This window comes from Centropristis striata, chromosome 14 (assembly GCF_030273125.1).
Source record: "Centropristis striata isolate RG_2023a ecotype Rhode Island chromosome 14, C.striata_1.0, whole genome shotgun sequence".
In the NCBI taxonomy this organism is placed as follows: Eukaryota; Metazoa; Chordata; class Actinopteri; order Perciformes; family Serranidae; genus Centropristis; species Centropristis striata.
This window is the reverse complement of record NC_081530.1, coordinates 8,496,571-8,784,928: the sequence shown is the minus strand read 5'-3', so window position 1 is coordinate 8,784,928 and position 288,358 is coordinate 8,496,571. Positions and strand designations below refer to the sequence as shown.

Genomic DNA, 288,358 nt, shown 5'->3' with positions numbered 1-288,358 from the left:
ACTGTAAACGATAAGTCTTGTAATCCCCGACTCAAAAAAACAGACCGCCTGCTCTCAACAATTTGTCTTGGCCCTCGCTATCAGATACCAACACTTCAGTGTATGTATGAGACGTGCTTAGCTTTCACTTGGTGCCAATGTAAACCCATCATCATTCTTATTCTGAGCAACTACACAATGCAAAAGGCATTAATATCCATTTGTAACGAGTGGGAGTAGAGATGGATTGGTCAAAAAGACCCCCAGAAGACTGGTGTTGTGTCCTGTGTTGGTATTAGGAGTCAACATGTGTAACTGTGTCCAGTAGTTAGACAAAAGTAGTTGTTTTTAAGCACAAGCCTGGTGTTTTTTCCTAACTTTAATGAAGGGATTATAATGCCTCAAAGGTTTTTGAAAAAGTGCATTTCACAAGCAGAACTGATGAATCCCTGACATGTCCAAAACTGATGCTAAAGTGTTGTTCATCCATGAATGACAAGTTGCTTCAGACACTGATTGAAGTAAGTCTACTTGAGAAGGATTAATCGATTTAATCACCAAAAAAATTGCAGTTAGCTGCACGGCAGTTTTGGTGGCAGACTAGAAGGGGTTAACATCATATTTGTTATTGATATGGTATTTATTGCACATAAAATTTCTGAATTTATGGGGAAAAAAGAGATGTTGACATTTAAGGCAAAGTATATTAGATTAATTAATTACAAAGCATGTAATTATTATTATTTTCTTTTTAATCCCATGGCAACCCTTGTCGAAACATATTCAGGGTTTTATCTGATCTTTAAAAAGTTGCATGTACTTAATGTACTTGGCATTTCCAGGTAAATTGCACCATTCTAAGTATGTCTTCCTATGACAATATAAAATGATAACTTTTACATAATTCTGCTACAGAAAGGTGACGATTTGCATAAAAGATGGATGCATTTATCTGGCTGTTGGTTGCAGTACATGTAAGGAGGCTTGTTTTTTGTTTATGGTTCAAATCCATTGAACAGTGAATTACAGTGTCAGTGAATGAGAAGTAGACTAGTAACTTTGATGATGGAGCAGAGTAGCATGTTTAGACCACAGGAGTTCATAGATGGTATTGGTTCATTTGTGTATCTTGATCTGGATTTTAAGGGAAATTGTTTCAGCAACCTCAGCCCATTTAATCTAAAAAAAAAAAAAATGGCAGAGGACACTCATTGTGTCCTCCAAACAGCCAGGAATGAATGCCATTTCCTAGACTACTTAGGATTTTCACACCTCTGTGTGAAACCTTTCTCACTGGTCAGTATAACCTCTGGCACTTTAGAGTGTTAATACTTCGCCACACTGCTCGGGTGAATGTTAGTTAACCCATTTAGGCCTAAAACATAGACATAACCGCTTTCCCGGCTTTAATGGCAGAATAACGCAAGAGCGCCCCTGGTTTTAATGGTAGAAATGCGATAATGCTTTCCCGGCTTAAACGGGTTAAAGCCTCACACAGATACAGGGTTTTTCATAACCTGGCGCCATTATCTTATACAGATCACGTATCACATACTTTGAATTGGCTTTCAAACATTAATATATAAAACCAAATCTCAAATCTTCTGGATACCGCACATGAAAGGGTAATCAAAGTTCCAGCTCAATATGGCTCTTTGTTTTGATTTCAGGCAGAACAAAGACTCAACCCAACCCACAACCCAATATAATAAACATAGGTCTTGTTGGGTTTTGTTTTTTTACATTTTAACCACTGACCACTTCTTTCTGGAAAAACGCATTGTTCTGTTTAATTTGAAAGACTTGTTGGTTTTATGCCTGAAATATGTAAGTTTTTCAATTTTATACATTACTCATGAGTCTCCAGCAGCACCACTGGTTCTTCAGTGGCATTTATTCATGCTTTCTGAAGCATTTGAAGTGATAATGTTCTCTGCTTCAAAATTGGTGAGCTTGAGTGTCTCTTTTCTTATACAGTTGCACTTAGAATACATACAACATAGAATATAAAGAATATAGAATATAAAAATAAAAACATATACATATTTGTAAAAAAACAACAACAAAAAAACATTTTTGTTTGCTTGTAGCTTAGTTACTATATAATTTAATGTAATTTATCTAATATTTGGTTATGTTTGTGAGCAAGAAGAAAGAGGAAATCTTTTAAAAGGACACAGGGGAACAGAAAAATAAGAAAAGCAGAAATACAGTATTTATTCCATAATCTCAGAGCACTGACTCCACATTATTTGACAGCTGAAAGTTTGTGGGCAGGCAGACAGATTGTCAGTCTGAGACGATTTGTCACGCAGGGCCTGGCGGGTCTCCATTCAGTTTCAGACACTCTGGCCCAATGTTTGCACCGCTGACAGGATTGTCAGAGCTATTTGTCACAGCTCTGTTTAGCGATCAGATTGGTTGTACCCTCGATGGCCTTTTCTTCTTCTCTCCACAATAACTGGCAACAGTTAAACCTTTGACTCCTAATCAAATTATCCGCTCTCTGTACGGTTGTTTGTTTTCCTCCCTTTCTAACTTCAATGACATATGAAGACTGAGGTTCACATTCACAGAGCCAACCAAACTGACCAAATCAGAATGTTATGGTTGCCAAGTACAGTTAGACAAATTAGTGCCCTGAAAAAAAGTATAGTTTGAAAGCTTGCATAAACACTAAAAAAGTGGGTTTGGACTTCACAATGACAGCTGTCTGAAAGCAATCAACTGTGTGCAAGCAAATTATCGAGAGATGACTGTATGAGAAGCCATATGGCTTGGTTAAGACACAATACGTTGACATTATTCTTCCTCTCAGGCTGTACTATGTTTAATGATTCCCTAAGTTTTCGTCTACCACCACCATCAGAGCAGGACTCACTGTGTTAGCATGCCAAAAGCCCTGACACACCAAGGCGACAGCCGGCCGTTAGTCATTGTTGAACCATCAGTGAGCGTCTGTGGCCCAAATTTGGACCTTTGTCTGCTGCTTTTCAACTGATTGAGCATGTTTAATTGCTGGTGGGGTCCATCAGTGAGATAAATCACTCTGATTGGCTGTTTAGCTTAAGCAAATCAGCACACAAGAACAGCAACAGAAGTGAGGAAAGCAGGCAAACATCGTTTTTTATTATTCCAATACATGAATACTTAAACACTTTCCACACTGTTGTGGTGTGTTTCTGCAAATTTGGGACCCTGACACAGTTGACATGGGGTAAAACCATTGTCGCTGCTAGTTCTTTGATGCAGCTGTAGTTTGTCTTGCCCTGAATTCTCTACACTTATATGGCGAGAGTGGTAAACATAACCTGTTACTCATGAGCATTTTAGGCATGTTTGTTCTGCTTGATAACTGAAATCATACCTATTATACATTTACAGATTTTCAGCACTGCTGGTTAAAGTTAGTGTACTTTGACAGTACAGCCTCGGAAACCATTGTCCTTCTGTGTGGGGTCAGCGAAAGAAGCTGTAAACAGCACACTGACATATTATTACACGCGGATATGGATAAATTCTCCACTATGACTAATATTCTCTTTAACCTTTTGTTTAATGTGGTTTTCTCTGAAGAAAAATGCCTGGAAACACATCTTCTCTTTCTAGAGTACACAACGAGTGTGAGCCACCTCGTGATCTGAATACTGCAGTGGTAGTTTCTTGTCTGGTCTCTTGAATTTCTTATGTTTGAGGAAACATTAGGAAAATTCTGAATTTTATTATCGATTCGTTTTCGAAGTTGATTTAAGTGCTGTGGGGATGATGTATTTTCATGGGCCCACCCAGAACTGTGCATCGCTCTGTGGCAAAAGAAAAGTTTATGAACACCAATATTTACAAGTTGTGAAGCGTAAATGAAACTGCCAGAAACAAAAAGCTAAGTCCACTTCTGTAAGCTCATTAAGCCACTTATTAGCAACCACCTATTCAACAAATTCTCCTACATAAACGTTACAGGAGATCATTGTCAGTACCACAAATTACGGCATGTAGGTATGTATCGTGGCAATCGCAGCCAGTAACAAGTACTAGGACAACGAAATTAGCCATCAACCTGTCCAAACATATACATAAAACATAACCATACTGGTCTCCAGAACGATCGAATTGCCTTTGCAAGGCCGTCAGTTCCGAGTACCGACAGCTCTGCCTAACCCTTCAATCATGTCGGGCAGCCTCATGGGGCTTTGGACAGCTGTCACCGTTTTCTATATTACTCGATAAGCCAGGGCAATGCCTAATCCAACCAGTAAAAGACCTGTAATCATGGTTCCGAATAGGTAGATGTCTTCAATATCCTCCACGGAAAGAGCCACCAAGCACACAACTCGTCACCTCTCCCACACGTCCATCGTGTAGCCAGCTGCGAATATCCCGGCAGGACAGGTGGGCTCCCCCAAACCCAGGCTTCTCGTCGAGAAGATGGAGTCAATTGCGCTGAGAGACCAGTTGATCAAATCAATGATTATTAGTTTTGGAGAGCAGTGCAGAGAAAGTCTCTCAAAGTAGGGAAGCAGGGAAGATAAGGGAGGGATAGGAGAGAAAAGTGTGACCACTTCCGTTGAGAGCCAGAGAGAGAAGCAGCTTGCGGCTCGCGGTTCAACGACGCGTTCTAAAAATAGCACACACATACGGCCCGCGGTTGTAAAAAAAGACTGTGCTTTCTGTGGATTTAAGTTGTTAAAGAACTGACCTTAGGTTTAGGGCAAAAAACTTCTGCCAAGGCGTTATAAAAGACAGTTTAAACAGAAAATTAATATACGGAAATGCTGTAAATGAAGAAGTTACAAGGGTCACATGACTGTCGCAATTTACGTTAAAAAAAAAAAGTCCACCGTTTGTTTAACCCATCCACCAACCCTGCCCCCAACCAAACGCGGGAATCTGCCCATTTAAGCTTTGCTTGGCAGCTAGATGGCGGCGGACGGTGCCTGTACACACGACCTAAATAAACATTTCTGACAGAAGAACAGGCTGGCCTATTTTAGGACACACAAATTTACTAACATATTTAATGTCATAGGAAAAAATTTGAAAATCTTGTCAGCTTGTGTTAACCACAGACCTTATTTCAGGCCTCTATCTAACAACCCATTCAAAAATATCATTGATGAGGGAACCGCAAGTGCATAAATGCTCACTCATCCTGCAACTTGATCGGTGTTTGTTTGAATTTGTGGAAGTGCAGAGGCATTTTAATGTTTTCATGGATAGTAACCTATATCTGATCTGCATTGAATTTTTGATCACATTCAAATATTGGGCGTTCTTTTAATTTTACACAAGTAATTAGGGTGGGAATATAACACATCATGCATAAGAAGCGCTAGCAAGGATTTCCAGGAAGCGAGTGAAGAAAGCAATGTAATATTGATTTAATTTTCCTCATCACACATGTAAAACTCAATAGGGATTTGTTGCCTTCTAGTTCTTCCCACTCCAACTGTGAGCCAGACAGTCAGGTAACTGGATCGAGCTTCTCGTTTGCTTGGGATCATCTTTGATTTAATGCTCCAATAGTTTTTTCATTTTTTTTTTTTCATCCCACGTAGATCGGCAAGACAACCTCTGACTGTATTTCTGTACAAATTATGCATTCCTGTTTGAAGTATTCCCACCTCAACACCTCAAAGGCTCAATCAAACTGAATGATACATGCATGGTTCCTTGTTTCAATTTCCATTGTGTTAAATAGCAACATGTTTGAGGGGAAGTCTGTATTATATCAGACTAGCAACGGTTGCCATCAAATGCACAGTATGGTACTAGATAACCAATGGCAACCAACTTTGGCACTATGTAGATTGTTTCCTCCACTCCTGCTCCCCCCCTCTCCATTTCTTTGACTCTCGCTTCAGAAAATGAACTGTATTAAATTAACTGTGTTGGCATCCACAGGGAAATCAATAGACAAAGAGGCCAGGATTGTATAACTTCACTGTTCCAAAGATTTTTTTGTTATTGTTGATTGAACGGTGAAAGTGACATTACTCGTATGGATTTTTCTACCTCTCAATATTTCTTCTTTCTTTATAGATCAAATTAAACGAACTTAGAGTAAAACCTGTGTGTGGTTATGCGATTTAACAAAAGGATGAGAGATAAAAAAGAAAACTTTTTTTTTGGCACAATTATCATGAAATACTCCCTTACAGACGGGGTTGTTCAAGGTGTCCGGGTTTTGTGATTTGGTAGGTGCAAGCAAAGTCAGCAGAAACACAGCGTTGTTGTAGCTCCATCACAAATGGATGACCTGCTGCATTTTACATGACAGAGGAATCTGCTGTTGTACAACACACAGTGAGAGAATCTCTGTAATGACAATGTGTTCCTGCTCACTTTAAGATTTGATTTGTGCCGACACTCTTATCATCTAAATGACCATAATGCTTATGTTTTGCCCCATTTACTATGCTGCTTTTCATGTTACAAGTTTAATGGCTTTGAAAAAATAGTTTATAACAGTGTATGATACAGTATGTGAGCACTGGAGTGAGGAGGCTTAAAGCTTTAAAAAAGAAAAATGTATGGTCCTGTTAGCTTTTGAGGCATATATCTTCTTTTAATCTGCATTTTATTGCTTTAGGGTGGAGAAATGTAATTAGAATGTAAAATAAGTTTATAATTAACTTTAGCATTGGATAGCCTGGGAGATCTGACACCTTAAATGTGTTTGCAGCAAGAATCTATTTTGCTCCAGGCTCTCTCACGCTCTTAAATATAACAAAAAAAGTTAAGCTTACAAAAATGCTGGATGTACATTGGTTGTAGACTGTAGGATAAACCTGCCATTACCTGGCTCTTTCAAATGGAATTCTCCTCCCGCTTTAGCAACATCACTGCATCCGGGGCTTAGCACCGCCCAAGACGATTGTGTTGGTATATATAAATACAAAAAGCGAAAGTGTTTTTCTCCCCTCAAGGTTAAAATGTTGTTTTGATAGGTCTGACTCTGTTACTGGGGATTTCCACCGGACGCGTTACAGCAGCAGCACGTCTCCACAGCGTTTTTGCTGCGTCTGTCAATTCACACCGGGCGCGTTACAGCAGCAGCACGTCAGCTTAGCGAGCCGGCCGTATACACGCGAGATAACGAGATCACGCGATAATCCTGACCATACGGGAGACCGCAAGATCCCGTGATAAACTTTAAACTCTATTTATACAGTCTATGGATAAACTGTGTGTATAAAGTAAACAACAACAACAAAAACCAACTTACTTTGCTTCTCTGAGGTGAAAGATATGTTGATCTGACCATCTATCCTTATAAAAACAATATGTTATGTCATAAATGATTGTATGATGTTCCACTTCAACAATCAGTCTCTTGTCTTCCGTGTCGCCGATCCTCTGAGACCCTTTGATTGATTGATTGCCGATCTGGTGCCCCGGTCATAACATAATGTTGATGTGAAGTAGTTTTAGGCTGCATGAACTGCGTATTGTGTTTTATTTTGAAAGGGGCGGAAGTGTTTTACGCTGATTCTGAGTCGGACTTCCTGTCTGGTGCGATCTGCTCTGTTGAGATTCACGCGAGTTGGCAGCGTCTCGCGGAGAAATAGAAGTCCTACCTAATGCTCGCGTAGAGACGCTGACGCGACGCTGCAGTAACGTTACGCTACGCGCCCGGTGGAAATGCTCTCATTGATTAGAGTGTTACCTATTTGCAACGTCATACGCGACGCTGACATTACACTGCAGTAACGCGCCCGGTGGAAATCAGGCTTTAGACTAAACTGTAAACCACAAGTGGCACTGAAGCTAAAGGCTAGGTCCAGGTAGGCTTTCTGTTCTCTGGATATTTGTGGCTACACTGGAAGGCAGAAATATTGGCCCATGACACTGGAGGCTAATATGATGACCCACTGATAGCCACTGAGTTCTGAGATTGCTTGGTGAGAGGAAAGTGAAGAGATCACCAGGTTGTTATAATTCATCCTAAGGGAACCATGTCTGTACAAAATGTTGTGCTAATCCTTCTGATTTGAGATGTTTAGGCGTTTATGATTTAAATAGCTGTTGAAATAATGCCAGTTCAGAAAAACCCAACAGTGTCAGTTGACTGGTGGAAAGGTCAGGGTTCGCTTGGCTGTGAGTGTGTCGAGAAAATGTATTCTCAATCCAGCAGGTGGTTTCAGAAATACCTTGATGTGGTGGACCAAAGTGGTGGACTGACAGAACACAAACACACTCTTACTCTTAACTTGACACTTGGTCAGGAACCCTTGGCTTCACTTTTAACCCTTAAGGGTACCCCTTCAGCATCACTTTTGGAAGTGCAGGGTCACACTAAATTCAACCCATGGTCAACGTGTGAATGAACCCAAAACTACAGAATTACTTCGTTTAGGTTGGGAAAAAACATGGTTTGGGTTTGTGATTGTTTCACATGCGACTCAAACAGTGGTTTCCGGGGTTAAAGTCTTGTGTTTGTTCTACTCATCCATCCACCCCAACCGACCGCCTCCCTCCATGCACTTGCTCTCTTTATAATACATCAGCTGAATTCCTCAGGAAGACCTTCAAGTCCAAAAATGACAGTAGTGAAGTACCCATTGTGCTAAAAAGTTCAAATATGAGTTAGGAGTGAGAACTGGTTGTTTGTATATAAATATATATATTGTATATAAATTGTATATAAATGATGCATGTAGTCACAGTGACGTCACCCATTCGTCTGTGGACTGCCTCTTTTCAGTTCAGTGTTACGGCTGTCGCCATCTTTGTTTTTTGAAACCAGGGGAAACCATATTTGCACTGTGGAGGCACGAGGACGGGTGTATCTTAAAATAAACTCTTAACTCAAAAACAAAATGTATGTTACTTACTGGAAAAAAAGGAACAACCGACTCCGGAGTGTATTTTAGTACAACTGAACACTGAACAAGACATTTTTAAATGACCAAAATGCTCAAATTAATTTACTGAAAACACATGGTTAAAGGGTCAAAGTTCTTTACACTTTAAATGTACACAGTGCCGTGGATATGCATTGTTTTGCTTCTTCACAGCTCGATCGACAGCTCGCCGTGTTGACCTGTCAATCAAAGGTAACCACTGCCCAAATTGTACCCTGCTTTATCTATTTTCTTCTAAATGGGACCATTATTTACACAGTAAGAATCATATTGTCTTGAAGAAGATTTTAAAGTAGTGATTGAGCCCATAGTGTTGCCACAAGAATTTTTTTCTTAGGTATTAAATCATTGAGAGTTCATCTTATTGTGTATGGAGATAGATAGGACCGGAGTTCTTTTGCTATTGGACTTTTGAAAGAATGCAGTGTTAAGGCACTTCTTGGTTTGCTTCTTTGCTCTGACTGGGAGCTTGCTGCCTGATTAAAACATAATCCAGGCAGCATTGTGTTTACTTAACAGAATGTTTGCTGTGTCACATTAGTGTACAGTATAAACATCATTGCAGTCGACTGTATAGAAAATGCATGTTTACGAGCTCAGTTTTCCATGATAGAAATGGAATTATTTAGTCATTGGGGCTAAAAAATTCATTAAAAAATAAATATTTTATTGGCTGAAGATGAATCTAATCTCACCAATATGAATGAATAAAATATACACAACTGGTTATTGTAGCCCTTTTCATGTAAATTCTAATGTAAGCAATGCCTTGAAAAAGCTCTGTACTGTACTTCTCGCCAATGATTTCTCCTCATTAGTAAATCCGCACTTTCAGATGCAGACTAAATGTAAGAGTGGACAAACCATTCATTAATAACTTACTAGCATATAAACTGATTGCAGCCCGATTCAAGTGCTGTCTTGCAGGTTTATTATGCAGGAGGAACACTGCAGGAAGACAAATGGGGGAGTTATGATGTCACTCCTTCCAAGAAATTAATGTATGGTGTCATTTTGTGAAAGATTTCCTTTGGTGTGCCTGTTTTAGGTTATTTGTGATTGTTGTTAGTGCAAGTTGGGAGACAGACATGCAGTTTTCAATGGATTTTTTGGTGGTTTTCAACATTGATCCATTTCAGTTTCTACTGTACTGTACTGTGAGAACTCTGAAGAATTGCTATCATTAATTTAGTACAGCACTGTAAAGTAAAAGAACCATATGGCAGCCAAGAATTACAATCCTCAAAAGGTGACAAGACATTTTCTTAATTAAGTCCTGTACGTCTCCCTGCTCCGGGTGCAGAAATGTCAGGGTGGCCATCAGTTTTAGGAGCTCCTCAGCTTTACCAAACTGACTGTTGACCCACAACGTGCGGGTTCAAAGCTCCACTACGTGTGACCAGGATGTCTGCTGAATGCGTGCCTGCCTACTTAGTGTCAGATGAAAATTAATAGACACAGATGTACTCCACAGCTTAGGATAATCACGTAGCCCTCAGGGCAGCAAGGAAAGAAAACCACAGTCTAAATATCTCATTAATTCAAATTCAGGGAGGTCACGGCGAGGTTCTGCCTTCGTGGCACTGACATTTTAATCACAAGTCCGCCCAAGTCTCCATTAATAGAATAATGGAGATTATGATAGCAGGCATTGTGTGATAATACCTCAGCACATTTGGAGTGAGGCTTTGTATTCTCTCTGGGATCCACCTGTGAGATATTCCAACATTGATCGCTGCTGTGCTGCTGATAGTAAGAAGATATTTTTCTCTGTATTCTGCCTGTCCCAGCATGAGCTACACCTCCTTTAGAGATGAGTATGATTTACACTGAATTTATAGCCCGAGGTCCTGTTAAATGACACACTTATACATTTGAGCTGTAAAGGAGGTGTGTTGCGGAGACAGGTTCAGTGATCCAATAATCCAGCTTTCCAGATACAAAAAGCAACATTTTTATTTTGATCCCTCGCTCTGTGTGAGTGCCACTCACTGTTCACGGCATAAGGGCTGTTGATTCAATGTGTTGCAACACAGGACATGACAGGAATGTGAAAGACTTCAGTGAAATGGAGGTATTAATTTGTGGCATCTTTTAATTTGTGATTAATTTCACAGTTTCAAAAGTAATTAGCAATGACTGCATAATGACGATGGCATCCTTTTCTAATGGGATCACATTCAAAAGGTGTGTAAACTGAAATAGGACCGGTAATAAATTAAGCTTCTCTGTGTTACATCTATGATATGCATAATCAGGACTACACAAATACGTTTCCTCAAAAGGTAAAAAAAAAAGAAAAAAAAAAGGAAGAATGGGAATCTGCTTTTAATAGTGTACACTCCAATGATTTTCTAAGTATGTGCATTTTCTAGTGCTTGTGTGTGTGCTAATGCGTGTGCAAAGCATGTGTGTTTTTAATTAGCTACTTTAAACACACTCATGCTGACATTGTGAATTGAACCTAAGGTGCATAAAGGAGAAAATGTGTCTCGCATACTTCCAAATCGAGTCAGTGCAGATAAGGAGGAGATTAGAATAAAATTCATTCCTGTTATCGAGGATGGATTATCCCAGCAGGAGCCCCTCGGGCAGACGTTTTCTGTTGGACCCCCACCCCCACATGCTGTGCTCAATCACCATCCAACCCTCTCAGCGAACCCAAAATGTTTACCTCATCCAGCTGAATACTTTCATGTTATCCACTGAGGCTTGTTTTCTAATCTCTGATGGAAGATCATTTCATTTGATTCCAATGTAAATCACCTGCGTGACTTAGTATTGTTTCTAGTGCAGTTATCTACATTATAATATATTGTTTAGCATACTCCTTGTATTTATCAGTATATAAATAATACTAATTATTAAAAGTCCCATTTTGTAAAAAGTGAGATTATCACATCTTTGTCCATAGTAAAACTCCTTTATTATCTACAAAGAAAGGAAATACTAGTATCAAAAGGTTCAATCCACAGAAAAATGCACACAGTCTGTTTTTAGAGATGTTGAGAGCGCAGATTTGAAAGACTCGAAGACACTGACCAGTCAGAGCAGACTGGGATTTTAAAGAGGGGACTTAAAGAGACAGGCACTAAAAGAAAAGACACAAAAAGATTAAGCAGATGCAGAAGTGGCTGGATTGTATAGAAGTCTATGAGAAAATTACCATACTTCTCGGTTGATTTATTACTTCAGCAAACATTTTATGGTCAAGTTTATGTTCTAGTCTTTCTCACTACAGCATGATGAAAATTTTCTTCTCATTCATGGTAAAATAGATGACAAAGTGGGATATGCTACAGGGTGGGGCTACCTTTAATGACAGTCTGCTACCTGAGGGCACTTGCATGTTTTCATCCTAAAATTTGAACCTTCCAGTGTGTTCACTCCATAAGTTAAAAATGTCCAAAAATCTGATGACAAAGGCTGTATCCTAATGTCAAGGATCCTTCCTTGGTGGGATCCTTCCTTCTGAGTCGGGTCCTCCAGAGGCGAGGCCAGAGTCCTTCCTCCCACTGGTGTAACGCACAAGTGGAACAGCCTTCAGAGTGTGCAAGTGTGCGTCATTGCGTAATTGGACGTCCTGCTTAAATTCAGCGCCGCAATTTCAAAACCAGTTCGTGACATGATGTGTCTTTGGCATCAGCACTCTGACACATATTAGTGAAAATGGAAGAAGATGCTTTAAGGCTGAATCTCCACGATTTAGCAAGTAAAAGCCACAAAGTGGATTAAACCTGAATATTTCATTGATCCTGGCTAAATTTGACCGCTACTTAGTTTCATAAAAGCAGCGGCTCACAATTCACCATGGAGATGTTCTGTGATTTTTTATTTTACAGTACAGTACAATAACAGTTATTTATTAATAAAAATAAAGGATAACTGCGGACTGCCGGTCTGTTAACGCAATAAACAAATGTATAACTTTCTGAATGGCATAGCTACATATACTTTGCACATAGTACATCATCCGACGCATATATATGAATTAACAATTAATAACTTTGAGACGGCATCAATTAACTTAATGTATAAGATTGTATTTATTAACTTTTAGCTAAATATTCTGGCATTTGTTTATGGATATATTTTGCTTGACTTTGAACACACGTTTTGTAAGTTGTGTGATAACAAATATTCAGTGTAAACTGAAAGTACTTATATATTTAAATTCATATTGCGCCACAGTCGTCACTGTTTCTTCGCTCGCCATTTTTAAATCTCCCGGTTGGCCGGTGTGCACAAGGCATTATGGGTAGTCGGAGTGCATGGAGGATACACACATGCATCCTTGGAATTTGGGCAGAAGAAGAACTCTGTCCTCTGGAGGATCCTCAACATTGGGACAATCCTTCGATGGATGTCGATGACGTACTATCCTTCAAATTCAGTCGTTTGAGGATCCTTCCTTGACATTGGGATACAACTAGTGTGTCCTTCTGGTTGCAAAAAACAACATGGCAGCAGCTGATGGCTGACAGTGACAGCCAAACTGCTGAACTAAAGGACTCAAAACCAGAGTCTAAAAACCAATGGTTGACATCACAGTGACTACAACCATTATTTTAATATAGTCTATGTTTATTGGTAAAAGGTGCCACTACAGTGCAGTCACAGTCATTACACAGATACAATGATGGTCTAGAGATGCAGAGAGCATATCTATGATTGTATTCATACTCCTTTAGACACTTTATTTTTTATTGTATTTTTATATTTTATTGCTTGAAGTATACCTAGGTTGTTCTTATGTAATTGTGTTGTTATTGTCTCTGTGTGTAATGCTGCTGCTACACTGTAATTTCCCAGCTTGGGATAAATAAAGTACATACAGGCATATTAAGAAGGAAACATCACGACTTAAGGATTTAGATGTAAGTCGTAAGACAGGCCCTTTTTTTCTTTCTCTTTTTAGATCTTCCTGTCTTGTTTTAGTCATTTAGACAGCCAACAGTCAGGGCAGGTGAGGTTGAGACATGATCGGAGAAGCTGTCTAGTCTTATCAGGTTGTGTTGAGTGAATGATGCTTTCTACAGTATAGGTAGAATCAGCAACCATGGGGAAATAAACAGGAAAGTGCCTGGAAGATCATGGGTATTCTGTTTTTAAGCATTTTTTTAATATCAAAAACAAAGACAAAATAAAATAAAATTGCATGGCAAAATACTGAATGATCAACGAAAGCTTTCATATTTTTCTTGAGATAGTTAATGTGGTCGGTCAGTTGACAAAATAATCTCACTCAAGCTCAATTTAGTTTTCCATCATATATCATGATCTTCAGAGACTGTAGCAAAAAAAACCTGATCATAAGTCGATCGTACAAGTAAAACAACATGAGCAAAGGAGGAAGTCATGTGATGTAGTATAAGGGACGCCAAAGTCTGCAGAGATATGAGGTCTGGGTTAATAGATTGTTTCAACAAATTGACCGTGGAGACTTATGTTTGTGTCCACCAGGCGGCAACCTCCGGGTCTGAGCAGGGAGGCAAACCAGAAGTGCCTTAAGCTGCATTCTACCAATAATTCCAGCAGGGGGCGCTAAGTGTGGCTGCAAAAACAATTTCTGTCCATTAATTTCAATGCAAATTCAAAAAACTACTCACTTAATTTATTGCCTCAGGAATGTTTTTAGGACATTTTAGTCTCAGTCGCTAGTAAAAAATCTTCTTCATGACAATTTAATGTTAGTAGTTCAAATAATGGCCCCGTTGAGAAGAAAACAGAAGATAAAGAATCGTATGATTTGGGGCGTGACTACCTTTGATTGACAGTAAAATTAACAAGGCGAGCCGTCATCTGGAGAGAAGCAGAGCAATGCTCTTTCAAATGTCAAGAATTGAGACCAAACTTTGAAGCCAACATGGGCAAGAAGTTCTCAGAAATAATGTTAATTTGAACATCTACAATTCCATGACAACGTGTCTAATATGACAAAACAGCTTCTATATTGGCCTTGTGTTGAGAGTATTCTGTCAACAAATAATACATTGGTTTATGAAATATCTAGAATCTATTTATTTTTGCAGAAGGTCGGGCAGACACACTGAGGCCATATTTTCATTTGAACAAAACCACATTAGGAACTTACACTGCACAATTGTTACTGATGGGATATCTTGTATAAAGACCTAAGCTATCATTCAGTCAGACAGGGAGAGAATATTCTGTTCATTTGTTTATTCATGGCAATAGAGACACAGAGAGACTCAATAAAAGGGTATCAAAAGTTCACATAAACAGCTTAACCTGAGTAAGACCTTAACTGGAATGAAGCCAGTAGCTAAGTTACTGTGAACAAGATTCCCCTCTGGAAGTAAACGACATCTTGCACGAATATATTTATATTTCCTTCCTATTGACTGCCTCCTCCACACAACATCCAGACTTATTGTTTTCAGCCTTGGCGGTGACTGTGTCTGCAACAACAGGTCACACTCAAGGTTTTTATAAGGTTCGTCTACTTGAGGCAGTATTTACACTTTTAAAGCAGATTATAATGTGGCATGGGGCAACAAAACGAATCTAGAACAACTCATCAAATGCTCGGCTGTAGACAGAAGCTGAGAACATTCATAAATCAATGCATAGCCGAGGTTATTGATTACAAATGTTTAAAAACTGACAGAAGACAGAGCCACTCGTACATTGGTATCAAACGAATCTGATGCTAAATTTAAGAGGCGAGCAGAAATAGAGATGAGAGATGATATGGCTTCTATTCATAGAGGGGCTCTACAGTAGCTTGTCATGTTGAGGAATAAGGAATTTAATAGCTGCTAAACTGAGAAGCCTATAAAATTTCACTCATAAAAGTGGTAAATTATTGATATCATCATGATATGAAATGTAATTTAACAAGTCTAAGAAACTAAAGCCCATCAAGGCTGCAATGTTGGCGACGTTACACTGTTTTGGACCAGTGGTTCTCAAATGGGGGTTCGCGTACGTGAGATTTTAAAATACACATTTAAAAAGTAGCATCCATGCAAAAATCCTTTCACAAAAATTATTTAATAAAAATTTTAGGAAAATATAAGTATAAGTTCATAAAATTAATTTTATATTCAGTAGGCTATTCAGTTTGATGATCCTAAAAACCCAGAGTGTCCCCTATACCAGGATGGTTCGACCCAACCTGTCATGCCACCTGGCATCACCTGTCAATCACCTGAAAACTCAAAGATGGAGTTGTGGTTGAAGCGTAGCGGTTGAAGAAAAAGAAAGCCAGAAAGACCAAAGAACACCTGGAGAAGATCTGTAGAGGTGGAAGTCAATGAAAAAAGAACATCTTCATGGATTAAAGTTAAAAAAAATCTTTTGACTGAAATGTTATTCACGCTACAGCCAAGTCACGTGCAGTGTGTGAAACATGTTCCAGGTTTGGTTACTTGACACCTGCTTAAAAATACTAATGCATAAGAATTCAGCAGCAAATACAGCCATCACATTTAAATGCTCAACCAATAATCAACATCTACATAACTTTCCATAACTGTTTTTATTTTCCTTATTATTTCAAGTTAACCTTTTATACATAAGAAAATAGAAATAAAAAAAGATCAACAAACAGCCCCAGGATTGAATAACAATGGGTGCAAATCTCTATAGTGCTTTGTCTTCTTAAAAAAAATTAACAACAAACAGAACAAGCATCAAACAAACAACACCAACTTAGCGATCTCTGGTTGTTTACAACAAGCACCGGACACTCTGTGCACAGTTTTCGATGCCGGTTAATTCACGATCACGTTGTTTATGATCAGCGAAGACGCTGTGCATAATTAGCCATGCTGCTTTTGTTTTGCAACAGTTGCGTCTCCCGTGCTTAAACCGTCGCATGTGTGATCACGGTCGAAACTGTCGCTGAACGATTAGCAACGATTGAAAACCATACGTCACCTCCGGAGTCTCGTAAATCCCTTTGGAGCCTTTTAGTAATGGAGACACGCAGAGTGAGCCGACTTTTGAGAAGGCGTGGCCTGAGACTTTCCCAGCGGCCACTTTTACCCTAGGAAACACGGCTATGATCTCATGAGTGGCCTCTGTAAACTCGAAATGACGGAAATCCGTCGTAGCGACGGATAACTTTAATCGATGCATCTTGAAAAGAAGCAGGTAACTAACATATTTCATGTAATTGAGTGATATTTGTTGGGACACTCAGCTTGAAACCAAGAAGAAATTGGACAAATTGTCAGGATTTGTGCCTGGCATCTTTTCCTTCCCCTATTGTTAGTTATTGTCTTTCCCTGTTTGTCTGATCCTGCTGTGTCTCCTCCCGTCTGTTTTCTGTGTGTGTGTGTGTGTGTGTGTGGCTTTGTTCACAGGCAGGACCAGGTGATCCTGATCCAGCAATCAAACCTCACAGTATAAACCCCCGGTCTTCTCTTCACTCGATGCCAGATTGTTCAGTCACCAATTGAGGTAATTCCTCGTAACTTGGCTTCTTTAGTGTTTTTGTTACTTGCTGGTGTTTATTAGTTTGTGTGCTGATATTCTCTATGCTTTCTGCATTGCTTAAGATCATCATGTCTCATGTTCCATTGCCTGCCTGCCTGTGTTCCTGTCGCTTGCTACCATGTGCTCAGCCGTGTGAGTTAAACTACAAGACCCGTTCTCTCCACATGCTAAAGTGCATCACCATTACCACATGGTGGACACCAAACAAAAAAGCTTTCTTCATCATCTCACCTGCCACCGTTGGATCCTGGGAAGACACTCCACAACTCCCCCCTGCACACTACTTCCGCTTAAATCGATAAAGGGCCGATTTGCTCTGACACGCTTAAAATAAGAAATTAACTCTTAAAACAAGATAAATTAAAGCTGCAAGCAGCGATGAACCGGCCCAAGCAGAGTGCACTGCAAATTATGTGTTTCTTACCAAAATAAAAATAAAAACCTTTTGATTTAGAAGTGTTAGATAATTGATCTTGTTTTAAGAGTTAATTTCTTATTTTAAGTGTACAACATGCTTATTTCTAGATTTAATAATCTTAATTTAAGAAATCTTGTCAAGTGAAATTTTCTTTCCATGCAGCAAGATAATTTCCCTCAGATTTAGTGTTTTTATCTTGTTTTTAGACACCTTTTTTGCAGTGTGGCATCCAGGTTTTACCTTAGGGTGACGCGAAATTAAAGACTACTAATTCACCAGAATAAATAGGGTTTATCACCTTGGGAGCCAATTTACTGGAAATCTGCCTATCAGATGCCTATAAGATATCTTGTGCACGGGTGGAAGTGATGGTCTGAAAGTGCTAGAGAAAGGTTTACAGTTGGACACATGAATAGCTGGGTAATAAATATTCTCTCCAAATCTGAAGACGATCTGGTTCATAGTTAATTTAGATCCACCAGTATCATGATGCTCAAACTCAAGTATGGGAGCTTCTTTTCTCAATCACCTGGCATTTGGCAACTGAATATAAAGCTGATTCATATTACTTAGTTCTAGACCCAAGGCAAAGCAACAACAAAGCAACTGTAATAAAATTATATTCTACCTTTTTCACTGCCTTTTGTGGTTTGCATTGATCTCTGAAGTGGCACCCTGGTGTGTCAGAATGGAAGGAAATTGCTTGCTCCTAAGCAGGGCACATATTTTGATATTGATTGCAGCCTATCGTCGCGTTTCGAGGAGATTAGCTAAATTACCCTCCCCATAATTGGGACTTGCACTTAAGTAGAACTCCACTGTGAGGGAAGATTTAAAATTCCATTAGTGTCAATGACAGCCCGGCAGTGGGTTTAAGACGGGTCTCGTCTGATCAGCGTCCAAAATGTTCAAGGTAATTGATGATGAAAAAATTAGCCTGCCACTGCAGGGTGATTGATACCAGTGACTCTCTAATTAGAGAGCAGCGCCTGTTCGAGAGGCACTCTCACTTGCATTGTAGGAAAATCTCTACCCTTTTTCTTTTGATTCAAAGAACAAATCACAGAGGATCGTAATTTTAATTTACGGTAAATGTATGTGGTCTAATCACATAATGGCTCCTGAGTCATCATAAGACTTAGTTTCCTTGCATTTCCACCCCTCTGTCCACTATTATGACATCTAATGCCAGCTAAATGTAAAATAAATATAGAAAATTGTATATTTTGCTGTGCTCTTGACCTTATGTCTATACATGTTTTTCTCCTATAGAAATGTGACTGAATTCTATACAACAATATGTAATGCCGTGAATTACTTTTTTGGAATGTTATATTAAGTTGTTACGACCCGGCTCGATTTTGAGAGCTGTGACATGTAATAGGAATAGAAATGAGGTGGAATGCAACACTGGGCAGTTCTGGTTAAAATCAAGTGTTTATTTTAACCAGGGAGAGAGTGCTCTTGTACAATGAAATATAACAAAAGGAGGCTTTATAGGGGTTGACAATTAAACAATACACTATCCAAAGTCTAATAACTGAATTACCAAGCTCTTGGCTCAAAAGAAAAGCTGAAGAAACAAAAAGAGGTCAGCACCCATAAGCTTTCAAAACACAGACAAAACAAACTAATACTTAACAAAAGGTGTCCAAACTCTTGGGTTCAGAATCTAACAATTTTTTGCAAGCAAACATAGCAAAACTCACAAATGTACCCAAAACTCTGCTTGGAATACTCAAACAGGCAATCGATACTAAAACTCAATAAAGTTCAACACAATGCTTTCTAGTAACAAAACTGATGTGCAACCAACAGTAAAGGCGGACTGCTCACTGTTTCACAGCCGCCATGAACTGTGAAAACTCAAGCCTTTTATAAGGTGCAGTCGGTTGATTGGAGACTCCCGATTGGCTGACTCGCGGGAATCTCCACTACACCAATCACAGACGAGTGAGCAGCAACCAGGAAGTAGGCAGTCTCACAGCTCCATGTCCAATTAACATTGGGGAATCTCACAGTTGGATTTACATAACAGCCAGTCGTAACAAAGGTAATATCAGGCAGTGATTTCCAACCGCTGGTCCCAAAGCACTCACAAGCGGCCCAGTCCTCCCGCAGCAGTCTCTCCCAGCTGCAGTCAGAGCAGAGATGTTAACCCCTCAGCGTCCAGTCTGCAAATGAATTGTGCATGTGCAAAGTCGCTGGCTGGCGTACAGTCTATTTTGGATCACTTTTGCCATATTTAGGGTGTTTTTTACTGTCTTTTTAAAAATTTTTGTTTGGTGGTATGCCGTGTGAATTTTCGAATGTAAAATATGTGCTGTGGCACAAAAGAGGTTGGGAAACACTGACATAAGGTAGCATGCCTTTACATCAAGCGTTTACATGAAGTCCAACATATAATTTAAAACATAAAAAGTGCACATTGTAGAGTGCAGATTTACACCTGGTGCGTCTCCCTCTCTCCTCCCAAACAAAGAAGGGTTGAATCTTTCAATTGTTGCTGCTTCCATCACAGTCAAGATGTGGGGAAAGATAGCGAAAATGGGGATTTTTTTCATCTTGCATGGTGCCTAGCCAAAGTTGAGCCTGATGGTCCAGTAGTATATGAGAGTGTGAATGTCTGTATGTATCTTTTTACACTCTTTACACTTTAATTTTTTAAATTATGGGCCTAAATTAAAAATAAAAAACACTCATTCGCCTGCAGCTGCACTTTCCCAGACGCCATGGCCACTGTTGGGATGCTGCTGGAACGTTTTGCAATCCCTGAATCCCGTGAGTAATGTAGGGGAGACCGGGGTCAGCTGGCACACTTTGCACTCTGTCTGTATTTATTTTGAAATCATAGACTGTAAATAAAGATGGATAGTCTGACAACTTCCAAAAATTGAAGCCAAAACATCTCCATCACCCCCTGGAGACTGATTGCAGTGTTGGTCATTAACCCCGCCCCCTCCGTGTTAGTAGGTGGGACATGAGCCAAACTAAAAACTCAAATATCACATCAAGTACATTTTTCCCAAAGATGGTTTCTGTCGTTTTAGGTAGTTCCTATCATGCTGATGTATGTTCAAGTGTTCATTTTTGTGATAAGTTGGTCTAAATTTGTTATTTGATTCTATAAAACGGGGCTGTAACTTTATGATTGACAGCTCGCATTGTGCACTGGTTGACTGGCTTTTTGGGCAGGAACTCTATATCGTAGCTCATTACTGTGCAGACCCTTTGAGCATCACACTTGCACAGTGGAGAAAGTGAAGATGTGACGTCCATTCTTCATCTAGTCTATGGTTAAAGCAGGTCCCAAATGGTAAAGAATGAAATTTTAATGTATTTTTGATCATAAAGCAGGTCTACGTGCTGTGTAAGTACTGTGAAAGTATCAAAACGCTCAATCCACAGAGAAATACGCAATGCCTGTGTTCAGAAACTGTGCCTTTAAACAAGCTGTCAGGACTTCTGTGAGGTTGTGATGCCACAACTGTACGATATATAAGTAGAAAGTGTTTCTATAATGCCGTTACAGTCATCCCCTGGCTGCAATGAAGGTGCAGAGACACTGAAAGCACAGATGTGGAAGACTGACCAATCAGAGCAGACTGGCCTTTTTTCAGGAGAGAGGTCTTAAAGAGACAGGTGCTAAAACAGACCGTTTCAGACAGCGGGTGATTACAGATATATTCAGACAGACAGTATGTGAGACATAATGTGTTTTTTGAATATTAAGGCATGTAAACATATTCTAGTAGAAACCCATAATACAAAAATGAACTTGAAAATGAACATAATATGTCTCCTTTAACTAGAAGCAAGAGAAAGGCTAAGGTCTCAGCTATATATAACTGGCTAATGCGTGTAGTGAAACAGGAACACTTACAGAGTGGCAGCGTTGGTTTAAACAGGTGTATATGTAAAAAACGCTTCACTAAACGAGACAAAAATAGATTTGTCATGTAAAAAAAAATGCAGCGGTCTCAGTGAGACATGCGCCTCATGCTTCCAGTTGGGACTGACACATTGATTAGAATGTAATCCTATTTGATCCCTAAAAAAACGCTTCTAAAATCACGTCCAGCGGGGATCGCCGGTTTGTGAAAAAAAAAAAATATACATATGAATGGAACTACAGACCTGTCTCTCTCCTGCCGTTCCTCTCCAAAACTCTGGAATGGGCTATCTTCAATCAACTATTCTCCTCTCTGCATGGGAACAATCTCCTTGACCCCCACCAGTCTGGTTTTAAGAAGGGCCACTCAACAGAGACTGCCCTTCTCGCTGTGACTGAACAGCTTCACAAGGCGAATGCAGCTTCTCTCTCATCTGTGGTGGTTCTACTGGACCTTTCCGCGGCTTTCAACACTGTGGATCACCAGATCCTCATCTCCACCCTTCACCACCTTGGACTTTCTGGCTCCGCCCTCTCTCTACTCAAGTCCTATCTCAAGGACCGCACCTTTCGTGTAACTTGGAGGGGTTCTGTATCAGAACCCTGTCCACTCACCACCGGGGTCCCTCAAGGCTCTGTCCTTGGTCCGCTCCTTTTCTCGGTATACACCAACTCCCTTGGCTCCCTCATCCACTCACATGGCTTCTCCTATCATAGATATGCTGGCAACACCCAGCTAATCCTCTCATTTCCCAAGTCTGAAACACAAGCAGCAGCACATATCTCTGCATGTCTGGCCGACATCTCCCAGTGGATGTCCTCGCACCACCTCAAACTCAACCTGGGAAAGACTGAGCTACTCTACCTCCCAGGGAAGGGCTCTCCCACCACTGACCTCCACATCACTGTCCAGAACACAGTGGTTGTCTCCACAGAAACCGCTAAAAACCTTGGCGTGACTCTTGACAACAAACTGTCCCTCAATGCAAACATTACTGCTACCACCAGATCCTCTAGATTCTTGTTGCATAACATCAGGAGAATCTGCCCGTTTCTCACTCAGAAGGCAGCTCAGGTCCTGGTCCAGGCGCTGGTCATCTCACGCCTGGACTACTGCAACTCCCTCATGGCAGGTCTGCCTGCCAAAGCCATCCGACCTCTGCAACTCATCCAGAATGCATCTGCTCGATTCGTCTTTAATCTTCCCAAATTTTCAAACAGAACACCCCTCCTCCGCTCCCTTCACTGGCTACCAGTGGCTGTGCGGATAGGCTTCAAGACTCTAGCTCTGGTGTACTCAACTGCTAATGGTTCAGGTCCTACTTAAATCCAGGACCTTGTCAAACTCTACACACCTGCACGTCCTCTCTGCTCTGCATCAGCCAAACAGCTGGAGACCCCCACCCAGCGTGGGGCGACTCGCCTCAAAACCACTTCCAGACTTTTCTCTGTCCTTTTCCCCACTGACATCAGGACCTCAGACAGCCTTTACATTTTCTGCTGCAGGCTGAAGGCGGTTAAGTAATGGTCACCCTATATTTAAAAATAAAAAAAATGCTTTTCTTCTTTAACATATAGCACTCCTGTAGCGATAACAGTTGGCTCTTAAAGTTATGTACTTACTTGATTCCTTAGGTCAGGTTGAATGTACTTATTGTAAGTGTAAAGCATCAATTAAATGACATGTAATGTAATGAATCTATCTTTAGATAGAAGAAATTTAAAAAGTAAATTTATTTGTCTTTTTTTTTTAAATGCAGCACTTATGGTGCTCGGTAGGTGTGCTGAAATAATTGTTTTCCATCCTGATGAAAAGGCCTATTGTGTGTGTGCACATACACACTAAGTGTGAGTCACACTGAACAGAGAACACCGTGCAACAGTGCTCAGATTACATTTCCCTCACGACTCAAATAAAAATATTCTTGCAACTTTCTGTGTAGCTTCATCTTTGCTAATGTTTATATGATTGAAAAATTTATTATTTAGCCTATTTCAAGGCTCCATACAGTAAATGTGATCACCTATTAAATTTAATTTCCCAAGTTTATTGTTTGTACTTACAAGGCACAACACATTACTGATGATATTTCTATTCTCTGAGGGATGTGTGATTAAATAAATTGTTTCAACAAAATAATTTCATGCTAGATATTCACTCAATTTGAATTCCAGATACCTGTTATGACACAAGATCTCCTTCGCCATCTCCGTCTGCCTTCACCACCACCACCTCCAGAGAACAACGTCTCATCTGCTGCTTTATTTCACACTTCACTTGCCATATTCTTCACTGCGCAGGACCCGCGACTCATCAGAGCCCCACTCCAGCTATACAGAAATGTTATGCAAATGTTCCAGTGGTCTGTGAAAGGTAAAGAGGAGGGGAAGCGTTTTTTAACAGAACCCTCATCCGCTCCCTGCATTAGTTCTCTTTTAAAGGGCAAACTATTTCCTAGATGGCTGCAATGAAACATCTTTAGTTAAGTGAATATGAATTTCTGTAGAGGGAAAATACCAGTAGGGCAGCAAGGTGAAGCGAAAAACAAAGAAGTTGAGTCAACCCCAGCTATGGGAATTTAAAAAGAAACCTAAATGGAATAAGGTAAGGTTCCTTTATTTTGAGATGTAAAGGAAATGCATTTGATAAATAATCAATGTATTTTTCTGGAAAGAAATGACCATTAGTCCCTGCTGTCCTGGTGAACTCAGTTTCACCCCAGTGTCACTCAGGGCCCTGTAGTAGTACACACCTTACCTTAACTTGAACCACTTTTGCATCAATAAAATATTGACAGAAAGAGGAAACGACATGGTTAAATATTAACAGGTGAAGTGTTGGACATGGTGTGATGTTAATATTATGTGAGGGAGTACTAATGAGGCCAGTGAATGCCAAGACGTCCTGATATTCCAGCCTGAAAAGGTGTTTGAGAGAAAGATCTTTATCAGCCGTCACATGATATTGGACACACATAAATGTCACTACATGACATGTACCTTTATCTGATGTCGTTTACCGCCTGTCCTTTGTTTACACTTCATAGTGCTGGTTAGCTTCTTTTATGTGCTGGGACACTTGACTGATCTGATTCTTTTTATGCCCTTGGCATCTAAATATCAGGCAATGAGAATAAATTAAATCAGAATGCTGAGTGACAGAAGAATTATAGGGGTTGGCCATCTTTGGACAAACTCCAACAGGAAAGGAGAATAAAGGATGAATTACAGGGACTTTGTAGCTGTTTCATTCATTTCATTCATTAATGTCCCTGTGAAATTAAAAATACATTTCTCAGTTTAATCTTGTCAGACCAGATGTTTGAATGGGCATGGTTATAAGTATGGGCCTGCTCCACCTGTTGGTAGGCCAGTAGGTCGTTATCAGTCCATAGAATCGACTGCTTTATTAATAGCTGTGTTTCCTTTAGGGGGAAGAGTGGCCACTGGGAAAGTCTCAGGCCACACCCTCTCAAAAGTCCGCTCAGTCTGCGTGTCTCCACTACAAAAAGGCCCCCAGAGGGATTTAGAGACTCTGGAGGTGACATATGGTTTTTGATTGTCACAATGGATTAAACACGGGAGATGCAACTGTGGCCGCCGTCGCTAACTGTGCAGCTGATCAGCAGCTGATCATGACGAAAGCAGTATGGCTAATTATGCACATCGTCTCCATTGATTATAAACACCGTGATCGTGAATTAACCGGCATCGCTAACTGTGCACAGTGTGTCTGGTGCTTGTTGTAAACAAACAGAGATCGCTAAGTGAACACCTCCTGCAGCAGCAGCACATACACACTGTACTGCTACAGAGCTAACTGTTAGCCTATTAGCAATTTGCAGACTGGAGGCTAAGGGGTTAACATCCCCTCCGGCTCCTGCTGCAGGTGGGAGAGACTGCTGCAGGAGGACTGTGACGATTCGACTCGTTCTTACTCTTCTTAACGTTAAGCAGAGTAAGAACGAGTTTCCAAAAGTCTCCAATAACACCAGAAAATGTAGCTTTTTCGAAAAATAGTCGCTAAGGGAGTCTGTAAAGTCGCTAAATATAGCAACAAAGTAGCTAAATTGGCAACACTGCTTCGCTGGCTTTTACAAATGGCGCGTGTTGTTGTGGTGTAGAGTACTACGTCACATCCTGCTTAGCGTTCTATCCAGTCAGTAATCAGGCTGTTTTCAGGGGGAAAAAACGACCCTGCTCTTCTACAGGGACAAAAAAAGTCCAGTCAAAAGCCCGCTCCGGACGGCTCATATTCAAATTAGGGGTGCTTCGGGAGTGAGACCCGTCTCATTCCGGGTATTGGGCTGTAGTGGAAACACCCTTAATGAAAGTAGCAGTGCCTTCCTCAGCCGGAGGAGCATGAAAGTGAAATGGGAGGTAAAGGAAATGGATAAAGCATGAAAATGTGCTTTTAGGGTGGGTGGATGAGTCAGACAAACCAGAACGTTCATCTCCCATGTCACAACTAAAGTTGCCAGGTTATATGTCTGTGCATCATGGTTTTACATGACCAACATCACTATGTCACTTATGCCCTGCTCGCATCATCCTTGTAACACCTAAACTTACAACATTTATTTTACTTAATCATTCTTTTTAACGCCAAACCAGGTTTGTTTATCGCCCTTAGCTTAGAGCATTGTCTTTTTGTTGTAGTCGTAAGGAAACAGCAGCCTTTTAACTACAAATAACTGAATGTTTTTTAACCGGGGACTATTGAATGAGCTGGTAACAACCATCTCATGCAACTAGCAGCAGGCCTCTACTTGCCTATTCATATGGGCTGATTACTGCTGATAACCCCCATTCAATGGTCTGATAAGATTCCAAACGGGTAGCCAGGGGGTCTGCAACCTTTACTATCAAAAGATCCTTTTGAACATATATATCTATATATCGATACATATAAACACCAGGATTATTTTGGATTACACTTTTGTGTCTTGGATCCTCATTTTTACTGTCACTGCAAATGACTACTCCACTGCACTATTGCAACACGTACTGTCGAATAAAGACAAAAAAACCCTCATAAAATAGGGGGGAAAAACATATTTGAATATTTGATTCATTAAGTTACATTGTCAATAGTTGTTTTCCTCCACAACAAAACATACAACTTGCAAAAGTATTCATACCCCTTGGATGTTTCACCCTTTTGTTGCTTTTACACATGAAATCAGGGTCAATAGAGATTGTCAGGTCACTCAGGAGAGCCAGCTCTAGGCAGATTTAAACAAGTGCTATACTGCATCCATCTCTTAATGATGGTTTAACTGAAGTCTGTGGGATGTCCAGTGAGTTTAAATTTTTTTTGTCGCCATCTCCTGACTTATACGTTTTAATGATCTTTTCTCTTGTGTTTTTTTGTCTTCATGTTGCAATTGTAGCAGGAATAATGATGAACCAGAGACTGGACCTGCCAGACCCATGTTTACCTTATAGATTATAGATTTTTAATTAATTGATACTAGAAGACCCAGAACACGGTGGAGGAGATTATATCTCTCCCCTGGCCTGGGAACGCCTCGGGGTCCCCCAGGAGGACCTGGATGTTGTGGCTGGGGAGAGGGACGCCTGGAATGCCCTGCTTAGCCTGCTGCCCCCGCGAACCGGCCCCGGATAAGCGGACGAGAATGGATGGATGGATGGATGGATGATACTATTTTGTAAAAATCTTTTTTGACTTTGATATTAAAGAGGGTTTTTTTGCAAATTCTTTTTAAAAAGGCCAAATTATATCAACCTTGATTTCATGTGTAAAAGCAACAAAAGGGTGAAAATTCCAAGGGGTATGAATACTTTTGCAAGGCACTGTAAAAGGAGTGTAAATTTAAATTCCCCCCATCAGTTTTTCAGATCACATAGAGATTACAGCTTTGCATTGTACCTCTAATTGTTCACCAATGAGGCCTGTCTTATGTGTAAGTGTGTAAACTTCTCAAACATTTCCCTTTGGAATAGACTGCTGTATATAAAGTAAACACTTGCCTGTAAAAGCGAACAGAAAGAAGTAGGGGATATAATCTAAAGGTTAGCTATTAATTCACTTCTGCCTGAGGACACAACTGCCAAGGTCATCCAGCACCATGGCCCTGAGTATTTCTCACCTCTGAAGCAAATGAGCACCGTGTCATCTTACATCTGGAAGTGTTGGGTTTTTATTTTCTCAGCAGCTCCATCCTGCTGTCAGAATGCACACTCTGAGTAAAGCAGTTCATCTCTGCACCGTCACAGGATCTGCTCAATACAAGAGTAAATGCCAAAGAGAATAACAAGGATTCACACATTTGATGGTGATTCATGCTCTCCAAGGATGCTGTTGTTTGGTGTTGTTTGGGCTTTGTTTACTTTAGGTTTTAATAAGAAGAAAAAATGTCTCTCTTCACATGCTGCTAATACTCCAGATACTACATGTATTAAACATTAAAAACATTTTAGTAGCTGGAAAGGAATATGCAGCTTGTATATTTACCCTAAGTCTTTTCATTCTAGGTGTGGATTTGTGAAGGATATGCCAATAACCTTGTTATTTCATGGGGAAAACAAAATGATTATTTTTAGTCCCATTTCACCTGAAGGGAAGATTAAAAACTATTTCTCACTATTGATGACTCATGCATGCATGCATAACCATTCAGCAGAAAACTACTATCATGTTACCAAACATACAAACAAACACATATATAATATTTTACCTGTAAGAATGTATTAATATTCAATGGTGCAATGCTTTTTATACCCACAAAGTGACCATTAGTAGAATATATTTGTGGTAGTTAAAGCTAAAGTTGTTTTTGTGTCTAAATGTATCCAATGGGTCTGTTGTTGCAACTCCTGCATGCTAATATGCTCAATGTGTTGAGTAGATGTGTTTACCATATACAGTCATGGAAAAAATGATTAGACCACCCTTGTTTACTTAAATTTCTTGTTCATTTTAATGCCTGCTACAACTAAAGGTACATTTGGTTGGATACATATAATTATAACAACATAAATAACTCATTAGAGTTTAATTTAAGAGCTGATATCCAGACATTTTCCATGGTTTTCTTGATAATGAATTTGGTTATTATCAAGAATACCATTGAAAATGGCTAGATATCTCTGACGCGTTAAAAAATGTACGCATTTCAACAAGGTAGCTTGTTTCTTAACGGATTATCCCTTCACTTGACTTTAAGAGTTTTGCATAGTTTTTATGTGTTTATATATCAAAATGGCATCTGCTAAATAACATTGTAGAATTGTAGGTACAACATTTTGAGGATATTCATCCCAAAGTTGAAAAGCAAATTTACAAATTACAAAAAAATGTATTTATTAATTATAGACTGTATAGTGAATGGGCAATGCGTCTCCACCTCCTTCCACTGTACAAAAATGAAGCCAAGGTATGGGAGCTGCTATCCTGCACATTAGGAAACAGTCTGCACTGTAGTGATCTGCTGGTGGTATCGATTTACTGCCCATTAACCCGCCCAACAAATCGCAAGTCATTAACAGCTGTTAATAATGAACAGACATCAGCATGATAAGAACTACCTAGAATGGCAGAAAAATGTATTTGACGTGTACTTTTTTTTAGTGGGCTCACAGCAAGAGGGTCGCCGGTTCGACTCCCTCTAGTTGGTGCTCCAGTATTATCGGTCCGCCTGAAACTCATCCAGTGAGAAACGTTCCGCGGTGCAAAAATAAGTGTGATTAAACTATTGAATTATCTAGATAGTGATGAAGTAAAAATGTGAGATAAAATTATATTAAGACTAAAATATAACATTTCTTTATAGTATTAAGTCTAAAATACACACATCTTTGAATAGAGTTTTGAAACAATTTTAAATACATTTATGGGTCAGTGACAAATAAGGGTTGGCAAGATGTCAAATGGTGTAACCACAAAAGAACGATGAATATTAAATACTTTATACACCTACAGTGTATTTAAGTGGACTTATACATATAATTACTTCATTTTAGAAAACAGCAAATATTGAGCAGAACAAAAAACAACCTTTTTTTTCAAAAGTTTTGACAAATCATGTAAAATTTGTTATATACCATAGAGTTGCAATGTAAACGTGGATTTTTTTTTTTTTTTTTTTCTCATTTTAGTTTACATTTATTTTCCTGTATATAATCAGATTTTTATAGGGAAAAAATTACCGGTTACACCAACTGACATTGGGTTAGATCACGTCACCCTTCACCCATTCCCCTTATAACAAAATCAATTTGAAAATGTTTATTCACTGAAAACAAAATATAAAAGCTGAAAGAAGACAACAACATTGTAGTTACTGCACTCTGTTTTTGCATTACTATTAGAACATTTTACAGCAATGCAGTAACTACGTTTTGGGGTCAAAGGCGAAATAAATGTGATTTTTGAGCATAAAAATGAAATGAAATCATCAATACATGTAGAACTTAGTCATATCACGTACCTACATATAACCAATTTGGCCGGCCAGTTAACACACGTTAAAAAACTTTAAAGCAGTTTTTCTCAGTTTTACCTTTTGCATAGTTACTGCAGTTAAACTTTGTAGGGCAGAATAGGTTCCTCTATCAGCAGTAAAAGCTAATATACTGTGCATTGTTTAAATTGCCTGATCAAATGACAAGTGCCCTTGTTTTTCTGGTGAGGATAGTCTCACAATTAAATTAGTCCTCCATTCTTAATTATACCGTTTGTAATCACAGCTGTAATTATTTCCCAACAACACCAAAGCTACCTGAGTAACTCAAGGAGCAAATGCAGCTTATAAATGGAACTTGAGAGAGGGGGATTTCTCAAGTAGTGACAAACTGTCTGCGGCACTATTTACAGGGCAGCAGTATTCCAGATTCAGACTTATCTCATTTGTGTTGGTGTACCTGTAAATAAGCAGAATAAGTGTCTGTCTGTGCCCTCTGCCAATGACTAAGCCTGCACAGTAATCTTGTTACAGCTGCAGTGAAAAAGCTGGAATGGAACTACTTGTACAATATTGAGTCTTGGCTGCATAACATGATCTCTCCAGAACTTTCCACTGCAGCCCGCCTTGATCAGGAGCTTAGTTGGAAAGGAAAAGAATCTCACAACAAACTTAAATAAATTGCTTCCTCAAGCAGGAATATTTATGTCTTTCTCCTTTGACATTGATTTGCAGCTAAACGCCAAGACAACCTGGACCTAGCCAACCCATGACTGAGCTTGGAGAGAATACCATTAAAAGTAAACTTTGGGTTACTTGTTTGAGTAAAAATAAAAAATAAAAAAAACTACTTTCTCATTCCTTACAACACATTATAAATGCTTTTGGACAGTCATCAAGTGCTTTCATACAACTCTCTGCTGTTTTATAACTTCATCATTAGCTTATGTCTTGTCAGTCAAGTTAACTATACTTGTGAATGCTGAATAGTCATTCCATATAAAACTGATAGTCCTCATTTCACTGCTTGAGTCATTACATACAAAAATGTTGAACTAGTTGTCAAATCTTTCAAACAAATTATATACTTTTTTTTTTTTTTTTTTTACTGAAAATGTCTCAGAAATTGAACAATTTCTCTCAGGTGAAGGTCAGCTTAGGACATAGTGTTTCTACAACACTGTGACTCTGTGTCACAGCTCTACCCAAAGGGACTTTATGTTTGTTGTAAATAAGGTGTTTTTGTCTTTTGCACAATACTGTGTACAAATTAGAATTGCAAAGAGCATATGCAGTAAACATGTGAAACCTACATATTCAGTGTGTTGTACTCAGTTACCTCACTAAATACAGTAATGTGTAAAATAGTATATAGTGTATAGTATTTCCAGAGTAAACTGTCATAATGACAGAGACATTTGACTATCTTGTTCATAAACATGGTGTCAGAACTTTTCATCTTGATGACACTTTCATTGACATGAATACTTGCTTTTGAGGGTTATCAACTAGGTTTTGCAGTTTGTACTAATTGTTTTGAGAAATGCATTAACTGTTGTGCAAATGTAAATACCGATGTGAGAAATGCACCAAAGCGACTGAGAAAAACTGAAATTAGTGGCATCTCATATGTATACATGACACCTCAATAAAAACCTTTTGAATGTCACTACCCGAAAAGCTGATTCAGTTTCTTTACCGCTGGAACATTTTCTGCCTCCTACACCATGTAGCCAAGAGCCCTTCCTGGAACCGCTATTTTTCAGTGTGTTTGACATCATTGTTGTGTGTGACATTATCTTGTTGCATGCCATTAAGCTCTCATAAGTTGATTTGTCAACACATTGTAATGTGCCAAGTATAAAAGCATGAAGCCTGGGATGACATGTATGAGAATAATAGAGGGCCGAGGGGGACATTAAGTCGCCCATCCATTAATTGCAATGACTGTTGTCTGCAGCCTGACATCATGAAAGAGAGAGCCGGTACACAGCCTGTCAACAACAAACACTCTGCATAAAATGCAGGAAAAGAGGCATTAGATAATATTCAGTATCATACTTAAGACTTCTGACAGTTGTACACCCTAAGAAAAGATTCAGGAGGTTAGTTAGCATGACTTAAAAACATGAGCTTTTTCAGCATAAAAAATACAATTTGTTACATTTCCATTGTTTTGTTAAGTTGATAACTTATTTCAAGAAGTTGATCAAAATTAAAAGTGAAGAAAGATGTCTTAACTCAGAAATATATTGATTTTGGATAAGCATTTCTGCCTTCACTTCACAAGGAAAAGTATTAAGGTAATGAAATGTAATATTGTATTACAATATGTCTGACTTAAGTGAAATAAGTTACTTATACTCAATAACATTGAGGTAACAATTTGCATGAATTTGCTGAGTAGAAAGAAAGTAAAATAAAGGAGTTATAGCAACTTAAATAAAGTAATTTGACCACTTATTAGCACTAAAACATTGATATAAAAATAGAATTTCAAGATAATTAAGCTTGTAGAGGACAAAACAAATCATGTTGGTTGTACGAGACTATTTGAGTTAGTCCAGCTATAAAAGTCTCATGGGAAATACTCCTTTTTAGAGTGTACTGCATCACACAGGAGTAATCAAAGGTGGTCTCTAAATGCTTTTATTACAAACCAGACTACAGTAGTATCACAGGAGCCTCTCTGTCAATGTGACGCACTTATGAGAAATTCATGCTGAATTGAATCCATTATTCACGATTTACATAATTGATCAGATTGTCTGCAGGCTGTACTAATAGAAAGTGACAGTTGTTAAGATGAGAGGTTTCGTAGGGCGACGCGGCGAGTTCAGGGAGTCGAGCAGCTGATTTAATGCGCCTTTTTTTCCTCCCCCGTGGCCCCGGAGTTGGATGGCGTCTCGACCATCGAAGGGTCTTAATGAGCAAATCGAGTTAGGTGAATCACCACCTGTACCCCATCAAACAAGATGATTTCAGCCTCAGAGTGAGTGAGCTCTGGCATCGTTTGTCATCCCTGTTGGTTTCTCCGGGATGACTGGGATTAAATGGGCCATATTTATCATCAGTGACAAATGTAAGAGATATCTTCTTCCTGTCATAGCGGGAGGCCCTTTGAAAGAGTCAACCCAAACAAATAATACGCTTTAGCCTTGCTTGGACTGACATTTGCACGTTAATAATCCATGACATATAAAGTGGTTACACATGTCATTGTTACCTTAAAAGCCCAATACACCTGACATAATTCCATCTGTTACCATAGACCTATCTTTTTAGACAGGCATTTGATTGACCACCATGCATTGTATTATTTTATACTTTTTTTTTTATGTATCGTGTTTGAATTGTGTTTTAACTTATCTAGTGTCTTATGTTCCCCTATCTTATTTCTTTCTTTTTATCTTCTGTAAAGCACTTTGTGATTTTATCTGTGAAAAGTGCTATATAAATAAAAATAAAGTCTGCATGCCTTGCACTGCAAAGAATTTACTGTGATCTTTACAGTAACTTATTGGCAGCAATTAACAAGTAACTTACTGTAATTATTATTTACAGTAGAACTACTGTATTTTTATTTACAGTAGTGTCTTTTTAAAAAAAACAATTAAACACTGATTTCAGTTGTACTTACAATACTGGTTTCTTTACTGTTAAATAAATTAAACAAAAACAATTTTTTTTAGTTGTGTTTACAGTACTGATTTGTTTACTGTAAGGATAAAAAAAACAAACGGTTAAACATTGTGAGTTTTAATGGTACTGTATATGGCAATATGGCACAGTAAAGAACCAAAATACACAAAACAAAACAGAAACAAAACAACTACAAACAGACATACATACAGTGACAACAAAGAACATCACAAAGAAATAAAAAGACAACCAAAAAATGTAAAAATGACACAAAACAACTACAAAGACACAAAAAGAAGCATAACTATCTAAAAATAGTCACAAAATGACAACAACAAAAAAGGACAAACAACCATAAAGTCTGCATGTCTTGCTCATGTTGGAGGGACTGAGGCTTCTTTAGCATGTCTTTGCCCAGGGGATCATATTCCTGACTGACTCCTGGCTGTGGCCCCATATTTGATTTTAAATGTACAGTGAAATCAAACAGAGAGTGTTGTTTTTTGCTTCTACCCACATTTTCCCCATGTAAAGAGACACAAACGCAGACATGCAAACATGCTCAGACAGCAGCAGTAATACTGAACTGGTGTTAGCTGTTGGTGGAAGAGGGAGACCTTTGATGGCTAATTAGTGCAGGCAGCTGTCAGAACAGTAGCGGCAGAGATTTGAAAGTTTTGATACTACGGTTATATTTATGCTTTCACAGCTCGCTTTGTTCTCTCAGGGATTATTGGGTTGCCGAGGACGCCGCTAGAGAGAGGGAGAAGAGGAGAGGGGAACATCAGATTTCCTCTTCCCGCGCTGGATGTGACCACATTAATTATAGATCTTGGAAAGCAGCAGTTATGTTCATTCGGCATATTTTTAGAATATGAGAGGCTGATTTCTTTCTTTAATCAAGACGACAGGTGTCAGCTCGGTTCAGAAAAAAGATACTGAAAGCTGCTTAAAGTTGTCAGATAGTGACATTTTGAGCAGGCTGAGGTGTGAAGCGTCTATTTGTGAATTCTTGCCTGAGGCTAAAGGTGCAGGTGAGGGACTTGCATAGTGTATTAAGAGTTTCAAGTCGCAATAATATTTAACTATTTACAGTATAGGAGACAATCTCAGAACCTCTTCATCTGCATGACCAGCAGTAGGCAGAAGTCTTAAGAACTACTTAACATTTATTAAAGTAGAAGTGGTATAAAAATGAGCACAACTTCTTTAAATGCAAATATGCCCTGCAGTGAAAGTGAGGGAGGTACAGCACTATTCCCAGCACAGAATTTCTTTCCATCAAAGCAAGATGGAAATCGCTCCACAGAGAGAAAGCTCAAGAACATGCTCTCCTTCCTCATATTTTTTCTCATAAACTGGGTATTCTTTTGGTGATTAGTCCAAAAAAATGGGGTTTTTTTCTTACCACTTTAATTTTACATCAGTTGCAAACAGCATAAGGTCAAGGCAAGAAGTGAAGAAGAATTTATAATAACTAAGGAAAAGAAAACTTAAAAGAACTACACTTTAGGGTTGTCAAGATACTAAAATTTTCAACTCGATACCAATACTCAGGAAAATATTCGATACTCGATACCACAAGGATAAAAACAAAGACCTCAAAATTTAAGATGCAACATGTAAAAATGAACAGAACCACAGGTTAAATATTTATAATAAAAAACAGTTGTGCAAAAAGAAACTGCAACTATGATAACAAGCTTCAGGTCTGAGGTAGTGCAAAAAATAAATAAATACAATAAACAATAACAATTAGAACAATATTTTGAGGTTGTATGCTGTGCACAATATTAGGCAAGATTGATAAAAAAAATAGCAATAACTTAAGTGTTCATTGGCTAGGTATCGATACTTTTGAAAATTATTATTGTATCTGGATACAAGTATCGATAGTTTTAGTATCGATACTTTTTTGAGTATCGATACTTTTGACAACCCTACTACACTTACACTAGGCCAGTGGTTCCCAAACTGGGGGGAGGCACTGGGGAGCTGGAGCTCAGAGGGGTTGAGACTGGTCTTCCCTTAAAATGCCAATATTAAGCGTTTGTTAACCCTTTGATGCACAACATGGGTCTAAAGTGACCTGACTAAGTTTTAATATTCTATATCTTTGCAATAAATTAATTCCATCATCCAGTATTCCAAGTTTTCCTCAATTAACTTGTTTTTGATCATCATACATCCTAATTTTTGAATTTTATTTCTTACTTTTTGAATAAAAACTAGGGCCGGGACTTTAATGCGTTAAATAAGATTAATTAATTACACAAAAATCAACGCGTTAAAAAAAATTGACGCATTTAAATCACACTTATTTTTGCACCACGGAACATTTCTCACTGGATGAGTTTAGGTCTACCTACCTATAGGCTACCTGAATTTCTGAAATGTACTGTATTTCTAAATATGCTATTGCTACACTTAATGGCAAAAATTGCACTGGCCTGTTGGACTTGAACAAAAATAAACAATATTTTTGTTGCTTAAGCTTATGTATTCAGTCATTATTCAATGGTATACTAAAAACCCATGTTAAAAAAAATTACTTCTCACTGTTCTCAGGTCAAATATTTAAATGCAATTAAAATGCGATTAATTTCGATGAATTAATTACAAAGCCTCTAATTAATTGGATACATTTTTTTATTCGAGGCCTGGCCCTAATAAAAATCCTTTTTGTATCACTACGCTTCTAATGCACAAGGTCATTTTTGACCCAAACTTGATGTAATAATACAAAAACTATTTTTATCCCTAAAGTACGAAAGGGAAAATGGATATAATGATTTGTTGTAATAAAAAAAGAAAGATATTCAAACATACAGCCAGCATGAACTAACATGGAAAATGAATGCGGGTCATTTTTGAACCATGTTGTGTATTAGAAGGTGTTTACATATTGTGCATCAAAGGGTTAAGGCAGCAAAATATGATTTACCTTTACGTTTTCAACTGTCCTCTGCCAACATCTTGCGGACGTAGTAGTAATGATCGACATCAATGTGGAGTTTAACTTGTGGATATCACAGTCAGGGTGGGAGGGACGTTTTTGACCCAACGTCTGTGGGTCACATCACCTTCGTAACTACTTCACTTCCGGCATTTACGTGAATTTATTTACTGTTAAACTGTCTACACGCAATACCAGGAAGATTTTTTGCCCTAAGCCTTTAGGGCAGGGATGGGCAACTGGAGGCCCGGGGGCCGCATACAGCTCGCACCCTCACTTAAAGTGGCCCTCAGTACAACTACATGCATTTGAGCATGAAATCTTAAAAGTGCAATGTAGAAATGCACAAAGTTACTTCTTGCAATTGATTTCTGCTTTTCTTGCACTAAAAAAAAAGACGAAAACACAGTAAGTGGTTATTTTTATTTGCTTCAATCCTTTTGTATTCCTATTTATACTGTTATACATGCATTTGAGCATGAAATATGTTAAGTTACTGCACTGTAAACATATTTAAAATTGCAGTTTAATCATATCTGGTTAAATGCACGGTCCAATATGTGGCCCTGTGGTAGTGTCGATGAAAGATTGTGCACCCCTACAGCATTTAGGTTGCCCATCTCTGCTTTAGGACAAAAAAAACTTCCTTGTAAGCTCATTGTTTTTGTAGCTTTGTACCTTTTCTACAACCATGAACCGTACGTGTCTGTATAATGACGTGTTTTAGAATGATCTGATTTACCAAAAGCCCTTGGAACACTCATATGTGTCGTTATGGATGTTATTAAGGGCCTATTCTGTCATTTAAGTTGGAGATCTTGTTGAAACTTAAACAATGCATTTTTCTGCACTGCTAATAACACCTGGACATGAATGTGAAAGGCCTGTAAGGTAAAACTAGTGGAATGCTAAATCTTCACCAAACATCACATCTAGAGAAACAAAGACAAGAAAATACGATCTAGCGTTTCTTGCCTCATGGTTTCACTAAAGAGAGACCCCAGTGTGTTGTTGTGTGTCCTCCTGGGGCTAGTATTGGGGTTCCTGCAGATAAAGTTTGGGAACCACTGCACTAGGCAAATGTTATAATAAGACGGCAGATGTTACTGGATTAGGTCGAAGACAGCATCAGAGATATTTTGCCTTGTGCTTTCTTACTGTGGTGTTTCATAGGCTATAAGAATTAACAACCCATTAAAAATATTACATTCTAATTGGTTGGAATTGAAATAACAAAGGTATAGGCTATAAGACTCAAAACTGAAATAGATATTTGTGGACATGAATTCGCAGTTAGTGAAACCGTGTAAATATAATTACCACATTTATACAAGATAGGCACAATAGCTATCATTTCTTATAAAATAAAGGTTTTTCTCTCTGAAATATTATAATGTGATGCACTTTCCTAAACCTCTGTCACCTCTCACCAAATTCCACACAGAAACTCTAAATGCACTTCAGAAGCACTGATTGAGATTGAGCAAAGACCCTGACAAACGTTCCCACAATTCATTTAAAAGTCATAACCCTGATGTGTGAGCTGTCTTACCTTAAAAATGTCTCTGACAGGATCACTAGGGCAGCCATCAGTCAAGTTCTCCACAATTTGCTTTTGTAAACCTTGCATTTTAAGGCACAAAAACAACTTTTCAAGTTGAAATACACATTAGCTCAGACTGTTGGCTTGTTTTCTAACCCATCTATGAGCCCAGTAGCATCACACTTCACACCTTCTCACCTGATTAATAAGAAAGCGTTTACAAATCCACTTCATCATATTTTCTGTAACACAGAAAAAGTGTGGCACACTCACACAGCTGCAGACAGAAACAATATTATGCTGACGTTCTTTTTTTCTCAGAGTTTCAGCACCTTAAAGCAGTTATCAGTCATTTTAGAGCACTCGTGGTTGTCTGAGTGCTCCCAAGTGCTTCTGAGTGCTTCCCAGCACTGCCCTCTTTTTATTTGGGAGTACTGAGCCTTTTCCTACCACACACAGGGTCCCAATATGGAATAAAAGAAAATGATTATGTATAAAAATAATAATAATAATATTTGCATTTTATTTATAGGCACCTTTCAGGACTCTCAAGGTCGCCTTACAATAAACAATTAAAAATAAACCAATAATAATAAAAACAGCAATGGCAGTAATAATAAACAACAATAAAACAATTACAAATAAGAACAATAATAAAAACAAAAAATTGGCAACATTAATACAATTATGAATATATTAGGGGTAGGCCAGTCTAAACAGGTGCGTTTTGAGATGTGACTTGAAAGTTGACAGTGTTCCCAGTGTCCCCATTATGGGACAAATAAGGGAATCTTTAATTTCAAGTGAACTCTTCCTCTTACCCCGAAGTTACTGTTAGACGTTCATTCATTCATTACCATTAACCGCTTATCCGCAATTGGGTCGCGGGGGGCTGGAGCCTATCCCAGCTGTCATTGGGCGAGAGGCGGGGTACACCCTGGACAGGACGCCAGACTATCGCAGGGCTGACACATAGAGACAGACAATCACACTCTCATTCACACCTATGGGCAATTTAGAGTCAATTTAGTGGCAACCCACGCTGACACGGGGAGAACATGCAAACTCCACACAGAAGAGCCGCAGGCGGGAGGCGAACCGGCGACCCTCTAGCTGTGAGGCGAGAGCGCTAACCACTACACCACCGTGTAGCCCACTGTTAGACGTTAGTTTTGCTAATTAGCCAACTGATCAACAACCTTTACCATTTTCCTCCCAATCCACACTAAATTGAACATACTGTAACATATATTTCTCATCCGAGCAGCAGCTTGTTGAACCCCGGCCTCTGGGATTGTTGGCCTCATGACTTCTAACCTGAGCTAATCACCAGGTTGAAAAAACAACCCTCCTAACACTTTTTTTTACGTTAACGTTAAAGGACATTAATCTACAAGGGAATTAGACATAAGGGTGGATCATGTCAACTGGTGGATCACTGTGACTTTAAGAAGCTACAAGACTCACCTGATGTGGACTGCCAGTGGCCACATATTTCTGATGGAATCCTCCTCCCCTCCTGCTATCTATTTTTCAGGAGCACTGCTGCTACATTATGGGCTTGGGGCACCGTCCAAGATGATTGTGATTCATTTAAAGAAAAAGAAACAAGCCGGAGCAATTTTTTTTTTTTTTTGACCACTTGTTCAGAATGATAATCACTGCAGCCAGACCTTTGACCAGCACTTTCACAGAGCTGTGGAGATAGGTCTAGCTACATTTACATACACACACTTACGCGTGAAGAAGCAGTATGCTTAAGGGAGATGTGAGTTTAAGTATTAAAGGAGTAAAAAAATAATGTAATGGTGAACATTTACTGCAAAACAGTTCATTCAGTCCAATTTGTCCAATTTGGTAATTACACATCAATGTACTATTTCAGCAGACGATTCACTTAATCTGCACTTTCAACTGCATTTCCATGTGGATTTCTGAAAGGATGAAATAATAAAAACAAAATTATTCAAGCACAGTTCTTGGTGAGACAGCCAAATAAAATCTCCAGACGGAAAACACAGTTAGTAATGGGATAATAGCATGTAATAACCAACAGCAATTTTAGAGAGAGATGTCAGTCTCTAATGTAAAATCATATTTATGTTGGAATTAATTAGATGAACAAGTATCAAGTGTGTTTACTCTTAGACACCAGTTGCCAACAGTTCCTGTCTATTCATAGCGTATCCATTAGAAAGAGCTGTGTGACTAATGGATGAGAAAGCAACTTACCTTCTTCTGTGGATGCATTTTATGAGGCAGTGCTGAGGGACTCTCCCATTCTCACATGGCGCTTCAGAAGCGATGAGGCCATTAGGACTTGGCAGAGAACATGATACATCCTAACTCTAATTTGTTTAGTCCAGGGATTAAATTAACTCATCTAAGAGCTCATTTGCAAAGGAGAAGATTAAGTCCGACCCTCTCTGTGGTGTTTTCGGGTGTCACCTTGGGTGGAATTTCCTCTAAATGTGGTGCAAAATGATCAATACCCCGAGTAGTGTAAAATGGCAGGTGACATCCTCTGAAGGGGAGATGTGATAATGGATCCCGCGCCACGTCTGATACCAGCGGCATGTCAGTAGCCTCTTCCTCCGATCTCTCCTGCGGTCTGCTCGAGGTGTATCATATCGGCTGATTGTTTTCAATGTGACTTTGATTGATATCAGAGCCACGCTGTTGTCTAGTTCACAGACCAGAAGCTGGCGCTCATGGGGTATCAGTTACTTGCAAGTCACCACATTACCTTTGCTACAACTATCCTTTGATACATGTGATGGCACCACGATACCCTACATCTGCTCCATCTACTGTACCCATCCGGGATGTGTCATGTTCTGTAGATCAAAGGGAGTGAATAGAATCACTCAACTTTGACAGATCAATACAGCCCTCAGGAATGTGTCCTACAGTGTGACAGCTCAAGTGTGAGCTATTTTTCTCGATCTCCATCATTTTTCTTTCTTTTTTTTACTCCGTTTTCTTTCACCGCGTATGGCAGAAACTGACTCTGCTGAGGCTCGATTTGCTTCAGTGACATAATGTTGAAGGTAAAGGTTATGAGTGTAGACTATCAGGGGAAGGAATGACGTACAGTTAATGGCTGCAGGAAATTCAGAGGCCATCACCATTCACAGTGGAATGGAGCATGGGTACAAAAAAGTGTGAGTATGTATGATTTCAAGTAAAAGTTGTTGCAGCGTTGTCTGCACATAGATGTAGGTGCTATGTTTTGTGAATGGATGGCAGCATGGTGCCATTTACCAGCTGGATACCATTGCGTACTGCTTTCTTAGCCCTATTCCCCAGAAACTGTGTTCAGTGCCAAGAAGCCAAGATTTTCGTATCATAAGCATTCTGGTTTTATTTTTTAGTCAGTTTTCATTGCCAGTAGTATTAACCTATTGCTTTTGTGCTTTGGGCTTTGGTTGCAACATCTTTTAATGCTTAATATACCAACTTCTGGTTAGTGTAGTGGAATAACTACCGCTCTTGAGTGAGAAAATAATCAAAGATCACATTGAAGTTCCTTTTAGTTTTCTTTATTATCAGACCTCAAATTACACTGCCTCGGTACAGCGGAGAGAATCACTTTGTTAATCTTAAAGGCTGCTGAAAAAAGGTGTCCCTCTAAGATAAAAGCCCTGAGTTCTCTCTGCTTTTCTGTCTGTGTCCTGGCATTTAAATAATTCTGTAAACCACAATTGTAACATCCCACACCTTCAACGTATGGGGCACGTTTTCCGTGAACACGCACACTGCTAGGTTCACGGAAAATGTGCTCTAATATCTGACAAATCCCAGATCCTACAGTACGTTATTTCTGGTTTAAACCGGCGGTTACAGAGGTCATACTGGGGCCTTTTAGCAAAGTAGAGGACTTATGATTAAAAGTAACAGAAAATATACCACATTAGCCCACACCCATTTTTGGTTCGACTCACTTTTGGTTTAAACTCTGCCCATTACGAGAAGGATTCCGGTAATTTAGTTAGCTGCACAGAAACCATTAATGTTGCTGTGGCTAATCTATTTCAAACGGTCCGTGAGGTGAGCAAAGCCAAAATGCAAACTTTGAACCTATCGGCTATCATCTCATGATTGTTTTGCTTATTACTGGCTTTAAATAATGATTTGCCTTCATATTCAGAGAAAGCGTGGGTTCTCTCCGTGTCTTTCAGCTTCATCCCACAGTTCAAAACATGCATCTTTGGGTTAGTGACTCTAAATTGTCCATAGGTGTGAATGTGATTGTTTGTCTCTATGTGTCAGCCCTGTGATAGTCTGTTGTAGATGTCATAGACATCGTTCCTCTACTCTAATTCTATTCTTGCTTCCAAGTTGCTAATCAGACTACAAAAGAGGAAATATTAGCTCTAAAATTCATACTAGAACCACAGAAATATCAGCCCTTGCCCCCAGACACTAAATCATGGTCCAATTAGCCAATGGGTTCAAAGACTGTCATTCTGGGGATTTGCAAGATACACAACATTTCCTCATAGAAAACATAATTTTGTCAGCAATATGTTCTTCAAAATGTATATGATTTTGCAAAGTGGGTCTCTTGAAACATAATTATAGGAGACAAAGTTGTGCTGAATCACCCAACAGCCATATTTGCCTTGCCACCTCTTCTCATCCCAGCATGTCTACCATTGTCAGCCCTGTAGACTACCTGTCTACCTGTGTAACCTGCCTCTTAAGACATACTAATATTATGTTGTGAAAATGTTCTTACAGGCCCATTTTTAATATTCCAATTTTGTAAGTAGTTTCCTCTCAACCCATGTTTTATTGATATATTTGTACATTTGTAGAATATAGGAAATGCATTTTTCTTTTTGCCATTTACCATCTAAATACAATACTCTGTCCAAAACCTGTTGTTTTAGACTTTGTCCTACCAAACTACCAGCACTAAAACTCTACCTGACGGCAAGCAAACACAATACTTGGCTAACTCAGAAGAATGCTTAAGACTCAAATAAGCACATGGTTGCTATGGTCCCATAATGTGCAGTGTGCACTAGCAAGCTGAAAAGGTGTGACAATTTCAGTCAAAGTAGCAGCAGCAATTGGACATTTACATACATAGCGGCGTTCACCCTCTCTCTTCTTGGTACATGTGACTCAGTGGTAGGGCTGAAAACAATGGAACTGATGGAAAATGGATCTCAAAGACGCAGCTGGTCATAAGACGGAAGAAAATTTCAAGCAAAATGTAAATCAGAGAAGAAAAAGTGTAATGGATTCCTTCCCATTGCTTTGGCCCTAATAACAAATAGTTTCTTCATTTTTCATGGCGAAAAATGAAATCTGTTGGCTTAATTTTTAAAAAATAGTCCATGTGCATTCATGGTGCCCTGCTGCTTTCTCTTTAAACATATGCTGTAGCTTCAGTAATCCATTTTGACCAAAGTTGAGCCGATGGTGAGTGCAGGTGTAGTAAGGTCTCTCCCTGTTACACTGAATCAGTGTCAGTGGGTCGCCACATTACCATGGCGACCTGGATATTTTGTGCTGCTCAGCAAATTTTACATATCGGCACACTTCTAAAGTTTTCAAATTTCATATAACCCCAGAGGTGGGTTATCACACTCACAGGTGTTTGGTGTAGTTAAGTTTGGCCTATATTTGGACCATGTCCTGCAGTAATTGTAATCACCTGTATTTTAATTATAAGCCCTGCTAGTCTTAACTCTAAATGGACTGTACTTAATGTGCAATTTGCCTCTCATTCACCCTTTTACACACACGTGCGGCAGCCATGGAAGGTGTTGGCCTGCCCACCAGTTCAGGGTCCTGCTGAAGGGCTCTCCTCGTGTGGACAACAGGAGTCTGTATCTGTACAATACACTGTCATTAGACAAAAGACTCAAATCCCATTGATGTTGGACTGTGATGGGCAAGTTACTTAAAAATTTTAATTATAAAAGGTAATTACACATTTACATTACATTACATTACATGTCATTTAGCAGAAGCTTTTGTCCAAAGCGACTTACAATAAGTGCATTCAACCTGATGGTACTAGACATAGACCATAGGAATCGAGTAAGTACATAACTTTAAGAGCTAACTGACATTGCTAAGGAGTGCTATATGTTAAAGAAGAAAAGAAGAGAAAAGAATAAGAACTTTTTTTTTTTTTTTTTTTTTTTTTTTTAAATATATATATCTGTTAGGTGACCATGACTTAACCGAGGTATTGTTGGAAGAGATAGGTCTTCAGCCTGCGGCGGAAGATGTACAGGCTGTCTGAGGTCCTGATGTCGGTGGGGAGCTCGTTCCACCATTTGGGAGCCAAGACAGAGAAAAGTCTGGAAGTGGTTTTGAGGCGAGTTCACCCACGCAGGGTGGGAGTCGCCAGCTGTTTGGCTGATGCAGAGCGGAGAGGACGGGCAGGAGTGAAGAGTTTGACAAGGTCCTGGATGTAAGTAGGACCTGAACCGTTAGCAGCAGAGTACGCCAGAGCTAGAGTCTTGAAGCGTATCCGCGCAGCCACTGGTAGCCAGTGGAGGGAGCGGAGGAGGGGTGTTGTGTGTGAAAATTTGGGAAGATTGAAGACCAATCGAGCAGCTGCATTCTGGATGAGTTGTAGAGGTTGGATGGCTTTGGCAGGCAGACCTGCCATGAGGGAGTTGCAGTAGTCCAGGCATGAGATGACCAGTGCCTGGACCAGGACCTGAGCTGCCTTCTGGGTGAGAAACGGGCGGATTCTCCTGATGTTATGCAGCAAGAATCTGCAAGATCTGGTGGTGGCGGTGATGTTTGTTGAGAGGGACAGTTGGTTGTCAAGAGTTACGCCAAGGTTTTTGGCGGTTTCTGTGGAGGCAACCACTGTGTCCTGGACAGTGATGTGGAAGTCAGTGGTGGGAGAGCCCTTCCCTGGGAGGTAAAGTAGCTCAGTCTTTCCCAGGTTGAGTTTGAGGTGGTGCGAGGACATCCACTGGGAGATGTCGGCCAGACATGCAGAGATACGTGCTGCTGCACGTGTTTCAGACTGGGGAAATGAGAAGATTAGCTGGGTGTCGTCGGCATAGCTATGATAGGAGAAGCCATGCGAGTGGATGAGGGAGCCAAGGGAGTTGGTGTATATCGAGAAGAGAAGCGGACCACATTACACCACTTTACTAATTACTCAGCAGCAAAAGTCATGCATTAGGTAATGCATCCTTAAACTCTGAACAGTGGACAAGTGTCTCCACTGAACACAATCAAACTGACCAGACAGCGGACAAGTCAACCCTAAAATGTCAAAGTAACAGAGTTTTGTTAAAACGAGTACCCGTAAAACATTTATTGACTTTAAAATTATATTAATCGTTAGTGATAAAAAAGTATTCACATTACTGTAACACGTTACTAATTGTGTTTAGTTGATCTAGTATTGATGATTTCATTTTTCAACTCAAAGCAACATTATGGTAGCCTGGCTAACACCAGACTATATCACAAATGAGATATAGTCTGGAGACAACTATTCATATTTCCGTAGAGGAGGCGTGGTTTACGATCATCCAGAGCCATTTATTGGGCGCTACGAATGTCTATCATAAGCATCTGTACGGAGCTCTTAGCCAATCATATAAATCCAATCCACTAACGGGGCTAGTTGGTAGATTAGGTTTTGCCAAATCCTGTTGGAAGCAAGGCTGGTGATAAAGGAGTGTAAAGCCAAACGTTGTTCTTCTTTTAAAATAAACTTTCACTCTAAACTATTTAGAACACTGTCTACAGCTAGATTGAAAGAGAGCTTTGCGTCTGCTGAAACCATGTTGGATCCGTAAACAAACTACAAGCTTCCATCTGTGGAATAGTATCTGTCGTCGTATTGCCGTCCCTCCCCGTTCTGTGGTTGGATACCAAAAGCAGGGCTAAGAATCGACCATGGACACCATGCCGCCTTGCAGTTTGAAACTAAATCGAGCGTGAAAGACAGCATGGGTATACCCAGGCTACCATTATGGAGGAAATGGGTTGGGTTTTTTTGCAAATTGTTACCCCTACATTTCTAAAGGGCAATTCACTTCTACAGCAATGTTATCAATAATAATATTTACAGTTTATGATTAAAATCTTTTTAACTAACTAACTAACTAACGAGTGCTAGGAGTCAATAATCAAGCATGTGCAACAACACAAAAAATAGCATGCCAGCTAATGTTACTTACTAAGCCAACCTAAACCTAGCCAGCGGTCTAAAGCTCTTTAGCTATGGGTGTAAGCCCCAACACAATTCAAACTTCCAGTCCTGGCAGCATAGCTAACTGAGCTAACTAGCTGACAGCAGCTACAACTAAGAGATGTTAGCTTAACTGTAGCAACAAGCAAAGTTTCTCTGAATCAGGAAACTCTGTAAGTCATAAAGAAGCCAGATGAGCTGAAGGACATGATGGAAATGGAAAATCAGAACCAGATTTCCTCCATAATATATAATCTGGTTTCACAAAAATCAGGGACATAGTGGTTGTGTGTGACTTTAAGCCATAAAGCCTTATGCATACAACGTTCATTGTATCCACTAACCAAAGTTAAATACACGGTCTATTCCATACAGTTGGAATGAAATATTTTTCCATGAAATGACTGTGACAATGTGATTAATACTTAACAGATAAAGTGTATATCTTCTCAAAAATACTGTATCACAATGAAAATGAAACCACAATTGTGTATGAAAAAGCAAAATTATTCCTAATTTATGAGCGACCATGTTCAAGAACTGACATGGTGCATGGGCGCATGGTACGAAAGACAAAGGAACAAATCTGACGAATACAGACAAAGTCAGTGTATCAAAATCATTTTGAGGCTGATATTTTAAGGGAAAATAGTTGCGCAATGCTCCATAAATCTATAAAACACTTATCTATCCCTTCAGCTGTTTCCGTGGAAACATTGGAAAGCATTTTTTATTGTTAAAAAGCAAGTAAAGATTGCTTAAGTATGATATCTGCATGGTGTTTTTATAGACACAATAATGTATTCTGCAAAGAGATAATGTTTAGGTAGTGTAAAGACAATGCGTTTGCATCAGTGCATTGGAGTCAGAAGCAGCAAACGGATTTTATATATCTATAGGTTATAGTCACATAATATTGTTATTATAAAGAATGCACCTCCTTATGTTTTCATGCTGCTTCAACCAATTAAGTAACCACAACGCTGCTGCTCATTAGCACTTGAGAAAAACTGTACTTAAGTTGCACTGTATGCAAAAGTACCATTGCTATACAATCATATGATTCAATGGCTATATAAATAACTGTCACTTGCTGCCTGCTGATGTATTCTTGTCTTGTCAACTGAACCACATGTCCCCACATTGCGTCAGCCTTACGGTAGACAAGCATGCACAAGTAGCAAATCAACCTAATACTATTCAGCTATCTAGAGGCAATCACAAAATGAGCATGCTGACCAAGCCAATATATTATTACCAACCCCATTTGGGCTCTTTTCATAAATATATAAATAGATGGGGTTTTTTTTATTCTGTGGGAGAATGTAAGGGAGGAATGAAGTAACTCAGGTATTAGGGTGCACAGATATCTCTGCATGTATAAATGAACAACCACGGTCAACAAAAACATGCTGTGATTCCTATCAACGGGAAATGCAGGCAATTTGTGTAGAGGCAGGCTTTTTTTGTCAGCTCTATTTGCTAGATTTCCATACCCCCACCCCTGCTGTTCCCACAGCCCCCTCTCGCACCGGCCTGCAGGAAATAGGCATTCAATGCTTTCTAGATGACTTCCTGAAAAGAAATGAATCTCTCACAGAAAATGAGAACAATGAATAATGAAACGCTGGATGGGATGTGCCTGACCCATGCTATTCATACAACCTGTGCCGTTGCAGAGAGCCATGTATGAAATTGAAGGTTGTGATCACAGGGCTGGAAAGAGCCATGGGTAGGACCATTAGAGTGAGGGGAAACAAATAGGTTTTCCTGGCGCACATATAATCATTCGATATAAGCTAGATGCAGACCGGAGCGCTTCAGTCGAGATAAATCTTGCATTTTGCAACCGTGAGATAGATTATATATTTTTCCTTCATTCATAACATCCTGCAATTCTTCTGGGAACAGTGGAATTTTCAATCACAGCCGTTTGACAACTATTTCGGGCTGGATTGAAAAATTGATATAAAACTTTACCCACAGCCTGTTCAATATACGCCTTGAGTGTAACTGAACGCAAAGTTCCGCAGGGAGGAATAACACAGTCAGAAGTGAACAGACTATTTCCACTGTGCGCAGCCACTTTACGGCAGGAAAAGTGTCTTAACAACATCATAACCCCACTGAGAGAATAATCCACCAATGACAGCGAATACTCTGTATAGCGCCGGAAGAATGCCACGGCCTGGAGGTATTCTGGCTTTTGACAGCCTGCTTCTTTGCCTCACATTAGCCTCAGCAGGACGAAGAAAAAAAAGAGTTGCTTGCGCCGATTTTCTTTTCTTTTTTTATTTTTTTTATAAAAAGAGTCCGACCGCAGCCCTCCAGCTACCGCTGCAATCCTGACATGAAGGAGTCAGCTTGAGCACTTACAAATCTTTCTAATCCCTTTCAACATAGAGCAGCATTTGCCAGACCCCTGCTCCTCCAGGGTCTTAGAGGGAGAGAGAGAGAGAGAGAGTGTGTGTGTGTGTGTGTGTGTGTCAGTTGGGGTAAGTTCGGAAGGACTTTTGAGAGTCACTAGGAGGATAGACGTAGCACAGCGGCTGCTCAGTATGAACCTCCACACTGTGCTGTAGAGCTATCATTTACCCTATGGATGCCTGGGTGGCTTACCGCCTGTGTGTTACCAAAGGCTGTGAACTGCAAGATCAAGTAATTACTGAACCCTGTCAAGGCTCCTGAGTGTGTGTGACATATCGCACGTTTTCATCGAAGTGAATGACTTCAGTGTTCATTTGGCTGTGTATAATCATATTGAGCGTAGTGGCAAGGGGTGCCGATCTGACACCCGGCACCGACTGCTGCGTTCCGGGTCACAGAGCGCTGTTTACGAATCATTGATTTTGTTGTACGACAGCGAAAGACACAAGGCAAGGCTTCGCCTCATCACGGACATTCCCTGTGAAGCGCCAACAAACAGAGGGGGGGCCACCGTGAAGTGTCACAGCAGCCCAATTATGTTTTTGTAATAAGACAGTGTTGCCAGGGCCAGTGGTGGCGGCAGCCCCCCCGCGGGACCTTCAACGATCGCTAATTCTACCGGAGTCACCAATTCCAATCTAATTCACCGCGTCATTTTCATCTTCAAAATGTTGGAATGGGTAATGAGATGATTGATTGAAGAGAAGTGCTGTTCTGACAGAATACTGACATGGACACAGCTGGCTGCCTGTCAGAGGAGATGGCTGAATGATATACGAGTATCCTCGCTCAAAACAAAGCAAAAACCGCCCACATTTGCAAGGTGATACTGTAGCCCTCGCTAGTATCTATCTTCACTCATTACCCAAGCATGTGAAGCATATCCAAAGACCTTTTTGCCTCACGACTGTTGATCTCATCCACACAATTTTTTTTTTCTCCGCTTAAAACTCTCTACAGCGAGCAGGGATCCTACACAGAATGAAATTAGATATCCCAGGTCTAGTTGAGTATTACATTTATTTTTCTAAAATATAAAATTCAGACAAAATAAATCTAAAAAAGTAACCTGATCAGAAAAAAAATGTTTTTCATGAACTTTGGAGCAGGCAGCCAAAATCCCTACCACTGTTTGACAGAGTGCAGACCAGAGCAAGCTTGTCATGATGTCATCAAAGAAAGACAAGAAGTATGGTATATGGCTGAAAGCACACTCCAACGCTGCCTATACACCTATATAAAATATCTGGTAAATCCAGCGTAACTATCAGATAATTACAGATGATGATGATTGGCAGTACATAGGTAAGAAGTGTCAACCTATTCTGTCCCCACTGCGCTGTAATCAGCTAGTATTACTGTGGTCCAATCGGCTAGTAATCATTATCATCATAATGCTATGACTCAATTTAGATCCCTGTGTAAGTACACTTTCATGCAGGTTCACTGTGTACTGACTTACATAATGTGGTACACATGTAACAATAGCAGGCGAGGAACCTGCAGCAGTCATGATTGGAGTTATACAAGTTTGAAAAAGTTTGGTGGTCGCGGCCCTTCCACTGTTTAGCAAAGATGGCGACTATTAAAGGTGAAAAGGTTCCACAGTTCCACACTGATCTTTTTGACATTTTGGATCCAGGTAGGAGTGCACTGGATTTTTCCTCACACTTCATGTGCTCAAAAAAGTAGTAACTAAGTATTGAAGGATGTCTTTAGGAACAATGGGCAACAATGAAGAGTTCTTGAAACACAGTGCGGGATTTTAATTAAAGGTTACCAAAATACAATCAGGTTTACAGAATACAGTCAGGGAAATAATCTCTAAACTCTCCTTCAGATGGGGAAACATTACATAACTTTCACTATCTGTCAGATTTTGACAGACTTAAAGTACACACTACAAGACTGGCTTCAGCAGATTTTTGTATGACTACTAATATGGAATCACAGACTACCTGATTTGTCAAACCGATGAAAGCCAACTGATCGCGTCAAACTGTCACGCCAAGTTTCGAGAGGGCAACAGTTTAAAGGGTAAACAATGCACCAATTTGTTTGTTGTTTGCGCACTGCCAATAAAATTTGAAGAAGTAAACAAACATGGACGACAATTGGCTCGCGCAGCTATCTGTTCAGAAAAAAAACATCAAGAGGAATAAACAGGTTTAAATCAATATATTCCTGCTACTTCCCGTCGTTTTCTGATGCTATTTCCTGTGTCCCGCCCTCTCTTTTCATTGGCTGTTTGCAACACATGTTTCCAGTTGGGTCAGTCATCAGTTCACAGTACCTGATGGGGTCCAGATTCAGCTCAAAAGATTCAAACATGTTTGACTAAGTGCGACTAAGGTCGGGTCAGGTCTTTGCCCCTCACACACTGAGACAGCCGACTGTCTCCAACTAGAGCAGACTGGTGCCATCTTAGTTGGCGTCATTTAACTTCCTATCTTTGTTTTCACCAGACCACTTTCGCGAATCAGGGGAATAACTTGATTAATTTTTTTGTCCATCGTCAACCACAATCAACCAATTATTGAAGAAGTACATCCTGTATTCGTGAAAATGTTACTTCCTGCTACAGCAAGTGCTACGTGCCAATGTTCGGTGATCCACCACAGCACAGTACGCAAATTGAGACAGCATATTAGCCACTCCCTTGCTAGCTAGCTAAATAGCTGATTAGCCATCTAGCTGCTAAATTATTAATATATCCAGACTCTTCTTCTTCTTCTTCTTCTTTTTCTTATCACTGTAAATGCACATTTCAACATATAGCCATTTATCTGGCAGGCTGTGTGCATCTGGTATCTACATTAAACATCCACAAACAAATTTGAAAAAAAAATGCTGCAATAAATTTTAATTGCATAAATACATACATAGCCCCCCAAATATTAAGCTTGTCTGGACAATGAGTTAACCAGTGATGTAGTTATCAGCAAGTAAAACTATCTTTCTGTCTTGTGTACAAAAACCTTTTAAACCTTAATAGGTGCGTTCATTGCTGTTTCCGTGGATAAGGCTGCTCAGATGCCATTAAAAATGTAATTATTATAATTATATTATTACTATGTGGCCATATAAAAGAGACTACAAGTGTGAGTGGAACAACAAAAGTATAATGTATTTAATGTATTAAGGTAAACTACAACATTTTTTTATTACTATTATAAAAAACTCTTGCTTTTTCTACTCTATGTCAAATATGGAATGAGAAATCTACAGACCTCACAAACCTCATTCAGAAGGAGTATTTTGAAATGCAAAATGTGCAAGAACCCCAAGTGAGTTTAAAGCAAAAATAAACCCTTCCTCTGCTACACAGCAAGCATTCAAAAATCCCAAATTATTAATCATTTCATGCACTATCAAAGTCCTATTCACCAGATACCTTCAGTGATAAAACACTGAAGATCTTCATTTCAGTTTGCCAGAAAATGAACCACCTCAACATCAAATCACCATCTATTTCCTCCCTTATTTTAATGAATGCTGTGACTACAGTGCAGCAGAGTGATATTGAAATGCAAGAATACTCCCACACATACAATACTCATAGCTCATTCTAAGTACAGACACAGTCATTAGAGGGAGAAAACACAATAGAGCTACACTCCATTAAAGGTTAGCAGATAGCTGCGGTTGGATGATAATAAAAGATAGTGTGTTCTAATTAAAGTTTGAACTGCTAAAAATATTATCCCCCATTGCAATTTAGTGTAATACAACAAAAGCACAAAAATAAAGAAATAACAGCACGCTTTAAGCTTCATAAATGTGCTTAGTGTAAAGCTTTTGCATTGGATTGCCTTACTTTGTGTCCACCCACTCTGCAAAATGTTTAAGAATGAGAAAATCAGTATCTGATTGATGCCGAGGAAAAGTGGTATTGATTGATTAGAGTCTCTTTATCATGTCTATTGATCTGGTTTTGGTGTGCTGTGGATTACAGCCACATGTCCATACTCTTGCTTTCAGAGAGGGGAAAAGAAAAAGCACCGCTTCAGGTAATGAAATATGAGGATCTATTGAATTGGAAAAATAAATGCTTTTGAAAATATTGCTCTGCAAAGCTAAATTGACGGGCTTCTGAAATGATCATTATTTATGGGGGGACAAGCCGGAGAAGGTGACATGTCTCATCCCATTCAGCATTTTTCATGCAATAAGATACTACACAATGGCTAGACTGTCTCCACAGAAAAGACTGGGCCAAGAGGAAAAAGTGCATGCGGCAATATGCGTAAAGAAAGCAGAATCAATAACCAATCTAGGGAGCAAAGAGGGTCAGGTTGAGCATGGGGAGGTTATCATATACTGCGCCTCAACACGTATAATGGAAGACTCCTCTATGTGTTAGGGCAGCTTTAAGACACAGTGTGGCTTTCAAGGATGGTAAACATGGTGCAAAGGGTTTTTGTATGGCTTTCACAAGAGAAACCACAGAGGTTCATTACAGCTGCAGCAGATTACATTTCATATGCCACAACAAACACACAACCTTGACACACTGCTCTGAGGAATCGTTGCTTTTGGAAGCTCAAATGCTTCTATAAGGGCTTTAAAAGGAACAATGTGTAAAATATGGACATAATTTATCAATACAATGTGAAGAAGGCACTGTTGACGTATGTCAAAGACGTCTATGGCTACGTCCACATTGCAGTCTTCATACTCAATTTTTATCGTTTTGCTCAGAGGTTGTTTTTTTTTTGGCTGTTTACATTATGTTTTAAATGGTCATTATTAGACTCCAGTGTGAACTGCCGATGGTCGTGGACTGACCTGCATGCACACGCAGCACGCTGTGTACAGAAGTAATGGAGGCTGCTGAGGTCAGCGTTTATGAGGGAAGCTGCTGAAGTTATGAGCAGATGACAACGACAAGAAGGATGAGGAGAAAAGTGCAATATTTTTAACAATGGTGGTGTGTGTGGGTGAAGAGTCGGAGCCAGGAGTGGTGGGATTGTAATAATCCATCGTGTTATCACCGCATCCGAGTGTCTTCCGCCTCACAAGAGCAGAACTGTGATGATTGTCAATCTAAGGTGACGTAAAAGTCACATGAAATGGGGGAAAAAATATTGGGTTTGGGCCACTTTTGCCTGCAGTTTGAACTCTCTCTGTGTTGTTTCAAGAGATTTCTATTGAAATGAGCATGCTAACAAGCTAGCCTGTCTTGTACCGATTGCCTCAAGTGATCGTGAGTCCAAATAGCATCCAGTATAACCATCCAACCATAGTCTATATTACACACGTAATGTATTGCCAAAAACAAGTAAACTGATTATTTGACAGTTACCTCTCTGTAAGGTATAAGAGCCAAGAAGACTTTAAAATGACACATGCTGTACCTTAATTAGCCTGGTCCTGAAAAAATGTAAAAAGCATCAACGTTAAAGATCCAAACTCACAATTCTACAAGTCTGTGTGGGTTCAGGGTTTATTAGAGGGGATATAAGGATTGGGCCTTAGACAACTAAAAGGAACTTTGACTTGATCTTTGATTCATCTTCTAACTCAAGAGAGATAGTAATTCCACTACACTACAGTATATATAGTGACTTTATCCAATTTTATGTTTTTTATCATAGAGAAAAGCTCAGTTCAAATGGTTTGGTGTAATGAGGGCCTGGGCCCTTGCCATTTGGCTGCCCCAGGTGATAATACCCTAATGCACTAGTTAAATTTGAACATGAACATACACCAGGTTTTATTAGAGCTTCACTGAAAACATGATGCAGCTGCAGTTTTATGGTGCAGCTCAGGGTGACAGTTTCCCATCGTTGAACTATGAGCCCCTAAAGGCTCACTTTACCACTACCTGCCTGCTAATTAACTATTAACGTGTTTATTTAGGCTAACTGCCGTGTAGAGACTCAGGCTATAGACAAGACCTAAATCTAAAAATACATTTAGGAATGTTCACTTTTGTTTCGCATTTCCTGATTAATCCATCACCAACAGACATAGTCTCTGTCTAGATGTCTTCAGGTTGTCTAGTTTTATATATGTCTATACAGTGGATGCCCACAATCAGAAGCAATGATTACTGGAAGATATGAAATGCATCTGCATTCAGTAAGTCAGTATGGAACAATGAACATTGACATTTCTTTATTGAGCCACAGTATAGTGAACCCAATATGCAACTTTACACTGCCATTCAAAAACAAACAAACAACCTATGTAGTAGTAAGTTCCTTTTATCCCATAAAATAAGAAAATATGATCAAGAAATGAGTCAAATAAGAAATGACCTAGATATGACTGGTCTGTTTCCTGTTGAAGCAGGCTGGTTGAAAACATTCACACATTTGCAAATAAATGCAAAGCTTGAATTAGTCATGCAGAGCTGAATGCTGTGATGTTAGCTGATGACCCACATTAATGGAGTCTCTTACAGTGCGGTCTGGTTATTAGGAACTGGGTTTGTAAATCAGATACCACAGGACCCATTATGATCAACGAGTAAGCCCAGCCAATGTGTGTGCCCTTTATTTACCTGATTGTTGTTTATCTTACTGTGTCTTAAAAGCATTTATGGTACGCAGCTTCTCAGCATGTCTAATTGGCTTGGAAAATTTAAGGAGGGGTGTTTGTCAAGCATTGTTTATTTCCAACAAAACATAACTGCAGTAATTGTACTCCACAAACAATCACCTCCACTGAGTGAGTGATTTGTTGTAGAGTTGGGAGAATGGATGCATGCATAAATAACATGGTGTTAGTAACCAATGGATGGTTGAATGTTGTTTAGTTTATGATCCCTATGACTTTTCACTTTTCTACATTTCTCAAACCCACCAACAGACAAGATGATAACACTACATTCAATGCAATCATTTTTTTGCGTGCGATAGGAACATTTAAAAAAAAAGCTTTCTGCCATATCTGCACATTAGGCTTGGGTGGTAAGTGCTTTTTCATAGCTTCCTGTGATTTCACGGGGTATAGGGTATATAATGGTATTTGTGTTTGTATGAATCCAAATTTCTCTCCATCACCGAACTGAGACTAGCTTAATTGCGCTGTTACTCATGTAAAACCCACTTACTTTAAACAAAATACAAAAACAAAATACAACTAGAAAAAAATGTGTTTTTACACCGTTCCAACAACCACACTGCAAAAAAGGGGAGTCTAAAAACAAGATAAGAACACTAAATCTGATGGAAATGATATTGCTGCATGGACAGATAATTTAACTTGACAAGATTTCTTAAATTAAGATTATTAAATCTAGAAATAAGCATGTTGAACTTTTAAAATAAGAAATTAACTCTTAAAACAAGATAAATTATACATACATAAAACACATTTTTTTTATGTTGATCTCTTGCCAGTGGGATGGGCACTAACTGTGCAGTAGGCTTACATGGTGTGTGGTCAGGCTTGAAAGGTGCAAGAGGCAATTGCTTCTGTCCCTGTTTGGGAAACATTTGGAGTGAATCCTGATGAGACAATCACCACGGAGCAAGTTGGGCTAATTTGGTTATTTTATTTTGCAAATTGAATGGACTGACTGACGAACTACAGACAGCTGCTGTTCACTGATCAGCTAACAGCCAATTCATTTTGACCTAACTAGAGCTGGTGCACTGCAAAAAAGGGGAACATCTTGTTTTAAGAGTTACTTTGTTATTTTAAGCGTTCAACATGCTTATTTCTAGATTCAACAATCTTAATTTAAGAAATCTTGTCAAGTGAAATTATCTGTCCATGGAGCAAGATAATTTCCCTCAGATTTAGTGTTTTTATCTTGTTTTTAGACACACCTTTTTTGCAGTGCAGACATTGCATGCTTGCTTTCATTGATTAAGTAGTTGTTGAAGAAAAAGTTAAGGAAAGCGTCTATTAAAAAGTGCCTCTCTCACATCACTCTTCGTAGAGTAGATCTTCTTGCAAAGGATGTCTGAAAAAATCTTTTGGAAAAACTTCAAAAATCTGTGGATGAATCAGCTGATTGTACCAACTTGGCCCAACTTTGCATTGAAGTCAAAGTTTTCATGAAAGTGCACTTTCAGGAAGTATTTCAGGGCATTATTCCTCTGGAGGGACACACTACAAGTGAAGGGATTTACAGAAGATTGTCAAACTTTTTAACAAGCATGAACTGGATTTGAAGAAAGTGTAAAGATCGTATCTCACCACCAGGTCATAATTTCGTTTGTGCATGGGAAATTTCTAAATCTAAACATCAATTTGCCCTTCATGCTCACAGAGGATAAACCATTTTCTCTTTTTCGACCCTCTGTGACCTAAATATCCACTTGAACAAAAAATACAGATGAAATGAAAACACAGGCCATTAAAAGTTCCTGCTTTCAAGAGATGAACCCTTTTGAATTTAATTACCACTGGACAGAAACTGCTTTTGTGAAATTTCATTAAAACATTTTGATTGAATGCTTAATGATATTCACCGCAGATGCACCTAAATTATAGTTTTCCCCCTTGTTTTTATTTACCCAATCGCCCAAAATAATAGAAAACATGAACAACTCAGGCATGGTTTGGCTCCAGCTTGGCAGTAACCCCTCACAGAGTCCAGCTGTATTTATGGTTCTGGTTTAACAAAAATCTCAGCAGGCCGGCTCCTGAAACAGAGGGGGATCTCTGCAGGAGCCACATGATGAACATGACCACAAATGCAATTTCAGTCTCAAATTTATCAGTTTCAGACAGCTCTCTCCACCAGAATTATAGTGAGTTTCAGAATTGTTCCTTATCACCTTATTGCCATCTGTCTGTGTGTGTGTTATAAATACATTTATACTTACAGACTTGATCAACACTTTTTAATAAATATCTCAAATTACCACCTGTCACAGTCACCTCAGATCTATTTGAAGAATTTGATGGAATCTGATACAACATTCTGATAAAGCCTGTGATATTGTATTAATTTTGTGAAAATTTACACTTTAAATTTCTAGACACTAAATCATCCAACCCATAGGAACACATAAGTTGTTTGATCCTACCCTTTTTTACAACCAAATTTTCGAAATTTGGCCCCTTATTTTTGAGTTGTTTAATCCTTTTTACAAAAAACACTGCAGTCTCACGTTCACCTATTATTAAAAAACATTGTTATCATTAGGAATAACAACAACAGAACCCAATTGGCAATTTAAATACTTTTGACACTCATCAGACATGAGATTGACCTCAAAAAGGAGTCTCGTCTCAGGTGCTACGCTAAATGAATAAGCTGCTTTAAGGAATGTAACACAGCAGCAAAAATAAGTCACTTAGTTAATTAAAACTGTTAAAAGATCAATAAAGCTCCTGGTCCCTCTCTCCTAATTCTCCAGTATTAATTAAAGATACTCACTTTGAAGAGTGCTTCTTTCTCTTCTGTATCTAGTTAATTAGAAACTTTAAAGCAGTAAATGGCTCCAAACTAGATGAACGAAACAACAGTAGATCAAATTAAGCCACAGGATCCTAATCAGAATTTCAACAGTGAGGCATTTTGTGGTGAACTGACTACAAATGGGTATCATTGTATCATCATCAGCTGAACCTGTCAGTTTACTCCTGCGAGGTTGTGGCTTTAGCAGCTTTCGACTGGTTTCACAGTCAGAATTTAAATGACATGTTAGGGGTTTGGGACAAAGCAGCACTGCTCTGAAATTGTTCCACAGTGGCCTAAAGCGCGAGAATATGAGGCAAATGGCTTTCATTGCATCATAACCTTGACCGCAGCGGCTGGTCTGCTTTGAGCTTTGGCCATAGATGCGCTCGAGGGCCACTTTGTGCCAGTATTACCCCACCATGTCGTCCTGCCATCACAGTGCAGCAAGCCCAGTGGCAAAAAATAATAAAATGAAATGTCAAATCAAAGAGAGGACAGAGAATGGTCTTTACCACAGGGCTTAAATTTTTGAGTGAAATGGAAAAGTGTATTTACTGCCGCTATTCTCTGTATTGGGTGGATATACTGCAAATTGAGTCAATGAAATATAGAATGAGCTAAATCCCAATCAGCTTCTGGGTAACATGTTTATCCTGTGACAAGAATCATGATCATTGGTACTATAAGAAGTTTCTTAGACTTTTTTTTTTTTTTTCACATAGGATTCATACGTAATTTTACAACCAACATTTATCAATGATACTTAAAAATATATATACTTGTCCATTATTTCAATTCCTATGTTTGTAAGGTTTTTTCAGACATTAAAGGGAGCTTTGTTGTTTTCATGCCAATGAACAGATTGTATTACACCAAGAATCCCAGAAGTCCACACCACAGGCTTCCCCCTTTGGTCTATTTTTGAAACATTGCAATATGTGGCATAATAAGGAATAATATGAAAAATATTCCAACCATCTATCCATTCATCTATCTGTCCGTCTGTCCATTCATCCATCCATCCATCCATCCATCCATCCATCCATCCATCCATCCATCCATCCATCCATCCATCCCCAAAAGACATCCATCCCGAAAATGCATCTGTCCATCCATCCATCCATCCATTCAGCCAACCATCCTCAAAACTCCTGTGGAGGGTCACATGGAGTCTATCCCAGCATGCATTGGGTAAGGTGTTAGTCTATCACTCACACACACATATAGACAGACATATTCACACCAATGAACCACTGTGCTGGCACAGTATCAGAAAGTGAGAAAAATATTTAATTCACTACATTAAAGCCCCTCTATGAAGATTTTTTTGTATGATTACTGTCTCTTTGTGATGCTTCAGATGTTTGTGTAATTACCTTGGCCAAGGAGTGTATTAAGTTTGCAAGTCTGTTTTATTTGTGGGATTACAGAAAAACTACATAAAAGATATTCATGAAACTTGGTGAAAGGCAGAAGCATGGGCCAAGGAAGAACTCATTTGATTTTGGAGCAAATCAGAATCCTGTTGTGTATACACAAATTATTTTTCATTTTTGTCAACATTGAGAGAGCCTTGGCAGAGGTCTGTGCTTTTATTGCTCTTCTAGTAATTAGGATGTTTTTGTTTAAAAATAAGAATCCTGGTGAATATGGGCACAGTCTGTGTTTCTTTCAGTCTATTTAACTAGCCAGGTTGGTTTGTTGGGGAGGTCCAACCCACATTTCTATGATGCCATTGCTCCAACAGCACAACTTTCTCTAATCCTTACCAAGCGCTTTTTATGCCTAAACCATTCCATAACCACAGCGTTGAAACATAATTATTTTTTAAGAACCACAGCAGCACAATGTTTGGATGTTGAAACAATGAGCAGGGCCCGTTTCCATTGCATAAGAACCTTATAGGATGGTAGTCATTGTTCCAGATGTTAGTCCAACCACCAGGTGTTAATAGGGGTGTGTCGATACAGTCAGCTCACCAGACAAGACGATACACGATATTGAGTTACGAGAATGAGACGAGAGAATACTTTAACAAAAAATGACTGGAAAAATAGTCTTTCATGTGCGTGACCTTCTAACTGTAAACTCTTTTCCACAAATTGAAAATAAAAACAAAAAATAACAAAAGGAGACTAGTATTTTAGTCTTCATTTTAAAGTGAAAACCATAATTAGAGTAGTACTCTTTCATCAATCAAAGTACAAACAGAGACTGACCAAATATCGCTTCATGCATATTGCTCAGTGGCACGATGAGATATATTGTTGGACTCTTCTCATCACATAAGACGGTGGCTGTTTTCAAAGGATTAAGCAGTTCTCCAGGTCTTCAGCATCCCTGATGCCGCAGCTGTGCAGTGTATCAATGTCTGTGGCATTTGGTCTTATCTCTGGGTTGGTGAGCGCTGCTGCTACGGCAGCTTGCTGCTCCTGGTTACGATCCAGCATATCCAATGTGCTGTTCCATCGCGTTATAACGTCCATTATAAGCTTGTGTGACGGCAGTTGTAACAGCTTCTGCTTGGACATCAACACCCCGGTTGCTGTTGAATTCCGATGATAAAAAGCAGCCGCACGTGTCACCCACTCGAGCACACAAGAAACAACAAGGCTTGCCTTGGTAGAAAGGTTGAGAGTGTGCGCACAGCAATTGATGTGCGGCTCCAATCCTTCTTTGCGCACAGCCGCTTCCATATTACACGCATCCACTGTGTACGGCAGTATGTTCTTACAGTGTTTATATACTGTCCATCCATCCGTCCATCCACCCACCCGTCCGTCCATCCATCCATCCATCCATCCATCCATCCATCCATCCAACCAACCATCCAGCAACCATCCATCCATCCATCCATCCATCCATCCATCCATCCATCCATCCATCCATCCATCCATCCAAGCCAACCAACCAACCAACCAACCAACCAACCAACCATCCATCCATCCACCATCCATCCATCCAACCAACCATCTATCCATCCATCCAACCATCCAACCATCCATGTTTGTGTCTTGTCCGTCACTCTGATGCGGTTTAAAAAAGTTTCCACCGGGACCCACAAATGCTGCCATACAGACAATTTAAAAGTAGCGGGGGCATCTTCTATGCTAACCAACTCAAACCCAGTCGTCGTCATGTTAGTGGCTGACGCTCTGCACTTAAGCGCTGATATCGCAATACAACTTTTCAACACAACGAGAATTATTGTGATGTTTTAATATCTCATCCCTCAAGATCTCGTCACACCCCTATGTGTTAACAGGGAGAGAGAACTTCAGATTTTAATAATGGTGTTTTCAATGCAAACACTTTTGGAAGAGGGAGAAAAGTAAACTTAAGCTTGAAAACGACATATACTGCTTTATAGTTAGTGTCCTTGCTGCCCGCTTCATTTTCTCACTGCAGCCACTAGAGGACACCTTCACCAACACATGCTAATATAGCAGCCTACAAGGTGGAGCAGGCCCCTACTTGCCCATACTTATAGGATGATAACTACTGATTAACATCCATTCAATCGTGTGATAACATCCAAATTGCTCGACCAAATTACTCGACTTAATTCCAGTCCTATAAATACGTAAGTAGCCCTCCAACTTCTGTGTTGTTCATTTATTTCCAATAACAAATCTACTTACATTTGCATAAAGCACTCCCATGTTGATAAGAATATGAAATACTAGAAAAATCTCTCTTAATTTGAAATTACCTATATGCAATCATGCGATTAATTGAAATTAAATATTTAAACTGATTGACAGCCCTATCAATTAAACAAACAGGTGAACATCTGTAGATGAATTATACTTCATGCACTGATATTGGGACAGTTCAAAATCAATTGTTTTTTGGGACAGTTTGAGCAAATGAGAAAAAACACTCAATACAAATAATCAGAAAAGACGAGTTAAATGCACCTTGTAAATATTGACTAGAACATGATGCAGAGACCTTGTATTGTGCCCACAGAGACATGATGCATGTTGGTACACACACCTCACACTCTTTACTCATGCAGCGATATTATCAACACTCCATGGATCATGCAGTTATGGCAGCCTCCTGAGAGTCCAGATGCTGCAGGGAGGACCTCCGTTGACCTCACAGCAGACCTGGGATCAGTGTACTGTGGGCCCGCAATGATCATCCTAGGGCCCTTTTAGATGAGGTGTGCATAATGGGGAGGTTTCTTTCACTGAAGGATGAATCAATGTGGCATGAAGAAGAGAATTTCCACCCCATTTCCCCCCCTGATTACCCCACCACATACAGCTCCTTAATAGCTTGTTGTGTGTCATAAATCTCTTTTTACCACCATAGCATCACAGATGTATTACAGTGTATGCCTTACATATTAAACCTAAGATGTCATTGGGAATTTGGCGCCTGTAGCATGTTGAGACAGTACTGTAAGAATTCAGGCAACATGTTTCATTTGTCGGCTTGTCAGGAATGTCTGAGCCAGCACACAGAGCCATGATGTGCAACCGGCCTGCTTATCTTCAAACAGCTCTCTGGTTTATAATAAAGCTGTCCCTGCATGGGATGATGAGAGGGATGCTGCTTCTTTCACCTGCCAGGTGGGACTGCAGTGGACTTTCAGGCCCACCGGCAATACAGAGAGCAAAGGCTGTGGGTGTGCAGGGGCTCAGTGGCAATCAGGTACCAGGTAGTGTCTGAACTGGAAATATTCAGTTCATACAGTTAATCATCAGAAATAGTGCAATCATATAAACCAACACACTGTGTATCTGCATAATTTATTAGCATTTTATAATGTCATTATGTTATCATGTTGGCTAAATATTCAGTGGGGTGGTCCATTAACGGTATTCCTGCTTCTCCAATGGTGAAATACATTTTTAATGATTCATTGTTGTGTTGTGTTGCGTTGTGTGTGTGTGTGTGTGTGTGTGTGTGTACTATTCTGTTAGTTTAATATAATTCATACATATTTGCAGAAACATATGATGATTAATGAAAAAGCTCTTTGTTTGTATGCCAAACGTTGCACTTTTCTTGGCCCAATGTGGTGTGAATATTCAGATTTTCATTGTGATTTTCCAGATGTTTTTGATTGGTTGACACAGAAAGCTGAAATTAACTGAATTTTAATTTAACACTCAAGAAAAGTTGCCAGATTTGGCAATCTTCCAATTGAGATTAGATTTATTGTCCCCAGGGGGGAATTCATTTTCACAGCACTGTGCATATGAACATTAGTCAAAAGTTTATTTATTTTATTTATAGAGCACATTTTTTAAATGTGCTCTATAACATTATCAAATAACACAGACGACCAGCAGTGACATCACACAACACATTATAGATAAGCATTACATGGCACATAAACATTTAGGCTGGATTTTGTTGGTACAAATAACCTTAAGTGTTTTTACCAATTTTTTTCTTGGTTTGCCATTGTACCAAAAAATGTTCTTATTTTTCTCAATATTCATGCTTTTTTCTGGCTAATCATGACTTTTTTGAACATTGTGTACATTGAGAATGAACAATTCAATGTAACCAATGCAATGTGAAAATACCGTTACTATCATGATTTTTAAGAAGTGCCTTTATTTTGAAATTCCCAGTTAATTATTATTATTTTTATTAAAATAGATGGTTTTTCATTTAAATTCCTTGAAGATTAAATTAATAAAGTTCTCAAATCATATTTGAGTTGTTTTTTTAAAAACTAATGAAAATGTAGCTGATTGTGTTAAAATGGCATATGATCATATTATAATATGCATGTGATAATATGATCATAGGCATATGATATTGTCTACCACCATGTTACTGAAACTGCTGCTTCGCCCAGAAGAGTCTGACTGCAGCGTAGTGCACAGAGCTTCAGAGAGAACTACATCTACTACATCTACACTGTAAAAAAAAAATCAACTGTTGTTTTTACAGTAAAAAAACGGCAGCTGTGGTCGCCAGAACTTTACCGTAATAAATATGGTAGAACATTTTTAATATTGCGGTAAAAAAATATTGGCACTGTTGATTTCACGTTTAAGATTGCCATTTAATTACATTTTTTACCGTAAAAATAAAAAGTTTTTTCCTCATAGATAGATAGATAGATTACAGAATTTTATGAATGCCACATAAATTAAAGATTTTACCATTAAATATATGGTGTTCAGTACATTTAATAGTAAGGAAAAATATTTTTTACAAAAGATACATGCAAAAATTACAGTGATGCTTGTAAATATATTACAGTATATTTTTGTTACACACATGGTGCCAGTGTATTTTCCGGGGAGTAATGTATTTAAAAAAAATAAAAAAATACTGTTTTGGCTGATATATACATTTACAGTGTTTCATTGTTACTGAAACTGAATTAACTCATTTATCATTTAACGGTCTTTTACTGTCATAGTTTAGCAGTTTTTCACCATAAAATCTACAGACATTTTTTTACAGTGTATAAAGCTGTATCCCAAGTCCACTATTGGAAAAGTGATGCCATATCATTGTAACTGCCTATTTACACATCCAGCAGATTTGGAATAAATTACCTTTCATTTAAAGTCACATGTAAATACAACAAACTCTCTTCCTTTTAAAGAGTTAAAAGGAAGAGTGTTTGTCTTATGCCACTAAATGCTCGACAGTGAAAAGGGTTGTGGAGGTCTGTAGGTGTTTTACTAAAAGTGACACCTTTTACATCACACAATATTGATTGGAACTGTTTTAACAAAACATCTGGAAAATCACACATTACAGTACAATGATACTGAAATAGAAGAAAACATTATTTAACTTTTCCTTTCCCTCCCTCATCTCTGACTTCCTTCTTTTCCTCCAGAAAACGACACACAACTTGCAGCCATTTCTCCATCTCCCCCCATTAATATTTTAGGAGCACACAGCTGGCACCGTGTTAAGTACCCCTACTTGGGAAAATCTATGCAAGACTCACAAATGTGAGAATCTCTGCTCATTTTTGCGTCAAGATTCATTGTCATTAGGAGTTGCAAATTAATATTGTTTTTCTTATTTGGGAATTTCAACATGTTTTCTGTCAAAAAACGTGAAGAACAGTTAATCAGAAATGCAGTTGTTGTGCATATTTCTACAAATAGATACATAAATGAATAACCTTCTGGAGTGTGCTTTGAGCTTCTACATAGTTGGGCAATTAATTTATTCTCACCTCAATCGACTGAGACCAACATCTAGCAACATGTTCTAATATCACTTATCTGTGTCACCTCATGGTGTTGTCAACACTTTTTTTGCATTCTGCTGCTGAGCTTCACAGGAAGGGTAAGAAATGGGGAGGGGAGCGCCCTGAGGCTTAGTTACTGTGCATGCTACATAAACACAATATCCACTCATTACTTTGAAAATCAAACGTAACATTTTCAAAGTCCATTTATAGAAAAACAACACTGGACACATTTTTTAACTCTTTGGAGTCTTGGGCTATTTTGTTGGTTTTTGACTCTTTTTCATTCTGTCTGTATATGCAAATTAAATAATGATTACCATGCCATGCTGGTATCATCTTTTTCAGCACAACCTCACCTGATTATTATTTTGTCATTTTGACTGGATCAACATCTTGAAACACACAAAAAAACACATTAACACACACACACACACACACACAAAATACAAAAAACACACGTAAAAAACAAAAGCATACACAAAATTACAAAAAACACAAATAAACACAAACACACACAAAATACAAAAAACATAAAAAACCCACAAAAACACAAAAAAATACAAAAAACTAAAATAAACACACAAAAAGACAAACGTGTTTTTTTTTTTGTTTTTTTTAACAAAAAACATACGAGAAATACAAAAAAACACACACAAAAAAATAAATACAAAAAACACATAAAAGCAGAGAACACACACATAAAACTGACAAATGATTACAAAAAACACAGGAAAAACACAAAAATACCCCAAAATCACACAAAAAAACAGACTGCAGACTGCATTAAAAATGTTGAAACGCACACTGCAAAATTTGAAAAATCTAAGTAAAAGTAAAATCATGTTACACTTGGTCGTGGTGATTTTTACTTTTGCTGAAAAAGAGGTGACACACTAAATGAGACATGGAAACTTCTGTAAAAGCCAAAACTTAGTAAAGCTGACAGCATTGCTCCATGCTGCTTCGTTTTTACGTCATGAAGAAGTCGTGCTCCGGCGCTTTCATGGAGAGAGTGTTAAACCAATTTAAAAATAGGTTAACTAGCAATCAGCACTGCAGTATCCATGCCAGAGAAAATAATATGGATACATCAGCTGCTGATCAAAAGGTCAAAACAAAGAAGAAACACATTTCCTCAGTTCCTGCAGGGCTGAACATGACTCCAGGCAGAATGATGGATTAAGATTCATTAGGTGAGTTTTAAGAAGTTAATGTTCAAATTGATATCTTTTGTTTTGTAAATATAAATTCTTTATGACGAATTTGACACATTCTTTTTTCATTTACATTTTACATGGAATTGGTAGAAATATTTGGCCCTATCGCCCAGCCTTACCTACACCTAACTGAGACTGGTCTCCCCTCAAAAACATCAATATAAGGTGTACAGGCAGCAAAATATGACTCACATTCCCATTTTAGACTGTCCTCCGCAGCCATCTTGCTGACTAGTGTAAATTGGGTTTAACCTTTAATAGGGCAGTCATTGAAATACTTGCAAATTCCAAATTTCAAACCTAGAGAATATTGGAGGATATTACATACTGCCAGAATGTATAAAAAAAAAACATACGAAAATAATATTTTGAGAAAAAAGTTTACGAGATAAAAGTGGCAAATCTACGAGAAAAAATGTGCAGATTTATGAGATTTAAAGTGGTGAATCTGGGAGAAAAAAGTTGCTTTTCCCCCACTTTTTTCTCGTAAATCTGCTACTTTTTTCGTGCAGATTTGTCACTTTAAATCTCTTAAATCTGTGACTTGTGTTCTTCTAGTTTGCCACTTTAATCTAGTAAATTTCCAACTTTTTTCTCAGAATATTACCTGACTCTAACTACCAAAAATAGTTCTCTATAGTTCCACGGTCTGTTACTTTTTCCACCATTACTGCCAAATTCCATAGCAAATAGGCCTATTTAGGCTTTTCCAGAAAAAGGGTCCTATGCTCCCCGGTATGTATTGCTACAGAGGAACATAGGACCCTTTTTGGGAAAAACGGGGAACATAGGACCCAGGGAACATAGGGATGACCCCGAAGTGGGATGGGTCGAAACAACTTTTTATGTAACTTAAGTTTTTTATTTATCTTCTGTGGCTCACGTCACACAGCAACTACTTCACTTCAGTCATTTACGTACATTTATTTACTTTGTATGTCAGTGGTTTTGTAGCATAAATTCACACAAATTGCAGCCTTTTTGACCACCGCGAACCGTACGTGTAAAATGACGTGTGTGCTATTTTTAGAACACTCTGCTCTGTACCGTGAGACCAAATGGTCCTATGTGTTATAGGTGGTATTGACAAAAGGTCTATTCTGTTTAGGTTGGAGATGTTGTTGACCTAGGGCTATACGGTTAGCACTCTTGCCTCACAGCAAGTCACAGTTCGACTCCCGCCTGTGGCTCTTCTGTGTGGAGTTTGCATGTTCTCCCCCTGTCAGCGTGGGTTCTCTCCAGGTACTCCGGCTTCCTCCCACAGTCCAAAAATATGCACTTAGGTTTAACTGGTTACTCTAAATTGCCCGTAGGAGTGAATGACAGCGTGAATGGTTGTCTGTCTCTATGTGTCACTGCAAAGATGATATTTAGGCATTCAAAACCTTTATTTTAGCTTTTTTTTTTTTTCCAATCTCATTTAAGTATATTTGGAAAATACAAATACATTGATTGAAACAATGAGACTCACCAACAATAACAATTGTTTTTGTACGACAATGACATTTCTCATTTTGTGCACAATTTTTGAAAGTGCAGCATAGTGAGAATGATCTTTTTTGTTATTTATATACAAGCTTTTATGCACAATTAAACTATTTTACAATGTTCACATTCTAAATTGATCATTTTATTATTAATTTGACACATGGGTCACAGCAGGAGCCAAGGGCTTCTTCACAGGGGCAGTGGCCCCTGTCGGCCCCTGTGTAGAACTGCCACTGAGTGCACAATAATGTGATAGTCAAACCTCCCAGGAAATAAAAATATTTTTGTGTTCAGAGCTGCTTTAAGGCAAAGTCAGAGCTAAGGATAAAAGGAATATGTATCAATTAAAACACTTTGCAGATATAAAATCACAGCAGGAGTCTATTGATCTTGCAGTGAAAGAGGTGTGCAGTAAACTTAATGTTTTCACTGGAGCTCGGCCTGGAAGCTCTCGGACTCATAATCTGATGAGATCCAGAAGGAAATGTTTATCCGTCAGAAAGGATAAGAAACAGACAGTGTTTCATCCTGAAATTGAATCTAAATAGTTGGATATAGCATTTGACATGTCTCAGTGTAGCAGTGGAGGTTCACAGTGGACCACACAACTTGCTGTTAGTCATTTTACAGTCAACCAATTACTGATGTAAGGCGGCTATCCTGTTACTTGTATGTCATCTTGTTTCAGAGGGAGAAGAGCAAAGTCGCTACTAGAATACACCGACTGCACACACAAGTCCTGCTACATTATTAGGTGATGGGATTTTTCTTTGCTGTCAGAGCTACATATGCAAATGTGACAGCAATGTACCAACTGGTCATGAAGAGCAGTGGGAGAGCTCTACGCATTAGTCATCCCCGCAGAATGAACCGCACTGACAGAACCACTAATTAATGGTTAAAAAAAGATTCAAGAGTGATTTCCATCCAGCTCTCCTCCACCTAATCAGTTTATAATAGCGTTTTCGTCCTCCGGGATGATAATGTCTCCTCTCAGATGTCTGCTTGCTCTGTCATTAAGCCCCTTGCAGGAGCTGAAGTGGATTTGTCTGTAGGTGTTTTGTATAAATTGTGCTTTTACCGTCAGGACTGTAGTAAATAAGACAAAAAAAGAAAAAGTTGAGGGTAAACACTTAAGTCAGCCTTGTGTACTGACTGTGTTTGACACCTCTTTGAATACAGACTTAATACCAAACATAGATTCACATTGGGATTAGTCATGGATTTAATGTCTACAGCTTTTTGAGGCTGCTTAAGGTAATTCAGGCCCAGTATTCAAAAGATTCCAACCTTATTAGATAATTCTCCAACCAAACACTTGCTCGGGGGAATGTGAGAGTTGGAATCAGGGAGGTGGACTGAAGTGTAGCACATCTGACTTTCATACAGAGGATCAGAGTTTGAGACCCGCCCATAGACTGTATATAAAGACTCCCCAGAAGTGAGGCCAAAATATCTCTGTCGCCCCCTGGTGGCTGGCTGCAGTATATGCCATAAACCCCGCCCCCTCCCATTGGTTTGTGGACCGTGGGAAGTATTGAGTTCAGTGTTCATCTTGCGTCGCCATCTTGTTTCCGATACGGGGAGCAGACCATATCTGGACTGTGGAGGAGGAGAGGGATCTGATCACTGACTACAATCTGCTGCTAATTCATGTTAGCATTAACTGGAGCATTAACTGGGATGTTAGTTTTGGCAAAAAACAAAAACAAAATGTTCGTTACTTACCTCAGAAAACTGAGCAACGACTCCTTGGAGTGTCTGTTAGTCCAACCAAACGCTGAACAAGACATTTTAACTGAACAAAACGTTCAAATAAACTGTCATTAAGTGAAAATACAGTGAAAGGGTCAAAGTTATGAGACCAAATTGGTAAACGTCCTTTTTATATCTATATAACATTATATATAACTTTATTGACAAGTTTCCGTGGAAACGCATTGCTCTGCTTCTCTCCTGATGACGGCTCACTTTGTTAGTGACCTGTCAATCAAAGGTAGCCACGCCCCAAATCATACGATTCTTTATCTTCTATTTTCTTCTAAATGTGGCCATTATTAGAACTATTAACATCAAATTGTCTTGTAGAATATTTTTTACTAGTGATTGAGACCATAGTGTTGTCCTAAAAAAAATTCTGAGGTTATAAAACAAGTGAGAAGTTTTCTCATTTTGCATTGAAATTAATGGACAGAATTTTTTTGCAGCCAAACTTAGCGCCCCCTGCTGGAATTTTCGGTAGAATTCAGCTTAAGGCACTTCCTGGTTTGCCTCCCTGCTCAGACATGGAGGTTGCTGCCTGGAGCCAACCTATAAACTCAAAGTATGCATCAAATATGTAATTTTAGTTAGTTCTCATTACACAGATGTTTGGTCATGTGTTAATTTTTCTGATAAGTTTGGTTTTAATTAGTTAGTTAATGTTAATGAACTCAATATCACGGCTCAGTACTGTGCAGACCTTGGCTCCAAATGATGTCACCAATGTCAGCGACCGTAGCCAGGATTATTTGGCTACAATTTTATACATTAGGAGGAAGTGAGTACATATTATCCATTTTTGTAGTCTATGATCCTGTCCTATGAACATGAGTTTGCTTTTGTAGTGGAAATACTACCGCTCTTGAGTGAGAAAATGGATCAAAGATAACATCGAAGTTCCTTTTAGTTTTCTTTATTATCAGACATCAGAATACACTGCCTAGGTACAGCGGAGGAGAACTTTGTCCAATCTCAAAGGCTGCTGGAAAAAGATGTCCTTCTCCAATAAAAGCCTTAGTTCTCTCTGCACTTTCTGTTTGTGTCAGGGTGTTTAACAATTCAATTCTAACATCCAACACCCAACATATAGAGCACGTTTTTCGTGAATGCTTACGCTTCTAAGTCTTATTTTAACCTTAAAAGGATACAACTTATACTGTTTATATTCTGCACCCAAATGCCTAATCTCTGACAAATCCCAGATCCTACAGCACGTTATTTCTGGTTTAAACCGGCTGTTACATGATCACGAGGTCAAACTGCAGCCTTTTAGTAAAGCAGAGAATTTATGATTTAAAGTAACAGAAAATATACCACACTTTTTTATTAACTATTCCCATTATACTATACCATGAAGCTTAATAGTTGGCTAAGGTTTTGGTCAACAAAATCTTTAGATTCCAATCTTCATTGTGGCCCTACTGTTCTGAATCAGTCACAAGACCACCTCCAAATAACGCTCATTTAAAACAAGGGGTATCATTGATACAGGGATTTAGAACTATTATAACACAATACCAGATATTATTGTATGCTTTAGGGCAGAGTTAGGATTTGTGAATTTTAAAATAGTCATTAAATTATAAGAACTCGAATAGTTATTGTGAATATCGTCTCTTTTCGACACAAGGGCAGTACAGAATTTTCTACTAAGCTGTGGCAAGGGTGAGGGAAAAATGGTCCAATATTTACTTTGGTGACTCTGGGACAGTCATAATGTGCTCGCTTTCATTTATTCAATTGAAATCAGCAGACTCAGATCTGCTGCTAGTCTCCTAAGCAACAAGATCTCCAACCTTAGCAACAGAATAGACCTTTTGCCAATACCACTCATAACAACTGATTTGAGCGTTCGTCAAAATTACCCCTATGAGCGTTTCGTGGCTCACGGTACCGCAAAGTATTAAAAAAATGACACACACGTCTTTATACATACACTTACGGTTGTAAAAAAGGCAGCACTGTGAATTTATGCTACAAAACCACTCACCTAGCTTTAACCATCTGGAGTCCACGAAAGCGACGGAGCACGACTTCTTCATGACGTCACGACGTAAAAACGAAGCAGCATGGAGCCCTGCTGTCAGCTTTCCTCTAAAGTTTTGGCATTTCCAGTTTCCATGTCCAATTTAATGCATGAACTCTTTTTCAGCAAAGGTAAAAAACACCTTGACCAAGTGTAGTAACATGATTTTACCTTTTTTTTTGCAGAGATTTTTCTAATTTTGCTGGGTGCATTCAGCATTTTTTATGCACTCTTTTGTGTGTTTTTTTTGTGTAAATTCTGTGTTATGTGTTTTTTGTAAAAAAAAAAAATTTAAAAAAAGTTTGTTTTTAGTGTGATTTTTTTGTGTGTGTTTTTCTGTAATTTTGTGTGTTTTTGTGTTTTATGTGTTTTTTGTAAAAAAAAAAAAAAAAAAAAATGTTTTTTTGTGTTCAAAATGTTGATCCAGTAAGTCTAAATGAAAAAAATAATCAGGTCATATACGTGAGGTTGTGCTGAAAACAATGATACCAACACGTCATGATAAATATTTTTAAGTGGTTTATACAGGCAGAATGAAAAGGAGTCAAAAACCATTGTTCATTTGTATCTTTTTTTGGCATTTTGTGTCTTTTTTAGTCATTTTGTGTCTTCTGTGTTTTTTTTGTAATTCTGTCTTCTCATTGTGTGTCTTTTTTGTTCATTTTGTATCTTTTTTTGGTAATTTTGTGTCCTTTTTTTAGTCCTTTTGTGTCTTTTTTTGGTCATTCTTTGTCTTTTTTTAGTCTTTTTGTGTCTTTTTTTTTATCATTTTGTGTCTTTTTTAGTCCTTTAGTCCAACATAAAATGTAATTTTGAATCTATTTTTTACTTTCAAAACACTATCATGCTCGATAAAGAATTATAAATGTTGCAAATGTGAACAAAGGTTGCAAATCTAACATATAAGAGGGTTACATCCAGTTCTATCATTTAATACTAAATATATTTGAGCTTGTCTCCAGTTTTACTTGGTATATCATCATCAAACTGAAACTGACCTCATGGAGTTTACAGCCAGAACTTTAGAGGTAAATTTACAGTAGGGCTCCACGCTGCTTTGTTTTCTAGTCTGGATGTCATGAAGAAGTCATGCTTTGGCGCTTTTGGAGACTCCAGAGGGTTAATAACAGTGTGGTCCAGAGGTAGAGTTAAAGACAGCTGCCTCCACCCACACTTCCTTCAGCCTTATAGTTGGGAAACAATTAACAATAAGAATAATTTGTTTTATCTCACTGTGCCCTAACCGCAGTCTTTTTTCTCATCTTACCCTTACAATCCTTGCAAGGATTGTAAGGGTAACAACTTTTAAAACATTGGAACTTTTAAACATCAAATGTCAAGAAAAACAAAAAAAACAGATTTGATTTGATTATTCCACTGTCACAAGTTCAGTCAGAAAATTAGAAACAAGGTTACGAAATACAATATAATAAGAGTTTGTCAATTTATGCAACACAGTTCTCAGAAATTGCATAAATAAGTGATGCAACACATCAACACCATCACCCAGCAGTTGCTTTCTTACCTTGTGGAAATTATTTTATTACAGAATAATTAGAATTATAAAAATGTCTCCATAAATTGACAACATATGTGTCTGTCTGATTTATTGAGCGTCGAAAAAAACATAGAGTTGATAATATCCCACAGCTAAATTCTTGTTCCCTTTTTTTAGTAGAATCCTTGAATTATACTGGCTGAATGTTAATTTACCAAAAATAATAATAATAATACATAAATAAAAAGTAAAGATGAAAGGATCATTGTAATATTTCCCCCCTTTTTGCCCATAGATCAGAGCAGTGTAACCCATAATTGGTAAGGAAAAGGACATAGTTTATTTTCTTTTTTTTTGGTACACTGTAAAGAATTTACTGTAGTAGAATTACTGTATTTTATTTACAGTACGGTTTACAATTAGACACTTATTCTTTTAGTTGTGTTACAGTACTGATTTGTTTACTGTAAGAATAAAAAACAGGTAAACATTGTGATTTTTAATGGTACTGTATATGGCAATACGGCACAGTAAACAATGCTGTTAATTTGATAATAATTTCATCATTACTTTTTATAGAAATAACTAGTAATGGCAAGTAATTACTCTATACACTAAACAAAATAATATGAATACATTTACTGTTTTACAATTGATTTCCATACTGTGTTTAGTATGAAAAACTTTACTTTAAGTACATTTATTTAAACAGCATTTGTATAGGACTGATTCTGATCAAAATTATGATAAAAATGAAAAAAAAAAAAGCAGCAGTCTACTTTACTTTTCAGAATGTCTACTGTAATTTTGTCACAAGGACTGATTTTTATTGTAAATTATACAGCACTATACTATAAAAAATCAAACACAGAGATGAACTGTGAACAATACAGTATATAACTGTTGATTTCACAGCGATTATTTACAGTGTATACCAAGACGGATATAAACGTCAAATTGAGATATTTGCTCTCGACGCAGTGTATGAGAACTGCATATACACTAGATGTAATTACAGTATGTGGATAGAGACCACTGGCTTGATAATTCCAGTGTTTACGCTAATATATTTCCCCCCACATGAAAAGAATGGATTGAGAAAGCAGCTGTCATGGGGGTGACGCTGAGTTCATCCGTACCTTTGCTATGAAAATGAAGTCACTGTAACACTTGATATTTGTTTTCCCAGCCTCATTTAAAAAAGGTGTCTGAGCAGTAACTTGTTTATCACAATAGCAATTCAATCGAGTGTTTGTCATAGACCGCTGCACTGACACTGTTTATTTGAATAAACAAAAATACATCAGCCACCCCTCTTTCACATGAAGTGAATGCAATAATCATGCACTGTAAGTGAATGGCTTAAGCATGGCAATGAATTCAATTTATTCAGGTTTAAACATCTTTCTCAGCTTGAGTTTTCATTGATTGATGGTTTTGGTGGATCCATGTTCTTTACAAAGACAGATGTTTCCCAGTAACTGTGATTGTCCTGAACAACAACATATTTTTCTTTTTGAAGGGTGAGCAGGATTATGATGTATGTGCTCACTGCTCTGTATTGATCCAGCACATGCATTATCTGTGAACCTAATAATCAATGCAAGCAAGAACTTGGAAGAAATTGTCACCCAATCATGTTTGTACCTGGTATGACTGCAGCAAAAAGTTATTTTCTTCTGTTTTGTAACCAACAGTACATGTACAGACAATGAATGAATAGATCATAAAACAGCATAATGCACTTATAAGAAGATATTATGGCATTTTAAAGTATATATTCTCCTGTGAAAGATCCCTAACTGGTGTTAATAAATGATGGATAACAGCATAACATAGCTCTAATTATATTTATTGATATACTGTAGGATAACACACACACGAACAGATCCATAAAGTGTGTTTTAAAGCTGTTTGTACACTTGTAGGTCATTAGTAGATACTTGTTTCAAATTGTATATAAATATGTTTAAAACTGTTGAAGATATGTTGATGTCAAAGGTTTTATTTCTGACCTTAGAAATAGAAAAAGGCAAAATATATATATATAAAAAAAATATTCAAGGTCTACCTACTAATTTTCTCACAGAGCTTTCAGTCGCATGTTATGGACCTCATCAGCTAATGTCAGTTTGTTAGTTGTCATGGTGAAAATAATAATAACTTTATTTATATAGCACCTTTCAAAGTAAGTTACAAGGTGCTGTACAACTGAAATAAAACATATCAAATACAATTTACTGACAACAACAAAATAAAGCAACAAGAAGAAATTACATTAAAATGGTGGTAAACAATAGTTAATAGTTGTGGCAGTTATCAGAAAAAAGAAAATACTCAAGGTCCACTTACTAATTTTCTCAGGGAGCTTTCAGCTGTATTTTATGGACTTCATCAACTACTCAAAGATAACAGAGTAACAAAGCTGTTATGTAATTATGTTTGCACACATGTAGATTTCAAAATGTTTATACACATGGTCAAAACAATTGAAAAAAATATCAAGAAAAAAAAACTCAATGCCCACTTACTCATTCACATAGGGAGCTTTCAGCTGTATCCTATAGACTACAGCCAATGGTTTATTGTTGTAGCAGTTATCAGAAAAATAAAAATAAAAATCCTCAAGGTCCACTTACTAATTTTCTCAGGGAGTATTCAGTCGCATCCTATGAACTTTGAGCTAATGGAGTTGTTAGTTGTCATGGAGACTGGCATGAACATGGAGGCAGCCAATAGTGTGTTGTGGCAGCTATCAAAAACATTTTAAAAAATGACTCAAGGGCCTCTGCTAGAGTTGAACCCTCAGGTCTAATCCAATTTACAGATAGATAAACAGCACAAACCAGTCAGTCTGATATTATAAACTGACATGGCTCACCTTGTCAAGAAATCCAGGAGTTTGTGAAAAGAAATATGAAGTGCCAAATTCCATCAAATCTACCAATGCACCTTCAGTATCCAGTTATTTCTGAACCAACAGTTCAACAAGGACGTAACCTCAGCTGTCTCAGTCTCTCTTCCAAGGTGACGGGAGGTGCTTGGTTTTTTTGGCGAGCATGCAAGAAGAATCTATTTTTAGCAGATCAGGTAGAATCATTGTGTGAGAAGAATATGTCCATATTTCATACTTACATCAGCACCATTTATCTCTGTGTGTTCCTTTTATAGACGGAGTCAGAGTGAGCAGCTGAGAGCGTCAGTCAGAGTTCATGCAGACTGCAGGACAGCGCTGCCTGATCCGCCTGCCGTCACAGTGGAGTCCTCCTCTGGCCCTGCATGCTGAGCAGCCACCAGGCGACCTCTGACCCCTGGGCTAGTCACGGGGTTTTGATCCTACCGTCAGCCAGCGGCAGCACAGCTGTAGCAGCAGAGGGAGGCGTCCTCGGGCCCCAATTAGACTCCTGAGTCCCAGCCGGCCCGCCGCGGCAGCCCTCCTCCAGGGAGCCGGGGCCTGACACTGATGCGGCTGTACAGCAGCTGAAGGGGAGGGCAGCGGGAGGTGCTACCTTTGAGGCAATGCCAATAAGTGGTTTAAAAATGTATGGCACCCTTGTCAAACTTTCTTCATTTCACGGTGCCATGGTAACCGGCGTGGGCTTGTGGCATGGCTGGCGGTCAGAAAGAGGAGGGTCACATTTGTTCTCTTTGTCTTGCTCTGACTTACACACACACACAATTCACATGTCAGTGACCAGGCTGTTCCAGTGAGATGATGTTGCCTAGAACTAGCAAAAAATGACAATGATTGAAAGAATAGAATATAGAACTGGACTAAGATGGGGTTTATTGTTTACAGCCATAAACAAAACAATGATGATGCAGAAGAATAATGCAACATTTTCCTGTGCAATAAGCTATGTCTTTTCTTTAAAAAATAATTTCAAAAAATTAGAAAACCTCAATGGGGGCTCATGTCTTTATGTATTAGAAAATAGTTTGTCCATAAATGACAGAAAAACACCATAGAACCTGTCACAACCCCCGGTTGTGACCTGTCTGTGGCATGCATTACTGCTGGGGGGCGTGGTCTCGGCAGCTCCAGCCTTCACACCTGCAACGCATCTCATCAGTCCTGCACTCCGGTTCCTCATTCCACAATCAACACTCCTATAAAGGACCAGACCAGCCTTCCAGTCCCCGCCGGATCGTCGAATCAGTTTGTATGAGACTCACCAGCAACCTAGAAGTAACTCTGTTTTTGTGCCTGTTTTCTAAACCTTGTTTTCTCTGCCTCGCCTCAGACCATCTTGCCTCAGCCTGCACCCAGTCCAGCCCACCAGCCAGCCGAGAGCTCTGGATCCGAACCCGCTCCTGAATTCCCAGCACCTCCACCTCAACCTGTTTTTCTCTGTGAACCATTTAAATAAACCACCCATATCTCTCTGATCTCTGGTCTGCGTTTGAGTTCTGGTCACCGGTCCTGACAGAACCTGATAATGTAATAAATTCCCGATGATGTAATAAGCCCGATAATGTAATAAAAATCTGCACTTGAGTCCATTGAAAATGTAATAAAACCTGATAATGTACTAACTTCCCGGTAATGTAATAGTCAAATGTTAATAAACATTCAACTTTGACCTGTTGGTGGCGCTAGAGCTCTTGAGCAAGAGTTGCCTACACAATATCACCACTTGAACCCAAGTAATGGGTGGTCTGCTGTTAAATTATTACAATATTTGGGAATTATTACATTATCAGGACTTGCTAAATGAAAACATGTAATGAAAAGTTATGTAGATGGTTTTAAGAGAGTAAAGACAAGCTTTGCAAAAAAAAAATTGAAAAGACAAAAAAAATGCAAGATGCAATAGAACAACTGTTTAAAATTCTCCTCCTGTAAAACAATATTGGTTGAGCATTAAAATGGACCTGCAATTATGTAGCGCTTTTCTAGTCGCTTTGCAACCACTCAAAGCGCTTTACACTACAGAATGCGCTCATTCACCCGTTCACACACACATTCATACTGGTGGCAGAGGCTACCATAAACTGTCCCACCTGCCACCATTGGGAATTCATTCGCACACCGATGAACGCATCATCGGGAGCAATTTTGGGGTTCAGTATCTTGCTCAAGGATACTTCAACATGTAGGCTGCCATGGTCAGGGATCGAACCACCAACCCTCCGATCGGTGGGCAGCCCGCCCTACCAATTTAAATGTGATGGCTGCATTTGGTGCTGAATTCTTATGCATTAGTATTTTCAAGCAGGTTTCAAGCAAGTAACCAAACCTGGAACATGTTTCACACACTGCATGTGACTTGGCTGAAGTGCGAATGAAATTCCAGGCAGAAGATTTTTTTTTAACTTTAATCCATGGATAATGACTATATGTGTTCATTGAGACAAACTGCAGCTTAGAGTCTTTGTATTTTAACTAAATTGACTTTTAGAAGCAGCAGCACAGTTTAAGCTTTACACATATACTCAAACTCAGTCAAGCTCACTATATTTTAAAGTTGACACAGTTAAGTGGAGATCCGTGGCCAGGCAGTGGATGGTTCCTGTGTGACTCCAGCTTGTGTTATACAGGGCAGCCACAATGGACTGACTGAGGCACGCTTGACAGAACATGACAGTGTTGCTGTCATAGATGCATTCAGGTGATGCTGTTACAAATGGTTTAGCTTGTTTGTGTTCCCACAGACATACAGGATTTTGTTCAATCCGTCACTCATTGTCCAGTGTTGCTTTAATGTGTAACAAAAGACCTACATGACCAGGAAGACTCCAACAATCGCCACACTGACAGCGCTGGAGCTACGGGCACATCCACATGGTAACGAGACGGCTAACAGCACTGCCAAAGCTGTCTCGGTGGAACTTTCACACTAGTCTGTATTATAGTGTGCTCACACCCGACAGGAAGTTAAGTTTTTTTCCTGTGAAGTTGTTTGCTTGCCTGTCTTACAGACAGAAGTGAAAAGACATGAATTCAACACTTTCACATGCTGTAGTTATTTCAGCATGATTTTGACAAGCAAACAAGAAAACATGATAAGTAAAGATGGTAAGACTTTATATTAGGGAACACATATTCAACATTAATTAGTTGCTCATTAGCATGCAAATGAGTAACATATTGGCTCTTAATTAGTCATTATTAAGTAGTTATTAATGCCTTATTCTGCATGGCCTTATTATACAACCAGTAAGACATTTCCCTCAATAACCTCAGAATTATTGCTAATTAGTAGTAAGTAAGGAAGTTGTTGTATATGAGTTATGATCTTAATATGCTTTACTTTGTATGGACTTTATAAGTCTCTACATAGCGGTGAACGAAACCATGGAAACGGCAAATAGCCACCTTCTCCAGACCTTTGACGTGACTGGTGGCTCCTTTTGGATGATTGGATGAGGATTGGTAGATTGTAATGTCAACCATTACTCTACAAAGTGGCTCACTGGTAGACTAACATTAGCGCAAAATGATCCATTTTTCCATTACATTTCCAAATTCCTTCAACCGTAACTCAAAAGTTTGGGACTTTTCTGGTTTCCAGAATCGTACCAGGAGTTTTCTGGCCAAAAGTGTATAAAGATATGGCCTGTGTTTCACATCCATCCCTCACTATATTTTGCTCGACCACCCCAAACAATGCTGTAAGAGGGGCGGACGGAAAATCCTTGGCAACAACATCAAACAAAACCCCCCAAAATGTCTGCAAATGATCACATGTTTAAAGGACAGAATAGACCATTTGTCACTACCACCCAAAATAAAAAACCCATAGTAAAAAAAAAACCCCTGTTGTTTTTACGGTAAAAAAAAAATGGCAGCTGTGGTTGCCAGAACTCTACCGTAACAAATGTGGTGCAACTTTTTGTAATATAAAATAAAATAAAATATAAATATTATGGTAAAATTATATTAGCACTTTTGATTTCCCATTTAAGATTGTCATATTATTCCATTGTTTACAGTAAAAAATAAAAAGTTTTTCCATCAAGAGAAACGCTGTTTTGCCATATATTTGACAAGAAAATACTTTATAAATGCTGCATAAATTAAAGATTTTACAATGAAATATTACCTTATATTTCTGTTAGAGATATGGTGTTTAGTACATTTAACAGCTAGAAAAAGTATTTCTACAAAAAATAAATGCAAAAATGATGGCTTTTATATATATTACAGTATATTTTTGCTACACACACAGTGCCAGTGAATTTTACAGTAGAGTAATCTATTTAAAATAAAATAAAAATCACTGTTTTGGCTGATATATACATTTACGGTGTTTCATTACTGAAACGGAATTGCCCATTTATTATTTTTACGGTCTTTTACTGTCATGGTTTAGCAGTTTTTCACCGTAAAATCTACAGACATTTTTTACAGTGTACTTATTGCTAAAACACCATTTTTAACGACACACCAGAGCGTTTCAGAGGGAAGTATTGTATCAATGTATCTATCTGTTTGTCCGTCTTGTTGCTGTGAGTGTATTGATATGTTCACATTACATAATATAAAAAGCAGGACACTTGGCTGACAGCACCTTCTCAACTTATGTTAATGAGCATCTCCCATGTTGAATGGTGGCCAGCAGCCTGGCAGTGCGAGGGAGTGAGAATCTGTGCTGTCAATTATCCAATGTGAAAGTAGCCTGGTAGGGACAGCTTGTAGCCTCGCCGCTCATCCACCAAATATAGTCCTCCTAATGCATGCTGTCTCTCCATCAGCGCTTTGAACGCACATCGGCTCTTGTAAACCGAGTCTGAGCTGTACATTATGAGAAACAGTTGGTTCAAAGCAAAATGTGTTTAGATTTAAAGAGGCAACATATGAAGGGTTGCCTGCCCCTTCATAATGTGTCCACCAGAGGTTTTTGATCAATACAAAATGACTCTGTAATTGTTTGGCCTGGAGCTAAGGTTTCTGGCTCCATTCCCAACCCCCAAACCCCCCGCTGCTCACACACAAACACACACCTCACCCCCGCCTGCTGGCATTTTCTGCGACGCAGGACATCGCTGAAAGCAGCCATCACAAAACATTTCAGCTCCGAAGGTTAAAAAGTGAGGCTGACACGGCGGAGCTGCGTTGTTATTTCAGCATTTATCACGGCAACATGTTTCCTCTTCTCCAGACGTTCCTGTTGTATGCCCGCTCTAATTAACCAGCAGGCTGCTCCACATTGTGGAAATGGGACTTGTAGAAGGGTGGGGAGGTCTCTGCCAAACACCTGGTTATGTTGTTGGAATTCCTCCTGCTGACAGAGCTCGGAATAGATGACTTAATGTCGCTTTAATTTCTGCTTCATTTTCTGGGTCTGACAGAAGTGGGGATTAAATGTGATCTGCTCTAAAGCTTTCTTCCACACATTATGTGCATGTGAAGGAGACAAAGCTTTCATTAAGGATTGTGAGCATGGTCATGGTAGCCATATCAAATTCAAGCAGACCAGCCGAAGCTATTCAGCCTGGATGCAAACCTCTCCGGAGGGGCTCTCCGAGGGTTCAGCCCTTGCCAATCATTCCAGCGCTTTGTTCATTCGCAATTTTGCTCTTTTTGTCATATTTAATTACATTTGAGAGAAGTCGATTGTTTCTCTGGCATTAAAATAATTGCATTTGCAGAAAATCCAAGTTTTGTGTTTGGAGCGGGTCACAAGACGCTTTAGATCCTCCTCAGCTGGGCCAAACACGGAGGAAAGATTGATGAATTGAAGCCACAAGCTAACAGAGGCTGTGTGTTTTACTGCTGAAGGTCATGTGCTCACTGTTTCTCACCCATTCAAATGGAAACAAAAGACATTTAATACACATCGGATGTGACTAAAGGCAGGCCTCATTCTATGCTTTGCACCCTAAATCGAAATTTGAATAGTAAATAATGAATTAATTGATCTTGTGAGTGATAATAATATAATACATAAAGCAACTGTGATGACACGTACAGGATGCTTTGTACAAAACAGTAATTAGATACCATTATAGTATTAGTCACACAGCGGAGTTTAAAGGTGTGGTTATGACTCACACACAAAGCAGCTGTGACACAAACTGTTTCACTTACTACTGTTTCCAGCATAGTGCTCAAGTGTAGTGATATGGCGCCACAAGAATAAGTTCTTAAACCCAGAAATAAGTTTCATTTTAGCACCATAGTGTCTAAACTCTTAAACTCAGTGAGGATTTTTAATGGTTTTTTTTGTAAGATGTCTGAAATAAGGACTGTTGTTAACACTAGCTTAAGAGATAAAACATAAAATACACCGACTTGCAAATTTTTGAGTTTTTACAAGCCATTAGCTAACAAGTGGCTAAATGAGACTACAGTGGTTGCCAGGGATATATATATATAAACGTCATCACGCTGGACACGGACAGGAACTCTCTACAGAGGTAGTCAACCTGAGGCTCCGGAGCCACATGTGGCTCTTCAGGCCGTCTGCAGTGGCTCCTGTGGCTGTGGCAAAATAATTACACGGAATTTCTGATTTCTTTACATTTTTATATTCATTTATCATTGGCGTCGGCCCATTGGAATTTGTATTCTTCAATTGTAAAAATGTGCAGCTAATATATGGCATTAAAAAAATCAATAGCATCATAGCTTGCAAAACTTACAAAAAACGTCTACGGCCTGGCACCTTAAACTCTAAATTTTGTCAATTTCAAGTCTAGTTTTGAGTTTTTCTAGCCAAGCGAGATTTCCATTCCTGAGAGTGTCCTGAGATATTTATTACAAAATCGTATTTCTAAATGCTCGTTATGACCTATTAGTAATGTTGGTAGGCTAATTTAGACTGAGTAGGTTGTTCTGTCTTCATTGTAAGGCTCAAAATAAGGTTTGCGGCTCTATTCCAACAATTTTTCTCTCTTTTGTCAAACAATAGCACTTTTGTTGGTAAAGGTTGCTAGCTTCTGGTTTGGCCTACAAAAATATGTTATTTTGTTTGCTCTCTATGTTCCCTAAGAGAAGAGTGTTTTGCTGCAGTTTTGTTTCTAAATGATACTGGAGCAAGAGCTAGCGACTATCATGAGAAAAGAGTTGGCAACATTATTCCCTCTTACTATTTAACTAGTTCAAACAAGTGACTGGGGGACACGCTGATCCTTCTTCACAGACACACTACATTGTACAATTTAGTCACATCATGATATGATGTATACAGTTAACAGACAGCTGTTGTTAACAGTTCCTTTATGGTTACTATTGTATTTATTACCTGTAAATTAATGTTTATTACTGTATTAACCCAGGGTGTTTTTTGGACCTTTTTTTGCTATCTTTTATTTCACTGCAATATATAAATTATATTATAGAAAGTCCTGAACCTGTATGAAATCAGCACAATCATGGCTAGAAGTGGGAAGAAGTCAAAATTGTCTTTTGAGCAGTATATTAAAAAAACAGTATACAAAAACATTTTTTTTCTGATAGACACTTTTTGGAATAAAATGGAATTTATATGCACAACACTTTGCCAAGTGTGCACGTGTCATGAATATTGGAAAAAAATGGGTCTCCACATGTTATACATATTGAACTATTTATTACATCTATTTTACAACCTCTACATACAACCTCTCCTGTCCTATCCTCTCTGACCTGTGTAAACATATTCTCAGAGAATATTTGCCAAGTGATTGTTCATCTCAGCAGAATCAATCCGACAGTAGAATAAAGTGATTTTGAAAATGAATGTGTGGCTTATTCAGACGCGAGTTGAACCTCAATTATCATCATCGCCATTTATGTTATTAAGTGCAAGTAACAAGAGGCTTTTTGTCTTTTTGTCCATTCATTGGAATGAATGATTGACAGGAGGTAGGTACTAAAGCATGGCTCCTGCAGAGCTTTAAAAAGCCTTGAAAAGCATTGCATTTATACATCCAAAATAAGTCCATAATTGGTATTTTTAATTGTATTAAATCAATCTTTCAAAAGGCTTGGGAAGTATCAATTTTCACTGTGTGAAACTGGTACAATGCAATACATGTGAGACTGTATTGTATTGTATTTTATGCAAGTTTCAAATCAGCACACTGTGAATCAAGGAATTGGAATCCCGCATGCATGAGTGAGAACCAGAAAAACAAAGGCCAGGTGTTTCTCAGTTCTGTTCTATGCTCGTCTTCATCATGAGAAAAAAGTTACATTTGATTTTACAATAAATGTTTGAGCAAAACTGTCTCTCAATCAAAAATAGTTTTTTTTTTTTTGTCTCGAACAGTCTTAAAGCTAACTCACCCTAAGCTGAAGGAAGCCTGTGAAATAACCAGAGAGAATGTGGGGTATTGTATGAAAGGTTTTTTTTTTGTGGAAATATAAAAACAGAAATCAGAGAAGCAGGAAGGAAAAGTAAGACGATCCCCTCCGTCTCATCTCCCGCGGTGTTCTTGAATCACAACATGAGCTTTGAGCGTGTAAAACTGCAGACCTTCGTACTCGTGTTGTGCAGCCAGTTCTCACAATGTTGTTGTTGTGCTTCTCATTCACAGTGATGGATTACCTGCACTGATTGCATTTGAAGTCTCCAGTTGTTTTGTATGCTGTTAGGAAGTGGATAGGAGTGAATAAGACTTTTAGAAAAGTTGTCTTTACTCTAAAGCTTGCCGCAGTGTCCAACAAATGGCTGGGGGTAGAAAAAAAAAACAGCAAAAAGTGAAATTAGGATGGAGCTGTCCTTTAACAAAGACAGTAAAGGCACAGCGTACCCCTGAGTATCGTTAGGGGAAGTCATTTGAAGAAGCCCAGTTTTGTTCCCTGTAAAGAATTGCTGGGATAAAGACAAAAAAATGCTAATTTCACCAGCTCTTGTTCGAACGTGACCCTGCTGGAACTCCTGGGGAGGATTTCTTGTCTAAGGTACCCCAGAGATGTGATATTTTTCCCCAAGTGATTTATTAAATGGGGCTGGCTGCAGAACAGTGTCGAGCTGTGATTGGGGGGGAGGCCCGCTATCATTCTCCCCCGGGATGTGTGAACGCACAGCTATGTGACAAATTAACATCAAAAAGTGCCTCTTGTTTCTAGAAGCGAGGAGGGAAACTTCCTTATAGCTGATTTATGTCCGCTCACCACTCCCACACACGGCAGCCACCCTGACCATTTAGACAGCTCTCACATTAAAATGGAGCCATTTCATTAAATCTCAAACCAAATTACCTCATTGTATTTGCCCTAAATATGACCCACCATAACATGCAATGATCTCTCAGGATGAGCAGCCACATGAGATTTCTCTGTCTGCAGGGATTTTATGACTGTGGAGGTAAAGGAAACATAAAGCAGTGCTGCTGTCATCATTTTAAGTCCAAATGATTTTCTTTTAATTGAGAGATTTTTTTTTTTTTTTTGCAGTTTTGATGGTTCATATTTAATTAAAACATGAACTATATATATATGTGCTCAATAAAATGCCTCACGAGAGGTAAAGTAACTGAATATATTTGTCTTGTGAAATTGACTGCTTTAACACCACTATTTGACTGTCTATGTCAGGGATGGGCAACTGGAGGCCCGGGGGCCGCATACATACCACTTGAAGTGGCCCTCAGTACAGCTACATGGATTTGAGCATGAAATCTGAAAAGTGCAGTGTAAAAATGCAAAAAATTAGCTTTTAAAAACAATTAATGTTTGTCTGCTGTTCTTGCACAGAAAAAAAAAAGAAATCACAGTAAGTGGTTATTTTTTATTTGCTTCAAACCTTTTGTGTTCCTATTTATACTGTTAGACATTCATTTGAGCATGACATATGTTAAGTTACTGCACTGTAAACATATTTAAAATTGCAGTTTCATCATATCTGGTTAAGTACACGGTCCTATATGTGGCCCTGTGGTAGTGTCCATGAAAAATTGTGACCCCCTCCAGCATTTAAGTTGCCCATCCCCGGTCTATGTGATGTCAAGGCTTGGTTAGCCCAGATTTTTTTTAAACTCAAAAGGGAAAAATCGGGGGTTATGGTGTTTGGCAGTGCCCTCATGGACCTGGGACCCTTCATAGAGTATGAGCATCCTAAAGTCACCAGCCTTGGCATCACCATAGACAGCAATTTTAAATTTGATAAACAGATTAACAGCATTTTAAAATCATGTTTTTAGCAACTTCGTCTTTTATCAAAAGTGAAACCGTTTTTATCTTTTACCCTCTTTGAACAGATTGTGCACGCTTTTATTTCAAGTCGACTGGACTACTGCAACTCTCTGTACTCAGTGTGTTTCAGCCACAAAGCCTCTCTGGTCTGCAGTTAGTCCAGAATGCCGCGGCACGACTTTTAACAGGGGCCAAAAAGAGGGAACACATTACCCCAAATCCTCACGTCTTCGCACTGGCTCCCTGTTCATTTTTGTATTGATTTTAAGATTTTATTGTTTGTTTTTAAAGCTTTGAATTAAATTTGAACTGGCCCCACAGTACATCAAGGTGTAACGGTGGTGTATGGACCCAATGGCAGCACACAGGATACCAGGAACACTTGGTTATTGCTTTTAATGTCAACCTTGGCAGGTACAGACCAATGCAAGCAATATGCACTTTGAACAGCTTGAATGTCACAACAAAGTCTCTTAACAAAGTCTCTGGCAGTGAAGCTGGTTCGACTGGCAGGGAAACTTCAGGCAACCTGGTCTCAGAGAAATCCGTGAAATAGCCACGGATTTCGCTTAACTCAAAATCTGTGGAATAGCCACGGAATCGCTCAAATTTCCGTGAAACTGACACGGATTTCGCTACAATGCAAGTTAATGACAGTCATATCCCGTGGCTATTGGTTTGTTCCAAGTCACGTGACTTTCAAGGTCCCAGTGGTCAGAACAAAAAACATGGCGGACAGTTCTCTCATTTTTAGTGAAAAATCAATATTTTGACTTAGTTTCTGCATAAAAATGGATTTTGATCACATTTGTAGCGAGAAATATATGTTTTATTTTCTAAATATTCACTCAGTGAATGTACATAATCACTTTGTATGTTGGAATAGCTATGACTAATAGCTAATATGACTATGTCATTACCTTGCATTGTAGCGAAATCCGTGTCAGTTTCACGGAAATTTGAGCGAATCCGTGGCTATTCCACTGATTTTGAGTTAAGCGAAATCCGTGGCTATTTCACGGATTTCTGTGAGATCATGTTGCTCCAGGTCAGGGACAGAAGGCTGGTGAGTTTACCCTGGGTCAGGCAAGACGGGTAGATCAGAGGCAGGCAGGGTCGGCAACAGGAAATCAGTCCGAGGAAAATCGCTGGAAAGTCTGTCATGAAGAGCAGAGAACTATCTGACAGTGAGTGTGTGTGAGGCAGGAGTCTTTATAGTGGCTTAATTAGTGATCATAGGCAGCTGGGTGGTGCCTAGGCCGAGACTTAAAACCAGGGGGAACAGAATTAAAACCAGGGGGACAGGGCTTTCTCTGTGGTCGGCCCCAGACTTTGGAGTGCCCCCCCTCCACGTCCCAACAGCCCCCACGGTGGAGTGTTTTAGGTCTCGTCTTAACACCCATTTTTATTCCCTGTCTTTTTAACTTTGCATGACTTCTGTGGTCCTCTGTGTCTTTTATTTGTTTTACCACGTTTAACTACGTCTTTTATTCATTTTACTATGTTTATCTGTTTGTTTTTATTGTTTTACTTATAGCATCATTTTAGATTTATGCACTTATTGTATTATCTATTGCTGATTGTTATATGGACATGTTTGTTGTATTGTTTTTATGATTTCTATGTAAAGCACTTTGGAGACATTTTTGTTGTTTAAATGTGCTATACAAATAAAGTTGATTGGATTGGATTAACGCTGCTGCACTGTAAAACAATTGAATGTGTAAGTGAGATGGAAGCCATTGGGGGATTATATTTTGAATTTAGAATAATTAATCCTGATGCTGTAATGCAGGGGTTCCAAACATGTGTGTTACAAGATAAATCTTGTGGTTGTGAGATAATGACTTAATAATCCTATGCAAAAAGAAAGAGGTTATCCAAATATATGACAGTTTAAGGGAGAGTATTTATGTTCTCAGTGTCTCTGTTCCCCAAAGTCAGTCTTCTGTTAACACACATTAACACTGCTAGTGTGGTGAAATTTATCAGTCAAATAATTCATAAAAATATTTTAAGATAATATTTTATTTTGTATAGCATCTTTCATCTAAAATATTTACAACATTTACATTAAATCAAATACACAAATGCAGAGAAAATAACCCATTAAAACACAATAAGAATAGAACAAGAGATACAGAAAAGTAATTAAACCAAAAAATTTTTGGGAAAAAAGCGGACATTTTTTCCCCTTTTAAAATAATAAACATGCAACCGGGTTGTGTTTATAAGAAAACTGCATAGGGTACCTTTAAGGGACCATAACCAAATATGGAGGTAACTTTTTACAATGCATCATATTTGGATTTTAATTACTATAGCTGATGAATGGCTGACGTAACAAGTCCAATAAAACCCTTTAAAATGAACCACTTTAATAAAATAGCAAAAATGTGAATACTTAAGTAAAGAACACGTATCTCAATATTACTTAAATTCAACAACAATAGAAGTCTAGCCCCACATTCCACCTATGGCTGAGGGAGCTAGGAAACATGAGTCATACGGAGGTCTCCGGTGTAAAGAAAATGTTTTCCGCCTTTGAAAAAGTGGTCATCAACCCAATAGAACTGAGCTGACTCTTATAGGTACGTCATGTGCATGAAAAAAGTTGAAAATGTCCTATTCATGGAGTATAACATTCACTTTGGATCACTGTTGTTGCCATAGTTTTTGCTTTGATTATCAGTTTTATCTGTTTTTGTGTGTGTTTGTTTGGCTTTTTTCTTTGTTTTTTGTTACTTAGTTTTTTTTTCAAATTTAATGTAACTACTCGAACTACTCAGTTGTTTATTTTGTTCGCCATTTGTTTTATTTCACTTGTATCCTTTTTTCAATCTTGGTGTTCTGTCATAGATGGACATTACACTATCTTGTCACTGTGTATATTATAGAGTCAATTACAAAGTTTATTTTTTATTTTTTTATTTAGTGTTGATTTGATATGGACAAAGCAATTACATTGGACAGACCACATGCATTGTTTAATTGTTTTAGAACAAGTGCTAATTCGCAACACTGGTCCATAGGCAGTTTTTGAAAAGATAGGGCAATTAAAACATAGGGCAATTAAAATAACAAGAATGGAAAAAGGAAAGACCAGACAAAGATAGGGGGGAAAAACAGCAACAGAACAATGGGAAAAAGAAGTCAAAGAAGTACAAGCAATTTTCAATAAGGAACATAAAAAGGCAACAGAGCAAAGGTAATATGATCAGGCAGTAAACCAGTTAAGAACTATTCATGTGTGCACTGTTGATTAGATTTTAGCCACTGTTTGAGTCCTTTGTTAAAAGCTTTACTATTGGTCTCTAATTTTAACTCAGTGGGTAGAGAGTTCCAAAGTTTGGCCCTTTACAGAGAGAGCAGCTGGCAGGAAGAAGTGTTGCATTGTGGGATGAGACAATCACCACAAGTGGATGCTGGTGTGGTTGCTCTGACGCCTGATGGCCACTTCAGAAAACAGTGTTGACACATGATTATTTAAACATTTTTTAAAAAATCTTAGAATACTGAGGTTAATACAATTTTTAAAAGTGAGAAGGTTATGTTTCCTTTAGATGTGGCAGTGAAGTATACATTGCAAGTTATAATAGTTTCGGATTTTTCATAATTTTTAATTTAATTTCGTTGTGAATTTTTGTTTTCAAATTCAGTTAACTTTAATTAGTTTTTGTGTGTGAGTGAGTTTGCTAGTTTTTATTAATTTTTGAAAATGCTTAAGTTTAGTTTATTTTTGATTAGTTTGAGTGTTAGTTTTAGTTTTTTTTGTAATGGGCTATTTGTTGGGTGCGAGATTCAAAAAGGTCACTATATATTTAGCCTTAATTTCCTTTGTGTTATCCATCTTAGCCCCAACAATGTTATTAACTATTGCAGCTCCGGGTGTTTTGAATTTTTGAACTTTCTGAAGGCAATCAACTCATATAGTCATGTAGACATCCCAGTCTCAATAAACATATTTACCAATGCTTTCTGTACGCAAAGTTGACACAGACGAAAAACGAAGGACATTTTCACTATAATTTTAGTTTGTTTTAGTTTTGATGTTTTAGTTTTGTAACAACAATCCAGTTTCAGTTAGTTATGGTTTTTTTTTTTTTTTTTTTTGTACATTTTATTTATGCAAAATTTTGGCACATGTATACAGACACATTCAATACAAGAAAGATAGAAAAAAAACAACAGAAAAAATAAATAAACAAACAGCCAGCCAGCCAGCCAGCCACCACTTAATCATTAATGTAAAAAGAAAATGTACACAAAACATGTCGGTCCAACAGAATGCCCCCGAATGTCCGCTCATATAAAAAGAGGGGAACAGCAAGTCTACATATCAAGAAAAACAGCAAAAAAAGAATAAATACAACAAAAAAAAACAACCCAGAAAATAGCAGTGCATCCAGGTACCCGTTTGAGGTCTATCTTTTCTAATGTATACAATAAAAGGGTCCCAGATCTTTTTAAACCTATCTTGGGAATTAGTCATAGAAAAGACATAAATCGAGGCATAAACAGAAAACAATATCATTGTTGTTTTTCTTTTTCTTTTAGTTTTTTCAACTCTAGTTTTCATTATTTCGTTAGTTTTCGTTAACAATAATAACCACGGTACATTGTCAGTCCTTGAAAAACCCAATAAAAATATTAAAGAAAAAAAACATTAGAGAGGAGTGAGCAGCTTTCTGCCTAATCTCCCCTCTGCTCAAACAGCCAGGGTTACATTTGTGCTGCTATGAGACTATCTTAGCAACATTATCAGGCTGACCTCAAGTCACAAAGAGAATGACACTGAAAATAAAACAAGATGAAAGAAAGTTAGAAGAATGGAGAGCCCAGCCTGAAACAGCAGATGAAAGTGCATGAAATCCTCCAGTGCACCGTGAGACAAAAAGGCACACAGATGGACAATCCCAGAGGTCAGGAGGTCCCTCTCTGTATCTTTATTCTGAGGGCACGGAGAGACATGAGCGCTGACAGTTTCATCATCTCTTCCCACACTGATGTAACGCTAAAGCTAAGTCGTGTTCACCCGGCTGCCCAGGGGATTGCCCCCAAAACCTGAGACAAAATCAAACCATCACAGACCACAGGCAGAGATGAAACCACCAGGGAGCCTTTATAATGGCTTTATCAGCTGTAACTTATACTTTTAATAATGGCTGATAAAAAATTTACTGACACTTTATATTCATTCATAAGCCATTAATGAGGAGAACTTTTAATTAAGTCATTAATGTAGCTATTTGCAGTTGTTAATAATATTTTATCAGAGCATGGTCTGGCTGAATACTTCATTCTGATTGGCTGCAGGGTGTCCATTAATTCCTCACAATGGACACATACTAGGTATCAGTTGAAGTGTCTTTTCTATGGTTTCTGTTTATTTGTTCATTTTTATTATTTTCATTTTCCTCTCTATTTTATTATTTGCTATTTTTAAAATTTCTTTTTATTTGGGCTCTTTTTCAAAAGGTTAGCTGTTAAACTGTCTTCTGGTGAGTTATAACCCTCTTTTGCACAACAATGATCTCAATTTTTCTAATAGGCAGTTTTATAAAATTAATGTTTTACTGTTCAGTCATGAATAGCAAAAACTTGATTAAAATGAATGAATGAATTAATTCATTAATGAGGCTTCTACTTTTATATGACAAATAATTGATTGCTTACATGATGGGGAACTCCTGATTGTACTTCCTTAATACATGGACATGTGACACTGACATGTCATGCCACATTTAGGCAAAATTCCTTCAAGAAAAAAAATGTATGTGTCCTTTTTAATGGTGAAGTTAACTTTTAATTTTCATAATTAAAACCAGTTTAATTGCAATATAATTGTTATGTAAAATGGACAAATATATTATATTTTAATCACTGTGACCTTGTACTTCAATGCAATGAATAACTCATACACCTCTATGGAATCAGTACAAGCGAGAAGTGGAACCAAAACCAAAATGTCTTTTCTGAAGAATAACACAGTTATGTTAAAATAAAAATTATCTGATGGATCATAAAAAAAAAATAAAAAAAATTAGTCCATCCATCCATTTTCCTCCGCTTATCTGGGGCCGGGTCGCGGGGACAGCAGGGTAAGCAGGGCTTTTTCATTAGTTTGAGTTTTAGTTTTGTTGTGAATTTTTGTTTCAAATTCAGTTAGTTTTAATTCATTTTTAGAGTGAGTTTGCTGTTTTTTATGTTTTTGAAAATGCTTAGTACTATGAAAAGTAAAGTCAACTACTGTATTTTTCCTTTTTTATCATAATTTTGATCAGAATCAGTCCTATACAAATGCTGCTTAAATAATTAACTTAAATTAAAGTTCTTCAAACAAAACACAGTATGGAAATCAACTGTAAAGCAGTGAATGTATTAATATTATTTTCTTTAGTGTATAGAGAAATTACTAGTTATTTCTCTAAAAAGTAATGATGAGATTATCAAATTAACAGCATTGTTTACTGTGCCGTATTCCCATGTACAGTACCATTAAAAATCACAATGTTTAACTGTTTTTTAAAAATTCTTACAGTAAACAAATCAGTACTGTAAACACAAATAAAAAAATCAGTGTCTAAGTTTTTTTTAATTTTACAGTAAAGAAACCAGTATTGTAATAAAACTAAAATCAGTGTTTAAGTTTTTTTTATTTTACAGTATAAATAAACCAGTCAGTAAACAGTTAAATAAACTGTAAATAATAATTACAGTAAGTTACTTGTTAATTGCTGCCAATAAATTACTGTAAAAATCACAGTAAATTATTTACAGTGTGTGTGGTTCAGTATTTTGCTCAAGGACTCTTCAACAGGTGGACAGGAGGAGCTGGGGGTGGAACCACCAACCTGTTAATGGATGACCTGATCTCCATCCTGGAGCCACAACCTCCCTGTAATCTACTCCTTGCCTGGCATTAAACTCATTATAAATCACCTTCAGAGTGACAGAGGCACATCACAGTATTACTTTGCCAATAACAGGGGGAGCTGCAGTCATATACCTCTGCTGGAGTGGGAGCCATTCAGAACATTATATTTGTATTTAGTCATTACTGATGCTGCATGGAATAAGCGTATAATTTCTAGTTTCAATATTTCACCTTGGCTAATATACAGTACAAGGTAATACACTACAATTAAAGCAAGTGGTCAGATTTTTCCTCAGCTCCTTCATTTACAATGTTCCTAGGCAGAGTTAAGATGTAGTAGGTGAATAAGGACACTTTAAATGCCAAACACGCTCAGCTAAACAGGAGGCAAATGTCATTTGGAAGGTCAATGTTCCATGAGTGAAAATAGGTGTTAAGGTAAACAGAAGTGATGGGCTTTCAACTTCCCTTATGATGCTGCCTTTGCAATATCCTCTTACCCTACGACTCTATTCATATTGAGTCTGCAATATGATAGCATAATTTCTGTGTTATTTCATTCTGAGCACTCTGTCTGCTTATATTGCTTATATCTCCCGTATGCACTGAAAGCATAAACAATTGTTTTAATCTCCCGGCCCTCCTAGCGCTGTTGGTTTACAGAGAATATTTACGCTGAGGGCTCTCCCTGGCTGCTGCTGCTGCTGCTGGAATGAAAAGCCAACAATACAGTAGAGGTGGGACTGGATATCATCACAACGCATCAGTTTATTAACCGGGCTGACCAGAGGAAAAGCCAACAAAACTGCTGCAGCCTCGGCCTTACACTGGCTTTATTGGGGAAATATAGTATGTTGCTTTTCTCACCTGAAAGCATATAAATAAAAAAGGAGGGACATTATTTTTTCACACACACACACACACACACACACACACACACACACACACACACACACACACACACACACACATTTACTACAGTCACCTTTGGGGACATTACATACACTTACATTAATTTCCTGACCCTAACCCAAAGTACTCCATGACCCTAACCTAACCACATATACAAAATTCAGCTTTTTCCCCAATTGACCGTTCGCAAATCTCCTCCCCCGAACAATCCTCGTCCAATCATACCTTAGCAACCGTAAGTAAAAGAAGAAAGTCCATCAAGCTTAGAGTTTTGAGCAACAAGGTGAAACGGTCTGACACCAGGTATACCCTCAGAATTTAGCAGGAGAAGTTGTTTTTTCCCTTTTTCCAAAACTCCAAAAACAAGAGGAGTGCTGCTGGCCGTGCATTAAACAGTGTGGGAGAGCCCACACCCAACTTAATATCTCGAAGATCAACAGACACACATATGTCTGCTCCAAGTTAAGCTGCTAGCTAGCAAACATGAGCTAGCTAACTATTGTCTAGCTGTGTTAGATGAGATAACCCAATCCAAATTTAACAGTTAACAGGAACATTGCTATTGAAATAATTTGCTATTGAAAGCATTTGGATTTTCATTTGTAGTCCAAGTAGTATTAACGAGTTACTGAACTGGAGGATCCATGTGGAGAGCAAAACAGGAAGAACGCACTGGCCAAAATGAATCTCGACGACGATTACATTTTTTCTTTGCTTAGCTCACTCACTAGCTGTAAAACAACATGGCTGTAGACTCCAACACCATTGTCGTGTCTCAAGTTGCTACCTGGACTGTAGAAAACTGACTGGCTTGGATATCCGTTATGCACTAGCTAAAATAGAACTGCCAGAAATATTGGCCCTTTCCCCCAATTGCAATTGTAATCAGGCAATGGCCGATAGGTTCATGTTGAGAATGTGTTTCCAAAGGTAGCCTAAGTCAATAAATACACACCTACAAGTTTGTCTCCATCTCTTGTGAGGATATTTCATTGACCTAAATACTGACTCCAATCCCTGGAGACGCATACTAACCCAAAACCTCTTGCCTTATTCCAACTGTTACCCAAGCCAAACACTTATCCCAACCTCAAACCAAGTCTTCAACCTAAAATGTAATTATTTACCTAATAGGGACTTGCATTTGTCCACACCAGCTTTATGAGCACCCAGGACTGCACAGTCTTTTAAATGATTCTGGCCTCAGCCCTTTTTTTTCCTGTGCTGATGAATAAATAAAAAATAGATAAGAAATTCATTGTCTGCAATGGTCTGTGTCAGGTGTAATTGATCCAGTGAGGCTGAAAGCTCTCGCTCAACTGGTCCGTTACGATGTGTGGCTCAATCCTGTTAAAGCTGCCTTTGACCTGTTAAAAACAACAACTGTTTTTTGTCTGGTTTTGTTTTTGTTTATATCTGTGTATGTATTGATAGAGGGAGAGGGGGGGTGCATGAACAGATGGACTTTAATCTCAAATTTCACACAGCTGAGAAACAACTTCAAAGTGGAACGGCCTGAAGGATGGAAGCGGAGGGGAAAAAAAGCTGAAAGAATAAAGAACAGCAGCATTTACATGAGGAGAGAGATGTATCCAAGGCAGCAGCGGAGGGAAACATACAATATTTAAAAGGTTGGAGACTGAGACAGCCTTTGCAACACAAACTTATTTGATCTGCAACTATTATTTCAAGGGCGTATCAAGGTAAACAATATCCCCGCAGTGGTGGGGTTTTGAAGTAAGAAAAACATGCCAACTGCCAAAACTCACCATGAGCTTTCCCCCTCGGAGTTATTAAAACTATATTTAGTTCAGACTTCATTACAGAGTGTCAATCCTCAACAGTCGGGACACTGAAATTGCCTTTATGATTTGTTTCTCAACATGACACACTACGCTGATGATATACTGACTTTGAAGTGGGCTATCAAAGAGAAAGGATCACATTGTAGTCAGTCCTGAACAATCACAACACATCGGGCAAAATATATTTTTTTATCAAACTTTATTAGCAGTAACAGTATCTACAATGTTAAAATGTTTTATTGTTGACTCTGTGATAAGAGCGTATCAGCACATGAAAATCATACAGAAACATGATGCACATTTTATATACAGCACATGGCTGACAAGTACATATACTGACTTTGCAAACATGTAAAAAAAATGTATTTTTCCATTTTGTTCCAGTTTAATACTTGCTTCTCCCTGCAAAGTGTTTGTACGTTAAATAGATTATCTGTCATTGTATTTGTATGCACCTGCTCTCACCTTGTGTTTCCATTTTCCTTTGTGTTTTTCTTTTTCTGTGACTTAGTTTTCTTTTTCTCAAAGATTCTCTGATTGTTGCAATGTGTGTTGTTTGTCCTGATTTTCTATTCTGGCACCCTTGCTTCATTTTATTTTCTTGTTTTTTTCACCTCTTGTTCTACGCTTTGACTAAATTGCTCATCACAAAAATAAAAGCATGAAAATAATTCCATTTCCAAGATATAGAAGTTCATTCGGTATATATTTATATATAAATAACTGATTTCCCTTAACATAATGGTGGTACATTCTCTGTATTAAAGCTATTATGTAGTGATCGATCCTTCACAATCTGAGTTTCCACTTAGCAGATGACACACGGTGACCCGTAGTCACATTAGTGCTCAGTACCAAAGGAGACAGAGGGGCACTTCAACATTGATCAGGGTGTTTTAATCTCAGTAAGATTAAGAACCCTCCAGTTAATTACAGAACAAAAGGCAGGAGGCGGCCACTTTAGATCCTGAACATGATTAAAAGGAATACAAGTGGATAAGCATGCTTCACAGAATCAAAAAGCCATTGATTTTTTAAAAGAATTTCTAAGCCAATAAAGGACATTTATAAATGACAATTACTCAGTTATAGGGAGGGCATAAAATATTGAACAAAACTAGTAGCAGATTACTATCTCATCCTGTATTTTCTGTTAAGGGAATTAAATTAAAAGGGCTGTTTCCACTACCGCCCAATACTCGGAATGAGTCGAGTCTCACTCGCCAAAACGGCCCTAATTTGAATACGAGCCGTCCGGAGCAGACTTTTGTTGGGACTTTTTTCATCCTTGTCGAAGAGCAGGGTCTTTTTTCTCCCCTGACAAAAAGCCTGGTTACTGATTGGATAGATCGCTAAGCAACGACTGAAGACAAATCCAGCGACTTTTTCTGGTGTTATTGAAGACTTTTGGAGACTCGTTCTTATTCTTCTTAGCGAGCTGCGGGGGCCAGCGGCTCGTTAAGAAGAGTAAGAACGAGTCGAATCGGCACATTCCTCCAGCAGCAGTCTTTCCCAGCTGCAGAGCCGGAGGGGATGTTAACCCCTTAGCGTCCAGTCTGCAAATTGCTAATAGGCTAACAGTTAGCTCTGTAGCAGTACAGTGTGTATGTGCTGCTGCTACAGGAGGTGTTCACTTAGCGATATCTGTTTGTTTACAACAAGCACCAGACACTCTGACACAGTTAGCGATGCCGGTTAATTCATGATCACTGTGTTTATGATCAGCGGAGACGCTGTGCATAAATAGCCATGCTGCTTTCTTTATGATCAGCTGCTGACGCTGTGCACAGTTCGCGACGGTGGCCACAGTTGAGTCTCCTGTGTCTCTGGTCAAAAACCATACGTCACCTCCGGAGTCTCTAAATCCCTCTGGGGGCCTTTTTGTAATGGAGACACACAGAGTGAGCGGACTTTTGAGAGGGCGTGGCCTGAGACTTTCCCGATGGCCACTTTTCCCCCTAATGGAAACATGGCTAAAGACATTATGTATGGAAATTTTAAAATTTCTCACTTTGGCATTCCCAAATGGCCGTTAAAAAATGACTAGTAGACAGTGATGCACGCCCCCTACCTCCCACACATGACACCCAGGGATAGTGGGAAAAAGAGCAACACATAAACTGCACAAATTTTCGGCTGCATTGTCTGATTTTCAAACAAAAACGTACGCCATTATAATATTTAGAAGGGTACTATGATCACATACAAGTCATACACTCAACTTAAACAATTTCATTTTAAATCTTAAGTTTTTCTGTTTTGCTAAATAAGATGAGTAATAAGCTATATAACAGAATCTGCCAACCAACTGCCCACCATCATGTTTTTCGGTTTAGTTTGTTAGCAGGATTACAGAATGAAACTTGGTGGAAGGGTGTAACACAGGCCAAAGAAGAACCCATTGAATTTTGGAGAGTATCCAATACATAGGGTGAATACATTGATTATTTTTCAGTTGTATTACCATTGTGAGTCAGTGCATGTGTGTTGTCGGACTAATCGGAAAAATAGTTTCCGACTGGAAGAACTCACACGAACACCCCCACAAGTTGAAAAAAACCTTGGAAAGTTGGTTAAAATTTTGTTACACAACTTACCTAACTGATGTCATATTTGACGGACCAAGCCTTTAAAGCTCATGAACACACTGAAGTCAAACTTTGCAACATCCGAGAAGCATGTGAATTCTCCTTGCCACTGCTCTGTGCTCTGACGGCTGTTTTAGTTTGTTTAATAAGTACAATAACACAAAGTGCAAAAACAACAAATCAGCCAGTACCCAGGCAACCACTGGATGTCCATGAAGTTGCTGGTCCTAGCCAGGAAACAGTCTGGCACATAATAACCTGGAAATTGGCAAAGTCTTGTTTGTATTTAAAAAAAAAAAATTCTAATTAGTTGGATTAGAGGTGCTGGTAGCAGAATTTTGTTATCACTGCCCACACTCTTTATGTTAAGCTATCTGCCTGCCGGCTTCAGCTACTTATTTACTATACAGACATGAGTTTGGTAACAATCATCTCACTGAATTTAGATTTGATTGGCAACACGAGCAAACAACTCAACAACTATCATCACATTTAGATTCAAATGCCACATTGATTGGTTCACAAAAACACATGAAATCACATTTTTCCAAAGGCTCCCTACCCACATAAAATCAGTGAGAAAGGAAAGGACGAAAACAGAAATTACTTGAAAGAAAGAAAACTGTTTAAACTTTGTGTGTTCATCACGCCTCATCACTCATGGTAAGAATTTGATTGAGTAAATAGGTTTTTGCTGCTTTTAAGCTTTTTCTTAAGCCTCTAAAAACACCTCATGGCCAACATTCGGGACCCATCGATCCGTCATCTAGTGCTGAAATGGACTTGTCTCCCAGCGACGGATCATGACATCCTCCTTTGTATGCATTCTTAATCAAATAAGCTGCTCTTATTTTATTAACTTGGACAAGCTTACTTCAGATAAGCCTGTCGTGTTAAGCCACCTCAGAGGGGGAATCAGCCCCCGGAGGTGATGAGAGTTGACTCCTGGAGCCCGAGATGCAAGCTTTAGGTCGCCGTGTTATTGTCTGAGGCTTGGCCCGAGGCTCTGGAGAGAATCACTTCCTCTAATGGAAAACTATTGTCTGCCACTGAGGACATACAACTGTGTGGAATACGGATCAGCCTATCTGGACTTATGCACAAGACAGAATGAAGCTCTCTATCCGATAGAAAGCTATTTTGGAATTGTAATATCCACTGAAGTCGATTCTGATTAAGCAATACATCTGGAATAGACTGTACTCTTGTGTGTGGCTGGGTGGTGTTTTCCAGCTTGGTGGTAATGCATACAGAAAACCCCCAAAAAAACAAAAAAAAAAAGCAGAAAAGAAGAAAAAAAGATGCATTTTCTGGTGTACTGCTCCATATTTTAACTCGGCACTAAACATCTAAAGCTGTCATAACAATGCAACAATAAGGCACTTGGTGAATTATTTATTCATTGGAGTAGATGGGATATAGGTTAATGAGCACAACAATATGAGATTAGAAGTGTCTTTGCTAGATGATGCATGTTGCATCCTTAGCATATTGCATTATTTATTTACTCACCCTCCCTATTAGGCGTTGTCTAAGTGGTAGACACTTCCCTTCAACAACAGTCTAAATCAAAAAAGACATAGGGCAGGTTCAGAGTCAGTTCAGAGCACTCCTGTGTGTATGTAAAATGTATACAGAGCCGGTGAAGCTCTGAAGGATATATTCCCCGACAGATCATCCCAGAGGAGGAGGAACTCCATTTGCCTCACGGGTTTCCTCTGTCCCCCCCTTTCTTCGAGGAATGCCGACGTGTGATACATGCATTATCTTTCCTCCTTTTTTCTGCATCACGGCAGGTCACTCCATCTCTACCCCCTGCAGGATTCACCTCAGTCCACACTGTGAAGATTTGAAAGTCCACACATTTGGCCAAGGGGAGATCCTTTGTGAAGTTGGACAGCCTTTTCAGGATTTGGTTTGACATTGGGTGGGCTTGAATGTTTGGACGGAAGCTCTTGTGCAGTTTGTCAGATCTATTAGGAGAGGAAAGAAGAGATAGATGAACAATACTAGTTCAGAAAAAAAGGAAAAAGCAAAGCAAAGAAGGACATTTTAAGGACTGTCCTTTTTGTCACATCCTGGTATACGCACTTCAAGTTTTTTTTTTTTGCTAACGCAATCAGTCAGGCATTACATTTCTCTACTTAATACAAGCGCTGGGTGTCATTTTCAAAGTGCAGCAACAGGGACCCCGTTGTGGTTCAGATGGCAAAGAGTGCTCTTATACACTAATTGCATATGTACAAAGTGAGGCAGGGAGTCCAGAGGGACGGGAATCCCCTTGAGGGGATTGTGGAAGGGTATAACTGGAGAGCTGAGGGTCGAGCCTCCAAACTAGGTGTGATTCTGAAGGATTTCAAAAGCGCCGGGGAAATATTTTTAACATTAAACATCCATCAAGAGAACATCTAGTATCCTCAAAGTCACATTAATATTTGATATGTCATGATAACGTGGTGTCCTCTGTAGAATATTTCATTTTGTACTTCCTAATGGTTTTTAAAAGCGACACCCAAACAGGTCAGGCCATCGTTCAAGGTTTCCTCTCAGGGTCAACCCTTCATCTGGACTGTTTCTTACCCTAACTAACCCTTATATAACAGTTCATACTGTGTGGTTTAGGTCAATGCGTATGATTAAACATGTTTAGATAACTGAAAGAATGTAGATATTAAGCCATTCACCAGACCAAGAAAACTGATCATCTTGTAATTTTTTCAAGAATTCGGAAGAATTCATCTGATCTAGTCTTGAAGCTCAGATATCATATTTGAAGCCATGGTTTAAGTGTTTAATTAAGTTATCTACATGTACATAATTGTCATCAGAGACACTACATGCCATGAAATTAAGCTCTGCTCAATTTTTCTACAGACTTCTTGGATGATTTTCAAGAAGTATTGGCAGATCCTGCCTTGTTTCAATATGTTTGACCCTTACTTGACCCAATACTTCATTATATTTGAATATTTACATGCAAAAAATCATCATCATCATAGACCCCTGAAACATAATGCAGAAAACAACATACCTTTGGCACCAATGAGATAATTGGACGGATGGCTTGGTCTAGCCGGGACATGGACCTAGAAAGGAATATAAAAACACTATGATCATGCAAGTTCACAACATAAACATATTTTATGAAAACAAATGCCAAGACACATAATATTTTATGTTTCAATTATTGTAACAGATGATATATTTTATCAAAGACTTAGGATAAAGTTATTTCACTACACAGTTCGGTGAAATATTACTGCTATTTATCATACTTTTTTACAGTTTGTTTGTTACAGATATCTAATTATTCCTAGCTTTGAGGCTAGATTACGGACTTAACAGAGACAGGAAAACATATTACATTTAAGTTTAGAGAGGGTTTATGTTCAACTACGTTAGGGGAGAGGTTAAACTTTGTCAGGTTGTTTACCTTGTGGGACGGAGGTCTTTTTAAACAGCTACTGCCATCCTCTCTCTGCGGAGGTCAGCTGGGGGTCATTTAGAGTCTCTTTAATGGACGGGGCAAAGGCAGGCTCTTTAAACGACTGGGAGAAGGTCACATGACCGAAGGAGAACAGAAAAAGCAAAACAAGAAGAGAGAGCAATCCCCCCCCTGTGCTGAACTGAACATGGCCTAGAGGTCAAGGAGGCTTTCATGCAGCGCTAGCAGCCGTTTCTGTCAGGGTAAACACTCAGAGAGTTAATGTGTGTTTACTGATGATGCCTGACGCGATCAGCGCTCGCTTCACATCAAATTATATGAACAAACAGAGCGGATAGGGTTTCAAGAGTGCCGATGTCGTTATCGCTAAATCCTCTAAATCTCAATCTGAGAGATTTCCAACAAAATGCATCACATGGTGTTCAAATACAAATAGGGAAGCGTTCTTATCAGATTACCAAGCTCATATACAAGGTCACAAAGTGCCATTTGCTGTTTGAAAGTATTTTCGGTAATGCCATCTTGCTTCCACTTTGGATTTAACGTAAGAACATATGTTGTTTTATGTTGTTATGGCGATGTACAATGTGTTTAATTACAGGCTTCTCTCCCTGGTGGATGGATATTCCAAATTTATCTAGCTTTTTCATTTGGTTTGTTAGTTTAAATTATAAGTCTTATTTATGAGTCCATAATTATTCTCTCGAACACAAGTGGTTTCTTTCAAAATGTTTATTCAGCATCAACAAAGAAGAAAATATTAAAGGGCTTACATAAGCTCAAAATCATTATAGTTGAACAAATCTCGAGATGGAAATGATTACCAATTCATCAGCATGTGATTTAGTATCTTAAAATTGATTATTATGCCTACAAAGTCAGAAAAGTATTAAATCAAAAAATGACATCAAAATTACTTATTTAGAGCATCTAAAAAAAAGAGAATCACAAAAATTAAACAGCTCCTGGATCGTTTTGCAGCTCTGGTTGTTCGTTGTACACAAAGTATGAGCGGTTATTTATAGATGTATTAAAGTGGATGTTTTGGGGGCATAATCATGAACACAACTACATAGGCTTTTCAGAATAAAACAGCTGACAATATCCACAGTTGCACACCATGCTTTTATAAGCCCTTTAACACTAAAGAACTATTATTTTACAAAAAGGAGGAAACAGCAAAAACAATATGTATACAGTATGACTTTCTCTTTTTTTCAGTTTGTAAAGGTTTCATTTACAAGGGACACAATTTCACCAATTACCCCTCAGAAAAAATATCTACAGTACTGCACTTTCCTAGAACTAAGCTACTACATTTTAAAGTGATCAACCACGCAGTTCAGGGTTTGAAGAATAGAGGGTGATAAATTAAGTTGCACTGGCAGCTGTGGAGAAACATTGTATCGACAGCTTATAGTGATTCACTAATCATTACCAAGTAAAATAGCTCGGTACAATGTCATTCTTCACAATCACATAGCTGAGAGAGAAACTTAATGTACTATGGAGTCTTTCTTTATCTTAACGTCCAGTCGATTTCTCCTGGAGGAAAAGGATAGATTACCTAAATTGCTTTACACATTTTACCCAGTGGGAGTATGTTTTTATAATCACGGGGGATGCCATTTTTTTTAAACCAGCTTTTTACTCATTCAGTGTCTCGCTATCACCATTTCATTTGTCTTATTTCGCGGTTTAGATTTCAATTCTAAAAAGGTGGGAGCGTCCATAAAAAATCCATTACTTGGGTTGAAACTGCCATGAGGACTCGGGTGCAGGTTGTATAAACAGTTCAATATCTGGTGTATGGCTGATCTCTGTACACTCCCTTGGTTGTTCGTGCTGGTGGTGCCTTGCCGCGATTGTTTGCCCACTCTTCCAGACCTGATTAACAAGAAGAGAACAGAAACAGATGGGGAGGGATTACACAGGCGTTCAACTTAAATCATTCATTCATAACAACCCGTGTAAGTCTTTCAAGCTCTACACAAATATTGTAAATATGCTCCCTTTTCATGAAATTAATGCAGCAGAAAGTTGTTAGCACTTTGACTGTCTGGTATCGATGGCGCCCGTTTTATAACAAAAGCAAGCCGGGGGAACACAAACAGCGACTCACACCAAGAAGCCTGACTTTCACCTGGAAGGATGCATCTCAGATAATTGAATGAGAGGATCAAATAGCTACTTGAAAAGGACCCGTTTAGTGGCTCCCAGCAAAAAGGTCACAATTACCATTAGCCCTAATCAGCCCCTGTTCACCCCCTGGTACTGTCAATGTGAAAGTGCCACTATCGATGGCCCCCTTTGTCTGATCTTCAGCCAGCGCTGAGACTTCCCTAGAGCTGCGGCTCACAAAGGCTTGTTTTTTCTGTGTACAGGCTCTCTGTTGGCAGCACATAGCCAATACCCCTTAATTAAACCTGTCACCCTTTCACTGACAGCCACTTTGAAGAAACAGACCAAGGTAACCTTGTGTTTCGAGAACAAGGATGCACATCAACGCTGTTTATCTGTTTCCTTTGAACTGTCGCCCTTTCCCTGTGTGACCCATGCGACAGCGGCTTTTTATTTTATGTGGAGGTACGCCGCGCTCTAATGAGTTGAAGGTTCTTAGTTCTTCCACTTGTGTGGCCAGAAAAGTTTCTATTAGCTTTAACTTTCGAAAACACATTAAAATCTCTAAAGCCTGAGATGAACACACGTAGGTTTTCTATAAGTTTAATGATGCGAAGGATATAATCATTACAATTATGTTATCAGTCAGACTTAAATATATATTTTATACATTTAAGATATCTTAGTTTCTATTTGGAGCTTGTACCTCAGCAGACACTAATGCAGAAACCACACTGTGTTCTTATATATGCACCTGCATTATGAGAACATATTTTGTTTTAGATAATTAAATAGTACACACCAGAACCAGATATACCAGTTAAAATTTTTTTTCTAGTCCATCTTGTATTTTCCAGTTCATACAAAGGCTACAGCCACACCATTAGATCAACCTTCAGCTGCACAGCAGCACGGTCTGCTGTACCTTACTCTATATTAGCTCCGCTATCATTCAAGTGCACTCTGCAGCAAATATGACCTTGGCCCACTTTACACTGTATCTTGTCAAAGGTTGACACAGCATTGCTGAACATTATCTCAGCGGTGCCAACTTTGTCTGAATGTTGTGGCATCTGGAGCCTTTCACAGCCTCTAAACCTGAGACCAAGGTTGGGTGATTTTTGTCGCCTTATTTTGCTAATTTAATTCTCAGCCTCTGAAGAAGAAGTTCTCACACAGTTTTCACATCTAACTGTGAATTAAAGTTTATTTTGACCAAATCAGACTAAGAATAACCAAGGCTGTTGGCAACTGTGTGTTTTATGATGAGCTTACAGGGCAATAAAGTTAGTCTTAGGCTACGTTCATACTGTAGGCCTTAATACTCGAGTCAGATTTTTTTCTCACATCCGATTTTTGTTGTTTGTGTGTTCCCATTATTTTTTAAATGTGGCCATTATCAGACTCCAGTGTGAACTGCTTACAGTCCTGGACTGACCCGCATGTGCAGAAGAACAATAACAAAGACGCCACACGTGGCACGCTGTGTACAGAAGTAATGGAGGCTGCTGAGCTCAGCGTTTACGGTGGAAGCCGGAGCAGATGATAACGACAAGAAGGATGAGGAGAAAGAGAGCAACAATGGCTTTTTATGAAGCAATGGCTGCTACGACTGTACGGAGGTGTGTGTGGATGATGAGTTGCAGCCAGGAGTGGTGGGATCCTAACAATCAATCATGTTATCACTGCGTCTGAGTGACCTCCGCCCCCATCAGAGCAGAATTATCACTCCAGACTGACGTAGAAAGTCACATGAAATGTGACATGACTGTTCAGACTGAGGTTGCATTGGAAAACATCAGACCTGTATCAGATTTAGGACACATACTGGGGTTCGTACAAAGCTTAAAATCCTAAATTTTAATGTTGTATTTTCAAGGTTTAAAAAGTGCTTGGATTTTGGAAAAAGTGCTTGAAAATGCTTGATACTGATGCTGTATTTCTCGTGCAATCTGATTATTAATCACATGTTCAATGAAAAAAATAATACATTGAATATTGAGATTAGCAAACTGTACTGTTGGTTGTTAACCCTTTATCGGGCGAAGAACTATATTTAGTAACTTCAGTGGATATCACAACTGGGTCCCCATGTCTTGGATGGATTTCTTCCAGCTAATCAGCAAAGATCAGGCTACGTCACAGACGGTGACGCCAGGACATCTGACCAATCAGTATGATAATAATATAATAATATTAACTTTATTGACCTTAACCTCCAATGTAAAAATGAAAAATTTGGACAATAAATGAAAGTCAAGTCATTCTTCAGTGACTTGTACAAGGAGAACTTTACTATGACGGCACATTATGGCCAAGTATAAAAATAAAAATACAAACCCGGGGTAAAAAGTTGCAAATTGACTAGATTTAAAGTGGCAAATCTACGCAAAAAAAGTCGCAGATTTACAAGAAAAAAGCATTTTTTTCTCGCAGATTCACCACTTTCAATCTCGTACATCTGCGCATTTTTTTCTCCTAGATTTGCCACTTTAATCTCGTAAACTTTTTTCTCAAAATATTACCCCGCTCCCCCGGGTCCGTATGTTTTTTTTTTAACACATTCTGACAGTATGCATTATCCTCCAATATTCTCTAGGTTTGAAATTTGGAATTTGCAAGTATTTCAATGAGTGCCCTATTAAGGGTTAAAAGTGTAAAACCACCGATGTTGGTATGGCTGAGTGAAAATACCCCTTTTAGCATGTAAGTACTCATCTAAAACATGCAATTTACAACTGTTGTAAGGTCCTGGAAAAGCTTGAAAATTGACCTTGAAAGTCCTTGAAAAGTTCTTGAATTTGACCAACTAAAATTAAACAAAAATTTAACCAAGGATCAGATTTGAGCAACTTTTACCAGCAGCTTGAATGTAGCCTCAATTTAAGTTTCAATAAAGTGTATTTTATGATGAGCTTGCAGGGCAATAAACCTCATGTTAGTATGGTACAGAGGGAAACTTGAATTCAGAAAGTGTAGGCTGTGTTTTTATCTTTAATAAGGAAAATAAATGCAAGAACATTCCCTTGACTTCTTGTGAGCGTGCTGTATGTGTGTGTGTGTGTGTGTGTGTGTGTTGGGGGGGCAGTCAAAAAAAAAAACCCAATAGAAGCTTCGAATGTAAAGGAAAAATAGACATTCTGTACAGTCTTAATTGAAAGTGGCCTTAAACATATGCAGTCACACACATATATATATATATATATATATATATATATATATATATATATACCTGTGTGACTGTGGCACAAACACACTGAATGGTTTAAGGCCGTTCCTGTATAGAGAAGTCACATGGTAAGTTATGAACTGGTTACAGCATTAGTATGTATGTAGTATCATTCTGCAGGTTTGACATTTTGTCGATCTCTGTTTATCTGAATGTACTTCTGCTGTAAATAAGATATGAGCAACCTAAGCAGCTTCTTATGGTAGAGTGAATTCCTGGTTCTTTTTAATGTTTAGTTTCTGATGTTAAGTAAAGTCAAAGTAAAGCAGAGTGGATGTTGAAGTGATTTTGCTGCTCCAGCATCTGCTTGTTAAGGCCTCGCTGCTTTTGACACTTCCTTTTCTCCTCAGAAGTAAGAGAATCATGAGTGCCTGAGGGCAGCATTTGGTATTAAGAGTTTTTTTGCAGTCAAAAACTAAATTCGAAATTAAAGTCAGTGCATAAGGCTTCTGTTAGTAACATGTTTTTTGGGTTGAATAAAGGATTAAAATGACATTAAAACTAAGATTTTATGTAAGTCTTATGAAACGTTATATATATGACAACTGAGATGAAGCCAGCGGTGCAAAGTCAGGTTCTAGAAATAGATGTTCTGACAATTGACACAAGATATGTCGGAGGAAGAGAAGTCTTTAACTCACCATACGAATCATATGAGTCTCCACTGTGTCCGTATTCATAGTAGTCATCTGAGCTGTAAACACACAGAGCAGCAAGGTTAATATCAGAAAATATGGACAAATATGACATAAGAGAAAAAATATACATTCTCCATCAATGCAACTTATTTTCAGAATTATAGCAGAACATCAAAGCAATCATATATAATTGCAGTGGCAATAAAGAAAAACACACAGGAAGTGTTTTTCTCTCTTTTTTTTTTTAGAAATACTCTGCTGAATATAGAAGTAAAAAAAACAAACAAGAGGCAGCTTTCAATCACTCAAAAGTTGGGGAACATTTGTGGTTTTACATGGCAATTTCCTCCACCGTATTTCTGCACTTCCAGTTCCATATCACTGCATATGGAGATCTATGAGAGGTGGCAACTTTAATGAAAAATAAAAAGATGGGGAGGCGAGTTGCATAGCGCTTCATTTCTCGCTTATTTATTTATTTCTTTATTTGCGGTCGCCGTCGAGATGCTGACAGAACAATCCTGCGTCAGTATCATTCAGTAACAGCGCTATCATTCAAGAGAGGCAATTCATCATAAGGCTGCCACTGAGCCGACACCAGCCATCACAGCTGGGTCCTCTCCGCCTGCCTGTCAGTCAGTCTGTCAGCGACAGCAGCACCTCTCTGCTCTCCGGATTAGAGAGCTGAAGGCACCATCCAAAACCCGACACACCGCATCAACAGCGGCCGACTGCTGAGGGCAAAGAGGTGACAGTAATGACACACCGCGGTGGAAGTAACGGAGTACATTTTGCTCCAGTTACTGTAATGGAGTAGCTTTTTGCGGTGTGATCTTAAAAAGCCAAACTGAGGTCTGAGAGGCTGAGACACTCCGCTCCTCGATCAAATTACACCACAGTTTGCAGCACTCCAGGAAATCAATCTCTACTAATTCTGTCTGCTATTAAGTCTGCGCTCACCGAGCACTATCTGCTTCATAAAAAAGAAGTTGCACAGTGATACATTTCTAGGTAATCATTAATCCTCACATTCATTTGGGTGATCTGTCTTCTTTGTATATGGCAATAAATTCAGTGAAAACTCTGTTTTCAGTGTTTTTCTATCACACGACAGGTGCTATTATTAAATGTGCTACTGTATAATGTCAATAGGGCTGGGCGATATATCGTTATAAAGGATATATTGATATATTTTTAAATGTGATATGGAATTACACCATATCACAGATATCAATATAGTTCAAATGTTCTATTTTATATATACTGGTAAATGCTGCCCTTACTAGGGTTTGTCAAATTTAGTTCTGTTTGTAATGTTCGTTATTCTTTTCTTATATAAATATATTTATTTTGGATAAAGATCGGCCTATTTTATTTCATAGGCTTTTTTATTTAAGATTTTTATTTAAATGTGCACTTTATGGGGCTTTGATTTAAAAAAAAAAGGTATTCCTGTTGTTATACAGTATTTATTTTCACTTAAACGTTTTCAATTAAAACTACTTGTAACATGTCATATTTGGCTTTGACTTTGACTGAACATTTGCTCTCACTTTGCGATAAAATATCAGGATATATATCCTATATGGATATTCAGCCTAACTATATCAGGATATGACTTTTGGTCCATATCGCCCAGCCCTAAATGTCACCATTACATTGAGGTTTTAAGACAAGGCTAGAAGATTTTGTGAATAATCCCACTCAAACATGCTGTATTCTTTGTTTGTCATGCTTATGAAATTTGTCAGTTGTAAAAAGCTATCCAATCCTGCTAAAAGACCCGTTAACATTATGCTAAAGTCTACTTTTTAGCTGAATGACCAAGCTAATCAGCTGCTTTACATTAGCGTAGTTGTTGTTTAGCTAGTTTGCTGTTAGCTTACAGACTGGAAACCAAAATCAATGAAATAAATAAAATGAATCCAATTTTGTTTATGAAAAAAAAAAACATTTTCAAGTGTTTAGGTGTCGGATGTAGAGAGGTCTTTTGACAGAAATGCAATAGGCATTTTTATGTATTTACATTACCTGAAGGCCACCATAGTTCTCTGACATGCTTGGAAACGGTGGGGTGAGCAAAGGGGGTTTCAGTTGCCGCCTGACTATAATGACTAATACTAAAATACCTACACGCACAGCCTTTAAGTTTTGCTTTTAAAAATGTATTCTATGCTGTAGTCACTACATACGAATTATTATCGCTGTAAAAGCTAATTTCTTTAATGCCACTAATTGTTTTGAGACATTAACACAGGTTGCGTTAGTTACATGTCAAGTAGAAACCATACTATATTCTTATATGTGCACCTACATTATGAGAATATTTTTTGTTTTATATAATTAAATAGTACACACCATAACCAGTAATACCAATTATGTGCTATAAATACTAGTCCATCTTGTATGTGTTGTTAATTGATTTCCAGAAATAAATCTTCATACATTCTCCCTTTAGTATACATTTTGAATGGATAAAAAATGTGGGAGTAATTGTGATTAATAATGGACTATCAGATATTTTAATTGATTGACAGCCCAGAAATGATGCTTTGTACTGGTGTAGAGGCAGGAAGCTCAAAAAACGCAAATATAAAACCCTGGGCAGCCCATATGTAAAACATTCTTCGTTGCTAAATACCAGTAGAGGAAAGTGAAGAAATATGCTTTCTTTCATTGTGGGTGAACTGAGCCTTACTTTGGCAGCCTTCCAACCACTGATAATACCTCTCTACAGCAACAACACGACAGACTGATTGGTTGTTTTATTGTTTTCTGCAACAATTTCTTGGTGAGGATGAACAAGACAACATGACCAATTGAGGACAGTGGGAGGAATCGTTTTAAGAGCACTATGGCGGCTCAATGAGACATGAGACAGCTCCCTGCAGAGGCTTGTGCCTTAAGTCAGGCTTAGCATAAATTTTACACAGTTCATAATTCAACTACAAACAATGCCAAGCCAGGAGAAGCAAACAAGGCTTCCCCCTGTGCTAATGTAGTCTCCCTCCAAGAAGCGAGGCCAGCTGCTGTTGCTCTGAGCGTGAGGTTTCCAGGCAGCTCCAGCGGCAGAGGTGCCACCATGCATCTGCCACGGATGTCAAGCCACTGCAATATCCTTGACACCGTTCATTGGCCGACAGAGACAGAGAGAGGGGGAAGAGGGGGGAGAGGGGGGAGAGGGGGGAGACGGAGAGCCGCGTGGCAACTGAATGCATGTTTTGGCTCGTCATGTTGTGTACCCCGTCACAAGACCTGACAGGATGCTAAATAATTAGATTTAACACTATGCCAGGATGCATGAGGGTATTCCAGAGAGGTCGCCTTCAAAATAAACATCAATTTTTATAAATGTCAGAAAATCAATTTGCCACAATTCACAGGTGCTTGCAGTTATATTGGGAAGCATGTGAAATATTGGGTAATCTTGGGCTTTCCTGTTCAGCTCTGTGTCATATTCCATATTCAAAACATCCCAATGAACACAAACCAGGATGCTGCACCGGTAAGCTAACGCTATTTCAGAGGTGTCCTTACATGCTGTAGGCTGTCAGCATTTCCCTGCATTTATTTTCACTGTTTATCTCACAGAAAGCTGGGGAAAAAATCAGCTGTTTTCACTTAACTCTTGAGGTTTCTAAAGGCAGAGAGGTCCAATAATAGTCTGAGAGCTGCCAGTGCAGGCCTGCTCTTTGCACAAAGGAGAAGAGTGCAACAAAAGCTGTTAGGCGCCTCTAATTTCTGAGGTGACATTTTATCAATATTGCTACACAACTTCTCTCCGTAGTTACTTTCTCTTCTCAATTACAGAGGCCGGTGAGTCTTGAGACACATTCTGAAGGTCAAAGATTCCGGTAAAATTCTGCTTTGTGTAGACGAAAGTTCGACAGTTTCTGCTGCCCTACAGCACATTTAACATTGATTAGCACTGTAGTGTTTACAGCTGGAATTAAAGCAGAGGGGCAGTTGGTCCATCTTATGGTATTGAACTAGTGGTCGACCGATACAGGTTTTTTTAAGGCCGATGCTGATACCGATTATTTTGACATCAGTCTTAACCGATCCCCGATATGTGCTGCCGTTTTTTTTGGGCCGATTCTTGAAGCCGATATTGCCTTTTCTCCCTCCATTTACAAGAAAAAATGACACAATGAAAACAAATGTTACACAAGTCTCAATTTAAACAAAAAAAGAAACATTTACTAACAAAACAAACAAAACATATTAACAGTTGGATAGCAAACACTGTGTATGTTGTTCTAGGCCTCGAGGTGGTGGCGCCTCAGATGATCCACATATTTGATGTGTTTTTCTTTTTTCCGGTATCACCAGCAGCTCACCAGAGAATGGCAGATGTTGCACCGAGCCTTGCCTGCTGTTGGCTCAGTGAAATGGGCTCATTGATCGGCGACAAACGCACGTATCGGCCGATGCCGATACAAGTAAAAAGCGCAAATATCGGCCCGATATATCGGCCGGCCAATATATCGGTCGACCTCTATATTGAACGTTTCCATGTACGTTGCCTCAAGTGATCTTGTTTGCTAACAAGGCCGGCGAAAGTATGCTAACGTAAGGTGACCACAGTATCATTTCCAGGGATCTACTGATTGTCATTGTTTGAAATTCATAGCTTTTATTTTATTTTTTTAAATTAAGCTTAGAACATCTCTATATGACCATTAAAATCTTAGAACTAAATCCCTCACTTTAACCTTACTTTACCCTAAATTGATTAGTTGGATATACACAGTTGCTCATAAAGTTGGAATAAAATATTTTTTACCTCTTTCCATTAAATGATTGTAACAATGTGATTTATTATTGATGGATAAAGTTTATATCTTCTCAAAACTATTTAATAAATAACAAAATATAATTTAAAATATGACGAAATTATTCCAACTTTATATTGCATTTCTAGCAACCTACCCTAATACCAACATTGATTGATTTGCTCAGCCTTTTCTTGCCTCACTCTCACTATTTCTCTGTTCACCAGCCCTCAATGAGTTAACAATTAGTAGATCCAACGCTAACCCAACCACAAGGAGACTTTGGTGGCTGCTTGGTTCAACCAGCAAAAGATAGTTTGCTGGTCTGGAGTTGGGAAGGAAAACAAGTTTCTACTGTGGCTCTGTTTTCTGCCGACAGGAAGTGAGGCTGATCATGCAAATCGGAAACAATCCTACACAGACATCACTGGAATCAAACTACACAATTATACACTGTGCAGAAATATTAGGTTTAATAAGCATGAATAGTAATATAAAAAATAGGACAACAATAGCTGTGCAGTGTTCAAATGATGATTTACAATTTTGGCATGAAACATAAAATTAACCTTCCCCTTCCCCCACTTGCTTTAACAGGATTAATGCTGACTTTTTAAACTGGCAAATTATAAAACATCAAGAATATGCTATTTGTATTGGAAGGTGTGCATAGACACATTTAGATTCAGCTGGATATACTGTACCAAACTGCATCATCCTGTAGATGAAGCACACAGGCACATCCTCCAGTTACTGGATTTATTTGAAAACTGCAGCTGCCTCAAAGTGAAAAACAGAAATGTTACGAAGTGGAGGTAATTTAAGGTGGTATGTGATAAAAGAAATCTTTAACCTGAAACCCTCTCCACTGCCTCGTACAGTCTACATTTATCATCATTGATTCCAAATCACAGCGTCGCCTTGTCAGAAGTGCACAGCTGGCAGCAAGAACAGAAGCATGAGCCGACGTGCCTGGGGTGGTTAGATCTCACTTCAGATATTGCCCTGTCATAGGTGTGAAAGTACTTTGACTTTCTAAATAGGTCGACATTTGATTTGACATTCATTAGCGGAAGGCGTCCGCTGCTTTGTATCTCCCCTAACTTCACTGGCCAAGAAAAAGACAAACACATCTGTCAAAAGCACAGGGATGGACCACAAGAGGAAAACACAAAACCTATTAGATAAATGTGTCTCTTTCATCAGGCATCTGATTCCAGACCTACTTTTCCACAGGTAAAGACCCTGCCTCTGGAGCGAATCTGTCATCTCTGTAAATGCTTCGTCTTAAGCACTGATGGTGCTGTTCCTGGGCACCAGGAAACAGATGGCGGTGTTAAATCTGAATGATGTAGTACACGTCCCTAGTGGACTTTGTTTTCTTACATCGCCATTACTCTTCCAGTCCTCTGTGATAAATTTGAAGAAATCTAGTAGGACATTATGAGGGGCTGTGGAGGTAATACAGTGCTGGTGTTGAGAGGCTGCTTTTCTTGTTAGCCTATTTCTTGCACATTGCACAGTTTAACTTATGTGAATCCTTATGCAAAAATACCTCCTAGTATAATAATGTTTTTCATCCATTCTTGGCACTAGGTTGAAAAAGTAAAATGCTGACCAAAATGCCCCACACTGAATGCTCTGATTACACCGACTCAGTGGTGATTTCCACAGACAATACAATAAAAATGGCAAAAAAAAAAAGGCAGCACTTCTTTTCCCCCCACCATTTAGTATGAAATGAAGCTCACATAATTTCAAATGGAAACCCTCCTCATGGACAGACTGGTGATTGCTCAATGTGGTGGCTGATTGCAAAGCTATCTCCGTTGCTGACCCCCTGCTGAAGACTCACAAAGGGGGACGAAATGGCCTACGGCAAAGATTTGACTTTACAAATGAGTCTGGTTTCTGACAGGCCATTTATGTTACTTTCTTCCCTTTTTTTCAGGAAGTACATGAAATTATCCGTCAGGGAAAAATACTGCCTCTTCAAGTCAAGCCAATCTACAGTATTCTTCAAAATCCATCATTTGGAAACACAGATTGTAACTATCTGGAATCTGTTGAAGACTTTATGTCTTATTGAAGGAACATTACAAATGCCACTTTTTGTCTTGAGACAGAGTGGTGTAAATCCCGCCCTCCTTCCCCTCAGATGGTCTAATTCCCGCCACAGCACCTGTCACTCATCTTGACAAGCTGTCTACCTCGGAAACAGCATCTAGGTACCCAGCATCTGTGAGGCACCGCAGGCATTTCAGAAGCAGACAGCTAACACAGCCAATCTGTACTAAGATTAAAAAAAGAACCACAACGCTGATATTCCCATTGTACTAAACGGGTGTTGTCTGGCTTAGGGCCCCAACACAATACAGAGACCTCAAAGAACTGACAAAGGCTGGTCCATTAAATACCTTGCGTCATATGCAGCTCAACACAACACAAAGACTTTAACCTACGACTCACCGACCACTGACATACATATGAGAGGACAGAACAAGTCAATATTTTTTACCTGTGAGATACGAAAAAGTTATGAAAGAAAAACTAGCCATCTCTTTTTAAGCCAACTGTAAATCTATTTAAAATGGTTTCAACACTTCCAAAAACATTGCAATAACTACAATAACTAGTTATTGCATTTTGTCATGGCCCAATACTGTCAGATGGCCAAATGATGTGTCAGGGCCCTTTAGTTTAGGTTTATCCACAGATATAGCTGGGAATTTGTGGCCCTTGACAACCCCTGCCCTGGCTAGCATTTTTAGCCATGCTAACAGCATGGCAGACAGCTCATTGTTCCACCATCCCATTGGTCTGACGTAAAGATATATGAATACAACCCAATAGTCTGAAATTACCGATCAGTGACTGATAATAATTAGGATCAATATGTGAACACTGTGGTTAAGGAATAGTTAGGTTTAGGAATGAAATCACTTGGTTAGGGTTAGAAAAACTTCTACTGACTTTTTGGCTGTCAGACCAATGGGATGGCATGAACAGCATGGGTCTAGAGATTAGAGGTCGACCGATATATCGGCCAGCCGATATATCGGGCCGATATTTGCGTTTTTTACTTGTATCGGCATCGGCTGAAACGTGCGTGCGTTCGCCGATCAATTAGCCCATTTCACTGAGCCAACAGCAGGCAAGGCTCGGTGCAACATCTGCCATTCTCTGGTGAGCTGCTGCTGATACCGGAAAAAAAAAAAACACATCAAATATGTGGATCATCTGAGGCGCCACCACCTCGAGGCCTAGAACAACATACACATTGTTTGCTATCCAACTGTTAATATGTTTTGTTTGTTTTGTTAATAAATGTTTCTTTTTTTGTTTAAATTGAGACTTATATAACATTTGTTGTTATTGTGTCATTTTTATCATGTAAATGGAGGGAGAAAAGGTAATATCAGCTTCAAGAATCAGCCCAAAAAAATCGGCAGCACATATCGGGGATCGGTTAAGACTGATGTCAAAATAATCGGCATCGGCCTTGAAAAAACCCGGTCGACCTCTACTAGAGATGTTGTTCTGTTGGTTGGTTGACTATTTTGGTTCAGATCGATGACAGAGTGTCACACCGCGGTGAGTGTTTTGTCAAGTTGCGTTTTTGTCCTGTCTCTGTCTTGTCAATTCCTGTTTTATTTTGAAAAGTAACTCTCCTCTCGTTTCAGGTCACTTGCCCTTCCTCATGTGTCTCCAGTCTGATTGTCTTCCCTGATTCCCTGATTGTGTCCACCTGTTCCCCATTACCCTCATGTGCTTATAGTCTGTGTCTCCCCTTTGTCCTGTGCCAGTGTGTCATGTCTTTTGTCCGCACCACTAGCTCTGAACCACAGTATTGCCACAGTCATAGTCTTGTGAAATTGTTATTTTTTCTTAGCCCTCGTTAAGAGTGATTTTTTGTTGGCCTTTTGCCCCTTTTTGCCTAGAGATCTCCTCAGTTTAGTTTTGGTATTTTTCTTAGTAACTCCCTCGTTTTTAGAGGCGCCTTTTGTTACCTGTAGCTCCGTTTTTCTTGGACACAATAAAGATCTTGTTTTTTCTCAACTACTCTGCATCCGAGTCCTATTCCTGGGTTTCCCCTCCGTGTCAGTACACACTGGCCAGCATGGACTCGGCAGAGCAGGACCAGCTGTGCGCGGCGCTGCGCTCCCAGGCGTCCAAACTCACGCAGCAGGAGGAGCAGGTGGCCAGCCTTGGCCAAGGACTCAGAGGACTCGCGTTCAGCCAAGAGGAGTTTAAGGCCACCGTGATGTCCAAGGTGGGTCTCCTCGGCTCCCAGGTGGAGCAGCTTCTCCTCATCCTCGCCAAGAACCCGACAGCAGCGCCTGAACCGCCCGCAGCGTCTCCGGAGCCCTCTCCCTCATCTACGCGCTTTGGCGCATGCACCAGGCTGGCTCCTCCGGAGCGATACTCGGGGGACCTCGGACTAAGTAGGTCCTTCATCACAGAATGCGAAATGCATTATGAACACTCACCCCATGATTTTCCCACGGAGAGATCCAGAGTTGCCTTCATGATGTCTCACCTCACGGGGAGGGCCCGGGCGTGGGCCACCGCGGAGTGGGCCAGAGACTCCGAGGTGTGTACGTCACATAAGAGATTCACCGAAGCTCTCAGACTCGTCTTTGACCCGGTGGCGACAGATCGAGAGAGGGCTCGGGAACTCTGCAGGCTGAAGCAGGGAGCTGATTCAGTTTGTGATTATGCCATCCGCTTCCGCACCCTGGCTACGGAGAGCGGGTGGAACGCCGCTGCCTTGTACGACGTTTTTTTTGAAAGGGCTCGCAGATCCTATCCAGGATCTTCTGGTTCCGCTGGACCTTCCTCCGGACCTCGACTCCCTCATCGCTCTCGCCGTCCGCACGGATAACCGGCTGCAGGAGAGGAAGCAGCGGCGCGGGTCCAGGTTGGTGCCAGCCGCTATGCCAGATCCCTCCGCGGCTCCTTGGCGCACGGCGCCACGTCGATCTCCTCCCGAGCCACTTCCTCGCCCTTCTGTTGAGCTGGAGGGGGAACCTATGCAGCTGGGAAGGTCCCGGCTTTCTCGGGAGGAGCGGCAGCGGCGATCCCAGGAAGGCAGGTGCTTTTACTGTGGCACACAGGGCCACCTCATCGCCGCCTGCCCCGTGAAAGCGACCTTGGTGGTGAGTCATTTCACAGCCGTCACCCCCATCCCACGAAAGTTAACAACCGTAACGATTACGCACCTTGGCAAGGACATTGAGCAGGGTGTTTTGATTGACTCGGGGGCGGATGGGAGCTTGATTGACTGGGGGTTTGCTCAGAGACTGGGGCTCCAGGTAGAGCCGCTGAGTAAGCCTATTAAGGCGAGCGCGCTCAACGGGCGCGTACTATTTGACATTACACATATTTCTGAACCAGTACACATTCACATCGCTGATCATGAGGAGCACATTAGACTTTACCTGATTAACTCACCTCAGCACTCTCTCATCCTCGGGCTCCCGTGGCTGGTGCGCCACAACCCGCGCATTGATTGGCAGACCGGGGACATTATTGGGTGGGGGGAGGGTTGTAAAATCTGTTGCCGGCCCCAGAATGAAATTCTCACTCTGAACAATGTTTCTGTTAACTCTGCCATAGACCCAGAGACCATCGACCTGACCACAGTACCAAGCTGTTATCACCACCTCGCGGAGGTTTTTTGTAAAAATAAGGCCACAGCTCTTCCGCCACATCGCCCCTATGACTGCCCCATCGAGCTCCTGCCGGGCTCCACCATTCCCAAGGGCCGGCTTTATTCGGTTTCTGGGCCTGAAAGGCAGGCCATGAAAGACTACATTGAGACCTCATTGAAAGCAGGCCTGATTCGACCATCCTCGTCTCCAGCCGGGGCTGGGTTCTTTTTTGTAAAGAAAAAGGATGGGACCCTCCGCCCCTGCATTGACTATAGCCCCCTCAACGAGATCACAGTAAAGAATAGATATCCCCTTCCCCTCATGACTTCAGTATTCGACCAACTTCAACAGGCGCAGATCTTCACCAAATTAGACCTGCGTAATGCATATCACCTCGTTCGCATTCGGGAAGGGGATGAGTGGAAGACTGGTTTCAACACACCTTCAGGACACTATGAGTATTTAGTCATGCCGTTCGGCCTCACAAACGCTCCAGCAGTATTTCAGTCCATGATAAATGATGTGTTGAGAGATTTTCTAGATCACTTTGTATATGTCTACTTAGATGACATCCTGATTTACTCTCCCGACGTGGAGACTCACAAGAGACACGTCAATCTTGTTCTGCATCGTCTCCTTGAGAATAAGTTGTTTGTAAAGGCCGAAAAGAGCGAATTTCACGCCGATACCATCTCCTTCCTGGGCTTTATCATAGCTCCTGGAAGGGTTCAGATGGACCCGGCAAAAGTTAGCGCTGTGGCTGAGTGGCCCACACCAGATAGCCGCAAGAAAGTGCAGCAATTCTTAGGATTTGCCAACTTTTACAGGCGGTTTATCAGAGGCTTCAGCGCGACAGCGGCTCCTCTCCATGCTCTCACTTCTCCACAGGTGCCGTTCCGCTGGTCCGCCGACGCGGACGCAGCCTTCCGAGAGCTTAAGCGGCGGTTCACCACAGCACCCATCCTCACACTCCCCGACCCCTCTCGCCAGTTCGTGGTGGAAGTTGATGCTTCCAATGAGGGGATCGGGGGTGTTCTGTCCCAACGAGCCGAGTCGGACAACAAGCTCCACCCCTGGGCCTTCCTGTCACGACGCCTGACGGCAGCGGAGCGAAACTACGATGTGGGAAATCGGGAGCTGCTGGCAGTGAAGGTGGCGCTGGAGGAGTGGCGGCACTGGCTGGAGGGGGCACAACACCCGTTCCTGGTTTGGACAGACCATAAGAACCTGCAGTACATAAGAAAAGCCAAACGGTTGAATTCTCGACAAGCCCGCTGGTCATTGTTCTTTAACCGTTTTCAATTTTCCCTATCTTACAGACCGGGGTCAAAGAACACTAAGCCTGATGCCCTGTCCCGTCTTTTCAGCCCCGAGCCCGTTGCCACGGAACCTGACCCCATCCTTCCACTTAACCATGTGGTTGGAGCGGTTACCTGGCCCATAGAAGCCGAGGTGAAGCAGGCGAATGGTGAGACCCCTCCACCTAGTGGGTGCCCCGAAAATCGTCTGTTTGTTCCTGTTAATCTGCGCCCACAGGTGATTCACTGGGCTCACTCGTCTCTGCTCACCTGCCATCCGGGTGTACGTCGGACCATGTTCGCCATCGCACAGCGGTTCTGGTGGCCGTCCATGGAGCCGGAGGTCCAGGAGTACGTTGAGGCGTGTCCAGTCTGTGCCAGGAATAAGAACTCCTCCAGAGCCCGCGCAGGCTTGCTGCAGCCTCTCCCCATCCCGTCCCGGCCGTGGGCGGAGATCTCCATGGATTTTGTCACGGGGCTCCCGATCTCCAGAGGTAACACTACGGTCTTAACCGTAGTGGACAGATTCTCTAAGATGGCACATTTCATAGCTTTGCCTAAACTGCCGTCTGCTAAAGAAACAGCTGAGTGTATGATGAACAATGTGTTTAGGATCCACGGATTCCCTCAGGACATTGTGTCAGATCGGGGGCCCCAATTTATCTCACGGTTCTGGAGGGAGTTCTGCAAATTAATTGGAGCTACTGTTAGCCTCACCTCGGGATACCATCCAGAGGCTAACGGCCAGACGGAGCGCCTCAATCAGCAGCTGGAAACCGGCCTCCGGTGCCTGGTGGCACAGAATCCAGCGTCTTGGAGTCAACACCTGACATGGGTCGAGTACGCCCACAATTCCCTTCCCACCTCTGCCACCGGTATGTCCCCCTTCAATTGTGTGTTTGGTTACCAACCCCCTGTCTTTTCTGAGTCTGAGCCTGAAGTGTCGGTGCCCTCCGCCCATGCCCTAGTCCGCCGCTGCCGCCGCATCTGGGCAGCAGCCCGCCAGACACTAATCCGTCAAGGGGACAGAGTAAAGAGAGCAGCAGATCGCAGGAGGAGACCGGCTCCTGCCTATCAACCTGGCCAGCAGGTGTGGCTTGCTGCCAAGGAGCTGCCGTTGCAGGTGGAGTCCCGCAAACTGGCTCCACGCTTTGTTGGTCCATTCCCCATCTCTAAAATCATCAATCCAGCAGCCGTGCGCCTCCGTCTGCCCCGGTCCCTCAGAGTACATCCCACCTTCCATGTCAGCAAGATTAAGCCTGTCAAGGAGAGCGTCATGGTGCCGGCAACCAAGCCACCCCCGTCTCCCCGAATGGTCGAAGGGGGACCTGTTTATGCCGTAAAGAAGCTGCTGGCAGTGCGCAATCGAGGTCGGGGCAGGCAGTTCCTTGTGGACTGGGAGGGGTATGGCCCAGAGGAACGACAGTGGGTCCCAGCCAGGTTCATCATGGACCCTGACCTCATTCGAGACTTTTATAAAGAACACCCTGAACAGCCTGGGCCGTCAGGTGTCGGCCCTAGAGGGGGGGGTACTGTCACACCGCGGTGAGTGTTTTGTCAAGTTGCGTTTTTGTCCTGTCTCTGTCTTGTCAATTCCTGTTTTATTTTGAAAAGTAACTCTCCTCTCGTTTCAGGTCACTTGCCCTTCCTCATGTGTCTCCAGTCTGATTGTCTTCCCTGATTCCCTGATTGTGTCCACCTGTTCCCCATTACCCTCATGTGCTTATAGTCTGTGTCTCCCCTTTGTCCTGTGCCAGTGTGTCATGTCTTTTGTCCGCACCACTAGCTCTGAACCACAGTATTGCCACAGTCATAGTCTTGTGAAATTGTTATTTTTTCTTAGCCCTCGTTAAGAGTGATTTTTTGTTGGCCTTTTGCCCCTTTTTGCCTAGAGATCTCCTCAGTTTAGTTTTGGTATTTTTCTTAGTAACTCCCTCGTTTTTAGAGGCGCCTTTTGTTACCTGTAGCTCCGTTTTTCTTGGACACAATAAAGATCTTGTTTTTTCTCAACTACTCTGCATCCGAGTCCTATTCCTGGGTTTCCCCTCCGTGTCACAGAGTTGCCATGCAACAAATAGTTATCTACAAGTAATAATTTCCAATTTGACAGATGCTTGTTAGTGGGGAGCAGTTAAATGCGTTAACAGAGTACTAAAAGTGGGTGGCTTTGATGTGTGAGGCCTTAATATTCTCTTTTTATTATTTGACAACATTGATAAGTCTCAACTCTATGACCTTACAAGATTCAGGGCTGATTTAAAACTGTAGAATGCATTTTCAAACCATGAAATTATGTTATACATGCAGGATTAAACATGCTTACTATAATATACATTTGGTAAGAAATTGCAATATTGCACCAGCATTGATGTGTTTCATGGCAGCACAGTTATATGATTTAGTTGACAGCTCAAGAAGCCCATTTAAATATGCAGCATTTATGCACATTCTGGGCTGTAAAAAATGTTTCTTAGGGTGATTGGCCCATGGGCCCCACACTTTAAGCAACTATGTTAACTCTTACTCTTATTAAAATAATGTACAGCTATCCCAATGCTAGCTTATCTAGTCTAGAACAGCCACTGTCACCAGCGTCAGAGCTGTCACCAACAGCTTTCAGACACAATCCTCTGTTAATTGTAGTTTCATTTTCATTGTGATATGTTTGGAAGAGATTGATTAACAAAGTTTTCAGAAGATAAATACTTTATCTGTCAAGAATAAATCACATTGTCACAATCATTTCATGGAAAGCATTCTTTTATTGCAACTTTTTATGGGTGACCGTGTACTACCAATACCACTGGCTCCTCTATGTTCTACTGAGTACACAGCTGCTGAGCTCCACTGATGACCACAACACAGCACATCACCATTTGCAACACAACATAGATATGAAACAATATGGAAACATCATAAACTTCCTGTTCCTATTTCCACATTTACAGCCCCCTTCTTTGCTGCAGGACCCAATGATTCACTGCCATGACCACCACATTTTACAGCACCAAGCTGGATGCTGGTATCTTTTTTTATGGCAGTCCTTTAAATTACAAGAATAAGCAGACAGCCACAAGCAAACATGGTGCATGTGGTTCAGCATTAGCTTGTTGTAGCCACCTCAAATCCTCCCCATGTGTTTCATATTCATCTGAGTGTGCATGTAAGAAGATTGTACATCAACAAAACCATCAAGGCAGATACCATAGTTTGATATATTGCTTTGAGTATGAAATAGTTTTCAAAAGTATCCGTTGTATCCGGATATGATACTCATTTTCAAAAGTATCGATACCTCCCCCTTGCACAGCATACAACCTCAAAATATTGTTGTAATTGTTATTGTTTATTTTATTTATTTATTTATTGCGCTACCTCAGACCTGAAGATTGTTATCATAGTTGCAGTTTCTTTTTTTTTTATTATAAATATTTAACCTGTGGTTCTGTTCATTTTTACATGTAGCATTTTTCTTGTTAATAACAACATTTCTGTTAAATTTTGGGGTCTGTTTTTATCCTTGTGGTATCGACAATTTTAGTGTCGTGACAACCCTAGTATGAAATATATATCTGCGGGGGTGGATGTATGAATAACTGTCTTCTTATAGTCTTTGGTAGTGTAAAAATTTGCCTCCAGGTTTTTTATTGACAAACACAGAGACTTGAGGTTAGTGTTGCTGATGAGACTTGTTTTCAGTAGATTTGGAGCTCTTTCAGCAATCGATTCCAAACTGCAACACCATGAAACTTAGAAATCCAGCCGCTCTCCTCCTCTGTTCTCCTGCGTGCCCCTTTCTTGTACTAAGATTTACAGTCGGTCCTCAGGGGTGCGTCTGCCCTTTAAAACACTGTCACACAGCTATCCTTGTGCCCTCGGGCCTCGGGGATCCAGCCTACGATATAGCGAACCAAAGCAAGGTGCAAAGCAAGGTGCGAGGTGTCAGCAGCCGGCAGTCTCTGAGGTGTCAAGTATGAAATAATGCTTTGATCGTACTGGAGCTGCGAGAAACAACCTCGCCGTGACCTCTCCAGAGCGTCCAGCCAGGGCCGCGCCACAGCTGTCATCCTTCTCATTTCCCTACAGAGACGTCACCTCCTCTCTTCTAATAAAATTAAAGATGCTCTCCACACAAGCAGCCTCCTCCAGCCTCCTTGACCTTAGCACTTGATTGGTACTGAAGCGCCGCGGCTTCCGATAACTCTCCCGAGAAGAAGCTTTCTGCTGCCTCTCCAAAAAAAGATGATGGCTCGGTGCTCTGTGTTCTATAAACACGGTAAGAGGACGCTGTGATCTGGGAGCTGGCGGACCGACTGCCATGGCTGTCACGCTGAAGTAGCGTACCATGAGGTTCCCCCAGGCAGCAGCTCTCTTCTGAAACATGTAAATGTCGCAAAATGTCTTCAGGCCGTCTAAAAACAGCTTTTTAGCTTAAGTCTCATGTTTTAAGGTTGTGAGCGCCATATTTGCCTTTCACATTTAATTATGTCTAAATTACTCAATTCTGGCTGTTCTGTGTGACAGAATGTGTACAGTATAGTGACACAGGTTGTCTGGTCTAATTTGTCAGTGGTGACTGTGTTTTGCCTTTGTGGACGGTAATGTGCAGTTCAACATTTTGTACCCGTTAAACCCGTCAGAGAACATTAAGGTTTTATCACTGTCACTGCTGAACAATGAAAGAAACATTCATCTAAGTGTAAAATGTTGTAAAGTCATGGAAAAAAATATTAGACCACTGTTTTCTTCAGTTTCTTGTTCATTTTAATGCCTGGTACAACTAAAGGTACATTTGTTTGGCTAAATATAATGATAACAATAAAAATAGCTCATAAGAGTTTAATTTAAGAGCTGATATCTAGACATTTTCCATGGTTTTATTGATAATTACCAAAATCATCATCAATAAAACCATGGAAAATGGCTAGATATCAGCTCTTAACCCTCTGGGGTCTATGATCGTGCCGTCCTGATCAGATCATGTGAAGTTTAACAAAAATACTAGGTCACATGGAGCGCTGCTATCAACTTCACTCCAAAGTAAAGACTTGAAACTTTCTTCCAATTTTTGTTTGACATTCCTAGGTAATGTAAAACTAAAGATATGATAGTTTTAATTTGATAGTACAGAGATATTTGAGCGTTGGTGTAGCTCTCTGTGTAATTTTGCACATAGTTTGTTTTGAAGAGGACTTTTTTGTATATAGTTTTATTATATTAAAATTTTTACCTTTTTATATGTTCATATTTGTATCCTATGTTTACATTGTCAAGTTCCAAAACAGTTCATTGACCATATTTGTGGTTTTTATTGTAGTAAATAGTATAATTTTTCAAATAGGATTTCATTATTTTTGGGCTTGATATGTTGATAAAGTAAAGTAAAAGAAAATAATTGTCAAAAGTAATCAAAAATGGCCAAAATAGGCTCAGACCCCAGAGGGTTAAAATAAACTCTTATGAGCTATTTTTGTTGGTATCATTGTATTTGTCCAAACAAATGTACCTTCAGTTGTACCAGGCATAACAATTAACAAGAAATTAGAGAAAACAAGCGTGGTCTAATAATTTTTTCCATGACTGTATTGAAGTGCTTCAAGTAAAATGTTTTGTGTCGTTTTCTAATGTAATTATAGTTCTCTCGAAAAGTTTTTGCTTATAACTATACACTAAATTGAGACAATCCATATTTTTTCTTGGCTGTAATTCAGCATTTCTTTTTTTTTTTAAATGAACACTTATCTGACAGCTTTAGTTACAGAATGTGTCTTTAAGGGCAAAGAATACAATCAACACACAATGCACTGATCATGATCACTGAAACGTAATTATCCAGCAGTGAGATGTTTAACATTGAAATGTTTTTTATGTGTCAGGCTGTAATCACAGATAGTTCTCTGCTCAGACTTGAGGTGTAGGGTTCAGTGTTGTTAGTCTTCACACAATAACAGTGAAATTAACATGTTTTTTTTTTTCTATATGTGCTTTACTTTTTGATAGTTAAGTACATTTTGTTCCGTTGATTCAAATCTTCCACATAAATAACTGCCTCATAGGAGACATAACTTAAACAAAAGACGCAAAGCAGAAAAAGAAAATTGAATCTAACTTTAGCCTGTAGCATTTATTGAATAATGCTGCCTCCTTCTGCTCTGTGCAACTTCACTTTCCTCTATCATGTCTGCCCCAAATCCTGTTACCTTGCAAGGCAGATGGTTTGGCGAGATCTTGAGCTCACATGACCGTGCAAAAATCACGCAATAACCCAGCCACAAATAGCTCCCGCACTGAGAAGGTATCGCCAACTCTCTACCGGCTGACACATTCCTATTGTTGTTAATTGTCAAAATCAATTATCATAATTTACAGATGGCTGACCAATTAATTCAGCACAAACATGGAGTCCACTTGGAGTTCAGTGAGAGAAGGTTGTTCTCTTTTTTTTTTATTAACCCTCTGGAGCCCACGAAAGAGCCGGAGAGCCCTGCTGTCAGCTTCCCTTTATAGTTCTGGCTTTTCTAGAAGTGTCCATGTCCCATTTAGCATGTCAACTCTTTTTCAGCAAAGGTTAAAACGAAGTTTTTGAAGATATTTTTTGTAATTTTGCAGTGTGCATTCAGCATTTCAATGCATTTTTAATGCAATCTTTTGTGTTTGTTTGTGTTTTGGGCATTTTTTTGTGCATTTTGTGTTTTTTATGTGTGTTTTTTGTAATTTTTGTGTGTTTGTTGTGATTTTTTGTGTCATTTTTATGTTTTTATGTGTTTTTTGTAATTTTGTGTTTTTTTGCACGTTTTTTTTGTGCATTTTTGTGGGTTTTTTTTTACATTTTTGTGTAATTTTCATGTGTTTTTTCCGTGTTTTTGTCATTTTTGTGTGTGTTTTCTCTGTGTTTTTTGTAATTTTATTGTGTTTTTTTATGGGGCTTTTTGTATTTTTTTGTGTGTTCATAATAATCAGGTCATATAGGTGAGGTTGTACTGAAAACAATGATACCAACATGGCAGGGTGAACACTTTTTAAGTGGTCTATACAGGCAGAATGAAAAGGAGCCCACAACCAACAGAATAGCCCCAGACTCCAAAGGCTTTAAGTGAGATCAAAAACCTAGTTTTAGGGGCATATTGTCTTAACCACCTCTAGCTAAATGTGTTTCATGTGGTCTGTAAATACATTCCAACATAATTAAGGTATCAGTAAAGCCACTGATGAAGCATTAAGAGCAGAAGCCTTTTAAAGCCATCCTCCTCCTTTCCCTTCGTGTTCACAAATGGCAGGCCTGTTTCTAGCGTAAGCCACCGGGGTAATACCATGACAGAGAGACTGTAAATTGTTCTGCTTGTTATCCTCCGGCAACTGAAATCCTGCCACGCAGTCAGAGCTCAGACTGGTGACTGGGAGCTCCTTAGGCCTGAGAAACATTGTTAGGAGACTGCCCGTCCACATACACACACACAAACACACTCACCGGCACACGCACATACACACACTCTCCTCAAGGCCCTGCTGCAGCTGGGACTGGCTTTGACTTTCCTCAGGCTCGGGGTGAAAATAATGCACCTTTGTCCATCAAAAAGCTAAATAGGATTGTGACTGTGAAGAGGAAGCTGCTGCAGAATTAACTGCAGTAGCGAAAATGAAGTAATTAGAGGTAATGAATGGATAACCTGTGGCTTTATGATAGTATTATATTCATAATTATGAAGATTGTTTTTCACATGCAGTCTGCAGGAATAAACAAGAGACAAATGCTGAGCATCAGTCACACATTAGATCTTCCATCTGTCCTCCTCAAAACACCACCCCCTGCATCGATTGTACAGCCCCATATAAGAATACAGTTAGCAGCCCATAGTGGCTATGCTAATTATGAAGAAGGCGAAGGTGGAAGTGACGTCATGGGGTGATGAAAGTGAGGATATGGAGTATAAATGCGGCCAGGAAGGTGGTGGACACGTCAAACAACCAGTGTTCGTATCTTACTGAAAACCAAAAGTCAATGTTGCCCAAATCTTTTCATGATTTTTTTACAGTTAACTCTGAGGTCCATTCTTACAACACAAGACACATTGATACACTTCATCTTCCTTTTTGCTGCACTACACATACTCTTTGGAATTTTCATATTCATGTAGTTAAACTACCTTCATCCCTCAATAATGTTAAGTTAAGACTAAAAGCTTACCTGTTAAATCAACACTCCTAATAGTTTATTTTCCAGTATAGTTGTCATTGGATCACTAGCTCTTATACATGCACTCAAATACAATTATTTTACGTTCGTTCATACACACCAATGTTTTTATTTCTGACATTTTTGTGTGTGTGCTATAAAATGGCACTTGTTGTTGCTTTCTCTCATTGTTGTTGTTGATTTATTTTTGAATTTTTGTATACTTTCTTGGGGAGGTGCTTGTTATAAGCCCATATAGGGTTTTTTAACCTCTCCCACACTAACTATTCTTGTTTCATTTCTGTTTTTTGTAATTGTCCTTTCCTATGGTGCAAATAAATAAATACAAATACAAATGTTATTATGTGCAACTTCACTTCTGTGATTCACTATTTAAGTCATCAACATAACTACCTCAGTTATGGCAGTTACGCACATACGTAATTACCTTTGTTACTTTGGAACCATGCACTTTTTTCCCCGAACCTTAAGAAAGTGGTTTTGTTGCATAAAAGCTTACCAAATTTAGCGTTGGGCTGGTGTTGCATTTTTCAAACCAGGTTTGATAATAAGCGAAACAGACCGGACGGCTATATCAAATTTTACCATTAGTGTCTCACTTAACTCAGCAGCTGCTCTTGAACGGATTATATGAGAGAAAAGCAACTATAGTCCACTGGCTGGTTTGCAAACTGCCAATAAACTCTGTTTCTCTGCAAAGCATGTGTGATAGAGAGAGGAGATAGTTAATCAATTATGGATTCTCCATAGAGAAGAATCACACCTCCATACAGAAGAAGCAGCCATTGCGCCACAAAAAGCCATTGTTAAAAATATTGCTCTTTTCTCCTCATCCTTCTTGTCGTTATCATCTGCTCATAACTTCACCAGCTTCCACCATAAACGCTGACCTCAGCAGCTTCCATTACTTCTGCACACAGCGTGCTGCGTGTGACGTCTTTGTTAATGTTCTCCTGTGCATGCAGGTAAGTCCAGGACCGTAAGCAGTTCACACTGTAATCTGATATAAGCCATATTTAAAAAATAATGTCAACAGCCAAACAAAAAAATCAGATCTGAGCAAAAAATTCCAAATTGAGTATTAAGACCTGCAGTGTGAACATAGCCTATATTTCACTTTCGAACTGAAAAAAATAAACAACTTAAACTACAACAGTGTAGGCTAGATGCATATACATATTCATACACATACTCACATAGGCACCATTAAACAGATGTACATAAACATATAAACATTTACACACATACAGTACATATAGCCCTATACATGCATCTGCCCCATCTAAGTAATAAGATAGATATAAGAACCAGTTAACTTGATATTCACTACGCATTTCCTTATATCATTTTGGTTTGAAAAAAAAGGGATGTTGGAAACACTGTTTACATGTTAAATTTCAGCGATGTGGTGTCATCGGCAAGGCTACTTTTTAATTCCTTATGACAAATACCAGTTGAGCCCATTTGTAAATATTAAAATGGTTAAGGCTTGTACACATGACCAGACTGGCAACACTGGTAATTGACTAAACTCTAACTGGACGACTTGTTCCAATCGAAAAATGGTCAAAATTCAATCAATCCAAGGCTGCATGAAGCTTAAAGTTGTACACATGCACAATGTCAGCCTGCAGTAAGAGTAACTTTTAAACCAAATCCAGGACACAGAAATAAAAGAACAAGTAAGTGAATCAGCTGTCTCTGGAGGCACAGGCTTCCATGTCTGGGCCCTATTAGCTGCTTTGTTTCCCACCAGATAACAGACATGAAAATCTCTTTGAGTCGACCCAGCCTCCAGCCCTTACATGATGGACTCCATTTTTCTTCTGTGTCACCGACCCTCTCCCCCACCCCCATCCCCCCCTTGCTCCCACCACCTTCACCAAAACATCCCAACTCCCACCACCACCATTATTCATGATGCTGCTTATAAAACAAATAGCTGCAGATTCCTGAGGGGGACTGCACCCCGCCCCCCCCCCCCCCCCTCCCACTCAGTGAGCCTCTCTACACTTCAAGATACATCCCTCGGTGTGTTACAGAGGAGTGTGTGTGATCTGTCCCCCAAAAAGAGATAGCACAAAAGATGGATGAAGCCCGGGCGACATACATCCTGACACCTCCATAAAAGAAAACATCGACCACCGTGCTCACAAAAGCCAAAGGACAGAATAATGCTCTTTTTTCTTCTCCGTCTGTTTTCATCTTTCCCAGCTGCTGCCAATACAATTCCATTTTTGACACACTAAATGTGGCAACAATCACTCTTTCTTTGAAGTGGCACAGACAGGCATACATAAATGTTGCACGCTGAGTGCTACAGTGGGACACCAACAACCAAAGAGAGCCTTTGACCTTGTGTGGCTTTGAGTGTGTGATAGCTCCCTGGATGTAAGAAAATCGATATTCTGCATTTAGCTGTGCAGGACCCTCTGTTAAATGGAGCAACATGCCACTAAAACTGTTTATTTTGCATTGACATGAGAAACACATCGGGCAAAACGCACCTGTTTTATTTTAAAGGAAAACAAAGATAACAAGGAATCACTGCTGGGGTCGGTTTATTTGCAGACTTTAGACTTTGGAATACTTAAATTAGAGATCCTGCTATGCATCCAATATTTTCAAACCAGACTTTTTCAGAGGTGGAATTCAATGTTAATTTCTGACTTAATCTTAAAAGACAACTTAAAGGTCAGTTACAGCATTTCACACTTCACAAAATACTTCATTAACACAAAGTGTTCTTTCGAAAAGGCAGAAAACAAGCATCAATGGCTCCTAACAGCTCATGCACCATAATCCAGCTGTTCTTAACCCAGAAGACTTTAAAAATCTCAATTTGCTCTCTTACATTTACTCGAGCCCAAATGGCCAGACTGCAGTGAAATCGCTGCCCTTGGATGCTGCACATAAACTTGTATTTTAGACTCACAGAGACATAAATAAAACTATTTTTTTCAGATCAGTTCACACGCTCAAGCTGTTTAGAAAACTGTTGTTGTCATGTTTTTGCCCTGGTATGAACTCTACCACAACATGATAACCCAGTTTGAACTATCTGTTGCCAGTTTATTAGATACACCGAGTTGAAACTAATGCAGTCTAATAAAACATCCATGTTATAAACCCTATCTTAAAAAAGGTTATAATGTTCAGTTAGTGTTGATGCTGTTTCCAAAATATTCAGCTGTGGTGTTGGAGAACTGTATTTCATTACACAGAGAGGTGTTTCTGTTATATTGATAAAAATGGCTTGGACAAAATAATAGAAACACCTGTAAACGCAAAGAAAATGCAAAGAATGTCAATATTTTCCTCCGCCAAGGAGGTGTTCAATGAGGTTTGTCTGATGGTCAGATTTTCATGGTGAAAGAGTGTAGCATAGACCAGCATACATTTTGAAGTCGATACGAATCCCGGTGCGAGATGTGGAGTCGGAATATTCAGAAGAATTATTTCCCAAGTTTGAAAATGAACATGCCCCTCAGGTTGGAACTTTAAGATATCAGAGACTGGTCTCCCCTCAAAAATGTCAATATAAGGTGTTGTTGTGTACATGCAGCATTACGTATTATGTTTTAGACTGTCCTCTGTCACCATCTTGACATAGTAGTAATGATTGACGGCGATGCAGAATTTAAATGGCGGATGTCACACTCAGGGAGAGGCGGTGGATAGGTCGAACAAATGGTGAACTTTCACGCAGCAGAAGGGGGTTTGTGTTTTTAACTTTTTACGTAACGTATGCTTTTTACGTAACTTCTGTGGCTCAGGGTTTGTGAATTATGTTTTTTATGTAACTTCTGACAAACGCTCATATGTGTCGTAATGGGTGGTATTGACATACGGCCTATTCTGTCCTTAAGGTTGGAGATCTTGTTGAGATTTTTAAGTTAGGGCATGCCTTGGTTGAGGTCTGTTTTGTATATGATCTATTTCTACAATACACAGTATCTGGCAGCTACAGTATGGTCAGGTTCGGTTGAAGTTAGAAATATTGTGGTTATTGTGACCAACAAAGCCAAGCCAAAAGAGTTGGGACACTGTGTTAAACCAAAACAACAAATGTGTATAAATTACATAAACAAATGTTTTCCAGTTTGAACATAAAAACATTTTCAATTGAATATTTACCATAAAGGATGAGCAAATTATCACACTGTTTTACCTCTTTACTATGTCTGTTGTTTGGTGCTGGGCAGGAGGTTTGTCAGAGCTTTTTTTGAAACTTAAGTTTTTTAATGAGTGTTAAACCAAGCAATAAAATTGTGGCTTGTAAAATCATAACATTAATCCGAAAGAAACTAAAATGTTCACTACCGCTGAGGGGAACTGTAGAGTCAGATGCTAATTTTCAGCAAATGAGATTATGTTTTTGGTTCAGTTTTTTGTTTGTCAGCCGGATTATTAAAAAAAAACGACTGGGTCATTTGTTCAAGAAACATGTCGGAATAGTATAGCATGAGCCAAGGAGGTACCTATTACATTTTGGAGCAAATCGGAATAAGGGGGCGGATACACCTCCGTTAACCATGTGGGATAGGGAATCACCTTGGTACTCTCCTAGTCCCCTTGTCCTTTTTGTTTGGATTTACGATGAATGACTAATTTTACATGTCGCATTCCATCCATTAGTCACAGAAACATATTGATTGGTGCAGCTTTAAAAGTAAATCACTGACATTTTCACAATTTCTTTCTGGCACTCAACCTTGGTGTATGGCACAAAGATGCCCAGCATGCACACAATTCCAAGGAAACTAGGCCATAATTTCCCAAAAGTAGCACTTTGTGAAACATTTTCAGAACTTACTTTTGTCCTTGATTACTGTAGTTGTTGTCGTAGGATTCATATCCTTGGTCATCATAAGCTGTTCCGTAGCCGTCGTCATATTCCTGAAGGAACAGAGACAAAATGCAACCAGTAAGATGAGATGCAGATAAGGAAATATTACAGGAAACATTTGGAAATGGAAGAAATGTTGATATGGCAACCTGTGCACAAAAAACACCTGTTGAAATGTTGAGTGAAGCAGCTGAAAAGACATAGTGCCTGATGGATAAAAGCTGCTGTTTTACACTGTTTGGTTAAATTGTGACCCAAATATTTTTTTCTGAAATTGGTTTACAACAATTTTACCAAACCATAGCCTCCTATTGTAGACGTGTCTTTTCACCATCCATCAAATGCTTACAGGGTAGTTCTTTTTTATGACACGTTGTGATGCTGAGGCTTTCAACTTAGCAGAGATATAGGTCAAACTGCTTGATGTTGGCTGCTGTCGGTATAACAGCCCATATGCAGCACCATTAAAGTAGCAACTGCAGTCCTGCCCTTGTCTCTGTGTCAACTGACTGACAGTGGGATGTAAAGACTCTCGCTGTGGCAACGTTTCATCACCACCTCAAAGGATGAGCCTTGAACATCTGTTTGTGCTCCAGCAATCTGCCCCGTCCCCCCTTCTGCACTCCACCCAGACTCCCGCCAAGAGGAACATCAAAGCGAACCAGTGCCGCACCCGTCCTAATTTGGGATAAATGGGACTTATGTTCCACAAAAGGCGTCGACCCCTAGCGACACATCTCTCATCCCCCACACACTTCTTGGCTAATTCCATCCCCCTGATTTGCATGCTTAAAATGAATGTCTGTAAGATTTAGCACCAGAAGAAAATGCTTCTCACATCCATATTATTATTAAGGCCCTAATTCCTGATTAGAAACATGCATTTGCCAAATGACAGGATTTGAATGGACTCGTTTGAGATGTTGAAATTTTTAAATGTCCCGATACTCTTAAAATGGGCTTATTATAGTCTGTTGATACATGTAGTAGGGTGGTTTTTGTAGAAAGAACAAAAAAAATATTTTGTGATGTCCAAAATTTGAAAAAAAGTCACACTATAGTATGTTGAAATCATCATTTTTTAAAAATGCCTAGATACTCTCAAAATAGTCTTATTATATTCTATTGGTACATGTAGTGGGGTGGCTTTTCCAGAAATAACAGAAAACACTATATTTTGCGAAAAACTGAGTAAATATTAAGAACTATGAAAGACTCTGAACATGATGTGGCGATGCTTCCTTTTTTCAAGGTGAAATATTTGGAGCAACAGTTGTGTCGACATTGTTTTTCTTACACTGGCAGGTGCATTTTAGGAAACACTTTTATATGCTCAAACCTCTCCTTGGTTATCCCATTGGGTGGCTTTCAAGACTTGTTTGTATTTCCATTGTTGTTTTTCCATGTGAGTGGGAGGTCTGTTGGTTTTTGTGGAGGTCTTTCTATTTGTCTAGAGGGAGCTCGAGGGGAATATGAATCCCTCCTCGCATTTGTAATTCTGCAGTTACAAGAGCCTTTCCAAAGTCAACGATTCCCCATGCTAATGCAAGGACTAACAACTGTACTTTTGACAATAATAAACCCCTTCAACGCCTTTTAAAACAGTAGGCACAGCAGCTCTAAAAAGCAGTGCAATTTTGTCCAAAGGGATGCAATTAAAAGCACTTTTCAACGGGCAGATTAAACTCTAGACTTTGATTTGCAATTTGTATCATAACCTTTTTCTCCTAATGAAACACTAAGTGGAAATAACTCCCTCGCAAATTTAAAAAAAAATGTTGTCCAAGATAATCATCACGACACGAGCAATAGTAGCAACAGTGTTTTTTTTAGAAGTGACATAATGAAAGACAATTGTGCACATTATTGGAGAAAAACAGTATTCAGACGATTTTACATTAATTATGACCTTGGAAATTCTGCTTGTGGACAGAGCATAAAACAACCCTGAATCCAAAAAGTCGGGATGCTGTAAAACTCAAATAAAAACAGAATGCATTAAATCCAAAATGAGTGTGTATATCTAACAAAAACAGAAGTTTCCCAGTTTGAGCATGAGTTATTCAACATAATAAAGTTCACAAAGGATTTGCAAATTATTGCATTCTGTTTTTCACAGAGTCCAACTTTTTGGAATCATGGTTGAATGAAAGATTTACTCTTCATTGCTCTGAAAAGTGGTTCTAACTGTAGCAAAGCCAAAGAAAACACAGCCAGTGTTATGTATTTGTGTGAACGTGGGGTAACACCAGCCAACGAAAGGGACTTTTCATATATTTGCCGTGTTTTGGATTTGCTGAGCAAAGAAGCTACTACCCTTCTGTCAGTGCAGCCCGTCCACTCTGCCCAGACCAAGTTGGTGAGAACATATTGAGTCCCTGCTCTCAACACATGGGCCACCGTCTGGACGAGAACACTTGTTTTTACAACAACAATTATATTTATAATCATCACTTTTATTCTGATTTGACAGAAGCACAAGGCCTCAATCATAATATGCACGAGATTATGATACTGAACTTAGTTGAACTCAGTAGAGCCCAACTGCTAACAAAGTGCAATACTGAAGAGAGTTGCTACAAAAATAATTGGGATTTATGAGACACATACAGATTACCAATATGGTGGCCGATATAGCGAACTTTTAGGCTTAAAAAAATAGACCTTTTTTATGTGGATTGAAGGGCTAGGTGATATGGTTAAAATGTTCTGTACAATATTGTATATCATGATTCATGTTTTTTACATTCAATAAATAAATTGTCAATATGAAATAACGCATGTTAACAAAGCCTCTATTAGGGGTTTTGACCGGGGGCCGGTTCAGAGCCAGAGCCCGGCCAGTGTTCGTGTGGTTCACAGTTAGTTCAACTTGTGAACTTACTCTGAACTGTTTGCTTTTCCACAGGCTCTAGAGCCACGTCATTGCGTCACTGCTAATGTATGTATGTGTCCGCCCTCTCTGCATTTTTTTTTAATTAACAATGGTGTGTCTCTACAACACATCGGTGCTGCTCATCTTGATCACTATGGACGCTGAATACATTCTAATTAACACTGAACGTTGGACTTTATGGTAAGCTAACGCTAGCGGGCTAGCGCTGGCCCGATAGCCCGCTATCGTTAGATCGCTAGTCTGTATCAATCAGTTAAACAAATCAAATAAATGAACAATACACATTTTAGTTGGCCTCTTTCAATGGTCCGATAGCCCCTCCCCCAGCCCCTGACGTAGCGGGTCACGGTTCAAGACCAGCAAAGAGTTTGTGCTACTGTGGAACCCGCTTTCCCGGCCCGGAGCCGGCTCTTTGGCGGTGGAAAACCAAGCAACCGTTCACAATTGGGCACTGGCCGGGATCCGCCTGCAGTGGGAAAACCCTATATAGTATCCTGCAGCTTTGCTCCCATGTACGAGGATCATGATTTTATGAATACGTAGATATACTATATTGTTTTAATGATGTATATCATCATATCACGCAGACATAGTGGATGGTGCACAGCTTCTGCTCCAAAATGAATATGTTAGCTAGTCAGAAGTTAGTCAGAAAACTGCTTCCTTAAACAAATACCTTTATTCAAGCTTATTCAATGTTATTATAGGCTTCATTATACATACAGGGGCTAATTTACAAAAGAATTGCACAGCTTTTGCAGCCGCTAAACATATGCAAATAAGGCAAAAACAAATTCTCAAATAACCTGCAAAGTGTGAATTACATCCCTAACTGTGCTGCCAAGAAAACTGCACCTAGGTGCTCCGGTTCTATTTGCACATATTTACATATTCATGCACACTTTAACCTGCAGCGCATTTATACTCTATAGCCACTTGGATAATTACAGTAATCTAGCTTCAAAACTATGGGTGTGATTGCGTCATAATATCATAAGTGCAATATCTTTAGTAAATAGGTCCTTAAGACAGGCGAGATAGCGGTTGCAAACAATGTATTACATTGTCAACCAATATTAAAACTGAAAATTGCATTATATGTTCTGTCAAAAAAACATGTTTTCATATTGGTGTATATTTGGAGACCATATACAGTGATACTGCTGGATACCGATTTGTCTGCTGTGGAAATAGCTTGGCCCTTCGAAAAACAATGTGATTTTATTATAGAATAACTTTCAGTAGTTCATTATGTTAAAGTTGACGGTTAGGAAAAAATAGCAACTGCGATTTACATTAGATTAAAGTGCCTTTTTCTTTTAAGCAGCTGACATTTTTCCTGCATATATACAATATGGACATTGGGTTCCAATTGGCTCTATGTTATCTATTAACTGTTGATTCTTAAGCATTCAAAGTGGTGAAAAAAACAACAACAAACAACATATACTGTCTGCTCAAAGCCACAATCACAGTCTCTGAAGCAGAAACAGCTTTAACTTAAAGGCACTTCCTGCAGTACGTTTTTGCGTTGCATGAGATGTCAACCCATTTGAAATTGAAATAATGTCTCTGTGTTTGTCAGAAACACGGCTGTTTTTGTCTTAAAACTCAGGGGATCATTCTTTTTCAATCTATTTAAAAGTTGTCTCTATTATACAGTATTATTCTGTATAGTACTATTGCAGGCTGGAATAAACAAGTGTGGTTATGAATATTGAATGATAGGAATCTCAACAGGAGGAGGAAAAGTAAAACCTTGTAGCTGTGATTGCATAGTCGGCCTCAGTTGTCAAGTAAAATACATTGTGTGGGTATAAAAACATGAGGTCAGTCAAAATCTGTATAAGATGACTAAGTCAACTGTCTCCACTGGTTATCACATATTAACTACAGATCCTTTTACCCAAAACATAAGGCCAGAACTGCACTTGCCATGTGAGTCAATGAGACCATATACTCATAATGAGAATGTTTAGGAAAGTAATAAAGTAAAAAGTAGGGTCATTTTCCTATTGACTTCCATACAATTTGACCTCTTTTTGTAACCAGTGGAGTTGCCCCCTGCGGGCCATTAGAAAGAATACAGGTTTACAGTATTTCTAAATTGGATTCACTTTTCAGGCCAGGAATTTGTCCCTTGGCTATAACTGGTTGTATCAGATTTTGGTCTCAAAAGCTCACCTATATACATGTATACAAGAAATACAAGAAAAACAATGAATACATCGTCATTATTTCAAAATAAATCAATAATAAAATCAGACAATTAGAACGCAGACAGGAAGCTTTGAGTCCACCATGACTGAAAATAAATTTCAGAAATTAATATAGTCCAGGGACTACACATCTTTGCTGCAGAGTCCCATCATTTGATGTAAGAAACAGACATCTAATTGCCTTTAGGGCAGAGTATTCAATGGTTCCAGACACAGAGCAGCAGCATTATGAAATGTTGGCAGTAACATACAGGTGGGGCTAATCAAAAATAATGAGCTGTGTGGTCCCTTCCAGTCATATAAGTCACCGACATCATGAACTTTTATTATTGTTTAATACAGCATTGCTTCAGATCTGTGGCACATGATTCAGGTCACCATTGAGACCCAGCAAAAAAATGTCTCCCGACAACTTCACCTTTAATTTATTTCTAAAGTGGCTTAATGGATTTCATTTCTGCTGCACAAGAAAAAACACTCACAGTGTGCCTTTTTATACATACATCATTATATTCCTGTGTTATGAAGGCAACAAGGGATGTGTTTTATAACCCAACAGGTCTGAATATATGTAAATTTCCTTACTATCAGAAACCTGTAGCTTTGGTACTCTTCTCTCTATTATTCAAGATGCATTACACGTCCAGTGATGCACGGAAATGTTATTGTAACAAAATACACAGACTACACCTAATAAAAACAAATGCCTTTTCAGTTTGAGGCAAGCATTTTGCTGGGTGGAAATGTTATCAATGTTAGAAAGAAGAAAAAAGTGTGAAGGCACTTAAAGAGTTTTTTTTAATGTTTATTTGTATACATGCATATCTTATTTTGTGCGGGCAGTACATTTTACATTTTACTTTATTTATTTTTATTCTATTTTTATTTATTTTATCTGATTGCATTTTACTGTTCGATTGTTTACTACATCTCTTTGTATTGTGTTATCTATTTATTGTTTGTGCAGCACTTTGGAAACCTTGTGTTTGCTAAAATTGTGCTATAAATAAAGTGGCTTAAAGTCTCTAACATAGTGTTTAGTGACTTTATCGCGACATGTTGCATATTGTAGATTGTCCATATGCTATAACATTAGCTGCTGTATAATAATAGGGTATTATAACAGTGATTTTATACTATGTGAGTGTTCTTTATAGTATCACAGTGCTTCTACTACTTAACAGTAAAAAATAGGCTGTTCTCATTCACTTCTCATGGAGAATATGTGTAATATTCAAGAGAGAAAGTGTGATTTGGTAAATGGACAGCATTTATATCAGGCTGTTACCCAAAGTGCTTCAACAATTTGCCTCTCATTCACCTATTCACACACACTAACACAACACTGTTATAAAGCTACAATGCAACAAGCTGGGCTACCAATCAGTAACAATTGAAGTTCATTCTCCTGCTCAAGGACTCGCTGAAAGGTGAACAGGAGAAACACACTTACAGTCATCCAAATCAAAGATGTTCATACCCTCAATTACCTAAATTAATCTGAGGAAAACTTGCATGCACATTTGACAGTTTCACCTAAAGTTGGTGCTATACGAAGAGCATTGGGTGATTAAATGCAAAGGGTCCATCCTCTTGGGAGCATGAATGTGCTGATATTCTTGTGAAAAAGCTTGGATTCTGGAGATTGTCCCGGCCCCCAAAACAACCCATAGCTCTTTTTTTATACAAGCAGCTCATGGTGACCCATAACTACAATAATTGTAAGTTAGTGACTGGAGAAAAGGAGGATGTCAGGTGACGTAGTATAAAAGGAGACAATGTCTGAATATGGAGAAGGTCAGGGTGGTTGGATGGGTCAAATAACGTTTACTATTATTGGGTGGTACTTGGTGGTTGAATTAATTAGCACTTTTTGGAATTCTGGTATGTTTATCCTCTGGGAACCATGAATATCCAATGCTATTTTTCAAACAGATCCTTGCACTACATTTCCAGCTCACAAGCAAATGTGAAGAGGAACCATGGTAATGTTTATAAGAAATTTCACTTTTAGTAGGTGCTGTAAATCTACAATCACCATTGTCCTACTGGGGATTTCCACCAGGAGCGGAACGGCTTCGGCATGGTTTTGCTCCGTCCTCTGCACGGCGTCAATTCCCACCGGGCATCGTAGTGAGCCAGCCGTATACAAGCGAGATAATGAGAACACGCGATAATGCTGAACGTACGGGAGACCGCGAGATCCTGTGATAAACTGTGTATAAAGGAAACAACAACAACAAACAGCTTATTTTGCTTCTCCGACGTGGAAGATCTGTTGATCTGACCATCTATCCTTATAAAAAGAATGTGTAAATGATTGTATGCTGTTCCACTTCAACAATCAGTCTCTCATCGTCCGTGTCACCGATCCTCTGAGACCCTTTGATTGATTGATTGACTGCTGATCTGGTGCCCCGGTCAAGACGTAATGTTGATGTGAAGTACTTTTAGGCTGCATAAACTGTGTATTGTGTTTTATTTTGAAAGGGGGTGGAAGTGTATTACGTTGATTCTGTGTAGGATTTCCTGTCTGGTGCGATCTGCTCTGTTGAGCATGACGAGGTTTAGCAACAGCTATCGGTAAAAATAGAAATGCTACGGATTGATCGCGCTGCAGAGCGCCGCGGCTGGGGCGCTGCTGAGACGTTACGCGGCGCCCGGTGGAAATGGTTTCATTGATTAGAGTGCCATCGATCAGCAACAGTGACCGCCGAGCAGCCGTTCCGCACCCGGTGGAAATCAGGTTTTAGGCCCACTTGCAAACAACATGCATATCATCCAAAACTTGGCATCTGAACAGATGTTACTGAAATGTTTTTCACACATTGGAAGCCATTTCTGAACCAAACTCTTCTAAAGGAGATCATGCTCAGTGTTAGCAGAGCAGATACTAGACACCCTGATTTGTTTTCAGCACAAGCCATGTGCCATTAGTGTTAACTGAGTCCTCCACTTGTCTCAATGGCCACTCTCTCTAGGTGCTGTCCGCTCACATTGGACAACACTGGCTGGTATTAAGGACCATATTAAACTTTAACAATGGCATGTTATTGCCATTTATTAGAGCAGCTCCTCTATAATTGAGTTACAAGCGAGCTGAGAGGAGAAACATGCTCGGTTTATAAATCACACTGGCACATTGAAAATGAGTCTTTTCTTTGGTGTCTGACACATTGAAAAACAGCTTTAAAATGGAAAGCAGACTGTGATGATAGTGTGATTGAAGCTATTATAATATCTGATGTGCTTGTATTGATATATCATTTACTCAAAAAATATCTTGGGGAGCACAATAGCACGACAATACTGCAACAGCACCGTGTTTCCAACACTAAACAGGATTAGTGTGACAGTGAGAGGTTGGAGAGGGGGAGTGGAGACGGAGAGGGGAAAGAGAGAGCAGCCCCTAAGTGAGTCTTTCATTTGTATGCCAGTGGATGGCTGAGAGGCGTGTTGTTAAAAGATAAGGACTGGCCTCTGAGGCCACTGAAGACTAACAGAGGGCCTGGCACTGCATGTTACAACAGCAGTATCACAGCCGCTCCACTGTGCTCTACAATACCACTGTAACAGATAGGATGCCACTGACACCCAGAGCAGGCTTTTCCGGCGCTGGATTTGTTCCCTGCACACTGTACTAAATCCAAATGAGTTCAACAACACACTGTCCTCACATTCAGAACTTTGCAGATGCTGCGTGGCCTGTGCTGAAACCCAAATGGTGTCACAAATGCAAACAACAAAGTGAGAAAATTAAGCAAATCAAAAGAAGAAGAAAAGCCTTGTTCTTTCCAGATGACTTTAGTACGATACCATCTGTTCAAAGAAAAAAGTCTCGCCTCCGCACAGCTGTGCCACGCACTGTCTTAACTTCTTAACAATAAAAGCAAAATAAGACCCATGATATTGTTCAAAGAAAACAAATAATCCAGTATCTGTAAGCCTCGGTCATCTGTCTCACTCTCAAAATTTCTCAAAGCTATGTGTCATTTATTCTGCTCTTCCTGCCAGCATATTTCAGAACGCTGAACAGGCTGGAATTTGCTGAAGCTTTTTTCGCTGCAGGGGTGAAAATACTACTCAAGCTATCAGATTGAGGACGCTAAAAAGTTGGCCCATGCATCAAGTTGAAGTATCACCACCCTGTGTTACACTTGACAAATGTTTGAGATTTCCTTGCTGTTACTTTACCACCTTTGGGTTTGATCTTGGCTGAGTTTTAGATAAAGCTTATTCACATCTGTCAAGTATTATCAGAGGAATGCATGTCATTAATAAATTAGCCCTGCAGAAACATATGCACTGGAAAATGAAATTCAACATCAGCGCCTTGGATGCATCTAGCTGAACTTGTCTATTCTTGCTTTTCCTGTTCAGAGACAAAGGATGGGAGAAAAACCAAGCGGCAGTGGCTGTATGGATTTGAACTGGGGAGCTTTTTCTTGTCAAATGGCTATACCATTACCATATATGCGATTCTACAAACTCATCACTTCAAATATACATTGTGTATCGATTGTCATGGTTTTCACTCCAATGGGTATAATGCTTAACACAGTCAACATTTTTAGCATGTTACAATGCCAACATTTGCTTATCAGCAAAAGTGCACCTGAGGCTGATGTAGGTTTTTTCTCATGAACCAAAGTATTGGACAAAGTAAAATTTGACAGGCTCTTTGCCTATAGGGGAAAAGTCAAGGAATCAACAAAGTAATCAGGGTTAATCCTCTAGGCACCATGAATATCCCAACAAAATTTCATGGCAATCTATCTTGCAAATGTAACAATGTTTCACCGCAAAAGTGAAAAATATTGACCTTCTGGTGAGAGGGAAGAGTTTTACCAGAGTCAGTATGGATCATCTTCTGGGAACCCTGAATATGAATATGTATACCAATTGTTATGGCTATTTCACTCCATAAGTGAAATCATTTGACCTTCTGGTGGCACTACATGAAAGGGCAAGGGATCACCAGATTAGTTATGGATCATCCTCTGGGCACCATAAATAGCTGTACCAAATGTCATGGCAATCTATCAGTCATATGTTAAAATTTGTCAATGCATAACATAAAAAGTTGACTTGCTGGTGGTACTACACAAAAAGAGCTGGAGATCACCAAAATCATTAAGACTTATCCTCTGTGCAGGATAAATTAAAGCTGCAAGCAATGATGAACTGGCCCAAACAGAGTGCACTGCAAATCATTTGTTTCTTACCGAGATAAAAAAAAACCTCTTAGATTTAGAAGTGTTACATAATTTATCTTGTTTTAAAAGTTAATCTCTTATTTTAAGCGTACAACATGCTTATTTCTAGATTTAACAATCTTTATTTAATAAATCTTGTCAAGTGAAATTATCTGTCCATGCAGCAAGATAATTTCCCTCAGATTTAGTGTTTTTATCTTGTTTTTAGACCTTTTTTGCAGTGCATGAATATAGTATGTACCAAATTTATTGGCTAACCACCAACGTTGTGGGCCCCAACCAACTTTGTCATCTCTAAATCCATGTTGCTAGCATGGCTATAAAAATACGAGAAAATAAATTGTTTGTGTTAAAACAAAAAAACAAGACATGAAAAACACTTTTAATTTAATTTACACTTTAATTAAAGTAAGTTGTATTGGAGATTGCAGATGACTCACATTGGCAAGAGATTGAAGTGAATTAACTTTGCCTGCAATTATGACAAATCAGAGGTTTAGTCCCATGTGAATAGGTGTTGATGTGATCTTCATGGCTGGTCTTGCCTGCCACACCAGTTAGATACAGCTTCTTTATTATAGAATTGGAAATATTTTCCTAACCATTACACCCAATTTAGATAAAAAATGCGACAAGGGCAGCACCAGAGAGAACACGATTCAATTAACAATGCTTGGCTCTCAAAGGGGCTGGACATGTGGAGAGGGGGATGGCTTTTCTTTTAACGCCACAACAATCAGAAGGACGCACAGTGCTCAGAACGGATTACTGTATCTGGAGGACTTAATAAACAATACCAACCCACGTGCATTGCACATTTCTTGGTCTTCACACCCAGAGGAATTAAGCTTCTGTGTGAACAAAAACAAACACACTTACTGTACATATAGCTCTAGATTTAGCGTGGAAGTGAAGTTCTGCTACTTTGATTAGCCTCTTTTGGATTTCATGTTGGCAATGTTGAAATAGCACAAAAAAGATGACATGCAGCCTTGTTTTTGAAATGAGAATGACATCATCTTTTAATTGTTCTCCAATGGGATTAGCAGCAGGTAAGACAGAGCTCTCTATGCACCTAATGAATTACATGAAATGAGATTTGGCTGCAATCATAGTAACCATTCAAGACTGATGGGGCTGCCAAGACTGGATCACAGGATAATACAATTTTTGTGATTTTGTTTGGTAACAATTGGATTCAGAGTAATTCGATACAAGCAGCTTTAACAGAGGTAGATTATGTAAACCACAGAACCATCTAGACAAAGATACTGTGCATGCATCATCATGACTGAATCACTAAGAGGTAACCCAGGTCTGGAGCTTTTAGTCCGAACAAGCGAGAGGAAGAAAACACCTCCAGCTGAACAAATGTTTTGGCCCGTGGCGATGCCTCCCAGTAAAAAGAGAACGAGGATAACATGCATATGAGTGAATGTTAAGCAGTGATAAATGAAGGCAACAAATGTGAACAAGAAACATCTCTTTGTCATTTCATTGATGAATACAAGAGCCTATTTGTCAGGGCCCGATGGAGAGCGCTTGTCCTGCGATGGTGATGTATTCAGATAATACAGAGACGAACTCATTCAGCCTCTAATTTGCAGCGATGTGGTTAGATTTATCATCCGGCAGATGTTGGGGGTCTTTTTTTCTCCACCCAGATACACAGGTGCAGGTGTCGGGGGATGCAGTTTACAACTGTGACAATGATGGGAAACAGCTGGTCCAGGAGTCATTCTCTACGACCTCCACACATTTGAATTGCAACCTCTGAATAAACCTGTCAGATGTGGTTAGGTATGGGTTGCTGGGGCAATTTTCAAACGCGGGCCACCTCCTCTCTCCTTCTATCTGCTAAATATGCGATGTTGATGCTGAAGTCCCTGGGGAACTTGCCTTGACAGTGCAGCAGGAGACTCCTTTGGCAAATGTACAAAGACTCTGACTCTAAGCCTAATATATTCATCTCTGGCAGCTGTTGATATTACAGCCAGGTTCCCATAAGACTGTGCAGGTAAGCTAAAAGACCAAATCACAATAATGGCTACAATAATAAATTCCCACTCTTTATGCTAACACCTCATGAAGCAAGACAAAATACAGGCTGATATTTACGCAGCTATGCATATTTTCAGCTGAAATGGGTGTATTCAAAGGGCCAGTACACAGGATTTCTTAAACAACCAAGCAGCATCAAGGCCTGAAAAGTGAAGCAAGTGCTGATGTGCCTTCAACCTGCATTCGCTGTGTCACCAGCAGGGGGAGAATCAACTGGTTTCAAAAGAAATTGGATTGTATAGAAGTCTATGAAAAAAGGACCCTGCTTCTCACATGATTTATTACTTTTTTATAAAGATTTTCCTGATGAGTTTATGGTCTCTGCCTTGTTATTGACAAGTCACTACCACATTGTTGTCCGGGTTCCATGTATTTGTCTTAGACAAAAAATGTCTTGTTCAGAATTTGACTGATAAAAGACCCTGTAATGATTTGTTGTTCTTTTTGCACCTTTTAAACTAAACTACAGTCATGGAAAATATTATTAGACCACCCTTTTTCTTTAAATGTGTTGTTCATTTTAGCATCTCCATCCTTTCACCCAGATATGGCAACCACAGTGCAAAAAAGGGGTATCGAAAAACAAGATAAAAACACTAAACAGTAACACTTCTAAATCTAAAGTTTTTTTTTATCTTGGAAAAGATAAGAAACAAATAATTTGCAGTGCACTCTGCTCGGGCCAGTTCATCACTGCTTGCAGTTTTAATTTATCTTGTTTTAAGAGTTAATTTCTTATTTTAAGCGTACAACATGCTTATTTCTAGATTTACCAATCTTAATTTAATAAATCTTGTCAAGTGAAATTATCCGTCCATGCAGCAAGATCATTTCCCTCAGATTAAGTGTTTTTATCTTGTTTTTAGACACACCTTTTTTGCAGTGCACTGGGAAAAAAAAAGATAGTAACAGCCAAAATGCCAAACTTGTGGTTTCAAAACTTTAGTCAAACAAATGGGTAATTAATGGTGATCCCATAGTCACTTTGCTTGTTATGTCTAAAACCCAAACATATCCACTTCACAACGACATACAACAGAGAAAAGCAGCAAATTCTCAGACACGAGAAACTGGTTTGAGCCAATGTTTGGCAATTTTGAGAGACAAAGAGTTTTAATATACTCACATATTCGCCATATGTGTCCTGAACTATGGGAGGAGCCGGTCGGTACCCGGCAGTTGGAGGTGCGCCTCTGGCTCTCTGAACCCCCCTCCCTCTAGAAGATGGAGCCCGGCTGGGTGGAGCTCCTCTGGGTGCTGCTCCTCGGGGCACTGCTGCATGCAGCGGAGGAACTCCTCCTCGACTCCTGACAGAGACACAAACATCCGCCCAGGTTGAGATGAAAGCCACAAATACATTTTTTATGTTTTAATAGTTTTTTATAAAGAGAATGTGATTGGAGGGAGATATGGATATGTGTACATAGTTGGGATGGATCAGATAACATACAGTATATCCTCTTTCTACACAACATGTTCATATGATCTTAAAGCATTAAAAGATACCATTACAAGGACTGTATTATATATCATCAATATGATATGTCCACTGCATCCCTGGTCTTTATGATGAGGTGCTGTAATTTATTATGTTTGGAGTCTAGCTGCCTCGTCTACTTCCACTCCAGTCGGTGATTTCCTACATCGGCCAGAATGACTTGGTACAACGGTAGCGATGAATCTGATACATTCAGAGGCAGGTTATATGTGTAGGTGGAGACAGAGGAACAGCGAGGGTGGAGGCCAAGTTCCTCCAGTCGAGAAAAAGTGAGTCACGTCCATTACTCAAAACACAGCATGTCTTGTGGCTGAATTGCTTTCCTGTCTATTAAGGAAAATGCAGATGACAAAAATGGTGTTTGTGCCTGTTCAGTGATTTTTCTCGTTTTGAAATAACGCCTTGCATTTGGACTCTGGGAAAGTGGCACCAAAATCAGATTTTTACCATTACTGTTTAAGTTGTTGTCGTGCAGATTTTGGGGTTTGAATTTAACCTTTAATACTTGAGTAAACAAGCATGACCCCCATAAAGCTTTGCTGAAAAATAAGCTACACTGAGATACAGATCTGTACAGTCATCTAGATGTATTAACACCGAACAGAGTCTAACCTGCACTGTAATCAAGATAGAAGCAAAGTCAAGCTGCTCTGTTGGAGATCAAAGGCATCCTGACCTTGTGGTTTGGTAACGTGTTGTTTGAACCTTTTACACTGAATGAGCTTCCTTTTAAAAGCAGTTAACCGATCTGAAGCAGCAGCAGAAAACCACCTAGGTTGCTCTCCGGGTCATTTTTCTTTCAATGCTTTCCATTTCTCTATTCTTATTGGTGAAACATCACAGACTCGAGGCAGGAGGAGAGAGAAAAAGAAGTCTCTCTTAATTTTCTGACTAACGGGGACAGTGGAGGATGTTTACTTGATAGAAATTGGGCCGCCCTCAAGCGGAGAAAAGACACAGTTGAGAGTCGATTGCTTCCCCCACACCCTTTTTATATTCATTTATTTATCATTTCAAGTCAAAAGACAAAACACTAACTGAACTACATAAGGAAGGCAAACATATTGCATACAGGCAAGCTGACAGGATTTTGTCAAGGTTTTTTTTTTATTGTTGTTTTAATTTGTTGGATGCTGGTGTGTGTGTGTGTGTGTGTGTGTGTGTGTGTGTGTGTGTGGGTGTGTGTGGGTGTGTTTCAACAGTCTGTCTGGAGAGGAAGTTGTTGATTGACGAGAAAAAAGAGCTAGGTGCAAATTAAGTTAAAGCATGGGAAAGGAAATGATTAAAACACCAGCAACAAACAAGTGAAATAAAAATAAAATAAATACACTCATACTAATTTTATAACTGTTTCTTGGCTTTGGCTGACATCTGAGTGCCATTATAGCAATAACCATGTCAGGGGGATTGCCCCCTATCCACTGATTGTGAAGTGCCTTAAATCTTCTTTTAATGGCCAGCAGTGGCAACTCCAAGGAGAAATCCAATTGTATAGAAGCCAATGAGAAACCTACCCTACACTTCTCACTTAATTTATTACTATTACTATTACTATTATTATTTATTAATTAATATTTTGTTTTATCTGCTAGGCTAATTGTGATTTGCTGTAACAGCTGATTAGCGTGACGTAACTTCCTGTAGTGTAATTCGAGAGCAGAAGAAAAAAACTTCCTGTCATTGATACGAAGGTCCCAACTATAAAAAAAAGTTGTTTTCACAAAGCAAAAGGTTCGGACCTTGGTTTGTTTGGTCCGGACCGAGACCACCTCTTTTGGTTGGACGAAACTTTGGTCCTTTGGTGCGGACTGTGGACTGCGGCACCTTTCACACCTGGAATTTAGGCTTGGATCAAACTGAAAAGTCCCAAACGAGATAGGTGTGAAAGCGTCCTAGAATCTGGTTTGAGACGTAGAGGCCTTCAGCGGCGAAGGAGCCAGACGTCTTTCACTTGAAGAGAGTAGTGGACGGGAGGGTTTGTGTTATCTTATCTAAGGGAACTTTCACACCTATCTCGTTTGGTCCGGACTTTAGGACTTTTCAGTTTGATCCAAACCTAAATTCCAGGTGTGAAAGGTGCCGAGGTCCGCACCAAAGAACCAAAGTTTTCCCATGATGAGGAGGCTCATCTTGCGAATACCAGCACTCTCACGTATTGCTCATTAAGCTGGTGCTGCTGGTAGCAAAAGACCAATAAAAGTATTACAACAGTAAAAGGTGGCTCGCAGGATTCATTTTGTGTAAACACGTTAAGGAAGTAACACTGACGTCAGATGCCGGTCGGCCGGCCTAACAACGCAGCGTAACCAAAACAAGACGATCCGCGGAAGTCCACAGGGAGATGACGTGTCCGGTAGAATTGTCTTGTAAAGTCCATTATTCCTTTTGCAGTGTGAAACCAAAACCAACAGGACCAAATGTATACAATGTAACAGAACAAGGACCTTGGTTCGGACTTTCAGGTGTGAAAACGCCCTTATTTAAGAACTTGTTTTTTAAGCCATGAACTTGTTTTTTAAGCCATGAACTTGTGCTGCCCGTGTTTTTCGTCCTTGAAATTTTATTGCTCCGGTTCATGAAAGTATATTCGGTCCCCGAAAAATGTCTAGTTTAACATTTGGTTTCAGTGAAGACTATACGGAACAAAAAAACGGTTGATGTCACGGTGACTACGTCTGTTCTTTTATTCAGTCTCTGATCTGGGCCCCATCAGGGAGCTGCTGAGCGAAAAAGCAGGGTCAGCACATTCCCCTTTAACAGCCAAACTCCAGTAACAGCTCCTGTCAAAGACAAAGAGGAATATGTAACAGCTACAGAGTTCCCATCAAGAGCAGTGGTATCACATAAGCACATGTGAATGTGAATATATATAAGACTGCTTTCAACTTCCTGTTCAGGAGCCTGTGGGACTTTCGTCTTATCACACTCAAATTAGGCATGATAAATTCTAATTACAGTGTAATTTAAAACACAGCCAATTATATTCTGACTCAGAGCAATACAAACGCCCCATCTCAGTGACCTTGTTTATCTCAAAATCTGATGAAAGAAGTGTGTTTTCTTTTCTAAACACAAAGAACAAACACGACGACTCTTTGCGTTTTCTTGTCTTTAAAGGCAGCGTCAACGTAGAGAGCCTTAAAGTTTTATAATGACTAGGAGTATTTTTTTATTTGTACTCCCGTGAGGTCTCGGAGGAGCTGGAATAAACGTGGGTTCACAGGGATAGAAGAGAAGAAAGCATCTACTGGAGATAATTTGCATATAAAGGCTTTTATGCTAATTTGGCTTTGCTTTGCTAATGTTTATGGACACCAGACATTGCATCACTGTGTACTACCAGACACTATTTACTATCATTTCTGTTTTTCTATTAGAGGTACTTGCTCACTTAATGGCCACTCTGACCTATTTCAGCACACATGAATACTAGTCTCAGCTAAAATATGGACCAATAACGGAGAACAAACTCTTATATTCACCAAATGTAAACAGCCTAAATCACAAAGTGTGTCTGAGAAGAACAGAGGAGAGACTCCCCTTGCACCCTAGAATGAAATTACGTCTCATATAAGCAATTTCATCAGGAGCCACTGGTTTAATGACATCAAGCGCTGATGATAAAATGTAGATTAGAATTTGCTTGTCACAAGCTCCACCTGTCAATGACCAATTTTGTGGATTGCCATAGTTGTTGAACAACATAACTGCAGAGCATTTACATTCTTTAATTACTTCTCTATACAGGAGTTTTCATCTGCTAGATGCAAACCCGACATTTTCACTGCTGCTGCTTCACAATAAAAGCATGCAACTGGCGGAACACACAGTGGCTTTTACTGTTAAGCCATTACAGAAAACACAATGTATTTCCACGACCCAACCCAGTCGCCAGAAAAATGTTGGTATTTTATGTTTTTTGCAAACCACAGATATGTTGAGTGTTTCTTAACTGCTGCAACACGATTTTATTGTGACACTTGACGTCCGCTTATTCAAACAGATTGCAAACACGTGATGACTGAAACACGTAGTAAAGACGGGATGATGCCGTTTTCTACACATGACAAATGCTGTTAAAAACTCTTTGGTTAAGAGTACCTATTGTGACATTTGATACACTTAAGTGGAGATTCAATTCTGATGCCCTCAAGTGGACATTCGACTCTGTCATATTGTGTATACTCTGTTTTGACATGTCATAGTTTGTGTCTAGTTTTTATTTATTTGCCTTTTATTATTATGTTTATTATTATTTGTGTATGTATGTTATTTGTTACTCTAAAAATTGACAATTAAAATATTTTGAAAAAAAACCCTCTTTGGTTAAGGTAAAATACCAAAAACACTTGGTTAAAGTTACTTGGTTAAAAAATACATTATTAGGCTTTGAAAAAAGCACATATTGCAGACACTATTTCCAATAACGGGTCTCCCGGTTTAAAATCCTGAATTGGTCGGTAGCAACATTACATTGCTTCGTCAACAGATAAAGAACAACAACAACAACAAAAACTTTCAGATCAACATATGTGGGTTTGCAGAAGTGCAAAATGCCAATATTTTATGCTGGTGACTGACCCTAACCCTGACCCTGGCGACTGGCCTGGCTATCAAAATGCCCCCACAAAGCAAAGCATGACCTTTTAACACAATTTTCATGGATGAGTTTTACTTTTACTAACTGTTGTGTGAGAAAGTACTCGCCCTGTGCAGCATAAAATCAGACTGCGGTTGCTCATGGCCAAATGAAAAGGACAAGGTAAAAATCTAGTATATGGCTGACTGATTTTGTGGCCAATGTGTTACAGGAATAGTTCATGTTAATAACTATTCCTGCCATTATATTATTCACAAACAGCTAGATACCAGTTCATGGCTTAAAATACCCTCTAAAATTAAATGAGTGACGTAAAAGCACTGTCCGAATGTGAGCAACCCCACCCCCAGAACAAAGTGTGACCTCTCACTCAGTACGTTTAAATGACACTTGAAAAAAACATTATTGCCTTAATCTGACTATAACTGGACAACTGAAGTGCATGTAGACGTGTTAGTCCGACTGATGTCGGAGTTCTCCAACTCCCATTAGGACACCCAGATAATGTGATTGCAATAGGATTTGCGCTGGCATGTATGACAAGACAACGCATGTGCGCATGCTCCCATGCTCCACCCCAGTATGACCCCGGAAAAAAACATCCAAGAAAGCCGGTCACATTAGCCGGCTGCCGGTTGGTAGCGACCACATAGCGACAGCACAAAGTGTCGAACTGAGGTCAACCAGAAAGGGAAAGTAGAGTTGTTCCAATTCAGATACAAGTATTGGAAATTGCTCCAATACTGCCCAAAATGCTGGCATTGATATCGGCGAGTACTGGAGTCCAGGCACCGATTCGATACCACATAATTTTTTAAATTAGTTCCGTTAAGCTCGGGCACAGTTCTTCTTAAAATAATTCTCTAAAATATTCAATGATTAAGATGGAATAGTGGCATAAGAATGTGCGAGAGGCACCAAATTTAGGCTTTTAGGGCAAAAATGTTCTCTCGGGGGTATGCCCCCGGACCCCCAGATTTATTTTTTTTAAGTTGCTGTTGCACTGTATTGTATACCGTTTTATTTAAAAATAAATCTGAATCTGAATCTGCTGTATTTATACATTTTTTATAAAGGGTTTAACCAGAGCCAGGCCTTACCACAACAATAATCATATGACAGTCATGCAGGTGTAGTATGATATTTTTATTATAACATACTGGTATTGGATCAGTACTCGGTATCGGCCGATACAGAACAAGTAGCAGAATCGGTATCGGGAGGGAAAAAATGGTATGGGAACATCTCTAATATTAACCCACTGAAACGACGGATATCGCAACCCAGTTTTGAGGAGGAGGACACGTTCCCGTTAGAAATTAGATTTTCTCAGTTGCATGTAAACTGGGACAAGGACAGAAGTCTGATTAGTAGCCAATATCGATTTTTAAGGATAGCTCGATTAAACTGTGCATGCAAACGCAGTGACTCACTCAGCCAGTCACATACACACCCTTGTATATTAAGATCAATTATGATGGGTATCTTTACTAAAAGTGAAAAAGATTGCCGAGGTTTTTTTCTTTTGTACTACAAAGTAGCTGCTCAAGGACCGATTGCTGCACTGGATTTTCTGGGACCTTTCGATGTTACCAATCAGCCAGGACTGAAATCTTGAGGATTCTAAATGTTTGAATGATCAGTGTTCAATAAGTCCTCATAAATATTTTATATGTGGTTAAGTGTGTTAAGAAAACCCAACACTTTAAATGGACTACAGAATAATTCATGCATAGTGACATCCCCCAAGTGTGTAGCACAGAGGAAAAGTCACCTTTGGCTTACTTTATTCAAAAAAAGTAAATGAAGGAGTGATTGTTTCGCATGGAATAGTGTAGGATAATGGAGAAGGAGTGAATATATGAATGGATACAAGCCAAGAGGTGTGTCTGGGAGTAAGTGATCATAAAAGAAAAGGGCAGAAAGAGTGAGATGGTTTCTGATTGAACTTTATCTAAGCTTTATTGGCAGCCCCAGCTTTCGATTTCTTGTGTTTTTGTCCAGTTGCTTTCCTTTGGTGAACACTAAACAGCCTGGTAAGCTCAGTAAATAAGCCATCGAGTGCACAGAGCAACTTTAAATGAAAGCAGCTGTGCTTTAGTTTGTAGTTTTATGCCAATCATCTTTGGTTTCTGCCTCTTCTTTGTAGTTCCTGCTGAGGTCTGCACACAGTCAGCATAGTTGGAAATATGAGGGCTCATTTTTCTGCCTTCAGAAGAAGCTATTTGCTGCCATTCATTCTTATAGAATATGAGGAATAACATCCAGAGAGACAGAGATAAGCCATCATATTAAACAGGAAGCCTTTGTTTGGCTCGTTTTATTTCAGTATGTCCTGTTGGAATAATTTTATATCAGTGTGTACTTGTACATTATGATACACTGTCAGTCAGCAGATGCATTTGACTGTATGGTTATGGTTTTGTTCAGGCAAAAAAAAAAAGATCGATATTGATACTTCTCAATACTCTTAAAAACGAATGTACTGCTGTCACTGCATATACATTTTATTTTATTGTATTGTTACATTTCACAACACAGTAATTGTTCTGTATATTCAATCAAGCAATGGTTTAAAATAACCATTCTGTTCTTCACATTTGATTATTTTCTTATCTGGAACAAACAAAACATCTGCCGCACATGAGACAACAACTGAGTTAAAAACATAAGAATCCAAATAGAAATACTAAAATTCTTTATTTTTAGAACAACTTGACCTACAGTGCTAAGATGAAACTGCTGTCAGATAGTGTACACCACTTGATCTGCTATCTTCTCGACACCCCACCCCTCAAAAAAAGATGGTTCACAGTTAATAATATAAGTAATCATAAATATCTAAGAAGAAAAAGAAAATATGTGTTTCTGGTATATAAATTAACCAGTGTTAAAGTCAACATTGAGTCAAGATCCCTGTGTTATTTCCTTGTGAAACTTGGCTCAGTCCAGAAGCTGGTTGGAGCGAGATGCTGCCTGAGTAAATCAAGAGTTAACAAGCAAGTTGCAACCTCAAGTTTATTGAGAACTGTAGCCAACATTTGTACTGTGTAACAAACGAAGTAAACCTTGTAAATCTGGGCCAGTTCTCTATCAAACAATAAGGCCTAACAAACTGTAAACTTTAATCTGACATTTATCTATTTTATTAAAAAAAGACTGAATATTTTCTGGTGTTATTGTAGCAGCCAGAGGCAGTTGGAAATGTGCCGTAGCCCTAAATGACACCATTAACTCTGAGAAAGCAACAGGATACTGTACAGATCCATAAAAAAATGCTTCTCAGTAGCTCCTTAACTGTAAATAATACCCATTCCCAAGCTGAACTATAGTGCACGTATACACAACAACTCCCTCTCTCTCTCTCTCTCTCTCACACACACACACACACACACACTTGTCTTTATGGTATTGTGGGGACGCAAGAGCGGGCCATGCTTTCTGGGGACCACCCTTTCTGGTGGGTTTACAGCTCTGAAAAAAATCAGGCAGCATCCTGTTGTGGGAGTCAACAGCAATCTCACTTCAAATAGCCAATCAGGCAAAGTAGAGTTCCCAGACCCCAGGACCACATTCCTGAGGACTTTTCAGGTCTTTAGGCACATGTGAGGTCATGACATACACACTGTGTGGTTTTCTCTCTATCTGAGTACCTCTTTACACACATTCAGGTGAAAGTTACTTAAGGGAACCACACACACACACACACACGCACACACAAAGTTGGAGGCAGGTTACCTGGGAGGCCCTGGAACAGGTGTCCCTCTTCCACGGGCGGCTGACTTGCCCCTCACCGATGGCACCTTGGCATCCTCCGAGCCGCCGTTCAGGTATGTGAGCTCCTGCAGCTGGGCCTGTCTGATCTCATCATTGTAATCCTGCACACAGAGAGGCACACACACACACACACACACACACACATTAACACACAGAGAAACACAGACAGCAATAGACTCGCTTTCAATTACACTGTATTAAATTTCGTCCTTTATCTCCAGGGCTACAGCCCCGGGAATATCTAATTAATGTACTTTACAGTGCTGCCGTGACCGCTGTTCCTGAGGCAGCAAAACATTTCAGATCTCCCGTTGATAAAGCCCCAGGACCCCATTTGCCTTTATGTTCTCACACAGTTGTTTTCCGCCACTAAATTAATACACATAATTAACATGGAAATAGGTCTTTAATCATAAAACGGTTGATATGATTGTCATGTGTCTGCTCTGTCGATAAGTATGTTTTACGGCAACAGGGAGAAGTGGATACACTGAGGGAGGGGTGGGGGAGGGGTCTGCTGATAACTAATGGTGAGATGTAAATCATCATAGCTCTGAGCATTGGAGAGATCATCCATAATGAATGGAGGGAGAGTAAATAAGCTCCATGCTGCTGCCAAGGAAGACTTTGGCCCGCTCGGAGATTTCCTCCTGCGCTCTTTTATTCATCTTATACCCACGACTTCCCACTCCGAATCAAACGCTTTCACACCCTGACAGAATTACAGTGCAAGTAACAGACAAAGAGTGAAAGAGCGGGTTGCCTCTGCTGTTACTCACTCACTTCATTGCGGACAGGCTGGAAATGAGTCGGGCACAAAGAGATTCAGGAGGAGAAAAGGAGAAGACAAAGTGTGTGTGTGTATGGAAGAAGGGAACATACTGGTATGAGAAACTTCTTGATCTCTTCCAGGGCGTGACCCATCCTGGCGTAGGCCTCAGCCGGTGGGGCGAACACCTCGATGAGGACGTGCAGGTCTTCGTTCAGGTGGTGATATTTGGCCTCTCCGCTCTGCCGTAGCTCCTCTTCCTATTTTAGAAGAAAAAAAAAATACATTTGGTTTCATATATCCTGTGTCTAGGGAAAATGAGTGCAAGCTTGCTGTCAGTCAGCAGCATTTATCTTATTTTTTGTGTGTTTCGGCAAGGATTTAGTGCGGGGAGGTTTTCCATAACTGTTACATAATGAGGTTTGATGCTTTTGTTTGTGCTGGAGAGTCACAAAAAGACAGACAGGAAATATTTATGTGGGTTCTTGTAAACGTAAATGTCTGCGAACAGGCAATCCCTTCAATCCTTTCCACCACGGCTGTCACATTTAACCGATTGCTTTTGTCCTCACACAGCTGCCTGTCCTCGTAACAAACGTACAGATAAAGTATGTGCTCTCATGCTTTGCTTCTTGCATTTTATCTCATCTATGTGATCACTGTAGCTCTGGTAAAATATATTCAGCAACTTTGGGTGGCAAGAATATACTTCATAGAGCAGGACGGATGTATCAGTCGGCAGATTTTATCAGCTTGGCCAATCATAAAAATATTATATCTATTAGTATCAGCAAATATGTTGCCTGATATGCGTCAATAGGAAAACTTTTATAACATATCATATAATGCAAAACATTTAGCCATTTATAAGAGCTATCATCATAACGTTTGTCCATCAGAGTGCTGTTCTATTCTCTATCAACTCTAGATGACCCTCTGAAAAGTGAAAATTAATGTGTTGGACTTCTCTAAAGATGGCAATGTAATTAACAATGTAATTTATCGTACAATGTATAACAATGTTATTACTCTTTAATTAAGTTATTTGTATAAAAACAGCCTTCTGTAATTGTCTATTTACACTGTAAAAAAACTGTTTTTAAAAAAACGGCAGCTGTGGTTGCCAGAACTTTACCGTAATAAATATGGTGCAACTTTTTCTAATATTACGGTAAAATGATATTTCACTGTTGATTTCACATTTAAGATTGCCATTTTATTCCTTATTTTACCAAAAAAAATAAAATGTTTCTCCATCAAAAGAAACTTTGTTCTGCCATATAATTGACAAGAAAATACTTTATAAATGCTGCATCAATTAAAGATTTTACCATTAAATATTAAAGTATATTTTTGTTAGAGATATGGTGTTTAGTAGATTTAACAGTGTATTTTTACAAAAAAAAATGCAAAAATGACAGTGATGCTTGTATATATATTACAGTATATTTTTGTTACAAACAAGGTGCCAGTGTATTTTACAGTGAAGTAATGTATTTGAAAAAAAATATACATACATTTACGATGTTTCATTGTTACTGAAACTGAATTAACCCATTTATCATTTCTCATCATCATCAACAAAGGACAAAAAAAGTGTCATGTAGTTTTGCCAAATGGCCAAAAAAACATCATAGCATAGTATGTTGATACATATAACAGTATCCAATAAAGTTAAAAAAATGAAAAAAATAAAATAACGCATTCTATAATGTCCAAAAATGTAAAACAAAACAAAACAAAACACTGTATTATAGTAGTGTAGTAAAGTATTATAGGGTTCAAATTATAATGTTCAAAAATGTCAACACCAAAAAAAGCAAATTACTCATTATATACATCAATTAAAAAAACAGGCATCTATATCAACAGAAAGTCTAATGAAGCAGAAAACAGCTGGATTTGACTGGCAGGTGATTCCTGGGAAATTAATTGCAGAAAGACCACAGCAATCCACACACTGCACCAAAGAGACTAATTAAAAGCAAGAATCTAACGGATTATTACTCTTAGAAAGATAATAATCTTTAAATAAATAGTTTAGGATGGTATCCATGCAGCCCTACCTCCTACAGACATTTAAATATTTTACTCTAATTGCTTTGCCAATTACAGCCGGGAGTTTGGTTCAGATAACAATAGTTCCTACAGGATTCTTCTGACTGTCGTTGACCCTCTGGCTTGTCCTTTTTCATGTCACAATTCCACTTAATCAGTGAAGTATTCCTACATCTACATCATGGATTGACACAGATTTCTGTACAGACATTCATGTCCCTCAGGGGATGAACTGTAATGCCTTTGGTAAACACCGACTTTTCCTGAAGATTGCAACAGTTGGATGGATTATCATGCAATTTAGTGTAGATATTCATAGTGAAGTGGTAATCCCATGACCTTGTATTTAGCAAATAAAAAAGACTTGTAACTGTTAAGGTGTCGTTGTAAAACCTCACTTCAATTCAATCAATTTTAAATAGATACAGATCCGTTTTTATGATCTATCTAGGGCAACCATTTACCAAAGTTTCTGTGCAACCACAGACTCATCCAGATGAAAATCACAGTTAAAAGCAGAACTGAAGCTGTTAACTGTTTGAATTTAATGTTTAACTCTAAAGTACTGGTTTGAAACTGTGCCAGTTTTTGTTTGATGATGATGATGATGATAGGCAAGTAAAACCAGAGATAAGGTCAAATATATTTAGAATAAAAATATAGATGTTATAGATAAAATCCTTATTTCACCTCTTCTAGGTTATATTTGCAACTTGTGTCCACATTTACTTAATTTAAAATCTTCATTGAGCATGATTGAGTTTTTTTGAAAGTACAAAAACATAACTTCAAAATCTGATTTTTTGTTGTTGTTTTTTTAATTTAATTTAATTTTTTTATTTATTTGATTAGGACAATGCACATTAGTCAATATATCAGCAAAAGCATCAATATAAATATGCCGGGCTTAGCACAGTTGCTAAGTTTCACCTGTTGTCCTAAGGCAGGTACAAAAAACATACAGACAATATACCATGACAAATAGAAAAAACATTTAGAAATCTTACACAAAAAATAAATCCCAATTCACATCAAGGTGAAAAGTTCACACATAGAATAGAAAAGACAAAGAGGTGTAAATAATGTTACTCCAGGCTTTAAACTCACTCCGCCCACTTTATCAATGCAGCAATACAGTGCAGCTTCTGGTTACAGGATAAACCTTACAAAAAATAAAGTTTTGCCCTTAAAACATACAGGACAACTATATCAATGATTTAACCAAACCTTTACATTGGCCCAAAAATTGATTTAATTGCTTAGGGGACAGAAATTCTGACTTTCATAGATAAAACCTTAAAATACAAGATTATAAAAATGTTGATCCAGTAAGTCAAAATTCAAAACCCTGTCTCTTGCTTACAAAACAGCAACTGGCACAGCCCTGCTCACTACACTCTTCTAGTGAAAGGCGTCTGGCTCTTTCACCACTGAAGAGTCTCAAACTAAACTCTTCTCCTCTGTAGTTCCCCGTGATGGAACGACTTCCAAACTCTATCCGATCTGCTGAGTCCCTCTCAATCTTTAAGACCCAGCTCTTTACTGAACACCTTCACTCATATTCTACAAAGATGAAAAAAAACACAGCACTATTTGCACCGTACGTATGCACTGCCTGATACGTCCTATGGGACTCAAACTTAACCAATAACACTTACTCATATGTTGCCTTTTGACTTCATCTTTGCTTGTGTTATATTAACTCTCAAATGAACGTCACTTTGGGAAAAAGGACCTGCTAAATGAGACTGTAGAATTGTAGAAGTGGTATACGGGAAGGTTATAATAGTTATGGATTTTTCATTAGTTTTAGTTTTAACTTCATGGTGATTTTTTTGTTTTCAAATTCAGTTAGTTTTAATTCGTTTTTAGAGTGAGTTTGCTAGTTTAAATTAGTTTGTTCTTTTTTTTAAATGCTTAGTTTTAGTTTAGTTTTTATTAGTTTTAGTTTTTTTGTAATGGGGTATTTGTTGGATGCCAGATTGGATAATGTCACAAAAAATATATTAATATATAAAATATATGTTGCCTTTATTTCCTTTGCCTTATCCATCTAAGCCCAAATAAGTTTACCAAGTCATAAAACCAGATAGATGAAATAGATTTCATATCATTTTCACTGTAATTTTAGTTAGTTTTGTAACCACACAATTCAGTTTCAGTTAGTTATAGTTTTTTTTTTTTTTTTTTAAATCTCATTTTTATTTTTTATTTCAGTTAACGAAAATGTTTTTTCAACTCTAGTTTTCGTTATTTCGTTAGTTTTCGTTAACTATAATAACCTTGGTATACGGGTGGAAATAACACATTATATAGATCCATTACACACAGAATTGAACATTTCATGTCTTCATTTATTTAATTTCTTCTAATTATAATGATTATGGCTTACATTTAATGAAGACCTAAAACTCAGAGTATCGAAAAAATGTTACTGTTACAAAAGACCAATTTAAAAAAGTATGTTTAGTATGGAAATGTTGGCCTCTGAAAAGTATGTCCACCTATATGACTCAATACTTGGTTGGGGCTGTTTGACTTGAACTAATGGAAATTGACTTTTCCATCATATTCTTATTTATTGAGATGCAACTGTATACAGCCAGAATGAAAGATCTTTAAAGACAGACAAAATAGCCCAAGAGTCCAATGGGTTACATTTCGCTCACTTGTGTGGATGGCGAGTGCAAAACAGTACTTTCATTGCCACATATATATTTTTAATGACATTGGTTCGGCTGTAAAATGGTCTATAGGTGATGCATGGCGTCCATATTTCAAAATAGTGTCTTGATTATGGTGGAGTGTTACTCATGTCGATCAGCTTGTCAGATCAGACATGTTGTGGCTGACACCGCCACTAAAGTCTGTTCGAAACAACTGCTGCACCAGACTTGCATTCCCCATGTCTATATTTTCATGCATTCCATTCAAACGCATCAACTCAGTCGCTTCTCACTTCACTACCTGGAGTGAATATCAAGCTTTTCACTTGCTGACAACAACTCCACCATCTTTACTGGAGTTTCAACATCAATCCAATCACCCGTCGCCACTAGCGAAGGCTTCAACATGTAAAGTTCCAGATATTTGGCTATAAATAGATATGGGTATATGCTAAAAGAGCATATATTTGTCGGTTAGTTAGTGTATATTCAAACCCATGAAGTAGAACAGATTTAACACATTCCCCTCAGTTCATTTAGACTGCAACAGAAAAAATATAAACAGTGAGGGGTTGCACAGGCCATTCAGGCCCGACAGAAGCAGGCCAGTATAATGTTATTGATGGCGAGAAATAGGACAGCGAAAACCCCAAATGTCTCCCACCACATTACACAAAGGAAACAACAGGTTTGGCGTCCCAGTTTCCACTTCTCAACAAAAAAGAAAAAAAGTCTTCTCCGGGGCCTTTCCAATGGCGGCAACTTCCTCTTCCCCTTCTCCCTCTCCACCACCATGCATGCCAGAGTCTCTGATGTCACCTAATTATAAATAACCTTCTTTTAAGAGTGCCTGTGGTATGTTAATGATATGTTAATTTCCCCCATAAATCTGTGCTTTACGAGCAGAGGGCTCCTTTGCGCATAGCACCAGCGCTGACGGAGCTGCCGGTGTCGAGCGGGGAGTGTAAGCAGGGTGCTAGAAAGAGCCGACTGCTCGCAGATCTGTCTCCCCTCTTCCCTTTCATGTGTTCCTTGGTATATTTGCATGAAAAAAAAGATGAAAAACAATCATTATCATGTGCTTTAACTACCTTCCACTGAAAGACAGGCGATTCAGACTCATGTTAGCATGTGTCATCCGAGGACTTTCTTTTATTCAAATTTCATTTGTTCTTTTGCTCCATCTTTCCATCAATACGGCTCTATTCAACACGTGCACTGTGTCAATGTTATACCCATTGAATGTTTCATTCGGTATGAAACCAATCTGATGTGTGACCACACCATTTGCATATGATATTGTAGATATAATAGCAGTTTTCATACATGCGGACCCCTCCCCCAGCGCTGATAAGAAGCTTCGGTGATCCAGTAGAGTCCTATAGCAGCTAAGCAGCCCACGGCGGGAGATTACAGCTGTCTGTTTCTCATATCTACTGGCAGCATCTTCCTCCTGTTTACTTTTTTTTCCCTTCTCTGTAAATCTGCTTATGAAAAGCTGTTCACCCTGGAAACAGAAGGCCAGGACGCTCTGGACGCAGGAGCTCCCGCAGACGGAGCTTAGAGGTAAAGAATAATGTCAAGCTCCGAGCATTCGTATTCAAATGAAATTAAGGACAGACACTGCAAAATGGGGGCAAGTTGTTTTCTCAGTCTGAAGAAATCTATCTACCAGCATGTCGTCAACAGTACCAAGACTCAGTGTACTGTATCTGCCCTCACTGGTTACCAGATATATCCCCATGATTTAAAATTCTTGTTAAGATTGTTTTTAATGCACTGAATTGACTGGCACCAGTTTCTATCTCCCATCTCCTCAGCTCGCTTAGACCCCTTAAATCTACTGATCAATTACGGCTTTCCATTCAATGGCCAGTTGAAGTCCAAAGATGATAACGCCTTTAATCCCTACAGATCTAATTACACTATTTGACCAATTATTTCAAATAAACCACATATGGATAATTTCCTGTGCATCCATTACATCAAGCATTGGTTTGAAGCCTCGAGTTTTGGCATTTTGGTCATTTGCCATCGTATTTTTGGAGCGAGGAGTGACCATATTAAGATTAGAGAGAGAGTTTTTCTGACTGAGAACCCGAAGACACACATTATTGTGAATTTTATTTTACATGATTCTTCTGGAATAGCAGGATAGCTTTGTTTGGACAGCTTTGTTTGAACTCTTGAAAATAGACTCATCTTTTTGCTCTGCAGTGGACCAGCTCCATGACCTAAACAACAACATTTCAGTGCTGAAAACTCTGATAACCATATTTTACTAAATGAACACCATGCTGTATTGAAAAGGACTTGAGACTAATCATTGAGACCTAAAACTCATTAGGAAAATGTTTACTGAAGTAACAAATCAACTAAAAACAGGGTAATTTTCCTCGTAGACTTCTATACAATCTTGTTGCAACCAGTGGAGTCACCCCCTGCTGGCCATTAGAAAGAATGCAGGTTGAGGGCATAAGACATAAGATACTTAATTGTCATTGATAGTTGTCATTGTAAGCAAACAACAACATTTTGTTGGCAACCACATTGGCTTCACTTGTCAGACCTGGAGACTAGGGCTGCACAATTATGGCCAAAATGATAATCAGTATTATTTTGATCAATATTGTAATCACGATTATTAATCACGATTATTCATCATGTGAGGGAAAACATCTGTATTTTTACTGCACTACTTTTAAACAAACAATAGGAACAGTTTTTAGTGTCTGGTGCTTGTTGTAAACAAATAGAGATCACTAAGTGAAAACCTCCTGCAGCACATACACACTGTACTGCTACAGAGCTAACTGTTAGCCTTTTGGCAATTTGTAGATTGGACAATAAGGGGTTAACATCCCCTCTGGCTCTGCAGCTGGGAGAGACTGCTGCAGGAGGACTGCGCCGCTTCGACTTGTTCTTACTCTTCTTAACGAGCTGCGGGGGCTGGCGGCTCATTAAGAAGACTAAGAGCGAGTCCCCAAAAGTCTCCAATAACACCAGAAAATGTCGCTGGATTTGTCACCAGTTGCTTTTTTGAAAAATAGTCGCTAAGGGGGTCTGAAAAGTCTCTAAAATAGCAACAAAGTCACTTAGTTGGCAACAGTGCTTTGGCGGCTTTTACAAATGAAGCGTGTTGTTGTGGTGTCGAGTACTACGTCACATCCTGCTTAGCGTTTTATCCAATCAGCAACCAGGCTTTTTTTTAGGGGAGAAAAAAGACCCTGTCCCCTGGTGGTTAGTGGACTACTGGTGTAGAAAGTGCTTGATTAGATATGTAGGAGAGCCGCATTTTAAAATGGAAATATCGCAGAAGATCAGGTTAATTTAATCGTGGCAGCCAAAATCGTGATCACGATTAAAATTTGATTAATTGTGAAGCCCTATTGGAGACTACGTCAACTTTTTGAAAAATATCTACTGGTGCATCACAGGATGATTTCCAAAAAAGAGCACAACAGTGCACACAAAGTCATATAATCCTATAACCTACAGTGCAAGACTGTGGTAAATCCACACAGCACCACCAATCTCTTCAGGGAAAAAAATAATAATATCCAGAGGTAAAAAAAAAAAAGCATAGTTCCCCCATCAGAAGGCTTCAGTTTACAAAGGTGAAGGGGCAGTGCATAGAAAAAGATTAAGACAGCTACAGCGACAAAATAATTAAACATTGAGGCAGAAACACAATAGATTTAGGAGCTACTGTACAATCAGCGGGATATGACAGTGTCAATAGACTGATTTAGTAATTCTGTAAGCTGGTAAGTACAATAAAATGTGTAATTTGTGGCAAGGCACTGTCAGGCTGAACTTTATCTCCTATAATTGATATGCTTGTTAATGTGATTTAAATTATATCATCTCTGCATCTTCAAATGATAATGAACTTCCAATTCATTTGCAAGCACGCAAAGCTAGGTTAATTTTTTGGTGCAGGACAGTTCTCACACATTCAGAGCAGTCCTTTCAGACAATGAAGGTTTTTCAGCTCGCAATTAAACACGACTTAGCAAAAGTGAAACAAAGTGATTGTTTTGTCTATCAGGAAAATTAAAGCAAGTCCCAGGGAGGAAAATGGATGAGTTAATCACGGCGCTAACGAGAAGGGGGCGCGGAAACACTGATGCCTTTACATCATCCTGCTCTGACAGCAGCAGGACAACCGAGGTGCCATAAGCAAGTCGGGAGACAGTGACTCCGACAGCTCGGTGCCTTTCAACCTCTCTGTGCTCCCATTCTTGTCAACATAAGATCAAGGTCCTGCAGCAGCAAATATTTGAGCAATTATCCCCGCTCTTTGCAGTGTCTCCGCTGTGCGTAAGAGCTTTAAAGGGAACGTACTGAACACTGTACAGTTTCATTCTCTAGCACATCCATTACAGTGTATTCTTCTGGGTAGGAGGACGACAATTACATTTCCATCTAATGTCCTCAGCAGAGTGAAAAGTGAACATTACCTCCTTTTCTGTCACTCAGTTGCAACACCACAGCATGTATTTTAATAATATAAATAGTAACATGTCCTTAGAGGCGACAGTGCCTGGCATGCAGTTTAAAAAAATGGTTCTTGATAAGTGCTCTGGAGTACTTTGAGCTCTGTAGGGACACATCCATGCTTAAGAATTTAAAATGGTTCTTCGAATAACTGAATACAGACAAAAGGGTTCTTTAGGTCATTCGATGCAGCACTTTTGCTTTAAAGAACATATTTATGTTCTTTGTTTTTTTTTCCCTGTAAAAGGTTATTCTGAATACTGAATATTAGGGGTGTGACGATACACTCAGCTCAGCTCACGAGACGAGACACGATATTGGGTTCACGAGAACAAGACGAGACGAGATTTTAAGAAAACTACAATGACACAATATATGACTGGACCTACAGACTTTTATTTAACCGAGTTGCACATGCATTTTGAAATGTTTTATTGTAACTCTTTACATGCATGATGTAAGCATGAGCTTTAATTAAACTTCTTCTTCCACAAATTGAAACTAAAACAAAAACTTATAAAAGTTCAAATAAAATAAAATCTTTCTCTCTTTTTTTCAAGTGCTAACAATATGAGCCGTGTTTAGGGGGAGGAGTGGCCACCGGGAAAGACTCAGGCCACGCCCTCTCAAATGTCCACTCACTCTGCATGTCTCCATTACCATTACATAGTACTCGATGCCACAACAACACGCGCCATTTGTAAAAGCCGGCGAAGCAGAGTTGGCAACTAAGTGACTTTGTTGCTATATTTAGCGACTTTTCAGACCCCCTAAGCGACTATTTTTCAAAAAAGCGACTGGCTACAAATCCAGCGACATTTTCTGGGGTTATTGGAGACTTTTTGAGAATCGTTCTTACTCTTCTTAACAAGCTGCAGGGAACAAGTCGAAGCGGCACAGTCCTCCTGCAGCAGTCTCTCCCAGCTGCAGAGCCGGAGGGGATGTTAACCCCTTAGCGTCCAGTCTGCAAATTGCTAATGGGCTCTGTAGCAGTACAGTGTGTATGTGCTGCTGCTGCAGGAGGTGTTCGTCTGTTTTCCCTAACATGATGAATAATCGTGATTAATAATCGTGATTACATATTGATCAAAATAATCGTGATTATCATTTTGGCCATAATCGTGCAGCCCTAGTAAAAGGGTCCCTCTAAAGCGCCACCATGGAGAACAACTTTTGGTCCTGATTTTTAAGGATGTATTGCCTTCGTGATGGCAAGACAGCTTGTTTCAACTTGATAAAGTCTTTCTACTCTGCAGTGGACCAGCTCCATGGCCTACACAGGGAATTTGGAGTGCTGGAAACTATGATGACACATGCTGTGCAGCTGAAAACAGAAAGTCAGCAACCAGCCTATGACAAAGTAGTTTTGTAGTGAAGGTGTATCCCTCTTCCCCCTTCTAAAAGGAGGAAGCAGCGCCACACGGAGCGTCCCCGACAGAAAGCTGTCAGTCATAAATCCCGCAGTGGGTTTGTGCAGACAGGTAAGGGCTGCCGAGGTCAGCACATCTCCATGACAGATCTTTTCTTCAGGTACTCGAGAGGAGTCGACCATCAAAGACTATTGATCACAGTAATCAAAAAGAATGTGTTGTATGATAGCGAGAATGATCGCCACCAACAAATCACCCCTGACAAACAGAGGGAAAGATGCAGACAAGCCAAGTGAAGTGGATTTATTCTCTGTTAAGCAGTCCAGTCTGCAATCAATTCTGCTGCTAAAGAGCCACCGTCAGAGACATTTATACCCTCTCTTTATGTACTGACGTGATGATAGAAGTCGTTAAACTGGATTGTGTTTGAAAATCTCAGTTTCATAAAATATGTCCTTTTTATCACAAAGTTTCAAATGATCGTGTTGTGAAGCATCTTGTGACAAAGCGTATGTGAAAACAAAATCATAAATATAGTAAGTGTAATCCTGTGTACAGCCAGCGCTTGATGTGACCGTGTGTATTTTGTTTACTATAAGAGAGGAGGCTTTGAAAGATGTCAGCCGCGTTTGGTGATCCCCAAGATCATACACATTTCCATATACTTTTGAAATTTGTTTTCAAGTCGGAGCTGTTTTTCGGAACTGCATGTGACCCAAGAGCTGTCAATCAAACGGAGTCTGAGTTCCTGGGGTGATCTACTCACATCTGATTTAAAATGAGACAAACATAGAGCTAAGGTTAAAGCGAAGGGGAAAAACAAATCTAAATAATTAAGCTTGCTTCATGTCATCATAGTTTTAAGAGTGAGGAAGTTCATACTTAACTTTTACTCTTTTTTTTTCTTGTAATTTTGTTATACTTGTATTTTGGGTTTCTACTAGAAGATGTTGATATGCTTTAATGTTCAAAAACACACTTTTTTTTCTCATACTGTCTGAATATACATGTGTTCATCCTTTGTCAGAAACAAGCAGTTTTAGTGCACTGTAAAAAAATGTCTGTAGATTTTACGGTGAAAAACTGCTAAACCAGTCACAGTAAAAGATCGTAAAATGATAAATGGGTTAATTTAGTTTCAGTAACAATGAAACACTGTAAATGTTTATATAAGCCAAAACAGTATTTTTTACATTTAAAAAAAAAAAAATACATTACTCCACTGTAAAATACACTGGCACCGTGTTTGTAACAAAAATGTACTGTAATATATTTACATGCCATCACTTTATTTTACAGTATTTTTTGCATTTATTTTTTGTAAAAATCCTTTTTCTCACTGTTAAATGTACTAAACACCATATCACTAACAGAAATATACTGATATTTTATGGTAAAAATCTTTAATTCATGCAGCATTTATAATAATTTTCTTGTCAATTATATGGCAGGACAAAGTTTCTTTTGATGGAAAAAAGTATTTTTTACGGTGAAATCTGGAATCAAATGGTAATCTTAAACGTGAAATCAACAGTGCTAATATCATTTTAACGTATTAGAAAAAAGCTGGACTGTGTTTATTACGGTAAAGTTCTGGCAACCACAGCTGTCGTTTTTTTACCGTAAAAACAGGTTGTTTTTTTTACAGTGTAGAAGATGTTTATATGCTTTAATGTTCAAAAAACACATTATTTTTCTCATACTGTCTAAATATACATGTGTTCACCCTTTGTGAGAAACATTATATTCATTATTCATTGCATTACAGCAGGGAAATGACTTACATCACTTGGATTGGTTCATTTTGTGACTTCCAATGTATTTATAGAGCACCTAGAACTGATTAAAAATCCCTACAAATCTTTTGCAATATTGGACTTTTTTATAGGTTTAGAAAAAGTTGGATTTCTTAATATCTAAAGCATATCAACAAAGGCCCAAACCAGCTGCAGCTTGGCACAACTATCAACAAAAAGTCAATGTAAGATGTAGATATTTTCTTGTTATCTTAGTTTTCTAAGATAAAAACTGTAGAGGTGTAACGATCCATGGTTCGGTTCAGTCCAACTAGTTTTATTTGTTTAATTTTTTGGTGGCTTGTGGATAAGAAAACATAGGGAGTTTTATTAAATCAACCACAAGATGATAAAATGACACTCAAATAGATTGATTTAAACTCCGTAGGCAGATAATATGGACAGAGACCCGCAGCCAACAGTTCTATATCAAGTTACAGATGTTTCCTTTAATGGTAGTGTGCCTGGGGTGACACCACCTGTTGTTCACAAGCACGACAATGTTCAAAATACACTTCTTTTTTTTTCTTATACTGTGTGTCTGAATAAACTTGTATTCATCTTTTGTCTGAAATGCTCTACATTTCCGGGGTCTTCCATAATTTCTGCACCATCATTGCAGCCGGGGAATGACTGGAAAAGCGCTGTAGCAAAACTTTCTACCAACATATAGTACAGTAGTGACATGATAACCTTACAGAAGTCCTGGGGGCTTGTTTAAAGGATAATACTGAATATGTCTGTGTGCATTTCTCTGTAGATTAAGCATTTTGATAGTTATCAGTATTAATATAGCACCTAGACCTGCTGTATAATCAAAATACATTGTTTTTACAATATGAAACCATGAAAAACTTTGAAACAGTTCAATTTCAAGTTATCTAAAACATATTAATAACAGTACAAACTAGCTGCAGCAACAACAAAACAACATTAGGAATAACTTTTGACTAATTAGTGGCTTGACATTAAATTCCCCTGCAGCTATTTTGAGCTTTGGTGAATAATTACAATTTACTATAGTAAAAAATGGCTAAGATTTCACTGGTTACAGCCAATAAATGTCAAGATGTGTGTGTTGTAATACAAAATGAATATGTTTCTGGATGGACAAAATGTCCCATTTTTTAGTGATAAAAAATAATCTGATTTATCCAGTCCTCCTACTGATATATACTGGTATTTGGATTGAATTGATTCCATTGATACCCGAGCCATCTATTTGAGTCAGTATCGGTTAGGGTTGTCACGATACTAAGATTTTACAACTCGATACCGATACTCAGGAAAATGTTCGATACTCAATACAATTTTCAATACCACAAGGATAAAAACAAAGACCCCAAAATTTAACAGAAATATTTTTAACAACAAGAAAAATGCAACATGTAAAAATTAACAGAACCACAGGTTAAATATTTATAATAAAAAACTGTTGTGCAAAAAGAAACTGCAACTATGATAACAAGCTTCAGGTCTGAGGTAGTGCAAAAAATAAATACAATAAACAATAACAACAATATTTTGTATGCTGTGCACAATATTAGGCAAGCTTGATAAGTCAACTTTTCTCTGCTTCATTCTGGGACTTCAAGAGAGAAAATAACACTTTTCATCGGTACTTTTGAAAATGAGTATCGTGTCCGGATACAACGTTTTAGTATCAATACTTTTTTGAGTATCGATACTTTTGACAACCCTAGTATCGGTCCAATATCTAACATAAATATCGGTGCATCCCGTTTTTTTTAGTGTGTGCTGACATTTTATTGTCCAAGCAATTGATTGTTTTCTGAGAAAATAAAGGGGAGAATAATCTAATCCATTTCACTATTGTAATGATTCAACTTTACACTTCAATTTCAGTCTTCACACTTCAAATTCAGTCTTCAAACTGGTCTGACGCAATTTAGGAAGTTCATAACTTTTTGGAACAAGAGCCCAAAGTCACCCTGTGTAAAATCATTAGGTTGTCAGAAAATCCTAATTTTATCTGGATGTTCATTGGACCTCTTGTAATTAAAGTGTCTCTTTCTTAACATGAAAGGTGAGTCCAACCACTTCCACTTCAAACTGTGTGAAAAACTTCATACAGCAGACAAAGATAAAATGAGTGGAGGTGTAGGGAGCAAGGAGAGCAGGGGGGGGAAATGAAATAACAGGCTGGAGTGTTACCTTTTCTTTGTCTCTCATGGATCCTTTTCCGAGAATTGACATCTTTGTGAGAGTGTCCTCCTGTAGTCTCTTTAACGAGTTCCCGCGTGGCCCGAGGAGTTTGCCGACAAAGTTAAACTGCAACAGAGAGCGAGAGCGCGGATCAATCAGAATCTGTGTGTTTGAGATAAAGAGCAGAGACATTTCTTATGCTCAAGCGGCGACTGAAGCTAATGAAAACTTATCAGCACTTTTTCCTGTCCGGGTCGTGATAGATATTTATCAGTATGGAAGCATTTCTGAGATGTCTCATCCCAGGTTCACTGTGTCACCTTTATGTGGCTCATGGCTTTAAGATGCATGGTGATGCTCTGTAATGATGGAAATCTCAGCACACAATTAGTATTAAATCCACAAGTACATACAGAGGAAAGTTTTGTGTCAGAAGTGGGGAAGAAACAATAAAGCCAAGTTCTTTAACCAATTAAAAACATATTTTTTTGCATTTGTATATATTCAAAGAAATCTTACAAAGAAATCTAATGAAATAAGTTAGTGTAATTTCCATAATGATGGGGCTATGACAAATAAATTCAAGTAATTCAAATATGATTTATTTTGCTCTTTTTAATCCTGTAATCTCATTACGTGCAATTTATAAAGATCTGACACTTGCTATTTTTCATTTCATGTTCAATAATGCTGTTGTTCATCTCTCTACAAAAAAAGGTAGTGTCCTTTAGGTTTTTATTGTGCCATGTTTCAGTGCGGTCCAGACAGTAATGAGACACTGGAATTCTTAGACTCCAGACAGACTTCAGCTTGTAACAGTCACATAAACTAGCAAATTAATTTAAATAATAAAAAAATTAAGAAACAGAATAAAATATGCAATAAAAATGTGCAGTATTAAGAAAAATCTCTACTGGTTTAACTGCAGTCTTTTTATAAGAATATAAACTGTGAATGAAAAGAAAGATTAAATGCCTGCAGTCAGCCTCAGCAACCTTTACTAACAAGGTAGAGAAGCCTGGACCTGAATGTTGCCTGAGAGGTGGAATTCAGGGCAAACAACTCTAAAATGTAATTACCAGGAGTCCATGGCAACAACCACAAGGTGATCATGTCTTCTCTTTTCTCTGAATTCTGGCACCTGGACACTTTGTACTGATTATATCAAACTGGGGAGGAGGGAGACAAAAAGCTTCATTTGCACCCCAAGTGGAGATTTTGCACTTGTACAGTTTAATAATTAATAGTCGAGGGCAGGGTTGGAATTTAGCACCATCCACCAGCCAAATGTTGGTAAAATATGCCATTTGCTGCTTGATTAACTTCACTCACCAGCCAAAGCACAAACCAATTGAGTGGCTGGTAGATTTTGGAATCCATCAGCCTCAGAAGCAGGTGGATAAAAAAAGTTAATTTCCAATCCTGGACTAGGGACTACTTTTTTAATAAGCAGCTGTTTCAATAAATTGTTGTTCAAAGCAGGGGTGCACTGCAAAAAAGGTGTGTCTAAAAACCAGATAAAACACTAAATCTGAGGGAAATGATCTTGCTGCATGGACAGATAATTTCACTTGACAATATTTCTTAAATTAAGATTGTTAAATCTAGAAATAAGCATGTTGTACATTTAACCCTCTGGAGTCTCCAAAAGCGCCAAAGCATGACTTCTTGATGACATCCAGACTAGAAAACAAAGCAGCATGGAGCCCTACTGTAAATTTACCTCTAAAGTTCTGGCTGTAAACTCCATGAGAACTGGAGACCAGGTCAAATATATTTAGTATAAAATGATAGAACTGGATGTAACCCTCTTAACAACATTTAAAATTCTTTGAGCATGAGTGTTTTGAAAGTAAAAAAAAGGATAAAAAAATCACATTTTATGTTGGACTAAAGTAAGTAGTAAATGTAGGACACAAAATGACAAAAATACACAAAATGACCAAAAAAAGACACAGAATGACTAAAACAGACACAAAATTATCAAAAAAAGACACAAAATGTCCAAAAAAAAACACAAAATGAGAAGACAGAATGACCAAAAAAGACACAAAAAAGACACAAATGACCAAAAATAACATAAAATGACTTACAAGAACAGGAAAAGACATGAAAAGGGTTAAAAATGGACAAAATAGTCCAAGACTCCATAGAGATAAAATAAAAAATTAACGCTGAAAACAAGATAAATGATCTAACACTTCTAAGTCTACATTTTTTTTTTATCTTGGTAAGAAACAAATAATTGTCAGTGCACTCTGTTCAGGCCAGTTCATCGCAGCTTGCAGCTTTAATTTATCTTGTTTTAAGAGTTAATTTCTTATTTTAAGCGTACAACATGCTTATTTCTAGATTTAATAATCTTCATTTAAAAAATATTGTCAAGTGAAATTATCTGTCCATGCAGCAAGATAATTTTCCTCAGATTTAGTGTTTTTATCTTGTTTTTAGACACACCTTTTAACCCTTAATATTAATATTTAAAGAAAAAAGTTGCAAATTTACTAGATTAAAGTGGCAAATCTACAAGAAAAAAATTGCAGATTTAAGAGATTTAAAGTGGCAAATCTGCATGCAAAAAAGTCACAGATTTACAATAAAAAAAGTGGGGAAAAAGCAATTTTTTCTCGCAGATTCACCACTTTAAATCACATAAATCTGGGCATTTTTTTCTCGTAGATTTGCCACTTAAATCTTGTAAACTTTTTCTCAAGTCCGTATGTTTTTTTTTTCACATTCTGGCTGTATGTAATATCCTTGAATATTCTCTAGGGTTGAAATTTGGAATTTGCAAGTATTTGTATGCCCTATTAAGGGTTAAAAGATTCAGTGAATTTGGAGGCATTTCTGCATGTAAGGGACAAGGCAAAAAAAGCAACATTAGATGTGATTGTATAAAGGACATTACAACATGTCCTTGGGAGGTAAAGTTAAAGTCATATATCGACAATATCCAGAAACATCTCCAACCTTTCAGGGCTGTAGCTCATCTGAGATGGACTGGCACAAAGTGGTAAAGTGTGCTGTGGTCTAACATCTCCCCATTTTAACCTGCTTTTGGAAATCATGGATTTGTGTCCTCCGAGCTAAAGAGTAAAAAGGACCATCCAGATTGTTACCAGCACAAAGTTGAAAAGCCAGCATGTGTATTGGTATGGGGGTGTGTAAATATCACATCTGTGAAGGCACCATTAATGCTGAAAAGGTACATACAAAACGTCTTTTCCAGGGACGTCCCTGATTATTTCAGCGAGACAACGCTAGGACACATTCTGCACATGTTACAGCAGCATGGCTCCAAAGGAGAAGATTGCAGGTACTAGATTGTCTATCAAAAAATATGTACTGAGTGCTGTTAACCCTCTGGAGCACGACTTCTTCATGACGTCAAAAAAAGACACAAAAAAGACACAAAATTACCATAAAAGACACAGAAGACACAAAATGACCAAAAAAGACACAAAATAACTAAAAAAAAGACACAACATACACATAATGACCAAAAAAGACACAACAACAGACACAAAATGACCAAAAAAGACACAAAAAAACTAAAAAAAGACACAAAAAAGACAAAATGACAAAAAAAAAGAAACAAAAAAGACACCAAAAAAGACACAAAAAAGACATGAAAAGACGTGAAAAGGATTAAAAAATGGACAAAATAGTCCAAGACTCCATAGAGTTAAAAGAAAAGGTGATGTAACACAGTGGTAACATCCTTTTTTTTGGAGCATGTTGCAGGAATCAAATTTAGAAACAGTGTATATTTACAATAAACAATATATTCTATCAGTAGGGACATTACATTTACAGCCTTTGTGCAGTTTTCATTGACTATGAAGAAATGATAAGCAAATCACAGCACTCTGTTTTATTTTTGATTCCATCATTTTGGTATCAGGGTGAATCAGACTGAATAAATCTTCCTGCAGATCTACAGAAGACATTGTACAAATGTTTTCTCAGGCACTGTCCGACAGTAAATTGACTTAGAAATGTAAAATTGGAGTGACCCTTTAAACTGTGAACAGAAACAACAATCAATAACATTCAACTAGCAGTTCAACCAATTAATTAGCCTCAAAGGGCAGCCCAGAAGCCAGAGTCTGAAACTGGTGGGACAGTTAATTGATTAGCACACAGAAATCAGAAATAAGTCAACATGAGGAAGGAAATGCCATGCACTAATAGAACACATCATTAAATCGATCGCTGAGGTGATCTATTTCTGATTTAAAAGTATTGTATTGCTTTATGAAATCAGAACTCTACTGATATCACTCCCTCAATCTCTTGAGCTGCATGTTTTTGAATGTTTGAATATAAATTTTCAATGTGCAACATTATCATAATGTGCATGTTTGAGCTAACATTGAAGTTGAGTGCCTCTGGCGTGTCTCCGACTATCAAAGGCTTCCCAGCTTAGATTACTTCACAAGGTCACTGCGTTTTAGCCCGTGAAAACCCAAATGTTATGCATTACTATGTCAAGGTATGTTGTGTGCAGACACCCATCAAAGTCATACATCCTTTACACCGGCTGAACACAATTCCTGCAGCAGCTGGAGATGGTCAGGGAGACAAAAGGGAGAGCGATGCTTTTCTCCCCCTCTCTATGTTTTCCTTTACCAGTGAGTTATACAGCTGTCTCCCTCAACTATCTAGGTCATCAATTAGCTAGCAGCAGGTTAAAAAAAAGCAACAAAAAAAACGGAGTTTGGTTCCACACCTCACCTATAACTCGCCAGCCTTTTGTTCAGAAAGCGAGCTTATTAGGAGGCTCCTGAGTGAGGGATTTCAGAGGCGAGCTTTAGTGATTCGCTGTAATGCTGTAAGTGACTGTTGGCAGAGCTGAACTCTTGCAGTTACTATATGTTCCTTCAACTTCGGTAATTACCCCAAGTCCTGTGTTGTCTCATATTAAAACCACAACCCACTGTGCTAATTCCAACCCTGCGCTCACAAATGGGCAAATTGGCTGCCTGCAAAGTTCTAACCTTGGACTGATGAATATGTAGGACATGTCCACCTTCACATTACAGTGTGAGGCCTTTGATGATAACTTGGGTCCATTTATACGCCACCTACGTCACCTGAAACATTGCAATACTAATACATACCCATAGACTGTAACAGATTGCTAATTATAAAGATTAATACCATAAACGCCCAAAGTCACATGACCACGACTCCAGGGTGTTGAGTATAGTTAGTAATGTGAAGCATAAAGATGAATATGGGAGATTCTAGAAGATTTAAAGTGTTTGTTACACGGGTGTCACCATGGGTTCTTATGGGTTGATTACATATACACCGAGATAGACACGAATTGTTGGGTCAGGAAAATTCAATTTAAAGTTATCTAAGCAAACAAGATAGGTCCTGCCTCTAATGTATTCAAGTTTACAAAAGGATCATCAAAGGAGACAGCGTTACCGGGGCGAACAGAGGTTGTCAGGAAATGTTTTAAATGTGCTGAGTTTAACCGATGTCCTGCGCATCCATCATTTCCACCTGGATAGAGCCTTGATCACTGAGCTGTGCCGTTCTCCCGAACAACGATTTGCAGAGCCAGATCACACAGCCGACATCTCGCCGTGTTACTACAGCTTATGTGCAGCCGTTCCATCCGTCTGACAGGTTGGGTATTGCACAATGGTGTCCGGGATGTTTGTTTGGATATCTCAGTCCTCGGTCGACCAACGGCGTTCTACTCTGATGGATTAAAAAAAGCTTGAACAAGGAGAAAGGCTGGTTTTTCTGATCAAAAACAAAGCGCAACTGTGTTGCTTTCAATATCATAGTGTCAAAGCCATATCCAGTGCACACACACACACACACACACACACACATTAAGCAGGCAGCATAAAGGAGCAAATTCATAAAGCAGGGTTCTTTTAAACTAATTATTTAATCCAGGGCAGTTTCAATGAGGATTTCTCGAAAATACAGGATTTGCTAACAAACGGAGGGGAGACCCAACTTTTCAAAGAGGTTATTAGCAGTCATGTAAGGGTGCAAATTTTTCCCTGATATTACACGGAGTTTGGGCACAGCACTGTATGTGGAGAGCTTGTGGGTGGAACAAACTGCTGTAATTTATAGGTACAATTTTGACGTTCAGCAGAAGCAGTATATAATATATATTATATATTAATATATAATATAATTGTCATTTAGAGCGAATAATCTACTGCTCAGTGTTTTAGAAAGTTGGGTCAGTTGTTTAATACACAATAATAAGCACTAATATAATGATGTTAATCCGATTTACTGGCCCAGAGCAGTTGAGAGTAAAATGTATAATAATAATAATAGTAAATATAATAATAATATATTACCTTTGGAATGAAATAAGTGAAGTAAAAGAACTGTACTTAGCGTGGTTGAAAACAGGTGTGCCTCAAGCAGCCCTGCCCTCCGAACAAATATGATCTCAGTCAGTCAGTCACACACATACCCGTGTGTAGGGCTGACCTTGGCGGTCAGTCAAAAACATAGCAATATATTAAAAAGTGTGAGTGTCATTGCCTTTCTATCATCTTTTAGACAGTAACAAAGGTTACATAGAAGGCCTATTAACCCAATTTCAGTAAGTTGTTCAAAACCCGTCAGTTAGCTAACTGGCGTATTTTGACTGGGCTTCTCTGAGAAAAGAAACAGACTTGACGCTGATGGACTACTGCAAGTAAATTCTGTCAGCTCTTCCTACCAACAGTCAAGTTTAAAACTTAATATGCACCTCGGTTTATAGACGAGTGAGGGGATAAATTACAATTAAAGTTTTTCAGGACAATATAGTATCACATTACATGTCATTTATATCTGGTATCTTCAAGAACGTGTTTGAATCCTGACAGTGATTGAAAGATTAGACTGTGATACAGACCTTGATTTAAGAAATATATGATTTGCAGCTTGTTTGTGTTTCTGTGAAAACAGGGGCACAATTAGACACTGGCTTTAGGTGAGGAGAGAAGGAATGCCTTTTTCCATTGAGAACATACAGATCTGTCTGCTGCAGGCAAAGAGCCAGAGAGTGTGTTGAATGAGAAAGGGTGAAGACATTGATCTGAAGTACACTGCATCATTACTCTGTCACCGTATCTACCAGAACACCTGAACAAACGGCTCCTCTGAAAACTTTCTTTTAATCAAGGATTAATTCATTCATTTCACATTTTGTCAACAATGTCCTGTGGGCAAGTTTCTAATTTAATCAATCTGTCATTCCAAACAAATATGAGTTGAAGGCAGAGGAAATTTAAAATATATCATATTAATTCGCAGAGTGTTTCTATTATATTCATCCATGTTGTTAAATTGTGTTAGTTTTTTTAAATTCTATATAATAGAATATAAACCCACATATCTGCTGCCACATCTTTTTTCCCTCTGTCATCTGCTTTCTAGCTATTTATTGTTTTAAAGGCTCAACAATTAAAAAGATACAGTTGTGGGCAATGACAATCTTAGATCGCATGCTCCCTCCAACATTTTTTTATTAAATATGTATTCGGATTTAGAGAAAAAAAAACAAGTAAAAACGAAAATCTTAGCCATGAGGGTCAAGTATGTATTGCCCACTGGCTCAGTGGTAAAGACACTGTGTAGGGGTTAAGGATGGAATGTCCCCAGTGTGCTTCCCTATTTCTTGTAAAAATTGTCCAAAAAAAATACTTCCATAGAAGGAAATTGTCACGTTTGAAAAGGGTTGCAGAGATATTAATGCACCATGCTTAAAACATGAAGGTCTGGATTAAAGACTGAGCAAAGTGGGCAACTGCCCCGGGCCCTCAGATCCCCAAAGGGTCCCCACCGGCCCAAATGTGTAATTTGTGTCAATTTGATTTATTGAGATTTTGTTTGGGAGAATGATAAAAGGCACCGCTAAAGCCACCATGGTCAGACCCTTAATCATGTTACCACTGTAGCCTTTTACTTGCTCTTGCAACTCTTTCTCCAATAAATTGTTTTGTATATATTTATACAACAAGATCTCCAACCTAAACAACAAAATAGGCTGTTTGTCAATACTACCCATAATGGCTGATATTAGCGTTTCTCAAAATTACCCATATGAGCATTTCGTGGCTCGCGGTACGGATGTGATCGTTCTAAAAATAACACACGCCATACGGTTCGCGGTTGTAAAAAAGGCTGCAGTTTCTGTGAATTTAGGCTACAAAACCACTGACCTAGGTTTAGGGTAAAAAAAAATTCCTGGTTAGGCGTTAAAAGTAAATAAATGTATGTAAATGCTAAGTAAAGGAGACGAGCATGACGTGACTAACGTAAGTTACATAAAAACATAATTTACGCAAAAAGTTGTATTTTTGTATTAAACATGGGACACGAACCCCGTTCATTTAAACTCTGCATCATCTCCAATCTTTACCACTACGTCAGCAAGATGGTGGCGTAAGACAGTCAATTATGTTGTTTTTGAAGGGAGACCAGTCTCCATTTTTCATGGGTTCAATGTTAATGTTTTATCTCCACTTGCTTACTCTGGCAAGTGGGTCAGAAATCTACTTGCCCAATGTTAATTTTTACTTTCCACTATATGGATTTATTAGCAGTTAACAAACAACAACAACAGTCAGTTGTCATAATCCTTATTAAGATAAATGAATGATGATAGATGAATCATTCCTTGGCCCCTTACATAGTCAGCTCCAGAAAAAAGTTGAATTATTATTTTCTTTTTCTTTTACTATACACTATTATACAAGTGGGCAACCCTACCCGATGAGTGCTCATATACTACTGCTTAATAAACGACACATTTTAAAAGCTGTTGCCAGGTTGGTAATCAGGCATCAGCTTTTGGTTGCCAAAACTGAAAGTATGGTTGCCAATTTAAGTCCCTTTATGTTTTGAATAGCTGAGATGCAGGCATATGTCAGCTTGACAGTGAAAATGTCTCAGAAAGAAAACGTTTATTACAGCATGTTTTATTAAGTTTTACCTTGAAATAGTGAGTTTGATATGCCATTTATCGAGGTGTAAGTTGTACAGGCTTTGAAGTATAATTTTGTATCCAATTCACTTAACACTTCTTTAGTTTGTTAGTATTCTCATTTGTTTGTGATGTTGATGATGCCTGTGCACACTCGAGCTAATGAATCAACCTGAACCAATCTGACTGCAACCACATTTTTTGATTATCAAGAATGCAAAAAATTACTTGAAAAAAATATCTAGATATTTAACTTTTGTTAACTTTTGTTTTTATTGATGAGCCATGATATACTTATATTTTACATTTGGATGGGAATCATAATTGCTACCTGCTACCATAATCAAGGCTCAAGACCAAATTTCTTAAAGTTGCAAGGGTTGCCAAAACTGAAAATATGGTTGCAATTTTATTCACCTTGTATACTGTTGCTCATAAAGTTGGAATTATATATACACATATATAAATAAATGGCTGTGCCAATGTGATTTGTTCACGTATATCTTCTCAAAACTGTATTAACCAATCCCTTGATTGTGATTACTGATGCATTAAAATAGGAATAAACAGAGGATTGTGTCTGAAAACAAAATGATTCCAACTTTATGGGCAACAGTGTATCAAGTTAATGCATCAAGGCACATGCAGTGTTTCCATATGCAGTGCTGTCTGTTTCTGACTGTATCAGAATTGTTTAAATATCACTAATGCAAAAATTACTTGAAAAATTATATTTTTGGATACAAAATTGCTGTTCCGTTAGTAAAAAAGTAGTTGCGACTAATGGCAATCTAAGGCCAAGAAATAGTTGCCAATGGGGAGCATGCCAACTGTTGAGCTGTGATTATGACTGTTCCAGTAAGAACAGTTTTCCCCCGCTCTGTAGCTGGTTAATCCAGCCATGTTTACAACTTTTTACAACCTGTTCTCATACACCGTCTTGAGCCACTTCATACGGTATAATAGACAATACAGTGATGTGATGTAATGATATTTGCTTGGTGCTATTTTAAGTTCCTGACTATTTAAAAAGAGATCATGCAGATTTGCTTCATATTTGTTTGACTAATGCCAGGAAATGTCAGAGAGAAGTCTTAATCTGGACATTTAAACGCATCAGCACCCAGTCGATGTGTTTGCAGAGGCGCACGCATCTCCCCATATGGACAATCCTTCGAATATACCAAACACATAACTGTAATCCGTGCTGTTTATCAGAAATCACAATCCGTCTGACTCCTACTGTGATTGATGCTCTGGGGATTCGCTAATGCTTTAGTTATCACGAGGGATTATGTGACTTACAAAAACCTGCCTGGGCTCCTGGTCCTGGTTCACGTCATTGAACTGTGTGAGAGGATTGTGCCGCTGCTGTCTATAATCACCACAATAAAAGCTGATGTGTTTAATCACAGGTTGTCGCCTGCTGCTCTGTTGTCGCGCTCTGAAAATAAGATATAATAGAGAAAAGGACTGAAAAATATCCATAATATAGAATTGCACCGCGTTCAGCCGAAACAAAAACGTCAAGTGAACGATGAGAAAGACAGCAGACACAAGGAGAGGAAGGGTGTATGATTAATCACACTTAAAATGCAGGGGGTGCAGGGTGGCAGAGGGGTGGGGGTGGTGTGGCACATCTGAGATCTTTTCATCATTTGCTGAATGTAATACTGCGAGCCTGGCGAAAGGTGTGCTTACAGAGAGCCAGCGCAGAGTGATTGTGCTGAGGACAGCAGGACAGGAACGACAGCAGAAGGATAAATCACCGCTCCCAGCGCAGAGAAAAAGCCACAGTCTGAACTGGAAATAAACCAGTGGGACTCCTTACGCCTCGCTAATGGCCTGCGGTGCATTCTGCCAAAAGATTCTCTCTGAGAGAAGGCCCACAGATCCAGCGATGTACAGATGAGCGCTGATAGTGCATCCTCGCTTAAAAAGGTGGGGTATTTTTAGCTCCTGAGTAGGTGTGACATTATGTGTCATACTGGCTAAATCATGATTTAAAACTATTTCTGTAGCCAAGGTTTCAATTCAGTCTTTTTCTTAAAAAAAATGAATTGAGGGAGCATCTTTGGTTTTGTATGCTGCAGAGGTGTCATTACACAACAGAGCTTCACCACCCTAACAGTGATCACTCTTGTCAATGTCTTAGAAGGTGGAGAAATTCATCAGCGTTGGGTATTAAAAATCATCACTGAGGAACAGCTCCATTTCATCAGAGAATCAGCAGCCTGGAACTTGCCGCGTGGCGTCCTTGCCCGCTTCATTTTGATAAAAAGCGATGTTTGCGGAGGATGGATTTAACCTCTCTGCTCGTGCTGCTAAATGGCTATTTGGAAAATGTCTGTGCCACTTCAATGCCAGAAGCCAAAAGGTGATGCTCGCGGATCAGGAGAAAACCCATTCAAGTCAGGCCGATCACTCTTGCCATTGCTACCTGTCAGATAGAACAAATTGAATTTGTCTTCCTTCGGTGGCTTGTTGGAGCTCTAAACAGCGTATTAGTGGCTCGACTTATCAAAGCTGTCAAAGCAAATCTGTTTAGCTGTGAACCTAGGAGACTCAGATCAGCCTTCAGATGACACTACATACATACATACATAAACAGCCAAAGACAAAAATGTCAGCTCTTTATTAGAGTGCCTGGTGCAAATAATAACTCTTTCTTAAAGTTAAACCAAAATCAATCAGTCAGATTAGATTTGGTGATTAGCAGGTTAATACGACATTAGGACCTCCTTGTAAAAACTAGCCTCAATTTTGGTTTGGTCAGGACCTCTTACACACAGTCACAGTCCTGAGCAGCACCTGACGACTTCAGGGCTGAGCTGCTGAGACTTGCACTGGAGCGATGTCCACACAGACAGTATTTCTGCTGCTGCGCTGCATCTACATCTACAAAATAGAATGCGTTTTTTGTTGTAACTGTCATATTTTCACAATAAAGAGCCCGTAATCTATTAAAATATGGAACTGTGCAATTAAATGCATTTACAACAACACAGTTTGCAAATACTTAAAGAAGGATTTGGTCCAGGGAAAGACTATAGGACATGCATTTTGAAAGGCAAATAGGAAGTGTTGACTAAAAAATATGTAATTTATTAACTCTGTGACATATTCTATTGACAGAAAATGTAGTGAAAGATGATGTCAGTATTACTGTTAAATAATTTTTTGTACACAATATAGTGCCAGAAATTATGTTTTGGTAATTTTCAATCATAACGTTTGAAATGATCCCATGAAGTTTGGGGCAGATTTTTTTCTGATGTAGTTCAAATATATTATATTTACCTTTTGTTTAATATTTCTGCAAACTGGGGTCCCTAAAGAGTCTGTGAATTGCACAAACTGGATATCACTCAAAGTCTTGTAGAATTAATGAGCCCAATTTTATTAATGTGTGATGGTGTTGTTCCCTGTTGTAGCCATTTGACTGCAGTGAGAGAGTTTTTTTTTTAACTTGACTTCACTGTATAAAATGAGCTGCTGTGACCTCTAGGATAATCACAGTCTCATGAAACTTTACAACCACAAACTAGAGACAGAGCCACTAGCATTGCTGTAGAAACTTGCTTGTACTGCCAATCACCAAATCACTGTTTACCCAGTATAATCAGGGTTGTAAACGTGGTGAAACAAGGCAAAATTTAGAATTAAGTTGTGTGACATTATCTTTGAAAGGATAGCATTTGCGGAAATTACACATTTATGCAATTTCCTTTCTGATTGTTATTATCTTTTCTCACCCAGACAAATTCCCAGTGCTCACAGGTTTTGATTTTTTACTGACAATTATTTAAAAGTAAAAACTGAGGCTGTGTTTGTCATAGACCTCAAACAGTGTTTTGAAAGCTATCAGAAAGTGTTACATTTATTGCTAGGTGTGGACTCACTTTCACACCCTGCATGTTAAATTGACATTGGCATTATTTCACCATACATGTGTTAAAATATTTTGTTATGTCTCTGTTTGTCTCTGTTGTCTGTCTCTGTGTGTTACGCAGGCCACTGTCAAATGCATGCGTAGTTCGCTGTATGTGTGCCCTCTCTCTATGCATTTATATATTAATCATGCAATATGATTTTGATACAATGATTATGTTTGTGTGTTAATATTGGTTTAGAAACTGTGATTACTTACATATAAATACATATATTCCATTTGCTTAAACTGATTAAGATTCTATAATCACAAAGAATATATATTTTTATATTTGTCTCCAAATTATGTCTCTGTAAGACATAACAAGGCAGAATGTTTGTCTTAACAAGTTTTGATAGCAGGTCAAGGACACAGTGTGCCGGGCAGAGAAGATTGCTGCCCGGTGACATGACATGTCTCTATATTGATTAAAACTGACGAATCAGCGGATCTTCTTCCTGGAAGAAATCTACCTTCATGATTAGTAAATCTGTAGCATATAAAAAAGGGTTTGAGGGACAGAAGGGGGGCCAGACCTCATGAACTGATCTGCCTTAATCATGTAAATCAGGGAAGTGAGTTTTGAACCCAGAGACTATGTAAAATGTACGTTTCTTGACGTATTGTAATAAAATTATGTCAAACTGAGAACTCGGACATCTGCTGCTCATCATTCCCCATCAAACGATCGCAGAGAAATAGGTGAGGATTTTGTGTTGGAGTCAGATAATTCAATTTTAAAAGGTTTCCTCGAGCGATTTCTCTAACACGTCATTAAAATTCTAGCGATACTAAGCCAAAGAGCATGTTTCAGGTAAAACTAAACCCAAATGTCCCTCATAAGGGTTCAGAGTTAGACTCCTGTGCTATTTCCTCCCTGCTGTCCTCTCTATCCACATACTGCAGGTTACCGCTGTCCTTCCCCCTGGAGGGCTGAGGTGAAAACTTGAGTGATGTTCCCATCTAAGAGCGGCCCTCTCGCTTTTACACCAGCCTCCCCGTCGCGCTCCCAGCGGGAAATCCCTGTCATGCACCTCGCACGAGGCACCAATAAACGCTGCTGCCGGTGAAGGCTCCTCGTGGTGGGCGAGGCTCAAGTGCTCTCAATTGTGGCAACAGTGTTATCGCTCAAAACGGCTCCATGTGGAGGTCATCGTGAAGCCGACTGTCTAGGACTCTATACATGTGACTTATGTGCTGCATTGCAATCACCCTACATTCATTTTAATGAAAAAAAAAAGACCTCTAGAACTTGGAAAAAGCTAGAAGTGCATGTTCCAAATATCATAAGAAATCCACTGCACACTCAAGAAAATGAAATCCACTGTGAGATAATTCCTTTGAATCATATATTCATAAATATTCATTGAGAAATTAATATACCGGGACATCAAAGCGTCATTGACCAAGGTCAGTGTAATAGAGAGGTGTGTGCATGAGGGAGGAGAGTAAGAATTACACTTGTAACATTTGAAAAGCTTAAACAATCCTTCAGACAGGAAGTAACATCCCTAATATAGTTCTACCCCAGTTCTGTCAGCAAGCACGCTGCCTCTACACCGTCCTCCAGATATGTAACATCTAATAACATAAATCGTCAACAAAAAGTGTCAAGTGGCTCTTGTAAGGAATCCAAATCAAAACCAGAGCCACTGTAGTTGGCTTCATTATCTATAAATATCACCATCTAAAATTCTCTATCTGTGCACATCACATTCTTGGAGAATTCTCTGGCGGTGGTACTATAGCACTTACTTTAGGAAACTGCTTGACTGGTATTAAAACTTTCTGGCCCAGTTTCATGTTCTTGTTGATGACGACGTCAATGAACTTCTCCTCTTCCTTCCCCTCGTCTTTCTGAATTTTTTCAATCTCTAAAAAGAGAGAAGAAGAACAGTAATGAGTTGGCGTTGACAAGCAGCAAAACTGTGAAATGATTATGGTGACAACTAATGAAAACTAACGAACGGCATCATAGGAACAATTCAACATTTTTGAGAAATGCACTTATTGGCTTTCTTTTCAAGAAAGATAATCAGATCAATGGAACTCATTAACATACAGAGCTGAAGTCAGGACATGGCAGAATTAGTATAACACTTTACATACTTTGCACAGTAGAGTGTGCAGAGAGTTCGAAAACATGGAGAATTAGTGCAGATTTCCAGATACAGTTGGTTTTGATCTATGTACAGGCACTATGGTAACAGACCTCACTGTGACTACCTCACTCTGTTATTATTACATATTTGTAATTGCACATTGAACACACAAGATATAGCACACTTTAGATGTCTTTATAGGAACATTTTAAAGCTTAGGACAAATGCTATGCTAGCTGTTTTCTACAAGCTAGCCATGTCAAAGTCAAAGTCAAATGTATTTATATAGCCCATTTACATACATACATAAAAGTGCAATAAAATACAGAATTGACAAAGGTGAAAGAAACAAAAACAAAAAACAAAACAAAAAGGGTTAAAAGACATTGCCTGCAAGAGTTAAAATAAATTAAAAGAAGAAGAGATCATTTTAAAAGCACTGAGGGATTACTAGGGGACACTATTCCCTAGCACAGGGGTCGGCAACCTTTACTAACAGAGGAGCCATTGTTGGCAAAAAAAAAGAAGAAAAAATGTTGGAATGGAGCCGCAAACCTTATTTAGAGCCTCATGATGAAGAAGAACACAGCCTACCATGTCTTATTTAGTCTACCAACATTACTGATAGGTCTTATGGAGCATTTATTAATTTTGGGACCCAAGTGCAAATGAAAGGCTAAAGAAAAATCGAAAGCTACTCTTGCTAAAGTAATTCAAAACTAGACTTGAAGTTGGCAAAATTTAGAGGTTAAGGTGCCAGACCGTAGACTTTGGAAAGCTATAATGCACAGTATAGTTAACTAAGATGTAAAAAAACATATATTTTAATGCTGTATATAAGCTACACATTTTACTGAAGGGTACAAATTGCTTAGGGATTACACCAGTGATGAATGAAAATTAAAGAAATGTTATAAATATGTATGAACATTTTTTGTCACAGCCACAGGGAGCCACTGCAGTCGGCCTGAAGAGCCACATGTGGCCCCAGAGCCGCAGGTTGCCTACCTCTGCCCTAGCACTTGCCGAAGGAAAACTTTAATTGAAGGAAAGAGAAAAGAGGTGGGTTTTTAAGTGAGACTTTTAGGGACTGCGCTGCACGGATGTGGAGGTGTGATCACGTTTTTTAGTGCAGGTAAGGAGTCGGGCAGCTGAGTTCTGGACCAACGAAGCTGCAATTGATACATGCTGGTATAGAGCGTTACAGTAGTCCAGTTGAGATGTGATGAAGGCATGAATAGTTCTCTCAAGGTCACTTCATGTGTCATCTCAAGCTCCAAACTTAAATAGTGTGGAAACTAAATGTAAATTGATTGATAGGAAATTAATCGACAACAAATTTAAAATTGAATTAACCATTAGTTATTTCAGGGCTTTAATGAATGTCATGTTTTATATTTGAAAACTCTATTGAGATTTTCCAATGAAGGTTTGAATGTCTTACCTATCTACCTTTACAAAAAATAGTAGGTTTGAAAATTAAAAGCAGATTTCCGAAAATGTTAAAATTAGACTTCCAACTGTGATCTGTGATTTTTTTTTTTTTTAAATGAAAAAAATGGGACGCTGTAAAACTTAAATAAAAACACAGTTATTAATTGAAGATATGTCACAAAGGACTAGCAAAACATTGTATTATGCTGTTTTAGACAACATCACAACTTTTTGGGAAAGGGATTGTGAATGTTTCAATGACTTCAACAATTAACCAATTACCAAAATAGTTATTGATGAATTTGATCTTAATTGACTTGTGATTTTCCCGAGCAAAAACTTGAAGGTTTGCTCAACCTTGTAAATAAAGGGCTAGATCTTTTGACCTTTTGAGTGTCAATCACTATTTTATTTGAGCAGATACCGATTCACTTGTACAGGAAAAAAAAAAGATGGGGATGACACTGGAGCTTGCACCTCCAGGCTACCAAAAATGTTGGCTGTCACGCTTCTTCTTCTTATGGGAGAGCTAGACTTTGATGTATTTGGAGATGTAACCTTGAACGTTTAATCAGATGGATAACATCTGTGTTTCAGTGCCAGGAAAATGGTTTTTGCAGAGAGGGCAGCTGAGAGGAGCTACGACAAAGACTCCAGGCTAAAAGCCCAGCAGGGGACAGGGTGAGGCAGAGGGCGGACTCCATCACAGACTTATTTGTCCTGTTCAAAATGATGTTTGAATGGAAGAAAAACAAGATTAAAACAGGGAAGCTGCGAGCTTTACAGTTCACTTTTTAAAAGAGGTTTTAGAAAATTGGTTCAGATTGAGATGGTGATTAGATTCAGGCAAAATAAGCTGATACATGATAAACTCAAACATGTTCACATGTTCAAACACCGCACAACCACACTTTCAATTACACCAAGTCCAGAAATGAGCTGAGCATATCAGCAGTGCAAACTAGAAACTAGAAAGGAACTAGTGGTTTCTCAACAAAGCTCTGCAGCAATTCATTTGCAGAATGTAATTAAAAGCTTTGATACGAGTTTTAACGAGGATAAAAGAAATATCAGTGAGATAGAGATATCTTTAAGCTTGGGTTTATCCCAAGGGGGGCAGAGAGTGCACGCGTTCTGAGAAAAAGACAACATTAATATTAATGCATCGCCTAGCAACATGCCAAGACGGAGATTCCTCCTTCCACCAGGCGTTGTCCTCCAAACATTCAGACTCTGATGTATTAGGAGATTTGTGACTGAGATTTGGTTTCAACTGCAAATCATTCAGTGTTTTTTTCAAAGCTTACAGGTTTTTTTCCCCCCCGACTTGTCGACAAAGAAAATTTAGCATTTCAAGAAGTCTAAATAAATCCCAAGAGTCAGTGATAGGCAATCAATCAGCAGGTGTAATAAGCAAACAAACTGGTGCTTGTTTAAAAGCTCACTCTGAACATGGAAACACAGACTTGGCTGGTGTGAATTAACTAACCACACTTCATTTTCTTTCAAAAGATCGTTTGTGCTGCAGTTCAGGAGGGAGAAAATGTGGCGAGATGAACTGAGAAGCACCTCCATCTCTGAGTGGTTACCAAGTGTTCAAAAGAGAGAGATTTAAACATGCATCACTGACGCCAGCACAATGTGCCTGTTGTTTTCTTCCAGCTCTATGAGACTCCTCTCCTCCAGCTGGCTGCTGAATAGCTAATTTGGCCGTTTGCGAGGCATACCTTTGCTGAAACAGTGCCTGAGAATCCTTGTATTCATTGAAAAATATCACTGGAAGTCATTGTCTTGATTGTAGTGGCTGCTGTCTTGTAGGTGAATCCACACCTTCCATTGAACAACAATGCTGACTTGTGATATGTGAAGACTGAAAGTTTGGTGAGTTGAAAAAGCTTTTAAAAGCCGTGTGTCTCCACCACTCTGAGACCCAAATGGAATAAATGGATAAAATATTCCATTTTGAGGGTTTCCTTTAGTGATGTTTGACTCAATAAGTTCTAAGAGAAACACTTGGCCTATATATTGTTGCATATTCACATTCATCCAATTCCCCTGATGAGGGCTGTTGGTGCTGAAACATGTTGGTTATTCTCATTGCAGAAGAGAAACCGCATTTTTATTCCTTTGCTTCTTTGAGTTTTGACTCCTTTTGGTTTCTGAGGTTCCAAAATGCTTTTAATACAACTAAGATGAAAGTATAAGTCTGCATTATTACAACTTGGGTATCATTTTCCTTGTTTTGGCCACCATGTGGGAACATAATGACATTGCTTAAAAAAAGTGTAACATGGCAAGATACATGAACAGACAGACAGGTTGTAAACTGTCTTGTCAAAACAGCTTCGGCTACTGTCTGTAGTTTATCTAAACCACTTTAGTTTGAGGTAAAAAACAAAAGGGAAAACACCTGGAATGTCAGTTACAATCTAAGCCTGGCTTATATAACAGTTGACCGATATTATTAGCCGATATCGGCCAATCAAAGGCATTCAGTCCAATCCTAGTGCTAACTCGGCCTGTTCTCCTGTCAGAAACGTTAATATAGGTCGCATGTACAGACAGCAAAAAACAAGCTATGTCTCCGTATTTCACTGTCCGCTGTAATGCGGCCGCCGCCATCTTGCTGATGTAGTAGTGACTGACAGCCAAGTGAAGTTTAAAACGGCAGGTTCCCTGAATTGGCTGGAGGTTGGAGTGGTAGACGGGTCAAACTGACGTGAAACTGACACGGATTTCGCTACAATGCAAGTTAATGACAGTCATATCCCGTGGCTATTCCATGTATATTTTTTCCTATTGGTTTGTGTCCAAGTCACGTGACTTACAAGGTTCCGGCGGTCAGAACAAAAAACATGGCGGACAGTTTTCAAATTTTTAGTGAAAAAAATCAATATTTTGACGATCTACGTTTGTCCGCTGTTTTATTTTGTAATCTACCGGATGTGTGGTGCGATCTCATTGAATCGTGCTCCACTGTATGCCACGCGTAGTGGAAAAAAATCAATATTTTGACTTAGTTGCTGCATAAAGATGGACTTTGATTACATTTCTAGCAAGAAATATGTTTTATTTTCTAAATATTCACTCAGTGAATGTACGTAAAATACGGCGAAGACCTCACCAGAAAAACGGTTAAAAAGATGGGTTTGGCGCATGTTTGTGCGCCATTTATTAGGTGCTTAAAAAGTCACAGTTCTGATTTACATAATGGTCCACACGGACTTTACAGACCCACATTGTAATAAACCAGAATGATCCTTTCCTCCTTGTTATATCAAACCAGTTTCAAGTCAAAAGGATACTGCACTATGTACATTTGCATTTCCTAGAAGGTATATGGCAGAACTCAAATCTCCTCTTCAGAAAAAGGAATAACCAACAGCCCTCATCAGGGGAAATGGATATACATACATATGCAATATATATATAGGCCAAGTGGCTCCCCCAGAGTAGACAGAACAGAGTTAAACATAACTGAAGAAGGCCAGCAAAATTTAATATTTTATACATTCATTCCATTTACGTCTCACGCACAGACACATATTGACATTAAGAGAAGGTCTTTCTGGTTTCTATAGGCTCCTGTTGGACAAGGTTTTTAAGGGTTCCTTCTGCTTCAAATATGTCAATTTAGCAATCTTTGCACACATAAAAAATATATTTACAGTCTATAAAATGTGGCTGCCTGCGTGATGACACCCAACAACGGGACGCCATCCCAGCTGTCTGCTTTTCTATTAGAAATGGATTCACTTAAAAAGCAGCTCTGTGATTTAGGCCTCCCCATTTAAAATTCATAAGCTGGGTAGATTTTGTGGGATTATGCATGACTTCAGCTGCGTGCTAGAGAGTCGAGTTGGGGACGGAGGCAATTGGGTCATTAAGTCTACCAATTTCATGTTGAGGGGTGCAATACATTATAAATACAGAATCTGCACACTGGGTGTATCGCTTTTAACCGGACAAGACGTAAGGGAGATTCACATCGACAGCAGTATGACATTGAACATTGTGCCTCATTCTGATCTGTAATGAATAAATGTTAACTGTTAAATTGAGGTGCATTGGCTTATTATTATTATTATTATTATATTTTTATATTTTTTTTAAGCTGCGCAACATTTATATTGGTATTCTATTTATTTGTATTTCTGTGAAATTACAGGTTCACGAAATCATGCGACTGGTCTCTCCATAAAAAAGGAATTTGTACAGCAAAATACGACTCACATTTATATTTGAGAGTGCCGCCATCTTGCTGATGTAGTAGTAATGATTGACGGCAATGCGGATATTAAATGGCAGGTGTCATACTCAGGACAGAAGGTAGAAGAAGTGGACGGGTCGAACAAACGGCAGACTTTCACCCAGGAGAATGGGATTTCGTGTCCCATGTGAAAACAAAAGTGAATTACTTTTTATGTAACTTATGTGGCTCACAGTTTCAGAATCAGAATTGCCTAGTAGGTTTTTACGTTTCTTACATAACTTATGCAGCTCACGTCACCCTCATAACTACTCCACTTTCGGCATTTACATACATTTATTTACTGTTTGAACTATCCTTATCAGGAAGTTTTTTGCCCAAACCTAGGTCAATGGTTTTGTAGCCTTAATTCACAGAAACTGCAACCTTTTTGACAACCATGTTAATAAAGCAAACGTTAATATAGGTTGCGTGTACAGGCAGCTAAAAACAAGAGATGTCTCTGTATTTCACCATCCACTGTAATGCGTCCGCTGCCATTTTTCTGACATAGTAGTGATTGACAGCCAACGGAAGTTTAAAAGGGTGGATTCCTGCATTTGGTTGTAGGATGGGGTGGTGGATGGGTCGACCAAGCAGCAGACTTTCATCCAGGAGAGCAGGGTTTGCGCCCCGTGTGAAAACAAATGTAAAACATTTTTAAGTTACGTGAATCACGTTTTTGAATGTAACTTACGTTTTTTTACGTAACTTGCGGCATGACCCTTGTAACTACTTCCGGCATTTACGTACATTTATTTATTGTTTAAACTGTCTTTTCTAACGCCTGAGTTCACCTTTTTTTACAACCGTGATCCGTACGTGTATGTAAAATGACATGAATTGACAAACGGTTTATTCTATTGTTTAGGTTGGAGATCTTATTGGAGAATCACAGAGATCTGAAAATCCATCTCGCTAGGCGCTATGTAATGTGATTAAGTTGCACAACTGGAGGTTCTGACCAATCAGCGTCCTGTGAGGAGCTACTGGCAGCTATCTGGTCAAAACACCAACTCCTGAGTTAGTTAGCGTTAGCATATATGCTACAATAGCATCAGTTATATCAGAACCAGAGAGTATGTCTTCACTACACACAGCGCAGACGGTTACATACAGATGGTTCATCCAATCACCTGCCAGGTATTATTTAAAAGTGTCCCTTTTCCAAACAGTCTCCAATGGCAGCTTCTCAGATGGTTTCCTGTCACAAACCATCTGGCAGCATCAGTTTATCCTGAACAGTGAGTGCGCTCAAATTTTCTGAAAGATTCTGACTTCCATCAAATTAAAGTCACTAAGCGTCTTCAGAGTGAAACCTCATCCGTGTAAACCCTTTACGCTATGCTTTCTACTTTAATTGAGTAATGACGATCCTGAACAATACCCTTTTCTTTAAGCTAAACCCTGGTTGATGACAGTGTGGCAACTAATTTGACTCTCTCCCGCTCTCAATCTTCTAAAATTAATCTTGCCTAGAAATCCAATAAGTGTATTTCCCAGAAATGTTTAACTATTCCTTAAATAACAATTAAACTAATCATTAATTTACCCAATGCAGTAGGGCTGGGCAATATATATTGATATATATTTTTAAATGTGATATAGAATTAGACCATATCGCATATATCGATATCGTTCAAATTTAGGCTGTGATCCTTGCTCCAAGCAAGCTGCAAACTAAAAGTAACAATTTTTGTTCTATATTTATATATAAATGCTTCCCTTACTAGGGTTTGTCATATTAAGTTATTTTGTAATGTTCGTTATTCTTTTCTGATATGAATATAAATATTTCAGAAAAAGATTAGCCTATTTTATTTCATATGCTATTTTTATTTAAGATATTTTTTTATTTAAATGTGCACTTCATGGAGCTTTAATTAAAAAAAGGTACTCCTGTTATACAGTATTTATGTTCACTTAAATAAACGGTTTCAATAAAACTACTTGTGACATGTCATATTTCACTTTGACTGAAAATTTGCTCACTTTGCAATAAAAATATCAGGATATATATCGTATATAGATATTCAGTCTAAATATATCGGGATATGACTTGTGGTCCATATCGCCCAGCCCTACAATGCAGGATAGTATCACATTTGCATTGCAGTATCAATACACAAATGCCAGGTATTCAATAAATGGTTAATATTGCAAATACAGATTATATTTCTTTTCGTACAAGAACAATATTAACTGCTCTTTCAGTCCACTAGAGGGGGCTGAGATGAGATGTTTTATTTTATTCATTGCATATTACTTAACTTTCAAATTCCCCACCTGCTGATGGGGTTGCATTTTTTTTAACACGTTACTTGTACAGTTGTACAGTTTCCACCAATGTTTTCATTACAATCTCCATTCCAAAAAAGTTGGGACATTGTCTGATACGTAAATTAAACAGAATGGAATAATTTCTTAATCCTTTGAGACATATAATCAATTAAAAACTGTACAAAATGCAATATATATATATATGTACACACTAAGAGGCATTGTTGCTTTAATTTAAATGTGAAAATAGCATTGGGTCAGCAGTTAATCAGGCAGTGTGGGTGCTCTTAGTGATGACACTTCAGTAAACAATATGTGTGAAGCAAAAGTTCACAGCTAACCGATATAATGAGAAGTACAATCTCGCTGGTGTATGCACTGATTCAAACACTAATTATCCAAGACCTCACAGTGGCTTTGGATGTCTAAGGATATTCCTACACAAGTCAGTGTCTCAAACTTTGAATTACCTCGACACAGACTTTGCATTATAGATCTTTTGACACCTTTTCATGCTGTGCGCAAAATCAGCAGACTAAGCATGGAATTAAATGAAAACCCAACCTGTGTTGCCTTTCATAGAGCAAGTGGAGCTGTATAACTCCAGATCTTTATTCACTTCAGCAGAACAGACTGACGCTTCGGAATTAATTGTACATAAAAAAAGTGTTTCATGGCACATTTTTTTTTTATTTTGCTTGTTCAACCTACAGGTATTATCTAACTGTGGTATTTATCTAAGTGTGGTGCCCCAGGGCAGTGTACGTCTCTCACAGAAACCTTTTAGCTGCAGTAAATACAGACTGTCAGGAGTTACATCCGCCTTTATGCACTATTCATAGACTTCCTTTGGTCTAAAATAATAGGAGAAGCATCTGACGTTTCAATTAAACAACTAGGTATGGTGTATTTTTTTGTGTTTGATGTCGATTGCTATGTGTTGAGTTCCATTTTTTTCCTGGGCTATGTTGCTTTCATTCCTAATCATGAAGTACCAGCAAAACTGACAACATTTCTGTTTTCATTTGTATTATATGAATGCTATTATTTGCACCGCTCTCCATTGCAGCACAGCACAGACGGGATGCACCTGCACACAAGAGCTTAGCTCAGTGTGTTTCCTTGCTTAAATAATTGAATTGAAAATTGGTAGACAGTGAGTTTCTCTTCTGCTCCAACTGAAGCAATAAAAATATATTTTGAATAATAGCACAATGGCAGTTTATCGGCAGCTTTCCACCACTACCGTTATGTAATTGATGCTGAATGCAGCCGTGTGCGGCAGACAGACTCATTATTTTGTTGTTTTGCAATTATGGGTCAAATGAATAGAATGCTCGAAACACGGATGCTACATCATTATTCTAATTCTCTCAGTTTATATCCACCAGAACATGCTTATATAAACACAGTCAAAAGACACTGAGGTCACGCAGAAGGAAACTTACTAGCAAAATAAAAAGGCCTCTATATCCTTAAAGGCCCTGTAGAACCTGATCATGTAATAAATTCCTGATAATGTAATTATCATAATAATGGTTATCATCATAACCATTGAAAATGTAATAAAACCTGATAATGTAATAACTTCCAGATAATGTAATAAAGTGCAGTTCCCAATAATGTAATAAAGTATAACACCAAGCACCTTTAGACTTCAAGAAGCTGTTGAATGCATTCGTGTGTCATGGATACCTCGTTTGTGAAAAACGGATGAACGGGTCAAAAGTTAATAAACATTCAACTTTGACCTGTTGGTGGCGCTAGAGCTCTTGAGCTAGAGTTGCCTACACAGTATCACCACTTGAACCCAAGTAATGGGTGGTCTGCTGTTAAATTATTACAATATTGGGGAATTATTACATTATCAAGACTTGCGAAATAAAGACAAACCCATTAATGTTATACTTTATTACATTATTGGTAAAAAAAGTGTATTACATTATTGGGAAATGCCCTTAATTACATTATCAGGTTTTATTACATTTTCAATGGACTCAAGTGCAGATTTTTATTACATCAACGGGGTTATTACATTATCGGGAATTTATTACATTATCAGGTTCTACAGGCCCTGATAACCTATACTCTCAAGTTACAATCTCGAAGATGTCCATTTCATTCTCGTTGCTGCACCTATAGTAATAAGTGCCGTCTTTTTGGATCTGATTCTTACTTTTATTTTTCGCCTTTTTTTGGAGTTTCATTGTCTGTAGTTATCGCTCATTTCAGTGTTTGTTCAGCTATAGTAATACTATTTGCATAACGCAAAGAGACTGCAAACAAAAGAGTTCAAGAGCAACAATGTTGCATTAGATCCCTTTGAGACAGTCCACTCGCAAAAAAAAGAACCCATGTGTAGTTTGTATATTTTGTTTCGTACATTTATAGTCTATCTAGTGGTCATAGTGATTTTTGATGGAAGCAAGGTGAAAGTGACATTACAGAGTTAAAAAACAATCAAGGTTATGCAGTATAAAGAACAATAGGGTCCACTCAGGGCGGGCTGGAGTGGCGATGAATATGTCCCATGTGAAACCGAAAGTCAGCATCGATTTTGAAGTTACATAACTGTGTAGCTAATTCATGTCTACATCACAATTTCCATCACCCATGTAACTTCTTTACTTCCATTTGTATTATTTTTTTCCAAGCCCACACTGTAAAAAAGGTGTGTCTAAAAACAAGATAAAACACTAAATCTGAGGGAAAGGATCTTGCTGGATGGACAGATAATTTCACTTGACAAGATTTCTTAAATTAAATGAACTGGCCCGAGCAGCGTGCACTGTAAATTATTTGTTTCTTACCAAGAAAAGTGAAGAAGTGTTGCATACTTTATCTTGTTTTAAGAGTTATTACTTATTTTTAAACGTTCAACATGCTTATCTCTAGATTTAATAATCTTAATTTAAGAAATCTTGTCAAGTGAAATTATCTGTCCATGCAGCAAGATAATTTCCATCAGATTTAGTGTTTTATCTTTTTTTAGACACACCTTTTTTTGCAGTGCACCCATATTCTTCTTACCCTAAACTTAAGCAAGAAGTTGCGTTTCCTAAACTTAACCAAATGGCGACCATTTCTCGTTAATGTCAGAGACATAAAGACACTGGTTATAAGCACTGACTGTTATGTTCAGGTATGAGTATGGGTGATTTCCTGCCCCCGGTAAGGGCACTTTAAGGGTAAAACCTATGTGGTCGCATGATTTGGAGGACTTGTGGTCCCTTCTGGTTAACCAACCTCTGATGGGTGACAGAAAATGATCACAAAGGGCTTTTATCACCATTGAATGCCCTCATCTAGTGATGGATAATGACCTAACAGACATTTATTCAAATGTAAATCTTCAGTTTTTGGGGCTTTCAGTGCATCTGAGGTACAATGAAGATGCATGTTAACAACAAGTATTCTGTATTTTAGCATTGTAGCATTTTTGTGTCAGTGCCCACATTTTTGCTTACTGTAGTCTAAAAGACAATAACAGAATTGAAATCCATAGTCATTCTAGGTATGACACAGGGACACTAACTCTGGGTCCATGTATATATATTAATCCACAGTGTCTTGACATATGATGCAAAACTGAGCTCATTTCCCAGTCTCAAGAAATTAGGAAAAACTTGATGAACTGATTTGGACATTTTTTATGTTGTTGCTTCCCCCTATACAGACTACACTGGACTGACAGACAGTTGAGGGTTTCAGGCAGTATGGTCAGTGCCAGAAACAGTTTGCCCCACACACATTTCATGTGTGCTACCAGTGTGACCACACACATTTAGCGTGAATCATGGTGTCAAGGCTGTGACCCTTGAAAGAGAAACGCTAGCGTACAAAAAAAAAAAAAGTGCCTCGACTCGCTCCTGTTCTGAAATCTCAATTTCACTCTGGCTCCTCCATTGCCTTGACAAGGTCAGGCTGGCAGCAGGAATTCGTCTCGCCCCCTAATCTGGAGATTACATTCTCGGCGGCCGGGCAAGGCCCTCCCTCCTTCCCCTTTCTCTTTCTGCCTCTCTCTCTGCAACCCTGCCAGCCTGGCTCTCTACTGCGAGGTAACGAGCCAAGACCCGCTTACAGTGTAGAGATAATGTCCACGGATTAAGACAGAGAACCCCTCGAGTGGTGCCTCTTTCATTTCAGTATCCAGCCTGTGAAGCATCATAAATACATCCAGCCAGTGAGGGACTCCATTCTGTGGATCCCTGTGGAAGTCAAACCCTGTCCTCTTATGGAAGCGTATGGTAGCAGATGATCCTAATCCGCCAAACTCAGTGGTAATGGCTTGAGCATTAGACAAATACAAAGGAACATTTTCACTGCAAAATCATGGGATCTTTAGGAATGCTCTTGTCACCCTCAGGGTGAGTCACGAATTTAGAATGGTTGTGTAAGAACATTAAAGTTCCCTGAAGATCCCCTTGGGTGGCGGGGTTGTTCAAAGTGCACAAGCTTGTTATGAAGGCCTTTACGGGTTCAACTTGCCTCAGAGATGCCAGAATTGCTACCGGCTTCTACTACCTCGTGTGACAGCATTCCACGATACACTCTAGGCCTGTGTTGTTTGCTTATCATTAGGATAGTTGCAGGGTGCATTTATCTTGGCACCTGTTCATTTAAAGACTTGCATGCAAGGAGATTATCAAAGTGTTCTCAACCTGCCAGAAGATTTTGCTTTACAAATTTGTCCTCATCCATGAAATCATGAGCAGCTGCATTTAGCAGCCAAGCGTTATAGATGGAGGTTTCTTAGGATAAGGTATCAACACTACGTGTCTTGCAAGCATCCAGAGTTGTACCTGCTGTGTATCATTTCAGCAGTGGCGTGTGGTTCAAAATGTAATTAGTTTAAATGAGAATTATTGCCTCACGGTCATGTTCCATGCTCCAGCTGGAAACCAGCTAATGTTTGTCCATACTCACACATCGCTATGACAGTAGACAATGCTTCAAATATGGATGAGATGGTTCAAATTCTAAAAATGGGATGCTTCACACATCTTCAGAGGATCGACACCGTCACCACAGTTTTAAGGTGGGCACCCAAGAGTAGTGTCATCATCTGACAAAATGTGGAATATGGTCACACTCTTCTTAGTTATGATGTTGAATAATGGCCAGGAAAGTTTTTATTAGTGGTTCGACTGATACAGGTTTTTTTTAAGGCCAATGCCGATACCGATTATTTTGACATCAGTCTAAACCGAGCCCCAATATGTGCGGACTATTTTTTTGGGCCAATTCTTGAAGCCGATATTACCTTTTCTCCCTCCATTTACATGATAAAAATGACACAATGCTAACAAATGTTACACAAGTCTCAATTTAAACAAAAAAAGAAACATTTATTACCAAAACAAACAAAACATATTAACATTGGATAGCAAACAGTGTGTATGTTGTTCTATGATCCACATATTTGATGTGTTTTTCTTTTTTCCGCTATCAGCAGCAGCTCACCAGAGAATGGCAGATGTTGCACCGAGCCTTGCCTCAGAGAAATGGGCTAATTGATCGGAAAACGCACGAATGTATCGGCTGATGCTGATACAAGTAAAAAAAAGCAAATATCGGCCCGATATACATATCGGCTGTTCGATATATCGGTCGACCTCTAGTTTTTACAGAGCATTATGATGTCATAGTGAAGTTGACCCTTGCGGATAAATGGTCACCACTTAACAGTTTTATATTAGAAATTTGTGTGAAATGTTGGCATAACTAGTGTTTGGATTCTTGACTTATGGCCGAAAAAGTATTTTTTGAAGTCACTTGACCTCGACCTTTGACTTCCAAAAAATGAAGTGGACTTTTTGTTCAAAATGTAATAAAATTTCCTTCAGTCCAGAGGTATCATTTTCACGACAATGGGATGAGCATATGATCACAATGACATTCGACCACCAACATCTAATCAGTTTATCCTTTACTCTAAGTGGACGTTTGGGCCAAATTTGAAGAAATTCTCTCCAGGAATGACTGAAATGTTGCATTCACAAGACCTTTGACCTCCAAAATCTAATAATTTTTTTCTTGAGTCCAAGTATAAATTTGAAGAAATTCTCTCAAGGCAAGATATCACATTTACAAGAATGGGACGGATATGAAGTTACAGGGCAGTGACCTTTGACCACCAAAATTTAATATTTTGGCCAAATTTGAAGAAATCCCTTCCGGACTCTCCGTAGATAATGCCTCAGTTTCCAGCATGCCCTTACCTGCATGACAAACATGAGTGCTTTCTTTCATTATACTGGTCACTTAAATGCATTACCATTTATCTTTTTACTGAGCTGTCCACGAAGGCGGATGCAGTGAGCTTCAAGAGACATAAAAGGACGCGTTTGTGTGGGCATCGCTTTTTAATCTTAACCCAACTGAGCACTAACACCCATCTTTACTCCTCAGATATAATAAAGATGTCCGTGGTACAATTTCAAGATTGTCCATAAATGAATTGACTCAGTAAGGTTACCACATCATAAACCAACACTCTCTTCATCTTTTTGGGATGATGAGGAAGCTTTTGCTGAGCAGTAATAAAATGTCTATTAATGCATATTTACTAAAATACTTGTGATCATGGTAAAAAAAAACAACTTTTTCTTGTAATTGAGCAGTCTCAGTGACCTTGCTGTCACATCAACTCACAACGGGAGCGCTAAGTGTATTAATGAATATTATAATAAGCACATTGTATAACTTGCTGACTATGCTATATACAGTAGATGTAAGTTCCAAAGCAAATTTATAGAACATTCAAAACTGTGGTCTAGAAAATGCTGAATATGCAATGAGTTTGATCCTCAAACTTCCTATATAGGTTAATAATATTCTCCCATACATAATTCAAAATATTTTTTCATAATAAAATATTCTGTTTTCACACAATAGATTAGAAAACATCAAACTGCTCTGAAGTTTCCTAAAAGCAGCAGGATGAAGCCAAGCTCTTGTTTGACTATAGAGGGTTGTAGATCTATCAGAGTTAAAGATCAACCACACATGCAAGGAAGATAGATTTCCATTAAGATGATCTTTCAATTACGGATGGAGTGTAATTCACAGCATACAGCAGCTGCCCTTTTTCCCAACTAGACTAATAAAATGCATCTGACTAACACTGAAGGAGTCTCAATCTGTCCATCTATTTGTCTGTCCTTTGATTTTCTCAACAACCCTTCACCCGATTGACTTAAAATATGTCCAGTTCCAGCTCTTGAGTTGTATGGGACATATGAATAATAAGTTATGTACACAATGTGCACTGTTTTAAGACTGTACACTAGTGGTCGACCGATACTGTTTTTTTAAGGCCGATACCGATTATTTCTGAATTTTAAAATTGTTGTTGATTAATTTTCTCTCAATCAATTTCATTCAATCAATCATTTAGTTTCCACACTATTTAAGTTTGGAGCTTGAGATGACACATGGCTAGTTTGAGGAAAACAGCTAGCATAGCATTTGTCCTAAGCTTTAAAATGTTCCTATTAGCGGTCAACTGATACGGGTTTTTTAAGTCCGATGCTGATATCAATTATTTTGACATCAGTCTTAACCGATCCCTGATATGCGCTGCCGTTTTTTTTGGGCCGATTCTTGAAGCCGATATTGTCTTTTTCCAGTATCAGCTCAGTGAAATGGGCTAATTTATCGGCGAATGCACAAACGTATTGGCCGATGCCGATACAAGTAAAAAACGCAAATATCGGCCCCATATATCGGCCGGCCGATATATCAGTCGATCTCTACTGTACACTGGTAAAGGACGGAGAGCAAACCATTCTACAGAGAGACCAGAAAGACTGCAACTATAGTTGTGTTTACATCAACACATTTCTATGTGTATTTTGAAGATTCACATGAGAAAAGCTTGATGGAAACACCTAAACTTTCAATAATCATTTTGGTCTTTTTGAAAAATAGTAAACATGCCAAACGGTAGATGTAAACGCTTTTCCTGAAAGTTCTGATGTAGCAATCATTTCACTCACATGACTGATCAGCTGTTTTCTCTCTGCCGGTCAAGACAAGCTGACGTGAAAGAACAATAGTAAGTTGCCCAATTGAATCTAATTCCTGAAGACTTTTCAATTTTTATTCTCGTGGGTTGCCAAAGTTGTCCGATTAGTAACCTAACACCTCAGAATTCTCTTTCAATTTCAACTTTCATTGAAACACAGCTTATGTCATGGCAGGTGTATTGCTCAGAAACCCAGAAAGGGCAGTGTGAAGTTGAAGTTGTCAAGAAAGCTTCAAGCAGCAATACTAAAGGTCAAGCAATCAGCCTGTTCTGAACAAACCAAATCACCAAAAATCCATGTGGTTGTGTATTTTTTAGGTATCTGTTCGGGCTACAATAATATCAGGAGTTGAGGTGGTCACCAATAGTTCCTGAAGATGGAATCTTCTAAATGGGAATCAATCAAATTAGGGTCATGACTATGAACTGACATGGACATGGCATTGCTGACTCACAATGTGGAAAAATAAGTAACAAAAAAACAAGGTTTCAAAATATTGAAACAGAAAAAAGAAAAAAGGCAATATCGGCTTCACGTATCGGCCCAAATAAATCGGCAGCACATATCAGGGATCGGTTAAGACTGATGTCAAAATAATCGGTATCGGCCTTAAAAAATCTGTATCGGTCGACCACTAATGCAAACATATTAATAAAAGCAAGTATATATCACAAGCCTAATTCAGGGTGACCCACTGCATCTATAGTGGCAGGTGAAACTGGAATAAATAAGGCTGACAAAGGTGGAATGGCTTACACAAAATAATGAACATTAAGTGAATAAATAACACATGTAATGATTATATAATGTAGTTGCAGGGTCTATTTATGTATCTGTGGTCAAGAAAAAGCCTCCATTATACCAGAAGTGGACCACATGACTGTCAGAGATCTGATATTTAATAAAAGGCCCGTATGATCCCGATACATTGGCACTAACACTAGAAGACACCCATTTGCTGCTCTCTGCTCAGATTACAACTTAGATGAATCACTGTCTTTGTTTAGCACTCCACAGTACCGGAGCAGCCTGTAATGCTTTCTCTTCATTAGGCTGTCTGCAGACCAGTGTGTACAACCAAACACCAAGCCCCTGTGGATGCTTGTCCGCAATGAATAGGGAGGGGAAAGAAAAGGATGGAAAGATAAATAATTTTAAACATGTATTAATTAACAATTTATCTTGTCCCTCCCCAACCTCTACAATAAACCTGGACATCAGCATGTAAAAGACCACAGCAAGGCCACTTTATCGCAGAATTAACATAAGCTGATGTTTATCGGTTCGACATCCCTTCGCCTAATGAAGTTTCCCATAAAACTGTCATTAGGCTGTGAAAGGGTGGGGGTGGGGGGGATTTGAGGATAAAAATGAAAACTGTGCAGCTTAATGTACATCATTATCTGGGACTCATCTCAGGCTGCATTATCAAAATACACTGAATCATCATAACTGATAATGACCAGACCACCTTCATTTTTTATTTCAATTACTCATCGCATGTCAATTAAAACTGCAGAGAAATGCTTGAAATCGCATAAGTGCCTCTAAAAGCATTCTGAGCCGGTTTGGATGTACACACACTGCGTCTCAGATTCTGGGAAATAGAGAAATTCATTTCCACGCTAACGCAGAGAGCATTAGAGAAGCATTAAATGCTGGTTATGATATTATCACATGCATATTATTTTTGAACATTATCCAACACGGTGTTGAGCAAACGCAATGCTTGTCCTCTAAAGTTCAGTCAACCTCCTGTTCCTAACTGAGCCAAATCAATTAGAGTGCAGTTTGTCATCTTTTCATGGCAGTGAGCATCAAACAATTCAAGAACAGAAAGATCAATATTGCAAATGAAATAAAGCACTTGATGTTCTCCAGCGGAGATAAACTCATTTCTACAATGAGATAGAGACGGTGTTTGGCATCAACGGCGATGAGCTGGCAAAGAGTCTGTGGATCAGCTCTACAAATACATCCTCTGTTGTTTTATTACCACAGATTATCTGACTGTTTTGTTTTCGGGATTAATAGGCGATGCAGCTGAGTGCATGATCACACAGGAGATGTGCATGCCTGTCCATCTATCCAATTTTCTCTATTACAGATTGTTCACTATTATTCATTCAAAACATAAATGTGGATCTGTTAGCTCCTCAGAGAGCAAAATATGACTCAAAGTAGGGCTGGGCGATATATAAAAATATATCGATATATTTTTAAATGTGATATGGAATTAAACCATGTCGCATATATCGATACAGTTCAAATGTATTTATTTTTTTTTATATATAAATGCTGCCCTTACTAGGGTTTGTCACATTTATTCTTTTCTCATATAAATATATTTATTTCAGAAAAAGATTGGCCTAGTTTTTATCTCATAGGGTATTATTTAAGATATTTTTTTATTTAAATGTGCACTTTATGGAGCTTTGATTTATTTATTTTTTAAAAGGTACTCCTGTTACACAGTATTTCCCCATTGTGGGATTAATAAAGTAATTAATCTTAATCTTATGTTTACTTAAATAAACAGTTTAAATAAAACTACTGGTGACATGTCATGTTTGGCTTTGACTGAACATTTGCTCTCAATTTGCGATAAAAAATATTAGGCTATATAACGTATATCGATATTCAGCCTAAATATATCGGGATATGATTTTTGGTCCATATCGCCCAGCCCTAACTAATTTAATGTTCAAAAACAGAGGTTGCAAACATTTCTGCTGGATTTTAGTGGGCAAAGTCAAAGATCCATGTTTTTCCTGCCTGAGAAACATAACGGCATTCTAATGTCAAGTGACCCATTGATTAAACATAAAGTTTAACTTACTCATCACAAGGGATATGAATAAAAAAATATAATTGTGATTATCGCTGTTTGGGTTTAAGACTTCAAACAAGAATTATAAGCTGCCATTGTTGACCTACTACACTCAACAATGACGGCATTTAACAGGCAGAGAAAATCTAATCAGAGACTATTGAGTTGCAGGTGTTTAGTACTGAACCATGTGACGCCTGTTGAAAGCAAAAGTGGTAGCCCTGCTGCGGATATTTGGTAAAACACAAACAAAAATCAACACAAATTAATTTTCTATTTTGTAAACATTTTAAGATAGGGCATGGCATTGGTCTGAGAGCCCTTTTAGTTTGTATATTGTTTGTTTTTGCCTCTTAAAAGAAAAAAGAAAATATTAGCTGGAGATTTTTCAAGCATTTAACACTCTTATCAACAAGGGATTCGATAAATATGCTTGCTTTTTGTAAATGTATGTAGATATATCTGTGAAGATAACATATTCATAAAAATGGAGATAAGTCTCATAACTATTACAGTATTTCCGATTGCTGGTTCAAAATAATGTGGTGTTATGCTGAGGTAATTGTCTTAACTGCTCTGGTACTTGTGCTGTCTCCATAAAAGTTGTTTATCATCAATACAATGGTGGCTCATCAAGGCTGTTTATAAGTGTAGTGGTGGCACTAAGGCTGGGCGATATATCGATATACATATATATATTTTTAAGTGTGATATGGAATAAGACCATATCGTATATATCGATATAGTTCAAATTGTGCACTGTGATCCTTGCTCCAGGCAAGCTGCAGCTTTTGTTTAAGATTTTGTTTCAATAAAACTACTTGTGACATGTCATATTTGGCTTTGACTTTGACTGAACATTTACTGTCACTTTGCGATAAAAATATCGGGATATATGTCATATATCGATATTCAGCCTAAATATATCGGGATATGACTTTTGGTCCATATCGCCCAGCCCTAGGTGGCACACCATTTGAATTATTTTACACTGACCTTCAACCTCCACAATTGGTTTGTTAACTGGTTACTCAATTCACATCATGGCCAACTACAAATAACTTTGGTCTAAACAATTAGTGGCTCATCATCATGTTAAATTTGACAGCCCTAATACTTAGTTATCATTTAAAACGTATTGTATATTATACAGTTTATAAACAGGGGGAAAGTAGGTGTGTATCCCAACATTTAGTGTCTTATTAGATTATAAAATACTAGTGACAAAGTTTGTTGCGGTCACAAAGTAACAATAATCCATAAAAAAAGGTACATTTTATAAGGCAACTTCCTGCTCTTGAGGTGTGACAACCTCCAGTGCTGCAGCAGAAATATTTGTATTGTCTGTAGTTGGTGCACACGTCCATATGCAAAAGAACATGCTGGCTCAAACTGGCATTGTTTTATGACCAATTTTTTTAATTCAACATTCAGAAGGCCAACTCTTTATCACTTGGTGGAAAACCAATGGTGGTGATATTTTATGTGGCCAATAGCTAGCAGGCAACAATGAGTTGATATCATAGACTGTATATAAATAATGGACGTAGTCACCGTGACGTCACCCATTAGTTTGTGGCCCGTTGGAAGCCTCGAGTTCAGCGTTACACTCGTCGCCATCTTGCGTCGCCATCATGTTTCCGATACGCGGAGCAGACCATAATTGGACTGTGGCGGAGCGCGAGGGATCTGACGACACTGACTACAGCCTCTCTACACCGGCAACCCGACTGAGAGAAGCCGCTGCTAATTCATGTTAGCATTAACTGGAGCATTAACTGGGATGTAAGTTTTGGCTAGCAAAAAAACAAAAACAAAATGTATCTTTCTTACCTCAGAAAACTGAGCAGCGACTCCTTGGAGTGTCTGTTAGTCCAACCAAACGCTGAACAAGACATTTTACTGAACAAAACGTTCAAATAAACTGTCATTAAGTGAAAATATAGTGTGAAAGGGTCAAAGTTATGAGACCAAACCGCTAAACGTCCTCTTTTCTATCTATATAACGTTATATATAACTTTATTGACACGTTGCCGTGGATACGCTCTGCTTCTCTCCTGGTGACGGCTCGCCTTGTCAGTGACCTGTCAATCAAAGCTAGAAACGCCCCAAATCATACGATTCTTTATCTTCTATTTTCTTCTAAATGGGACCATTATTAGAACTATTGACATCAAATTGTCTTGAAGAAGATTTTTTACTAGCGGTTGAGACCATAATGTTGTCCCTGAAAATTTTTTCTGAGGTAATAAATCAAGTGAGAAGTTTTCAAATTTAGCACTGAAATGAATGGGCAGATTTCTTTTGCAGCCAAACTTAGCACCCCCTACTGGAATTTTCGGTGAATTGCAGGCTTTATGCACTTCCTGGTGTTTTCCATGCTCAGGCACGGAGATTGCCGCCTGGTTGATATCAAGATATATAAAGTTCAATAAGGCAGAGTTATGCTTACAGATAAGTGGTCAGGACTGTGTAACTGCAATATAACAGGCTATTACTGTATATCTTAGTTAATCTGTCTCTCAATCTCGCTGACTGTATAAAAACCATAGAGTTGAATATTGTAGCTCAAACTCAAGATGAGAATGATCACTGTCTGTTTTTTTATTTTCAAATTAAGAGTCCTCAGTCACCTCAGTAGCTCTGTGAGCCTGTGTTGCTTTGAGCAAAATGTTAATTTGAGTATGGCAAAATGCCCACAATGACTCTGCTAACTGCTGCTCATATTTCAGTCTGGACCCAAGTGATGAACCAATCAGGCAGCCAGCATACCTTGCCATCCCTAGAGCTATGCTGCTAGCATGGCTAGAGGACAATCGAGACTAGTTTCCCCTCAAAAACGTCAATATAAGTGTTTAAACAGGCAGCGAAATACATATTTATGTTTTAGACTATCCTCTGCCACCTTGCTGATATGGTAGATATGGTAGTAGTGATTGGCGTGATGTGGAGTTTAAATGGTTGATGTCACCCAGGAGAACGAGGGTTTGTGTCCCATGTGAAAACAAAAGTAAATTACTTTTAGGAGGGCATCTAAGTTGTAAGTTTGTTGTAATAAATTGCAGGTGACTTTAATATTCAGGGGTTTTCTCAACAATATCTCCAACCTAATCGACTGAATAGACCGTTTGTCAATACCATCTAGGGCTGGGCGATATGGACCAAAAGTCATATCCTGATATATTTAGGCTGAATATCGATATATGATATATATCCCCATATTTTTATTGCAAAGAGCAAATGTTCAGTCAAAGTCAAATATGACATGTCACAAGTAGTTTTATTGAAACCATTTTTTTAAGTGAACAAAAATACTGTATAACAACAGGAGTACCTTTTTTAAGAATCAAAGTTCCATAAAGTGCACATTTAAATAAAAAAAAAATCCTAAATAAAAGCTGCAGCTTGGAGCAAGGATCACAGTGCACAATTTGAACTATATCGATATACACGATATGGTCTTATTCCATATCACACTTAAAAATGTATCGATATATCTTTTTTTTTTTTTATAATCAAAGCTCCATAAAGTGCACATTTAAATCAAAAAATATTATAACATCATAAAAAATAGCCTATGAAATAAAATAGGCCAATCTTTTTCTGAAATACATATATTTATATGAGAAAAGAATAATTAACATTGCAAAAGAACTAAATATGACAAACGCTAGGGCAGCATTTATAATTTTTTTTTTTTTTTAATGAACTATATCGATATATGCGATTATGGTCTAATTCCATATCACATTTAAAAATATCTCAATATATTTTTTCATATTGATATATCGCCCAGCTGTAATACCACCCATAACGACACATACACACAGGTACAGTGGAGCTTTCTAAAAACAGGCTGCCGTTTCTGTGAATTTAGGCAACAAAACCACTGAGCTAGGTTTAGGGCATCATCTTCATGGTTAGGCGTTATAAAAGACAGTTTAAACAGCAAATAAAGTTACATAAATCCTGGTAGTGAAGTAGTTACGAGAGCCACTTAAGTTAAGTTAAAAAAAACGTGATTCACAAACTGTGAGCCACAGAAAAAAATTACGGAAAAAGTAATTTACTTTTATTTTCACATGGGACATGAACCTTGTTCTCCTGGGTGAAAGTCTGCTGTTCAACCTGCTCTCCCTTCCTGAGTGTCACATTCACTCTGCAAACTCTGCATTGCCATCAAGCATTATGCTGCGTTCGATTGCACTCGGAACTCGGAAAGATCTGACCTCGGGAATTCGGGTAAGATGCAAGCAGCCCGAGTAGGTCGGAAATAAGTGGAAAACGTCAAAGCAAAATGGCGCCACACCGGGAGCTGTAAACATTCACTTTATCTTCAACATTTAGTCTGTTATGTGTCGTTTAATTTAGCATTTGTGTTACTAAAAGTGTAGGATTACTTTGTAGTGGTAGTTGCACTCCCACTCTGTTAATTAAAGAGTTTGTGTGAGCGTAGTAGGGTAAAAGTGAAAAAATATTATAGTTTTTCCCATATTTAAACTACATTAGTCTAAGGTGTAATACTTAATTTATTTTTATTATATCCAGGAAATTGATTAGATTGAATTATATTTTTGTCTCTTAAGTATTTGCAGACCACAATTCCACCCCATATTTGGACCCAGACAGGACACAACCATTTAACTGTATGTTATACCAGGTAGCTGATGTACTTCCCCAGAATAATTTTTAAATGCTCGAAACACATCCAAACAAACATTGATTTCCTGTGGCTGGCCATGTTTTCCGAGGTTGAGCAATGAAACACATTTACCTCGGAAGTCGGAATTTCCAACTCGGATCTTTCCTAGTTCCAAGTGCAATCAAACGCAGCATTACTACTACATCAGCAAGATGGAGGCAGAGGACAGACTAAAACATAAATATAAGTCATATTTTAGTGTACAAATGCCTGATATTGTCGTTTTTGAGGGGAGACCAGTCTGGTTTTCCAATTAATGATTTCACTTGAGAGCACAGCTGGGGCAAATAATAGAGGCAGTGCTCCGCTAACATGAAGTATCCAGTATACAGTACACATTAGATTTTGGCCTTATCATCCAGCCTTAAATTCAACTTTATTGTAATTGCACAGACTACAGGTACCAAGACAATGAAATGGCCACTTTGTCCCAATGAAACTAGCTAAGACCACTACTGTTTGCCTGCTCACTTCCTCAGTGCACCTTGTAACATTAACACAAGAGTCCCATTAAAGATAAGAGCATCCTTTCTGTAATGGGTTCTAAAGAATTCATAATTGCTCCAAAGAAAATACTACTTAGCTTATGTATTTGACTTCTACCTACTCAAGCACAGACACCAGAGCTGGGGAGTAAGTAAAATGTAAGAAAAGTAAAACAAGACACACGATCTAAAGGAAAATGTCTTGATTAAGCAGTAGTCAGACATTTTGAAGCATAGCCAGATGCCTAAGAAGATTCCAGTCTTACTGCTCAGGGAGCGGACCATGACGAGTTTTACAGTTACGAGGGAGGTCCTAATGAGTCTCAGAGGGCTCTGAGGAGGGAAGAGTGACTCCATACTGCCTTAACAGAGTTGCTTAGGCCAGCTGCATGGATGATATGCGTCCTATGAGGGGAAAATCCTTTCTATCCCTCCTTATCTCTTATGTTATTTCTTTTCCTTCTTCCTCTACTTTGCACTTACATGATCCTTCTGTGGTCAAATGAATATTTCAAGGCCACCAGGGTTCCAAAAACCTCCTTATTCTTGCGATTTTTTTCTGCAATACGGGGAAGTGAAGCTTTTTCTTCTGTTGCACTCAAGTAGTCAGGATGAAGGCATTGGCTGGAAATGTAAAATGTCATAACTGGTATGTGGAAGATGTCATGATCTGAGCTCCCAGATACACAGCGGGACAAATCTCAGATGCACAGTTTATAGATGCTCACTGAAAGAAAATGTTTTGACCATGAACTCAACTCCGCAGGGGAGGGGAAAACCAACAGCTCTATTTTGTGTTTGTTGAATAGACTCCATTTCTTTTCCTGGTACCCTGTGACAGGTTGTCCCTATTGAGACTGCAACAAGACTTTCAGCAGAAAGAAGAAAAGGAGATCATTGGAGCTTCTAAATGCGTGATGTGAATCTTACTATCATCTTCATTATTTGCTATAAATGACTATATAAGTAATTATTTATTTCCACGTAGCTTAATTATTCAAGCTTGACTTAAAGGACAGGAAAATATTGAGATTTTTTCTGTTCCAAATGACCCACCGTGTCTTTCTCGTATGAATCACGAGATTTATAAGCAATGTATATGCAGAAGTTCTCTAATGAGTTGGGGAACTAATTAAATACTTATGTGATATTTTCCACATTTCTTTTGCCGAACCTCCATTACATGACTGTCAAAAGTTTAATTACAAAAGGAGATTAAAATGATTTCACTCTGATCAAATATTAATACAGCTAGTGCGATCATTTCTCTTGGCCCTCATATTTCTTCATAATAAGTTGACTTGTACGGGATATTTCTTCCTCGCCGTATCATTTGTCTTGGGGAGACTTGACCTCAATGAAAAAGCAGCCGCGAGTTAGTTCAGATGAAGCTTTTATGTGAAGTTTCCAATCATCTAAATGCATTTACTTGTGAGAATGATCGCCTCCCATTACATCTCTTCTTATTTGTACTCCTCACAGCCTTGGACACAGTTTGGACAACAGTGAAAAGTACTTCAGCGCCCACTCAGTGTCCCATGGCGGCATATTGAGTTACAGTAAGTGATACCCTTGAATGGACAAGAAACTGATACATGCTGCTCTCTTCTTTCCAGGCACACACACTGAAAGCATTGTTCACTTTTACTTTTCTGTGCACCTTTCACTTTGGACGGAGCTCACTATGAATGACAAACGGCTGCTAAATTTAGCAGGAAGAGCCGAGGTGATGGGCTACCAGCGGGACAGGAAACCAAAGAGATTACATCCAAGATGTGGGAACATGGGTTTGATCTGCGGCAGCGAATTAGGAAACATTCGCCCATGAATCATTAATTCCAGAGTGGAATTACATTTACGCTAATTACTGTTGTTCAGAAGCTTTCCTTATTTTACATTAGCTTGTTTTACTGGCAAATATGGATATTTAACCTCAGGATTTCCTTAGGCTTTTTAGGTATTATTATAATATGATTACAGATTTACATGTTTTTCATTATATTGGCCTGGGTGCTGCACAGCTAGCTCGCTTTGGCAAAAGAAACACTACTGCTACATTAGAAAGAAGATTTATTCCCTCACACACACACACATATATATATATATATATATATATATATATATATATACACACACACACACGCCGTGAAAAAAACTGTTTTTATGGTAAAATCGGTTGCCAGAACTTTACCGTAATAAATATGGTGCAACTTTTTGTAATATTACGGTGAAATGATATCAGCACAGTTAATTTCCTGTTTAAGATTGCCATTTTATTCCATATTTTACCCATAAAAAAATAAAATGTTTTTCCATTTCCATCGTTTTTCTGCCACAAGAAAATACTTTATAAATGCCGCATGAATTACAGATTTTACCATTAAATATTACAGTATATTTTTGTTAGAGATATGGTGTTTAATGAGTATTTTTACAAAAAAAAAATGCAAAAGTGATGGCTTGTATATATATTACAGTACTTTTTTGCTATAAACATGGTGCCAGTGTACTTTACAGTGGAGTAATGTATATTAAAAAAATTAAAAAATACTGTTTTGGTTGATAAAGTTTCATTGTTACTGAAACTGAATGAACTAATTTATCATTTTACGGTCTTTTACTGTCATTGTTTAGCAGTTTTTCACCGTAAAATCTACAGACAATTTCTACAGTGTGTGATATATATATATATACATTGAGAGCATGACTAACACTTTTGGATTTGGTCTTTACACTGTATGTTATTTTTTGATGGTGACAAAAATGTAAGATTGTCATTTAAGCAGAAGAGTAGCAAATTATCTGAAAAAAATCCAAGGGAAATAAAGTTTGGGCTTGGGAATCTTGGAGGTGGTGAGTGGCTGCACATGAAAAAAAAATCAATAACAGGTCTTGATATGTTTTGATAAAAGTATGCCTATTTTTTTTTCTCACCACATTGCACGTGTCCCATTAAATGTTTTACAATTTAATTTATTCTTTTCCATTTCATTGCTGTTATTTCCTGTTAATTCCACATAAATTCTTGTAAATTCCCATGGAAAGGTTCCACGTTGAATATTGCAATCCTAAGCAGAACACACACCTCACACCTTGATGTTACTGTATGTAGGTTTACTGCAAGGCCGCATGTGGTGTATAATGCATCACTTAACATTAAATATTTGTATGGTTTCTCTATTTGCTGTTGTTAGTGGTCAGGTCAACCGCAGATGATCCGGTTTGATAAATTATAAAATCTAGGGAAGCTTTTAGTGTACAGTGTTGCTACACGGCGAGTCTAGAGAGGCAGAGAATGACAGAAAGAGAGATGTTGATAGAGGGGGGTGGAGGGGAGTCAGCGCGAGGTGGAGGGGTGGTTAGCAGTAGGCAGCTGGGGCCGGCTGTGCTGAACGGGCAGCAGCCAGGCTGATGGATTACACCGGCTCTCTCCTGGGTAAACGGACACCGCCACCCCTCCCCTTTTAACAATGTCTCAGCCTGTATCGTCATTGAAATGTCTCCAAAGATGGAGGTGAACATGCAGCTGAGCCACTTAATCTGAGAGGCTACATTTCTACCACAAGCAGTGGATTTGAGAGACCCCTGCAAAAGATCTTTTCTAAACAAATCTGATATCATTTTCGCAGAAATGACTTGTCTACCAATACCAATATTATCTGCGAGCCAAGAGCAATGCTGAAAAACAAGACAATCCAGCTGCTCATCGATTCAGTCAAGACTAATTGCCGGGAAAGAAGCCCATATTGTTTTCATACATATTCTCTATCTCATTCTCTCACTGTCATTCGCAGTGCAGTTATGAGTGGAGTGACTCCTCTGCCGGGGCTTGGCATGTGGTTTTACAGGTTATGACATCAGGGATCATCATCGTCTCTCCCAGTATGAATGAAGCATTTTAGGGCTGGCTGATAGCAACACAAGCCGTTTCAATCAGGGCTGTGCTAAAAGGTCACGCTGCTTAAGAGTGTAGTCTGACTAAATAAATAATGAGAAATGGGAATGTGCGGGAGCAAAGCAGGGCAAATTAACCCCCACCACTAAACACACACATGCACTTTCACATTTCCCCTCATAGTGTCTATGTCGAGGGGCTATCCTCATGTTTCACAGTTACAAACTGAGTCCTCAGTAAAGCCCTTGACATTTTCTCAACTACTTCATTAAGCTTCAGAGCAAGGAAATCCCACAGCCATGCCCCCTGTCTGAGTGCTTTCCTGTGCTGGATGGCAGAGTAACACATTACAGTAACAGGGACTGTAATCCCCGTTTAAACTTTAACACTTGATTAGGAAATAACTGAAACAAGATGATAAAATATCTAATAGTTAATTCCTTGGATTTCCTAAAAGTGGCTCTTGAGGCAAAAGAGCTGTAAAATTCTATAGCAAAAACAGTACCATAAAAACGGCTCCCTAATTATTACCGACCATTATAATGTCAGTTTGAATGACCATTGGGGTTAGGGATAATGTCAACAAGATCTCCAACCTAAAGGACAGAATAGGTCGTCTGTCAATACCACCACTAACGACACATTTAGCGTTTGTCAAAAAGAGCATTCTAAAAGAGAGCACACACGTCATAATACGTACGGCTCGCAGTTTCTGGGAATTTAGGCTCCAAAACCACTGACCTAGGTTTAGCGCAAACTTCCTGGTATAGGTCGAGACAGTTTAAACAGTGAATAAGTGTATGTAAATGCTAGAAGTGAAGTAGTTAGGAGGATGACGTGACTACTGAAAGGGACATAATTAAGTAAAAACTAAACGAAAAAGAACTTCAGTGATGTTTGATTCATGCTGTTTACTTTTGTTTTCACATGGGACATGAACATTGTTCTCCTGGGTGAAAGTCCTAGGTTTGTCTACCCATCCACCTCCAATCCCATACATTAGATTAAATTAGATTAGATTCAACTTTATTGTCATTGCACCAGAAGTGCAAAAAGGCAGTAAAGTGCATATGTACAGTAATATATATAAATCTAATATGAATAAATACAATAGGGTTTGGGTTTTGTTTTGTTTTTAGCAGCAGATAGCAGTAGGTAGTGTAAATAGTTATATTAGTATAAATAAAGTGCAGTTGACAGTATATGAATAAATAAAGGGATAAATACAGTGGTAAAGAGATAAGTTTTGTGCTTTATACTCCACCTCGGTGTCATTCATAATTACTACAGCCGCTAGAGGGAGAGGAAGGACAGTCTGAAACATAAATATGGGTCATACTACTACTAGCTGCAAAATATAAACCTAACTATTCGCACTACCTATGATGCCGGAAAACGGTGGACTGCCCCCTCTGGGTGGAGAGAGGTACTGCCTCAAAAGGCCCCGGGAAGACCCAGAACAAGGTGGAGGGATTATATCCCTCGCCTGGCCTGGGAACGCCTCGGGGAGGCGCTGGAATGTCCTGCTTAGCCTGCTGCCCTCGCGACCCGGCCCCAGATAAGCAGAGGAAATGGATGGATGGATCGATCGAATACGGCAAATAGTTAAATTAGTATAGATAAAGTGCAGTTGACAGTATATGAATAAATACAGGGATAAATACAGTGGTAAAGAGGTAAGTTTTGGGCTTTATTCTCCACCTTGGTGTCATTAATAATTACTACAGCCGCAAGAGGGCGAGGAAGGACAGTCGGAAACATAAATATGGGTCATAATTTGCAACTAGTATAAACCTATGGGGTCATTTTTAAGGGGAGGACAGCCTCGATAATGTACAACGAGCGGGTCATTATTGCGAAAGATTCAGGACCTATAAGGGTCTTGAAGTAAATATGAACAGCTGTACACACGCATTACTTCTGGAAAAAAATTGCCACCAACTTTGCTTACACGGCCAAGCAGACGAGTTTGGTGTCTGTATTTCTCAAAGCTCTTTAAAAGCCAACTCCAAGATTAGCTCTTGGTAGCCTCTAACACGGTCAGTCTCGTCTTTTCTCTTCGTGGTTTCCTCTGTCAACGTCCTGTTTAGTCGACCTCGGCCATGATGTCCGCAGCAGCTGCTGAACTCAGCTCCTTTGCTACTCGCCCAGCTCTGGTATGGATCATCAGTGATGCTACCCACCAGCAGAAGCAGACACAAATCCAGGAGGTCAACATTAATAAACAGATTAAATAGATAAAGATAGAATCTAAAGCTACAGATCAGTGAAAAAGTGAATCATCACATCACCTCGTGAAGCCAGAAAAAGGGGAACTCCAGTATTTTTATACCTGTGCCTCATGTTTACATATTTTAGTGTGTAAATGACTAAAAGTTGTGGAAATGATCCAGTAGATTGCCTCAGGCACAACATTGGAAGCAATGCATAATGTTTGGGCCAATTTAGTCAAACTACATCCACTAAAACTAAACTTTTTTTGGCTCTGATAGTTGGTGTCTGGTAAAGTAATCCCTAAAGAGACAGAGTAAATAATAATATTAATTCAACAATTATTTAGATATATTAATCAGGACTCATATGGAAAGATATGAGAGAGGTTGGAATGTGGTTTGCTTTAGAAACAGACCTATATGTGCTTTTTCTGATATGATGCTCCTATCAACAGAAGCCAAACCCTGAGCACCTGGTGGATCTACATCTATTATTCATTCTCTTTTTCTCCTTTTACTCAAATCATCTCAACCAACCCTCTATTAATGTCTGACTCTTTAGCTGCTAAATGTTTCACTATGTTCACCAGTTAGTCTCTCACTGGGTCTGTTGCTCAGCAGGTAGTGTACAGTGGATATTTCACTGCAAACAGCTGCTTAAGACAACGCTATAAAACAAGAGCAGTGACAGTGAACCAAAGCAGGAAAGTCGCAGGCTGACAGAGAAATAATGTGCTGAAACTCACTATAAAGCTCTGGAAATCAGAGAAGCAGATTCAGGCAATAAATCTCTGTGAGCGACTCCTTTCACATTAAAACGCTGTTATCATAAAAAAATATATATGTTATAGCTGCTTTACAATTAATCAAGTAATGTTCTGTTAGTGAACTAATTAATTAATCAACTAATACTTTTAGCAATATACAATATATGTTGATAAAAAGTCGACAAGAATATAATTTTCCTTCGATTAAAGGGCCTACAATCAAGATGAGACAATATCATATGTCTGTTACATTTATATCAACTCACAAAAAACAGCTAAAATGATTTTTCTAAAGATAATTTAAAAGTCTTCTAGGCATTTAAATAAATATGTATATATATATATATATATATATATATATATATATATATATATATAAATTGCTTCTATGATATTGATCAATGGCAACATCGGCAACAATACACCATTCTCCAATACACCATTTTTTTTAGACATTAGGGTCTCGATTTTACTCATCTTTTCAATTCAAACATTGTTTTTCAGCACTGAAGGCTGTGCCATTGTTGGACTATTGAGTATTAGTTTTCAAACATTAACAGATGATCTTATGTCCGGACAATTTTCATTTTCATCTTCACATTTAAAAAAAAGACCAGCTACAGGGCATCAAGTTAGCTATATTTTTTTTTCTGGAATGTATCATACCACAAAGCCAAAATTGTTGCCATTGCAGACTCAGTTTTTGATTTTGATCATTTAAATTGAAAGATAATTTTGATTGTTTTTTCTTAATTTAGAATTGAGATTGTGATGTCCCTATTATTTTCTGTTAAAGAAAATGTGGCCTGCTTTGTGTCAGGGTGTTCTTTTATTCCATCTTATGTCTTTCTCATGAAACCCTACAGCTCATCATCCAGTTTCACTTGTATCGCTCACCTTCACTATATTTTTGGAACACATTTTAACATGAATTTCAAAGCTTAACGAGTCTGATTCTGTGTCGGTCGGCCCCAGTGGATGCCATTATTGATCCACTAATCTGCAGTCCTTTTTGAAAATAACCCTTGCTACTTTGATAGCACGGTCTCCAGTAGGTCACCATATCTGATTAACCTTTTCTATGTGGCCAAGCTTTTAAAAGCAAGGGGGGAGACATGAACAGAGCCTCCCTATATTCTGCTCCTATTCTAAGTGATTAAATCAATTGTGAGTGCTTAGCCTCGCTTCAGGCCCTTGCTGTAGGAGCGATAGTGTCGGCCTGCTGAATCCGTGTTCGCTGAGTCACCCGGCGCGCACTGCCGAGCACTTACTAGATCCCCTGGAAGCACATCAAACCTGGGATTTTATGAAAGAGGATACTGCCGAGAACCGCGATGGGGAGCCAGCTTGGTGACAAGATGAAGGGCAAGAAAATGAGAAAAAGCGATAAAAAGAGTACGCGCCTATGTGAGGCTCATTGTGCTTGGTCAAAGCCCGAAGCGGAGGGAGCGCTTGTCCTGCAGCCACTTATACCTCTCTGCTCCGGCTGTCTGAGGTCACAGGTGGCTCATGGACTTGAAGTTGCGCGGAAGTCTGCAATTAATCATCCTACATGGGGCTTAACAAGGAGATTCGTTCACCGTCTTTATTAAAGATATTGAATTACTGAGGGTTTTTTTTTTTCATTTGTGCAGTGGATTTTTCTTCCCTTCTTTATCCGACCCCATAGGAGAGGATATGTGTGATCAAGTAGCAAGCAAACTGATGAAAAATAATGACTCAGTGTTAGTGGACTGGCCTGTGGGCAGAGATTAAGGAAATGAAAAAGAGTTCATGGAGTTATTCATGCCGCTCTCCCAGTCTCATTATCGACCACACACCAGAGGGGATGGCACTTTGGCTCTCAGCACCTGCGTCCTCACAGCCGCACTAACTTTGCCATGACTCCAAACAATATCACGATGGAGGAAATTAAAGCTGTAACCGGACGAGGGGAGTGAGGGAGGGAAAAGCTATAATGGCAGCGCTCAGTAGAACTCTTTCACTCTATTGACTGACAGCCTGGATGTTGAGTGGGAAACCCACAGAGCATAAGAGTGGATGTCGCCTTTAAACCTTGAAAGTTGATTGTTGTGCGATTGTTTTCGCAATTAAGCAAGAAATAACTGTGGATGGAGATGCATTATGGGGAAGATAATTAACACATTTTAAGGGAGCTCCCTGAAAGGAGAAAAAGTTGCTTTACATAAAAGAATGAACGTATGGCTTGTGACTGCACGCATTCTTTTCCTTTCACCGTCTCACTTAGTTATTTGTGGCAAACAGACACATTGAAATGTATCTGTAACCGGAGTGGGTGGCTAGCTTTGAATAGGGCACCATGGTTTAAGATTGAGCGGTTGCACCACCTCCTCCACACCTCTGAAAGCTGTCTCCCCTAACATCTGCTGCTTCAAAATACACATAAATACTCCAGGTATAGCCCCTGTTATGGGGTAGCATTCATTCTGCAGATTGGAGTTTTTCTTCGAAAAACATTTTTCAGACGCAGAGCTGCTCTGGAGGCAGATGGTTAGGTGAGCTTTCAATGTGCAGGGAGAAGAAAAAACAATGCTTTTAGAGAGTAATATTTCCAACAAACTTAAATGGCAGTGAAAGAAGTTTTGCCAGAAAATAAATAAAAATACAACTTGTTTTTTTATTACCTGCGCAAAGAAGGTCATGTTTTCCGAGCGGTTTGTTGGTTTCTTTGTCTGTTTGTCGGCAGGAATACAAAAAAAGCTGCAACAGATTTTCATGAAAGTTGCTGTAAGGGTGTAGCATTAGCTGAGCATTAACTAACATTATGGAGCAGATTTAAATCACAGGGTGGATACATTTTTTTAAAATTCTTTATCAACATTGAGAGATAAGTCATGGCCTTGGCAGAGATCTGCATGCTCTGAGTGCCCTTATAGTTTAGACATGAAATCTATGCAGTGGCTTACATATATGACAAATGGGATTTATGGCATTCATTTTTAATTGTGGATTTAATTGTGGATTAAGAATACTAACTTCTTCTTTTTTTAAGATATTTTTTTGGCCATTTTTGGGCTTTATTGATAGGACTATAAGTTTAATTCTATAATTAAAGCTTAATTATTTAGATATACATCTAGTTGTATGTAAATTTAATTATTTATGTATACAAATTACAAATACAACTTTGTACTTTGGAATTGGGAAAATAAATTTAAAAAATAATTCTAATTAAGGGGCTGCACAGTGGCATAGTGGTTAGCACTCTCGCCTCAGAGCAAGAGGGTTGCCAGTTCAACTCCAGCCTGCAGCTCTTCTGTGTGGAGTTCGCATGTTCTCCCTGTGTCAGCGTGGGTTCTCACTGGGTTCTCCGGCTTCCTCCCACAGTCCAAAAACATGCACTTAGGTTTAATTGGTGACTAAATACCCGTAGGTGTGAATGAGAATGTGATTGTCTTTCTCTATGTTTCAGCCCTGTGATAGTCTGGAGACCTGTCCAGGGTGTACATTGCTTTTCGCCCAATATCAGCTGGGATCGGATCCAGCCCCCTGCGACCCGAGTGTGGATAAGTGGTTAAACATATGAATGAATGAATTCGAATTAATAGAAATAGACAGTTAACCAATAAAGAATAAATATCAAACTACATAAATAATCAGTAATCACCCCATCATAATCATCCCCGTACCTTATAAAAAGCATGTCTTTTTGAACTGGTCTGCAGGTCTGCAAAAGTTTTGCTCTTCTGTAGATACAACAGATGAACTTATTACATGTGAAGCAGAAGTGGTTGCTCCAATCTACCAACCCATTGGCAAGTTTTGGCTGGGTTATTGGTCATTTATTGTCTGGATATCCACTGGCAATGCCGGAACACCAGAAATATTGGCTAATCCTTTCAGAGGCTAAATCAAGATTGGACAGTTGGACGATGGGTTCTGAGATTGGCTTATACAGCACACAGACAACCCGCTTCCAGCATCAGGGGGCACACAGACCAAGTAAGAAACCAACTGCTGAACACATTTAGCAGCGAAAGATATTTTCCTGAACAGAACTAAAAGGTTGTGATAAAATTGGACTTTTATTCACTATGTAACCAGTAACACGACTCCAAATGAATGCTACTGTTCCAAGGTGATAATTTATCAATGTTTTTAGCTTGTTAAGCTTATGTCCAAAATCCAATAACTCACTTCAAATTAGCCCACCAACATGAAGTTGGACCAACCAATCAATTTATTTAGCTTATTTTCATCAGCATTTCGTCCAGTTGCTGATCAGACTGTAAACAATGACCAGTGCAAAGAAGAGGAAGTAATGAGGCTAGATTCGTTATATGCTATTCGGAACCCTTGAAATATCGGCCACTGGCCCAATTGTTAAAATTGTTATCAGAAGGATAGGTGTTGGGGGAAATCAACCAGCAATTTACAAAACTGGCCTTTAACTGGGAACTTAAATATTAGTGGGGGGAAATATATTTTAGCATAATCTTGACTAAAACTTTAGATTTAATGCAAATACACTTGAATATCTGCGATTCCCCAATCATGCACACTGCTGAATGGGACTTTTTTTGGAAGGAGAGAGGCTCTTTTTCATTAACATTTTGAAGGGACTTTTTGGGGCATTTTATTTAATCTTCAATGGGTTGGGTCGGGGGGTTAAGGTTAGGGTTAATATCAAGTTAGTTAAAAATTTAACTCAACCTTCATGTTTATGTTGTTTAATGAAATAATGGATTGTTCAATAAAATAATTCAAACTTGTTCAAAAGTTCTACTTACAAAAAAAATGTGTTGAAATGTCATGTTTTTTTTAATTGTATTATTTTGCATTGACATCTGCTTTGTTTGGATATGATATTATTTGTTTAAATTACCCCAAATTTCTAGTTAATTTCCATAAATTCACATGGAAATTTTCGATTTGGAATATATTTACAAAATTCCCCAGCTTAACTTCCAATAGAACGTTTCTGGAAATTTACTGGAAATTTTCCATCCCTTTGTTTGTTGTCAGTCTGGATTAGGGTTGCAAACTATCTGTTGATAAAGTTCATGTTATTGGAAAAGGCCAGTACATAGACTTCAAGTTAGGATTATTTTGGCACTAATAAAACAGTGATTTACTAATTGATACAAGTCACACATTATTTACAACTAATTATAATGAGGCATACCATAAATAAGTCACACACTGAAGTTTCAGAGAAGCAGGACCTACAGATGGACTCGCATTGCAGCTGCTTCTTTTTTGTTGTTCGAAATCTAGTGTCAGTGTTTATATTTGATCACCAGGCAGTGTATTATTGTTCTGGGGTCATACGACTCGTACTGCTTCTGCACTTCACTAGACACAGTAGGTGGTTTGTGAATATGTGCTCAAGTGTGATTTGTGTAGAAACTTCCTCAGCTACCGTGGCACTACTGCATTTCTGATGTTGCCTAGATACCGTAGCTGCAGGCTGGTATGGCTCATTTGAACTTGGAGGTTAACTAGCCAACTTTGACAACTCAGAACAGTCAGATGGCTTTTTTCAGCTAGAAGCAAGAGTGCTAGACTTGAAAGCATGAGCTCATCCCTTGCCTTTTTAATTGGGCCGAACCATTAAATTTAAACTAAACAATTTCATAAAAACACTCGAGATATTCAAGAATGTCATTTTTCCCCCCTGAGTATAAGCAATGTATTGGCTCGATTTGACTATCCACAGTTTCTCACTTCCCGACTGTAATAAAATCTGTTGTATGGCACCAAAAAAAGCAACAAAAAATCTAAGTCCTGTATGAATGATATAGTGGTCTGTGCATCAGCATCTGGGCCAATACTGCCAACAGAAATGCGGCAGAATGTGCAGGCTGACACGGACCTCCATCTCCCATGGTTGCAGCCGCAGCCAGGCTGTCAAGAAGATGAAAATATGCCTGGCTTCATTTAGTGCTGTGGGGATCCTGTGGAGAAAAGGGGCAGGTAGAGCTAATGGACTACTCTAGGACACAGTGGGTCTGTCGACTCAGCAACGCCGCCGGCTGTCTCTTCAGGACGCGCCATTTTTATGACAATCTCTCAGAGGCCACAGCAGGCATACAGGAGGGCCCAGGAGTCGTCACCACTGTGACCAGATTGTGCAGGATTTACTGTAAACATATTCACATGTCACACCGCTGCTCATCGAGCTCCACTGGATACCTGTTGCAGCCCGCATCAAATTTAAATCTCTAATGCTAACCTACAAAGTTGTCCCCAGTACTGCACCCAGCTACTTGAACGCCCTGATACAGACATATGCTACCTCACGACCGTTGGGCTCTTCCAGTGAACTGTGCCTGGCTCTGACACCCGTTCAAGACAATCCAAACTAGAGGTCGACCGATATATAGGCCGGCCGATATTTGCGTTTTTTACTTGTATCGGCATCGGTCGATACTTGCGTGCGTTCGCTGATCAGTTAGCCCATTTCACTGAGCCAACACCAGGCAAGGTTCGGTGCAACATCTGCCATTCTCTGGTGAGCTGCTGCTGATTGCGGAAAAAAGAAAAACACATCAAATATGTAGATTATCTGAGGCGCCACCAGCTCGAGGCCTCGAACTACATACACATTGTTTGCTATCCGTTAATATGTTTTGTATGTCTTTTTGTCTTATATGTATTTTTTGTTTAATTTACACTTAACATTTGTTATCATTGTGTCATTTTTATCATGTAAATGGAGGAAGAAAAGGCAATATCGGCTTCAAGAATTGGCCCCAAAAAATCAGCGGCACATATCGGGGATCGGTTAAGACTGATGTCAAAATAATCGGTATCGGCCTCAAAAAACCTTTATCGGTCAACCACTAATACAAAACTCTTTTGCGTTTGTTGTTCCTCGTCGGTGGAACACACTACCAGTTCCTACCACAGCAGGGACGTCCCTATCTACCTTTAAAAAACTCCTGAAGACCCAGCTCTTCAGAGAGAACCTTCTCTCCGAACACAGTAATTCTACTCCTTAAAGAATTGTCACTAGCACGTATTGCTGCACTAATGGCTCTTATTGCACTATACCTTGATTGTTTCCTTTTTTCCTTTAAGTTGCTTTGGATAAAAGTGTCTGCTAAATGACTAAATGTAAATGTAAACAAAATCCATTTTCAGGGAATTTCAGATTTTGGAACCAATGGTGTTGACATAAATCATGAGGGTTGCTCTGTTGTACACTGTAAAAAACAACATTTAGTGAAGGACAGTGTTGGGCAGTAATATATAATGTAATATAACTTTAATAATATTATAAATATTTCTTTATAAAGAAACGACCAGTGTCACTTATTACTAATAAAATCTTTGGAATAATACAAGAGTTAAATTGTATGTAGGTATTGGTACTACGACTCTTTCCACTGCAACAAACACAACCTGAGACCTTCTGAAACACTAACTACAATATTAAAACATTAAGCCTGTGGAAATAATGTTACACAGCACCAAAGAAGAGCCGTCTACAGCCCCGGATGTTGGCTGTACTGTAGCCCTGTAATGGCTAAACAACTTTAATTGTCGAGGGCAAGCTACAAGTGATAAAGAACTCCTGAACCTTGTGCCTGGGATCAACAATTTTGAGGAGAAAGCAAGCAATTACCAATATGGTGAGGTGTAATGGGAAAGTAATATAAAAAGTAGTGTAACAAATTACTCTAGGCAGGGAAAAAAGTAATATTACTTTTAAAAGACTAACGATTAACAATAAATATATGTTTTTTAAATAATAAGATTAGATTAATGACTTAAAACCAACCACACACTGTATAAAGATAATGGACGTAGTCACCATGACACCACCCATTGGTTTGTGAACTCGAGTTTAGCATTTTGACTGTCGTCATGATGTTTTAGCTGCTGCAATCATCAATGCATGTGGAGAACAGTTTGGGAGCTGTAAAGACACTAAGTTATCAGTTAACCGTAGTTTGCTTAGCAAGGGGCAATTGTTACTCAAAATGAACACAAAATCCTTAGTGTTTCTTACTCAAGCTGAATACTGAACAAGATATTTTTAGGTGACCAAAATGTTCCAGTTCCAGTTTGATGAAGTGCAAAGACATTGTAAAATTTGGACAAGAACAAAATTAAAGACTTCATGCAGTGAAGAAGACTTAAAGCTAGCAATTGAGACCATAAACTCCTGAAGAAAATCTTTTTCGAGGTACTACATTAAGTTGGAAGTAGGATCATTTTCATATTGACTTTCATACGATTGCCTTATTTTTGCAACAAGTTGAGTCTGCCCCTGCTGGCCATTAGAAAGAATGCAGCAATTTCTTTTATTTCAAGATATGGCATTGTCTTAAAAATGCTGTGTCCTCCTCGTTTTAGGACTCAATCCTAAAAATCGTGGCTTGTTAAAATGAAGTTTGTCAATGTGAGTGGGCGCATACATAATCCGAGCAGGTGTATGTAGGTCTCACTTGCATATATGCATGCATTTGCATTCTTCTGTATGTAATCACACATTTCTGCCACTAACAGAGAACTAGATCTATCATGAACTGTCAGTCTGGCAGAGCAATAAGAGAGATACAGCAGCTGTGCTGATTGACAGAGAGGAAATTGAAGTGTCACATGAAACATGTTAACCATATTTTGCAGTGTGTTGTCACCCACTGGCACGTCGCTTCACTCAAGCAGCCAGAGCAGGGATAAACAACAACAGGAGGGGCAAAATTCAAGGGGAGGAAAAGCCAAAATAACAGGGATTGTTTCCCAATTATTGAACATCTTAACCGCTAGGTAAGGCATTGCTGTTGAAGGGCGACACTCTAGCTCTGGGTGAATTGTCTGACAGTAATCTTACATCGTTGTCAATGTCAGCCCCGCGACCTGAGACGTTTGAGAGAATAAGGCTGTGAAAATGAGAAAGAAAAAGGGAGTCGCGAAGGGTATGCATACTCTTCAGGATGACAGTTCACAGTGCGACACACTGAAGACGTGGCTTTGTGTCATGTGAAAGAGATTGCATTCTCACACCCTGGCAGAGGCATGTGTAATGTCTCAGTGCATCACCACCCACTGCACATCATTAGCATGGCAGCTCCAAGTGGAAAAATATAGGAGGCAGCTGTCCACTGCTGTCCTCAAGTTCAACCAGATGGGTACAGGTTAGTGCTTCAAGGGGGTCCGAATTAAATTGCACCTTACAGGGTTAACGGGTTATTTAAATCTGTGCAAAAACATCTGGACTGTTGTTGTGCTGTGACAATGGCAGATAATAGAAAGTGTGTTTGCATGAGACTTGGCAGTGAAAACTGTCCATTAAATGATTGCTGTGAAAGCCTGGGTGCGAAACACGCCTTTGAAGCGCATCATGCCAACTGTGGGCAGGTGATAATGGGATGGAATCTCAGCAGCTAAAGGTCATCCATGTGTTATGTGTTGTTAACTGTGCTGCTGGTGGAGAATATCTTCTAATCCTGCTCATTTGAAAATGTGAAAAATAAAAATGTAACAATAAAACCTTTGAAGTCACACTATGGAACACTTTCTAAAAGATTCTTCATTAAGATCAATTCCAGAAAGCCGTTTTATCCTCTGACTTCAAAAATAATGATCTCATCTTTAACGCAGTGAGACTAAACTAGAGTGGTACCAAATGGCTCAAAGATTTTGTTTTCATTCGATTTTCAAAAACATTTCAATGGTGCCAAGCTGTTGTTTACTCATTGCGTTCTAACCTGGTATTTCTGCAAATTTGCATTTAAAGATAAGGCTACACTCATATTATAAAACACAGACATATAAAAACATAATTGATTGATTTTATTTGACCATTCTTGATATAAAAATATGAAACAGCAACCTGTGTCATATGTTATATAAATAAAGAATAGTCATGGATGACACAAAGCCCTAAGGCTTATTTCCATTGTGGTCCCTATATGGCAGGAGACAGGGGCAAGTAGCAGCATATCATACATACATCAAACATGTAGCATTCATACATACATCAATCATTCATAAGACACATAAAAACATAAATGACAGTTTCAACTATACATGGCAAATACAAATTGCCAACAGTATAAGATTGGTGTCTTCTTTTCTTGTTTTGTTTAAAACTGCATATGCTTCTGACTGATTTGAGTGGGCCAGGTAACCTGTTCCAAAGAATAGTTCCAACATAAAGAAAGGACTCGTTACCCATGTTTGTCTTAACTCTAGGTGGTACAAAATCTGTTACGCTTCCCCTAGTGGAATAGCGGTGAACTTCATTTACTCTATTTACTCAGGCCTCCATGTAATAAACATGTAATATACAAATAAACAAATATTTAAAACAAAAGAAATATTCTGACTCAATCGATATTTGTCGGCGTTTAGCCTTGAAATATAACATTTTCACTGTGTTGCATTTATATAAACACAATAACCAAAAGTATATTTCAGTTATAACAGTTTTTCAGTCAACCAGTTCAAGTTCCAGTCAGTCTCGAGTCCTCATTGTTCGTCTCCGAGTCTTAATCACCAAATAAGAGCCCGAGACGAGTCCAAGTAAAGTCATCATCTGAGTTTGAGACCTGTCCCCAGTGTCGAAGTCCGAGTCACCAAGAAGAGTCTGAGTTGAGTCGTCATGACCCGAAACCAAGTCACGAGTCCAGGTCATCAATTTGAGTCTGAGGCAAGTTCCAAAGATTGCCTCAAATTCTCTATTCTAGCGCTTCAAGTGCTGATATACATCAAGTTCGAGTCATCAGAGTGCAAGTCCGAGTCAAGTCACAAGTCCTGAAAATTGGGCTTTGTGTCTGACTTGAGTCCGAGTCCTGGACTTTAGTTATTCACTTTTATCCAATCCACTTTTTTTACTTTTATAACTCCTGTAAAATGACAAATCACTAAATTCAAATTTTTTAGGGTCATAAAGTCATAAATAACAGCTTACCTGAAACAAAGAAGTGATGTTTTATTAGGAACACTATCTGTGACTATGGAAGGGGTAAAACTGAAAACAGTGTTGATCAAGAGCCAGAAAACAGCTTCTAAATACAATGATGTTGTTCCACATTGCCAGAGCTGTCATTAAGCATTGTTATGCAAAAACATAGCATATCCTGTTTATGATGATGATTTTTGCATTGCCACAGGGCTTTATTCATTGTGCAAAAGAAGCTCCATTGTAATTGTTGTGTTTACTACTCTGCTTTCCGGAGCTTCCAATGAATAAACTACATGAGCAAAACAACCACAGCACCGTGCAGTGGCGTCAGACAGCCTACACTGAATAAAATATCCTTGTCAGAACATGTGTTTGACTGTTGGTGCTCTCTAATCCACAGCTGGCTTTAAATTCAGGAAATACAATGCCAAGTTCTTCCGCCTCTGAATATTTGAGAGTAATTTGGACAGAATTCAACTATTTTTACAAATTCAGACCTGTGACTGAAAAGTTGAACGATGCTGAAGCCAAGTGCTGAATTAGTATTTAACATTCAAGAAACCTTAAGGTGAAGGACAAAGATGTTCAGGCACTCTTTGGCAGAAAAGAAAGAAACCTGACCTCACATTTTCTATGGGGTGGAATTTTAAAAAAAGAGACTGATTAAAACTCAAAATGGATAAAACATACTTAAACTAAGAGGTCAAGATTTGAAAAAAAAAAATCTAACTGCGCTTTTTGACTGCAATTGTGATATGATATAAGATATTGGAGTATTTCATTAAAAATATATTAAAATGATTATGGTGTGATATTTTTGTATCAAACAAAGATCTTTTGTTAAGTCCGTAAAATATGAGTCATACGCTCAGGCATCTCTGCAGCACCACAATATTTAATTCAGAATAGTGTTTTAACACATTATGCTGGGTCTCCTGCGATTAATTAGGATACTGCATATTAGAATTTAAATAAAATTTAAATTGATTGTGCAGCTCTACTTGTACTCTGTATAGACAATACACTGTAAGGACACACGTCATCAGAAGAACAAATCTAATCAAAAGTTTATCATTTAGAATAAACTGTCTTTGTACAGTTTAGCATTCTGTTGTATTAGACCGCGTCCCAACTTATTTGGAATTGTAGTTGGAAGATTACTTGCATTACAGATTTGCATAAAATGTCATTAATGTCCATCAACATTTCCAAATGCCTGAAAAAAAAACTATTCACATTTTTTTATTTTACACAAGCTCTGAATTTTTGGTATTTTTGCTTAAAAAATTACTTGAACTACAGTAATAATCGGTTATGAACATTGTTTCTGTTGATGAATCGATAATCGATAAAAATATCCCCTTTTTATAGACAATGTCTGCATTGAACTTTTTATGATGGGAATGCATCATACGATATTTGTATTGTTTTATTTTCATGATTCTCATATTTTAGTTACATTCTGATAGCTGTTTTTCTTTCTTTGCATATGTTTGTCATTTTATACTGTAATTGGACAATATTTACTTCCTGTGTATTATATTGTTTTAATGAAGACTGTGGGGTCGTCACGTCTGGGTTTTAAACCATCACGACAGACAAAACAATGGATTTTTATGAATATTTTCTTCTTGCTCTGCCGAAAAGTGCCTGGAGAATGTTTTTCTTTTACATCCCTTATCATATATATTTGAATTTTTCATTTCTGAACAGGTCAGCAGTACATACAGTGTCGATTATGCTTAGAAATCCATGTGCTTCAGGCAGTCCAAAGCACAGTATGTTCTCTATGGATCCAGAGCTCTGGACTCATAGATGTGTTTGGAAGTCCTGATCTAAACAAGCAGATCTATATGTTACTGAAAGAGTCATAGTGCAGACAATTCAAAGTCAATGCTGCATGACTTTTTTCCCTCTTATACAACAAACATGAAATTGCTTGTTAACTGTTGTACCGATGTCGGTAGCTACACCCAGACTTCTCTTCCTGCTGCCCTTAACTGCTGTACTTCCTCCCAGCAGACGTCTCACAGAGGAGAGAGAACCACACATGCACATCTCATTAATTATGTCTCCGTTGAAATATCAGTCCAGAGCTCCCAGCCATTTGACTAAGGCAGAGGTAATGAAACCCTGCGCAATGGAGCTAAACGAGACAGCGTGGGGATGGAGGGCGGGGCGGGGGGTTGCCAGGTTGGGAGAGAACTAAATCTGAAGCTAAAGCCGGAGCTGAGGTTAAATCAATGCGAGGCTAGAGTTTGGGGCTGAAGGGCCAAGTGGGTTAGGCTAGGTTTTCAAAGGAAAACACCACGGCTTTGGTTTCAAAAATCCTTTAAGACGCTCCTGTAAGAAAGTCATCACCCCGATGGAAGTCTGGTACTTGGAATCAGCTGAATAGTCCGAAACAACAAACCAAAGATCTGCAACCCACGCATATCATATCAGCATGTACAGTATTTAAAGCGCCAGGGAGTAGCTTCGTCAATAAATGTATCCTAAATGTAAAGCATTGAGAAGGTCATGGTCAATTAGATGGATAAAGTAACAGCGATGACATTCAATTGTCACAAAAGGGACAATATGACCCTCCGGGACCAAGGGGACAGATAGAGTTCAGACCTGCTGCCGCAGCCACATCTGCAGGAAGTCAGTGACTGATGCCAGAAGAGACAACAATGTTTTTGCCTTTGTGCAAATTGAAGAAACATAACCATAAATTTGCACGCGGCGGATCAATAACAGTCCAGACGTGGCCAAGCCCTGAGAAACGTATCCAAGGGAAACCATTCGATAACTCCGATCAGAGATGGACCGCTAGCCTGCTATTAATCTTCCATTACCAGCCACAGGTCAGTGGCCATTGCGAATGGGCCCGAGACATTTAGTGACAGATTCGGCCATTAAAGCTTGCACTGATGTGTATACCTGGCAATCAGACAGATTTCTCTGTGTATTATTGGTGCAATCATGACCATTCATCAGATGCAGTCCATTAGAGTGGTCACGTTACAGAGGGCGGCACCGCAGCTTTTTCCTTTCACCAACACGACTCTATACACTATATCACTAGCCAAAGGGCAAACATTTAGTATTTCATCTCATATTGCTTACATGACAGATCATTGATCGCATCAGTTCCAACATAAAAAGATCGAGGGCTGCTTTTTTTTACAGCGTGCAGTATTTGGATGTATCCGTAATAATAATAATGTAACCTAAAACAATGCTTAGTTAGGAACAGAAGAAGTGCTTCTCTTTTCATTTTAATGACAAGGACAGGCCTGTGACTATGCTTAATAGTAATGTTCCCATTATGCACAGCAGCATCTCTGGAGACTACCCTTAAATATGGGACTACTCAATCATGACGAGAGGAAACCATGTTGGAATGAAATGGGTCATACGATACTTTAAATAAATATGATAATGAGGCAGACACTACCGATTGCCAGGGGGGTTATTTGTGTTATGTGGAGAGAACAGTAGGTAGACTGGAGCTGAATAATACCGCTACAGTGGAGAGGTGGAGAGAGGGGGAAGTCGTCTCCAGCAGCAAGTGGAAGTAAAGACAGGATGTGCTCTGCTGTGTGTGTGTGTGTGTGTGTGTGTGTGTGTGTGTGTGTGTGTGTGTGTGTGTGGATGAGCTGGCTGTGCTGGCATGCAGAAGCTTCAGTGTGCTCACATAAGAAATGACAGTGATTTGTTTTTAATATGTTCATTTTTGTAAAAGAAATATGTGGTGACTGACAGGACCCAATAATTTACTACTAAAAAAAACTTACTGGTACAGTTAGATCCACTTGTTGTCTTAGAAAGGAAAAAATAACCAATATAAAGCTAGCCTGTGTGGTTTTTTTTTGCTGCACAAGTATGTGATGAGGAGATAAAGGCACATGCTAAGATGTAATCAAACCGTAGTACGAGTAGAGATGAGTCAAAGTCAGCAAAACTGACTCAGTAATGTCCGTTTGCCTCATTAAGGTTCTAATAATACCAGACTACTTTACTTTTACGCATACAAAATTTAATTCCACATACTACAGTGGATGGTACGGCTGGGCGATATGGACCAAAAGTCATATCCCGATTTATTGAGGCTGAATATTGATATACGATATAAATCCCAATATTTTTATCATAAAGTGAGAGCAAATGTTCAGTCAAAGTCAAAGCCAAATATGACATGTCACAATTTTTTTGTGGTGACTGTGAAGTTCTTTTTTTTATATAAATAATTGGACGGTTGTTTTTGCTGTGGACCTGTGAAGCCTTTTTTTTTTCTGTTTTTGCACAGTTTTTGTTCTGAAAATAAAAGCACCTCAATCTGCTTTCGACTCCAGCCATCTATTTGTCCTCAAAAAGTGATCCAGCCAGCCTGATGACAAAAAAGGTTTGAAAAAAGGTTTTGTAGCAGGAATTCAACGAAACTGCAACCATATAATGTCCTGCAACCAGTAGGGACATTTGGATTTTGGTGTTTGCATTGCATGCAATTTGACAGTGTAAAATTGTGTTATTAGTACATAGATTGGCGAGACTGACATTTCCAATTAAACTTTTTTAATTGTGTTTTATTATAAATAAAGCATATGTTTACTGAACACACATAATTCAGAAAGGTCATGACGAAGATCAACTTTTTTTTTTACCATTTTAAACAAACTTTTAAATATAAATTACATTACGTTTCCACAAACCACAGATAGTACGGCACAGCATTTTAGTGTTGAGCAGCAGATTTGATTGACTAACGCACTATATCCAACCACACACGGGGAAGGTCAAATGATGTCATTTTTCTTAGTAAATAGCCATTTGTTCACATTTGTTTGAGAAATAATGGAAGATTCAGTAGAAATTGACTTAACTATGGACAAATAAATGAAGATGGATTAACCTCGGAGTATATTAATTTCATTATGGAAGCTTTTTTTTTTTTACCTAATTATCAACTGGGGGGCAAAGAATGTGAATTATTATATTTTATTGTGTAAGATATTTCCTTTCATTAAATTTTCCTGTTTATTTCCAGCCAATGGAAATTAATGTGAATAGAGCTCAATTCCCCCAAAACTGGGACATTTTAAAATTGATTTCTCAGTTTCTTCAGCTCTGAAGGAAGAGACCTTAAACCAGTGCCTCGTGACTATTGGAAGGTGGCTCCTGTAGTTGGGCTCTTCCCTCTCATATATTTATATGAGAAAAGAATAACGGACATTACAAAAGAACTAAATATGACAAACCCTAGTAAGGGCAGAATTTATATAAAATGAAAAAAAACCTATATGAATATATGAGATATGGTCTAATTCCGTATCACATGGATTTCTCAGTTTGAGTATTAACTATATTGTCTGCGTTCTTTATTCAACTTTTTGGGATTGGGGTTTTGTAAATTGGCAATAATCGATCAGAGCTTTTATCCAAATATCCCTATCAGAACACTTATTTTAGATCCCTAAAGGAATCGTGACGAATAGAAATAAAGTGAAAAAGTGTGTTGGTGGTGGTTGAAGGAATGCTTTCATAGGAAAATTACTACTTCAGCTCTGAAGGAAGAGACTTTTAACCAGTGCCTCGTGATTATTGGAAGGTGGCTCCTGTAGTTGGGCTCTTCCCTCTCAGCAGGGGTCACAATTATCTCTCACTGGGCGACCTGAGCGGCTCAGTGGGGGTAATGTACTTCTGACAGCGAGATCTATGACACATATAGTGCAATTTGTCCTACAGCGCTGTGGATTCTTCAGCCTCAAAGGGAATGTGGAAGGGAATAAAAGGAGCAATAAGTCAAATGTTTGACGGGAGGTGACATTACATGACGGGTAGACATGAAAATTAGTGTGCCCAGATATTTGGCTTTTTGTTACACATCACATATTGATCAGAGATGTGATCCTCGAGGTTCCTCCCTGACTGGAGAGCTGCTGAACCGGTCTACAAAAGTCAGCAGGAAAATTATACTTTCATCACATCATATATTGATTTTTTTCATAATTGTTCAGTCGATGAATGATTCTGTTAGAAACCTCATGCTTTTTGTGTCTTATGATATTCCATAAGTTGCTTAAGAGATTTTTTTCATCTCTGAAAAGAACATAACACACTGAATATACTGTATTTTAATGTAAACATAAAGAAGGAAATATTGATATGGGACTGTTGCACATTCTTGTCTTAAGTTATTGATACACTGGCGCCAAATATCAATATGTTTTTATTAAAACATGCAGGCCCTCTCAATGGATTGGATCACTACTTCATGACTCTGTGTGATGCTTTTCAAATGAGCGAGGGGAAACTTGCAGTGAAGAAGAAACTCTAAGGGGGAAAATGATGTACAGCAAATCAGAGAGGCACCATTTGTTGTTATTTCATGTTTTCTATAAACTTAATTTGCTCAGATTGACAGATTTAAGTGAGATATGTTTCTTTTTTTAATTGCTTGGTGGGGAAAGAAGGTCAGAAAGTGAATTTCTACTTGCCCCTGAACAAATTGTTTTATTTATTGCTGTCAGCTTATGATATACAACATTTATCACAAAAAAGACACGTTTTACCTGCTTTGCTCTTACATTTGAGGCAAACGGTGGAATACATGGTTGAAGTTTCACCTACATCCTCTAACAGCACCAACTAAAATGTGTTTCCAAGAATAACTGATGTGCACATGTGGACATGGACAAGTACAAGTAGTGTGTGTTTGTATGTGTGTGTGTTGCGGGTATTCAGGTCCCTTTTTAATACAACATAAACATTTTACCTGAAAATCAACATTAGTGTTTAAGGTATCCTCAAAGTCAATTAAACTTGATTGAGCGTGTGTTTCAAGTGGTCCATAGGAACATAGAAAAATCTAAAAGTATGTATTTAGTTAACTGACAAATCAGTCCCCACAAAGCGGTCCCTGGTCAGGTGAGGTACTCTACTTTGTCTGATTGACAATTTGAAGTGATATCTGTGTTTCTGGCTGCTCCAGTATGTTACATGATTTTTTTTTCAGGTCTGTAGAACCTTCAGAAAGGGTGGTTCCCACTTTGCATGTTCTAGTCTTGTGTCCCAAACATGTGCTATAGACAAGGATGTGTGTGTGTGTGTGTGTGTGTGTGTGTGTTAAAGAGGCATTTTATGAACTTCATTGGACATTATTTCATCTCAGTTGTCAAATTCTGTAAAACTAACACCACAGTAGAGTGAATAAATAAATCCTGCGTTTTTCTGTTGTAGAGGTATTTTTGCCTTTTCGGTTACATAGATATTGTGATAATTGTCTTGCAGTGTGTCGCAGGATCGCTAAATCGTGACACCATTGTTATCGTGGTGAACATACAGTCATAATAACCAAAATCCTTATCAATAAAACCATGGAAAAAGTCCAGATATCAGCTCTTGAATTAAACTCTTATGAGCTATTTTTGTTGTTATAATTAAATTTGTCCAAGTGTCCTAGTTGTACCAGGTATTAAAATGAACAACAAATTAAAGAAAAAGGGTGGTCCAATAATTTTTTCTATTACTGTATAGTGATTCATATTATGAGTTACTCTGTGATTCCCACCTTGTGTATAATTATTACGATATTGTTTGCCTTTGCAAAGCAGGTTATGTTTTTGGTTCAGTTTGTCAGTAAGGTTACACAAAATCTACTACCAATTTGGTGAAAGGATGTAGCATGAGCCAAGAAAGAACCTATTAAATTCTGGAGCGAATCAGATTGTTTTTCTCACTTTTCCTAACACTGTGAGAGAGGGCAAGGCCTTGGCAGAGGTCTGCGCTCTCTGAGTGCCATTCTAATTAATTAAGTTCAATCATTTGAACAGCTAATAACGGTACACAAATAATAAAAAAAAGCAGGAATTCAACAGTACTAGTCCTTTGTTTGTGTCTAAATGTGTCTAAGCAGATGCTCCAGTAAATAAAGCGTGTGGCAAGGTCCCCTGTGTTTGTGTTTTGTTTTGTAAATCAATGCACTTTCCCTCATTGATTTGGAATACAATGCTCCTTGTGCATGCAGCTGTTTCATTTATGTTACAAGGTTACTGACTCTTTGCTCATGCATGCCACCTGCTCTGGCATTTTCTCCATCAGCTGTGGAATTGCAGTAATACGGTGAGCCTCGGTGAGATTTCAAACCTGCTTCTGTGCCCTCAGATGTTGTCAGAGCGGGACCTCTAAGGCTCACTCGACCCCGGAAAAAAAAAACTCTGATTCCCGGCCCTGAAATACAATCCACTCCTCTGTGTGTCTCCCTAGGTCCTCTGTTCTTATCAGCTCCTCCAGGATGAGAAGCTGTCAATACAACAACCACAGAGAAAGAAACCCATTCCTTCCCCCTACTTCTCATATCATCGCGACCCATCTTCACACAGAACCAGCTCTGGTCAGGCAGCAATTAAAACCTCAGCCCTTCGGTGGAGGCGTGGGCTTGTGCGAACCACAGATCTATAAACTTGATTTCTATCCGTTCACCTCTTGCAGCCTCTCATCGACGCGCGGCTCAGGAGGCGTAGACTGTGTGGACTGCACGCTCGCTGTAATTACAATCATCTTTTCCAGAGATGCATTACATATGACAGCAAAGAATTGAGCTGTGATACTTGTGATCCTGTCACTAATGAATGAGCTGCAGCTGCAGTGATTGGAGTTTTATAAATATCTGTCAGTCACAGAGCCACTGTGCGCTGCAAGAAGGAACCGAACATGCTGTTTTGGCCATTATTAAATTAAAAAAGAATATGAAGTAATTTGTTTATGATTACTTTCAATGATGTAGTCAGTTGATATTGACCTATCACATTAACAATAATATGCACGATATGGAATGCAATGTTATTTACAGATGGTGTCATATGTCCATTTAGCTTATTTAATCTTTATGTAAATGGTCAGTAATTGTCTGATACTGAACTTTGAGTACTATTCAGCTTTATTTTTTTTAATTACTTATTTAAAAAGGTCAGTAAATGTCTAATACTGGACATACACTATTATTTAGTCTTTTTATTATTGATTTTATTTTTAAATGGTCAGCAATTGGTTGATACTGAACAGACACTGTGGTACGGCTGGGCGATATGGACCAAAAGTCATATCCTAATATATTTAGGCTGAATATCGATATACGATATATATCCCGATATTTTTATCGCAAAGTGAGAGTAAATGTTCAGTCAAATATGACATGTAAAGTAGTTTTATTGAAACTGTTTATTTCAGTGAACATAAATACTGTATAACAACAGGAGTATCTTTTTTCAAATCAAAGCTCCATAAAGTGCACATTTAAATAAAAATATATCTTAAATAAAAATAGCCTATGAAATAAGATAGGCCAATCATTTTCTGAAATAAATATATTTATATGAGAAAAGAAGAACGAACATTACAAAAGAAGTAAACATGACAAACCCTAGTAAGGGCAGCATTTATAAACAAAAAGAAAAAAAATTGAACTATATCGATATATACGATATGGTCTAATTCCATATCACATTTAAAAATATATCAAAATATTTTTTATATCAATATATCGCCCAGCCCTACACTGATGTTTATTTCAATATTTATTTTCATTTTATTCTATACTATAATGGTTAGTTATTGAGTAAAACTGAACATAGTGTAAATGGACTTCAATGAAAAACTTTGTATGTAAAATATATAATGTCTATTTTAATATTACACATTTTTAAATAAAGATTTACTGAAGAAAGCAGCATTCCGTTGTAGAGTCATATCGGTGCACAATCCACATAGAAAAAGTCTGTTTTGATTTTACCTAAACATTCAATATATTGGCCGTGGTATCAGTAATCTAAATCAGTTTCTGTCTCTCAGATCCCATGTGGGCCGGGCTCTGTTTAGGATACTTAAAGGACAAGGTCGTAAATGTGTTGTTTTCTATGAAGAGACGAAATCCCATTAATGAATTGATCTACTAACTATTGTGGTTTGATATATCTCAGTCCTCTGAGCTGCAGAGCTTCATTTGTTCTCAAAAAACTATTTAAAATAAATCAGTGAGCAACACCGTCGCACTGGGTAACACGTTCCTTCATTATCATGAACACGTACACAGTGTAGTTTATTTTAAGTCAACCCTAAAAACACTGTGCTGCTGCTGTAAGTACTCACAAGTGCACCAAATGTGTAAAAATCCACAGAAGGAAGTATTCCTAAACAAATATGTGATTAGTGATTTTAAAGCTTTTTCAGGAAATGAAGGAGAAAAATAAAGATGAAAGTATGTTTGTGTCCTGTTATAATAGGGTTATCTCTTTAGGAGGAACCAATGAGCTTGGGGTTGAGTGCCACACTTGTAATTAGGATTACTATTGCAACAACACATCATCAGTAGGGTAAAACTAACAGGGTGAATTTCATGAAGCCAGTCTAAGTTATGTCTGTGAAGATTATAAGGACATACATTATTAAACTAAATATATTTCACTTTTATATGAATGAACAATATAGCCATAATGAGGCACAATTCATTGTTTTGTGTTAAAATAATATTTTTAAACATATTTTTGATTGACAAATTCACTACTGTAATGCGTCCAGATAAGAATGTCAGGTTAGGAATCGGGCTTGTAACTGGAGAGTCGCCGGTTCGAATCCCGGTGCTGAAAGGTCAAGGACTGAAGTGCCCTTGAGCAAGGCACCTAACCCCCCTGCACAGCTCCCCGGGCGCAGTAATGTGCTGCCCACTGCTCCTTGCATGGTGTGTTCCCTTGTGTGTAAAAAAGGATGGGTTAAATGCAGAGGTTGAATTTCCCCCTTGTGGGATTAATAAAGTAATCTTCTTCTTCTTAATAAACTTTATAAAAATAAATATACATTTGTTTAAAAGTGTAATATATAATATATAATGGTTTTTAACAATGTATAAAGAACAAAATCTGAATGAAAATTGATGAGAAAAAATGGTTAAATGTTATGGTAATGATAGAATTGTTTGCATTAAAATATGTGTATATTTTAATAAAATACATTTTGGTGCTACCAGCTACCCTTGAGCATATTTAAGTGCTTGCCAAAGGAAAAGAAAAAAAAACAACCTTTCGTTGTTTTTTTTATTTAAAATGTGTTACGGTAATTAATTCTGCTCACAGGGTCTCTAAAAATGTCAGAAAATACCTTAAAACATTTTAAATAGATTATAAATTCATATTTAACAGTGACTTTAGATTGTATATGTTATAAAGGGTCAAAGAAAATATGTATGCAATGCTCTTGGATTTTTGTACCATGTTCATGAGAATCTCCCAACATGTTGTCTTTTGTTTTGTTTTATTAGAAATTACCCACAGTGAATAAAAATGTAGAATAATGGCTTGTATTTGTCCAAAAATAGACAATCAAGTTGAAGTTTCACCAAATAAAGCTTCATGATTACTTGAGTGTGACTAAAACAATAACAGGGTGGAAAATTCCAATATTTTCCAGAAATAATCAGAATCATTAAATGGATTCACCTGAAGCAGAAGCCTCGTCCACTCTTGTTGGATACTGACATTATTTCGAGAAAAAAAAATGGAAAAAGAAAAACTGCACTTGAGACGATCATAATTTTATATAAAATAATTATATTTCTTCAAGTATTGTTAAGTACTTATGATAAAAATTGTGAAATGTTCTTCATTATTAAGAATCACACAAATAACAAGCTACTACAGCCACAGCATCCAGCTCAGCCCAGATTATTTCTGCTTGCAGAACAGCTGTCCCTTTTTAATAAAGGTTTGTATAATTAAAACTCCAGTGTGTTGCTTTTGTGAGAAACTCACAGTGCACTCCGCACAGTATGCTGCCTTTCTTTTGTTGGGGACATACAAAAATAAATAAATAAATAAATAAATAAGACTCCAAATATTTTCTGTGCACTAATGATGGCTGCAGAAAGACACAGATTTAACAAGCAGACAGACAAAGATCCACTTCCAGGTCAAACTTTAACAAGCGTCTTATTGAGCAAATCCTGGGTCAAACTTTAACAAGAAGTTCTTGGTGAAGGAGCGCATGAGAGACACCGGTTGGAGTGTCAAACAGACAGCAGCAAGAGTGTGATTTTATTACCGAGGAGAGAGTGGATAATTGTGCTTGTTATGATGGTGGTAAATCCTGATTTGACCCCTTGTTTATGGGTTGCCTATAAGACTTAATGAATGTTTTACAGCCAATTGCAACAGCAGTGACATGTTAACAGGCTGACAAAAAACTATATACATGCTGCATCTGGTCGCTGTGCTGTATTAATGGAAATGAGGGGATGAGATCATTGAGTACGCTGGAAAGTTCAGAAAAAGCAACTGCGAACACATACAAATGACAATGTGTGCTTTGCAGTGTATCCTACTTTGAATGACTTTGTTGGCCATATAAAACAGAAACGGGCACAAGAAACAGAGGGAGATGTCCCTAAAAACTCAATTAGGCTTTAATATCAAGCTCTTAAAATAGAGACGGGGGACAGAGAGAAGCAAGCAGCCCAGCAGGACAGGAGGAAGGGTCTCTTGGCACTGGTGCTAAATGAGCATCCATCTCTCCACATCTCACTGTGCATTACAAGACTTTTCCTGCTCCAAAAACCCAGAAAATGCACTTCTGCATCTTACTGGTATCCCACCACCCATCGCTCATTAAACATTCTAAACATTCATTAAACAAACCTCCGCTTAATTTCTGGTATGAAAACGGTGAGCGTTTAACACTTAAAGTCCAAGTCAAATTAAATAGAATTGTTTCGTCTGCTGTAGCATACATACCTGCACTGTAAATCACGTGTATCACGGTAGTACCAAGGAAATTAAAAGGTCACATTAAAGGAATTGCAAATCAACTGGTTTAGATCAGGCGGCAACCTCCGGGTCTGAGCATGGAGGCAAACCAGGAAGTGCCTTAAGCTGCATTCTACCAAAAATTCCAACAAGGGTGCTAAGTTTGGCTGCAAAAAAATCTGTCCATTCAAAAAAATTTTTAGGACAACACTACGATCTCAATCGCTAGTAAAAAAAAATCTTCAAGAGAATTTAATGTTAATAGTTCTAATAATGGCCACATTTAAAAAAAAATAGAAGATGAAGAATCGTATGATTTGGGGCGTGGCTACCTTTGATTGACAGGTCACTAACAAGGCGAACTGCCATCAGGAGAGAAGCAGAGCAATGCGTATCCACGGCAACGTGTCAATAAAGTTATATATAACGTTGTATAGATGTCAGGAGATGGCAGTGTAATGTATTGCTGTAGGCTAATATGTCAGTAAACAGTAGAAGTGGAGACTGTACGAGAAAGAAAACAGTACAAGAAGGGGAAAAATAATTGAAAAAGAGGTTGCTAATCAGACAACTTTGGCCACCCATGACAAAAAATATGTCTTCAAGAATTATATCCAATTGGGCAACTTATGATTGTTCTTTCATGTCAGCTCGTCTTGACCAGCGGAGCAGAAGCAGCTGATCAGTCATGTGAGGTAAATGTTGCTGTCAGAACTTATTCGGAAAAAGTGATTCCATCTCCCGTTCAGCAGATAAACTATTTTTCGAAAAAGACAAAAACCACCTCAAGCGAGTGTAAAAAACCTTCATGTGCATTTTCAAAAGTTTAATCAAATTTTGGTGTTTCCATGGCACCCACTACTTGCATAAATTTGAGGGAACGCAATGAGGTTTCTAAATGTATGCAGTAGCGGTGTTAATAATAAGTCATTTAACTGTTGACCCTGACCCTAATTGTGACAGATTTATAATATCAGTTAAGCATAAAAAAATAAATAAAAAAGGCTTATTGTAGAGCTTAAAATGCAAAGTACCAAGTAGGGAACAGGGGATGCCCAGTGCCCCTCCATCAGCACACGAAGCTCCCACCGCTTCAGTTGTGTTTTAGCTGTGTGTCTGCCTGGCATACTCTGTGACGCGATGAGAGGCTGTCACAACTGATTGCTGGACGGCACTCGCAACAGAAAGCGGTGTGAAACATGCCACTACATCAATGAGGACTGCTGAGTTAAATCAGCCATTCTAACACAGAGTATGCCAGGCAGACACACACAGCTGACAACCTCACAGAGAAACTAGTGGTGGAGTCTTGAGGATGCGGCTGCATGACAATGCACGCAGCATCGTGGTTGTCCAACTGGTAGAAGAACTCAGTGTGTCTGAGGCTTAACTCTCTCAGACAAGTGAACTGGGACTCAGTAGCCAGTAGGGTTGTCAAAAGTATCGATCCTCAAAAAAGTATCGATACTAAAATGTTGTATCCGGATATGATACTCATTTTCAAAAGTATCGACACAGTGTCAGTATACTTAAGCATAGAGTTAATATGTTTACATAAGTGTTGGTTACTGAAAAGTGTTATTTTCTCTCTTGAAGTACCAGAATGAAGCAGAGACAAGTCGACCTGCAACCAAACAGCAACACACACAACAACACCTGCAGCTGCTGAGAATACAGCATTTCAACAGTGTAATGTTCATGTTAACTGGTTTGGCTAGTGTCATTTAGTTTATTGTTATGTAAGTAAAGCATAGCCAAGGAAGGAACACTTCAGTTAAGTTATTGTTATTTTTTTATCAAGCTTGCCTAATATTGTGCAAAGCACACAACATCAAAATATTGTTCTAACTGTTATTGTTTATTGTATTTATTTATTTTTTGCACTACCTCAGACCTGAAGCTTGTTGTCATAGTTGAAGTTTCTGTTTGCACAACTGTTTTTTATTATAAATACTTAACCTGTGGTTCTGTTAATTTTTACATGTTGCATTTTTCTTGTTAAACAATATATTTCTGTTAAATTTTGGGGTATTTGTTTTTATCCTTGTGGTATCGAAAATGGTATCGAGTATCGAATATTTTCCTGAGTATTGATAGCGAGTTGAAAATTTTAGTATCGTGACAACCTTAGTAGCCATCTTGTCTGTTTAAGAATAACTTCTTATGGGGGTCAGGGGGTCAATTTTTTTAACGTGTTAATTTTTGTGTAATTAATGAATCTTAATTAACGCGTTAAAGTCCTAATATTAACGGCTGTTTGTTTATGTTGTTAGACTGCCGTGTTTAACGATGTGATGATAGGAGATATGTGCACTGTCTGATGAGTTTTTAGTTGTTTCTAAGCCTATTTTATGTGTCTATACAGCGCTAGCTCAAAGGTATCTGTTCTTTAGCCTGAGAGCCCGTCTTTAGACTTTCTGTTGTCTCACAGCAGTGCTTACTTGTACTGTTCAAGGTTGAGCTGCCAGCCGTTGTGAGAAATAAAGCACGATGTGGTCCGAGCCGCAAATACAACGACCACCCGTGTCTGACTGGTCCCTCCTCCGCTCTACATCATCATAAGCAACACAACGCAGAGTTCCAGGGTGTGGAGAGGCTCATCCCACACGGGCTGGGTTACATTAACATAAGTCCGGTTAGATGCTGTTGTGGTCTTCAATACCAATAACTACATGTGACATTTACGCTACAGTTTAACTTTGTCTCTCATTCTCTACAGGAGCTCATCCTGCCACCTGCTGTCAATGAAACAGACATGCCCTCCATCCAGGTCAGACAAAATAAACATGTCTGATATTTCTCTACAGACCTTCTTTCATTCTCGTTATAATAAAAAAAACTACTAATAACACATTTGAAAAACATATCGGCATTATTTTTAATAAGAAAAGGAGATGACAAAATGTAATTTCAGTTGGACTTTAATGTGCCAAAGAAGACTGATGTTCCTAATGGCTACTAATGAAAGAATGATGATGTCTGGAAATGTTTTCTTTCTTTCCATTACATCTAAATTACACTTAACATGTAGCTATGGTGACAGAAAAATGCAATCTTTTTCTGTTTATTTTTTTTAAATTTCTAATGGGCTTCTTCTCTGTGCTCTACATGGCATAGAGTATGTGTTAAATTCTATTATTTTAGTCTCTTTGTATGCTGTTCTCGGGGTTAGCGCTATTGTTTTCGGCAATGCCTGAAAAATCAAAGCTCGATCAGTTAAAAATGAGACTATCTTTATGGGAGTTACTCATTTGAAGATGTGTGTGGATATCGTTCAGCCTGTCCTCCTGTCAAAACAGCTCGTGTGTACAGGCAGCGAAAAACGAGCTATATTTATGAATTTCACCGTCCGCTGAAATGCGGCTGCCGCCGTCTTGCTGACGTAATAGTGATTGACAGCCAAGCAAAGTTTAAAAAGGCAGATTCCCGCCATCGATTGGTGGTTGGGGTGGTGGTGCAGGGTTTGCGGCCCATGGGAAAACAAAAGTGAACCATTTTTAACTTAAGTTACATTGTTTACGGAAGTTACATGAATCACGATTTTGAACGTAACTTTACATAAATTGTAACGGTCACGTGACGCATTGACGTACATTTATTTACAGTTTAAACTGTCTTTTATAACACCTTAGCAGAAGTTCTTTGTCCTAAACCTAAGGTCAGTGGTTTTACAACATAAATCCACAGAAACTGCAGTCTACATTTTTTTTTACAACCGCAGGCCGTACATTTGTACTATTTTTACAACGCGCCATTGTACCGCGAGCCCACGAGCGGTGCCAAGATATGTTATAGCTGCAATACGTGCCTACGTGCCGTAATTTGTGGTACTGACCCACAACCTCTTCTGCCATTTATGTTGGAGAACTTGTTGATATCGTTATATCCCTCTTTAGAAGACATCACCTAACTCGAGATGTGCAAGACAAAAATAATATAAAACAGACTTTCCCTGGTAACAAAACAATTCTCAAATAAAAATTGGTCCTAGATTATTAAACCAGAGTCTTTTTGGAGGCGATGCATAAAACAGAGTAGGGTCTATTCTTCCCTTTTATCTTCACTCTTTGTCGGAATGTATCTGCTGCTCAGTGCAGTCGACTATACCAGAACTGCAAGTGTCTGAGACTTCATTGCAGGGTATTTCTCGCCCATACAGATGTTGGGAGATCAGTATCCGAAAGGCATAAATACATTCAATCACACCATTGAATTTAACGCCTTTGGCTGCACAATTGCTGCATTCAGAAGGAAGAAAACGTCGGGCTTTCTGTGAGCCCTTGAACTTTTCACAGAGTGTTTGAAAAAATATTTTTAGGCTTTTATTGGGAGCTTTTGATATCTAATGCCAAGCATCAGACTCTAGAAGACTGTCTACATAGTGGGCACATTGATTCTCTCAACATAAGAGGCGGTGAGGGATGGAGAGCACGCTAAACTGTACAAATTCCCATAACAACAAAAAAGAAATTGAGGTTATGATCTTCAACCTTGGCTATTTTTTTCCATGTCACAGTGATGTTGGAGGGGAGCTCTGAATCATAATATTGTACCTAACAGTATTTACTGAGAGTGTAGGTGACTTACACCATCTGTTTATAAAGCAACAGGCTCAGGCAGACACTCTGCCAGCAAAAAGGCACAAGGTCCCCGGGCTTATCTTGGTCGAGGTGTGCTGCTGCTCCTCGGCAGCAGCGAGGTGGAACGATAAACATAATTAAATTGAGTTGGATTACACAAAATGGATCGGATCAGTTGGGAAGGCGGAGAAGCTAATCCAGTGCAATCCACTCTATAGAGGTGCCAACCACACAAAACGACATAAATAAAGAGGAGGGAAAGGGAAGCGGCTGTCGGGGGGAGATCAAGGCAGGGGCACAGAAAGGACCCCTTCAAGTAACAACCAGCTCCAAAGTCAAATATGAACTCTAGTGGTGCAGTTCAGTGCAGAAAATAGTTTTTTTTTTTCTGAAAATGCTTCTTATTCTCTACTGAATCTGAAAAAACAATAAAACACTTTCAGCAGAAAAGGCTGTGCGGAACGCAGGTGTGTTTAAAATGCTTCCATAGTGTCAAAAATTAATGAATTTACACCAACCTTATTTTTTTGGGGGGGACATGGGAGATCACACTCATCTTTAATCACAGCAGTAATTACAGTGATTTAATCATGAACGAGATTTTTCACTGCTTCTTGATTTTTTTTTTCTTGACTTGTGTTCCAGTGATAGAAGATGACTTTGGGTGTTATGGTATGAAAGCAGGGGTCAACAGCAGTCTGAAAGTTTCTGTATTTTCTTTTAAGACACCTAAACTTTTTTATTTATCACTAACGCATCTACGACAGCGCTCCCATAACCGCTTTTTTATTTTCAATTTCAACTCCCATTCCATTCCGCTCCTCCATTTTTCGACCCCCCCCCTCCCAGATTGCATTTTCCCTTTTGTAACCGACTTTGGTACAATCCCCTTACAAATAACCTTTCCCTGGGGAAAGAGACTCTTACTTTCTCTACAGCCCTGCCAGCCCACTCCTACCCTCTCTGTCTTTTCCATCCCCATCTCCCTTTGTCTCTCAGCCTCAGGCACAGTAAACAGATTGATACAGTCTGGGGGTTTCTCCTGCTTTTCAAACTAATCCAATGTAATCCTAGTCTGTCTGCGTCCTGTCTTCGGCAGCACTGCGGAGCAAATGATCATCCAATAAAATGAGGATTAATGGATCTGTAAGTGATGAAGGGAAGGCTAAGGTAGAGGTTATATAGCTGAGGTGATGGCTGGGCCCCTCTCAATCCTCCTTCTACACTCAAAGATCTAAACTGCATGGTCTGTTTGAACACGCAGGTTCAGAACAAGGCTCTTTTGGGACCAAATTAAATGCATATAAAGCGCCAAGTATTAAAAAATGTCCGAGCAAAATGACCGTTTGCCCATCTGACTATATCTGACTCAAATTTGACACAACCACCCACTCGGACCAAGGATGAATTATATTTTGGTGATCAAAGGTCAAGGTTACTGTGTGATATCTGAGAAACGTCCAGAGGGAATTTAATTACATTTGGCACAAACAAAAACTTCGAAATTGATAGCCAAAGGTCAAGGTCAGTGAGACCCAGCGTCTGACCCAACTTGACGCCTGGAGGCAGTTTAGTTACAAATGAAACAAACATCCACTTGGACTCAAAGTTGAACTGATTAGAATTTGGTGGTCAAAGGTCACTGAGACCTAAAAAAAAACATGCTTTTTGGCTTTAACTCGAGAATTAATACGCTAGTTCATGGGTCTCAAACTTTCGGCTCGCGGGCTAATTGAGGCCCTCGTGACGATATTTTTATTATTATTATTTATTATATTTTTGGCCCCCACCTTGATATGAAAGTTTAATGTGAGTTTTGTATGAATGACACTTTACTGTGTTGTATGTGGAAGGTCCCTTTAATTACTTTTTTAATAAAGTGTCTTTTTTCTGTAATTTTGTGTCTTTTTTGGTAATTCAGTGTCTTTTTTTGGTCATTTTGTGTCTTTTTTTATAATATTGTGTCTTTTTTCGGTCATTTTGATACTGCCTCCAGCGGCCCCCAGGTAATTTGAGTTTGAGGCCCCTGCTCTAGTTTAAACACAAATGTGAAATTATGAAGTAATGACATTTTATATCCACAAGGTCAAAGGTCTGCATCACTGTGACATCATAATGTTCTGCAAAAACACATGTCATAACTCAGGAAGGGAAGAGGAGATTGCAACTCTTTCTCCTAAGATTTACGTTCCCCAAGAATGAAATTGTATTCTTAATTATGTTTCGAGGGAAACTTGTTTTCCTCCCAGATTAAAATTGCACTTTTAAACCCATTATTAATATTGTGATTTGAAACAAACCTAAATTTTAAACTTGCGGTCAGTGTTGTAAATAGGTGCAGTTCAGGTTTAGGCAACAAAATAACTTGCTGAGGATTAGTAAAAGATCACAGCTGGGGTTAAAATGAGTATGGTTGACTTTTGGTTTCAAACAGGACAATAACAGCAGACTCCTGGGTGAAAGTCCTGTGTTTGTTTGACCCATTAATCCACTCCAGCCTCCTCCATCCGCAGACATCTGTTGACTTTGATTAGAAACGTATTTATGATATGTCAAGAACAAATGTTACCCAAGAGAAAATTAGTTTCACCAAGCGCTATTGACATGAATGTAAACTGGTTGGTCGAGGCCTACAGCTGAGAGGCGGTTATTCTAGTTGCATGAAAAAAAAGGATTTTATAAAGAACAAATCTCAAGAGTAGTGCATCACAAAAAGCACTGTTGTATTGGCACACGAATCAAAAATGTTAAACTATAGCTAGCTGTGCCAAAGACCTAGCAACACAAAGCTCTAAATGATCTCCTTAGCAGAGATGCGGGAGATCAGCTTTCAGCATATCCCTGCCTAAACAAATGCAGTTTGCATTATTTAAGCTGCCCTGGCTGGCTGCTTTAATTGGGAGTCTCCTCTTAGATAGCCGTCCTAGCAGACAGCTCTAGGCAGGCCCTCAGGTATGTATGGATGCAGGTGGAGGAGGAAAAATGCACATCTTTGTGGCATTGAAATATGAATGCAGCATTTATACCGGAGCAGCATGTTCAACATGGGAATTTGACAGTCTCAACATTAAATCAACAAGCTGAGCCCGGGGCTAGTTTTGTGCCAGGTGGAGACTGTATCCATGCAATATGGTGATGGGATTGCATGGACGATGATGGAATCGCTTTGGAGATGCAAGAAAAGAGCAATGAGCTGACAGATGGAGAGAAGTAAATGCAATTAAAAACTTCCAGCTTTGTGGTATGACTTATTAACAGGGGCTTGGGCAGAAAATAGGTCCTGAAAAAGTCATATAAAGGACAGCGGCTTGTTACTGAATAGTGAATGTAGAAAACAACAGAAATTGCTCAGATTTCCACTCTAAAGCAGATGCCAATATGTCTTGAAAAAGGCGCCAATTCTATTTTTTTCAATAATTTCAGATGTATGTAGGCCAGGGGTCGGCAACCTTTACTAACAAAAGTTGTTAGACAAAAATTGTTGGACAAAAAAAGAGAAATAATGTCGGAACGGAGCCGCAAACCTTATTTTGAGCCTTGTAATGAAGATGTAACAGCATACTTAGTCTAAATTATCCGATCAACATCACTAATAAGTAATAATGAGCATTTATTAATATGATTTTGTCAGAATGCAGCGAGGAGCCAAGTGCAAATGAGAACTGGACACCAAAGAAATATCTCAGGAGATTTGTAATGGAAAGCTAGTCTTGTTACAGAAACTCAAAACTAGACTTGAAGTTGGCAAAATGTAGAAGTTAAGGTGCTGGCTGTAGATGTTTTAATACCAGTTATAGGGAAAAGAGAAATAACAGTTCATGTAGTATGATTTACTTTATTCACCAGCTTGATGCTGCTATTATTTTGACTGATATACCAGCGCACAATGATTCATAACATAAGAGGGAAGGATAATTTTGTATCATAACTGAGAGAGATGTTAAAATAATCATGGTGTGATTTTTTTACCATGCTCTGAACTAAACAAAGACGTTTTTCTTAAGCCTGTAATATTTGATTTGATTGATTAAAAGGCATGGACATCTCCAAAACACCAAAATATTTTATCCAGATTGGTATTTCGACAAATATTGTGCTTCCTGCAATTTTGACATTAGCAATAGTTCATATTGCATTTTGTTAAAATTTCAATTAATTGCACAGCCCGCCTGCAGAGATTCTGAAAACAACTGCCTGCTGCGACTGGAAAAGAGGATCATGGGAGCAGTGAGAGTGAAACAAAGTGATGAGACATAATTTGATCCATTGTTCATGTAAAAATATTGATGAGTGCAGCTTTAAGTATACACACAGTGCATGTCAGGCTTTTAATTGTTTAATGTATTTCAGCCATTTTTTTCTTTCTGGATACTTTCCAGTTGTTAGACTGAGACAATTATGCTCATCCAGGTGAAGCTATAAATGACTGCACATGGCTTCCTTCCAGCGCTGTTGTAATTTATTTGATTACTTCTCATTGTGTCTGTTTGTTTACATGCAGAGGAACACGGATGACTCATGTTAATAATCCAGGGTTGACATTTTAACTCTATTAACGACTATCAAGTGCTGTATCTGAGTGGGGGGAAAGAGCTAAATCACCGGCTCATTATTGCAGCCGTAACGAGTGAGAACATGCATCAGACATTAGCAGTGAAATCAATGCAGGCATGCGACTCCTCGAGTCTGTAAACGAAGTGCTGTTAGGTTTTATAGCCCGGGATCTGGTTGTGTTAGTCCTGGCCTACATTTCGCCCCTGGACTCCAGTGGGAGCTGCAGCAAAGCAGAGACAGAGCTCTGCAAACACCTCTTAGCCACGGCACCACTCAGCAGCCTACCACTGCCTGTCTGAATGCAAAGCGGGTTGCCGGAACCCCCACTCCCCCTCCATGCATGCCCCCTTACAGTTCACTTGCAAGTTCACTACATCTGAGGGTCAAACTACCAGCGAGCTCTCGGCCTCTGACGGGTTTTGGAGGCTGTGTCTGCGCCTCCACCTCTCTGTGTGGCTCAGCGTGTCGGCCAGCCGCAGATCCACAGATCATTATCGCTATCAAGCACTGTTTCCCCAACAAAACGATATCACTGCCTTTGATCCTACGCCAGAGCTTATTTCTGTTCACTTCTGGGCATTCTAACCCAGGAACTGCTCTCACTCGGGGCAAAAACTCAAGCGCGGCTAAAAATACCGCTCCATTCTGTTGATGAGATGGAAATGTATGAATTAACGAAGGGGCATTATGTCTGAAATAAGAATACATTCTTCCACCTGCTCCGTCTGTGCAGATAATGTATGTTTTTTTTGTTGTTTTTCTTTGTGAGTAAGCAAGCTGAGGCTGTTAATTCAATGCAAACATTGTGCTGGGCTCCTGCTGTGGAATATCCAATTAAAAAGCACTAGATACGGAGTGTATGCGCAGCGCTGAGGTTACAGCGTCCAAACTGGGCCAGAGGTCCTGAAACATTCAGAGTGGGCTGCATGCTGCAGACATGCACAACAAACAGAATAGATCTGGTGCAGAGAGGGACTTTACATTTTAAACGTGTTATTGTTTACACTGCTTTCTGAGGAAATTCCCTTCATAGATAATATTTATTATGCTGTGAAGCAATGGGAAATCTATTTTAATTAGAGCCCGACCAATTTGATATTGGCTTATGTTTTTTCCTAGATCCGGGTGCATAAAAGACTGAATGCAGGTGTTGTTTGAAAAGTTTCCATACGACTTATTTTTCGAAGGAAGGTATACCAAAGAGAAAAAACAGAATAAATAAATAATCCCTCTCAATCATCACTTATGACCCACGAGAACTGTGTGGCTCTATTTGCAAAGACCCTGCTCTGCCTGCCTGTATTATCTCTTTTCTTTTCATTTTGCCGTGTTTGGGGTCTTTTTGAGTGTCACTTTTTGGGAACAAAGCTACAAAAATAGTGAAGACCGTGCATATAAAATGCTAATATATCAAGGCGAAACGCCAAGCACACAAATCTTGTGCCAAAAATGAGAATGAGTCCGCGGTTTGCTTTCATTTCTTTTGAGCTGGGAAGGAGGGACCAAGATGTAATGTTTTGTTTACAAACAGTTAGTGACAATTCCTGCATAGTATTCCTTTAAAAGTGTTGAGGACCGAAATCCTGCCATCGCTTGAACTAATTTCAACCCAACCCACGTAGCTCTCATCCTTAAATATGTTGTAGAATTACAGTTTTTCAGCTCATTTGCCTCCGCTGCTAAGGGCCGGTAATGGGTCAGATTGAATTTACTTTTTTTACCCAAGCATATATGGTAATTAGAATAACTTTATTCTTTCAATAATAAAGTTACAGCCCTTGAGTTAAGATTTTCTTTCTGGGAAACTACTGTGTCCAAGGTCAAGACTGAACTGAGAATAACAGATAAATAAACACTGGAATAGGGAGTGTTATTTGCAGCCCTTGTGCCCTGTGTACTGTAGGGTAGCACTGGTTTAATATAAATAACAAATGCAGTTGTTACATACCTAGAAGCCCTTCATTAGCATACTGTTGGGGATTTTTCATTCCATGTAGGCTCCTAGTCCTGCTTGTCTCTTATTTTGGCTTAAGATATTTCTTGCAGCTCACAGTGTCTGCTGCTGACTGTATGAGGCTTGTCACAGGGGCAGAGATATGGTCCTTACGGGATAAGAGCTCTGCGAATGGCCCAAACTTATCAAAGCAGCCCGCCCTGTCCCCGAGCTCCGAAACACAATGCTCCCCTAATTTCTCCTGAATGGAAGTCTCTCCAGACCTGGAGTAATCTCATATTCGCCGTTTGCACGCAGTAACTCTACTTATTCTAGCTCTGTTCCCTGCATCCCCCTGCCAATTGCATAATCAAGTCCAGGACTCATCAGCAAGATGGCAGAAGAAGTGCTCTATTAAGCTGCATCGTGTTCCATCTGTTGTGTAAGAGAGAGATAACAGTATTTACAGTTTTGGAGTTGTGGCAGACTGTTTCGGCCAAATTTTGTGCACCGCAGAGTTCTGCTTACTTCATAAAATGTCACGGATTAATTCTGCCGCTTGCGAATGGTGTCCAACTGCAATCTTTGCCCCCACCAGAAATATCACTAACTAACTTTATTGGAAGTGTTACATCAAGAACTCATGTTAGGTATTTGAATGTTAAACACAGGGGGAACATTTACTCTAATACTCTTATTTGGCTTGTCTTGCCTCATGTTTTAATTATTCCATCATTTCTGTTGGATTGGGGAGTTGGCCAATGTTTGCTATAATTCTACCTGCAGTGAGGATAAAAGACTTTAAGGCAGTCTCTGTCAAGGAAGTGGTTGCTTCTTTAAACTTGGCATGAAGTATTCAGTTCTCCAGTCTTTCTATCGGTGAAGGGAATATTTGTTCTTAGGGAAAAAAAGAAAAGACTAACCCAGAATTGAGTAACGAAACCAGCTGATAACAAAAGTGCTGAGTAAAATAAAGCCTTATCTTCCTCCCGGACTCGAATGAATTTACCTTACTGTACATGAATCAGCTCACGGCAAGATGCATTAACCTCCATCTGTTCTTTCAAACAAGACTCTCATCTGCCAGTGATATTGTCGAGGCCAGTACATCCATTACTCCAACATACACTGAATGAATGGAAGGGATTCTATAGGTATTTAATTTTACACATAACTATATTAAAGTGAGATAAGACGCTGGATGAAGGTTGCCTCTTACATATTTTATTCTTAGTGAAGACTATGCCACCTTTTTTAAACTAGAACATTACAATTATTTTATTAGTAGGCCATCTGAGGACACAGCAGGAGTGCGGATTCTTTCATGTCAGAAACTCCCAACAGTTTCAAAATGTATTTAATTACACAAACCGTACTTTAATATGAATTAATCATGCAAGATAGAGATTAAATTATTATATTAATTTTATTTTATTAACACCTAATCAATTAGTCGAATGATGGGAAATCAATTAGCAACTGTTTTGTTTAATACATTTATGAAAATAGTTATTTTAACAATTGTGAGGATTTGCTCCTTTTCTTTTTTCATATTATTACAATATATGATAATATTGCATATACAAATAAATAATCCAGCTCCTCTATTTACTTACTCTAATTTTTTATATGTAGTTATGGTAACAGATACTCTCTCCACCACCCTACACTTGCACTTTGTGTATAATTCATCTGCCAAAAAGGGACAAAACGCACAATTAAAAAAGTTAAACATTTATTTGACAGAACTTTTTTCCAAATGTCTATAGTTATCCTGATATAAGCCTTATTAGAGCCCAACAGATATATCAACTGGCAGATACCATCAGCCAATATTAATATACTGGTATCTAAAGGAGGATATAATGCAGAAAATGTTCCTTGGGGTGATTAAGAAATTGTGTATACAATTTTTTTTTTACCTGTAATTTTACTTTAGTCTTCTTCTTGTTCAGCAGTTGACTGAAAGTATAATTGGTTGACAATCTAAGACATTTTATGTATAATATATAATAATGTAGACCAGTGTTAGTTATTTGTATAAGGAAGCAGCCTTCTGAGTACATTTTTTTAGTCATATCAGCGTAAAATCAGTGCACAGTCCACATAAGAAGGTCTGTTTTAATTCCAGCTAAAAATAAATTCACTATATTGACCACCATATCGGTAATGGGTGAATGTTTATCCCCTCTAAAATCGGTATCAGTCACAAAAATGAATGATGATCATCATTTAATAGGCTAATAATATGATAAAGTGACAGCCCTTATTGAGAAAATAATCAGCAGATGAATCAATAACGCTGAATTGTGGTAACTGTTCATTTATATCACAGGTTCATAAGGTGATAGAATATCCAGAAAAGTTGTTGTGTCTGTCACCAAACTAAACTTCACCAATTAACCTAAGCATAACATTAAAATTAAATTATGGCTCACTATGCAGGGGTCCATTTGGAACCGATTGAAGGAGCTCTTCAGGTGCCAAGTTTCATCTAGAAGGGACATGGCTGTGGGAATAAAAACAGCTTGGTGCAGGCGCTGCATCTTGGGGGTTCGATAGAATTAGTTACAGTGCAGCAGGACTGTTTACAGACTAGTGCTCCTTGTCTGTTACCCTTAAAGCCGACAACAGTCTGCTACACTCCAGACAAAGCCCATGAGTGGTACTTGAAGGATGCACTTGGATGCTATAACAGTGCACTTCCCACATGAGGAGCTCCACGGGGCTGCGTCTCAAGAAGTGCAAAAATTCGGACAGCTTCAAAGCAGAGGGGCCGTGCAACGGATTAATTAAAGCGTCTGCGAGTGCTGCTGCTGCTCCATCCGTTCAAAATTCCATTTCGGTCACGTCCACTTCTTCAAAGGAGGAAACACATGTACATTTGAATAAGAGTGTGATTATTCCAACACTTGCACCGCAGCTTACACATGTCTGCATGGGATAGAGACGACTGCAGCCTGCAGACTGGGATGTCAGGTGGTTTTAGTGCTTCACTGCTGCTTCTACCCCTAAACTGTTGGTTATCATTTCATGTTATGTCAAATGGAAGAGGTGCTTTTTCTAATAGGACTGGGTGATACGGCCATATTTTCATTTAGGTAATTTTATATCTTGATAATGATATATCACAATATAGCATGTTGTTTAAACAGTGGACATGAAGTTTAGTGCAAAATGAACATTAAGTGAAATTATTGAGAATAAATAGATAAATATACATACATCAGATTATCTGATCAATTTAAGATACAACACCAATGTTGTCAAATAAAACTGGTGCAATACTTTCCTAATCTTTTGTCACATATATTACTTAATACAGTACAAAGACAATATCATATCTTTAACACTGAAACTGCAAAACTTTTGTTTTTTGCAAATATATACACTTTAGGGCTGCAACTAACAATTATTTTCATTATCAGTTAATTTGTTGATTATTTGAATGATTAATCGATTAGTTGTTTGGTCAATAAAATGTTGAAAAATGTCAATAAGTGTTTCCCAAACCACAAGATGACATCCTCAAATCTCTTGTTTGTTCAAAAACCAAAGAGATATTCAGTTTATTGTCATAAAGTAACAAAGAAACCAGAAATATTCACATTGAAGAAGCTGCAATCAGAGAATTTGGACTTATTGTCTTTAAAAAACTGCTCAAACCAATTATTAGATTATCAAAATAGTTGACGATTCATTTAATATTCGATTATTGTTCGATTAATCGAAGAATTGTAGCAGCTCTAATACACTTATTCTGAATGTGATGCATTCTGTTTTATTAGACAGTGTCCCAACCTTGGAATCAGGGTTATATATTCAATTGAAAACTGTACAAAGACAGTATATCTTACGTTGAAACTGATTTGTTTTTGTAAATATACATTGAATTCTGATTTTACTCGTACTGTTTTTATTTACACTGCATCTGGACTTTTTTGTAATTGGGGTTGTAATGTGTACTTAAATAAATTTAGAAGATGTAATCGTGTATCACGATAACTCGATAAATAATAGCATTGAAAGATGTTAACAATGAATTATCGCCCAGCCCTATTTGCCATCAGTTATATTGTTTCCCAGCTTTAAAACCAGCAGCAAAACCCTCCTTTGTAGTAAGTTGTCCAGTTGAAATGAAAAGTTTGTTAACCTCAGGGCTGAGTAATGAAGCAGGTGCAGTCTTCAGTCAAACCTGCCCCCCTTCCTTCCACTGATTCCTCCAGCACACAAGGCTGGCTATGGCACGTTTGCTGCATAACAACTTGGCAGAACAGCCATGCTGCTCAAAGGACCTCGCTATTTTAGTGAGACCAAACAGGAAATTGTAAGTAGACCCACAAACCTCTTATTTATAACTTGAAGTAGGCGGGCTGGTGGAGTCATGTAGCCTGCAGCCCAGCAGCGAGCGTTAAACCTAAACCGTGTGCTATAGACTCAAAGTGTTTCCACACAGCTAAACTGTTTACTCCAGTATTTAACCACGGACATTTACCTTGATCCAGTAGCCGCAGGGAGTGCTGAAAAGACGGATCCAGCGTGTCCTTCTCTGCCATAAGCTCCGGCAAGTACTTTTCATTCTCCATGTTGAAGTTAGCGTCGGGCTCCAAGTGCTCAAATGTAATTATAAAAAAACAAAACTTGCTCAACGTCCAAACGGCTCCAAGTTTTAGGGCTCCGTCGAATATTTATGGGAAGCAAACTCGCGTGAGATAATGTCATTCGCGCTCGCGCTACAAGAGCATTTCTCAGTCCTCGCGGCAACAAACACACGTACACACACAGGAAAAAAAGCGGTTAAACGTAACCAGGAGGTTTTATCCCTTCCGAGTGTTGTTGAGCCAGCAGAGCCTCGCTTCGCATCACAGCCGCTCGGTGGGTCCCTCTCCTCTCTGGGTGCTCAGGCTCTCTGAGACTCTCTCTGTTGTATCCAGTGCTGAAGTGAGGAGGCGCCAGTGATTGGTCCCCGCTCAGCCGGTGGGAGGGGCGGGGCAACGCGACGGAGCTGTCCGCGGTGCTGAGTCCCCTCATTAGCATATCATTATCATAAAGTTAGAAGGGACAATTCAGAGACACTGAGCTGAGGCAAAGTGCCACCTTTAAATCTAACAAAGCCTGTTTGCTTCTATGTGATATTAGTATTACATATGGATAGCAGTCTTCTCACTAGAGCTCTCTTTTTGAACATGCACAACATATATTAACATATATTATATGTCATATTTATTTATACAATATTCTTGTCCTTTTGCACATTGTACTTACTTACATTTTCTTATATTCTTAGTATATTATCTATTGTATTTTTATCTTGTATAGTCATAGTATGCATTATAATGCCGGTACAATATATCATATTACTGTATATATATATATGAATAATGTATATCAATCTATCTATCTATCTATCTATCTATCTATCTATCTATCTATCTATCTATCTATCTATCCATCTGTCTATCTATCTATCCATCTAACATGATACAATAAGAAAAATTGCATAAGCTGATAAAAAAGATGAACCTATTATGCGTATATAGATATTATTCACATTATTCATACCTGCTTATGAGAATAGATCTTAGGCACTGATTCAATGCACAGATGTGAGGGGGGAGACAGTATAGTACACCTTATTTTAAATATTGTACACAAGTGAAATATAGGCTACAATGCATGAAAGGGAATAGTTATGAATGATACATTTGAATGATGGAGATGCTGTTGCAGAAAAATCTCACCACCTAGATTAATCCTCATTCTACCAATATATTAAATATACACAGTCTGACATATGTTTTCCTTTTGCTTTTTACATTTTTTAAAGCACTAGTTAAAACATAAACAGAAAACAATAACATGAAGTAATTTGAAACAAAATGATTGATAAAGTCATGAAAAACTGGAATGAAAGAATAAAGCACCTGTGATTCGACAAAATGATACCTCTGGGGTCTGCTGGTACCCCTGTTGGTAAACAATAGAGGTACTATTATACTGGAATTAAATAGAGAAAAATATATATTTATTATTTCTTCATTCATATTAAGAGTAACAAGCAACAAACAAAAGAAACAAGAAAGAGAAAGGCAAGGAGCGAGATCTAGATTTATGCCATTTTTCAGCCTTTTTTATTCATCTTTACTACAAATATTGTAGTCTGCAAAACATATCTTACATATTTCCACCACATTATTAACAGGATATAAAAATGCTATCATCTGAGTTGTCAATCAATTTAAGACTTGGAAACCACAGTTCTCCTTTACTGGCATACTACATGATTTTTATGCAGCATGGGAGCACTAAAAAAAGTGATTTTTGATTATTATTATACCTTGGTGCAAATCTACAAACAAATTTGGAAAATAAATGACCAAAAAGCAACTGAAACGCAGTGGACCTGCGGGCTTTATGGGCACCTGGAACTCTGTGACCTAGACTATTGCACCAAAATGTGTCTGAGGATACCAGTATATAGATGTACAGTTCACCGTTGTATTTCAAATCAGTCGGTCCAGTTACTGGAACATCTCAGGAGGCTACATAATTGCCTCTTTACTCATTTAAGCAATTGATTAGGACTGCATGACTCCTTAGGTTGCTTTTACTTGTTAGGACAACCTGTCAATAGTTCTCCGGAAATCCATTCACCTTCTCATAGGTCAAGCATGCGTTTCTCCTGGGCGTGCTTATGAATTCATTAAATAAGAAAATGCAGCCACAAAAAAAGAAAAAAGAAAACTTGGTGTGTCTCCAGTTTTGTAACAAAGAACAGACAGTGGCACTGGTGTCATTAATAAACAGATACAGAGCGTATCCAGACAGCAGATATCTGAAGATACAGCCACAAATCCACTTTATCAGACATCCTGAGCCTTACAATTCCTGGAAACATACAATGAATGCTAAAGTGTCTTTGTGAGGAATTTAGGGTGTTTAACGGCTGGGAAAAAGGCGGATTTGTATACAGGCTTCATGTTTGTTAGAAAATGTGGCAAAAAGATAAGAATTCTGTCAATATTTGTGGAGGATGCTGAGGTAGCCTCAGGTGGGCGGCTATCTGTAGGCTGATCAGCACTGGTTATATAATTGAGATTTTTTTTATTTTTTTCCTCAATTCTATTTCAATAACTTGGAGAAAATGTGACCCAGAGGCTAAACCAAGATGGGTTTATGTATATTTATCAACGGTATATACTCCGTGAACTTTGGAATGTGCTATTTTGTGGTTTGATTTGAGCTCTGGAATAATCGCTCTGGGCATTAATGATGATGGGTTTTCTTTTAAATATATCCACATAAATATAAATAGTGTGCATGGAAAATAAATGCATTTTGTTTGCTGAGGTCTGCAAGTTTAGAGGTCTTCAATGATCCAGATGGAGAGACAGAATGGAGACAGCATGTTTATTGTAATTTAGTCATTAATAATTGATATAATAAGACATATTAAGTTATGCACCGGGTAATATTGTAAGAGTCAAGACATTGCAACCATGCCCCTGCAATATCAAGGCTCTTTGCCCCCCCCCCCAACAGACTACACTGTCTGTTAGAGACTGTAATGAGCTCAGTTTTAACCACTTCATAATAACTTGTCTAGAGGCAGGCTGCATAACTCTCCGAAGTTAGGTTGAATTTGGATGAGGGAAGAACTTAAATGGCCATTTTCCAAGTCTTACTTTGACCTCTGACCTCAAGATATCTGGATTAAAATGGGGTCTCTGAGTATCAATCACTTTATTTATATAGCACTTTTCATACAAGAGAGATGTAACACAAAGAGCTTTACATAAAAAAGGAGGAAGTAATAATAATAATAATAATAATAATATCAATCAGTGTTTCCCAAACCACAAGATGACGTCCTCAAATCTCTTGTTTTATCCACAAACCAAAGAGATATTCAGTTTATTGTCATAAAGGAACAAATAAACCAGAAATATTCACATTGAAGAAGCTGAAATCAGAGAATTTGGACTTATTGTCTTTAAAAAAAACTGCTCAAACCAATGATTTGATTATCAAAATAGTTGACGATTAATTAAATAATCGATTAATGTTCGATTAATCGAATAATTGTTGCAACTCTAAATAACTCTAACTCTAATAATAATAATAATAACAAAACATAGAAACAAGCAAACACCCTCCGCCCATCCCTAGCCCTCCACCCCTGACCCATCATCCACCATCCCATTAAAAACTAAGCACAAACTGAGCAGCCACGAGTCTCCCATTTAAAGACTTTTTTCTCATGCATTATCAACTTGCATAAACTGGGTATGAGTGGAAATGTATGAAGATGTTAGTCTCCATAGTAACATTTCAGTTTAGGGGAAACAGTTTGAAACTTTTCCTCTGGGATAATCACAGCCTCAGGAAACTTTACGACCAAAAACTAGAGACATGGGGCTTTCAGAGGACGGGTGGCAGGGATGCTAAACCTGCTTTGAGTGTTTTGTTGTTTTGACAAACAAGCTCTCTTTGGATTTCTTTTTTCATGCATTCTGGGAACTTATTTCTATTTGAATAACAAAAATATTGAAGGAGGCGATTTAGCAATGGGCCACATTTGGCCAGTCTGACATAAGTTGAATATCAACAATTTATGGCTTTCCTACACCCCTGATTCCAAAACAGTTGCTGTGGAAAAACGTAGATAAAGACAGAATGCTTTAAATTTAAGCATTGCAACAACACAAACATTTATTAGTTTGAACATAAACTATATTGTTTTTGTACAGTAGATGTCAAAAAGGATTATCACATGATTGCATTCTGTTTTATTTACATTTTAGACAACAAGCTAACTTTTTTGGAAACAGGTTTGCAGCTATATTGACAATAAAGGTTTCTGAGCAGCTTCTAGAACCAAAGTAATTACCATTCAATTGCAAACAAATGTAAAATGTCAAAAGCTTTTTGATACCAAATAAACTGTGGAACATAACAAACTCACTGTTGCACACATCTCCCAGCTGAAGGAGATGGGTTGAAGGATATATTGAAAGCTTAAATTGAATAAAGCTTTCAAAGGTTTTCATTAAAAAATAAAAGTGATGAGTTGTCAATATAAGGTTCACGACTTTGCAACCAAGCTGACATGTGTAATGTTTATTCCAATAACTTCCTGTCATAAACATTTTTTTCCCATAGATTCCTTCCAGACTCTTGTTTATGAGTGATTCACCGCAAACGCATTATGAATCAGCTTACTTTTTAATCTCTCCCAGAGACCATTAAAAACCAGCTCAAATGCACTAATCTCCTATTCAGAAGAGCGACTTATTTATAGATATGCTTGCCATCTGTTGCGCCTCGTCTCCATAAACAAAGCCTCACATTGTCATTGATGTTTGAATCAAAGTTGCGGGCCTATACGTCTTCCCGAAGACATTTGTTTGCAAAGGGAATTCGCTAAGTGATTGCAATACATCAATTGCAATGAAAATAATCATGGTTTATGGGGAACATTTTTATATAAGTCACAGCCGACCACAAGGGCAGCAGCAGTGGTGTAAACAAAGCTGTGAGGAATGTTCTGTCAGGTGGGTGTAAAGAATGAAGAACAGTGGGCTATTACATTGACAAAGTGTTATTTTGATCATTAGAGAATGGCTGCCCCCTTCCTCGGCCCTCAGTCTGTCCCAGCCCACTAAATATGATGTGGACTACACCTAGAACCAGTCTGTGCAGCACCTCGGGGTGTCATATATGGTACATATACACCCATACTATTACATCTGCATTCATAATTCCTGCTTTTTTAACAGGGAGCAGGGATCTAATCAGCTGAAACTGCAAAATGTTTGTCTTTTGCAAATATATACACTTTAGGGCTCCAACTAACAATTATTTTCATCATCAGTTAATTTGTTCATTATTTGAATGATTAATCGATTAGTTGTTTGGTCAATAAAATGTTGAAAAATGTCAATAAGTGTTTCCCAAACCACAAGATGACATCCTCAAATCTCTTGTTTGTTCAAAAAACAAAGAGATATTCAGTTTATTGTCATAAAGTAACATGGTACATATACACCCATACTATTACATCTGCATTCAGAATTCCTGCTTTTTTAACAGGGGGCAGGGATCTAATCAGCGCTGCCGCTACTCTTGATATAAATGCTAACTGATTTCAGTGGAAACACTTGTCTCGTCAGCTTTCAATCTTCATAAAATCCCATTTCAGTGAGACGATGTCATGGGGGTCTTGTCACCTGAGGAGTAATTAGACCTTCATGTGTCCACGTGCTGACTGCCATGTCACTTTGTGTCACAGAGAGAACGTGAAGTGGGATTTGAGAGCGAGGAGGCTTCACCGTGTCTGTTTTCGGTGCTGTTAAATGGACAGGATTACAGAGGCCAATCAGCAGCACTTTTAACACCTTTAATAAGTGGATTCTTTCCATCACCACATCCTGCTGCCTTTGGAGGGATTGCTAGGAGAGTGGCAACACTGCCTCCTTGTGACCATGTCAAATTATTTACACTTTTCCTCAGTTGTTGACACACATTTGTGTAAGCGAGCTGTACTGATAGAAAACCCTCTGGAGCAAATATGTGATTTGTGATTTTGGGCTTTATTAATAAAATCTAATTCAAACAATTTAACCCTCTGGAGTCTCCAAAAGCGCCAAAGCATGGCTTCTTCATCAAATCCAGACGTAAAAACAAAGCAGACCAAAAAAAGACACAAAATGACTCAGAAAAGACACAAAATGACCAAAAAAAGACACAAATTGACCACAAAAGACAAAAAATGAGAAGACAGAATAACAAAAAAAAAAACCACAGAAGACACAAAATCACAAAAAAAAAAAAAAAAAAACTAAAAAAGACACAACAGACACAAAATGACCAAAAAACATACAAAAAAGACACAAATTACCAAAAAAGACACAAAATGACAAAAAAAGACACAAAATGACTAAAAGAAAGACACAACAACAGACACAAAATGACCAAAAAAGACGCAAAAAGACACAAATGACCAAAAAAGATGACTTACAAAGACACGAAAAGACATGAAAAGGATTCAAAATGGACAAAATACCCCAAGACTCCATAGAGTTAACACAATCATATGAATAGACATTTCTAGGACGCAATTGAACATTGATGTCCTCAATGAAATACATTATTATGAATGAAAAAGTATGAATATGTTATTAGCACCCTTATGGCTGATGGCAAAAGGATCAACAAACTTGTCTGTAAGGCCAGTGATGTTGTGGGGGTGCAGATGGACTCGCTGACTGTGGTGTTGTAAAGGAGGATGCTGTCTAAGGTGCAGGCCATCTTGGAGGAGCTGATAAACTCAGGAGCACCTTCAGTCAGAGACTGCTGGTCCAAGATGCTCCACAGAGAGACACAGGAAGTCTATCCTACCTGTGAGCATCAGTCTCTTCAAATCCTCCCAAAAATATCAGACAAATCAGGTACAAAAGCTTCCAATCTTGTTTTTGCAATAAAATAGGACAATTCCCTCACATGCATACTGCACTTTAATCAATCAGTGTCTCTGCTCTGTAATAACCTTATAAGGTTTTAGATTTATATATTGCTCGCACTGATATTCTTTCTTTCTTTTTTTATTTATTGAGCAGTTACTTGGTTTTTCAGTTTAAGGTTACTTTGTTTTCATACCCCATGTATATAGTGTTACATTTTAAAGTGTATAGTTAAGTTTTTTTTTTCTCTTTTTGATGTGACCATATGTGTAGTGTTCAAATGTTTTTCCCTCCTCTTGCCATTTCTGTCTGATTTGTCGTATGGGAGCTCCTGTGACGAACACAATTTCCCTGTGGGGATTAATAAAGTATTTCTATTCTATTCTATTCCTGTCTACAACTCATCATATGGGCTTACAATTATTATCAAGAAAACCATGAAAATGTCTAGATATCAGCTCTTAAATTATGCTCTTATGAGCTATTTTTGTTGTTATCAGTATATTTGTCTGAACAAATAAAATGAACAAAATGAACAAAAAATTGACTATACACACACACACACACACACACACACACACACACACACACACACACACACACAGTACATTCAGTCATTGTTTAGAATGGAGAACACTGTATGAATTGTTTGATGGGATGGAGATAATATTTGGGGGGGATGAAAAAATTTACATTTTTGTTTATATTGCAGTATATGTGTCTGTTTTAAATTTGACTATAAAAGCATGCCAAAATATTTCTCTGTAATGAGAGTAGATTTCTGCCCTTATCTTCTGTGAACCTGCTAAAGTTTGGTTTTACTCCCTGCCCAGCCTCACTCATTATCAGACCATGGTCAATCAGAGGTAGTGCCTATTCTTGGTCTTGCTCTTCCTCACCATCCTCTTCTTCCTCTCACTCCTCTTGCTATGCCCCTTTTGTGTCTTCCGCTGGCACCCAACACTCCAAAACACAACACAGAGCCCACCTGTGGCTCTTTTTTTTTTAGATAAAATCCTGATTGACTCCTCACATGGGCAAACACACATTGCACAATTGTTCAGTCAGCAGAGTGGATGGGAGGAAGATGAAGTTTAGCATTTTGAACGGCAGTGTGGTCCAAGTGGACACAAGAGAATGTATCCACGAAAACTGAGCCAAATGTAGAATAATGTGTGGAGTGTTTTGGTGGAATGCAGACTGGCCAATCACAGCGGAGCATCAGCTCCCACCAGGGTCAGACAACTTTACAGCTCTGCTCCATTGACTTTCAAACAATCGGTTCAGATTTTCTTAATTTTAGGCTGGTTATGTCGATTTTGAGCAGTTATGTATTGACACTCATTACCTGGAGAATTTGGAAGGAGATGTTTTTTGATACATGGTGGTGTAGTGGATAGGACTCTCACCTCACAGCAAGAGGGTTGAGGGTTCAAATCTGAATTGAAGCTCTTCTGTGTGGAGCTCTTCCGTGTCAGAGTGGGTCCGCTTCGACTTCCTCCCACAGTCCAAAAACATGCAGCTTAAACTTCTGAAGTCCAGGAGATTTTGGTTCAAATTTGTCAACTTCCTATGCATTCATTTCTGTCTCTGTTTAGCATCTTTCAGTCTGTCCTTACATCACATGCATGACTCCTTTTTCTCCACACAAACTGGGCTATCAGTCAGATTTTTCATTTTATTTTAATTAACGAATTATAAAGCTGCCAGGAACCCAAAATACAAACAAAAGACACAGGTTTCTATAGAAGTGTACCTTTTTTTTTTAACCATTTATACACACAAAGACAGCAGAAAAATAATAAATAATAAAACTACAAAACAGTCTTTTTGCATGTAAATTAAAAAATAGTAATAGTTTTCATTGTAAAAAGAAAATTCACAATTTAAAAATGGTTGCACTTATTGTAAGTTGCTTTGGACAAAAGCGTCAGCTAAATGACATGTTATGTAATGTCATGTCCAGGGTGTACCCCGCCTCCCACCCGTTGTCAGCTGGGATCAGCTCCAGCACCTCTCGACCTGAATTCAGTTAAGCAGTTAAGGATATATATGGGTTTTTTTTTCAATTTCATGTTTTTTTCTGATCAGATATCTGCTAAAGTTAGCTCCACTGGTTTATGCAGAGTAGAGCACATCAATCATTAACTAGCACATCTATGCTACACTAGTGAATGTATACACATGCTGTTATTAAAGTGAATAACATAAAGGATCACTACATAGATAGACCTTTTTGATAAAGACTAAAATCATTTTTCATTAAATTGAAAAAGCAGCTATATTGTGTTCCCCAAATACACCAGACTCCATTGACCAAAACAGCATTTTACCGTATTGCATATCACACTTCAAAGTCAACAGAGACATAATAAAACTTGCCAAAAACCACCTCGATTCATCTTTCCACCTTTTCAACAATCACCAAGTCTGGTTTGCTCGAAATAAACCCTTATATTACTGAGTAACATGGGAAACTGTATGTGTTAGTTACTTTTTGGATGGGTTTTATAAGTGGAATCCTATTGGGAAGGGGTGTCTTAGAAAATGTTCGAGTTCAGATAATTATCATAAAGCTTTGCTATGAATGGAGCCATTTGTGTTGCAGCGGCGGATCTTTGTAACGATGCTTTTACCAACAAACGTCCCGTGTTCCCGACCAAAATTGGAGGTATTTGGAGAAAATAGTTCTAATGGGTCACAACAAAATGAGAACAGAATTATAAGAGCTCCAAAAATACACAGGAAATTGTTTTTATGTCATCCACTTGCCCTTTTTTCTTTATTCATGGTGTGTTTACCCGCGTTTAAAAGCTTCTACAAACTGCATGCACGCTATCTGAAAGAATAATGTCAAAAAGCTTTAGTGAGGCTAAATTGCATTTTCTCTTGTACTTTGGAAATACTTTCAATGCTCTCCAATAACACTGGAATAAAACACAATTTCTCCCGCAGTCTCGCTCTTGTCTCCCAAAGTGATTTTAACAAAGGTCTTCTTTCAAGATATTGTTTTCCTCCTCATGCGGCCCTCACAATGCTGCTTCAGTCACAAAAAGGCACCTTATTGTGGCTACTAAATGGAGCGCTCACATCCATTAAACAGCCATTCAACAGAATTATATTGCCAGCGCCAATCTATCAGGTACATTGATCACGCATCGTCGGCTGTGAAGTGCAGACTCTGGTCTCCTCTCCTGGAAGTGTTGTGCAAAAGAAACCTAATGAGAAACTGTCAGCAGCGCACAGGTAAACAAATCAATGGCACCCAGCAGTGCTCCCAAGGTCGAGCCATGCACACACACACACACACACACACACACACACATACACACACACACACACACACACACACACACAGCGTCAACTCACCTCTAACAAGCCTCAGCTTGGAGCTGCAGCCAAGGCTTCTCTGCTGTAAAGGGTGCTGTCAAGATTTGACTTTTGGCAGATAAACAGGGTTCAAATGGGATTACTCCACTGGTTGGATCATCGCTTTGGCTTTCAGGAATAGTTTGACATTTTGGGCAATATTCTGATTTCTTTTCTTGTTGAGAGTTAGATGACAATATAGCTACTCTCTTCTTTGTATGTTCTGAATCAGCCAGGCTGTTATTCATAATTTTTTTCCATCTATACACTCTATATTTTGCAGGGATTAAATAAACAATATATAGCATCTAGTCGGGCTATGTGGTGGTGTAGTGGTTAGCAGTCTTGCCCTGTGATAGTCTGGCGACCCGTTCAGTGTGTAACCCCACTCTCGCCCAATATCAGCTGGGATCGGCTTCAGCTCCTCGTGACCCGAGTTCAGAAAAGCGGTTAAAGATATTGGATGGATGGATGGATGGATGGATGGTGGATGAGTGGGTGGATGGATGGATGGATGGATGGATGGATGGAGGGTGGGTGGGTGGATGGATGGATGGATTGATGGTGGATGGGTGGGTGGGTGGACGGATGGGTGGATGGATGGATGGATGGATGATGGGTGGGTGGGTGGGTGGGTGGGTGGATGGATGGATGGATGGATGGATGGATGGGTGGGTGGGTCGAAGGATGGATGGATGGATGGATGGATGGATGATGGGTGGGTGGGTGGGTGGGTGGATGGATGGATGAATGGATGGATGGATGGGTGGGTGGGTCGAAGGATGGATGGATGGATGGATGGATGGTGGATGGGTGGGTAGCATGTAGTGTGTTTGGGAGGAGCAGGTAAGCAGATTATCTTCAGACAGAGCCAGGTTTCGTGTATTCCCTCTTTTCAGTTTTTTTACTAACTGGCTAATTGTGGTAGCTTCATGCTTATCGCAAAGACTTTGAAAGAGAGTATCAACCTTGTGTAGGGCTGGGCGATATATCAATATTAAAAATATATTGATATATTTTAGAATGTGATATAGAATTAGACCATATCGCATATATCGATATAGTTCAATTTTTTTTTCTTTTCATATATAAATGCTGCCCTGACTAGGGTTTGTCATTTGCTTTTCTAATGTTCGTTCCTCGTAATTTTTATTCTTTTCTCATATTAATATATTTATTTCAGAAAAAGATTGGCCTATTTTATTTCATAGGCTATTTTGATTTAAGATACTTTTTTTTTATTTCAATGTGCACTTTATGGAGCTTTGATTTTTAAAAAGGTACTCCTGTTGTTATACAGTATCTATGTTCACTTAAATAAACGGTTTCAATAAAACTACTTGTGACATGTCATATTTGACTTTGACTGAACATTTGCTCTCACTTTGTGATAAAAACATCGGGATATATATCGTATATCGATATTCAGCCTAAATATATCGGGAAATGACTTTTGGTCCTTATCGTCCAGCCCTAACCTTGTGTCTGTGTAATTACAGAACACTCACTGGCCATTTTATTAACTAGCAAGGTGTACCTAATAAAGTGGCAGTGTGGTCTTCATCTGCTTCATGGTTGGACGTGTTGTGTGTTCAGAGATGGTCGTCTGCATACCTTGGTTGTATGAGTGGTTATCTGAGTCACTGTAGAACCAGTCTGGCCATTCTCCTCTGACCTCTGGCATCAACAAGACATTTTGGCTTATTGGATATTTTCTCTTTCTCTGACCATTCTCTGTAAACCCTAGAGATAGTTGTTAGATCAGCAGTTTGTGAAATACTCAGGCCAACAACCATGCTAGGTTCAAAGTCACTTAAATTCTTTCTGATGCTCACTTTGAACAGGTTTGGGGCAGGTGAACAGGTTTTACCAAATAAAGTGGCTAGTGAGGGTATAACCTGATGTGCCAGATAGTTTGGAACTTTCAAACCATTCTCTTTCAAAGAAATACCTGGCAGGTGATTGGATGAAACATTTGTCGATCACCATCTTTTTTACAGGTACAGGTATTTTTTTTACTGAAAAGCTGGTTTGTGTATTTTCAGTAGAACTCTTTTTTTTCTTTTTTGCGATTCAGTAGAGTAAGTATGAAATGTGCACATGCATATATTGGTGTATATATGTAGGCTATTTGGGTGTACTTGGGTGTGCACATGTGTCCAGATGCTGTAAAACATTATTCTCAGTTACATGGAAAACAAGAACAACAACAAAATGTGGGAAATTGCATTTCAAAACCAGCCTACTCACTGCTGTGTAGCAATAAAATGATGACAAGCAATATAACAGCACAATCGATAACTAAGTAAATGCAGGGGGATTCAGAAATAATACCCTGACAAGTTCCATTAGGCTTTGTGTTGTGGGAGATTATTACACTGCCTGCTGCACTAATGTTCTGTTTTTACTCTTCTAAACTATGTGAACATGACAGGACATAAAATGATAGTCACCGGGGTTTTATCAGACACATCTTTTAACTTCTAACAGTGTCTACAAACACAACATGGAGTCAGTGAATCAGTCTGCATGTGTTTGCTTGCCTCTAATGAGTAATAGCTTAATAGAGCATCCTGAAGTGGTCCATGATGTGTAGTGACTAAGTGTGTGGTGAGAGTTATCATAGTGCACTTACATACCAGAGAGAGACACAAGGTCAACAGCAGTAATTATTCTGTGGGAAGTGTGTTGGTCTTCAGTGGGTGATTTCATTTCCTGTCATTAGCTACAGCGATTAAGCATGAGAACAATGGTACTATGATAGCATCAGCAAGCAGCACACAGCCCCGGGCTGCTCGCTTTATTCTCCAGTATTCTCTGAATGCTGCTTTGCATGGGTTAACCCTCCTGTTGTGTGCAGGTAGCCCGAGTCTTTAAACCTTTTTCTCTGCTTGCGTTGTAATTAGCAAATGATTATGGCAAAACGAAACCTCCCCCCATCCCCTTCATGCTTTCTTAGATATATTAGATGATTTGATGCAGCTGTACACTGCAAAAAAGGTGTGTCTAAAAACAAGATGAAAACACTGAATCTGAGGGAAATGATCTCGCTGCATGGACAGATAATTTCACTTGACAAGATTTCTTAAATTAAGATAATTAAATCTAGAAATAAGCATACTTTAAAACGCTTTAAAAAAACGCTTGAACGCTTAAAATAAGAAATAAACTCTTAAAACAAGATAAATTATCTAACACTTCTAAATCTAAAGTGTTTTTTATCTTAGTAAGAAACAAATAATTTACAGTGCACTCTGCTCGGGCCAGTTCATCGCTGCTTGCAGCTTAAATGTATCTTGTTTTAAGGGTTAAGTTCTTATTTTAAGAGTACAACATGCTTATTTCTAGATTTAATAATCTTAATTTAAGAAATCTTGTCAAGTGAAATTATCTGTCCATGCAGCAAGATGATTTCCCTCAGATTTAGTGTTTTTATCTTGTTTTTAGACACACCTTTTTGCAGTGTTCAGCTCAATTAGGCTATTACTATTTTTCTCACTCATAACTTTTTTTTTTTTTTTTTTTTTAAATATTCTTCATATTCTGGATTTTTTTTCTCAATTTAAATGAATGGGGAACATGACAGGTATTGAACTCTTTTGACACTTTTCCATGCATTAGTTACTCACTCGTGCTTTCAGTTACTGTACAGTTGTTGCAACTTGGTACCAAGTTTAAAATCTTAATTGAAGTAGTAAATCAAGTCAGAATTGGGCCCATTTTGTCATAGATCTCTTTTATCAATCAAACTTCTTTTTACAACCGGTACCCACCCCTTCTTGGCCATTAGAAATAATACCAGTGTTGGCTTCTGTTTCAGACCCAAAGTTTGCTTGTTGGGGAAAAACTGGAAACAATTTTGCCATGCCATGAAAATTACAGTTAACAGACCTGCTGGAAAAAACTTAATTAAGGCCATAACTGCCATAACTAAACAGAAAATATACAGGAACAATCAAAAGAAAATCTTTGAAGATAGACACCACAGTATTGTGTGAGCCACCGTTAGATCTCTGGGTCGGAGGAACACTTTGTACCAAAGATGGAGACAAATTAACGAAAGAGGACCTCTCATTCTGACTTTAAGTGAGATTTATTTATCAGAACAGCATCCATATGCCCGGCAATCTAACATGTGTGCTCTCACAATCATTCCTTTTAAATGATCAAGTCAGCTGTTAATGGAGCATGTCGGGCCTGTGACATCTTAAATTAAGGGATGAACTGCCGTCTGAGGATCAAATTTAAGAAAATTAAAATAAAATGCATGTTAAGACAAAATGCTTCATGATCTCATGTGAAGTGCCTAATATCACATTCATATAGGCAAGTGACAATGTGGAGAAAAAAGTATCAAAGGTGTCAATGTGCAGAAAGGAACGAACAGTCATGGATGGATTACTGAACAGGCCTATACTGGACTCACCTAGAAAATGTCACTACAGACACATACCAACTGGGAAAAGACTCAAAATGACCACCAAGATGATGATAAGAGACACGAAATAACTACAAAGACATGCAAAGAGACTTACAACGACGATGAAAACGGGCAAAACAAGCACGAGGAACTACAATGAGACATAAAACAATTATAAGGAGAAACAATATGATCACAAAGTGACACAAAACAACTACACTGCAAAAAAGGTGTCTAAAAACAAGATAAAAACACTACATTTGAGGGAAATGATCTTGCTGCATGGACAGATACAAGACAAGATTTGATGATCATGACAAGATTTGTTAAATTAAGATAGTTAAATCTAGAAGTAAGCTTGTTGAACACTTAAAATAAGAAATTAACTCTGACTGGGGATTTCCACCGGGCGCGTTACAGCAGCGGCACGGCTCCACCGCGGTTTTGCTGCGTCTTCTGCCCGGCGTCAATTCACACATAGTGCATTTGATCAGAAAACTACGGAAGTGCATTGCATTCACTGGATAAAAAAAAAATAGACACTTTATCTCATAATTATGAGATCAGGATCTCATAATTACGAGATCTTTTCTCGTAATTATGAGATCCTGATCTCGTTATTATGAGATCCTGATCTCGCAATTACGAGATCAAACAGAGAGTCACCCTTACGGGGGACAGCGTGAGATGCATGCACAATACAGACAAACAGTGTCTGCTATGAAGCACAAATCCTAACAGGTAGCATATCAAAATGACGGGGAGAAACTCAGCTAAAAGCCGTTACCAAGCATTGCCACCCAAACGAAACATAGTTGAATCCCGACTAAATTATATGGACATGTAACAAAAACACGAAAACAGGGCATGTTAACTTTAGTGCTTCTGCTACTTTCACCACTTCAACCAAACCACACAAAGAGAGAGAGCGACATCCAGCATGTCAGACTGGGCTTTCCGCCTGAACAGTCCTAACGACTTGAGATGCCTGCACAGTGTTGACATACTAATATTAATACCATCCTCATTTTTAAGAAACATCAGTAGGCCATTTCCCAGTGTCTCAAACCGAGAAGGTAGTAGTAGCAGATTAACTGCGATAGCGCCATCATTGCCTATGAGAGAGGATTTACAGACGTTTCCTTTTTCTTTATCTTACGAGGATCTCGTAATAACGAGATCCTGATCTCGTAATTACAAGATCAGGATCTCATAATTACGAGAAAAGATCTCGTAATTATGAGATCAGGATCTCGTAATTACTAGAAAAGGTGTCTATTTTTTTTTTATCCAGTGAATGCAATGCGCTTCCGTAGAAAACAAATAAAATACAAAAAAACAATATAGCTTTAACCAGTATCATTGATTGTAATCCTGGACATCATGAATCCAGGCAAACATCGCTTCTATAAAAAGTAGTGCCCTTTCAACCAAAATAAACGAAAAAAATAAATAAAAAAAACAGAAAAATAAAATAAACCCAACACTTGACATTAACCACTGACAAAGTACATCTTTAATTTTCTTTTTGAAGGATATTTTGCTTTTTTCTTGACAGATATCAAGTGGTAATTCATTTCATATTTTACTTGCTCTATAAAGCACTGTTCTTTTTTTCTGTTCTTTTGCTTGGTGTTTAATGTAAGAAAGTAACATAGGAAAGGAAGATGGGAAAGAGAAACCTGGACGAGTTATCTTCCTAGTAGCTATACAACCCATTAGGCACCATGATGGCAGATCAAAGATGGCACTGAAAGCGCAGAGAGGAGAATTTACCCACCCAGTCTAGACAACTGATCTGTGGGGATAAAGAAGACTGCTGTTAAATCCTCCATCTCCCTTCATACCATACCTGTGCTGCCTCATCAACATGGAAAGCAAGAAAATGGCGTACTCGGAGGTGAGATGTACAAACAACACAGCTTTTCTGCCAATTTCTTTTTCTGAAATGTCTGAATTGTGAAGAGAAAATTGAAAAACAAAGAGTGTTTAGCAGAGAATTCACCACACCTCCTCCACTCTGAGGTAAATCTCCTGGAAAGTGCAAGACAAGTTGAAAAAGGAAATTGTACAGGCAGAAAGAAACGTCACATGGGGCCGAATATGGATTGCACTATTCACCATTAATGTTTCCTTAAGTGGCAGGGCAGCGAAGTGGTTCAAGAGTTCATCCGGTTACACAGAGATGACAGGAAGGTCACAGGTTCGATCCCCATGAATGTCAATATCCATCAGAAGCTCAGCTGTTACCTCACTGTAAGCATGGCTGCAAAAAAAAAGACTGGGTTACTGTAAAAAGTCCAGTGAAACTTAGGACAATAACACTTAAAGAGCTGTATGTGTAATGTTATATATTCAATTCAGGGGAAGAAAATCATTGCCCATAATTCATTATTCAGCAGCACTAGAGGAATGAATATGTTGAAATGTCTCAAGTTACAGAGAATCCACTAAAAATATACATAGTTAAATTTTTTATCAATATTTTTTTTCATTGGGTTTTTAACCTGTATATTGCAATAAGAAATTAAATTAAGCCACACTGTAAAAAATACTCTTGTTCAAGGCAGTTTTCTATTTAAGTTAACAAGACTCGTCATTAAAATATATTTCCATTGAAATGAAAGTTACGTCTATGGGGGAACAGACAGGTTCAACATGTACTTTATAGTTGTTTCTTCTTCTGAATTGTTGTTTTGTGTCTCCTTGCAGTCACTTTAAAAATAATCATACATTTTATTAATAGAGCCCTTTACAGGGTACTCAAAGACGCTTTACAGTCAAAACACAGTTAAAATGCAGTTACAAATAAAAACAACAGCATTGGTCATTATAAGCAGTTCTGAAGAGATTTTTTTGTTGGAATTTTTCACTTGACAAGATTTCTTGAATTAAGATTATTAAATCTCGAAATAAGCATGTTGAACGCTTAAAATAAGAAATTAACTCTTAAAACAAGATAAATTATCTAACACTTCTAAATCTAAGTTTTTTTTTATCTTGGTAAGAAACAAATAATTTGCAGTGTGACTCCAAGGTTGAGTCTCTTTGATGTTACTGTAAATGTATTTGGGTACTTTTATACCAGCATCTTATTAACCAACCATTATGAGCATCATAAAGAATGTATAGCGTTTAGCCTTTTTCTTTGGGCCCCCAGGCCTTCCTTGCCTAATATCTAAATCAGTTACAGTTTTGGACTTTTTTTTACATTTAATCTGAGTTTTCTTACAATGATTTGTTTGTCTCCTGTTCTGATGTGAGGGTAAATTTGTTGGCACATTTTTACATCTGTAAATAAATACCAGAATGCAAGTTGAGGCTTCTCTTTGTGCGTATAAATCATGAGCCAATGCAGACTTGCCTTAAACCTGCATTCTTTTTAATGGCCAGCAGGGGGCGAATCCACTGGTTGCAAAAATAAGTTAGATTGAGTAGAACTCCATGAGAAAACCCGACCAATTAAATATTACAATCAAATTCAGTCCTGGTGCATGTTTTTTCATTCCATATTTTTGACTTGAGCCTAATATTGAAATATGAAAAAACAAGCATTTTTTTCATTTTTTGTGTTATAATAAAAAACAAATAACAAAATAACCAGTCAATTTTTCATGATTTGATTTTTGATTGCCAAATGAAAATGAAAAAAAACGAATGATACACGGATTTCAAGGCTTCCAAAACAGTAATCCACAAGCCAATGGGTGACATCACAGAGACCATGTCCTCTTCTTTTACACAGTCTGTGGGAATTATAATGTCAAACACAAAGGGCTGGGCTGTGAACACGAGATCAAACAGTTTTACAGTTCTAGACTAACGAAAAGAAAGAAGAACAATTTATACAATAACGATTGAAAATGAAATATCCCCAAGCACTGGGAGGAAATATCCCACAGTGCATGGAAGGCTTCTCTTTTTATAGTTCCATGTCTTTTCTCGAGGAATGAATACGTTTCATGCCCAGAGGCAATTACAGATGGCAAGGAAGTGCTTTCATCTGGAAAAACCTGCCCAAAGTAGGGATACAGTACATCAAGTAAAAGAAAGCACACAGTCATTTGATTTTGATGTGAAATTAATTTGCAAAATATCAAATAAAATAGAATAATATGACATGCATAGATTCCAGACTGAGCTGAATGTGTTAGGATAGAAAATCTATAAATGAACGAAACTAATTTACCCAAACAGCCTGAAAAAAAGCTGTACAGTAACATGGACAAAGCCACAGCAAACCTCCATTAGCTCTTGTTAACTGCAGAGAAAAAAGTGATAGAACTGCTGGGGGGGAAAAAGGGTAATTGGCTCTGAGTCTCTCCCCAACCAGCACGCAGCCAGTATGTGATTGTGCAGTGGTCTGCTGGTACTGGGAAACTTCCTTGTCAGCAAAGGGATGAGAGCAGCTTATTACACAGGGAGCAGCACTGAGTGGCAGGTACAAAGGTAGAGATTCTGAGGAATGATAATTATCTTTTAAAGTGGGAATGCTCGAAACAAGCGGAGAAGCCCCGGGGTAACGGCAGATTGCTTGACAGTTTGGATTCAGTGTTCTGTCAGTGAATGTAGCGAGGATGCTCCGTTTACACCTGCAAGACGCTCTGAACCTGAAAATCACTCCTGAAAGGAAGGTTTATACTGAAATGTTTCCTCATATGTACACTTGAAGTGTAAGCACATGCAAAAGCTGTTGATATCCACTTACAGTCTTGTAGTTCTGACAAGTGCTGATATTTCTCAAAGGTGGGTGTCCAGGAAAGTTAAAGCTGAAAAGAAACTAAGATCCAGTTTGAAGAAGAAAGCTGTGTATTTATTGTTATTTATGATTTGGGCACTTGTATGGTTCTTTTTAGTTTTTTATTTAGTGTTTATTTGATATGGACATAGCAATTACATTGGACAGACCAAATGCATTGTTTAACCCATAAGAGCCAAGACCCAGTTATCCTTAAAGCATGTGTTCTATAAATGGACCACATAGAACACATTTCTGATGTTTTTTTTTTTTATTCTACCCTTAAATGTCAAAGATCTGTGATGTGACATATACGTTGCAATGGATTATTATTATGATATTTATTATTTTAAAACTAGACACATTTTCTGCTTACAGAGACACAAATTTGCCTTTTTCTTTTGCATCCCCATAACACATATCAAAATTGTGACTTTAATTTGTTCAAGAAATATGGTCAGAACAAGTTTAATGCCACCCTATTAATGGATTAGAATTGTTAAATGGGTTAGCCTCATAACAGAAAATAATCTTTTTAAAATTAGCTACTTTTTCACATTTCTATTTCCAGTTACAGCCATATTTTGGAGAAGTCACTTCTTGTCCCAGTCACATGACCACCACACCAGGGTGTTGAGTTTACGTCGCTTAGGGATTTAATGAGTTAATGTGATGATCATAGAAGATTTAAAGTGGTTGTTACACTGGTGTCACCATGGGTTCTTATGGGTTAAGTGTTTTAGCACAAGTGCTAATTCGCAACACTTGTCCATAGGCAGTTTTGGGTGGGGCAATTAAAATATTGGGCAATTAAAATAACAAGAATGGAAAAAGGAAGGACCAGACAAAGATAGGAAGAAAAAAACAGCAACAGAACAATGGGGAAAAGAAGTCAAAGAAGTACAAGCAATTTTCAATAAGGAACATAAAAAGGCAACAGAGCAAAGGCAATATGACCAGGCAGTAAACCAGTTAAGAACTATTCATGTGTGCACTGTTGATTAGATTTTAGCCACTCTTTGAGTCCTTTGTTAAAAGCTTTACTACTGGTCTCTAATTTAACTCAGTGGGTAGAGAGTTCCAACGTTTGGCCCTTTACAGAGAGAGCAGCTGGCAGGAAGAAGTGTTGCATTGTGGGATCAGACAATCACCACAAGTGGATGCTGCCGTGGTCGCTCTGACGCCTGATGGCCACTTCAGAAAACAGTGTTGACACATGATTATTTAAACATTTAAAAAAGAATCTTAAAATGAATCAGAAATGTAATAACCAGAAAAGAGGAATGAGGAAAATTTTAATATTCTCATTTACTACCATGGACTACACAGTGGTTAGCACTCTCGCCTCACAGCAAGAGATTCGCCGGTTCGACTTTCGGCCTGCGGCTCGTCTGTGAGGAGTTTGCATGTTCTTCCCGTGTCAGCGTGGGTTAAGGCTTCTTCCCACAGTCCAAAAACATGCAATTAATTGGTGACCCTAACCCTAAATTGTAGGAGTGAAGGAGAAGAAGATTACTTTATTAATCCCACAATGGGGAAATTCAACCTCTGCATTTAACCCATCTTTTTTACACACAAGTGAACACACCATGCAAGGAGCAGTGGGCAGCACATCACTGCGCCCGGGGAACTGTGCAGGGGGTTAGGTTTCCTAACCTCTAGGCCACGGACTGCCCAAGTGAATGAATGTGAGTGTGATTGTCTGTCTCTATGTGTCAGCCCTGTGATAGTCTGGAGACCTGTCCAGGGTGTGCCCTGCCTCTCACCCAATGTTATCTGGGATCGAATGAATGGATGAATTTACTAGAATAGTAGTGACTAAATTACTGTGAAAAGCAGACTGGTCTCCCTTCAAAAACGACAATATAGGGCATTTGTACAGGCAACAAAATACGACTCATATTTACGGTTTAGACTGTCCTCCGCCATAATGGTGGATGGCGATGCATAGTTTAAATGGGGGGATGTCATTCTTTCACCCAGTCGAACGGGGCTTCATGTCTAAATGAAAGTAAACAACTTTTTACATAACCTCCTTGGCTCAGGTCACCCTCGTAACTACTTCACTTCCAGCATTTATGTACATTTATACACTTTTTAAACTGTCTTTTATAACGCCTAAACAGGAAGGGTTTTGCCCTAAACCTAGATCAGAAAAAGAAATTTGGATTCTGGAATAACATATGTAACTGTGAGTGAGGAGGTGATTATTATAACATGGAGCAGAGGAGAAAGTCAGATGACTTAGTATAAAGAGTGAGAAATTCCGTGAAGGATAGTGAATGGATGGGTCAAAAAAGACTTACATCATACTAATTCACTAGTTCACACCATGATAAAAAAACAAGATACAGTTGAATAAACCAGTCATATTTATTAAGATATCATATGAACATGACATATGAGCTTAGAGGAGCAATGACAATTTCCGCTCTTCGCTCACAGAGCTGTTTGTGATTGACTGATTTTTCAGTGTACTTTTGATGTTGTAGTGTCCCACAATACACAAAATAGTATTTAGAGCTAAAAGTGCAATAAGTGTAATCACAATACACAAAAAATGTTTAGAATTAAAAGTACAATAAGTTTAATCGCCAAATGCCTTCAAGTGTCACAGTTAGACGTCCTTGAACACATTATAGTATTGTGTCATGTACTTTTATATAGTACAAAACAGTAAAGTAGTGTACTTAATACTCAATTAGTAAATATTATATATTATATGCAATCTGTGTGTAGTATGGAACTGGAAACCAGCACAGTATATCTTCCTAACAGGAAAAGCATGGCTATGAACTAATACCAACAATGATGCCTCTAATACACTGAGCTGTGCCAGTGAGTCAACATTCACAGTAGGACTGCAGCATAATTTATTAGTGAGTTATTAGTCACACCTGTGTTTGACAAGTCACAATATGTGCTGGTAGAAAGCTCTATTCCACAGTCTGGCTGTTTCACCTCAAATGTACTGTAAACTATACCATGTAGAGGCGTAAAATTGATCTAGATGATCTTAATAAGTTATCAATCTGAAGTTACTATATGAAGACAACATTCCTGTAGCACAAATTTGACTATATGACAGCGTCATAAAGTCTTTGATTGAGGTAAGTTTGTATTCTTGTCAAACACAAGAGAGCCCCGCCCTTAAGAATACCCAGCTTTATCATGTATTTTACTCTTATTGGAATAATAAAATGAACATTATGCTTTATGGAAAAAGACTTGAAACTACTGATTGAGACCATAAACTCAATTGTAAAATGTTTACTGAGGTAATAAATCGAGTGAGAAGTGTAGTCATTCAGTCATCGATTTCTAATTTCTATACAATCTGTTCTATTTCCTATTCTCTTATTCTTTCTTAAGTCTGATTTCTGTTCTAATTCTTATTGCAGCCCGTGAAATGGCCCCCTCCTGGCCAGTAGAAAGAATGCAGCTTGAAGACACCTCCACACTGGCTTCACTTTTTGGACTCAAAGTTGCCACTTGGATTTGACCGGTGCTCCTTTCATTACATTGTTGTTTAGCGTTTCATTGGACTAACAGACACTCCAAGGAGTCGCTGTTCATTTTTCTGAGGTCAGTATTGTACATTTTGTTTATGTTTTTTGCTAGCCAAAACCAACATCCCAGTTAATGCTCCAGTTAATGCTAACATGAATTAGCAGCAGCCTCTCTCAGTCAGGTTGAGGTGTAGAGAGAGGCTGTAGTCAGTGATCAGATCCCTCTCTCTCCTCCACAGTCCAGATATGGTCTGCTCCCCGTATCGGAAACAAGATGGCGACGAGTGTAACGATGAACTTGATGCTTCCAACGGGCCACAAACCAACGGGTGACGTCACGATGACTACGTCCATTATTTATATACAGTCTATGGTTTAGATGGACGTGCATAAGTTGTTGCAGGCCTGCTTCCTTAACTTGTATGTCTTGTATGTAAATGTGTTTCAAAATAAAAATAAAAAAGAAGCAGAAAATAAGATATTAAAAAGCATGAACATTAAAAGAAGATTTTTTTTGCAAAAAAGTATTTAAAAAAAAGACTTCCAAGTGTGCGAACACCCGCAGTGTGTTGTAGACTGGTGCCAAATGAAACTTAAAAGCTGTGTATTCACCGTGTTTCGTGATTCTGTCTCTCATAGCTCATATCGAACTAAACAAACAACGTCTTTGTAAATAAAATCAGAGAACGTATCCCTCTCGGCACTTTGTCCCACAGCAGAGAGCCTCTGAGCTCCTCCAGCGGCTGTCAGGAGGCCTGTCTGGCTATTAGGACTGGACGAGCAGTTTCTGCTCTCCATTAGAACTGTCAGCTCCACTGAATGACTCTCTTTAATCACTTCAAATATCACTTCACACAAGGAATTTCAATCCCCTCCAGAGCAACAGAGAAGACAAAGGCACATCAAGCGAGGCCTTGCGAGAGCTTTTGCGGGCTGGCAGCTGGAGACGTCACACGCAGGGAATTGTGACTTTTCATAGAGAACGTGAGAGACTGTTTTGGTGCGAAAAAGCTAAATGAGAAAAGATGAAAGAATCTGAATTTATTACCGTAAAATCACATTGAGTTTGACTGCTTCCTATCAGCACAGCGCAAGTATCCCAGCTTTGATTCATGATGTGCTCTCATATTCGTAACACATCCTTTGAGCCATGATTTTGATATGACCAAGCGATCCCTCATGATGGAACAGATCAAAGACTCAATTTTCTGCTTGTCTGATATTTCAATGTCAAAACAATTTGCTGAGAAGGTTTGTTTCGCCGTTCCTGCAGGCTGACCACCCACTGGAATAACTATGTGTCCACACTGATGTTGATGCACAGGAGCACTTTCTGTAAATCCTTCCTTTTATCATACTCCGTCCTGTATTTACACACTTCCATGGAGTGAATCCCAACTCAGGCACCACTACCAACCCCACCGTTATACGTTCTGCTTGAGAATACTCTATCATTGACCTTTGACCCCCACTGAGGGTCATGAGGTTTTCGGGGCTCACTGATGCAGTGTGTGGCTTTTCTCCAAGGGCTATCAGCTGCAACATACACTCTCTTATTTATACAGCAGCAGGGTGGAACATTTACACTGGCCTTTTTTTGAATTGGAGAGGTCAGAGGGGAAGTTTGTGTGTAGAGGAGACATGAAGTTATTCTTGGCTAACAGCATGTTTTTCTTTCTTTTTTTTTTAACCCTCTGGAGTCCATCTATTTATTGAAAATACACATGTTTTATTTACAGTAATAACTTTATTTATATATCATATGTAAACAAGCTGAGAAAGCCAGTTGAAAGTGCAATCATAGGAGCTTTCACAGTGTGCCATTTATGTTTCTAGACCATTTTTAAAATGTGAATTTTCTTTCTATAATGAAAAATATTACTATTTTTAATTTATATGCAAATAGACAGTTTTATTATTCATTATTTTTTCTGCTGTTTTTGTGTGTATAAATGGTTAAAAAAATGGTACTTTTCCATAGAAACCTGTGTCTTTTGTTTGTATTTTCGGTTCCTGGCAGCTTTATACTTTGTTAATTAAAATAAAATGAAAAATCAGACTGATAGCCAAGTTTGTGTGGAGAAAAAGGAGCCATGCATGTGATGTAAGGACAGACTGAAAGATGCTAAACAGAGACAGAAATTAATGCATAGGAAGTTGACCAATTTGAACTAAAATCTCCTGGACTTCAGAGGTTTAAATCAGCAGCTTGAATATGCCTTCCCTTTTTCAAATTGAATAGTGGTTTTAAACACAAAACAGGATCTCTATTATTAAAACCAAATCAAGGTAGGGAAGGTAGTTTAATTTTGGCATCATTGAGCAAAAAAAACATAATAACCTTGCAACAAATTGTCATTCAAGTAACAAATTGACAAAAATAAAAACAGCATGGACTGGTCTTATTAATAGTTGCTACGTGCATGTTTTGGGGGATAAAAATGCAATCTGCCATCCTGCTACTGCTGTTAACTTCAGTTGTGTATGTACAATGCTCAGTTGACACATCATTAATTGCAGTGGTATCATTCAAAAGTGTTGGAAACTCAGGCTGGTTTGCTAGATAGCAATAAGGTAGCTAGATAGAACCGGATCAGGAACCAAAGCTTATGTGGTGGGAAAGGAATGACGTGAAGCTGCAGAACTCAATCACACTCTCAGCTGTCCACAAAACGTTTTGTTAATGTAACTTACATATTTTATGTAATTTGTGGCAGTCATGTGACCCTTGTAAGTACCTAATTTCCGGCATTTAGGTACATTTATTCACCTCTTTTATAGCGCTTTACCATGAGTTTTATACAGTCTATGTTTTTTGCCCTAGACCTAAGGTCAGTGGTTTTACAACATAAGTCCGCAGAAACTGCAATGTGGGGTGGTCTGTAGCGTAGTGGGTTACACAGGCGCCCCATGTATAGAGGCTACAGTCCTTGTTGCGGTGGAGCCGGGTTCGAATCCGGCCTGAGCTCCCTTTGCCGCATGTCCTCCCCTCTGTCACCCCCTTTCTATCTGTCTCTCACTTTCAATAAAGCATGTAAAATGCCCAAAAAATAATCTTAAAAAGAAACTGCAACGTACGTTTGTCCTTTTTTAGAATGTGCAGTTGTATTGCGAGCCGGCCCGCGCCGTAATTTGTGGTACTGACACACAACCTCTTCTGCCGTTTCTGTCGGAGAACTTGTTGACTGACAGGTCAAGGACTGAAGTTCCCTAGAGCAGCTATTCTCAACCTTGGGGTCGGGACCCCGATTGGGGTCGCAAGATGATTTCTGGGGTCGCCAAATCATTTTGGAAGTCAGCTCTGTCTCCATTGTGTTAAAGTGTTCATGTGTTACTGTGTTTTTGGTCACTTCATGTCTTTTCTAGTCATTTTGTGTATTTTTTGGTCATTTTGTGTCTTTTTTTGGCCATTTTGTGTCTTTTATGGTCATTTTCTGTCTTTTTTTGATCATTTTCTGTCTTTTTAAATCATTTTGCATGAGGTAATCAGGTCACCAGACAAGAACAAATCTCAGTCTGGCTTTTAGAAAGTTATGTGCAATAAAAGGCTACAAGACTGACATGGAGCTGGTGTTCCATAGCTGGTTTGCTCTGTCTTATGTTGTTGCACTTGCTTGATGTTTAGCTGTGTTAGCAAAGTTGTCAGCTAGCTAGTTTTTGATCATCAGTAATTTAATCATAACAAATGCATGTGAACAGCTGTTTATATTATTAATATATTGAACTGCGCAAGAATGCATTCATTGATATTGAATTTAAGTTTTTATTCATATAGAAAAAAATGTCTGGTAACACTTTACAATAACCATCATTTATAAATGGTAAACAGAGAGTTTATTAATGTTTAATCATCATTTATAAACTGTATATAGACCATTTAGAATGATAAATACATAATGTATTAATGTTTAACTAACTACATCATTCATAAATGACAAATAGATGGTATATTAATGTAAGTTTATAGTTACTTTACCAATAACAAACTATTAAATTATAATGAATAGTTTATTAACAGTTTTAGTTGCACTCATTATAACATTTTTAACACCATATTAAGTATGTTAATGATTTTGAAATTATTCATATATCTTTAAGAAATTGGTTGAAAACATTTAAAGATTAAATATGTGTATAGCACTTTGTAAATGCTTAATAATTGGTTTATAAACCATCTATAAACATTACTTAGTTGGTTATTGTAAAGTGTTAACAAATGTTTTTCTTGAGTCAAATGTTACTTATTGCTGCTTTAATTGAGAGGTACTGCACATCTCCAAATGATAAATGTCATAATGTCTGACTGACAATTAACTGTCACTGGTGGTCTGGGTTTTTCCTGTCATAAACCGGAGCTCGCAATATCCATTACCTCTGTCCTCTTCAACCTTTGAGGGACGATAGCCCATGTTTCTGTGTGAAAGGACATGGCTCCAGCATCAGGCGGCACATCCCTCTCTGTCTCTGCAGGGCCTGCTGGGACCTCTTAGGTGACAGCGTCACTCGAGCTGAGGTTGAGGGCTTCCTCCAGCCGGCTTCTTGGCTGCCTGCCTGCCCCTCTTCCTCCGAGCTCAATGGACATTGATCTCCCAGCAGCGACACCGTGTCCCAGGGAAGGGTAAGCAGATACACCTCATTGCCTCCAACAATCATTCTGCCCCTGTAGGGACAGGTCGTGGTAAATTAATAGTGTGCTTGCAGCGACTAGATATTGTTAATGTATTTGCTATTGATGGAGTGAGATAACATGAGTAGCTTCAGCCTTACTTAACACAAAACATAAATCCTCCAAGGCCATTGAGGAGGAGCAGTATGGGTAGTGAATTATTTCAAGCTTTTAAGGAAATACAACACACACACATTCATTTAATTCATGTGAATAACTACAAAAAGTTAAGACATTGTTTAAAATATAAATAAAAGACTGCTTTTACTTTTTTGGCGTATATTTAATTGAAAACTGTAAAAAGACAATATATTACATTTTTAAACTGAACTTTATACACTCCATCATCTTTTCTTTAAAAAACACTCAGTAAGAGTTTTGGAACTAGTGGAAATTACTCCCTCTCTTCTGTGAGAAAGTGAATCAAAGATCACGTTGATGTTCCTTTTAGTTTTCCTCATTATCAGACATCAGAATACACTGCCTAGGTACAGCGGAGGAGAACTTTTGTCCAATCTCAAAGGCTGCTGAAAAAAGGTGTCCTTCTCCAATAAAAGCCTTAGTTCTCTCCCCCTTTTCTGTCTGTGTCAGATCATTTAAACAATTCAATTGTTACATCCCACACCCCACGTATAGGGCACGTTTTCTGTGAACGCTCACGCTGCTAAGTCTACTTTTTAAGCTTAAAAGGATACAACTCATACTGTTTATATTCTGCTTCCAAACGCCTCTAATATCTGACAAATCCCAGATCCTACAGTACGTTATTTCTGGTTTAAACCGGCTGTTACATGATCTGGAGGTCATACTGCAGCCTTTTAGAAAAGCAGAGACTTTATGATTAAAAGTAACAGAAAATATATCACATATTGGGGTCTATGTTGTTATATTTTGTGCTTCATAATATGCCACACATTTCAAGTGGGAGACAGGTCTGGACTGCAGAAGGTCAGTCTAGTTCCTGCACTCTTTCCCTTTGAAGCCATGCTGCTGTAACACGTACAGAATGTGTCTCGCTGAAATAAGCAGGGACATCCTTGGAAAAGAAGTTGTCTGGATGGCAGCATGTGTTGCTCCAAAGTGTACCTTTCTGCATTGATGGGGCCTTCACAGATGTGACAGTTACCCATGATGCAATGGGCACTAACACACAGCCATACCATCAAGCATGCTGGTTTTTGAATGTTGTGCTGGTATCAATCCCGGACGCCCATGATTTCCAAAAAAAGATTGAAATGTTGACTCATCAGGCCACAGCACACGCTTCCACTTTGTGTCAGCCCTGAGAAGTCTGCAGCGTTTCTGGATATTCTTGATATATAACTTTTGCTATTGACTTTGCCTAGTGGAATCTTAACTTGCATAATAGATGCAGCAACAAACTTTACTGACAACAGTAAGTCTGTGTGTTCCTGGGCCCATGTAGTAATGTCCTTTATACAATCCTGTTGGTTTTTATTGCAGTGCATTAGGGATTGCCGGTAAAGGGCGTCCGATGTTGGTTCTTGGTTTTAATTGACACATTAAGTATCATATCTTTGTACAGTTTTCAAGTGAGTTTACGTTAAATGGTTTGGAAAATGTGTACATCGTTTTATAAAACATGTAATGTAACATGTTATTGAACTTCACATGTTTCAATCACAAAATCAACATGAGCCGTGTGTCCTTTAGGGGGAAGAGTGGCCACCGGGAAAGTCTCAGGCCACGCCCCCAAGTCCGCTCACTCTGCGTGTCTCCGCTACGAAAAGGCCCCCAGAGGGATTTAGAGACTCCGGAGGTATGGTTTTCGATCATGGTGACAGATTAAACACGGGAGATACAACTATGGCCGCTAACTGTGCTGTGTTTTGCTGATCAAAGACATTGTGATTGTGAATTAACCAGCATCACTAACTGTGCACAGAGTGTCCGGTGCTTGTTGTAAACAAACTAAGTGAACACCTCCTGCAGCAGCAGTGCATACACACTGTACTGCTACAGAGCTAACTGTTAGCCTATTAGCAATTTGCAAACTAGACGCAAAGGGGTTAACATCCCCTCCAGCTCCAGCTGCAGGTGGGAGAGACTGCTGCTGGAGGACTGTGCCTCTTCGACTCGTTCTTACTCTTCTTAGAGTAAGAACGAGTCTTCAATAACACCAGAAAAAGTCGCTGGATTTGTCGCCAGTCGCCAAGGGGGTCTGAAAAGTTGCTAATTATAGCAACAAAGTCGCTAAGTTGGCAACAGTGCTTCTCCGGCGTTTACAAATGGTGCGCGTTGTTGTGGCGTTGAGTACTATGTCACATCCTGCTTAGTGTTCTATCCAATCAGCAACCAGGCTTTTTTCAGGGGAGAAAAGCGGCCCTGCTCTTCTACAGGGACAAAAAAAAGACCTCTCCGGACGGCTCATATTCAAATTAGGGGTGTTTCGGTGAGTGAGACTCGCGTCATTCCAGGTATTGGGCTGTAATGGAAACACCCTTATGTTTAGATTCATAGCCATTTCAGAAGTTGTGGTGTCATTTAGGAGTTTTGCTTTTTCTTGACATTTGAACAATTCAGTGGCACACACCATTTAGTGAAGAGAAGTACGGCGAAGGGACAGCAGGAAGTTCAGAGAGCGGTAAAAATAACCCACTGGACCTTGTTATTCTTCACTCAAAAATCATGGCAATCCATTTTATTGACTGGATAAAAACGCCTGAAAACAAAGATAAACGAAGCCTTCAGTGCATGACTGAATACTTGATTCATTGTCCACATAATACTAGGTTAGGTAAGTGCTTGTTGACAAGCCCACCTCACTCCAGCCAATAACATTTTCATATTGCTGGTAAAAAATATCACTTTCAGTTTCAGTTCATGAAAGGTGCACTTTACCTAAAACTTGGGTCATAATCCACTTGATCCTTCATAAGAGCTGTCACAGTGCTACATATACACCGCCTAAGCCCACTTTGAACTTCGGGATTTGACAGGCTTTGGTGTGCTGTAACAGGACTTATAAAACTGATCTACTTTAAACTTGCTCTCAGGAGAAGGAAAAAGAGACCTCCTGGTAGGTCCATCACCTAACCTGTCTGCTCCACAGCGGGTTGCATGCCCTAATATAGGCTGTACATACATATACCTGTGGGACCCAGTACTTTGTTGTCACAATGCCATAAATGTTTGAATTTTAGGAGCTGTGATTGCACCATAGAGGCCGTCATCATTTATTTTAATAATGTGAAAAACTGGGCTGTTTGGTTGCACTGGGGCTTTACAACAAGAAAGATAGTTAAAAGGATGGTTTGAAATCTGTGGGGTCGTATAAGGTCAGTGTACAGTAGATGGTGGATGGCACAACCCCAGTTTGGAAAAGCAAAGCTAAACATAGAAGAAAAGTAATGTAATGTTATGGACAGGGGAAGAAACAATGTACTTTAAAAAAACAGTAATTTTAACTTACAGGATACTGGAGTTCCTGGTCCACTGCTGCCTCCTACCACGACACTAACAAACGAAGCAATCAGCAGGTATTGTGTCCTGCCAGGTAAAATGACTGTATTTGTCAATGGAGTCTTGTGGCTTTGAAGAGGGCATAGGTGACGGCTTGCAAAAAACAAAAACAAAATGTATGTTACATACCTCAGAAAACTGAACAGCGACTCCTTGGAGTGTCTGTTAGTCCAACCAAACGCTGAACAAGAAATTTTTAACGAACAAAACATTCAAATAAACTGTCATTAAGTGAAAATACAGTGAAAGGGTCAAAGTTATGAGACCAAACTGGTAAACGTCCTCTTTTACATCTATATAACGTTATATAACTTTATTGACATGTTGCCGTCGATACGCATTGTTCTGCTTCTCTCCTGATGACGCCTCGCCTTGTTAGTGACCTGTCAATCAAAGGTAGCCACGCCCCAAATCATACAATTCTTTATCTTCAATTTTCTTCTAAATGGGGCCATTATTTACACAATTAACATCATATTGTCTTGAAGAATAATTTTTTTCTAGCGATTGAGACCATAGTGTTATAGTCCTAAAAAAGGTGTTCCTGTTGGAATTTTCCGTAGAATGCAGTTTAAGGCACTTCCTGGTTTGCCTCACTGCTCAGACCCGGAGGTTGCCGCCTGGGTGGGGTACCAGCACCACTGAAAGGGCACCCTGGAGGGCACTTAACCATGTTTTGTCTACTAAAAAGGGAACTTTATCAAGTTTTGTCCAATGGAAGTTACACCCTGGAGGGTACTTCATCACGTTTATCAACCACACGGGCATCCAAGGGGGCCAAGAGGGACCAACGCGTCCACAAGTGGATGCTGCCCCTGTTTCACAGCAGTACATTGCTCAACTTCCATATCCATAATCCTGCCTGCCTCTCCAAATTGGGGGCATGTCTACTGTCATGTACTTGTTTGTATGACTTCCTATGTTACCATCTTTGTTTTACAAGTTGTTAATGCTGTAAAATGGTTAGCCACCAAAAAACACTTCCTTAAGGTTATAGGAACCGAAACCACCATCCTAAAGCCAAGATGAAAAAAGAGCAGGGTTAGGCTAAAAAAAAACACCCTCTACTTCCAGACACAACTTCCAACAACAGGAGACAAACAGCAATTGTCCATCAGCCAAACTAAAGTTGTGCACCAAAAATTCCAGTACATTACTTTTTGGTAGGAAATCAACAAAGGGGGACAGGCAGCTACTGAACTGAACCTACCTAGTACAGTCCCTGCTATGTACAGTACTGTACAATGACTATGGATAAGTATGTCATACAATCCCACTTTTAAAAGATCTGAACCGGTGTTGGGAGGTTCCAGGAGTCTGCTAGTTTTACCCATTTAGGCCTAAAACGCCTGAAAAAAATGCCTGTAAAACCTATTTTAAAATAACCCCCTAAAACCTGAAGTTTTTCTGGAAGTTTAGTGTCAACACCTACTAAATAATAGATTTTTCAGCCTCTGTAGCAGATAGAAATAAAATTCAAAAAGTATTTGAGAGCTTATACCTATATGTGGCTTTCATGAGAAGTTGAGTTTATTTGTCCAAACCTTCAATAAAGTTTTTTAAAAAATCAATGTGTTGCATTGCGACACTCCCACATGTATTCTGATGCATTTCATTGGCCAAGAGACCGAAAATAGGTGGAAAAAAACTACAAATACTACAAAACGATGTATCCGATTTCCCGGCTTTAATGATAGAATAACGCAACA

The 288,358-nt window shown here is 38.7% G+C and overlaps 1 protein-coding gene across 1 annotated transcript; it reads right to left on the bottom strand.

The window, feature by feature from the left end:
• Nucleotides 1-102,763: 102,763 nt before the first annotated feature.
• khdrbs3 (KH domain containing, RNA binding, signal transduction associated 3) lies at nucleotides 102,764-255,915 on the bottom strand. The gene is made up of 9 exons (XM_059350072.1): nucleotides 255,498-255,915; nucleotides 185,048-185,166; nucleotides 170,406-170,522; nucleotides 155,954-156,100; nucleotides 155,033-155,172; nucleotides 146,323-146,503; nucleotides 132,772-132,854; nucleotides 108,038-108,090; nucleotides 102,764-103,933 (listed from the first exon to the last, which is right to left on the bottom strand). The coding sequence occupies exons 1-9, from the start codon at nucleotides 255,586-255,588 to the stop codon at nucleotides 103,842-103,844; spliced, it is 1,023 nt and encodes a 340-aa protein (XP_059206055.1). The 5' UTR covers nucleotides 255,589-255,915; the 3' UTR covers nucleotides 102,764-103,841.
• Nucleotides 255,916-288,358: the final 32,443 nt, after the last annotated feature.

Bases quoted from the DNA above. Each gene is read 5' to 3' on its own strand.
- khdrbs3 (XM_059350072.1), bottom strand. From the start codon at position 255,588: ATGGAGAATGAAAAGTACTTGCCGGAGCTTATGGCAGAGAAGGACACG. The intron at 132,855-146,322 runs GTGAGTATATTA...CTGTTCCTTCAG, and splicing joins AGGACACATATGGCGAATAT to GAATATGACGACGGCTACGG. The intron at 103,934-108,037 runs GTGAGTTAAAGA...CTTGTTAATCAG, and splicing joins AGACTCATATGATTCGTATG to GTCTGGAAGAGTGGGCAAAC.